Below are 228494 nucleotides of genomic sequence, written 5' to 3' on the forward strand. Positions count from 1 at the left end.
TGCTGGCAGTAGGGTCTGAGCTCACGATGGGCCAGAGAGGTGGGGGGCAGCCCAGCTTGGCCCCGTGAGAGGCCCTTGGCTCAGGCAGGGTGTCACAGCCGGTGCACGTGGAATGGGGGATGCCCCCGTGGGGAGCCCTGTCAGGCTATGGGGCCAGAGGCTGCCCCAGCCCCTCCCAGGAGCTGTCAGGACGCAGCAGAGCGCTCCAGCTGCAGCCGGGTATCCCCGCTCCAGGGAGACCTGCAGTCTGCGGGCAGCTGGGGCTGGAGCATCTGTGTGGCTGTGCAGGGCCCGCCGCCGCGCACTGCAGGTGTGTATGCGTGCGTGCTCACACTCCGTGCGTGTGTGTGCTCAGAGCAGGGACTGCCGGCTGCTGTCTGGCAGCTCCCAGCAGCCAGCCGAGCCGGGGGCGAGTGTGTGAGCCCCGAAAGGTGGGGAGAGCCCAGCTGTGTGGGCAGTATGCGAGCCGGGCGCAGGTCCCTGAGCAGGGGCCGTGCTGGGCCAGGCTGTGGGGGAAGGTGGGAGCTCGTGAACAGCAGCAGCAGCAGCAATGGTGAGGCACACACAGCCTGTCCCGCTCTCTGCAGGCAGCAGCAGCACCCAGTTCCATCGCCACCTTCCCAGGCACCCACTGCCAGCGGGAGCAGGGTGGCAGGCGCTGCCGTGGGAATTTGGTGCAGAAACCACTGCCCCACCTGCCTGCTGACCCCAGGCCACGGGTTTTCGTGCTGCCCAAACACCCGGAGAGGTTTCCCCATTGCCAGCAGTGGGCAGGGAGGGTGGCACAGCCGCCGCAGCGGTGCGTGCCAATGCCTGCAGCAGGGCGTGGGGCACGCACGGGCCTGCTGGAGTGCAGAGCGGGGCAGGGTGCTGCAGTGCCCCCGGCACTGCCCCGCTGGCAGCTGCGTGGGCAGGACAGGAGATAAATGGGAGTTTGGCGTAAACAGCGCTGGCTGCCAGCAGCGCTGGAGTGGCGCTTAAAGGCACAGGCTCTGGCCTGGTTCTGCTGCCTGCTCCTGCCCTCCCTCCCTGCCTGCTCTGCCCTCCTTTTCCTCCCTGCCTGCCCCTTCCCTTCCCTCCTGCTTCTGCCCTCCCCGCTCACCCCAGAGCACCTGCCCTCCCCGCAGGGGCTCCCCCGTCCTTGCTGCATGCCATCGCACCCGGGTGTTGACACAACCCTACCACGGCCGTGCACAGGTGGCAGCCAGGTCCCTGGAGCCCCCCAAAGGGCCGTGCGGTGGCGTGGGGCCGGGGGCCATGGCTGCAGGGTGAGTGCCCTCTCGCACCCTGTTCAGGGTGACGTGCTCAGCTGGGTGAGTTGAGTCCCGTCCGTCTGTGCCACTTCCCGGGCAAAGGGTGCTGCTGATAAGGCTGGGGTGGAGCTGTGGGACTGTCCCAGGCCTGGGAAGGAACAGCAGGAGCAGCGGGAACCGGAAGGGAGCAAAGTCGATTTGGGGCAGAGGGGCAGCCCAGAGCCCCAGCACTGGACATCAGGTATGACCTGTGAGTGGGCACCGTCCAGCAGTGCCAGGCGGGCAGTGTGTGGGAGTGTGGGCACGGCTGTCCCGGGAGTGTGGGCACAGGCATCCACAGGGTGTGGGCACAGTTGTCCCGGGAGTGGGGGAGCATTTCTCCTGGGCAGGGGGCTCCAAGTGGGTCCCACCACTGCAGTCCAGGGCTGGGACTGACCAAGAAGGAACGTGGGAAGCTCTGCCCCACACCCCACACTGGGAGAGCAGCGCTGGGTCCCCTGGCCCAGTGTGCTGCCTGGGGAATCCCCGGACCCCATCCCTCTGTCCCCCTGTCCCCGTTGCCATGGCGATGTAAGGAGTTGTCATTAATAACAGTTGCGTGGGCGCTGCTGGCCGGGTGGGCAGTGCTCTGAGGCTGTGGGGTTGTGAGCCCTCCCCAGAGCCCAGCCAGGGACAGGGACAGAGTCCCCCGAGGGCCAGGCACAGGATCGTGCCCAGCACTACCTGCTCGGCAGGACGCCTGGGACGGGCACGGGGGCTGGCAGGAATGTGTCACCTGCGCCGAGTGCTACCTGTGGGGACACCGGTGCCGGCCAGGTCTGCCCGTGGTGGGGCTGGCTCAGGCACCCCGTGGTACCCCATGGCTCCCGAGGGAGGGCGGGGAGCGCTGGGCTGTGCCGACCACAGCCCCCAGCCCCGGCAGTGTAGCCATGGGGCACAGCTGAGGGGCAAGGGGGCGGCTCTGGTCGCAGCCATGGGGCCGAGCTGTCCCCGGGACAGCTTTTCCGGGGACAGCAAGATATGCTCCTAGCCAGCCTCTCCTGGACCACCCCGGGGTCCCGGCCCCACGGCTTTCCCTGCCGCGGGGGTGGAGGAGGTCGCAGGGAGTCCCTGGCTGCCGCTAGCGCCGGGGACAAAGCCCCGTTCCCTCCGGACCGTGACGGCCGCGGGGCGGGGGCTGGGGCCGGGTCCCGCTGGGGCGGCGTGGGGGCGGTACCGGCGGGGAACCGCCCGCCTCCTCTTGCGAGCGGCCCACCCCGCCCGGGGCACCGGCGGGGCTGGGGGCTGAGCGGGTCGGTGCGGCCGGGAACGGCTGGGTACGGCTCGGGAACAGGTCAGCAGGGCTCGGGCGGGGCCGGTTCGGTCCGGCCGGGCGGGGCTCTGCCCGTGGCTGTACGCCCGGTGCCGAGGGGCGGAGCGGGGCGGGGGCCGCGCCGTGCCGTGCCGTGCCGTGCCCAGCCGCTGAGCCCCTTCTCTCCCCGCAGGTCTGCAGCGCCCGGGCGGCTTCGCGGCCGCGGCGGAGCCCCGCGGCTCTGGCCGGGATGGCGGCGCGGCCGGTGCTGCCGGTCCTGGCGGCGCTGCTGCTCTCGGCGGCTCCGGAGCCTGTCCCGCGGGTCAGCCTGCCCTACGGTGAGTGTCCGCTGGCCTTCGGTGGGTGAGGGTCCGCCGGCACCGGGGAGGAGAGGCCGCCCCCGCCGAGGACTCCGGCTGGCGTCTCCCCCGGGGCGGCGGAGCGTCGCGCGTCCCCCCGGGCTTTGTACACCGCGTGGAAACGCCGTGTGACAGCCCCGCCAGCTCCCCGGGACACGGGGAGCCCTCTGTCAGCGGGACATGGAGCAGGGGCTGGGGCAGAGCCCCCGGGTTGCTGCGGGGTGTAGGGCCGCGCAGACCCGCCCCGGGGGTGGCTGTGCTGGGGGCACCCGGGACCACTTGTGCCCCGCGAGCAGGGCTGCGGTGGCGGCCGTGTTCCGTACCAGGTGGGGCGGGCTGAGCCGGCCGGGGCACTCTGCCCGTGGGCTCGCTCCCTGCTCAGTGAGTCGCTGCGGTGGGGGGCACGCCACAGCCCTTTCTGTGCCGTGCTCAGCTCCGGACAGCTCTGAGCCCCTCGGCAGGCACTTGTCAGCTGCATGGCCCGAGTGCTGGGGCTGCACTGGTCAGGGGCCAGGAAGGATATCCGGGAGGGTGCTAGGCCAGGCAGAACTGTAACAAGTGGGGGGCCTGGCTGCAGCCCCCTCCTGCCCTGCAGAGCCCCCCAGCAGCTGGCACAGGCTGGGCGAGCCGTGGGGCACGCTGCTCGGTCTCAGCCCTGGCAGCTGTGCCGTGCGGGGGAGCCACCCACGGCTATGCTGCCAGAAGGTGGTTGGATCCAGCTGCTGCCGGCCAGCAAAGCCCATCCCGTCCTGTGCTGGGAGGGTGCCGTGGTTTGGGCAGCTGCGAGCACTCCCTGGCTCAGCGTGCTGCAGCTCACTGGTGTAGATGTGGCCCCACCACATGCTCCCATGACCGCTGGCCACGGCCGTGGTGGCTCCAGCAGATGTGGGACCTGCTGAGCTGGGCAGGAGGCTGGGACCCAGTGAGACAACTAGCTCGGCATCATGCCACGCTGTGCTGTGCCGTGTTGAGCCACACTGCCTGGCCCTGCCTGCACAGACCGGTTCTGCCCTGTGCTCTGCACACCTGTGGGAGCTGTGGGGCTGCAGCCACTGGCAGTGCCTGGGGATCCCGGCCTGGACCCCAGCAAGGCAGGGGAGCTGCGCGGGGAGCATGGGCCAGTGGCCGGTGTGTGTCCGGTGGTGGCTCCCATGGAGCTGGCCGCGTGGGGCTGCGGTCTGTGGGAGGGAGGAGCTGGGAGCTGCTCCCCTGGGAGCACTGGATGTGCCTGCAGCAGGTTTGTCTGGAAGAAGCAGGTCTTGTCCTGACAGGTCCCTGGCAGCCACACCAGCAGCTAGCTCCCCATGTCGGCACAGCTCTGCTAGGCACAGGGGCCCCGTTGCTCCTCTGCTGCCGTGCCCACCTCGGGTGGCAGCACCCTGTCACTAGGGTGCAGGGCCCCTCACAGGAGGATGCCTTGGGGCATCAGCTTCTTCCTCTCTGCACCACTGTGGAGAGCAGGGCTGGTGCTGGGGCCAGCTGAGCCCCCTGGAATGGGGGAGATGCTGCCCCATCTAGAGGCACCTGGGGTTTGTGGAGCAATGGGAGGTGAGAGCCACGGGGTCCCACCCCACAGCACCATTGCCTCACAGCTCCTCGATCCCTCACATTGGCTCTCACCAGGCAGGGCCTGGCAGGAGCTCTGGGGTTGTACTGGTGGGGCTCTGGGAGCAGGCAGGGGGTTGGAGGAGGTCAGGGAGTCTCCAGAGGGTCAGGGAGTTGGCAGCATGAGTCAGCCCGACGTGTCCCGCTCACACAGCCAGGCCCATCTGATTCAGAGCGGCAGTAGGAGAGGAAGGGCTTCCGGGGCCAGGCCACCCACGCGGGACAGGACAGCATGGGACGGGACAGGACGGGCGCTCCCTGACTCAGCATGGACTCAGCATGGCCACTGGCCCGTGTCTGGCATGGGCTGAGCCCCGCGGGCCAGTGTGGGCAGCACGGGGCTGAGCCCCCCGTCCAGCACGGGGCTGAGCCCCCCGTCCAGCACGGGGCTGAGCCCCACACCCAGCACGGGGCTGAGCCCCCTGTCCAGCACGGGGCTGAGCCCCACACCCAGCATGGGGCTGAGCTCTGTGTCTGGCAGAGGCTGAGCCCTGCGGGCTGGGGCACGAGGATACTCCCAGCACTCATCTCCCCCTGCTGTGAGGCTAGGGTCCCTGTGGGCCTGGGTTGTGCTGAGCCTCTCATGCTGCAGGGCTGAGCTCCAGGGCTGGACGTGGCTGGACATCTGCCCCAGTGCTAGACAGGCCTGTTGTGGCATCCTCAGGGCCAGGATGCAGCTGTGCCTCGTGGTGACCTCGGGCACTAGCACGGCCCTGCACAGTTCACTGCGGTGTGTCTGGCAGTGTGAGTGGAGCTGGATCTGGCCCTGGCTGCTCCTGGGTGGGTGGCATGGCTGAGGTGCTGGGCAGAGGGGCCAGGAGCAGCCGTAGTGCAGGGTCCTGGGGTCAGGTGCCAGCGCAAAGCTGATGCCTGTCACTCTTGCCCCACAGACTCAGCTGAGAGAGTAGTGCGGCGCTTTGAGGCACCTGGGGTGTCCAACTACACGGCCCTGCTGCTGAGCCCGGACGGTGGGATCCTCTACCTGGGGGCACGAGAGCTGCTCCTCACCCTCAACACCAGCAACTTTCAGCCCAGCTCCCCAGTTCGTAGGGTGAGCCCAGGGATGGGCTGGGCGGCTCTTGGGGAGGGAGGGGGCACCCAGCTGGAGTGCAGGGGATCTGCTCCCCACCAGCATTTGGGGCTGTGTGAGCCATCGTGCATTCAGGAGCAACTGCCCCAGAGCAGGATGTTTGAGGTGGGAGGATGTGGTTGCTATGAACAAGCCCAAGGAGGGTGTGAGTTGACCAGCCAGGGACTGGGGGGGCTCCCAGTGACTGTCCCTTCCCCACAGCTCCTGTGGAGTGCAGATGAGGAGAAGAAGAGGCAGTGTGTGTTCAAGGGCAAGGACCCCCAGGTGAGCCCCATTGCCAGCAGCCATCGGGGGCAGTGGTGGGTGTGGGCAGTGCCCTGTGAAGGGTGGGTGTGGGTGAGACAGCTGGGCCAAGGGCTGAGCTGGGTCCTCTGAATCCCACAGAGGGACTGTCACAATTACATCAAGCTGCTGCTGCAGCTGAACAGCACCCACCTGTACACCTGTGGGACCTGTGCCTTCAGCCCAGCCTGCGCCTACATCGTGAGTACAGGAACAGGGTCCCCTGCAGGTCCCCCGTGCTGTCAGAGCCCTGCAGTGGGCTCCTTGGCACTGGGACAAGTGCTGCCGGCTCACAGCCTCCTCCTGCTGCAGAACGTGCAGCACTTCAGCCTGGAGCGGGACGCGTCGGGGAAGGTGGTGCTGGAGGACGGGAAGGGACGCTGCCCCTTTGACCCCGAGTACCGCTCCACAGCTGTCATGGTCGGTAAGGCACGACACCCTGGGGCCCTCGCCCTTCCTCCCTGTGCCACCCTGGAGCCCACACCCTCCCTGCAGTGCCCTGCAACCTTTGCCCTCCTCCCCGTGCCTCCCCCTCCCTGCGTCTGCCCAGCCAAGCCAAGCCAAGGCCCGGCTATCTCAGGCCCCAGCAGGATGCAGGGCCGTGCTGGTGGCGCGTGGCGGGTCCCAGCAGGAACGTGTCTTTGGCAGACGGCGAGCTCTACGCCGGGACTGTCAGCAACTTCCAGGGCAATGAGCCGACCATCTCCCGCAGCCAGGAGAGCCGCATCGCCCTCAAGACCGAGAACTCCCTCAACTGGCTGCAAGGTGAGTGCCGGGGCTGGCACGGCTGCTCAGGGCCCCTCTCCCCTGCAGCGTGGGAGGCAAGGGATGGGGCCAGTAGTGCTGAAGGTGCTTGTGCCCCCAGACCCAGCGTTCGTGGGCTCAGCCTACCTGCGGGAGAGCCTCCCTGCTGGCAACCCTGAGGGTGACGACGACAAGGTCTACTTCTTCTTCAGCGAGACTGGGAAGGAATTTGACTATTTTGAGAACACCATCGTCTCCCGCATCGCACGTGTGTGCAAGGTGGGCATAAGGCAGCAGGGGCGGGTGGGGGCCGTGCCTGGGGTGTGACTCACTGCTGGGGTGGGGGGATGTGGGGCCATCCTGCATATCTCCACCCCCCGGTGCCTGGACTCCCACTCTGTTCACTCAGTGTATGGGGTGCCCTGCGGCCACGGCGTCGCACCCTGACCCGCTGTGCCACGCAGGGGGACCAGGGTGGCGAGCGTGTGCTACAGCGGCGCTGGACAACCTTCCTGAAGGCACAGCTGCTCTGCTCACACCCTGAGGATGGGTTCCCCTTCAACGTGCTGCAGGACATCTTTGTGCTCACCCCGGGTGAGCTGCGCTGGAGGGAGACGCTCTTCTACGGTGTCTTCACCTCGCAGTGGTGAGTGGTGGGGACCCAGGGCAGCACGGGAGGTTTGCCAGAGCCAGGCCCTGATCTTGCCGTGGGCTCTGCCTGTCCTCACCAGGAACAAGGGCGGACTGGGCAGCTCGGCCGTCTGCGCCTTCCCCATGCGCAGCGTGCAGCGAGCCTTCGGTGGGCTCTACAAGGAGGTGAACCGCGAAACGCAGCAGTGGTACACGGACACCAGCCCCGTGCCGGAGCCCCGGCCAGGCATGGTAGGTGGCCCCTTGGCACCTGCCTGAGCACAGACACAGCACTGCCCCGTTGCTCTACTGGTCCCAATGGCTGCCACAGCTTGTTACCCAGCCACTTCCCCAAGCCCTTCTGAGCCCCTTCCTTTCCCTGCAGTGCATCACCAGCCACACACGGCACCTGAAGATCAATTCATCGCTGCAGATGCCAGATCGGGTGCTGAACTTTATCAAGGACCACTTCCTGATGGACAGCCCGGTGCGCAGCCAGCCACTGCTGCTGCAGAGCCAGCGGCGCTACCAGCAGATCGGCGTGCACCGTGCGCCTGGCCTGCACGGCACCTACGACGTCCTCTTCCTGGGCACAGGTGGGTGCAGGCAGCTGTGGCAGGGCAGGCCGTGTGCCCTGCACCCCGGCCCTGCTCAGCACAGCCCCTCTGTTTGCATTGCAGATGACGGGCGGCTGCACAAGGCTGTGCGGGTGAACCACGGCGTGCACATCATTGAGGAGATCCGCCTCTTCCCTGACGGACAGCCCATTCTCCAGCTGCTGCTGGACCAGGACCAGGCAGGAGCCAGGGCGAGGGGGGCACTGGGGGCTCAGCCTGCTTACAGCAGGTCCTGTTTGTGGGCTGGGGGACAGAGACCTGGGAAGGCAGGGGTGTGCAGGAGCCCGCCCCGCTGACCCCAGCGTGTCCCCTCCCGCAGGGCCTTGTCTATGCAGCCACCTACACAGCAGTGGCCCAGGTGCCCTTTGCCAACTGCAGCCTGTACCGCAGCTGTGGGGAATGTGTGCTGGCACGGGACCCCTTCTGCGCCTGGAGCCGGGGTGCCTGCCGCAGGCTCACCCCACATCCCCCGGCACACCCACAGTAAGTGCTGCACCCTCTGCCATCCCCCTCCACCCAATGGCACCCCACTGCCCTGGCCTCACTCTGTTCCCAGGCTCTGGGCACAGGACATCGAGGATGCCAACACGGAGCGGCTCTGCCAGCCGGCCAACGCCTCCCAACCCCGTCCTCGCATCCTCCTGCCCCCAGGTGAGCTCCTGCTGGTGCTGCTGTGTGGGTGCATGTCCCAGGGGCTCCCCCACATCCCAGACTCCTGCTCCACCATGCTGCCACCAGCCTCTGCCCCACAGCTGGGGTCCCCTCGCTGATGTTCCCATGGGTTCTCTCTGCAGCCTCCGGCTCCCCGTGCCAGCAGATCCAGCTCCCTCCCAACGCAGTGCGGCCGCTGCCGTGCCGGCTGCTCTCCAACCTGGCCTCGCGGCGCTGGCTGCACAACGGGGCCCCTGTCAACGCCTCCTACCTGGTGCTGCCTGACGGGGCCCTCATTCTGGTGGGCAGCCCGGAGCGAGCAGGCACCTACGAGTGCTGGTCACTGGAGGAGGGCTTCCGCAAGCTGATGGCCAGCTACTGCGTGGGCGTGCAAGAGGCAGCCCTCGGGCCAGCAGACTCTGGCAGGAAGGTGGCTGCTGGCCGTGACGCCCTGGAGACGGTCAGCACATCGCGGAGCACCTCAGCGGTGGGCAGTGCCGCAGCACGGCTGGACGGCAAGACCTACTGGACCGAGTTCCTGGTGATGTGTGTGCTCTTTGCCGCTGCCGTCCTCGTGCTGGCCTTCTTCGTGCTGCACCGGCACCGTGATGGCATGAAGGCCTTGCTGGAGCCCGGCGACCCCAGCAGGCACCAGAAGCCACCCCGCAAGCCAGTGGAGAGCCTGCCCCTGAATGGCAGCAGCCTGCCCAGCACGGCTCCTGAGCACAAGGGCTACCAGGCCCTGCAGGACAACTACATCGTCAGTACCCCCGTGCATGAGCCCCCAGGACCCCCACGCACCTTCTCTGAGTCAGAGAAGAGGCCTCTCCATGTCCGTGACAGCTTTGTGGAGGTGTCTCCTGCCTGCCAAAGACCCCGGGTGCGCCTGGGCTCCGAGATCCAGGACTCGGTGGTGTGACGGGGATGAGAGCCGAGCCCTCACTCACGGCTGCCTCTGCTCTGCTGAGCCTCGCTGGACCATGCACCACTGCCAGGGTCCGTGTTGTCTGTGTGTGCATGCCCAGAGCCTGGCACCCACCCTCTGCGGCAGTGCCCACCAGCCAGTGGGGCCTAGAGCCTGGCAGGCTCCCTGGCATCACCTCGGTACTTGTGGGTGTGAGGGGTGCCTCATGCCTTCCAGGGTCCTGCAGGACGGCTCCAGCCTGGCTGGGATGGACACGGTTCCTGGCTCAGGCTGCCGGTGCCAGGCCCTGAGCCCCTCTATGCAGAGGGCAGGAGGGGGCGGCCGCAGACCCCTCGTGCCCCAACTCACTGTGACGTCCCGCTGGGGACCAGGGCCACGCGTGCGGCTGGGCAGTGCCAGCCCCGCGGCATGTGCTGTGTGTCTGTGCTTGGTTCGTTTTTAATATGTGGAAAATGTGAATTGTGTCCGGGGAAGGGGAGCTGGGAGCAGCTTTCCCTGCGCTGGGTGGGCAGGGCCAGCCCCACAGCCCCACGTGCGTGTGCGGAAACGTCTCTTGTTTTTATATAAAGTCCTTCAGACACGTGTGTGCGGCAGGGCTCAGTGCCTTCCTGGGCCAGAACCATCCCAGCTGGCCCTGTGGAGAGCAGCCTCGTCTGACTCCCAGTGCAGTCAGAGGAACATCTTCCCATGCCTTCAGAGGGAGCAGGGGACTGTGCTGGCCAGCAGCTCTGTGGAGTCCCCTCCTCGTGTGCTTGGCTGAGCACTGGGCCAGGGCACGCGGGGCCCTGCAGGGACAGTGGCTGTGTCCCTGTGACCTACTGGCAGGCTGTGACTCGGGCAGCTCTGGGCTGTCCTGGGGCCGTGCCTGGAGGCCTGTGCCATGGCAGTGTGGTGCAGGCAGAGCAGGGAGGCCCTGTGGTGGGGGAGTGCAGAGCAATGGGGGGATGCCATCCAGGCACCATGAGAAACAGGAGAAGGCAGAGGTGACTAGGATTAAGAAAATTTGGGGCCTGGGGCTGGGAAGAGGGCAGGCCCCAGCAGGAGAGAGGCTTGACAGCCCCCTTCCCAGGACCACAGTGTTGTGCTGCACATGGGACCCACTGCCCATGCAGGGAGCATCCTTGTCCCCATCCCACCCTCCTGTGGGCTGACCCTGGACACTTTGCCAGCAGGACCTGACTGTGGTGGCTGAGGGCGAGGCCTGGGATTGCAGCCAGTGCTGGTTTTGAGCCCTCACACAACTGGGAAGCACCGGCAGTGCCAGCACGGGGCTGGGGGAAGTGGTGAGCTCTGCAGAGAGATGGCGTGTCCAGGCAGGATTCCCCCGAGGGACCAGCACTGCCTTGCTCCCAGCTGGACCCATGTGCTGAACTTCCTGCACAGCCTGTTCTGGGACATCAAAAAAGCCACTGGAGGCATTGGGTGGTGAGCTGCCAACAGACACAGCCCTGGGGCTGTAGGGGCACAGGCCTTGGCGGGCAGATACTGTCAGCACTGTGGGGCAGTGAGCTGGAAGGGCTGGCAGCGCCGGGAGCAGGAGCCACCGTGTGAGAAACAGCCACGCCAGAGCCCTGAGAGCCATCAGCTGCTCTGCCCCAGCACGGGGCTCTGCAGGGCCACCCAGGCCCCACACCAGTCCTGGCAGGGCTGCTGGCTGCAGGCCAGGGCAGAGGATCCTGAGCAAGGACAAAGGACCCTGCTGCTGCTGCCCGCAGGGACGGTGCCCCTCGCTGCCCAGGGCTCCCCTCAGTGCCCCGGCCTGAGTGCTGAGCTCTCTGTGCTGCCCAGAAGGACCCCAGTGTGGAGGAGGGAGGGAAGGAGGTGGCCCTGGGAAGGGCTGTCGTGGAGGAGGACGTGGAACCCATCCCTGGAGTGGCGGCTGGCGCGCAGGCAGAGAGGGCTGGCAGGAGCCCATGTCCCCAACACCCTGGTGGCACCCGTCCCAAAGCCAGACAAAGGCAGCAAAGAGCAAGGGTGAAACCAGAGCCCTTTAATTGTGTCCTCACAGGGACTGGGGGAGGAAAAGGCCAGGGCGGCAGAGCAGCTGCTGTGATGGAGCCAGAAGAGGGCAAAGACAGAAAGGGAGGAGGAGGAGTGCAGGCTCTGAGCACAGCCGTGGGGGGACAGCTCTGCTCTGGGGTGGTACCTGTACAGTGTCTCTTGGGTAACTACTAACTGACAGAGAAAGCACCCCCATTTGGGTTATTGCTTGTGAAAAATGATCCACTTTCTGGTTATTGCTCAGAGAATCCACGGTGAGTTACTGCTCAGAGAAATGGATCCATGTGGCAGCAGGCAGACTCCCAGAAATACAGGAGAGGCAGGAAGAGGCTGGCAGGGGAGGCAGCTCCCTGCCTGCTGCTGGAAGGCACAGTGTAGGAATTGGTCCTGAGGGCAGAGAGAGGCTGTGCTAGTGCAGAGTGGCCCCAGGCAGGAGCAGAGCTGCCCTTGGAATGCATAGGGATTCAAATTCTAGTGCTGGGACAGCTGAGGGGCCGCAGGAGAGGCAGATTCCTGGGACTCCCTGCTACCAAGCAGGCACTTGAGAGGGGAGCAGGAGGGTTCCTGCCCAAGGCATTGCAGCACAGCCTGGCCACTGAGGGGCCGGGCCTGTGCTCCCTGAAAGAGGAAACGGCTGAGCCCACAAAGAGCTGCAGGTACTGGAAGAGTGCTGCAGGAGCTGGAGGAGTGCTGCTGGACAGCCAGGGGCTCACAGGACAATCTTGAAGGAGCTGCAAGAGATATGACAGGATCTGCACCTGCTTGCTAGGTGCCACAAAGGGTTTACAAGCACCCAGCGCTGCAGGGACAGAATCCCCATGTGGGGGAGGCTCTGCAGAGCCAGCAGGGGATGCTGAGCCCTGTGCCAGTACGGAATACTTGGCACAGGGCAGCCCTGCCCCGGTGCCAGCCGAGTAATGAGGGTGATGAACCCCCAGCCAGCCTCTGGGGACCCCCGCACCTGGCAAAGTCTGGGGAGCGGGACACAACGTGCTGGAACTCAGAGAGGTTGATGGTGCCGTCCTTGTCGATGTCGGACTCCTCCAGGATCTGCGGGGGAAGGTGAGCAGTGAGCTCTGTGCCTGGGGCTCTGCAGTGCCCGTGCCCTGGCCAGTGGGTCTCACATTTTGGATGAGCTGCTCCATCTCTGCGCTGCTCAGCCGGGACTCCTCGCCTTGCCCTGTCAGGCAGTTCACCAGTTGCTCCAGGTCCTTCCTGTCCAGAATCCCATCGTTATCAAAGTCTGTGGGGACAGACCAGGTAGGTTTTGGCAGGGCCGCAGTGACCCCACAGAGCCACAGGCACCAGCGCTGCACCACTCCATGCACCTCACCATGCCAAACCAGCTGTTCCCACAGGGAGTTCCTAAAGCCACCATCCCCACAGGTGCTCCAGGGGCACTGCCAGCCCTCCTGAACATCAGCTCATCACCCTGCTCCTGCTTCCTCAAGGTGCAGGGTTCCCAGAACACAGCACCTGTCCCCAGCCTTACCAAAAATGCGGAAGGCATAGTGGGATTTGATATCAGAGGTGGCAGAATCGCTGAAGACACTCAGCATGTCAAGGAAGTCTTCAAAGGACATGCTGTCATCCCCGGTCTCTGAGGTTGAGAACACATGGCAGATGCGGTGCTGGAAGGGGTTTGCCTGTAGATACAGGAATGGCTCAGGCAGGGCTGGGCCATGCTGGCCCCATCAGGCACACCTTGGCTGGGGCTGCAGGTGAGCAGGTGTCACACCTGTCCTGTGCGCCTCGGGGTGCAGCCCCGTGCAGCAGGGACAAGCAGGGTCCCCTGTGGCACAGCAGGAACCCCCAGGATCCTGCACAGCAGGGACCCTTGGGATCCTCCATGGCACAGCAGGCATCCCTGGGATCCTCAGTTGCTCGGTGAGGACAAGGAAGCTCTTTACTGGCACAACGAGGCCGTGCTGGGTGCAGGGGACCCTAACCCGGAGCAGCAGTGTCCCGTGTGTGCCAGACACCATACCCGCAGCTCAGGCAGCGTCAGGATCTGGCTCTTGGGGACCCGCGCGGAGCAGGCATTCTCCCTCTCCTCCTTTGGCAGCAGTTCACTGAACCTCCTGTAGGCACTTTAAGAGGCAAGAAAGAGAGCGGCTCTGTGGAGCGAGCGGGGTGGCAGCAGCCCATCCGGCACCGGCCGCGCTCCCCAGGGCGGCGTGGCCCGTTCCCGCCGCTCCTGCCAGCTCTGCCGGGCCGGGCCGGGCCGGACCGGGCTCCCACGCTGCTCCTGGGGCAGCGAGAGGATCCGGTCTGGCTGCTGCCCACCCGGCTCCGGGGCTTCTAGGGGGTCACCGCGGCTCGGGCCGGCCCCAGCCCCAGCCCCGCGGGTCAGGGCGTCACCGGCAACACCCGCGGACCTTGGCCCCGTCACAACCGGCTCCTAGGGAGTGCCACCGGCACCTCCCGGCTCAGCTGGGCGGAACGGGAGCCCCGGGGGTGGGGGCCGGAGCTCTCCGTGCCCCGCGGCAGAGCCTGAAGCCCCGCGGGACCGGGCTGGCATGGCTGGGGAGCCCCACTCACGGCGGTACTTACAGCAAGATCTCCTGCTTGCTCAGGAACGTCAGCTCCTGCGGGGACAGCACGGGTCAGCACCGGCACCGGGGCCAAGGCCTGAGCCAGGGCACCCCAGCCGGGCCCCGCAGCCGGCCCTGTGCCCCGGTGTCGGTACCTGGTACTCTCCCAGCAGGTCCCGCGGGATCAGGCTGGCCGAGCCGCCCATGGCGCCGCTTCCCTGCGCACCGCCCCCGCCCGCCGCGGCAGCCGCCCGCCCCGGGCGGGGCAAACGCGCACGTACAGCCAGCCCCGCCCGCCGGACACACGGCGCGCTCCCGGCCCGGCCACCGCGGAGATGGCGGCGACGGCGGGCGGGGAGCCGGGCGAACCGAACCCCGAGGAGTTCGTGTACAGTGAGGAGGACTTCGTGCTGCAGGCAGCCGGCTGGGGCGACCCGGACTCCGCGCCCTCCCGGTTCGACCGGGTGCTGCTGGCGGGCTGGAGCGACCGTATGGAGCGGGGACTGTTCCGGTACCGGCTGGGACCGCTGCCCACGCGGGTCCTGCCCGGCGCCCTGCGCCTCGTGGCGCAGCTGAACGAGCAACGCAGCGCGGAGCGCCGCCCGCCGCAGCCCGTCCGCAGCCTCCGCGACCCCTTCGACCCCGCCGCCTTCAACTTCACCCGGCTGCGCCCCGCCGAGCTGCTGTTCCGCCTGCGCCGCGCCGGCGGCCCGGGACCGCCACCGGAGCCGCTGCTGGTGGCCATCAACGCCAGCCCGCTGGAGCGGGGACACGTGCTGCTGCTGCCGGAGCCGGCGCAGCGGCTGCCTCAGGCGCTGACGGCCCCGGCGCTGCGCGGGGCGCTGGAGGCGGCGCTGCTCAGCGCCCACCCCGGCTTCCGCGTGGGCTTCAACGGGCTGGGCGGCGGCGCCTCGGTGAACCACCTGCACCTGCACGGGCTCTACCTGGACCGCCCGCTGCCGCTGGAGGAGGCGCCGGCCGAGCTGCTGGGGCCGCGCCTGGCGCTGCTCCGCGCCGGACCGGCCCCCGCCTTCCTCTTCTTCGCCCCCGACCCTGCGGCGCTGGAGCCGGTGTCGCGGGCCGTATGCCGGGCGGCGGAGCACCTCGGCGGTGCCGGGCTGGCCTGCAACGTGCTGGCTACGCGGGGCGACCCGCCGGCGGGGCCCGGGGCCGGGGGCGGCCGCGGGCTGCGGGTGCTGCTGTGGGCGCGCCGGCCCCTCTTCGGCCCCAAGGCAGGGGAGCCCTTCGCCGTGGCGTTGTGCGAGCTGGCGGGGCTGCTCCCGCTGCCCGCCGAGCCGCTCTACCGGAACATCACCGAGGAACAGGCCCTGAGCGCCATCCGCCAGCACCTGCTGCCCGAGCCCGAACTGCTGCACCTGGGCGGGGAGCTGGCGCGGCTGCTGGAGCGCTGAGCCGTGGTGGCACGGACAGCGGCCGGAGCGCGGAGCCGGTGGCACGGGCGGCGGCCGGCCCGCTGCAGGGCTAAGCGCACCGTGAGCGGTAGGGGGCGCTGCGAGTGGAGGACACGGAAGTGACTGTCACGTGACCGCGCGAGGCCGCTCTGGCCACGGTGCCCGGCTCTGTGGTGCGGTCGCCATGGGAACGCGGCGGAGCCGGGAGCGGTGCGATGGCGGCGGCGGGCGGCGGCGGCCGGGGCAGCGTGGGCCTGGGCCCGTCCCCGGAAACCCCTCCGAGCGAGGAGGCGCCCATCGCCGCGGCCCCCCCGGGCCGCCCCGCTGCTCCCGCCGGACCTGAGCCGCGGAGGAAGCGCAGGCGAGTGTGGGGCCGCAGCCCCCGGCAGGGTCCGGCCGGAGCCCGTCCGGCCACTCCCGGCGTCGCCTCCCGCTGCCTCACTGGCGCTCGGTCCCGGCCCCAGCCCAGCCGTGGTACAGTGCCCAGGCGGTGCCCGGCGCTCCCCAGCCCCCGGGAGCCGGTGCGGGGTCCCGCTGACCCAAAATAAATAGTGTTCCCTGGCAGTGCCCCAAGGATCCCCCTGTGTGACACAGCCAGGCACGCTCCGTGCCCAGGAGCAGCCTGCCCGCCTCCTCAGGGCCGTAGGGAACCGGGCTGGCTCGGTCAGCCTGCCCGGTGTGCTCTGTGTGTGTGGGGCATCGGGGCTGTGTCCCCACTCCGTCCCCTGCCCGGTGCCTCGCTGAGATACTGTCATCTCGTCTCTATTCCAGTGTCCCCTCCATCAACCTGAGCGGCTGCAAGTACGACAGTGGTAAGTCAGAGGGGAGGGGACCCGCAGGCTCCCCAGGTGCTGCCCAGCCAGGAGCACTGCTGGCACCCAGTTCCCACTGGTTTATTTACTGCTGCCAGACCTCGAGGGCCCTCGAGTTAGTGGGGAATTTGTCACACTTTGGACTGAGATTTCTCTCGATTAAAAATGTGCAACAGCAGCACGAGCCCTCAACAACCCCCACACTTGTGTTTGCCAGCTGTCTTGCTAAAATGGGCAAGAAGGGTTCCATCAGGTACAGTGCAAGGGAGCACCTGGGCTTGGAGACAGGACCTGAGGGTTGTCAGCTGTTTAGGGTGAAGCTGGTGGTGAGCAGGCAGGATCTGTACCTGGAGCCTCTCCCTGTGCTGTTCATCCCTGGGGACCCCAGGGAGCTGGTCCACTCTCCCCTCCCACTCTCCTTCCACAAGCTGGATCTTGAAAGAACGAACTCCTGGCCTTTGAGGGCTGTTATTAATCTGCTTTGCTAAGGGATCTTGGTGGTCGTGGATGCCCACCAGCCCTGCCAAATTTATATTTGGCACTAGCATGAACCATCCCAGCAGAGACCTTTTCCTGCAGAGCTGTGTTCTGCTGAAAGACCTCTGATTTGGGAGATTAAATTCACAGCTTCACAACACTTGTATCTGCCTGTGAGGTGTAAGACCCATGGGAAGTTCGGTCCTGCTGTGGAGGGGCCCTGGCACCTCAGGACAGGTGGGATTAGAGCATTAAGAGCTCCCAGAACACTTGCAGCCAGAGGCTTGGGGGTTGGCCAGATAAAACTGGTGTTCTTGACACCTTTCAAGGGGTCATGCGGGGAGAGCTGCATACTCCATCCCTTGTTATTCTGGGGGTTTGTCAGCCCCTCGGGCAGAGATGTGTTTCACACTCCATCCCTTGTTATTCTGGGGACTTGTCAGTCCCTGCGTGTCAGCCCCTCGGGCAGAGATGTGTTTCACACTCCCTCCCCGGTTCCTCGGGGGTTTGCCAGCCCCTGCCCTGGCTCCCTGGCTGGCCCTGTCACTGCTTGCCTTGGCACAGTGCGGCGGGCGGCGCAGCACTGCGGGCTGAAGGAGGCGGCCGAGCACGAGGAGTGGACGGTGTACTGGACGGACAGCACGGTCACTCTGGAGCGCCTCATGGAAATGAAGCGCTTCCAGGTAAACAGAACAGCTGCCCAGCAGGCATTGCTCGGGACACGGGGCTGTCTGTGGAACAGCACGTGGCAGAGTGAAACAGAAGCACCCAAAGCAGTGCCCTGTGCCATCTGTGCCTTGGCTCCAGGGCGCAGGGTCAGATGGCTTTGCTTGTGCCATGTCCCCTGGCTGGTGTCATCAGCAGCATTCAGCAGCTGTGGTGGGAGCAGAGGCATTCTGGCCCTGTGATGTGCTGTGAAATAAACAGCTCTTATGCTGCTCCAGGGCTAAGATGGAATAGGCAGATAAATCAGTAGTGAAGCCCAGATAAAGCAGCTGTAGTAAGTCTCACCCCCCAGCAGTAGTTCAAGGCAGCCACAGGCCTGGCTTCCCTCTCACTGCTGGTTCTCCATGCACAGGCTCTCCTCAGGGCTGGGAGAATCCATCCCCGCAGGGCTCTGCTGATCGGGGTTTTTCTGCACCACTTTCAGAAAATCAACCACTTCCCAGGCATGATCGAGCTGTGCCGCAAGGACCTGCTGGCTCGCAACCTGAACCGCATGCTCCGGCTCTTCCCCAAGGAGTACAACATCTTCCCCCGCACGTGGTGCCTGCCAGCCGAGTGAGTGGCGTGGGACAGTGCCGTGGGGATGGGGGACACGGGCAGGGGGCTGCTGGCCTGCTTTCTCTGGGCACCAGAGCCCAAACCTGCATTTGCTTTGGCATGCACTGCCGTGACCTCTTCCACAAACCTCCCAGCAGAGCTGGAGGTGTGCGCAGGGAAAAGGAGGGATGGGGAGGCTGGGTCGGGTCACACAGGGACCAGTCTGTGACTCTTATAGATTAGGAATGGGAGTTTGATTAATCCCCTGCAGAAGTTCAGAGTGTGCTGGCCTGCAGCACCATGGCTTCAGTACCCAGCTGTTAGGAGAGAGTTCAGAGGGGTGTTTTTTGCAGCTGGTGATAGTCACCCCTCCCTTGCACAGCTACGGAGAATTCCTTACCTATAGATCCATGAGGAAAGCAAGAACATTCATCTGCAAGCCCGACAACAGCTGCCAGGGAAGAGGGATCTTCATAACCCACCACCCAGAGGAGATCAAGCACGGGGAACGCATGATCTGTCAGCAGTACATCTCTGAGGTACTGGGACGGTCCCGGAACACCGGGGTAGGATTCCAGCATGCCCCATGCTCCCCGGGTCTCCTCAGGCCTGCTGGAGGTGTTGGTGTGGCTGTGGCACATCAGGGACACAGACAAAGCAGCACAGGCAGAGGAGCAGTTCCTCAGCTCACCCCTGCTCCTGCCTCTTTCCTGTCAGCCCTTCCTCATCGATGGCTTCAAGTTTGACATGCGCATCTACGTGCTGGTCACATCCTGTGACCCTCTGAAGATCTTTCTCTACAAGGAGGGCCTGGCCCGGTTTGCCACCATGAGGTACATCGATAACAGCACGAGAAACCTGGTAAAGAGGAAGTTTTAAAAAAACTCATATAGTATCTGTAGGTATCAGTCCTTAACTTCTCCTGGGGGCATTCCAGGCCTTGAAAAGGCAGGTATTGGGGGTTGCAGGAGTCCCAGCTTGATGCTTTCCTGTTCTTCCTCTGTACCCCTTCCTCCTCCTCACAGGAGGTGTTTCAGGAGGGATAGTACATCTACCCCAAGGCCCCACATTTGGGCTGTTCACTGGCGTTACATGGAATCATGGAATCGTTTGCTTGGATGGAACCTTGGAAGGTCTCCAACCTCATGCTGAAAACCTGGTCAACAATAAATTTGTATCTGGTTTCTCAGGGTCTCACCCGATCAGGTTTTGAAAACCTGCAGAGCGAAGCCTCCCCCCACCCCTGGTGTCTCTGGGCAGCATGTTCTGCTTCTGGCCCTGAAAAGAATGCTCAATTCCACACCATTCCTACTCTGCCCATGCTCCAGGCAGAAAAGAACTTGGGAGTATCTGGTGGCCTGTCCTTCTCAGTGGTTCAGGGTGAACAAACATCTCTTGTGGTTCCCTGCCAGGGTGACATCTGCATGCACCTGACCAATTATGCAATCAACAAACACAATGAGAACTTCATCAAGGACGACATGGTGGGCAGCAAGAGGTATTGGCATGTCCCAGCACTGCAGGAACACTGCCTGGGGACACTGGTTTACCTCAGCTTTCCTGGGGTGACACAGCTGAGCCCTTACCACCTCCTGTTCCCACACAGGAAACTGTCCACCCTCAATGCCTGGATGGCAAAGCACAACTATGACACATCAAAGCTCTGGGCAGATATTGATGACATTGTTATAAAGACACTGATTTCAGCTCACCCTGTGCTGAAACACCATTACCAGAGCTGCTTCTCCAACCGCACTACTGGCTGTGCCTGCTTTGAAATCCTGGGCTTTGACATTTTGCTGGATAGAAGGCTGAAGCCATGGCTGCTGGAGGTGAGGGAGGAGTGGAGAGCTCACAGCTGGGCAACTAGGACAGGGGGTTTGGGATGAACAGGACTCGTTCAATTCAAAAGGGCCACCTTGCTCACAGAATTAAGCAGGCTGTGAAGGCAAACAACCTGCTGTGAGAAGGATCCAAGAGAACCCATGTCCTGCACACCATCTAACAACAGGGAGTTTCCCAAGCCTTCAGACCCCTTGTCCTGGGAGAACCCTGAATTTGTGACAGCTGCCCCCTGCCTGTGTCCTGTGGGGTGGGATCCAGTGACCTGTGGCACAAGTGGGCAACACACTGCAGGAGAGAGTGCTGTGTGTGGCTTCCTGTAGTATTGTCCACAAGGGTCCCAGGATGAGGGAAGAGACGAGAAAGTTGACTCCATGTATCAGCAAGCTAGGTTTATTATTTTATGATAGAAAATATATTAAAACTATACTAAAAGAACAGAGAGAAAAGATTTCATCAGAAGGCTAAGCTAAGAATAGGAAAGGAATGAATAACAAAGGCTTTTATCTCACCGAGACGGTCTGGACAGGTGAACTGTGGTTGGCCGTTAGTTCCAAACACCCAGATGAGACCAATCACAGATTCCCCCTGTTGCATTCCACAGCAGCAGATAAGAATTGTTTACAGTTTGTTCCTGAGGCCTCTCAGCTTCTCAGGAGGGAAAAATCCTAAGGAAAGGATTTTTCCTAAAACACGTTGGTGACATCTTCCTGTCTCTGGCAGGGAGCAGAGCATCCTGGGGCATGGCTGGGGTGCCAGGTTAGGTTACCTGCTTGTCTTGGCAGGTGAACCACTCTCCCAGCTTCAACACAGATTCTCAGCTAGACCATGAGGTGAAGGATGCCCTTCTGTGTGACACCTTCAACCTGATCAATGTGCACGCCTGTGACAGAAAGAAGGTGCTGGAGGAAGACAAGCGGCGGGTAAAGGAGCGGCTCCTTCAGGCCAACCAGACTCCCTGGGAGTCCAGGTATTGCTGATTGCCCACAGTGCTGCAGGTCCCAAGGAGCAAAGACAGAGCATGACAGAGCAGGATAACACCAGGGCTGGCTGCTGGAAGCTCCCAGAGCCTATGGCACTGTGCAGCCTCTGAGCTCTCCCAAGCCATCTGCATCCTGCAAGGAGGAGCCAGGGCTGCTCTCTGGGTGCCAGGAGATCTGTGACACCCTGTGCTCTAGGCCCTGACAGAGCTCTCCCCAGCTGCACCTGCTTGTAATCTCTTTTGCTGGGGATGGGCAGTGCCAGCATCCTGGGCTGGCAAGGATGCTCACATGAGGAGCCACAGCCCTGCCTCAGGAACTGGGGGTACCCTTTTTCAGGGCAGGGGTCCTTTCCAGGACTGAGGGTTTCCCATTCCTCTGTCTCCCCCATGTCCTTTCACAAGCCCATGTTCAGTGAGCCTCTTGCAGGCAGGGCGTGGCTCTCTCCAGCTGCTGTTTCTGTCAGGAGTCCTGGGATAATCCTGGGACATGCTGAGCACGTCAGCCCTGCACTCTGCCTGTGCCAGAGCCTCCCTCCACAGCTCCCTGTGCTTCCTCCTGCTGCAGGCGCAGGGAGCAGGAGAGCAGCCAGGCTGCCTGGCTGGCACAGGCTGAAACCTACGAGAATGAGCACCTGGGCGGGTTCCGACGCATCTACCCTGCACCTGGGACAGAGAAGTATGAGCCATTCTTCCAGCAGAGCAGGTCCCTCTTCCAGGATACAGCAGCATCCAAGGCAAGAGAAGAGTATGCCAGGTATGCTGCTCCTGTGGAAACCCACTTCTCACAGGTGGCATGGAGACCACTTGCTCCTGATCCCTCCTGGGGAGCAACCCTGCTGCTTGGCAGGTGTAAGAAAGCAGGGAGAGTGGGAGGGGAAAGGAAGGAGCCTGCACGTGCTGTGGCACCACAGCAAAGTGGCTCCTTTTGGATGGACTCCAGAAGGAAAGGGCAGTACTCCATTGACTTTTGGACCCTGGAGACACCATTTCCCAAAGGTCCCCCTCCCTTTTGGCAAACACAGCCTAATCCAAGGGCATCTCTCTTTTTAAAAGTCTCTTTACAAGCTTCCCATTCCCTCTCTTGGCCCACTTCTATTATGGGTATTCATACAGAACTTGGGCCTGCAGAAAATGTCCTCAGGTTGAAATCTGCCCCACAGCCTTTTGCTATTGTGGCTCTGAGCCAGTGAGTGACTGTGCTGTTCTGTGGCAGGCAGCAGCTGGAGGAGATGCGCCTGAAAAATGAAAAGCTGGAAGCTATCAGGAAGAAGAAAACAGAGAGCAATAAAAGCACAGGTCCTACAACCCACCTCTCCTACAGAAGCACCAAGTCATGGGACAGAAAGGTACGTCACTGTCAGCACTGTCCGTGGGCTCTCTAAGTCACTGATATGGCTCTGGGAGCTGTGCTGAGCCATTGGTGCACCCATGGAGCAGAAATTCCAGGTTTGACTCCCTGCCTGAAGGTCAGAGTCAACAACTTGTGTTGGCACTACTTGCAAGAACCAGTGTTGTGCCTTTCCACTTTGGCTCTCACTGGGATCTCTGTCCCCCTGAGACTGTAACTGTCCCCAGGGTTGGGGCAGCTCACGGCTCTGTCTCACCTGTGCATTATCCCAGCTTCAGCTTTGCTATAGCTCAGGTGTTTCTCTGCCGAGGTGCAGCGCATACAGTACAACTCCATGAAGCCCCAGAACATTGTGGAACACGAAGAGAAAAGGAGAGTGAACGCTCTGCTGCTGCGTGAGAAGCAGATCCGAGGCCTGGGCATCACTGAGCTGCTTTCCCGGCTGCTCCCTGCGGCTGACACCCAGAGACCCTGCGAGCTCCAGAGCCAGGTAATGGCACTGCCCACAGCCACCCCACACAGAAGTGGATTGGCGCAGGGTCGGGCACTGAGCATCTCTGCTGGGGCAGGATGGGGGTCTGCTGCAGGCGCATCAGCTGCTGTGCCTTCAGGATGATGAGTCTGGAATGGTGCTGGGGACAAAGTGTGCACCTGGGTGTGACTAGAGACTCTTCTTTCCCATCTCCTGCCAAGGCCTACAGAAGTAAGCCATGGCCATTTTCCTTCCCTCCTTCCAGCTGCCGTTTCCCTGGGATGTCATCGGGGAGCACAACACCCACGATTTAATGATGCTTTTCTCATTCCTGGGAGTCCCAGCTCCGCCCTTGGGACACAGGGTCGTACCCAGCCCTACAGCCCAGGGCGTGCCACAGCACATGCCAGGCCCAGATCCCAAGGACATGGAGACCCTCTGCATTCGAGGCCAGAGCATCCTGTACCATGCGCGGCACAAGGGCCCCCGGGCGCAGGGCGGGGGCTGGCTGCAGGGCCAGGCAGTGGGGGCAGCGCTCCCCCAGCCCTGCGCCCACCCCAGGGGGCAGCAGCTGAGAGAGCAGTGCCTCCTTGGCACCGCAAGCCAGGCTGAAGGCTGTAAGTACACGTCACCTTCCCCTGGATGCTCCTGCCTTGCCAGGGTGGGAGGAATGGGTGGGCTCAATGGAGTTCTCAGGGATGCTGGGACACTGCAAAAGGGTCACTGTGCTCTGCTTGGGGCACTGGTGACCACTAGGAATCTCTGAGGCTTGACGATCCCATGTGCAGGGACAGGGGAGAACCATGGGCGGTTTCACAGGATCAAAGGGTGATGTGCAGGCATGGGGTAGCATGAGAAGCCAGGAAAGTCAAAGGGGTGCATTAGCTCCTGGGGGTCAGAGGGGACATGGTGACACAGCATAGCCCCCAGTCTCTTCCCACCACATTGCTCCATGCCCATGCTCTCTCCCTCCATCCCTGCCCAGCCCGGCTCCCTGGCATCGGCTTCATCCACTTTACAGCCTCAGGACCCGGGGAGCCGTGGCAGAGGAGGGGCTGCCAGGACCAAGCCCCACCAGGAAGGACAGTGGGAGCTGCTGACCTGCAGAGCTGCTGGCTCTGCACAGCCCCACACCTATCTGTGCTATTCCAGGTGATGCTGGTAGTCTGTCATCCTCCGATGGGGGCAGCTGTCCCCCGGCTTCCCCAGCCAGCCCAGTGCAGGCTCCAGGTGACAGCATCTTCAGCTGTGCTGTGGTCCAGGAGGCTCCCATCGCCACTGCCACTCAGGTGCAGCGCACACACGCCTCACACCATGGCAGAGCCTCGCCGTGCCACTGTGTCACACCATGCCAGCGCCTTGCCCCATGCCAGTGCCCCACAAATTCACAGCCTGAAAAGCACAGGTAACGTGGCCAAGGGCTCGGCCTTCCTCCCGAGTGTGCTTGTGTGAGAACCAGGACTTGCTGGATGAAACCAGGACAGCTGCTGGCTGCCTCCATCAACTCTCGGCTGCTGAAACCCCTGACCAGAGCTTGGGCTTAGCATGGCTCCGGCCACCTGCCCCGGCTACCTTCACCTCTGCCAGGGCCGGGGACTGGTGCTTGTGCCCTGCCCGCTGCACTGCTGTCTGTGACCCACAGCCGCCGGTGAAGCCCTCCGGAGGCCACCTCGCTCAGGACCCGTCGGAAGCTCGCCTCCCCCGCCGGGGCCGCTCCCCCGCGCCGGCCCCGCCCGTGCCCGGGCCTGTTCCGGACCATGGCGGGGCTGCTCCGGCGCGCCCTGCGGGCCGTGCCGCTCCTCGCCCGGGCCCCGCGGCGGGCGGCGGCGGCGTGGCCCGGGGACCCGGAGCCGCCGGACCCGGCGCTGGAGGAGACGCAGAGGTGCGGAGCGGCCGGCCCGCGGCCGGGGCCTACGCGGGCCCGGGCGCTCACGCGTGTTCCCGCAGGGCGCGGCGGCGGCGGGCGGCGGCGCGGATGGAGCGGCTGCGGCGGGAGCTGGGCGGGGGACGCGGAGCCCCCGATCGCGCCCTGACCTGGCAGGCGATGGAGCAGCTGCGGTGAGCACGGGACCGGACGGGCCGCGCCGCGCCCGCCGACCGGCCCGGTGACCGTGCCCGTGCCCGTGCCCGCAGGTTCCTGCGGCGGGAGCTGCCCGAGGAGTGGCCGCTGGAGCGCCTGGCCCAGGGCTTCGGCGTCAGCACGGACGTGGTGCGGCGGGTGCTGCGGAGCCGCGGCTGTCCCTCTCCGCGCCGCCGCCTGCGGCAGGACCAGCGGGCGCTGAGCGCCGCCGCCACGGCACCGCCACCGGGCCGGGGAGCGGGGGACGGGCGCGAGGTGCGCGCCTCCGACGGGACGCTGCTGTACCGGCTGCCGCGGGGCTGGGGCGGGCCGGGGCCCGGCGCGCAATAAATGCACTAGGGGCCCGCCTCCGCCTGTGCCGCTTCCGTCGCGCCGGCCGCGGGGATGAGCTCCGAGGCCGCGGGGATGGGCTCCGAGGCCGCGGGGATGAGCTCCGAGGCCGCGGGGATGGGCTCCGAGGTGGCGCGGCTGCTGGAGGCCGTGGACTTTGCAGCCAGGAAACACAAGGAGCAGCGGCGGATGGATCCCGAGGGCACCCCCTACATCAACCACCCCATCGGTGCGGAACCCCCCCGGCACCGCGTCCCGCTCCCGGGAGACCCCCGCGGCCCCTGTCTCCCAGCACACCTCTCACCCTGGGACCCTTCCTGCCCCGGCGCGCTGCCAACCCCCGGGCGCCCCTCACCCTGGTCCCGGGAGACAGCCGTGTCCCTTATCCCGTGCCATGTCCTTCGGCCCGATGGGGGCAGAGCTGCCGAAGAACAGCAGCCCCGGCCCCGGGTCTGGGTGTAGCTGCCACCCGCCTGTGGCCCTGCCGTGCCTGGGGCCCGTGGGAGCTGCTGAGGGGTCCCCGTCCCGCAGTCGCACCTGCCAGGCCCGGGGACAGCCCACATCCGGGGGGTAGTGCCAGCCCCTGGGACCTTCCTGCCTGCCCGGCCGAAGGATTCACCGCGCAGGAGCCCGCGGGGTGTCCCCTGCCCAGGGCTAGCCTCGGGGAAGCCTCGCTGCCCACCGTGCGGCGCAGCCCCCGTGTCCAGGCCCAGAGCTGCCGGTTCCCCGCTACCTCCTCCCACCTTTCCGTTCTCGCTGCAGCCGTGGCCAGGATCCTGGCGCATGAGGCCGGCGTGACGGACGTGGTGGTGCTGCAGGTAACGCCTGCCCTGCCCTGTCCTGCCCACTCCCCACGGCTCGCCCCGAGCCTTGCAGCCCCTTCGTCCCCTCCTCGCCGCAGGCCGCCCTGCTGCACGACACCGTGGAGGACACGGACACCACGTTCTCGGAGATCGAGGAGCGGTTCGGTGCCGAGGTGCGGCGCGTCGTGGAGGAGGTGACGGACGACAAGAGCCTGCCCAAGATGGAGCGCAAGCGGCTGCAGATCGAGCGCGCTCCCTCCTGCAGCCGCCGCGCCAAGCTGGTCAAGCTGGCGGACAAGCTGCACAACCTGCGGGACCTGAACCGCTGCACCCCGCAAGGTGCCTGCCGAGCCCCCTGAGCAGCGCCGGGCCCGGGGGCGCACGGAGCACGGCGGCAGTGCAGCGGCACCGGGCACGGGGCACGGGCCCCGCCGTCTCGGCCCGCTGTGCAGGGCACAGAGGGGCCCGCGGCCGCGCTGGGGAGGGGCGGCAGTGGCGGGAGGCGGGGCAGTATGTCTGTGCCGGTGTGGCCGTGTGCGCGGGGCCGGAACCGGGGGGTGCGGGCAGCCCCGGTGTGGCGGAGCCGGAAGTGACGTCGCGCGTGTCCCCGCAGGGTGGTCGGAGGAGCGCGTGCAGGAGTACTTCCGGTGGGCGGCGCGCGTGGTGTCGGGGCTGCGCGGGACCAGCGCGGCCCTGGAGGGGGCGCTGCAGCGCCTGTTCGAGGAGCGCGCCGTCCCCACGTGACCGGGGCCGCGCCCGCCTCGGCCAATAAACGTGCGCAGAGCTCAGCGTCCCTGCGTTGCCATGGTATCGCGCGGTTCCGCGCTGCCGAGTTCCGGCCGCGCCGCGCCCGCGCCCGGGCGTTCCGGTGCCGCCGCGGCCTCCGCCATGGCCCTCGCCGGCCGGCGCGACGCGCCCGAGCCGCCGGACTTCGGCATCCTGAAGCGGCTGGCGCGAGACCAGCTCGTCTACCTGCTGGAGCAGGTCCGGGGGGCATCCCGCACCGGGGAGGGCGCAGGGGGGCGGCGGGATCGGCACCGGCCCCGGGCGGGGGTCAGCAGCCGGGGCGGGCGCGGCTCGGGGCAGCCACCGGGTGCCGGCCCATGCCCGCCTGCCCGCAGCTCCCCGGCAAGAAGGACCTGTTCATCGAGGCCGACCTGATGAGCCCGCTGGACCGCATCGCCAACGTGTCCATCCTGAAGGTACCGCGGGGCCGCTCGGGCCGCCCCCGCCCGCGCCCAGCCCGCGCCCAGCCCGCGCTCTGTCCCCGCAGCAGCACGACGTGGACAAGCTGTACAAGGTGGAGACACGGCCGGGCCCCGGCGCCAGCGACCAGTGAGTGCCCGGGCGGGGCCGGGCGGGGCGGGGAGGGTCCCGCGGCCCGGCCCGGTGCGAGCGGCCCCGGCCCCTTTGGCGCAGGTTCTGCTTCTTGGTGCGGCCGCGGGTCAGGACCATGAAGTTCATCGCCGGTGAGTGCGGCTGGCCCCCAGCCGGGGCCGGTGCCCCGCCCGAGGGGCGCGGGGCGAGCGCCGCTCCCGGGATCGCACCCGTGCCCGGGGGGAGCGGTGCCGGGCGCGGGGGGCGGCTGTGCAGGGGCTCTGCGGGGTGTCCACAGATATTGTCAACGCTGACAAGATGTCGGGGAGGAGCAGGAAGTACAAAATCATCTTCAGCCCCCAGAAGGTCAGTGGGACCCGCGGTGCTGCCTGTTCCCTTGTCACACTGTGCCCGCCCAGCCTTTGCAACTTTCACCCCTTCTATAGGCACCAAAAATTGCTTGTTTTTAACCCAGAAATGTTTAAGTAAACCCAAGTGTTGTGGTGCCTGTAAGGCACTGGATCCCTGCAGAGCTTTTCCTGTCCAGAGCCTGCCTGGCCCTGAGGGTGTCCTCTTCCCTTCCAGTTCTATGCCTGCGAGATGGTGCTGGAGGAAGAGGGGGTCTTTGGTGGTGAGTGGGGCTGCAGGGCTGGCTCGGGGGAGCTGACACCACAGGATCCCAGTCACATCCCAGTGCTGGGCTCTCCGCGTGGGCAGGACAGGAGGGTGGGCAGGGAACACGGGTTCTCTCGGGGCTGGCTGCCAGCCTGCAGGCAGATGTGTGCCCACACAGCACTGGCCCCTCTCTTCTGCCCGGGGAGAGGAGAGAGGGTCCTGCCACCCGTCCTGTCTGGAGCTCCACAGCCCTGTTTTGGGGCTGCTGTGATTCTTGGGGCTCTTCTTGCCCAGGGCTTCATACATGTCCCCTGTTCCTGTCCCAAACACAGATGTCACCTGCGATGAATGGTCCTTCTACCTGCTGCCCCTGGATGAGGACATCATTAGCATGGAGCTGCCCGAGTTCTTCCGCGACTACTTTCTGGTCAGTGGGACAGGCTGGGGGGGTGACAGCCCCTCCTGTCCCCGTGCCTCACCGGGGCTGAGGACAGCAGGAGGTGTGTGGTGCCCTGCTCAGCCCTCAGTCTGCACCACGGGCCCTGTCTGCTCTCGGGGGCAGCTTTTGTTGGGCAGTGCTGGCTCTGCCCTGAGCTGGCCCCCGTGCCCCTGCCCGGGCAGCTCGGGGCAGTTCCCACTGAGTGCCGGGGTGAAGCTCCCAGCTCCCCTGCCCTGGCAGCCCTGCCCAGCCAGCTGCCCACACTCACTGCCTGCTCCCCAGGAGGGAGATCACCGCTGGATCAACCCCGTTGCCAGAGCCCTGCAGCTGCTGAACTCGCTCTATGGCCCCTTTGGGAAGAGCTACGGCATCGGCCGCTGTGCCAAGGTGGGGCTGGCCCCGGGTCCCCATTGGGGCTGCAGCCTGCAGGGACCTGGGCCCGTCAGCCCCGTGGCAGCACATCAGCAGGGAGCTGTCACTGCCCCGTGCCTCCTCCTGGGCGGGCTTGGGGGGTCCTGTGTGCCAAGGGGGGCAGTGCAGGGGCGGCTGCTGCCGGCTGGGTGTGGTGCTCTGAGGGGGGGAGCGTTTGTGCCTGGCCGTGGCTGTCAGCCCCACTGTGTGCCAGGGCCCTGGGTGGGAGCCTGGGGCTTTCCCCCGCCCTGGCACCCTCTGCCCCTCACAGATGAGCTACGAGCTGTGGCGGGACCTGGAGGAAGAGAGTGACACTGAAGGGCAGGGCAGGAAGCCTGAGATCGGGCACGTCTTCCTCATGGACAGAGGTGGGCTGGGCCAGGGGCAGTCTGGGCAGCACGTGTCCCAGAGGGGCAGGGACAGCTGTGGGGGCAGCAGGAGGAGCGGGAGGGCAGCCGGGCTCTGGCTCTCCCTGCAGACACCGACTACGTGACAGCGCTCTGCTCCCAAGTGGTCTACGAGGGGCTCGTGGACGACACCTTCCGCATCAAGTGTGGTACGTGCCCCGGGAAGGGCGAGGGCAGCGTGGGCTCTGCCCCCCCAGCGGGGCAGCACGGGGCTCTGCCCTCCCAGCGGGGCAGCACGGGGCTCTGCCCTCCCAGCACGGGGCTCTGCCCTCCCAGCACGGGGCTCTGCCCCCCCAGCGGGGCAGCACGGGGCTCTGCCCCCCCAGCGGGGCAGCACGGGGCTCTGCCCCCATAGCACGGGGCTCTGCCCCCATAGCACGGGGCTCTGCACCCCCAGCACGGGGCTCTGCACCCCCAGCACGGGGCTCTGCCCTCCCAGCAGGGCAGCACGGGGCTCTGCCCTCCCAGCGGGGCAGCACGGGGCTCTGCCCTCCCAGCACGGGGCTCTGCCCTCCCAGCACGGGGCTCTGCCCTCCCAGCACGGGGCTCTGCCCCCCCAGCACGGGGCTCTGCACTCACCTGGCCAGCAGGTTTTGTGCAGGTTTGTGCCTGGCATTGTCAGCACGGTGCTGTTCCCACAGGGACAGTCCCAGTGGGGGGTGCTGCTGGAGGTCATCCACAGGGACAGTCCTCACTCTGACCAAGAAATTGGGCTGGCATGCCGTGTCTCTGCTGCCTCTTGCAGCAAGGCTCCTGCATGTGGGAGTGTTGCTATGTCTGGGACAAAGCAGCTCTTCACTTTTCCCTGCAGGCAGTGTGGATTTTGGGCCAGATGTCACCTCTTCTGACAAGAGTATTAAAGTGCTGCTCAATTCCCAGGACAAAGTGAGTCCTCACAAGGCTCGGGGAGTCCCCTTGGTGGGAGGGGCAGAGTGGACCATTCCCCCCCTAAGCTTGAGCAGGAGTGGCTGTGGCTGCTGGGCCCTCGGAGCATGGGTTCAGGCACAGAGAGCAGAGAAACGTGGTGCAGCTGCACTTCTGAACCTGTCAGAGTGCCTGCATGCAGGGCTGTGTCACAAAGGAGTGTTTTAAGGTCACGGAGGGAATCCCCAGCACAGGTAGCTGCAAAAACAGGTTTAATGCAAAAGCTGCAGCTTGACAAAATTCGTTGGCAAAGTTCTAAATGGTTAAAGCACACAGATAAAAAGCAAAAAAAAAAATTCTATATCAATCAATCCAAACCAAAATCAACCCAAAAATATCTCTGTGGAGGTGGAGGTGGGGAATGAGGGGGAAATCAAAAGGATAGGAAAGGAATACGGAAGACCCTCCTGTTGAGTCACGAGGTTCATAGTGATTTTCCATCCTGGCCACGATTCAGGTTGGTATTTTACTATGGAATTTGACAGTGAAAATATTACTCCACTTGGTCTTTTATTCAGGTTACAAAAATAATTTTCCCAGGCTGTTTATTAAAAAACAGTAGCTGGTTAGACAGAACTGTTAGACAGTTCCTAGGAAAAGAGAGTGTTTTTGCTGAGCTGAGGAGGACCCAGGTGCTGTTCACCAGGGCTGAGGAGCATTTCTCAGACCATGGTGTGGCCTGGGTCAGAGGGACACACGGACACAGCTGCTGTGCTGCCAGCCAGGGCTCTGGGGCACGGGGTGGCACGTGGCCAGCGTGCTGTGCAGGCTGTGGGGAGCGTTGGCCCTGGGCTCTGTGTGCCCAGGGCTGCAGCTGGCCGGGCCCTGGCAGCTGTGGTGCTCGCACAGGTGTTCAGCCAGATCCGGAATGAGCACTTCTCCAGCGTGTTTGGCTTCCTGAGCCAGAAGTCACGGAACCTGCAGGCGCAGTATGATGTGAGTGTCACCCTGGGAGGTGTGTGGCACTGTCCCTCGCAGCCTGGCCACCACTCCCCCATGCAGGCTGGCCACCAGCCCTGTGCAGCCAGCACCAGCCCCTGCTCTCCCTCCCACAGCGGCGCCGGGGCATGGACATCAAGCAGATGAAGGACTTTGTGTCCCAGGAGCTGAAGGGACTGAAGCAGGAGCATCGCCTGCTGAGCCTGCGTAGGAGCCTGAGGGGCAGGGGGGCCCTCAGGGGCTGTGCTGCTGGGGCTGGGGGAAAGCAGGGGCTGGGGGCCCGGGATGTGCCCAGCAGGGGCAGGGCAGGGGCTGCTGGCCTGTGCTGACAGTGCCTGCAGAGCCCTCTGCCCTCCAAAGCCAATGTCTCTTGGCTGTGTAGATATTGGTGCCTGTGAGTCTATCATGAAAAAGAAAACCAAGCAGGACTTCCAAGAGACCATCAAGGCTGAACACTGTGAGTGCTGCTCCACCTGTGCCTGCCTCTCCCCAGGCTGAGCCATGGCCCCACTTGCCCCAGGCCCACCCTCATGCCTGGGTGTTCCCTGTGCAGCCCCTGTCCTCCCAGCCCCTTCTTTCAGGGGTGTCTCAAGCTCCTAAGTGGGGTCAGGCTGCACTCTCTGAGAGGGACTGTGTGGTGGGCTGGGGGCCCATTCCCTGGGGTGCTGGGAGGGCAGCAGAGCCCAGAGCCCAGCCCAGCGGGCTGGCAGGAGCCCTGGGGTGATGCTGCCCGTGCCCCTGCCACAGCTCTGCTGGAGGGCTTTGACATCCGTGAGAGCACCAGCTTCATCGAAGAGCACATTGACCGCCAGGTGAGAGCAGGGGCTGCCGGCTGCGTGCAGCGTGCTGCCCCCCGACCCCGCTCCCACGGGTGTCCCCCCTGACCCCCTCCCACAGGTGTCCCCCGTCGAGAGCCTGCGCCTCATGTGCCTGCTGTCCATCACAGAAAACGGTGAGCGCCCCGCTCTGCCGGGCCAGCAGGGGCACCCAGCCCCAGCCCGGCACACAGCTCACCTGCTGCTCCCCGCAGGTCTCGTCCCCAAGGACTACCGCTCCCTGAAAACCCAGTACCTGCAGGTGAGGGCTGGAGCTGCTGCACAGAGCTGTGCCCCCACGGGAGAGCTGTACTCCTGCCCACGAGGCGCTGGGCAGCAGCAGCCTGGGGCTGGGCCCTGCCTGCACAGCCCCTCCTGAGCCCCAGCACAGCCAGGCCATCCCTGCAGGACAGACCCTGCCTGCACAGCCCCTCCTGAGCCCCAGGCCATCCCTGCAGGACAGACCCTGCCTGCACAGCCCCTCCTGAGCCCCAGGATGTCCCTGCAGGACAGACCCTGCCTGCACAGCCACTCCTGAGCCCCAGCACAGCCCTGCAGGACAGACCCTGCCTGCACAGCCCCTCCTGAGCCCCAGGATGTCCCTGCAGGACAGACCCTGCCTGCACAGCCCCTCCTGAGCCCCAGGATGTCCCTGCAGGACAGACCCTGCCTGCACAGCCCCTCCTGAGCCCCAGGATGTCCCTGCAGGACAGACCCTGCCTGCACAGCCCCTCCTGAGCCCCAGGATGTCCCTGCAGGACAGACCCTGCCTGCACAGCCCCTCCTGAGCCCCAGGATGTCCCTGCAGGACAGACCCTGCCTGCACAGCCCCTCCTGAGCCCCAGGCCATCCCTGCAGGACAGACCCTGCCTGCACAGCCCCTCCTGAGCCCCAGGCCATCCCTGCAGGACAGACCCTGCCTGCACAGCCCCTCCTGAGCCCCAGGATGTCCCTGCAGGACAGACCCTGCCTGCACAGCCCCTCCTGAGCCCCAGGATGTCCCTGCAGGACAGACCCTGCCTGCACAGCCCCTCCTGAGCCCCAGGCCATCCCTGCAGGACAGACCCTGCCTGCACAGCCCCTCCTGAGCCCCAGGCCATCCCTGCAGGACAGACCCTGTCTGCACAGCCCCTCCTGAGCCCCAGCACAGCCAGGCCATCCCTGCAGGACAGACCCTGCCTGCACAGCCCCTCCTGAGCGCCAGGCTCCACCTGTCCCTGCCCTGTGCCTGCTGGGGCTCTGAGCAGGCTGTGCCCCGCCACAGAGGGGCCAGCCCAGGTGCTGCCCGTGCTCGCAGAGGGGCCCACGCTGATGCTGCTCCCTGCTGACAGAGCTACGGGCCCGAGCACTTGCTGACCTTCCACAACCTCAAGCGCATCGGGCTGCTGACCGAGCAGGCAGCTGGGGAGACCCTGACAGCCGTGGAGAGCAAAGTCAGCAAGCTGGTGACAGACCGTGCTGCAGGTGAGCAGCCCCTGCCCCGTGTCCCTGGAGCCTGGGAAGGGGAGCTGCTGGCGCAGGTCTGGGTGGAGGCACGTGGCAAACGTGTCTGCAGTGATGGTGCTGCTGGCAGGGGGCTCTGCTCTGGGGGCACCAGGGCTGGCACCCACCAGGGCATTCTCCAGAGCACACAGCTCTGCACACCTCTGCCAGCCTGGCTCTGGCATCCAGACAGAGCCTCTCACAATGTTTCTCCTTGTCATGTTTCCCAGGAAAGATCACAGATGCATTCAATTCTTTGGCCAGGAAGAGTAATTTCCGAGCCATAAGCAAGAAGCTGGGGTTGGTATGTCCTCAGGGGGTGCTGGCGGGACACAGGCCAGGGCCAGAGCTGCTGCAGCTGCTCTGGGCAGCCTGCGGGCTTCTCCTCGAGGCTGGGGGCCACTGCCAGCTTCCCACTCTGCCCTGGCCCTGTGAATGCTGGGGCTCTCCTTGCCCCCTTCAAATACTGCAGTGGCACTGGGCACGCAGCCCTGTGTCCTCCATCCTGAGGCAGAGCTCCCAGGGTGCTGCCAAGGTGACATTTCTGGGACAGTTCTGTCGATTGCCCCTGCTGCACAGCCCACCCAGGCCATGTGATGCTGGCTCTGGCATGGTGGGGTGGGAGGTGGGGACAGAGCCGTGCTCCAAGTGTCTGTCTCTTCTCACCCCTGCACCTCTGGGGGGGAACAAGGCCCCAGGCAGCCTGGTGTGCAGCCTTGGTGTCACCTGTCACTGCAGATCCCTCGGCTGGATGGCGAGTATGACCTCAAAATGCCTCGGGACATGGCCTATGTCTTTGGAGGGGCCTATGTGCCCCTGAGCTGCAAGATCATCGAGCAGGTGAGCTCATCTGCCACGGGAGAGAGCTGGGCACATCCCCTCAGCCCTGCCTCCTTCTGGGGAGTCCAGCAGGGTCTCTCTGCTCAGGGCTAGGGCTGATGGTGGCCATCTGCTCCGAGCCCCCTGGCAGTGCCCAGCAGCCAGCCCGACCCTGCCCTGGCTGTCTCTCAGGTGCTGGAGCGCCGGGGCTGGCAGGGCCTGGAGGAGGTCGTGCGACTGCTCAATGGCAACGAGTTCTGTGTCTCAGGTAGTGGGGCTGGGGGCGGCAGGGCTGCCCGCTGGCTCACAGCCTCCTCGTGGGGGCTGCCCCATGGCCTACAGACCCCTTCCCCATGCAGACAGCGCTGTGGAGGACAACCCCGCCTGGGAGTGCCAGCGAGTCATCCTCGCCGTCTTCCTGGGGGGCTGCACCTTCTCTGAGATTGCAGCCCTCCGCTTCCTGGGGAAGGAGAGAGGTAGGAGCGGCCTGGGCAGGGCCGGGAGCGGGCAGGAGCCCAGCAGGCTCCGTGCTCCGTGCTCAGCGCCGGCTGGAGCCCGCGGGGACGGCGCTGGCAGTGCCGGCGCTGCCCGCGGGAGCACCGACGGGCCTTTCCTGCAGGGTGCAAGTTCATCTTCCTGACCACGGCCATCACCAACAGCGCCCGCATGATGGAGGCCATGATCGAGGCCAAGGCCTGAGCCCCGCGGGGCCGAGACCAGCCTGCCAGTAAAGATTCTGCTGACAACGACGTGGCCTGCGCCTGTCTGTGTGCGAGCGCGACCCCGATGCCGGGGACGCGCGGAGCCCGGCGGGGACGCGCGGAGAGCGGCCGGGCGCGGTCACGGCGCGCTGTCCAAGGGCGAGCGCGCGGGGGCGCCGTTACCTGCGCAGGACGCGGCGGCGGTCTCGCTCCGGATTGGCTGGCAGCGCCCAAGGCTCTGCACTCCCATTGGCTGCGGGCGGCTTGGGGCGGGGCGGGGGCGCGGCCCGGGTGGCGGTTGTGGGCGGGGCCGCGGCGGCGCGGCAGCCAATCAGCGCGGGCGGGGGGAGTTCGAATCGGCGGAGCGGCGGCGATGGAGCGCGGAGCGATGAGGAAAAGGTGCGGGACCGGGAGCCGGGATAACGGGGATAACGGGGGAACTGCGGGACCGGGAACGGGCGGGAATCGGGACTCGGGGCTGGGGCGCGGCGGGGCGAAGGCGCTGCGAGCCGCGGCGGGAGGTCCCGGCGGGACGGGCGTGGCTGCGGAGGCTCTCGGGCCCGAGCCCGTCCGTGCCGCTGACGGCCCGCCGCGCCCAGCGAGGTGCTGGCGGCCGAGGCCGTGTCCTGCCTGAACCGGGCCATGGCGGCGCTGCGGGACATCTGGGAAGAGATTGGTATTCCCGAGGAGCAGCGCCTGGAGCGCACCGACGTCGTCAGGAAGCACATCAAGGTGAGGGGCACCGGTTCTTCTGTTGAGCCGCGCACCTGCTGCAGCGGTAGCCCGCGACCCGAGCAGCTCGGAGTGCGCCCACCCAGCCCCGCTCTCTTGGGGCTCCAGCACGTCGCCGGGGCTGTGGGGAGCGCCGGGGGTCCCTGCCCGGCCGGTACCGCGCCTCTGCCCTGGCCCTGCGCAGCCCCGTCCTGCCGGGCTCCCCATGCTGCCCACACCCCGCTCGGGTCCAGCCGTGGGTCCCTCGCGGTGCTCCCGCTGCCCCGCCCGCTCTCGGCTCCCACGCCCTGCCTCTAACCACGCCCGTGCTGCAGAGCCTCCTGGACATGATGGTGGCGGAGGAGGAAAGCCTGAAGGAGCGTCTGCTGAAGAGCATCGCCCTGTGCCGGAAGGAGCTGGACACCCTGTGCAGGGAGCTCCAGCTGGGCCCCTTTGAGGTGAGGCGGGAGATCCTGGGGTCCTCCTGGCTGCCTGGCCTCTGCCTGAGTGTCCCAAGAGGCCAGAGCTTAGAAGGCAAATATCTATTCAGAGCTGCTTTTCTTGTTAGACCCAAGGGCTTTGTGGCTCCTCACAGGGCAGGTGTTGGTCGGTGGTTGTGTGGTTTTCTCCAGCACCTTGTATGGTGTGTCGCCGGCGTTCATGCACCTTCCTGGGGAACAGCTCACTCAGACCCAGGCCTGGTGGTCCCAGCCTTTGTATAAAAACCCAAAGTATGAGCCAGGTGCGGGAGAAGTGTGGAACAGAGCTGATTTCTGGCCTCTTGCAGACGGAGCAAAGTACCATCCTGCAGATGGAGAAGAACCTGCGCACGTGTGTGGAGGTGCTGCAGAAGCAGAAGCGGGACCGGAAGCAGGAGCTGAAGGCCCTGCAGGAGCAGGACCAGGCCCTGTGTGACATCCTGTGCACAGCCCTGTTCACCATCGACGCCAGCAGCGTGCCCAGCCTGGAGGACCTGGACCGCTACCGGCGCCACGTGGCCTCTCTCAACACCCTGAAGGTGAGCCTGGGGCTGAGGGGGTTGCTGAGGTGCCCACGAGGGCCCCGGGTTCTGACACTGCCCTCACTCCAGGAGCAAAGGCGGGAAGAATTTGTCAGCAACAAGCGCCAGATCATTCTGCTCATGGAGGAGCTGGACCACACCCCGGACACCAGCTTCGAGCGGGACGTGGTGTGTGAGGATGAGGAGGCGTTCTGCTTGTCTGAGGACAACATCATGGCCCTCCAGAGCCTGCTGCAGCAGGTATGCTGTGCCCTGAGCCAGTGCCAGGGCTGCCACCGCGATGTAAGAGCAGCCGCTGGGTTCTGGCAAGGCTGCGTGCTGGAGCAGCCTTGCAGGGGTGCTGAGGAGCTCCGTGTGCCACGGTGAGGCTCAGCGGGTGCAGCAGAGCCCGAGGCTGCGCTGACCCCGCGCTCCCCTCCCCTCGGTGCAGCTGGAAGGCCGGCGGGCCCTGAACGAGGCGGTGTGCGCGGAGCTGCGCGCCCGGATCCTGGCGCTCTGGGAGCGGCTGCAGATCCCCCAGGAGGACAGAGACTCCTCGGCCGTGCACCTGGCCGGCTCCAGAGCCCGAACCAGGAGAGCTGTAAGGGCCTGCTGCGCTCACGGTGGCAGGGCTGGGGCAGCAGCTCGGGGAGCTCTCGTGCTCCTGGCTGCTCGGTGAGGGGTGAGGGGAGCGGGGCAAATTCTGCCTTCGAGCAGGGAGGAGCCGGAGGCTGGGGCTGCAGCTGCCACTTCTAGAGAGCGGCTCATGCAGAAATGAGCCCTGTTCTCCCCCTCTCCTCCCTGACTGTGCTCTGCTCCTGGGGGCAGCTGCAGCAGGAGGTGGACCGTCTGGAGGAGCTGAAGCTGCAGAACATGAAATCCGTCATCCATGCCATCCGGGCGGAGCTGGCTGACTACTGGGACAAATGCTTCTACAGCCAGGAGCAGAGGGAAAGGTTCAGCCCCTTCTATGACGGTGGGTGCTGGCTGGCCAGGCATATCTGGGGAGGGATCCCAGGGCTTCCAGCAGCCCCCTGACCTGGCTCTTGTGCCCCTCCAGAGGATTACACAGAGACTCTGCTCGAGCTGCATGACGCTGAGGTGGGCAAGATGAAGACCTACTATGAAACACACAAAGATCTGTTTGAGGCTGTTCAGAAGTGGGAGGAGAACTGGAAGCTGTTCCTGGAGCTGGAGGTATTGTCCAGACAGGAGGTCATGGGTCAGTGTGTACCTCTGCTCTCCTGGGACAGCACTCTGGGAAGGAGCAGGGAGCCACTGGGGAGTCATGGTGGGCCAGTGCAGGCATGAGGTGCTGTGTTTCGAGCACTGGGGTGTTTGTGCAGGGCTGGCTCCTCTGGGGCCTTCACCATGTGAGGTTGAGGAGATTGGGTGGTGCATTTGTGCCTCTCCTGACCACCCTTCTCTACCAGAGTAAAGCAAATGACCCCAGTCGCTTCACCAATCGAGGAGGAAACCTTCTGAAGGAGGAGAAGCAGCGAGCAAAGCTGCAGAAGACCCTGTCTAGGGTAGGTCCAGCCCTGGGAAGGACCTGGGGTCCCACTGACAGAGGAAAAGGGACTCTTGGGTGTGGGGACACCTGCGTTCAGGGCAGCCCCTACACTGCCCTCATGTCCTGATCAGCTGCAGGAGGAGCTGGAGAAGAAGGTCCGGACCTGGGAGGAGGAGTTCAAGGGAGCTTTCCTGGTGAAGGGGCAGCAGTTCATGGAGTATGTGACAGAGCAGTGGCAGCAGTACCGGCTGGAGAAGGAGAAGGAGAAGCAGGAGCGGGTGAGTACAGAGCTGAGCATGTTGGCTTCTGCCTGGGAGTGTCCCTGGCTCCTGCCTAAGAATGCCAGCCTAGGGGTGTCCCTGCTGGGCCCCAGCCACTGCCCTGGGCTCTGCTGGCTCATTCCCAGCTTGGAAGCAGCAGGCACTGGGGCTGGTGCCCACTGCTGTCACACCTGCGTGGGCCGAGCCCCTTTCTGGCCCCAGCTGTGCCAGAGGTGACGCTTGGCTCTGGACACGTGTGAATGTGTGCTGAAGTTGTGCTGCGAGGCCGTGCCAGGCTGTCAGCAGGGAGCCTGGCAGTGTCACACTGGCACCAGCCCCCGGTGCTCAGTGTGTGAGTGCAGGCGTGTCCCACAGCACCTGAAGAAGAGCCGGGAGATGGAGGCGGAGATGCTCTACGGCAGCGCCCCCCGCACGCCCATCAAGCGGCGCATGCTCAGCCCCCACACACCTGCCAAAGTAAGCAAGGTAAAATGCCCCTGCAGAGCGCTGGGTGTGCCTGGGGCACAGCCTGGGGCTGGCCTCGGCCCTGTGGGGAGGGCTCAGGCTGCAGCAGCCACACGGGAAGATGCCCTGTGTGACGTGTGCTCTGCTCTCTCCTCAGCTCCACGGCACCTCCAGTGTCAGCGCCACGTCCAACACCACTGTTCGCTCAGCCTTCGGGACAGCCATCTCCCACTCGCCCACCTCTCGGCTGCCACCCTCCGGGAAGAAGGTGAGGGGCCTTGGGGGACTCCCTGCCTGGGGCTGGGCTGCAAGGGACAGGTGAGCTGAGGTGGTGCAGCTCTTCTTGCTGTCACCCCGTGGTTCACTGCTGCCATCCTGCTGGGGTGCTTCTGGGACCTGAGGGAGGAGGAGGAGGGTGCCAGAAAATCTTCCTCCAGCCCAGATTTCTAGTACACCTGTTCCTTAGTGCTGAGCCTGCAGGTTGAGGGACCTTCAAAATGTATGTGTGCTGCCAGACCGGGCCTGAGCATCCTTGTCTAGTGAGTGGCATCCTTGCCTATGGCAGGGGGGTGGAACGAGATGGGCTTTAAAGTCCCTCCCTGCCCACATCATTGCAGGATTCTGTGATTCTGTGCTGTATGTTTCAGGGGCCAGAATTGGACCCTAGAGTCTGGAGAGCTCCTGGAGCCTGACACTGCTCGGGCTCCTCAGAGTGGAGGGGGCTGAAGCTGCCGCAGCTCTCGTGCCTGTGCTCAGTTCCTGCATCCCTGAACTGTCACCTCTCCCCACAGTTCAGCAGGGTCCGGACCCCCACCCGCCCAGCAGCCAAGCCCCCCCGACGCAGGCTGAGGGAGCAGAACAAGGAGAACGTGTCCCAGCTGGACGGAACCACCCTGAGCGGTGGGTGCACCCCCAGAGCCCCTGCCCAGCGTAACCACAGCGTTAGTTCTGTTGCCAGCACCTATTCTGAGTTTGCGGTAATTCACTCTTCTAACCCCACCCCTCGCTGCACAGCACAGGACCTTTGCTCCCTCCTGTGTCCCCCCCGTGTGTCTCCCTGTGTCCTCTCGCGGGGTGGCTGCTCCTGCCCCTGCCTGTGACTCCTCATGGAGAACTTCTAGCAGAGCTGGTGGCAGAGGGCCCTGAGCAGCGCTGGGGACAGACCTGTGCAGGGACAGCTCCAGGGCAGAGCCCCTGAGCGTGGAGTGAGCAGGGGCTCCAGAGGGGCTGCTTTCCTCTCTCAGGGAGGGGGACCTTGGGGGCCCTGGACAGCCTCTGTCCTCCCATCAGGCTGGGCTGAGCCAAAGATTTACTATCGTGTGACACTACCAAGTTTTTTACTCTTTATACATTTTAGTAAAGAAAGGCATTAATGTTCATTAGCTATGAGTTACATAATACAATTTGTACTCCATCTCCCTCTGGCAGCCTGGCCTGCCTCTCTCTGTCCCCTCTGAGCTGTGAGGGAGCAGCCCCCTCCCTTCCCTCATCTCTCTCTTGTTTCTCCACTTCTTGTTTCCACAGCGCCAACTTTCAAAGGCTTCCAGCTTTGAAAGCACCTCCCGTGTTCTCAACTCCACCACCAACAATGCCGCGTGATGCAGCCCTGCTCCAGCAGCAATGCAGGGCCTGCAGCTCTTCCCGTTCCCGGATAACGCTCCCCTCGGTTGCTGCTTTAGAAATGTGCTTTTATTTAAAAAAAATGTCTAGATGTTGTGAATAAAGTCCTTGTACAGCCCCAGCCTCCGGGCGCGTCTGAGGCTCCCTGCACGGAGCTAGAGAGGCGATGGAAGGGGCGGGGCAACCCGAGCCAGGGGCGCGGCCTGGGGAGTCTCAGCCAATCAGAAACCAGGCTGCGGCTTTTTTGGCCAAGCCCAGCAGCCTCAGTCTGTGCCCTCATTGGCCAAATAAACTGGAATTCCGCGGCCTGATTGGCTGAAAGAGCTGGCGCTTCAATCCATGCGGTGATGGGCCAAACCAGGAGCAGTCCCTATCATTTCGTGATTGACTAAAAAAATTAACCCAAAACCCGGGACTTTCAATCCTCATCCAGATTGGCTGAAAAAGTAGTCCAATCCGAATACGGACTGGCTGAAAAAGCCAGCGCTGCCAGCTGTGCTCTGACTGGCCGAACAGGCTGAAGCGCCGATCCGCTCCGCGCCGGGAGCGGCTGTGGAGCCTCGCACCCGAGCCTGCCCCGCCGAGCCACAGCCTCAGTCCGGACCGTGCCGAGCCAGGGCCGCAGCGCCAGTCCCTGACCAAAAGGGATTTTTTGCTGAGCAAAAAGCTGCAGCCTCACTCCCCAAACCACCCTCAGCCCTTCTCAGCTGCTTGCTCTCCCCACCTGCCCCTCTGAACTGCCCACGAGGACTGTGAGACAAGCACAGGGTGAAAGCTGGAAAACTTGTGATATGAGACAACAGTTCAGTGTGGGAAGCAAAAGCCAGACAGAAAAAAGCAAAGCCAAGAATTCATTCCCTCCTTCCAAATGGTGCTCACCATCCCCAGGGCAGGTGCTCAGCCTCCCCAGGACAGCAGGGCACCATCACGGTAACGGTAACTCGGACAAAACCACTACTGCTCTGAGCATCCCTGCATTGCTTCTTCTCCTCCTGCTTCGACGTTGGCATGATGCCACATGGTCTGGGAGACCTCCAGGGTCGGCTGGGGGGTCCCCTGGTCCAGCTGTGTGTCCCAGCCCGCCACGAGTTCTTCTGCACCCCCCAGAGGAGCAGAACCAGCCTCAGCTCTATGCCAGCGCTGCTCTCTCTGCCACTCCCCAGCACGAGCACGGTGTTCACACAAACAAAGGCACAGCCCGTGCAGTCCCCGCCCCAGGACAGCTTCACTGGAGCCCAATATGCTGGAACATGGCTCGCACACACCAACACTGCCACCCTTACAGAAGAGTGAATTTAATGAACACATCCAGCCCGTCCCAGGGTGTCCCTGGCCCTGATGCAGCTGCAGCCCCACTCCAGGGTGTCAATCCGGTCACTGTGGGCTGAACTCAGCCCCATCCCGTGCCGCAGGGGGGCTGCCTGCCCTGGCCCTGAGCACAGAGCGGTCCTGGAGCTGGTCCTGCAGAGCAGAGCCTGCCCTCACCCCCATCTGCAGCACCCACGGCTCTCGGGGCCCTCAGGGCCCCCGCACACGCACATAGGTGGTCCAGGGCCCACACACCACCTCCTCCGCCCGCAGCCCCTCGGCCACCAGGTGCTCGACGCGGCGTGCCTGGTCAGAGCTGATGTTGTTCCCATGTCCCAGCTGTCCGTATTTACCTGCAGACACACAGTCATGACACAACGTGGCCCTGGGGCCTCAGGGCAATTGCTCCTGGTTTTTGTGGGGAGGGAGTGGGGGAACACAAGAGCCCCCAGCATAGACAGAACTCGTACAGCAACAGAAGAGCCAAGGGCGAGAGAACAGGGAACCAGAAGCTGCTCCTGGGGAGGTTGTACAGTCCCAAAGCAGAGATGCCACTTACCCCAGCCCCAGGTGTAGAGCTCCCCGCCTCCTGCAACAGAGACAGCACCATCAGGCAGCACCCGGTGAGCTCCATCCCCCACAGTGCTCCCCTGCCCTGGGGGCACTCCCCCGAGGGTCCTGGTGAGCCCTGGCACCTCAGAGCCCCTGCCCCGCGAGCCCTGGCACCTCTCAGAGCCCCTGCCCCGGGGCACTGCCCCCTGCCCCGCTGGACACTCACGTGTGACGACGGCTGTGTGTCGGGAGCCACAGCTGACCGCGCTGACCTCCAGGTCCTGTGGCAGATCCAGCAGTGCCGGGAACGCCTGGATGGAGATGAATGCAGCATCCTGGGCAGCCAACTGCTCCTGGCAGGGCATCAGCTTGGTGCTCCCTGCACAAGAGGTGGCAGCAGCACTGCTCACAGGCTGAACCGCACTGGCCCTGCACTGAGCTGCAGGGGCTGTGCAGGAACCCGGCCCAGCCTGCCCTCAGCAGCACTGAGGCCAGCAGCACCCACCTGTGCCCGCGTCCTCATCCCGCGCTCGCTCCTCTGCCAGCGCTTTGGAGGGCAGGGCCAGCTGCCCCGACTCGTTCCAGCCCCACATGTACAGGTCTCCTGCCTCTGCGGCGGGGGAAAAATGCATCAGGCGGAGCTTAGCCCCGGGCTGCACTCACTGGCAGCACTGGGGGCTCCGGGGCCACCAGCAGCCCATATTCCCCAGCCGGGACCCCGTGGGCCATGTGCTGCCAGCAGCAGGCCCAGCTGTCCCGCCCAGCCCAGCCCCTCACCGCTGACGCTGGCCGAATGCCACCCGCCGGCCGCCACCGCCCACATGGGCACCCCGGCCAGCGCCTCCACCAGCCGCGGCTGCAGCTCCGCCTCCAGCAGCCCGTGGCCCAGCTGCCCGTGCCTGCAGGGACACAGAGGGACAGACAGACACAGCCCACCGCCTCCAGCTCCCGTGCCTCCTGCCCAGAACCCACCAAGCCCTTCCTGCTGCCACCAACCCAGCTCCAGGCCGGTGGAGCCTGAGCAGCTGAGGGAACAGCCACAGCTGAGCAGAAGAATCAAGCCCAGGAACAGGGAAAAGCCAAGTGCCAGGGGGAGAGTGATGCCCAGCAGCAGACCACCAGTTACAGCCAGGGGTTGGTGGGCAGCAGTGGGACACTGCACCAGGGGCTTTAGTTGTCAAAGTTGGGGCAGAAGCAGGAGGGGCTGGCAGGAGCTGTAGGGCTGAGAGGAGCAGTTCAGCTGCAGAGTGGTGACTGTTTGGTCTGGGAAGCTTCAATGTGACAGCTCAGGACGTCAACAGCTGTGCTGATGCACTGGAAAGGCTGTTCACATTCCATATGGAATCTGCAGAGGACTGAGGCACAGACACTGATAGCTGAGGGGCAGGGAAGGGCATGGTGCAACAGGAAAGTGGCTCTGGGCACTCCCTCACGAGAGGGTAATGGTGACCACGGCCAGCAGTAAGAGAGGGGCTACAAAGGGGTGAGCTGGGCCAGCACCTGGCTATCACACAGCACAGCTGCCACACTGTGGGACACACTGGCACAGGCAGGAGTGAGAGGATTCTCAGCTGTGCTGAATAACCAAATTACAAAAAAGTTAATCCTCAAGTACACATCCCCACACATAGAAACCTTTCCTCTGAAGGGAAGGCAAGAAGGACCAAATAATGCAGTGCTGGCAAAGCAAGAACTCCTGGTGTAAACTGAGTGTCGTGTTTGCCACCAGCTAGCCCAGAGCCAGCGAGCGAGGAGCAGGGACTGGGGAGTGAAACACCCCTGAGCAATGAGAGCAGGGAGGGCACTGGGCCAGGGCACCCAGCTCTGTGACAGACGAGCAGTGCTGGCTTTGTCTTCCTTAAGTAGCAGAGGAACAGAGCAACCCTTCCACAGCTGAGAATAACCAGCTCCTGTGGCCAAGTCTCATCATGCACCAGCAGAACTCAGGGATCCAGGGCAGAGGAACCTGTGGTTGGGCTCTCCAGCACCTTCTGGGAAAACCTGACTGGGCAGCAAACACACAGACAACCCCCTAAGGAACAACTGTCCCAGAGTGACTTTATGATGCTTGTGTCGCCCCTCATCTGTTCTCTTTATGCTGAATATTAAGTTCTGCACTTTTAAGACTGGTTCTGAGAGAAAAGGAGGAAAAGAGAAACACAGAGTTTGTTTTCAAAAACTGCACTCACTCCCCCACATCCTTCTCCTAGACTGTGTTGTCTACAGCACAAACAGACAGCAGGAGAAAGCTCTCCTCTGCTTTTTAGTTTGTTTTTTTTAGCTGGCTGAGACAGTGAATTTGCCTAGACTACAAGTTTTCTTTTTCTTAGAACTGTTCAAACCTACTCTAAACTGAAAACCCAAAAGAACACCAAGAGCTCACACCTATGTCCCCAAAGCCTAGGATGCTGCATTCCAGAGCCAGAAAATCTAATAAAAGACTAAGCAAGCCAATCTACACCTCACCAAAAAAAAAAAAACTTTCTAAATTTGCCATCTCTTCAGAACAGCAATTTTTTTGGTTTAATATTATTCTTTTTTTATACTTGTGAACTCTTTGCTTATTAAATAAACAGGTTTTTTCCACTTTTCTCCAAAGAAATCTTTCCCCAAAACGATTTAGGGGAGGGGCCACTTGAATTTACTTTCTGAAAGAACCCCACTCAGAAATTTCCTCCCAAAATTTACCCTAAACCAAAACAAAGACAAGAAGAAACACCTCTGTGAGAATAAACTGAGCGGTGCCACCAGGTGTTAAATGGGCTCAAGTTCAGCTGCTGGCAGGTGACACAGGGCGCTGGGGCTGGAGGCTTTTCCCAGGGGCTTCACTCCTCTCCACAGGCTGTACCAGAGGGACCTGGCACTGAACTGTCACAGACTGATGGAATCAATCTCCAGTTCAGAAACACAAGAGCTTTGCTGCCAGCTGGTGTTGCATGGCAAGTTACAGAGGAGCAGGGACAGAGCAGGGACCTTGATGGTCATACAGAGACCCAGGCATCCTCAGAGATTGCCCTGAGGGAGCCAAAAGTTAGAGCAGAGACCAGAGTCAGTAGCCAGAGACCCAGCAGCTAGAGAGGAGACAGGGCTGCCCATGGGGCCAGCAAGGGTGGACTCAGTGGGAAAAGGGGCATGGTGAGGCCAGCATCCCCAAGAGAAGCCATCATTTGGGATGCCTGTGCCAGGGGACCTGGCTGTGGTGAGGGACAGATCCCATCAGCATGTGGGTGAGCACTGGGCACCTGCAGCTGGACCCCAATACTTCTCTCAGCTCTAAGGTAACATTCCCAAGTCCACCCCCAGAGGAAAGTCAGGAGGCAAATCCTGGCCTCAGGCAGTGTGTGCAGGCTAATGGGGGCTCAGCCCCTGAGGTGACCCCCATTCCAACACCCTCTCACCTGCACTCCCCCCACATCGCCCACATCTCTTCTGCATCCCCATCGTTCTCTCTACATCCCACCAGCACAGTGCTTGTCCCGGAGTTCCTGCAGGCCCACGCGCCGCCGCCCCTCTCCGCACCCCTGTGCCCGCACAGCCCCTGCTCACCTGCCACCGCCCCAGGTGAAGACCTCCCCGGCGGCGCCCAGCGCTACGGCGTGCTCCGTGCCCAGCACCAGCCGCCGCGCCCGCACGCCGGCCGGCAGCGCGCTGAAGAACGGCGGCCGCGGCGTGGCGAAGCCGCCGGGCAGGAGCGGCAGCGGCTGGCTCCAGGGGGGCTCCGGGGGCAGCGGCCGGCTCCAGTCGGGCTCGCCCTGCAGCGCTGCCCCCAGCGCCGCCTCCCGCCGCCAGGCGCCCGCCGCCGCCGCGCCCCGCAGCACCAGGTGCGTCTCGGACGGCAGCGCCTCGGCCCAGCCCGGCAGCCGCCGCCGCTGCCCCGCGCTCCGCACCTCCAGCCCCGCGCCTGCCGCGGCAGCATCTCAGCGACCGACCCTGGGGACGGCCCGGGGGACGGGACGGGGACAGCCCGGGGGTCTGGGAGGACGGGAAGGGAACGTCACCGGGGGACCGGCGGGGAGCATCCCGGGGGAACCGGCGCGGTGGGAGGGCTGGGGGGGGGTCCCATACCGGGGGAAGCGGCGTCAGGGGAAGGGGCGGACAGGACAAACCGAGGCGACCGGGGCGGCAGCGCACGGTGGATCCGCCATCCCGGGGAGCGGCAAGGGGGAGCGGGCACGGGCCGGCTAAGGGCCGCGCTGCCCCGCGGGAGGGACCGCACCGGGGCTCCGGGCGGGCCGGGGGCGCTCACCGGTCTCCACGACCACGTAGCTCCAGGCGGGCCACACGCGGGAGATCCCCTCAGGGCCCGCCTCCAGCCGCCACGGGCCCGGGCCCGGGCCCGGCTCCCCGGCCGCCTCCTCGGGGCTGAACCCGAACACGAGCCAAACGCAGGCGGGCGCCGCCATGGCTGGGGCGGAACCGGGAGAGGAGGGGCCGGACGTGACGGCGAGGGGAGGCCGGACAGACGGACGGAGGCCGGACAGACGGACGGAGGCCGGGCCGTGCTCCAAGAGTAGCTTTAGTGTTACCGGGTGGGCCCGGCTCCGCCGCGCCGGGCCCGCCCCCGGTCGGCCCTCCCGGCTAAGGCAGACGGTGGCAAAGGCAGCGGCAAGCCCTGTCCTCCCCCTCGCCCCGGGGCACCGGGCGGGCGCCGCCGGGGGCAGCGCGGCCCCCGCCCCGGGCAGTGCTGAGCCAGCTCGGCGTGCAGCCGGGCCCGCAGGGCCGCCCTGAGACAGCGTGTGCGCACCGGCCTGGGCAGCGTGTGCAGCGTGCGTGCGAAACCGCGGGCCTCAGGCCAGCCCAGGGTTGGGCTTGATGAGTCCGTAAGCCACTGCGTGTGCCAGGCTCTCCTGGGCCGCCTGGGCCACCCGCGGCTTGTCCTTGTCCTTGGCGAGCACAGAGAGGATCTCCAGCATCTCGCTGGCGATGAGCTGCTCGGCCACCTCCCGAGCCGCTGCCATCATGTTCATCACCACCACGGCGCCACGGTGCTGCAGCTCCACACTGGGGCTCAGCAGCAGGGCCTGCAGGATCTCCAGCCAGTGCACCGTCTGCAGGGGAGTGGGGCCAACATCATCACGGACCCCAAGAGAAGGGTTCCAGCACCCCCCTACAGCCCCATCTCAGAGTCGGGCCCAAGTCACGACAGGCTGCCCTGTCTTCTGGGGCCAGAGCTCCAGGCCACCACGGGGATGGAATATGGGACACAGGGTGCTGTGTTAGTGTGCACTCACCACCTGGGGAATCCGCTTGCAGATGGGGGGATGCAGGGTAGTCAGCATGGCCAGGGTCCCTGAGGCTGCCCGCCGCAGCTTCTCATCCTCCTCTCCACTGTACAGGACCATCAGCTTCAGCCGGTCGCTGCCCTCAGCCAGGAACATCTCCTGCACCTGCACAGGGGAAAGAGCAGGGATCAGGGGGCTGTGGTGGTCCAGCAGCCCAGCACAGACCCCAGCCTGTCCCGGCCTTCACCTCCTTGCTCATGGCCATGTTGCACATGCACTCAGTTGCAGCTAGCCGGATCAGCTCGTGCTCCTCAAACATGTAGCCCTCGATCATGGGCACAGCCCGCTCTTTCAGGATCTTCTGCCTGGGAGGCAAGCGGGCAGTGAGTGCTCCCTGCCCAGGGCAGCCTGCCTGGCCCAAGGGGACAGCCAGCCGCCCTCTCCCCCCATCCCTACCGCAGCCTCTCACTGATGCCAGCCAGGTTGGTCAAGGCCATCAGCCCCTCAAAGTTCTCCAGGCCCGTGCGCTGCAGGTGCAGGAGGCTGACCAGGGGCCGCACCACCTCATAGATCTGGGGAGACAGAACACATGGGACCGAGTCAATGCCCACTGCTGCTCCCACCTGAGCCCCTGCCTGGCAGACCCAGACCCAGCACTCACCCGCTCCCCAGGGAACGCCATCTCTGGGTTGGAGGTGATGGTGATCTTTGCCAGGGCCTGCGCTGCCTTGGTCTGCCCCACCTCAGTGCCCTCCAGGGACAGTGGGATCAGAGCCTGGGGGCAGAAACAGCAGCTTGTCCTGCAGCCAAGGCCACAGCACCAGGGCAGCTTTCCCCAGCCTCATGTCCAAGGGAGCCAGTGCAGCCCTGCTAAACCGCAGAGCCCCAGCACCCCCGGAGCAGTGCAGGGCAGAAGCACAGCGGGGTCCATGCTCTCACCTTGCCTCCTCCCTGAGCAACCACACCACCCCGGTCTTCTGCCTCCTCCACCAGTGCCAGGAACACTCTAGGGACCAAGTGGGACTAGTTGCAGCACTTGGATCGTCACAGTGGGCCTAGGCTGCACCAGACTCCTGGACATCCTCCCTGCTGTCCAGGAGCTGGCCTTCAGCACAGGCACGCAAGTTCACCAAGAGGATGCCGGCAGGCTGGTAACCCAGCTCCCTCCTCTCCCACCTGGAGATCAGCTCCCGGCAGGAGCTGGTGAGCGCCGGGTTCTCGCTCTTCACCATGCAGGCCAGAGCCGACACCACGCCGGCCGTCAGCAGCTTCCGCACCCGCCGCTTCACAAACTCGGGCTTGTCCTGTGCCACGGGCAGGGCACACTGGGCTCAGGAGCACCAGCACCTGGCCAGGTGCCCGACCCCATCCTGTGGGCCTCAAGGACACCGTGTCCACACCTGGGACCCCAGGCTGTGTCCCAACACCCACTCTCCTCCTAAGCAGCCCTGCTCACCTTGGGGTGCTGCTCCGGGATGTGCTGCTTGGCATACTTGGCCAGCTCCAGCATCTGCGGATCCGGCTCCTCATGGTCATAGCTGTTGGTACAGTTCACCAGCGTGGAGGCAACAGCATAGAGCACACTCCTGTCCTCTGACTGTGGCGACAGCGGGCACAGGTCACACTCACAGCAGGGAGGAGCAAACAGGACCGGAGCCCACCCAGCTTCTCCCACACACCCCCCCCCGAGCATGAGCTCCACACCTGCTCCAGCACATTTCCCTGGTGCCCATCCCACAGCTCTTGGTATGCACCTTGGCCAGCTGGAACATGGCCTGCATTGCTGCCTTGTCCTCCACAAACTCCTCCTTGACATCTGCATCGAAGGTGAGGTAGGCCAGGCCCTCCACAGCCCAGCGCCGCGTGCCCGCATCAATCGCCTCGTTGCAGAGCCACCTGGGGAGTGCTCCCTGAGTCTGGCTGTGGGGGCTGTGCACAGCCCAGCTGCAGGGAGCTCAGCCGGGGGGCCTTGCCCACCCCCCACACCCGGCCCCGCTCACTTGCGGCACTGCTTGGCCAGCTTCATGGTGGATCCCTCGGCAAACTGCTTCATGCTGAAGTCTGTGCCTCCGGCAGATCCCAGCTTGCAGAGCCCCTGCAGCCAGGAACAGAGTGTGGGAGCAGGAATGGATGTGGGAGACCTGATGTGTCCTGGAGCCACAGCAGCAGGGAGCAGCACTGTGCCTGGCGGTCCCGCAGCCACAGCCCAGCCCTGCCACAGCCTGTCCCGCGTGCTCACCACGAGGGCGCGGATGCGGATGCTGTCCCTCTCGCTGTGCTTGTAGATCTCCTTGAGCAGGTTGACGCCGTTGGCCGTGATGAAGGAGGCGCGCTTGGCCTTGTCGGCCGCGTGGATCAGCGCCTCCACGGCCACCAGCTGGTGTGCCTCGCAGACAGAGGCGCAGAGGGACAGCACGCTGTCCATGATCCCCTCCAGCTCTAGCACCCTGTTCCCTGCATCTGAGGGACCCTGCAGCAGGCACGACACTGTCTGAATGGCCCGCAGCTTTCCCGGCAGCTCGTGCCCCTCGAACCAGCTCCTTCAGGGAAAGACCACCAGAACGGGTCAGCATGATCCACCTGCTTCTCCCTGCCCCACCTGCTGAACCTCCCCCACAGCAGCTCCCCAGTCAGCTTTAGCACTGAGGGTGACAGGTGCTGCCGGGCTGCAGGTGACAGAAGCCTCATTACTGCCAGGACACCCTGGCTCACCTCACATAGTCCTCACACAGACGATGGAAGTTTTCCCTCTCGGCATCACACTTCAGGTCCTCATACAGTTTGCTCAGCAGAACAGAGGTGCTCATCCGGCTGTTCTCTGTCACGGGCAGGCTGCCCGAGATGCCGCACACCGTGCTGCCCACCTCCAGGATTTTCTTCAGGCCTGGCAAAGGTCAGACAGCCCAGTGAGGGGGGCAGTGGCATGTGCAGACCTGGGACAGAGGAGCACGATGCCCCAGCAGGACATTGCTAGCCATTCCACTAACCCTGATCAATCACCCAGAGGCTCAGGCTGTTGTTGGTCTCCTTTGGTGACTTCCTGGGCACCACCTTGATGAGCAGGTTAAGGGCATTGTCACGGCCATGTGCTGAGGCCCCTTCCAGCACTAGCAGCTCCAGGAGGTGCTTGATCAGCAACTTCAGGTCCTTGGAGGAGTCTTCCAAAAAAGACAGTGCCCAGCAGTCAGCACCCTGGGAATGGCCTCACCCCCACCATGGTACAGCTGGCAGAGATGCTGCCATGACCAGGAGCTTCTGCCTCCTGTTAACCCTGGACCAGAGCCTGGCTTTGGGCTGGGCTGCAGGGAGCAGTGACAGGGCAGAGGCAATTAGTCCCATGGCACCTCTTGCACTTACGTGGGACTCTCTAGGTACAACAGCCAGCCAGGGCAGCCCACACTCACCCAGCACCACTGCATCCTCCTTCCCACGGAAGTCTTTCTGCAGCCCCTCCTTCAGGGAGTCGAACATCACATGCAGCAGGTTGCAGGCAGCCAGGGACACCTGCTCGTGCTCCACACCCAGCACTGCCGCGAGACGGGGAGCCCCCAGTTCCGCCAGGATGGCCGTGGTCTGCAGGTACAAGCACACCTGTCTTCCGGAGGCCTTGGGGAAGCCCTGCTGTTTCCCAGCCCCTTATCAGGATGGTTTCTTCTCACAAGTTCAGGCCTGGCAGGTAACAGCCCGGAGCTCCCCTGTGTGACCCTCTGCAGCCTCCCCAGCATGGCTTTCCCCTGGGCCCAGCCGTGGGGTGTGGTGGCACCTACACGAGAGCGGTGGCCGGAGCACAGCCCCACCAGCGTGCGCAGGGCTGCCAGCATCAGGTCAGCCTTGGCCGTGTCCAGCAGCTGCATCAGCAGCCGCACACCGTCGCTCTGGAAAATCTTCTCTGCTCCAGCCTCTTCTCGTGCCAGCACGATCAGGTTCTGCGCAGCCTGGGGAAGGAGAGTTCTGTCTGGGTCACAGCAGCACACTGCACAAGGAACTGCTAGCAGCTGCAGGCACCCACCCTCCGCCCCTGTCTTGGGGTGCATTCTGTGGGCGGCAAGCCCAGCCTGCCCAGGCAGCACCACTCAGCCACCGCTGGCCAGGAGCAACAATCCTCCCCTCCCCTCCTCCCAGCCACAGCACCGCGCCCCACTCCCTGAACTCAGACTTTCTGCTTCTTGTCCGCATCCTTTTCTTCAAGATCCAGCAAGATCTGGAACATCTGCTCTACTTTCGAGTCCGTGCAGGACATGGTCTTCATCTGCAACAGAGCAGAAAGAGCGGCTCAGTCCTCCTGAACTCCCTCCAGCCACAGCCACAGCGGGCCGGCAGCCCCCCATTGCCCCCCTGCTGACCTTCTCATGCATGCTGCTGCCCAGGGCACGCAGGGCCTCCTGGAAGGCCTTGTTGCGGGGCTCCAGGCTGAGGCAGCGCTGCAGGTCGCTGACGGCCTGCTCCAGGCGGCCCAGCTGCTGCAGCGCCTGGCTGCGGCGGAACAGCGCCTTCACGTCCCGCCCGTCCGCCTCGATGGCTGCGCACAGCGGTCACTCACGGGGCCCACCGCCTGCCCCGCCGCCCCACGGGCGGCTCACAGGCTGGTCCCCAGCCCCACCAACAGTACCTTTAGTGGCATCAGCCTCTGCCTTGGTGTAATCCTCCTGTGCAGAGACAGGAGAGAAAAAAGCCTGAGCACTGCTGGCACAAGCCCCACGCAGCCTACACCCCTAACTTTGGGGACTGGGGACAGGACGGGAACAGCATCACTGGAGACAATGAGCCAGCACAGTGGGACACGCTGCCTTTCCCAGAATACAACCCTCAGAGGGTGGCCAGGGAGCCCTACAGACCCCGGTGCTTTTCAGGCACTTCTGATCTACTCGAGCCCCTAAAGTTCCTCGTGTCCACCCCCTGCCCCAGACAAAGATTCCCTGCAAGAGATCAGAGACACCGTGACTGCTCGGGAACAGCCCCAGCCAGCCGGGCAGGTTCGTGCAGGCCGCGGGGACGCACCCGCCCTGCGCTCACCAGCTTCAGGTAACACGCGGCCCGGTTGCGGTGCAGCACGGCGCGCTCCGACGGGGCCTCGCTCAGGCTCAAAGCCTCCGTGTAGGCAGCGAGGGCGGCTGCGTGATCCCCCGCCTGGAACAGCGCGTTACCCCGCGCCCGAAGCTGCTCCGCCGTCACCTGCCGAGGGGCACCGGCTGGGACACAGCCCTGGGCCCCGCACAGACCCAGGACAGGGACCCCCGGGACAGGGATCCCCCCGGGACAGGGATCCCCGGGACAGGGATCCCCCCCGGGACAGGGACCCCGGGACAGGGACCCCCGGGACAGGGATCCCCCCGGGACAGGGATCCCCCCGGGACAGGGATCCCCCCGGGACAGGGACCCCGGGACAGGGACCCCCGGGACAGGGATCCCCCCGGGACAGGGATCCCCGGGACAGGGACCCCGGGACAGGGACCCCTGGGACAGGGATCCCCCCGGGACAGGGATCCCCCCGGGACAGGGATCCCCCCGGGACAGGAATCCAGGGACAGGGACCCCCCGGGACAGGAATCCAGGGACCCCTGGGACAAGGATCCAGGGACAGGGACCCCCGGGGCAGGGATCCCCGGGACAGGGACCCTCGGGACAGGGATCCAGGGACAGGGACCCCCCGGGACAGGAATCCAGGGACCCCTGAGACAGGGATCCAGGGACAGGGACCCCCCGAGACAGGAATCCAGGGACCCCCGGGACAGGGACCCCCGGGACAAGGACCCGCCGGTCCGGTCCCGCCCGGCCCCGCTCACCGGCTCCTCCATCGCGCCGCACCCGTGACGTCACCGCGGATCGCCTGGGGAACCCTGACGCCACCGCCCTTGTCACGTGACGGGGCGCGTCCGGAGACGGGCGGGGCCAAGGCTGCAGCGCCGCCCCGCGGCTCGGCGGTGCCAGCACTGACCGGCCGCAGCCCCGTGTGCGTCCCCGTGTCCCCCCCAGACCGTGCCGCCGCAGCCCCGAGAGCGAGTGTCCCCCATACAGCCCCGTACTGAGCCCCGGAGAGCGAGTGTCCCCCCCGTAGAGCCCCTGTACTGCACCCCGCAGTTCCAGTGTCCCCCCCGTACCCCCCCCGTATCACCCCCCGTGCTGCACCCTGAGGTGCGAGCGTTCCCCCCATACACCACCCCCCCGTGCTGCACCCCGCGATGTGAGTGACCCCTCCCTGTCCCGCGGCACCCCCGGGTGCAAGCCCCCCCTGTGTGCACCCCCTGCCCTGCCCTGGCGCCCCTCAGCAGCCCTGGCCGGGCCGTGTCACTCTGGGGGCACCGTGGGGAGCCCGGGTGCCGGCCGGGTGCCCCCGCGGGGACCCACGGGGCACGCCGCAGGCACGGGGCAGCAGGCGGCTGAGGTGGCACCGGCGGGTCCAGTAGAAGTGGCAGAGGTCGATGGCCATAAGCAGAAGGACAAGGAGCCCATAGAGCCCCACGAAAGGCAGGGCCAGCGGGTTCCTGCGGGGTGGGGCACTTCAGGGGGCAGCCGTGACCCTCCCGTGGTACTGGGGAGGGCCGGCTGGGGGCCCCTGTGGGCTCCAAAGGACACCACAGTCCCTGCCCCAGCAGCCAGGAGAAGCCCCTGGGGATGTGCCAGGAGCCCCAAGGGCCCCCATCCTCAGGAGCACAGCCAGCGGCAGCCCTGCTCACCGCAGTAGACCGGGGCTAGCCAGGCTCGAGAGGTTCACTCCGGTGAGGGCTTCCAGGGCCAGCTGGGAGCAGCAGGACTTGAGAGCCTCCAGGCTGGGCTGGCAGCAGTAGCGGTGGCCGGGGGGGTCCGTCAGCCGCGGGCAGTAGAAGCCAGGGTGGGAGCGGCCATCAGGGCCCACGTAGCCCTCGCAGAGGTGCAGGTTCTGCACCAAGACTGCAGCAGGGAGCAGGGCATTGCAGAGGGCAGGGAACAAGCCCCCACTGCGGGGACCACGGAAACTGTGCAGGGGCTGTAGGACGGCTCCACACCATGGTCTGTGCCGTGATACAGCAGAGCAGGACTGGGCTGGCCTGGGCTCACCAGTCCCAGGGAGCCTGGCTAACGTGGCACAGGGGGCCCCAGCTCAGAGTGGGCTACACCCCATGAGGCAGCAGTGGCTAAGCAGAGCTCCCCTGGCACTGCCTTCTGGTGCCACGACCCTGTGTGTGCCGTGACCTCCAGTGCTCACCGAGGCCTCAGCAAGGGCAAACGTGGGCAAGGGCAATGATGGTGGCACACAGGAGGGGAAAACGCCCAGGACATCAGGTCAGCCCCCAGCCCCCCTGCTGAACCCCCTCCCTGTGTCCCCTGTGGGGACAGCACTTGGACCCCACAGATGTGCTGCAGTGGGAGTAACCCCAGCACCACCACACCTGGGCCACCATCCCCAGTATGGATCACCACCTCTCAGTGCAGAGCACTGCCTCCCAGGACAGACCCCCGCCGCCGCTCCGGGCTGTCAGGGAGCGACCCTCAAGGGACAAGGCCCCATCAGGGATGGGCTCAGGGAACAGGAGGGGCAGGAATGGGGCTGTACCTGTCCCAAGGATGCTGGGGAACAGAGCCGCGGCAAGGAGCAGCTGGAGCAGGGGCCCATCCAGCATCTTCCCGGCCAGCCCTAGGCAGAGGCAGTTCTGGCTCCAGTGGAGGCAGAAACCACAGCCCCTCCTGCTCCCGCCTCCATCGAGCCTCCACCAAGAGCTGCTCAGAGCCATTAGAGCCTCCTGCACTCCCCTGTCCACAGGGACCCAGCTGGAGGCGGGAGCATCAGTAATGAGCTTCTGGGGCCAGGACGAGGATGGCAGGCTCCTTTCCCAGCTGGAGGCAAGGCACCAGCTGCTGTGTCCAGGGCCCCAGTTGGGCCCATCCTGGGAGTGTCTGAAAGGGCACTGGACCAGGCCAGGGCACACGGCAAGCACTGTGAGGTGCTGAGCTTCCAGGGGCCAAACCCATGGGATGTGGATGTGCTAGGAGTTGTGCAGGAATTGTGGAATCACAGAATCATTCAGGTTGGAAAAGACCTCTAAGCTCATCCAGTCCAACCCAACCAAGCCAGAGCTGAGGCAGTTCCCCACGCCGCCCTGTCCTTCCCAATGCCCTCCCTGCTAGAACCCATTGGCAGTAAGTAGCCTCAGGGGGCCAGGAACTATGGCCTGTGGTTCCCACAGCAACCAGGAGGATGCTCTGGTGACATGGTGTAATTAGCTGCGACTCAGCCACTGCAGCTCCAGCAGAGCAGAGCACCAGGCTTACTCTGAAATGGGGCTAAAGGCTCTGGGTTTGGGGGAGGCACTCCCACGCTTCACCCAGGCATTGCTGTCCACACAAGGAACTGACTCCCATCCCCCTGGCTTCTGCCCAGCACCAGGCACTGCCTGCTCTCGAGCACAGCTGGGCCTGGCCATGCCACCAGCCTCTCACAGGTGCCGGGGGCTCCTGGCCAGATCTTCAAGCTGGCCCCCGCCTGCCTTGGCATGCTGCCCTGCCTCCCCACAGCACACCATTCCCACTCCCCTGAGTGAGAGACACAAACCACACATAGACCAGGGCCCTTGGAAACAGCCTTGTGCTATGAGCTCCAGGAGAGGTCAGTCCCAAGTCCACAGCACTTTCTCAGGCAGCTGCCCAACACCCCGGGTCCTCCTGGCCTCCCCTTGCTGCCCCGCCAGTCAGGGGGAGCCCTGCATGGGCCCCTGCCTCAGCTATCAGGGTGGCCACCCTCCTGGGCAGCCTGCCTGTGACAGGGCAGCAGTGTCTGTCCCACCAGCAGCAGCAGAGCCCAGCCTGCAGCCCTCCCCAGGCATGCTTGGCCCACCCAGCACTGTGTCCAGCAATGTCTGCTCCAGCCCTGCCACAGCAGTTCATTCCAAAATCTGAGACCATGGAACTAATAAATTAGAAAGTGGCAGCACAGCCTCTGCCAGGCTGGCCGCTCCTGTCCGTGCCTGCCACAGTACTGCTGGCCCCACTCCACTGCTGCACTGCTGCTGCTCCTGTGCTGTCCAGCCACTCCACTCCTCTCCTGCTTGACGCTACCCGAGGCGGATGCGGAACGTGGCGATCTCCATGGGGTCCAGGTGGATGTTGGTGCTGTTGGAGGCTGTGCCCAGTGGGTACATCAGTGTCAATGAGGTGGGCTGCAGGGAGCCCAGCTCCAAGCCCTGGAACAGGCCTCCCAGAGCTAGCTGGGGAGAGGAGGAAGAAGCAGGGAGGCCCAGGTGAGGATGTGATGCCTGGGGCAGCACTGTGCCCAGGACAGCCTGACACTTGCCATGACTGCCATGCCGAGCTCCTGGCCCAGCTCTGGCCCAGCAGAGGTGTGGGGGCAGCCTGGCCCTACCTTGCCCTGGCTGGTGGTGCAGTTGAAGCCCAGGTTCTTGGCCTCCAGGCTGCAGTCAAAGCCTTTGCGGTGCAGGATCAGTGCTGCCTCAGCTGATGGTAGTGAGTCATCCTGCAGGGAGCTGGAGCTGAGGCACAACACTGAAAGATCCCCACCAGAGCCCCACCGCCCCTGGGCCATGGCTCACCTCTGCCTGCAGCGTCCGCAGGTTGAGGATGTGGAAGTCGCAAGGAAGGGTGGTGGCAAGGGGCACAAAGGAGCGCAGGGCTGGCTTCTCCAATGCCACTGGCATGACCAAGGCCTCAGCATTCTGGTGCACAGAGGTGATGTGGCTCAGCAGGGAGGGGAAGCTGATGGGGCGTTCATCCTGCACCTGCCAGGCAGCACATGGGTCAAGTGTGGGCCCAGGAAGGCAGGCAGAGCCTGGGCAAGGCCCAAAGAACCTCTATTCCAGCAGTGCCTTGAGACCAGGCACCTGCCAGCACAGTGCACACGGAGCTGCCCCTGCCCAGGCAGGTCCCCCCGCCCCAGCACCAAACAGGACTCTGGCTAGCTGATGGTCAGGCTACAGACCTGCTACAAGCCTGGCTAGACTAGTGGCTAGCAGCTAGTGCACAAGACAGGGAGAGACAGCAGGGCCAGGCTGGCCATTACCTCAGGGCTGCCAGTCCTGGTGCCAGGGAAGCTCAAGGCTTTAAACATGGAGACCAGTTTGGAAAAGAAGCCGGAGCTCTGGATGGCACAGCACACGCATAGAGGGCAGCGAGGGGATTGGACAAGAACACTGTGATTATGAGGGCAATGTGGCTCCACAGGGACAGACCCCACTGCACGTCCTGCTCTCCCCATGTCCCTGCTCCAGGCCCATCCCTGCCCAGTGCCAGCACAACGGGTCAAGATGGAAGAGGACACTGCATCCCATCACATGTGGCCTCCACCCTGCTCCATCCCAAGGCAGGTTGGGCTCTCAGCCCTGCCGCCTCACAGCCAGCACCTTGTTGGCAGTGCTGCGGCGCTCCAGGAGGAGCCGGAACCGGTTGCAGGTACGCTTGTTGTCCTTCAGCCCCTGGCCCAGACCCCGGTTGTCATCCTGCATGAGGCGCCGGTCCAAGATCACCTCCAGCTGGCCTGTGGAGAACAAGTCCCTGCAGTCCAGGCTATAGCAGGCACCAGCCACACCCCACAGCACAGAGCCCCCAGTGACAGCAGGACCAGGGCACCCCACCCAGCCTGCAGCACCTTCCTCCCCTGCTTCCCTTGGGGAGGACAGCCCTAGCTCCACAGCAGGTCCCCAAGGCACAGAGCCCAGCTCACCGCTGTGGAGGCTGGAGACCCCCAGGGCCTGGGCTGTGAGCAGTGTCAGGCGGCTCTGCATGTCCTGGATGTAGGCCATGGCAGGCATCGGGTAGAAGTTGGCCTGCAGCGGCAGCTTCCGCTGGTACCTGCGGGGCTGGATCTGCCAAGGAACAGAGATCAGTGGCCAGAGGTGTATCCCACAGTGTCTGGTGCCAGAGCACTGTCCCCCTGTGGCAGCTGCTGTCCCTCCCCAGACTGCTGCATACCTGGAAACCATTAAGGTCTGTGAAGAAGGTGTCATCACTCTCAATGTCAGTGCTAAAGCGCAGGGCCAGCTCCTTGTTGATGTGGTCACGAATGTCCACCAGGCAGGACACATCCAGGGACAGGCCCTCCACCCCTGTGGGTAGGCAGTGAGGGGCTGAGCCCCAAGGGCAGCATGGCCCAGTTCCCTGGGCCAGCGACACCTGGCACAGCCTCAAGACCTCACCTGGCACGTTGTACAGCCGCACCACGGTCTGGACATGCTGGTAGTAGCTGGCAACCTCTGAGAAGAGGGGTCCCTCCATCACCCGCACCACTGGGGGGTCCTTGGGAACGTAGGGCTGGGGAGAGGGATAGCTGCACTGAAGCTGCTGCCTGAGGACAGCCCTACAGGCACAGCTGTCAGCTGGCTTCCACGGGTGGACCCTGTACCTTGGCCTCTCCATCAGGCAGGAAGAGATAGGCCCCACTTTTGTCCTTGGAGGTCCTGGTGCCATAGACGAGAAATTCGCTGCTGACCCTGTGCCCCTGCTCCTCCCCAGCTGGGCGCAGGCTCTGCAGGTGTGTGCCGGCACAGCAGTAAGCGCATGAAGCAGCGGGAGGTACCCCTCTCCTCCTGCACCCCACGCCCTGTCACAGCCCTGCACTCACCTGCAGCAGGCCCGTGCGCCCCAAGAAGCAGGCCTGCAGGTGCTGGTTCTCCAGGCAGAAGTCATCAGAAGCTGCCGGGAAGACGTGCAGGGGCACAGCCTCGGGCTTGTGCACGGGCACGTCCCGGCCGTGCAGGTACAGGCGCGTGGAGGACCTTGGCGTGGCGTGGCCATCCAAGGACTTGTGCAGCTGCAGCACACGCAGCCCCAGCGCAGGCAGGCGGGCCAGGACAGACACCTGCAGGCAGCATGGGGACCTGAGCCAGCCCCCTCCTCTGGGGAATGACTGGGGGTCAGTGGGGCAAAGACCCTGCTCAGCACTGCGGGGCCTCTGCTGAGGAGGGACATGTGTGGGGACCTGGGGGTTTGGCAGCTGTGGGATCTCGCGTTGTGGGACAGGGACAGAGCAGGGCTGCTGGTGTGTCCTGGCAGTGTGCAGGATGGGAGGCTGGCACAGATAGGCTGTGGGTGTGGGGCACCCCATACCTGGTAGACATTGGGCACTACATCAGTGGCAGAGTTCCACACTGCACTGAGCTGGGAGGGCAGGGGCTGCCCCTCCTCGGAGAGCACACGCACGTGCGGGGAGTCCACCAGCACTGGCACCACGCTCAGGCGCTCCTGCTCCAGTGGGTTGAACACCACCAGGAACCTGTGGGGGGTAACACAGGGCTGGCATCCCAGCCTCACAGCATCCCAGATGTCCCATGCTCCACACTAACTACAGATCCACTGCACCTGCCACAGCTTCACAGGTACTCCCTCACTGCCTCACCACAGCCCCGTAAGTCCCCAGAGCAAGGCAAGAGGCCCTACCGAGGTGAGGTGCCCAGTTTGACCACTGTCCTCTCTGGGAGAGAGTCCTGGCTGGAGCGTGTCTCATCCTGGGGAGGAGCAGTAAAGAGTTGGGGTGTGCCCAATGCCCCTGCCAGCTGGGCCCAAGGACCCGGGCACAATCTGGGGCTCTCTTCCTGGCCTCTGCAGCACAGAGTTCCTCCCAGGGTCATGGGGACAGTGTGCCAGAGTGCAGGGAGGCAGGGGCTGGTGCTGCTCACCATGCCAAGGAACGGTGCAGCCGGGTCATGGCGGTATGCGTCCTTGTCCCCCAGCACAAGGTAGTGCGCAGCATTGATGATGACACGCTTGAGGTTGGTGAGGGATTGGAGCAGCCTAGGCAGAGGCAGAGTGAGCCACACTCTAAATCTCCCTGTGAGAGAGAGGACCTTCCCACAGCATCCCCATACCTAGCTGTTCTCCCAGCCCTGAGCCCACCAGCCCCACTCTGAGACAGGCTCTGAGGGTGCCCTGGCCCCCACACGCACCGGACTCCGTAGTCCACGGCCACAGCCTCCTTGGCAGTGCCGGCGATGGCATCATGGTGCTGGAAGAGGCCCAGGTTGCGGCGGGCGTTGCTCAGCAGGGCGTAGTCAGCGAGCGGGTACCTGCCATCGGCACCAGCACGGCGGGCGTGGGCGAGTGCCAGGCTGTACAGGATCTCTGCCCCCCTGTGCAGGGACAGAGTCACTGAGGGTCCCTACCCTGGTGCTGCAATACCGCGGGGGCTGGCCTGGGAGGGGGGTGGCAAAGGCACACACTGCCCTGGGACTGGGTGAGGGTTTGGCACTCTGTGCACCAGCCCAGTGTGCTGGCAGCTGGCGCAGACCGGGGACTGTTGAGCTCCCAGATACTGTCTGGCCACCCCTCACCCATGCCCCCCGCACACCGCCTGCGCCCCATGGACCAGCCCGCTGCCCCTCACCGGAGGTGGGCCTCCAGCACCCTGTCCAGGCTCTTGTAGAATGGCCGGGAGGTGTAGTATCCTGTCCAGTAATGATCCTCCCGGTCCGCATAGGAGAAGAAATCCCCAGTCAGAACTGGGAACCCGGGTGGCCTCATCCCCGGCACGATGCCCACTTTCTTGTACAGGGCATCAAAGTAGTCAGAGAGCGTGCCAAACTGTGCCTGCAAGACAGCACGTGCAGCCCTGAGCCGGGGCTCCTGCAGTGGGGGCTCTTATCCCCCCTCACAGGACTGTTCACCCCTCCAACTGTGCTCTGCATGGCCTCCCGCTGCCCCCAGCTCCACAGAGCCTTCCACACATACCTGAACATGGAGGTCGGGCCGAGAGTTGAGAAAGTCAAAGATGCGCTGGTAGTTGAGGAACTGGGCATCCCACTCCTGTGGCTTGTCGTAGCGGAAGTCGTCTCCCAGGGGCACCAGCAGCACCTTGCTGCGGTACAGCTTGGACTTCTTGCGGTACTGGTCCAGCAGCAGCTGGGCTCTGTGTGGGGGCCAGGGCATGAGGCTGGCCCCTGGTGGCCCACAAGGCTGGGAGCGGCCTGCCCCTGCCCCTGCCACACTCACCGCTCTGCCACGTTGGCATCGGTGATGGCACGGGGAGGCACCTTCCAGGGACAGTTGATCCGGCCTCCAGGCAAGCGCTTGAAGTCAAACTGGCAGCAGATCTTGGGGTCTGGGCCACAGGTGTGAGGCACATCGTAGCTGTAGAAGGGCATCATGTGGCAGAGGATGTCGGTGCTCGTGTCTGGATCTGTGGGACCAAGGACAGGTGAGCACCAGCAATGGCTCTCCCTTGCCTGTGCCTGAGCAGGGGGGCCCAAAGACAGTGGTCTGACAGAGCAGACCTCGGAGCTCAGAGGGCACAGCAGCCTCCCCCAGTGTGTTGCTGGACTTGGGGGCAGGTGGAAAGTCACCCTGAGGCTGTCCCACAGGGCTGAGACATCACCTCCCAGTGCTTGGCTCATTTGCACAGAAAAGCAGCTGGTAGCCATTCTCTGCTGCCACCTGCCCCACAGGGCCCCCTCTGCAGCCCCTCACCCCATGTCTGTCTCCACATGAACTCCAGGTTCTGGGTGGCAGCAAAGTGCTTCTTGATGGCATAGTGCACACGCTGGATGAGCATGGCTGTCAGGTTGGAGCGCTTCAGCAGGTAGGGCATGGTGGAGCTGTACCCAAAGGGGTCTACGGCCCAGCCCGACCGTGGCGTCACACCTGGGGACACAGACACCTGTCAGCCCCGTGCTGGGCCAGCAGCACCTCCCGTGAGGAGGGTCCTGTCAGGATCTGGAGGCCTACAGCGCATTAGGCAGGCCCCCAGCCACCATCTGCCTGACTCACCAATGTTCTTCTCCAGCCACTGGTGCCCCTCGATCAGCTGGTCAATCATGGCGAAGTAGTGGGAATTAGCCTCATCGGGCATCACCCAGCCGCCCGTCACCATCTCCAGCTGCCCATTGCCCACCAGCCTGCCAGGGGGACACCCAAGATGTGACCAGAGCCCTGCATGAGCCACAGGTCCATTGCAGAGTCCCCCTGCCCTGAGCCACCTACAGTCTATGTGCAGCCCCCACAGCCACCACTGCCATTCCCCCCTTGTCATGCTGTCCCCACGCAGAGAATCATTCCTCCACAGCCCAACACTAACCACAGCCCATTCCCCCTCCACTGTGTCCTCCATCCCCAATGCTCTCAGGGCAAGGGGCAGACAAGGGGGCCTTGTCTCACCACACAATCCTGCTCTCCAGGTCTCTCACCCTTCCATAGGTGCCCTGGGCCTTGCACACAAGTTCCCCAGCCCAGTCAACACAGGGAGGGGCCCCAGGGCAAGATCTGTCTCTCCCACCTCTCACTCCACAAGGCAGTGGCTCTGACATCTGATGGCACTGGGAGGCTGCTGGCAGTTTGAGGGCACACCCTGCTGAGCAGTGCAGGGCCCATGGCAGCCTTCCAGTCCCTGGAGCCGTTCCCTCACACACCCTATGCTCTCAGCCTGCCTAGGAGCTAGGCGGGCACTGGGGCCAGGGGGGCAGCCCTACCTGCGCACAGCAGCCCGCTTCTGGGCACTGATGTTGTCCCACCACTTGGAAAAGAAGGAGATCTCAGACCAGATGAAGCGCCGGCGTGGGTCCTCCTGCATCTTCAGCACCATGCTGTTGAGGATGTGCTGTGTCTGGTCGTAGTAGTACTTGTCGAAAGTCTTGATCCAGCCTGGCAGCACAGGTGGGGGTCACTGTGGGGGGCCCAGGCTTCCCTGCCAGCACTGCACCGTAGCAGGAGCTGGGTCAGCCCCTGCCTCTCACCTGGGTCATTGTGGGAGTGCGGCACCACAAACACCTGTAGAGGCTCTGTGTCCCATTCGTTGGGCTCGTAGGTGATGTCGAAGCCCTGCTTCCAGACACCACCATCTTGGTTGTCAAACGGCAGCAGGGAGTACACAGCAAGCATCTGTGGGGAGGAGACAGGGCTGAGACCCCTGAAAGAGTAGAGCCAGGACTCCATGGATGCCCAGGTGTGGACCCCTCACATGCTAGCAGAGCCACCAGATGCTCACCTGCAGGTCTGGGCTCTGTCCTTTGCCCCCGAGAGCAAACTGGCAGTCTTGCGGGGACACAGAGAGGAAACTTGGGCGACTCTCAGGGGGGAGCACCCAGGAGCTATTCAGGGGGTGTTGGGGCAATGCCGGCTGCCCCTCTGCATGGGCTGTCAGCTCCAGCACCGAGTCTTTAATGTGGCTGATGATCTCATGGTTCTCCTCCAGCAGCTGCTCCAGTTGCTCGATCCGGTTCTGTAGCACCGAGATCTGGCTCTAGGGGCACAGCGAGGGGCAGGAGGTCACCCACAGCTGTGGGGAGCCAGTCTTTGCCCTGGCACCTTAATGCCCAGAGGCCAAGGCTGGCGCCCCATGAATTTCCCTGACTCAATGTCCCTGTTTGCCATCCCAGGACCCCTCTCACTCACCCCAGACCCTCCAAACTCACCCTGGGGAAGTTGCCCCCACTCTGGTGTCGTGTGGGGTCATGCTGTACCCGGTCCAGCATCAAGTAGAGGGAGAAGACGGCCACGCAGAAGATGGCAGCTCCACACACTGTCACCTGCTTCTTCAGCTTCATCCCGAAGGGATGCAGGGACTCACCTGCGCTGGGACTGGGGGGGAGCCAGGTCGGACAGCGCAGCCCCTCACCGCGGCCTCCTGTCTCCTCCTCCAAGAGCCCTCACCGCGTCCTACTTGGCTTAATCCGATGCTGGATATTTATATCCGCTGATGGTGCCGGGGCCGGGGCCGGAGAGGCCGCGCGGCCCCGCAGGGCCGGGCAGCGCCCGGGCCCGCCGCACTGAGGCCCCGCGGCGACGGCCCGGGCCGGGGAGGGACGGGAGAGGCCGGCCAGCACCGGCGGTGCCACCGCCGCCACCCCGTCCGCACCGCGGGCGGCTCCGCAGCCCGGCCCAGGCCCTCACATCGCCCGCCGGGGCCCGCCGGGATGGGCCGGGCCAGGCCAGGCCCCGCCTCGCGCTCCGCCCGCTGGGCCGGGCCCGCGGGGGCGGCACCGAACCGGCCGGGCACCGAACCGCCAGGGCCCGCGGGGGCGGCACCGAACAGGCCGGGCACCGAACCGGCCGGGCCCTTGGGGGCGGCACCGAACGGCCGGGCACCGAACCGGCCGGGCCCGCGGGGGCGGCACCGAACCGGCCGGGCAGCGCACGGCCCCGGCCTCGCGGGAGCAGCCACCCTCAACCCCGCAGCCGAGTCGAGATGCCGGTGCCCTCCCGGTACCCTGTTCCGGTGTGCCCCATCCCGGTGTGTCCCATCCCGGTGCCCTGTCTTTGATCCCTGTCCCAGGGTCCCGTTCCAGCCTTCTGTCCCAGTGCCCTGTCTCAGTACTCCCATGCCAGTTCCTGTCTAAGTGTGCCCCATTCTGGTACTTCTTTTGGTACCCCATGCTGGTGCACCGCGTGCCCTGTCACAGTGACCCATCCTGGTACATCACTACAGTGTCTCATCCCAGTGCCATGTCCCAGTGCCACGTTGCAGTGCAGTACAAGTCCGTGTCCCCTCACAGCTCCTAGATGTACAGCTGCAGAGCACGAGTGTTTATTGTACAGGACAAAGTCGGGCAGGAGATGTGGGTGCCATGTCCCACCCTGAGGTATGCAGGAGCCCCTGCCCTGGGGCTCAATCACCACACAGCCACCCCGCAGTACCCGCTGCCCAGACAGGGCTCTGCTGTGCCCCCCAGCAGTGCCATGGGATGGATCCAGGGCCCCTGGTGCTCCCTGTCACCGCTGTCTCTTGCGGATGGCAATGAGGTCCTGGTGGATGGTGCAGAAGTTGGGCCGCTTGTGGGGGTCATACTCCCAGCAGCGCTGCATCAGCTGGTACACCTCCTCAGGGCACTGCTCGGGAGGGTCCAGCCGCAAACCTGGGCAACAGGGATGGGGACGTGGGTCACTGGCCCTTTACACCCCACATCCCACTGTGGGATGTGTCTGGCCCATCCTGCAGGCACAGCTCCACAGTGCTGGACCCACAGCTCATGGTGGCTCTCAGGAGCCAGCCCCAGCCATGTCCCCTACCATGCTCCACTGCCTCCCGTGTCTGCTGGTTGCTGAGGTTGGCATAGGGGATGGCGCCCAAGCTGAAGGCTTCCCACAGCAGGATCCCAAAGCTCCAGACATCACTCTCTGAGCTGTATCGGCCTGGGGACATGGGGCAGGACAAATGCTGTTGGCAGGAGAAATGCATGTCACCACTGCACAGCTGTGCCTGTGCTCCTGAGAGCTGAGTTGCTCGGGGTCTCTGCCTCCTTCCCCAGGACCAGGTGTGTGGGAGTGGGATAGTGCCAGACTCCTGGGTCCTGGCTCCCAGATAAGCTGCGGGGTGCCAGGCCATGCCCGGCTCCATCCCATACCATAATTGAGAGCTTCAGGGGCCGTCCACTTGACAGGGATTTGCTTCATCCCCCCTGTGGAGGCATAGATGCCGTCTTCCTCCTCCCGTGACATCCCAAAATCACTGATCTTCAGGGTGTTCCTCTCTGTCACCAGGCAGTTGCGAGCAGCCAGGTCCCTGAGACAGCCCCAGGCAATCAGCCGTGTGCCCAGCTGTCCCTGGGGCTCCACCCGGCACGGGATGGGGTGGTGAGGATCCCAGGGCTCCCCATCCTGCCAGGGCCCACCTGTGGATGCAGTGCTTGCTCTCCAGGTACTCCATGCCGGCAGCAGCATTCTCTGTCATCTTGACCAGCTCCTTCACGCGGAGGTGGGGACCCTCGCTGCGCAGGAAGGTCAGGAAGTCCCCCCCTGTGCCCAGATTGCAGAGGTGGTGGGTGCCAGGCAGCGCTGGCAGCTCAGCCAGGCGTGGGTGTGTGGGGACAGCGGGGACGGGGCGCTCACCCTGCACCAGCTCCATGACAATGTAAATGGGCTGTTTCTGCGTGCAGACGCCGATGAGACGCACAATGTTTGGGTGCCTGTACTGCTTGAGAATCCTGTGGGGACAAGGATGGGCACTGTGAGTGTAGGGGGGCCCGGCTGCTGTGGGCACAAGCCACCCGTCGCCATCCCCAGGGCACTCTGCCCAGCCAGCCTGGGGACACAGCCCTCAGCACGAGGGTGCTGCAGTCCCAGCAGTGTCCAACAGCTCCAAGAGCAGACAGATGTAACAGGAGAAGCCCAACAGCCACACGGACCTAGCTTCCTGCAGGAACTTGGCCTTGAGCTCAGGTGGAAGGGTTTCCCGGCAGGATTTCACAGCAACGGGGGAGTTGTCAGCACGCAGGCGTCCACTGAACACTTCCCCAAAGTTACCCTTCCGAGACACAGGTGCACCAGGCTCAGCTCACCGTGCGGCCCAAGGGAACCCTTGTCCTCCTGCAGACCCTGTGAGGACAGCCCTGCCCTCCTGCAGACCCCACAGCACCCCATCTCACCCGACCAATGCGTTCCCCCAGCAGCACGTCCTCGTGGTTAAGCACCCATTTGTCCTGCAGCAAACAGACACCCGTGAGCTGTCCCTGGCCCACAGACCCATGCAGGCCCCTCTCAGGCAGAGCCCAGGTCCAGGTTCCCCTGTCTAGCTGGAGAAGCGCGCCTGTGCTCTCAGCCCAGCCATCAGCAGGAGAAAGGGCCAGGAAGAGCTGCCCCTGCCCAGGGGCCCCCATCCTCCTCCCCACTGCCTGTATCACCTTGGGCACAGCCCTGGCCAGGACAATGCCACTCTTGCGGGTGATGGGCTGCTGGCTCTGCAGGAGGTTCTGGATGAGCAGCGGAATGGTGGGGAAGCTCTCACCCTCCAGCCGAAACATGTTCTGCAGGGAGGGAGGCCAAGAGGTAGCTATGGGCAGGAACCCACGCCTGGCCATGCAAGGCCACCCCAGCCATCCCCCCTGCTCGTGGTCACTCACACTGACAGCCTGGATGATGAAGTGCCGGGGCTGCCCGTCCCACAGCACGCTGAGCACGTACTCCTGCTTGCCCTGGCTCTCCCGCACCAGGAAGTCCCCACTGCAGGTCAGCAGCTCCTGTACCTCCGAACGTGGGATGGCCCCGTGGTACCAGACCTGCTGGCACAGCGGCTTCTGCACGTCTGGGATTAGGGGCACGGGGGGTGGCAGCTGGAAGGAGACAAGGTGAGCCCAGCCATGCACACTCCTGAGTTGTGCCAGAGGTGGGGCAGCAGGAGTGTCTGGAAGCTGTGCCCAGGGCAGGTGGGAGCAGAATCTGGAGGTGCTGAAGCCAGGGGGGCTGTGTGGCCAGAAAGGAGAGGACAGGCTCATCAAGGCAGCTGTGCAGAGAGCAGGGTGGCGGGAGGCACCCAGGGACTCACCGAGTACTTTGGGCTGAAGATCCCCGTGATGTGGTTCTTGAGGGTCTCCAGCGCACTGGCCCCGCTCCGCTCCTGCTCCTGGAAGGAGGCACGGGCTGTGCATCAGCTGTGCACCCCACCCCGGTGGCTCCCAGAGCACAGGAGGCGAGACTGACTCACCGTGGAGGAGACGGACTGCCGATCCTCTGGCAGAGGCAGGGCAGGCAGGGGGTCCCTGGCGCCCAGCTCTGCCAGCTTGCTGGCCAGCAGGTCCCGCTGCGCCTGCAGCTTGGCCTGGGCACACAGGCAGCCCTCGAGCTGCTGCCGCACCTCATGCAGTCCCTGCCGCCTGCCCAACAAGTGCACCCTGGGGACGGGAGGGGACAGGGCGGTCAGCACCCGCTGCCCGGGCCCCTTGCCCCCCTCTGCTGCACCTCACCGCTCCCCGGGGCTCCGGCCCTGCTCCTCATCATGGATCTCTGCCTTCAGCTCCTGCATCTGCTGCTCCTTGATACCCACGGCCTCAGTGGCAGCCACCAACTCCTCCTCAACCGAGGTCAGGCTGCAAGAGACGGCAGGGGGGCTTAGCCCCTGCCCCTCACCTGCCCCTGCCCACGGCTAGTCCCACAGCTAGTCCCACTCACCAGTGCTGGACACTTTCAAGGGTCAGCTCATTCAGCTGCAGCTCCCCTGGCACCAGGTTTTCTGTGTCTTCCAGCAGGCTCTCATCAAAGGACACAGTTGGTGGCATCTCAGATTCATACCTGTGGGCAGCCAGGACAGCTGTGCCTCCACTTGCCCCGTGCTGGCCGCTGCCAGCCAACGGCAGCAGGGCCGTACCCAGCAGAGAGGCCGCGGCTGCGTGGAGCCATACTGGTGGCTCTGGATGAAGCTGCTGTACTCAGTGGCAGGGTCGATGGCCTGGATGGCAGTGGCAATCTCCTGGTGCACGGCCAAAAGGTCCTCCTGGACCAGGCTGCTGATGCTGCAGTACTCGCTGAGGATCTCCTTTCTGTGGGAGCACTGCTGGTTCTGGGGGGCCATGGGCGTGCCCAGGGGTAGGGAGTGGGGTGCAGGGCTGGCAGCAGGGCACAGGATGGGCAGTGGGGCACGGGATGGGCAGCGGGGCAGGCAGGGCTCTTACAGGACGAGGACCATCTCCTGCTGCAGACCGTAGAGGGACTGATGCAGGCTGGGCAGCACCCGCTGGTAGTGGTGCTGGTGGTGCAGTGCAGCCGCCTGCACAGCCAGCACGTACTGATTGTGGAGGGCATGGAGCTTCCAGAGGCTGCGCACATACTTCTCCTTCGCCTTGTCCCGCTCCTTGTCTGTGGAGAGAGGCTGTGGAAAACCCCAACCACCAGCACATCACCTGCCCCAGCACCAGGGCAGGGGTCAGAGGGTGAGGGCTGGGAGAGGGTCCCAGGGCAGGCAGGGGAACCAAGCCTGGGGTGGTTACACTGTGACACAGAGATGCTCCTGACCCCACAGTGTGGTGTCCCAAGGCCCCCAGGTGTCTGCCTGGTTTCCTGGGGGCCAGGCTGGGCTCTCCTCTCTGCTGCCCAGCCCCGGAACCCCCACCCGCTCCAGGCTGGGCTGTAGTTTCCACAGAGTGCAGGATGCTCCAGCCATGCCTGACCCATAAGGGAAGCTGGGAGGTCACGCAGGGGACAGGGGCCAGGTTGGCACCTTTGCTGGCCTCCTGGTACTTGCGCTTGGCCTGGGTGCTGTCACGGACCAGGCTGCGGTACTGTGCCTTCAGCTTCTCCATCTCCTGCTGCGTCGTCTGGAGAGGGACACGGTCAGGGAGCGGGTCCAGCACATTCTCTTGCTGCCCTCCTGGCTCCAACATACCCGGTTGTACTCCTGGCTGAGCTGCTGCCACTGCTCGCTGAAGGCTTTGCGCAGCTGCTGCTTGTCGCGGATGAGCAGGCTCAGCTTGGCCAGCGGCCCCGCTGCCAGCTCCTCCGCGTGCCGCCGCAGGATCTGGCTCAGCGTCTCTGTCCGGCTCACCAGCACCCACCAGGACTGCAGGAAAGGGAGTCAGGGATGGCGTGGAGATGGCATCCTCCAGCAGCACCTCATGGGCTCTGCAGGGCACAGTCCTACTCTGAGGCATCCCTACCTTCTCAGTGTGACCACCATGGTTGCCATGGAGCTGCCAAGTGCCCTCCTGCTTTTCCAGCTGGGAGAACATGTGGTGCAGCATCCCTGCATACTCCCGGTCGCTCTTGGCCCGCTGTGACATCCACTTCTTCATCAGCTCCAGGAGGCGCAGCTCCCCATCCTGCAGCCGCAGCAGGGCACTGTGCCCCTGCGGGCACCACAGCTCCGGCCCAAAGCCCATGGCACCACTGTCCAGCCAGGGGGTCTGTGGGGCACCAGGACAGCCTGAGCCACAGCTGCTGCCCTGCACTGCCTGCACCAGTGGCCAGGCCCTTGGCATTTCACACCCTCCTACCCCATCATCCGGTCTGTGCAGCAGAGATGGCCCTCCCCACCCACTGCAAACAGCCCTGCAAAGCCTATTCAAAGCAGCAGGATGAGTGCTCCAAGCTCTGTGGGAGCTGGGGCCTGTGGGGATGGTGCTGGGAAGGAGGAAGTGCAGAGCCATAGTCAGCAGTGTCACCTCTACCATGCACAGGGCTGCTCCCCAAGGGCAGCGCGGCTGTGCCCCCCACCCCTGGCAGGGTCAGCCCCTCCTCTCTGGCAGTTCCAGTCCTGTCCTGCCCTTTCCCACCCCTATGCCCACAGTGTGGGCCAGGACACTGGTGGGAAGCCAGCAGAAGCTGAGGAGGGTGCTGAGCCCCAGAGAAAGGTGCGGAACCTGGATATGTCCCAGCATGCAGGACTCCAGTAAGGCCTTTGGGAGCCAGATTGATCCCAGTGGCAGTTCCCAGGGGCCCTGCCCTGAAGCAAGAGTGCAGCAGAGCCAGGAGAGTGCTGGGGCACCTCCCTGTGCAGCGCAGGATGTCTCCTGGCACAGCCCTTGACCTCAACAAGATCTACCCCCCCCAGCCCTACAAAGGAGTCCCCCTGTCTCTGCTAGTACCTCACCAGGGCACAGTCCTTCCAGCCTATATTTGTTGTTGGGTCTTCGTTGTGAGGCTGCTGCTGGCGTCCTGCTGGGGCCGGGGCTGACGCGGTCTGGACCCGGTGCAGCTCTGGCTCCTGGGGAGGAACAGGAAACCCACTGCTGACCATACAGCCATTGCGAGATTTCCTGCGCTTCCTCCCCTCCCTGCCAGTCCCCGCGCCAGCAGCCAGCACACAGTTCTGCTGCAGATAGGCAGTTCCCAGCCCCACCACTCCTTCCAGCTGTCTCCCACCAGGGCCCGACACCACCAGGTCCAGCCCTGTCACCTAGGGCTCCACTGCTCCTGTGGAGCCTTCGCTCAGCACCAGTCCCACCCAGGAAAGCCCCCTCAGCCATGCCTGGTCCTGCCTGACTCCCAGTCCCACTCCATTTCCCCGTGTCTCCAAGGGACTGCAGGACCTGGGGGGTCCTGAGAACTCTGTGTAGCCCCACTGAACTGTGGCCACCCTGTCACCATCCCCAAGCCTGGCCCTTGTAACCGTGAAAGGCTGCAGGACAGAGCACCCACTGATGGACACACAGAGTGCCATGCCCCAGCCCTTGCTGCCAGCCTGCATCCACATAGCCATGACCACAGTGGGCACCTCCCCTTCAAAGGGCTTCCCTGGTGCTAGGGCAGCACTGCTCAGCCCTGGCAGCTGCCACCACCGCTGCCACTGCCCAGTGGCACAGCCCAGGTCAGCTCCATTCAGCTCAGCCTAGCCACCACCTGGGTGTTTGGGCCTGAGCCCTCTCCTGTGACTGGCAGGGAGGCTCCGGCGCAGAGGAGTTTCAATGTCACCCGCAGGACACTGCCGGGCCGATTCCACTTTCAGAGGAAGTCAGGGGAAAAGCGTGTCAGCCGGGAGCTTTGCTGACTCGCCTTCCTAGAGCGGAGCAATGTGGGGGGGCCACGTCCTGGAGCAGCTCCAAGCAAGGGCTGCCACCGTACTGCTTCTCCCACCACCTCCATCCCTTCAGCAGCGTGGCTCCCCTCCCCGCCTGGCCAGGCTGCTCCTGGGCGGTCAGGGCTGGGCAGTTCTGCGTCTGACCGCAAGGGCAACAGCTCCCTTCGGAAGGCAGATTGCTGCCCGGCCCCAGCCCCGCCTCGGGAGAAGAGGAAGAGCAGGGTGAGCGCGCTGCAGTCTGTGCAAGCCGCTGTGGCCCCAGGCACGGCGAGGCCGAGGGACTCCTCTGTGATGGAGCACAGCCACAACAGGCTCTTTTGTGGGGCTCGGTGAGGCTGGGCTGGGTCTGCAGCTTGGCCACAGCAAGTGGGTCCCAGGTCCAGCCAGGCCATTCCTGCAACAGGGTGTTGCTAGACACAGGGGCTGCAGCCGGGCCCCAGGCTGTGGTGAAGGGACTGAGCCTCGTGCTGTGGGAAAGGGGTGCCAAGTCCTCAGGCTTTAACACGTACACACACACCCCCATGCAGCCCCCCGATGCAGCCCGTTTCTAAATAACTGCCCTAGATGCACGTCCCCATGAGCAGCTGTTTCCCCTTGCTCAGGTGAGGGGCATCCCCTGCCTGTCCCCACTGCAGCTCCTGCCCAGCACTGGCTACTGCCCACAGCCAGGGAAGGGCAGCCCCTGGCCCTGGGGGAAGGTCTGCGCAGGGCTCCAGCCCACCCCTTGCACCTGCAGAGCAGATGTGGGTGCCCCTGAGGACCACAGTCTCCACGGCCAGGCCACTGCCCCAGCCGGGCACCCACGGCATACAGAGCACAGGCAGCGGAGCTGGTTTGCATAGTTCTGAACATTTAATAACTCAGTCTCTCTAGCGTTATATCCACATCCATTAAATTAAAAACAGGCTCAGGAGGCAGCTCCCGGCTGATTAAATTACAAGAAAAAATTACTGTGCACCAAAAAGTTGTTATAGAAAAATAGTCCTGTGGCCCCTGGCCAGCGGCTCCATCCACAGCTGGCCCCGGTGTGCGGCGGCGGACGGCAAAGGGGCGCGTGGCACTGGCCCCCAGCCCACGGGGAAGGGGCAGCAAGGGGAAGGGCTCCAGCGGGGAGCAGAACAGATTGTCACCAAGTGGGGGCAAGGCACGTTGGGGGGCTAGGGCTGCAGGAATGCTGGGCACTGCCCAGCACAGGCAGGACGCAGGCAGAGCTGGGGCAGTGCTGGCACTGGCGCTACCTGACAGTCCCAGCCAGCAGCACCTACAGCCCTCCCCAGGGGCAGAACACAAGGGGCCCAAGGCAGCCCCCCAAAGCAGGGACTGTGCGAGGGGTCCCTGCCCAGGCTGTGGGCTGTGCCATGGGCACAGGGTCAGGCGGTGCCCAGCCTGATGCTCCCCGGTGCCAGGGCTCCTACCCGCTGCAGGCAGCGGCGGTGGGATGGGCAGGCAGTGGACAGCAGCAGCTGAGGCCTGGCCATTATTGCTGTCAAAGGGCACGGGTGGAAGCAGACAGGCCCAAAGGAGGTGGCAGGGAGCTGGGACACAATGAACTGAGCCTGGGACGCAGCTCTGCACAGGCTGAGGGTGGGAGGGGCAGGGGGATGCTGTGACACAGGCTGGGCTTAGCCCTGCCACAGCCAGCCCACCTTGAGCCATGGCAACCCAGGGATTTCACACGCTGCCCACCCTGGAGAACTCACAAGACTCCAAGCAGCAGCCATATACCCAGCATGGGAGACACTGCTGCCAGTGCAGGGCCAGGAAGTGTCGGGCTCCACTGCCACCAAACACCCCGGCATGGGGCACAGGATGGACACAGGGCCAGGAGAGATGGTGCAAGACTGGGACGGTGCTGTGCTGGGGATGGTGCCTGCAGGACCATGCCTGGCCACCCAGACTAGGGCTGAGGGATGGTGCCAGTGGGTGGGAGCCCCGGGCTGCTGCAGTGCAGGAAGGGGACAGGGGCAGAGTCCAGGGCCCCTCAGCCTCACCTGCCCCAGGCCTGTGCTGCTGGGCAGGGAGGAGGGAGGGGCAGGAGGGCTCATCAAAGGGCACTTTGGTCTCTGATGAAGGCAGTCCTCTCGCTGTGGGCCTCATAATCCTCACCGTCCGACTCAGAGGGACCCTCCTCCTGCCAGATGTCAGAGGGGAGCCCCTTGTAGGAGATGATCCCGCTGTCCAGGGCATACACCTTCACACCCCGCAGGCTGAAGCCTGAGCGTGCTTGCAGCACCAAGAAGATGGTGACAAAGATGATGACAATGAGGATGCAGCTGAGGCTGGCGATGAGGACAGGCAAGTTGACCGGAGGCGGGGCCTCAGCTGGTCCTTCGCCGTCTGCCAGGGCAGGGGACGCGCGGCTGCTCTGTGTCTGGTGGGAGCAGGAGAGGTCCAGGCTGCTGAAGTGGGAGTGCGCAGGACAGGTGAGGCACTGGTTGGGGCCAGGTCCCGCACAGGTGGCACAGGAGGGGTGGCAGGGCAGGCAGAGGTGGGGTGCAATGGGCTCCACGCTGTTCTCCAGGTTGTAGTGCGTGCTCTGGACTCCGGGTGCGAAGCCGGGAGGGCAGCGCTTCAGGCAGCTCTTCTGGTGCAGGTAGTAGCCCTCCTCGCAGACTGTGGGACAGGCAGGGTCAGCTGGGCTGGGGGCTGCCTGCGCCTGCATTCCCTCCCTGCTGTCCCCATACTCACCCACACAGGTCTGACTGGGGGTCAGGGTCTTGCAGCCACTGCTCTCCAGCTGGTTGGAGAGGCTGGGGGAGTCGGTGGCCGTCCCATACAGCACAAGTGTGAACTTGGTAAGCGTGCCTGCAACAACGCAGGGTGAGGACCACAGAGGTGCCCACAAGACCACTTGTGCCCATGACGGGCACTGGGAGGGGGCTCACACTGGTCCCCCATCGTGGCTGCCAGGGCACAGCAGGGTTGTGCCCACCCCCTGGGAGAGTGTCTCTTGTGGGGCCATGACCCTGCACAGGACTCCCAAGGGGAAGGGGGTCAGGTGAGCTGGCATGGGGTCTCCTTCTGCCTGGACTGCGCCAGAGGGGCTGCAGCACCATCCCACATGCCCAAGTCCAGCCTCTCCCCAGCCACATCACCCAAAACATCCAAGACATTACTGGCCCCTCAGCTCAGGAGCAGGGGCAGGCGGGGAAACTGGGTGACTACAGAGCTCACATCCCAGACTTGGAGGTAGGCAGTGGACGGGGAAGCACACTCCTACCATAGTTCTTGGCATCACTGGTATTCTCAATCTCCAGCACCCACTCCCCGGAGGGATCCTCATCCCACGAGTGCGTTGTCATGAAGGCCCAGTCATTGAAGCCATCGGCTGAGAAGTCGTGGGGCCTGAGCAACAGAGGCAAGACGTGGCTGTCAACACATCCCAGACCCACCAGGGGCCAGTGTGGGGCACCCCAGAGCCCAGCACGTACCTGGCAGCGAGCAGGGTGGAGCGGGTGCCCATGGGGCTGACCAGGTGGATGGCCAGGTCCCCCCGGCGGTTGTAGGACAGCGTCAGCCTGGCCTGCGCGTGCTCCAGCCGGCTGATGTAGTTGGCTTTCCCCAGGCAGGCATCCACCTTCCGCCGTACCTCGAGACGCTTCCCAATGTCCCTGTCGAGGGCAGGCAAGTGTGAGGCCAGTCCCAGACCAGGGGGACATGCCCCTGTCCCCATTCCTTGCTGTGAGGCTCTGCAGCTGTCCTGGGGACTGGGCACCAGGATGGCTAGAGCAGGAATCAAATCTGCAGTGGGTCAGAGTGGCACCACCACCGTACCATCCCCAGACGGGTGCAGGCAGGAGAAGGCATGCCCCAGCTCCTGGGCATGAGGGGCGGGAACTGCGCTGCCCGGCGCTGCCTCCCCAGGCGCCGCTGCACACGAGCCCTGAATAGACCCTTTATTCACACACCACAGGCCAGCTACAGCCTGCATGGCCCAGCCACAGATGGGATGGGCAGAGCCGTCCCCATCCTGCTGCTGGCCAGTGGCCACTCCCCCCACGAAACCGGCCCTGGTGCCAGCACAGGATATGCCTGCTGTATCCACACAGGGCTGGCTCCCCAAGGGGGGTCAGGGCAGGGCCCAGCCCTAGCTCCCTTCATGCACAGGAACATGATCCCCCCACCCAGGAGCCCCAAGGGAGTGCCCTGTCCACAGACAAGACTGCACATGCTGCACTGTGGCATCCGCAGCCAAGCAGGAGTCAAAGGAGCTTCTGTCTGCCCCCTGAAAAGCCCCTCTGTCCAGGATGACTCGTGCTGGCTGCACCCCAACCGCAGTGCCCCAGTCTGCCCACACTGACTGGCCCAGCCCCACAGCAGGGAGGCTCATCAGCGACGTCAGAGCTGGATGGCTGGAGCGGCCTTTCCCAGCTCTCCCCAGGCTCTTGCAGGAGGATGCTCCAAGGGTCTCAGCAGCAGTTCAGGCCCCAAGATTCTGCCCACTCCCTGCTCTGGGCCCAGAGGCTCTCAAGCTCCTGTGCAGAACAGATGCTGAGTGATCCTCTCCTGGGCTCACCAGCCCATACCTGGGCTCTGCAAGGATGTCAATGACACACTTCCTCTGAGGTCCCACTGTAGTCCAGTTCTTGGCCAGGTTCACCATGGCACCGGCATCCAGCAGGCCGTAGCCATACGAGTGGCTGACTGTGGACAAAGAGGAGGTCAGCACTGCTCCTGGGGGTACCCAGTGAGGCATGTTTGCCTGGCCATGCTGCATGCTCACTGGGCCCTCCTGCCTCCTTCATCCCACAGGGCTGCCAGGGCACTGTGCCTCAGCAGCCCAAGGCCAGTGGTACGTGTGGGACTGGGAGCAGCACCCCAGTCCCAGTTGGTACCTTTGCGACCAACGCCGTTGGTGACCCAGTCATTGGCATTTAGGTGGGCTGGCTTCGAGGTCTGCACCACCAGGTGCTGCATGTCCCGCCACGTCAGGTTCTTGCTACAGGGAGACATGGAGCTCAGGTCAGTGCTAGCTCCTGCTGGCCCCAGGCAGGTCCACGTCCAGGTGCCACTGCTGCATGGGGCTGGCACAGCCACCCCTGTCCATCCCTTACTTGGCTTCCAGGGCGAGGGCGATGATGCCAGCAGCCAGGGGTGCTGAGGCCGACGTCCCCGTGTGCAGCTCAGTGCACTTCTGTCTGAGGTCGGTCGTCACCTGCGAGGAGGAGGCCAGGGCAGGAAATGCTGCAGGCACATCCCACCCCCTGAGCCCCTGGCCTGCGGACAGCAGCAGTCCCCACTCACAATCTGCTTCTCATTCTGGTTGCCACTGCTGTAGGTGGTGGCGAGGGTGGAGGAGCAGGCCTCGCTGTACCAGGGCACGTTGCCGTACTGGGTGGTGCTGCTGATGGACAGCGTGTAGATGCTGTTGGTGTAACCGTCACAGTTGCAGCTGTCATGCTCGCGGCCCCCATTCCCAGACGCCCAGACGAAGATGGAGCCCAGCCCGCCTCGGCCCTAGCAACAGAGGCAGGGTGAGGGCAAGCACCAACACTGCCACACACAGGAAACCCCAGGCTGGAGCTGGGGACAAGTGGGTGGCGTCAGCCTGAGTCAAACAGACAGAGCAAATGCTGCTGGGACACGGGGGACACCCCAGACACAGCTCACCAGCCTGGGCACCCTCACCACCACTGTGCCTATGGAGGGCGCCCAGCATCTTGGCAGAGACTCCAGAGCTGTCCCAGTGTGTGACACACCAGGCAGCAGGAGGCCCAGACAATGTGAGGCTTCCAGGAGCCCAAGTCTTTTTCTGCTCAGTCTGGCCTGACTCTGCCTGCATGGGATTGCAGTGGCTGGCAGAGCTGCAGGAGCCCACAACACAGTCCTGGCCATGTCTTGGCACCCAAATGTGGCAGCTACCCTCGCAGAGGACGTGACAGAGTCAGCATGGCACCACATGCATCTCTCTGTAAGGAACCCTGGGCAGAACATGACAGCTCCCCAGGGGGGCAACACTGACAGCACAAAGGGACAGTGGGGGATGACGGGCGGAGGAAGTGAGGGTGAGCAACTGGCACAAAACCAGAAAAGAACCAGGAGAGGGCTTGGGAGAGCAGGGAGAGAGCATCCCACACAGGAGCCCTCACAGCCGTGAGATAACACCACATGGGAGGAGTCCTGACTCAGAGCCATTACACAGGAAGAACAAGAAAAACTAACAGAGCCTGATCCTAGAAATGGGCTGGAAGATGGCTCATCCTGGGAGGGCCAGGGTAACATCCAGGGCAGGCAGAGGAAAGGGAGATGTGGGAGGAAGCAGGAATAAGGCCAGTGCTCCTCCAGCAAACCCTCCTTCTCACCTGGCTGACCCCACGGAAGAAAGCCTCCTCTGCCAGCCGGGCCGGGCCATCCACAGTCTTGCCGTCGTCCTCAGGGCCCCAGCTGGCACTGTAGATGTGGATGTGGTTGGGGTTGAGACCCAGAGAATGGGCCTCCACAGCATCGGTCACCTCCCCATCCAGCATGCGCACTCCTAGGGCCAGAGAGCAAATGTCACCGGTGGCCGGCCGGGGCAGAGAGCCCCCAAGGCTGGTGAGAACCCCCAAGCCCTGCTGCCACCTGTGCCACGGGCTGTCACAGGGCTGCTGCAGCCAGCAGGGCCACGGTCCCCCGCTCAGCTGCTGCTGCAGCCACTCAGCACCCCCAGGAGCCAGCGCAGGGCAGCACCCACCTCCGATCCTGGCGTTGTATGCCACACCAACTCCACAGATCCCATTGTTTGCCACGGCAGCCACTTCCCCAGCACAGCGCGTGCCATGTCTGCAACCGAAGTAGGACGAAGCATGCTCACACAGGGTGTGAGGAGCACAGGGGTCAGTGCGGGCCGCAGCCCCAGCAACCCCCACCCGGGCTGCCTCCTGACCCCTCGAACCAGGTAGCCCATGAAGGCTCCTCCATCTTCTTCCCTCCTGCTCCAGAGCCAAGGCACTGAACAGCCCACACTGGCTCTGGGCAGAAAAAGGATGCTGCTCACATCAAAAAGGGAGGTGAAAGGTTCCCCATGGGGTAGAAGTATGCCACCAGCCTCACAGCTTCCAGCAGCCCATGTCAGGTGGCACTGCACCAGGTCCCTGCCACATTAGGCTCTGTGTCTTCACCCCTCCCTCCTGCCTCACCTGTTGTCATTCATCTGCGTGTAGCGGGGCTGCGGGTCTGGGTCCTGGTCATTGACATCAAAACTTGCCCCTGGGTCCTGGAAGACAAATTGGACACTTGGAGAGTGTCTACTTCAGCCACCAAGCCCCACTGCCCTTACTCCATGCCTGCACTCCATGGCATGAGGCTAAGCTGAGCAGGGTAGGCAGGCTCCAATCCCATCTCCATGTCCCACCATGGTGGGCACCAGCCCTGTACCTCACAGCTCTGGGGCTTCACTGCATGGACACAGCTGCCCAGACCAGCCCCCATGGCACTCCACCCTGCACCATCACCCAAACTCACATAGTTGGCCTCCAGGTCAGGGTGGTTCTTCTCAATGCCGTCGTCCAGGATGGACACCACGATGCCCTTGCCCGTGTATCCCTGTTCCCAGGCCTGACGCACGTTCAGGTCCCGCTGGTTTGTGTTGTACTGCCAAGAGAAGCCTTGGCACTAGGAGATGCACCCAGCCATAGCCACTGTGATGGGCCCAAAACCCACCAAGCTCTCACCCTGCTCTTCTGTGGGTTGTGACAAGGAACCCCAGGGACCTGGGCACAGGGTTGGGCACAACTAGCTGAGAAGGGCTGCTCTGAGCCCCAGCCTGTGCAAAGGCACCCTTTGCAGAGATCAGGCTTGTGCCCAAGCTCCAGGAAGCAGGCAGAGGCAGGGACCCGTTCCTGGGCTGGGCAAAAGGCTGTACCTCCTAGTCCAGCCCTGGGCCCCCCGCCCGCCCTCCCAGCACTCCAGCCAGGAGCCACAGCTCTGTGAGCAGAGCCTCCTCCCTGGGGTGTTCCCATAACACCACTGGGCTTTCCCCCTTCTCCTCCTCCTCCTTCCTGCCAGCCTAGCAGCAGCTGCTGCCTGACAGCAGTTCCTACGCTGCCACACCTGTGTCCCCAAGCTCGCAGCCACAATCATGAGCACAGGCCCCCTTCTCAGCCAACACTCACCAGGTACCACTGCTGCGGGAACTTGGGGTCCGTGGGCTCCATGAACACGTCTCGCTTGGTCCTGCGCTTTGCCACCTGCTGCTCCAGCCACTGCACCTGAGGGCAGAGAAGGTGTGGGGTTCCCGCCAACCCCTCACACCACGAGTTCCTCATGACCCCAGCCCTCAGCCTGCCTGGAGGGGCTCTCCCCGGGATGCTCACAGTCATCTCTGGCCTGGCAGAGTATTGGACCTGTCAGAGCTGCTGCCACCCCCAGTCGGCCCCTCCAGGCCCCCCTCCTGGCTGTGCCCTGCAAAGGCTGTGCTCCAGTGGAGCGGGACGGTCAGAGCACCAAGCTCTGCTGAGACACGGGCTGCCAAGAGCTGCCACACCACACCACACGCCTTCCAGGGCCTGGGCTGAAGCCAGAGGGTGAGGAAAACAGCAGCCCCCACACACCACTGCTCTGGGATCCGTTTATTGCCCTGCACACCTTGTCCTGCGTACAAGTACACCGAGCTCTCCTGGGGACAGAGGCTCTCCTGGGCCCTGGGATTGCAACAACCCACAGGCCACTGACGCTGGCTCCACCAACCCCCTGCCCTTTTCAGACATGCGGTGGGCTCCCACCCATCTCTGCCTCTGCCAAGGAATGGTTAAGGCAGCTCAGCCCTGTCTTGTGCCCCGCACTGGCTCACGTGCCTTTGAGAAGTGCGGGGACCAAAGTCAGGCCCTCCTTGCTCGTACCTGGGGTTCCCTGGCCAGGCGGCTGTGCCAGGGCTGGTGGGGTGACAGGGAACGCTTCGCCACGCCGCGGTGCCGAAAGTGGTAATAGTCACCAAAGATCTGCAACAGAGAAATGCTGCTCATGGGCCAGCCCTGACAGCCTGGTCTCCCTGATTCTCTACACCCCATGTGTGCAATCCTGAGCTCCAGGGCTGCCATGCACAGGCTCGGCCCCCACTCCAGACAGGCTGGTATTATGTCTGGTACTCTGGGCGGGACCACCTGTGAGAAGCTGTGGCAGCTGGTGACAAGGCAGCTGGGAAGACCCTGGAGTAGCAGAAATGCAGCTGCTGTGCACCTCACTCTCCTGCAGGTCCCCACGTAGCAGCAAGTCTAACATTGTCCAAAAAAACTGCTGTCATAGCAGGAAGGCCCCAGGCAAGCAGTGGCAGAGAGGGACAGGCTTTTCAAAGTCAGCCTGTGAGAGACACCAGACTCAGAAGACAAACCCACTGCTTCTCTCCCAGTGCCACCCAGCTCCTCCTGGAAGAAGGTCCCAGTGGCTCCAGGCCCCACACTTCAGGTGGTCCTAGCCAGGGCAGGGTCTGCACCAGCCTCTACACCTTTGGACAGGCTGCTGGCTTCTCCCCAGGTGCCCCACTGGAACACCCACCCAGTCCCAGCCTGTACCCGAGGCACAGCCAGTTTCAGTGGGACAGAGCAGGGGGCATGCAGGCACCCAATCCCAGCGGGGTCCAACTCCCACTGCCAAGCAGCCATGCTGTCCTCACCCCAGCTCCACTCCCATGTGGGGACAGCTCAGACTGACACTCCAGCACAGCCCAGCTGGGGCAGGACGGGAATCCAGGACAGCTGGTGGGGCCAGGAGGCCATTTTGCCGCCCAGATGGTTATTTTTAAACCCCAAACCCTCTCCAGTGCTGTCATTTCCGTGTCCCCTCTCGCACATCCTGGGGCTGACGGACACTGTGACCCCACCCTGGCTGCCCAGGGCCTCCCAGCCCAGCAGCCTTCCCTGCCTGGGGAGAAGGGGACAAGCATGCACACAGCCCCCTGTGAGTCACAAAGCCCAGGCAGCAGCCACAGGCAGGATCCAGCTGCCCAGGCTGTGCCAGAGCTGGAGGGGCTGGGCTGCAAGGGCTGTAGGAACATGAAGACATCTCACCCTCCTCCATCTCACATTGCCCCAAAACAGTCTGTTTGGGGCTAACAAACCTCCCCAGCTTATTAGAGCTCTGCAGATGCGCTGCCAATTTGGACAGCCTGGGCCAAGCAAGGTGCACCCAGCTGAGCACCCTCAGGCCCAGGGCAGCAGTCTACTCTCCTAGGTACACACTTCATCCCAAACCCTGGACCTGTTCCTCTGGCATGCCATGCTCCCCAGGATGCCTGTCAGTTCAGAGCCCTTGAGGAGGTGTCAAGGTACAAAGCCTCTGTAGAGGGCTGGTGGGGGAATGCAAGATGCAGGCTGGTTGCCCTTCCTCAGCATCCCTCACCCCCTCCGGAGTGTTCCTGCACACAGATAGCAGCTCTGACTGGTCATCCACCTGGATTAGGTCTGCACTGACACTGTGGTGGCAGCCAGGAGCTGGCCAGCCCACACACTTCCACCCTAATCTCCACTGTCCCTGTCCTCAGCAAGGACAAAGCCACCCCCCAGCACCACGTGTCCCTGGTGCCAGTTCAGCACTGCCGCCTGACCCCAGGCCACAGCTCATACCTACCCCGGCCAGCCCCAGGGCTAGTAGGCTGCCTGTACACCTGACCACAGCCCCTGGAGTGGAGGGGCTGAACTAGTGGACCCACATGCTGGACCTGCAGCCCAGTGTTGTGGGAGACAGGACTACCCCCTCCCAGGATGGCACCGTCCTGTCAGCACAGCCTAGGGATGGCACCATCAGTGTCCTTCCCCAGTGACCCCAATCCCAGCAGTGGGGGGCAATGCTTGTGCCCCCTTCTCTGCACAATCCCAGCAGTGCAAACCCCTACACACCCACCTCACTGCCACATGCAGCCCCCGCCTCTGACCCACAACCCCCCAGTGCCCCGTCTGTCCTCCTCAAGCCCTCCCCAAGGCCACTAGAGCCAGTCATGGACCCTCTGCCCAAGGTGCCACTGGCTCCCATTCCACAGGCAGCAGCATGGCCACAGGTATGCCAGGACAGCACAGCTTTGGGGATAGTATCCAGACCCCAGGCTGAGGCCAGGATCCTCTCAGATAAGGACTCTGGGGCCCTGCCAGATGCACCCAGTCCCCCCACTCCCAGCCTGGCTGCATATCCTGTCCCAGTGGCACGCACCCCCAGGAGCAGCAGTCCAGAAACCTGCAAGGGAAAGCCCCAGGCTCCTTCCAGCCACGCTCTTCCCACTGGACTGCCACAACCCATCCGCAAAGCCCTGGCCAGCAAACCTCATCCCGCAACGCAGACAGCGGGACAGGCTCCAGAACAGGAGAAAACATGCCCAGACCAGAACTCCTGCTACAGCCTGGGCTGCTGCAGCCTGTGGGGCTCTGCCTGCAAGGGCAGGCTCACTGCTGTGAGGGGATGGGGAGATAGGAAGAGGTGCCAGCCTCCAGGCACAGAACCATGGTGCGGTGAGAAGACAAGGGCAGAGCTAGCACAGAGCCTCTGTGGCTCACAGGGACTCATGACAGGGCTGGGCTCCCAACTGAAGTACAAGGCCTTGCACTGTGGAGATGAAGCCACAGAACCAGTGCCCCTTGGCCCTCGCAGCCAGGCCTGGGACCAGGCACCACAGCATGATGGGGAGCATTGCCAGGAGCAGGCTGGTGGTACCTCATCCCCATCCCCACTCCAAGGAGTCTCATCAGAGATCCAGGCTGGTGGGACATGCCACTCTCCCAGTCCCCTATGCGTGGCAGCTGCCTTGGCCTGACAAGTTCTTTCCCCTGAGACCTGCTCTGAGCCACTTCCATGCTGACAGCAGCTGCCTAAGGCAATGCCATGGCCCATCTAACATGGACACCCTCACTGGGGTCTAGCCACAACCCCCACAGTTCACTCCTATGACACAAGCCCCAGAGGGCCCAGAGTACCCAGTGCCCAGGGCTCCTTTTGGGTGGCAGGACAAGGTCCCGCTGGCTCCTGCAGCAGCCACCTTCCCACTGCTCCCAGCAGCTGCTCACAGCGAGGTCCTGACACCACAGCCACCAGTTGTGCAATTTCCTCTGGGATTTCACCCCGCACTTCCTTCCCGGAGACACAGCTCACTCCCAGCACAGCCACGCACACTGCCTGGTCACTGGCTGACAGCAGGGAAAGCTGAGAGTTGGGGAACCTGCTGACACACCTTCTGTCAAGGACAGTTCAGGAATAAGAACACACAGCTGTTGTCAGACCCCCTCAGGGGATAGCTCAGAGGCGCTGCTGCTGTCCCGCTGAACCAAGGCCATGCCGCACTGGGCAGCTTGCTGTGGGGAGCAGCAGTGGAATCTGGAAGCCTTCCCCACCCTTCATCACACAGTACTTCCAGTCCAGCTCCTCATGCTAGGATGGGCTTTTCCTCCTTCCCCATCCAGCAGGCAGCATGCCACGCCAGGTCACCAGGCGGTCCCAGCGACAGGGGGAGACCCTGGCTCCATACAGGTAACTGCCACCATCGAGTCAAGGCAGCAGATGCTGGAAGGCCACAGCAAATGGGCACAAACACAAAAAGAGCAGGCCCCAAGCCAGCTCTGGGACTAAGCTCAGCGCCTGCCCAGACCGAGTCAGGGAACACTAGTTCAGTGAGAAGAGGGAAGCAGGAGACTTACCGGGCCTAGGTTGAGGAATCCATGCTTCCTGGCCAGCCTGTCAGCCTCCTGGGGTCCTGCAGGGACGAGCACAGCCCAGGTGTTGGTGTAAATATGCTGGGCCAGCACCTCCTGGTCCAGGAGAGTGAGGGCAACCACCAGAGTCCAGAGCAACAGCAGCGAGCAGGGCCTCAGATCCATCAGAGTATCGGGGTTCCTCGAGCTGGGCAGCAGGAGGGTCCTGGGAGAAGCAGGTCCAGCAGCCTCCCAGCGTCAGCACTCCGAGGCACACTGGCCTCTCTGCCCTACTGGTCCCAGCTCAGCCCAAGCCCACATGGGGCCAAGCCCACAGAAGCACAGGAACAAACCATCCAGGACAGAAGCACGATCTGCAGAGATAGGACAGAGGTCATGCCCAGGGCACCTTTCCTCAGACCTCGGGAGGGCAGGCTGCACAACGCTGAGACATGGGTCAGCCCCTGGGCAAGGGGGCCTGGCACACAGCACCTGGTGCCCCCCCGGCACACCAACAGCCGAGGAGCCGCCTGGCTTGGCCGTGTGCCCACATGTCTGCTCCTGCGTAGAGGTGCTGTTTACCTTGCCTATTACCCAATGTTTGCTTATAAACACAGAGAATTTACCAGGAGGAGAGGAGGGCACCAAAGGAGAGGAGAGGAAAAGCAAGAGAGACCGCTGTGCCTCCTGCTGCCACTACCCCTGCTCCAACTGGGATGGCACTATCTGGGTACAGAGGTGGGAGCAACTGAGATGGGAGGCCTGCCTCTCCAGTCCCAAGGGGAAACCAAAGGAGATGTCCCCAGGTGCTGTGCGAGGAATCCCAGCAAAATGAGAGAATGGAAGGAGAAAAGTCAAGGGAAGCTCCTGATCTCTAGCAAACCTGCAGGCTCTCATCTCCACAGCCATTGACCAGGCAGTGCCTGACAGCCATAACAAGCGCTGTGCTGCCTGTCACCAGCAGCAGCTCAGCTCTGCCCTTCCTCGGGAGCACAACATGGTGACACCGGTGTGACTCATCCCCGCAACCCGGGGGAACCAGGACCAGGAAAAGGGGTGCCCCGTCACCTCCAGCACGAACCCAGGGATGCCCAGGAACAGCTCACATTTTGTGGGATGGCAAACGCAAGAACTTGTAGGGAAAGAGCAGGGAATGACCCACCCAGTGTAAGGGAACCCGTGACATGATCGTGCCAGGGTGAGCTGCACACCCGGAGCTCCAGAGGGACCCAAGAATATCTGATCGTGCTTCAGAGACAGCTGGAAAAGTGAGAGCCGGCAGTGCCCAGAGGAGCCACATCCCCCTCCGTCCAGAAGTGGCCACAGCGAGCTGACAGCCTGCGGCACTGCCAGAGGAGAGAGCTCCGAGCAGCCGCCGGAGACCCCGCCAGAGGCTATGGCACAGACAGTGCAGCACTCTGGTACAGCGGGGTTTCCCCATCAGCGACCACACCTCGGCCAGCCCCGGGCCGGACCGCCCCAACAAAGCGCCCAGAGCCGCGAGCACCCGCCGGAGGCTGTACGGGAGCCCCGGGTGCCAGACTGTCAGGGCCCTCAGCACAGTACGGCACAATGGAAAACTATCTGCCGTGGTCTACCAGTGTACGTGCCAACACCTGGCCCCCAGGCCGGGCTATTTCCCCACCTCGTTGGTGCCGGCGCCAGCAGCCGTCCCGCTCCGGCGGTGACCGCTGCACGTGGGGACAGTCTGGCCGCCGGGGCAGAGCCCGGATCCCGCGGCGCCTTCCCGCCGGACCCGTCGCCAGCGAAGCACCGCGTGCTGGGACGGCCCGGCCGCCGCACCCAGCCCGGAGCCGCGCTCCCGGCTCCGCACCGCGGCCCGGGCCGTGCCCGCTGCCCAAAGACCCAGCCCGGCACAGAAGCAACCCAGCGGCCCTGGGCTGAGTGGCGGGCCCGGGCCTGCACGCACGGGGCGGCTCCAGCGGCGGAGCTCCGGACGGCGGCGGCCGGGCTGGGGCCGGGGCAGGACGCGGCCTGGCTGCCCCTCGGTCTCCCGCAGCGGCGGCTCCGGCTGCCCCCGCCGCAGCTCCGAGAACGGCCTCCCGGCCCCCCGCTCGCTCCCGGGGACCGCCGGGCCCGCACATCCCCGCCGGCAGCGCCCTAAGCCTGGGGCTGCCCAGCGGCTGCGGTCCCGCCGGTCGCCCCGGCCCCAGCCCGTCCGCCGCCCGGATCCCGTCCGGCCGAGCCGCCTCAGCTGTCAAACCGCGGTCGCCACCCGGTCGAGCCACCCCGGGCCGATGCCGGTCCCGCGTCCTTACCGCGCGGCCTGCCCGCTCCGCTCCGTCCCGTCGGCAGCCGGGGCCGTCTGTTGGCGGCGCCGCGTCACGCCGCGGGGCGCCCGGAGCGCCCGCCCCGGAGCCGGGCCCGGCCCAGGCAGAGGCGGCCGGGGCGGCCGGCGGGGCCGCTTGTTTACGCCGCGCAGCTGTCAGCGCCGCCCGGCTCCGCCCCGACGGCCGAGCCACCGGCCCCGCGCCTCTCCCTCGGCTCGGCACGGCCCGGCCCGGCCCGGCCGCCGCTCTGCCGGGCGCCGCCGGATGCCGTCACCGCCGCCCGCCCCTCCGTCCCGTGCTGCATCGCCGGGTCTGGCACGGACCCCCGGCAACCCCTCCGCGCCGCCCGCCAGGGGCACCGCCAGTATCGGGGCCGTTCCCCGTCGCCAGTCCCGGGCACGGCCCGGGGCTCTGCGCGGCCTCTCTCGCAGCCAGCATGGGGCTGTCCTTGCCACCCGGGGGGTACCCTATGCCAGCCCAGGCTGGAAACCCGGATTTGCGCTGAGAGAGCCGTGAGCCCCCGCCACGGGCCCGCGGCAGTGACCGGGGATGTAAGGGTGCCTGCAGTGAAGAGCACGCAGAAGATGCCCAGTCTCCCACCTGGAGCAGCAAGTGGTGCGTTATGCTGTGACACGGGGCTGGCAGGACATGAGCCCCGCCAGATTAGCCTGTTCCAGCCCTGGCAGACCCCAGAGTAGAGAGTTCCCCAACCAGGCTGCAGGAATCGCACTTCCCATGAGGTCCGTATCGTGGGGCTGCAACCCCAGGTCGGTGTGCAGCAGCCTGGCAGAGAAACTGTCTGGTAAGGAATAACACAAGGTAAATCTATCAGCCTCGTTTCAAGAGAGAGACTTCCACCAAGGAGAAAAGGTGAGAAGTGAAACACAGCTTCAGTCATTTGTAAAGAACAACCCACGGTGGGCACGGGACCATGTCATTAGCAACACAAATGCAGAACCCAAAGTGACCTGAACCCAAACTGACCTGAATCCTCCACACCCGCGATGAGTCTGGCAGCCCGGGGCAGGGGCAGGTCCTAGTGCTCTTTACAGAGAAAAGGAAGTCAGATACCATAATCGAGATTGTGAAGCATTAGCAATCACACAGGAAACAGTCACCTTGGTAACTGAGATGCTGAGAACAGCCCAGAAAATCTAGCACAGGGCAGGTTGCTGTGCTAAACTGGGTTAGTTCTGCAGGGCAGCACCCTGGCTGCAGGTATTCAGGCTGGGCCGACCCTGCAGCCAGCCCCAAGTGCTGCACCAGAGACCACCAGCCACAGGGGCTGTGGTGCCCCAGGCCCACCTTCAGGGCCACGGTCCTGCCACGGGGAGAAGGCACCCACCAGACAGGCAGCACTCACCCCAGTGTCACTGCAGCATGCTCAGGAGTCGTCCCTGTAGCTGGCAAGCCCAGGCCTGCCCTTGGGGGCACAGGGAGTCACTGTGCCCCTGGGGTTATATGGAGGATGCATGGATAGGGGCAGGTCCGGAGCAGTGGTGGGAGGGAGGATGGGACGCAGGCTGCCTGCCCCACCCATGAACCTTATTTCTGGATGCCTCCTTTGGGCGCTGGCAGCCGTGCCTAGGCAGGTGAGGAGCTGCTGTGCAGCCCTGTGACATGCGGTGCTGAGAGGAGCTGACAAAGGGCCCTTGTCAGCACGGGCTTATCGCGGTGCTGCAGGGCAGGCAGGCAGGAAGCACCGCGCTCCTACGCAAACCACTGGCCTGGGACCCACGCTGACCCCACAGCCCTGCCAAAGAAAACACCTGGGTCGGGAGGCACCTGGCTGCAGGTGGCACAACGCCACGGACGAGGAGGAGACATGCTGCCCCAGCAGCCCCGGGGCCCGGCTGCAGAAGGGGCAGAGAGGGCCCCCCAGCATGGACCTGAGCAGCCGCTGTGCCCCACTCCCCTCACACGGCTGCCGGGTGCCCCTCTCTGCCCCTAGCCACAATGCAGCCAGGGGGTGAAACAGCGACTGCCACACATCTGCCAGGATCACAGACCTCCTCTCAGACTTGGGGACCATGGCTCAGAGGCACCAGCGCAGCCCAGGAGGCAGCAGGAGCAGCTGCTCCATGTGGCAGTGCCCAGCAAACTGGCAGCACTACTGCCAGCCAGTCGCACTGTCCTGTCCTGCGAGGTTTGCCCTGCCAGCATTCCCTGGGGTTCTCACTATGGCCACAGGGGCCAAACTGCTCACTGGGGGTGGGAGAGAGTCCCCCACACTCCACCGAGCACAATGTGGTGTGGCTTGGCTGCACACACAATCAACAGAAACTTTTCCACTTTAATGGAAAATCAGGTTCATTTTTAGCTTTCAGGTTGCAGAATACAACTGCCCATCTGGCCAAGCTCCCTGGAAAACAGAGCAGCATGGGGCTGCACCCCTGCCTGCAGGCACCCCAGCCTGGGGGACCTGCAGGATTGCAGGTGAAAGCAGGTAGTGAGTGGGCAATAACAGGAAAAGGGCAGAGAGCCCACTCAGAGAAACCAGCAGAGAAAACCAAGTAACAGGCAGCAACAGCAGCCAGAAGCTTCTGGATGCACCAAATCAACACCAGAAGGTTTACCCAGCACAGAGCAGCCTGCTCTGCCCCCTATGCCAGCAGAGGTGAGCCCACAGTCCCTCTGCTGTGCTGTCCAGCCTTCTCCCTGCACACATTCTCACACTCTCCCGAAGCTAAGGCTGCAGTCCCTTTCCTGGAGTCCCTCCAGTCCATCCCCTCCCCTCCACACTGGATAGTACCGGCAGGCCCTTTGGTGCCCAGGGAGCTGGGACTGCCGTGTGCTCCACAGGGTCCCGCTGGCTCCAGCAGTTCTATTTATCTCAGACTCCCAGACACAACATCTCACTGTAGCCACATGCAGCGACTCAGGGCCAGCCCAAACACCCTGACCTTGTCCTGCCGTACAGCTGCAGACACAAAAGGCAGCTGCTCAAGGTGAGTTCTGTAACTATCTGCCTTAGGCTTTGTCAGCAGCAGTCCTAATGCTGCCAAGGTATCGATCCACAGCCTAGTCTGGCTCTGCCCCTGCTCTGGGCTGCAGGACGTGCCCTTCTATCACCTGTCCTGTGATAGCACCCTGTCATCACCTGTTGGTCAGGTGCAGGGTTATCCTTGCCCAGCCTAAGTCCGTAAGGTGCCTGTGGCACTTGGGGCGTTCCACACAAGTGACACGCACAGAACACACACACACATGGGCAGGGAACACCAGGCTGGGAGCCCACCTGCAGCCTAGCAGTAGGAATGCCATGAGCCCATGGGCTTCGTGGGCTGGGGAGGGAGTGCTCACAAGCACAGACACACAAACCCAGCCCAAAGACCAGCAGGTGTGGCTGGCACAGCACTGAGGGGCACACTGGCCCGTGCTCCAGGCTCACTCACGAAACAGCTGCCAGCCTTCCATGGCCTCACACCAGCCCAGGAATGGGGGGCTCAGCCCCACAAAGTGCCTCCCACCCTGCTGCAGCCCAGCTGCCAAGCGCTGCAGGGCCAAGATGTCAGCAGCCACTGCACTGGGGGAAGGGAACACAGGGCAAAAGACTTCACAGTGAAGGGCGTCTTCCTGCCATGGCCTTCAGCACCAGGAGCCACAGAACTGAGCCAGGCTTGAAGGCATTTCCCGTTCGCCCAGGTCTTTAGTTTAGCTTCACCTGAATGGGACAGTATCTGCTTTGTGTGCAATCCCCAACTTCCTCATAGCTGTGGCCAACTGCTCCTCCAGGTCCTGTTAAAGCTTATTCTTTGCCACGTGGCACAGGAATCACCAGGTGGGAACACACTGTGACAACCCTCAACATCAACAATATAAACACAGAGTGGGTGCTCTGTTTGTCACCTGGGTGCAAAGGCCAGAAGCACACCAACAAGCAGACAGATCCACTCTTGCTCGTTCCTGGCAGAGGCTGTAGGTGCTCTAGGATTATAAAGGCACCGATGCCCCAGTTGCTCAGGCAAACCAGCAGCTTCAGGGCATCATTTCTGCCTGCAGCAAAAATGGGTCTGTATGGGGGGCACTGCAGGGACACCCTTCCCCAGAACTAGAGCAGGGTCTGAGTCAGTGCTGCAAAGGACTGGACCCACCTGCCCCCATGCCTGGATCAGCCCAGCCCTGGCATCTCTGTAGGCCAAGGAGAGTCCCCCAGGAGAGAGCCAGCCTCCATGGTGGCCTTGGGACCTCTGCAGCCACTTCTGGGATCAGATTAGGGTGGTACTGCTGCAAAAATTTGGATCTGCTCTCCCCTAGACTGGCTGCAGTAGATGCTGCCAGAGGGATATCTCCCAACCCAGACCAAGGACACCAAAAGAAAAACAATTCCCTGCACTTCCCTATGGATTGTGCTCCACTGCTGACCCACCAACTGGAAAAGCACATATGCCCTGGCCTTTCCTGGTTGCCAGAGCTGGCCTCACCCCACAGGGCCTCTGCCACACAAGCACAAGAGCACCTGCTCTGCTACTGCCAGTGAACTGTTAAAGCATAGCTCTGCCCCTCTGCTTCCTAAATTTTCCTGCCAGCAAGCAGATTTCATGGAAGATAAAAGAGTTTCCTTTTCCTTTCTTCGTAGAAGCCAGCAGAAGGTAGCAGGCAGAAAGTGGCAGATGCGGCTGTAGTGGCTTGTGACGCAGTTTTACCAACTTAAGAGAAACGATTATCTTCTGCGGCAGGATGCGCGCATAGGGACGTCCCGCACCAGCCGCTCCCCGTCACCGTGGGACCGTGCAGCCCTCGGAAGCTGAGACATGCCGACACAGGCAGCACCCGGCGGCTTATGGAAAATCCCCAAGAAGCAGCCGTAGCCCCAGCCTTTCCCCACAGACACTTTACCACACCCCCGCCAGCGGGACTCCCGGGAACTGCCCCAGCCTTGCCGAGCAGCGCTGCGCCGCCGGCAGCAGCCGCGCCTCCCGGCGCTGGCCAGGCCGGGGGCTCCGGGGGCCCGCGGCGGGGCAGGAGCTGTCTGTCCTTGCCGCCCGGGCGGCGGGAGCCGGGCAGCAGCGCTGGGGCTTGCTGGAGCCGGCTGGCAGCGGGCAGAGCAGGGAGACTGGGGCCACGGCCGGCTCCGGCTGTCGGGAGCAAGGGCGGACGGCGGAGGAGCTGCACGGCTTCAGCAATGGCCGCGGCCACCGAGCCCCCGCTCCGCCCCGAGCAGCCGCGCTGGCAGCGGGCACAGCGCAGACCCACCGGCCGCACTGTGCACCAAAGCGAGCAGCGGTTTTCCCCGGCTGTGCGGGGCAGTCCGGCACACGAATTTGCCGGGGGACGTTCCCCCGGCTCAGCGAGCTGCGGGTGACCCTGAGCCCTCGGTGTTCCAGCAGTGGCCGGCTCAGCTCCAGCCCCGCGCGGAACGCTCCCTGCACAGAAGGACGCCCGGGCCTGCAGAGTCCCGGCGCCGTTCAGACACGGCCGGAGGCGCCAGGCGAGTCGCCGCCCGGGCGAGCAGCACCGCGCTATCGCGGCGCTGCCCGGTGCCCCCGCCGGCCGATGGCCGCTCGGCCGATGCCTCGCCCTGTCGCCCCTTCGGGGGGAAACTCGCATCGTGCGGGAGGGAACGGAACCTCTCCCGACCGAAGGCGGTTGGCGAAAGGACCGGGGACTCCCCGCGTCGGGCCGAAACGCGGGCACCGGAGAAGGCTCCGAGCCCCAACCCCTCGGCAACGGCCCGACCAACGTCACTTCCGGCCCCGGCACGGTCCCGGTCGCGGCGGAAGTGGCAGAGGTTCCGGTTCCGGGTGAGCGCTTGAGGCGCCGTTGTCAGCGGCTCCGCTCGGTTCGGCTCGGCTCGGCCCGGCCCGGCCTCCGCCCGCCGCCACCATGTCGGTCCCCAGCGCCCTCATGAAGCAGCCGCCGATCCAGTCCACGGCGGGCGCCGTGCCCGTCCGCAATGAGAAGGGTGAGCAGGGAGCCCGGGGCTCAGCGGGGTGGCCGGATGGGCGCGAGGCCGGGGCCGGGGCTGGGGCGGCGGGGGCGCGGGGCCGAGACCCCCGTTGACAGCCCGGCGCCCGCAGGCGAGCTGTCCATGGAGAAGGTGAAGGTGAAGCGGTATGTGTCGGGCAAGCGGCCCGACTACGCACCCATGGAATCCTCGGAGGAGGAGGATGAGGAGTTCCAATTCATCAAGAAGGCGAAGGAGCAAGAGGTCGAGCCCGAGGAACAGGAGGAGGAACTGGCCAACGACCCCCGGCTCCGGCGTCTCCAGAACCGCATCGCCGAGGACGTGGAGGAGCGGTGAGTGCTGGGTCAGGCAAGAGCTGAGCCCTCTTTGCCTGTCTGGGGCCGGGGGCTGGCACTCAGCTCTGCTACAGAGAGAAACTGCACAGGGCAGGAGCTGGGAACATTGTCCAGGCAGTGCAGGAGTGTTTGTGACTTCTCATGTCCACACTGCACTGTGCCTGGGGCTGCTTTCCAGCCAGGAGTCAGCCAGGCGCAGCCCATGTCCAGGTGTGTTTGTGTGGAGGGTATCAAAAACAGGCACCAAAACAGAAATTAGTGCAGTGTGCTGAGGCTCAGGGTAGTGAAGAAGGATGGTGTCTCATGAAGTGTACTCTGGGATGGTGTCTCACAAAGCGTACACAGGGTGATCAGAGCTTCCACTACATTCCCCTGTGCTCGTGCAGGCTGCGCTCCGCTGCTGCCCATGATATTTCCATCTCTGTCATCTGCAGAAAAACACCACTGAGTGCTGTTTGCCTCCCGTGGAGCTGCAGTTGGTTTTGTTTCCACTAATAGTCTTCTCATTGGGAACTCCATTCTTCCTTGAAGCATGGACAGGGAAGAGCTGCCAGTGCCCAGCCACTGTGGCCTCCTGAGGGAACGTATCAGTTGTGGCTGTGTTTGGCAGTCCCAGTGCTTACCGTGGCCTTGCTAGAAGCAATGTGTGAACAGTCCCTTTCCTGCAGCCCCCTTACATCCCAAGTGCCATGTGTTAACTGGGGTCTCTTGCAGGCTGGCAAGACACCGCAAAATCGTGGAACCTGAAGTGGTTGGAGAAAGCGACTCAGAAGTGGAGGGGGGAGAAGCTTGGCGCCTGGAACGGGAGGACACCAGTGAAGAGGAAGAGGAAGAGATCGATGATGAGGTGTGATTGTAGAGCCAGATAATGGGCCTAGGAAAGCTGGAAGGGCACAGGCTGGAACTGCCCTTTGCATGGATATGTGGGCTGTCCGATGTATCTGGACAAGTGTCACACCTAGCCATGACTTAGCTGGTGGGTTACCATCCTCTGGCATGGAACAGGACACTGGGGGTGGCCACGGCACATCCAGAGAGGCAGGTGCATCTTCTCAAAGCCAACAGTCCAGACTTGACATATGTTTCACAGGAGAGAGAGAAGTGGTAGCATGGCTGGCCCCTGACTGCTCTGTGCTTGTCCCCATTAGGAGATTGAGCGTCGGCGTGGGATGATGCGTCAGCGAGCACAGGAGAGGAAAACTGAGGAGATGGAAGTGATGGAATTGGAAGATGAGGGTCGGTCTGGAGAAGAGTCTGAGTCAGAATCCGAGTATGAGGAGTACACAGACAGCGAAGATGAAATGGAGCCACGTCTCAAACCAGTCTTTATTCGCAAGTAGGTGATGGAAGTGCACGGGCTGGCCCTGGATCGTGGTAGTCAGAAGCTGGGGCCCAAGAAGACCTTGCTGCCATGGTCTCTTCTCAGTGTGAGGAAGCTATTCACCTCCTTGGGGTGGGATGGGATGGTCACAGCCTGGCAGGGCACAGCTAGGGAGCAAGGAGCGATCCTGGCTCCCACAGCCCCCTATCAGTTGCATTGGGTTGCTGTGGCATCAGGCTGCGGAGTCTGACCAGAGCTGTTGGGCAAGGGCCATATGGTGGCAAAAGTAGGTGGTAGTCCCCAGGGGAGAGCCCCGGGACTTGACCTGTCCTTGGAGAGGGCAAAGGCTGAAAGCAGCTGCAGTGTGGGAGCCAGCGAGAGGCTGAGCCACTGCACTGGCTCATGGGAGGGCTGAAGGCTGTCATGGCCCTGCTCTCAGGAAGGACCGGATCACAGTGCAGGAGAGAGAAGCAGAAGCTCTGAAGCAGAAGGAGCTGGAGCAGGAGGCAAAGAGGATGGCAGAGGAGCGGCGCAAGTACACGCTTAAGGTGTGCAGGGGTGGGCTGGAGGCTGGAGGGGGCAGTCACTGCAGCAAGCTTAGCTTGGACTTCACTGCAGATTGTAGAAGAGGAAGCAAAGAAGGAGCTGGAGGAGAACAAGCGCTCACTGGCAGCACTGGATGCGCTCGATACAGATGATGAGAATGATGAGGAGGAGTACGAGGCCTGGAAAGTCCGTGAGCTGAAGCGTATCAAACGAGACCGCGAAGAACGGGAAGCGTAAGTATTGTCTGGTAGAGCAGAGGCTGAGAGCCCAGAGACAGTTAAAGCACCTTTTCCTCAGGCTGCCCTTTGGCAGCAGGGTCCCAGCTGGACTGAATGCCCAGAGCTCCTCCTGCCCACCCTCAGGGTGCCTTTGCTCCCTAACAGTAAATGTGTAAGCTCTCAGGTGGTAGCTGGTGACAGCCTCTCTCCCAGGAGATGCTGTGGGGACACAGGGTCTCAAGAGCTTTTCTCCCACCCAGCATGGAGAAGGAGAAGGCAGAGATCGAGCGCATGCGGAACCTGACAGAGGAAGAACGCCGTGCTGAGCTCCGGGCCAATGGCAAAGTCATCACCAACAAGGCAGTGAAGGGCAAATACAAATTCCTGCAGAAGTACTACCACCGCGGCGCCTTCTTCATGGTGAGTGTGCTTAGGGCCAGGCCTGGCTGCACTGGCTGGAGGTGTGAGACCGCAGGGCCACCTTTTCCCTGTGGGGAGCCTCCCCTCTCCCACGGTGCCCTGGGGCTGGGGATGCCCTGGGACAAGAACCAACCTTCAGAGGCAGCATGGGGCTGAAGCTGACCCAGAGTGACCTCACCAGAGTGTGTCAGGTTAGGGGTTCCCAGCTGAAATGGAGCTGAAGCTGCAGAGCTGTCCCTGTGCTGGTGTTCAGGCTGACAGACCCAGCCAGAACCAAGTCAGCTCTGCATGGGCCACTGGAGAAGCAGCCTGGGGAACAACGCTCACATCCCCCACTCCAGCAGGAGTTAATAGGGCTGCAAGTACTGTGGCAGCCCTGGCAGAGTAGCAATATGACCTTCTGGCAGCTTGCCCCACTGCTGCCAAGACTTGCTGGAACCTTTTAGGCTGAGCAGGTGTGTCCTCCTGCAGGATGAGGATGAGGAGGTGTACAAGAGGGACTTCAGTGCTCCGACCCTCGAGGACCACTTCAACAAGACCATCCTGCCCAAAGTCATGCAGGTGCGTGTCATGCTGGCAGAGGGTGCCCAGCCCATATGCCAGGGGGTGGACAGGCAGGAGGAGCTGGTCCTGCATCCCCCCGAACAGCTGCTCACAAATTCCTCTGCTCCCCAGGTCAAGAACTTCGGGCGCTCGGGGCGGACGAAGTACACGCACCTGGTGGACCAGGACACCACCTCCTTTGACTCTGCCTGGGGCCAGGAGAGTGCACAGAACACCAAGTTCTTTAAGCAGAAGGCAGCGGGGGTGCGGGATGTCTTTGAGAGACCCTCAGCCAAGAAACGAAAAACAACCTAAGAGCACGGGCTTGAGGGTCTGGTGTGGCTGACGCTGGCAGGAGGGCGCTGCTCTGCCAGCTGCCAGAGCCTGGGCAGGGCCAGAAGGGACATGTTCCAGGACTCCTGTGGTGGCAAGCCCTTTTCCTGCCTGTACCATGTCTACCCAGACGAGGTGTCCCACTCCCTGTGCTGAGCAGACCCAATGGGTTCCTTGCCCACACAGTGTGGAGAATGATGGCCTGTGGTGCTGGCCACGCTGGTGGCCACACTATGTCCCAGCAGCGGCCACTATGGAGCCTTTGCAGTGTCTGGCACATTGCAGCACCGCCCCTGGCTCCAGCACATACACTTCTGGAAGAACTACAGGACTTTTGCACCTCTCTGGTCTACAACCCCTTGCTTGTACTGTCCTGGGTGTCAGTCTGGGCCCTGTTTTGAGGTGGTCATTGGTGACCCTATCTCCTCACTATGGTTCTGCAGGACTTGGCTTTTCTACCTGTGCGGGGTGGGAGGGTTTGATTAAAGATTGGATTTTCTTACACATTCTGGTCCCATTCTTCTTAAAGACTTGGCCATCCTATTCTGTGCCTTCCTTGTGAGCTGTGGTGAGCTGGGGCAGCAGAGGAGGCACCAGCCTGGGCAGGGCATGCATGATCAGCTGTCACCTGCCTCAGGCCTGTGCAGCCAGTGCTGTCCCAGGGGCAGAGATTAAAAGAGGGAAGAGCAACATGTCTCACTGCTCAGGCAGGTCACTTTGTCCTGCTCTAGTCATGGGGCAGTGGCACTGCCAACACAATGCCACGTGACAGGGCCCCCACCTGTGGGTACCATGCACTCAGGGCCAGGGGCATGTGCTCAGCACTGTGTAGACCACAAAGACAGCCCAGTCCCACCAGTGCCTTTATTGGTATGGCAAGAGGCCCGTGCCTGGCAGCCCATGGCCTCCCAGCTCAGTTGGTGAGGGTGATGAGAGCCTCCACCACGTTGCCCATGTGCTCGCGCAGGCTGCGCTCTGCTGCAGCCCGTGATATTTCCATCTCTGTCATCTGCAGAAAAAAGGCACAGCCCCGTACAGCATCCGCAGGGCCCTGGGGGACACCCACCCATGGGGACACTGGACCGGCCTCAGGGCAGGCGTGCCCCGGCCTCCTCCGTGGGTGTAGTTTCGCACCCAAATCTGGGATATGTCACAGCCTGCTTGGGGTCCCGCCCCTACTCACAATCAGCTCTAGATCCTCCTTCTTGATGGTCACTTTTGCCAGTTCTTTCTCCCTACGACAAGAGACGGACAAACCTCCGGTGACCAACAGTCCCCGCTGGCCCCTGCCCCGGTGCTCCCTCGGCCGTGAGGTGGGCAGGAGCGACCCCTCGCAGCAGCGTGGGGCTGGGACGGGGCCGGGGAAGGGCCAGGATGTCACACGGGGAAGCAGAGGCCTGGGTCGTGTCCCGAGTGGTGACAAGTTGCAACACAGGCACTGCCCAGGAGCGAGCGCAGACGGTTACCTCTCCTGCTTGGCTTTCTGCTCCCGGGACCTTCGGTCTCCGATCACCGACATAGCCTGCCAGAACGAGCGCGGTCACCGCGCTGCGCCGCACCGGGCGGGTCAGCGCCACGCCGGCGGCACGGCCACCGGCAGCGGCACCGGGACGGGCGTGCAGGCGCGGCTGTCAGCGCCCGGCTCGGCCCCGCTGCAGGCAGCGCCCGGCTCGGCCCCGCTGCAGGCAGCGCCCGGCCTCCCACCCTGGCCCGGTCCCGTCCCGCCGCCGCACCGTCTCCAGGTTGGAGCTCTGGATCTCCTTCTCCTCCGCGTAGTCCGTGACGCGCTCCAGGTCCGCCGCGCCGCTATCGTGCTTCCGCGGCTTCTCGGCCGCGCGACCGCCCGCCCCATCGTTGCCGCCGCCGGAGCCGTTCGGCTCCGTCTCCAGCTCCAGCTCCACATCGCCCTCCGCCGCCATGCCGCCGCCGCCGCGGCCCGCTTCCGGTCACGTGCGCCGCCAGCGGGGGCGGTGAGCGGCGCGCGCCGCCAGGACCGAGCGCGGGCGGGGCCGTCTCCAGACCCGGCCCCGCCGAGCGGGCACCGTCAGCGCTCCATGGCGCTCTCGGGGCTCCGCACAGCTCGGAGCTGGCAGTGCCGGCACTCCCGGGCCGCTCGGTAGCAGCGGGCCGCCGGCGCTGCTGAGGCGAGGAGCCGGGCGGGCGGGCGCGGCCCTGCCGCTGCCCAAGGTGCCCCCTGGCGGCACACCGGGACTGCCGGGGCAGCCAGCCCGACATGGCCGCCGCCTCCGCACGGATGGTCGGACCGGGCAGCCGCAGCGGCGCCCCGGCCGGGTCCCCGAGCGCTACCGGAGGCGAGAGGCGGCCCAGCTGTGGCCGTGCTTCCCCCTGCCGTCGGAGGCTGTCCCGCGGCGCGGCCCCCGCTAACGCGGGCACCGGCGGGCCCGCCCCGCCGCTCCCTTGGCGCACACGGCTCACAGGTCACCGCCCCCGCCGTGGGGACGCCGCGGGCCGGGCCGTGCCCCGCGCTGTGTGCGCTGGCGGGGGGCACGGGGGAGCTGTGTCTTCGCCGCTGCAGCCGCGGCCCTGCCGTCCGCCGCGTCTCAGGGCTCTGCCGGCACAAAGGCTGAGTGGCGGTGGAGCAGCTGAAGAAGGGTGCCGCAGCCCCAGCGTAGAGCCCCCTGCATCCCGTTGCCTGTCCCGAGCTCCTGCCGACCCTGGGACATCCTGGATGCGCTTCACGCTGTCCTGCTATCCAGCGAGGTACCTGTGTCCCTTGGGTGCCTCTGTGCCCGGGGCTGCTCCCCCCTTCTGTAAACTCCGCATCCCCCAGCCCCTCCACACAGCTGTAAGGTACCGCTCTGGGATCAGGGAGACATCATGTGCACACCCCAGGCGCCCCTCACCTGCAAGCTCATGTCCAGGCCACCTGCCAGGGCCTTGCCCTGCCCAAGGAGGGCTCGGGCTCTGGGCAGGGATGCCCAAGGCCAGGAGTCACTGGACAGTGCCCATTGAGCACCCCAGGGGTGGCTGCCTGGAGGGAACAGCGAGCAGATGGCAGGGCGGGCCGAGCTGACAATCCCCTAATCCCATCAACGCCGCGGGGGCTGAGCAGAGCCGAGCTGGGCCATGGCGGGCACAGCGGCACGGGGGCACCTCCTGCACCCGCTGCTTTTCCAGGTGGGACTTGGGGTCTGGCGGGGCTGGGAGCGAGGCTGGGTGGGCAGGGTGTGCGGGGCCGGGCTGGGGAGCTGTGCTGGTCCCCTGGGATCCCACTGACCGTGCCCCTCCCCAGCTCTGCTGCGGCTGTCACGGGCTCCGCGTGTCCACGAGCACGCGTATCCTCTACACGCTCCTGCACGTCCTGGCCTCTGCTGTGTGCTGCCTCATGCTGTCCCGCACCGTGGCCCAGGCTATCACGGAGAAGGTGACAGAGGGAACCGGGACACCCAGGGCATCGGGAGTATTGGGGGTCCCAAGGGTACCATGAGCTCTGGGGGTACCAGGCATGTCAGGGCACCCAGGGGAGCACTGGGCACGCCAGAATTGCCACAGGTGTCAGGGGTACTGGGATTCTGAGGATACTGGGATGGTGGGACTGGGACAGGGCTGCTGGGAGTGCCAAGGGTGCTGGAGGTGCCAAGGCGGAAGGGGTGCCAGGGGTACCAGAGATGCAGGATTTGCCTGGCATGCTGGGGGTCCCAGGGTACTGAGAAAGGTATTGGGAATGGTGGCAATACCGAAAGTTTGGATGTGCTGGATGCCAAGGGCACTGGGGGATGGTGGGTGGACACACCAGCAGCCCTGTCCCATCAACCACCATGCCTGCCAGGTGCCCTTCTCAGGGGTGCTGTGCCAACACCTGCCTGGGGGCACAGACTGCGAGCAGCTGGTGGGCTCCTCGGCCGTGTACCGGGTGTGTTTTGGCACTGCCTGCTTCCACCTGGCACAGGCTGCCCTGCTGCTCAACGTGCGCTCCAGCTCTGACTGCCGTGCGCAGCTCCACAATGGGTAAGGATGGGCCACGGGGCTGGGACAGGGTGTCCTGGGGTGGGGCTGTCAGGGGCTTTGTCCTACTGACATTAACTGCCCTGCAGATTCTGGCTCCTGAAGCTGCTGGTGCTGGTGGGCCTCTGGGCTGCAAGCTTCTTCATCCCTGAGGACAACTTCATCCAAGGTGTGTCCCCCACCCAATCTGAGCTGGCACCCTGGGTACTCCTTTTGGCCCCCACTTGCCCTGTGCCATCTCTACCTCTGCCCTCTTCCCCCAGCCTGGCACTACACAGGTGTCTGTGGGGGCTTTGCCTTCATCCTCATCCAGCTGGTGCTGATCACAGCCTTTGCACACACCTGGAACAAGAACTGGTGAGTTGCTGGGGTGCCGGGTGGGTACCTGCCCACTGCTGCTGCTCATCCACTCTTGCGCAGGCTGACAGGCGCTGCGCAGGACAAGCGCTGGTATCTGGCTGTGCTGCTGGCCACGGCCGCCTTCTACACCCTCGCCTCTGCCGCCTTCTCCTTCCTCTACAAGTTCTACACCCACCCAGCTGCCTGCCACCTCAACAAAGCACTGCTTGCCATCAATGGCAGCCTCTGTGGCATCATGTCCTTCATCTCCATCACACCGTGTGTGCGGCTCAGTGAGTACCACACAGCACAGCGTGCTGGGGGCTGCCATGCTGCATGGCCGGCTGTGTCCTGTGGTGACTGTGGGCCCCAGCTCAGGGTCAGCACTTGGGCACTGGAGGAGAACCCAGTTCCCCAAGGTTCCCACCGGCCCTTCCTATACCTTGGCACAAGGTGTTGGATGGGCGAGTGGCAGGAGGGGACTGCCCGGGGCCCACTCAGAGCCCCACCCACAGGCTCACGTTACTCCAGGAACTCCAGTAACACCTCTATCTGCACTCTTGCAGAGCAGCCGCGGTCAGGGCTGCTGCAGTCCTCAATCATCAGTTGCTATGTGATGTACCTCACCTTCTCTGCACTGTCCAGCCGCCCCCCAGAGACAGGTGGGTGTCCCTGTCCACCACCAGCAGTCCCAGCCATGATGCATGCCCTTCTCACCTCCACCTCCCTGCAGTGCTGTACAAGGGGCAGAACCTCACTGTCTGCTTCCCGGGGCTCCGGCAGGATGAGCTGCAGACAGAGGACACCACCGTCGCCGTGCTGGGCGCTGCTATCATGTACGCCTGCGTGCTCTTTGCATGGTGCGTGCTCCCTGCCCAGGCACAGCCGGGCTGCCGGGGGTGTCCCGAGGGGTGGCAGCACGAGAGCAGGTGGGGCTTTGGTGGTTGGACAGGGGCAGCACAGCAGAGCTCCTGTGGCTGGTGAGAATCCATGGGGCAGGCTGGGAGCCTAGCACAGGGTGATGGCTGCCTGTGTTATGATTTCTGCCTCTCTCCTGGGCACAGCAATGAAGCCTCGTACCTCGCTGAGGTCTTTGGGCCCCTCTGGATGGTCAAAGTCTACAGCTTTGAGTTTAAAGTGAGTACAGATGCAGCTATGCTCTATGTCTTCCTGCTAAGAGCACTCCAGACCCACCACCTCAAGGCCCTGTCCCAGTCCCAGTCCCAGTCCCAGAGAGGGGCAGGTCTGTCTAGCCAAGCACAGAGGGCTGCCCACACCACCTGCCCTGGCATCAGGCAGGGCTCAGCCTGGCCATGGTGGCCACGGGGCTGGGCAGTCAGCACTCTTCTCTCCTTGCAGAAACCTTCCTGTTGTTTCTGCTGCCCTGAGAAGATGGAGGAGGAGCTGAGAGGTGAGTGCAGTGTCTGTGTGGGAGAGTGGGCAGAGCCTGTGTCCCAGCCTGGGAGTGCCACGTCCCCACACTCCCCCAGGCACCGACCAGACATGTGAGCAAGTAGAGGAGAGTGCCAGAGGACAGTTCATCATCGAGGATGAGCAGGACCGGGTGGTCTACAGCTACTCAGCTTTCCACTTTGTCTTCTTCCTTGCCTCGCTCTATGTTATGATGACACTCACCAACTGGTTCAGGTAGGGCTCTATGCTCCTGCCCAGCCCTCCCTGCTCTCACTCCAAACATCTGTGCTGGGCTGTGATGGTATCACTGAGCTGGTACCTGCTGGGGATGCTCAGGACTCTGTGCCTGCAGACCTGCACTGCTCCAGAGGCAGCAAGAAGGGCTGGAGGGCCCATGGAAGGGACATGCCCAGGGGCACGTGGCCACTGGGACACAGGGTGATCTGCTGGCTGCAGCTGGCACTGGAACCCCCTGTGTTGGCATCCTTTGAGTACCCAGTCCTGCCCTCTCCCACCAGCTATGAGAACGCAGTGCTGGAGACCACCTTCACACATGGCAGCTGGTCAACCTTCTGGGTGAAGGTGTCCTCGTGCTGGGCTTGTGTCCTGCTCTACCTGTGGCTGCTGCTGAGCCCCTTCTGCCTCCATGGCTCCCCACGGCACCAACGCAGCAGTACAGGGCCACGCATCGTGCGGCGCCGACGTGCTCCACAGCGCATCAATGTCTCCACATAGTCCCTGCCAGGACAAACTGCACCCAGGGCTGGTCCCTGCTGTGCCCTGTGCCTGTGCCCCAGCCCTGCTTGGTCCTCCTGGCCTCCCCTGACCCCCTGTCCCCAGAGACAGCAGCACCTGAGGGCCTGGGGGAACATGGAAGGTGGATGCTCCCAGGGATACTGGCCCTGTGCTGAGCCAGCGCCACCCAAAGGGCCAGAGCCAGCTGGTGGCAGGTGCTCAGCCCGCAGCCTGGTTGCCCTGGCCTCACTGGGTGCACTGGAGGAGCAGGGCTCTGCCCTGGCTGCCACTGCCGTGGTGCATTCACTGTATATATGTGCTTCAATACATTTTTATATAAAACTCTGAAGTGAGCCTGTGCCATTGCCCTGCGCAGGCTGCTGCCATGGGGATGGAGGGAGGGGGTGCCAGCCCCATGAAACACCCCGAGTCAGTAGCACTGCTGCAAGTCCCCACAGATCCTGACCCAGATGGGAGGTTCTGCTAGACCCCCATGCTGCAGGCACTGCAGACTGTCCTCTGGGGAAACAAAGCCTTACTCATGCCTGCTGCAAGCACAGGCCACTGGGCAGGCTGTCACAGCCACTGGCACGGCCCTCTGGGCCAGTCCCAGAGAGCCCCATGGCACCCTTCTGTCCTGCAGTCGAGCAGTCACAGCCAGTGATGCTGGTGGGGAACAAGACGGAGCTGCGGCCTGGCCTGGCAGAGAGGGTCCACACAGACCAGAAGCAGCTGGCCGTGGTGAGCAGCAGCTCCTCAGGGCCCCACCGACCGCCACTGCCAGCGCCAGCCCTCGGGCTGCCTGTTCTGCGAGACCAGCGCCAAGGACGGCACCAGCGCGGGGGAAGGCGGCGCTGCATCTGGCTCGGTGAGGAGCCCAGGCTGCCGCGGGACCCGTCGCCGTGCTGCCGGATCAGGCTGACGCCACTATTACGGCCCTGCAGGGAGGTGAAAAGGCTGATCGGCGCCGGCCTCAGCACTGGGCTGGACCCCGTCGCCAGGCGGACGGCTCCGCGCTGCTGCCGGACGGGCAGCTACAGCTGGGCCCGCCCCGGCCGTGCCGCAGCGCGGCTCTCCCCCGGTGCGCAGGCCCGGCCGCCATCTCTCCACCGCCGCCCTCCGACCGGCCCGGAGCCCCGGCTGCGCCCCGGCGCCGTGCCGCCCGCCTTCGCTCCTCGAGGCTGCCAGCTCTCCCGCCCGCCCCGGGGCGCTCGGCCCTCAGCCCCCGCGCTGAGCCCCGGGTGCTGCCCCAAGGACCGCCCAGGCCCGACCCCACCTTTGTTCCTCACCGTCAAGATGCCGCCGCTTGACTCCGCCACGGCCGCACTCGGTCCTTCTCTCCGCGGACGCGATTGCTCCACCGGCAGTACCCATGCTCGCCCACCCCCCGCCCGGCGCACGGACGAGCAGACGCAGCGTGCAGGGCTCCACAGCTACTTTAATAGGGGACGGCGCCGCAGGGCGCGGGGCGATGCCGGGGGTCCCGGCGGGACCCGGTCTGGGGCGGCGCGGGGCATCCTGCCGGCGGGACCGGCCCTGGGGCGGCAGCCCAGCGCGGCCTCCCGTTACTTGTTGCCCTCCTTCTTCTCATCGGCCTTCTTCTGCTTCTGCTGCATGATCTCCGAGTCCCTGCGGGGAGCGCGGCGGGGCTGGCGGCGGGGCCGGCACCGCCGCGGGGCAGGAGCAGGGAGCGGGGCAGGGGAAGCCGGCAGGCCGGCCCGGCGCTCACCTCTGCTTGCGGGCTGCAGCCGAGAGCCCGTCGTCCCGCCGCTTGCCCTTGCCCGAGTCGCTCTGCTTCTTCAGGTTCTTCTGCCGCGCCAGTTCGCGCTGGTTCCCGCCTGCCACAGCGCGGCCGCCTCAGCGCAGCCCGGCCGCGCTTACGGGCCGCGGCGCACCCCCCCCCCACCCCGGCCCGACCACTGTTCCCAGGCCGGGTCCCGGCGCGCCGGCGGATCACGGCATGGCCCCTGACCCCGACCCCACCGCACTCCTGGGTCCCAGAGCAGCCTCCCACCACACTCGTGAGCCCCAGCCCCCTTTGCCGTCCTTCCTTTCCCCCCAACTCACGGGTCATGGCGCCGCTCCCTCCCACCTCCACTCCACCGCCACGTCCCGCACTGACCCCCCCGCGCCCCGCCCCGCGCCGCGCTTTAAGGGACGCCACAGCCAATCACTGCGCCGATCCGTCCCCCGCTGCACTCCCATTGGTCCGTCTCTCCGGAAAGGCCCCGCCTGATTGGCCGCGGGCTATGGCCTCCCTTCTGCCGGCGGGGGCGAAAAAACCGGAAGGTTGGGCGCAGGCGCCGCAGCCGCCTCCGCGCGACAGGATGCGCGCGGGGGGAACCGCCTCCTGCCGTGACGTCATGAGGCGTGCGGGAGCACCGCCCGCGGGGACAGCGGTGCGGGACGGGGGGCGGGCGCCGTCCCGCCCCTCCCGCAGCCCTCCCCCCGCAGGTTTCTTCTCCGCCCCAGGGAGCGTGGGGCGATGTGGGGAGGACGGTACGAGAGCTCTTCTATCTCCTTGGTCAGGCTCTGGGGTGCTGCTTGGCTGCTCAGATCGCTCCTTCTGCCGAGGGGGGTGCGGGGGATCTACAGGGAGGGACGGCTATAAGTACTATCCGCTCCAAGTGGGTGCGGGACGGGCAACCGTCCCTGCACAGCCTAGTGCGCCTACGCACGCGGGGCTCGGCGGTGGCGTCGGGTCGTGGCGTGGATTCTGCGGACCGGTGCTGGATGGAGGGTTCTGGCGCTTCGCCAGCCGTGAGAGCTCGGTGTGGATCACCTGCGAACGAGGGGCGGCTGCGGTGGGACACCCGACCCACCGACTCCTGCGGGATCCTCTTCCACCCCGTCGCTCCTAGTACCAAGTGCTGTGGGACCACCGCCCGCCCTCGCACCCCGCCTCCCACACCTTGCTGGCTGGGTCCAGCTCCAGGGCTCTCCTCAGGACGAGCGCCGCCTCTGCTTCCCGGCCCTGCTCTGCTAGCAGCTGCGGGGAGAGTAGCGGAGGGTGGCTGGACGGCCGGGCCGAGGGGAGCGGGGCGGTGCGGGGCGATGCAAGTCCCACCTGCCCGCGCCGGAGCAACGCCCGACCGTTGTCAGGGCAGATCCGCAGGGCCGCCTCGCAGGCCGCCAGCGCCTCCTCTGCCCGCCCCAGCTTCAGCTCGGCAGCCGCGCAGTTGTTGAGGCACTTCACGCGCTGCTCCTGCAGCTCTTCTTCCTCCTCGGGCCCGGGCGGAGCTGCGGGGCGAGTGGCGACCTCAGCGCTCAAGCCTCGCAGCCCGGGGCCCTCCCTCCCGTCCGGTCTCACCGGCGGCGGGGCCGTCCAGGGCGCGCAGGGACAGCCGGTACGATCGCAGCGCCGCGGCGAAATCACCCCGAGCGAAGTGGAAGTTGCCCCGCTCCCGACGCTGCGAGCCCAGGCGCAGGCGGACGGCGGGCGGCAGCGGTTGCGGGTCGGGCCCGTCCCGCACCTCTAGCAGAGTCACCTCGAACAGCAGCGGCGCCTCGGGCGGGACGTCGGGCTCCCTGCTGGTACAGCGCCGGCTGCCCGCGACCCCTGCCCGCCCCGGTCCCCTGCCCTGCCGGCCCCACCGGCTCTGCTCCTCCTGTCCTCGCCTGTCCCTCTCGCTTACCCGCCCCAGTCCGTGTGCCCTCCCGCCCCCTGCCTGCTCGTTCCCTCTGCCCGCCCGCCCTACCTGCCCGGGCGGCCGTAGGCGTAGGGGAAAGCGGCGAGGAAGAAGGAAACCTCCCCGGGCTGCATGGTGGGGACGCCCAGCTCCAGAGCCTGTGGACGGGCACGGCGGGGCTGGCGGGTCGGAGCCCAGGGCGGCGCTGAGCCCGCACGGCACTGAACCGCGCACCGATTCGGGCTCACCTGCACGACGTCCCCGTGACCTGGCACGAAGATGAGCCGCGGGTCCCGCTCCACCAGCCCTCCGTCCTCCAGCGCGCCCAGCACCTTCACCGAAACCTCCTGGCCCGGCAACGGCCGCGGCCCGCCCGGCCCGGCTCGCACCACGCGCTTCCGCAGCAGCCGGTCCTCTGCGGGGGAGGAGGCGCTGAGAGCCGAACCGGGAGTCCCGAAATTGGCACTCCTTGCTCGACTCTCCCCGGTACCGGCCGTCCTAGCCTGGGTCGCCGGCCCGGCTGGCCCTGAGCCCGCCCGTCGGCGCTCACCCGTCAAGTCGCTCCAACTGTCGGAAGCGAAGAGCGGCCCGAAGCCGCCGGGCCCCGGCACTGCCAGAGCCTCCAGCCGCCGGTAGAAGAGCTGCTCCTCCTCGCGCACCGACGGCACCACGATGGCGGTGTGAGGCAGCCGGAACCGCACCCGCCGGTCCCGGCCAGGCCCCCGCGGCCGCCCGCCGGCCCCTGTTTCCCTCTCCGGGGAGCCGCCGGGCGACGGGCCCGGCATGTCCGCCCCCGGCCCTCCTCACCACCCGCCGCTACCTGCTGGCCTCGGTCCGGGCCCGCCCGGGGCTCGGCGGCGGGTGCCCACAGCCCCCAGCCCGCACCGGGCGTGTCGCCGCCGGTCCCGCCGCGCCGCGACTGCCGGGGGTTGCCCGGGCCGGGGACACCGCGGAGCGCATGTCGCCGCGCCGTTACCTAATGCCGGGAAGCGGCTCAGGGGATTAGTCCGGGCCGGCGGCAAAAATAGCTGGCCCAGGGCGAGCCCCGCCACGGGGCTCCCGCCGCCCGCCCCTGCCCCTCGGGACCGCACGCCGCCGCCGGCGCGCGTTCCAGGCAATGCCGTGGCTGGGCGTCTCCGGTACCGAGGCCCGGGTCTCTGGCTTATCCCAGCTACCAGCAGAAGAATCACTGTGAGCATCTCCATCCAAGGCTGTCTCGCATCAAAAGCCTGATTCTGCAAGAAGCGGGACCTCCCAAGCAAACTGCTGCTGTTTTTTCCCTTGCTCATCCAGACCTGTCTTTGAAGCAGTGCAAGCTGCTTCAGCTACTCTGAAGCACCATTCCCTGCTCCCTGGAGGGCCATGGCTGCACGAGGAGAGGCAGAAACAAAGATCTGATATTTTGCTAAGGCCTGAGCCAACTCGGGGGGGAATGTGTTACTTTGGGTGGTGGCTTCCCCCTTACACAGGACCAGCTCTTCAAGCCAGCCTCACTGAAAGCAAGGTCTGTAGCCATCCTGTTTGCCATGTCTTCCAAGCAGCAAATATACAAATCCTTTGTCAGATAGCTTTTTCTCCTCACTTGAAGCTCAGTACCTTCAGTGCAATTGCAGCACAGTGAGGGACATGTGAGCAGCCACCAGCATAGCCCTTCCTCATCCTCTGTCCATCCCGCCAGGAAGTTTCCCCAGGCCTGTGCTAACTTCACCCAGGCTGCTCTGAGCACCAGAAGTGATGCTATGGGCCAAACATGCTGAAGAGTTTTACCTGTGTTCAGTGCCTCAGCTGCCACCAGGTCAACAGTCACAGAGCAGGGAGCAAAGCCAGGATGAGAACCACTTCCCTGGCTCTCCTTGGCTTGATGGAGAGCAGTGTCCTGCCCACCAAGGAAGCAGCACTAGTTTGGTGTTACATGGGTAATTGTCAGCTGTCAGTGGAGCTGCCTACTCCTGCACCAGCTTCAAAGCTGATTTATTGCTGCTGCCGAGCAAGCCTCTGCCAGCCTGCTCTGTGTGCCTGCACTGCTGCAATCCCACAGTCACAGTGTGCACCACGTACCTCTGAACTCGCCAGGGCAGCACACAGCAAAGGCACTTCTGACCCCAGCTCCCAGTCCAAAATGTGTGTGCATGCAGCACCTGAAGCCCAACACATTGGGACAGCTGTTGCTGCTACATTCTGGAGGGGTTCAGGCAGCTGAGGAAAGAGGATAATGGGCTAAAAGCTAAAGTCAGTGACTAGGAGGGCTCACTGTAGGGAACAACTTGCACCAGGAAGCTGCTGCCTATGAAGAACACAATCCCATTGCTAGGTCTGATGGCTTCCCTCAGGACAGGGACAATTGGTCTTAAGGGGGTCATTTTATTGTTTCACTTCTCCAAATGTACAAAAAAAATTAGAAAATAACTGTACCCCCACCCCCTCCCAAACCACAAAACAAACCTGGGGAGCCCCACAACAGTGCAGCTAAGAGACGGCAGAAAATTAAACATTACTAGATACAGCAGCTGGGGCCCCTCGGCCCGCATGGCCACTGGCTCTCCACAGCCCAGAACTGGCCCCAGTCTGACCAGTGCTTCCCCAATTCACACAGAGCTCATCCTGACAAGGTGGCAAGTAGGTACTTTACAAATCCTCCTTCACCTTCTTCTTGGATTTCTTGGATTTCTCTTCCTCCTGCAGCACGGGAGTGTTGGTTGCCTCCCGCTTCAGGTAGCTGATGAAGTCATTCACTTCTCTGCCCCCCTGCAGAAAACAAATGACAGTCAGGCAGGAGCTGTACCCACCATGGACATCCCCTCTCCTGAAGGGGGGAGTTCAGGTGCCTGGAGGGAGACCCAGGTGATTGCAAGGAGAGTTCTCCCCAGGGCCTACAACACCAAGTACAATGCTCCCAGCAGGTACCATCAGGTCTGTTCCCAGGGTAACAGGACACAGTGCCAGCCCCAACTCCAAAGAAGCTTGAGTATAATTAGAACACCCAGATGCTCTTCACTTCATTACAAAGCATCGAGAACAGCAAAATACTCACCTCATACTTCTTTGGACTTTGCTTCTTGCCAGCTGGAGCAAAATAGATGGTGGGGAAACTGGAGAGAGAAGAAACACACGAGCTTCTGAGATGCTCTGATTTCTATCAGACCAGCCCCAAGTGAAGGTACTCACACCCCACACTGCCCTGGTTTAAAATGGCACAGTTTCAGTGGCTCTGAGGCACTAGGCGTGGCCTTCAAGAGCCCAGCAGATCTGGATGAGCTCACAGGTTCAAGTTTGCTAGCTGAACTGATTTTGGAACAACAAGCCCAGATTTGTTTTCACACTGCCAGGAACAGAATCTCAGCAGATTCCAAAGCAGCAGGACAGACCTCCAGGCAGAGCCAGGACATTAGAATCCTGGAGAAGCCAGGCAGATCAGTGTACTTTGTTTTTACTCTCTATTTCTCCACATCAAGCCATTGCCCAGCAGTCACCTAGCTATTGCCTGGCAACCCCCACACCCTTCCCCCATGAGGCTCTTTCAGCTCTTCAGTGCTGTGCCCGAAGTCAGACAGAGAGGGACTCATGCACTGACACATGGTGTCACAGCAGTCACACCTACCCTCGGACTTCATAGGGAGAAGGCACATCATTGGCTGTAGCGTCCATTTTGGCAATGATGATATTGGGATCTTTGCTGAGCTGTGGGTAGAAAGAACCCATCAGTAACCAATTCCAAAATCCAGGAACCCAGCAGTCAGCATGATCTGAGACAGTGGTGTCAGAGGACAGTGCATAGGGAATGCCACTTCACCAACCCCCACTACATGGGAGACTATCATCATGCAGAGGGAAAAAACCCAAAAAGAAACTCGGGCCGTTGAGGCCAGTCACTGAATCCTAGAATATTCCTGTGCCCTAGCCAGTAACAGAGACTAAATATCAACCAGTGTGGTTGCTAACACAGATCCTGCTGCAAGATATCTGCACTCTGCAAAGAAACCAAGATTTGTAGTCCTCAGGAAGGCACAATTACACCCCATTATCACAGAGGCTAGAAAGAACCTGCAGGATCATTTAGTGCTGCAAAATTCGAATTCACATTTGCAAGAATCTCAGACTTACCTTCTCCCCCAATTCTTTGTATTTGGGCTCCAGATTCTTGCAGTGGCCGCACCACGGTGCATAGAACTCTATCAGGACATCTTTGTCTTGTGCATTAACTATTTCATCAAAGTTCTCAGCCACCACCACCTGTAAGGGTTGTTCACATCAGTTAGTTCCTTCCAAGTCACACACTCCACCCAAGCCTGGGTCTCCCACACCCGCACAGCGAGCAGCAGAACCAACACAACATTCCTCATCTGCACCATGCAGGTAAAAACCTGCCATAAGTTACCAGCACTGCCTCCAAGTGAGGTCTGCATACAGTGTCCTCACAGGAAGATAAAGCCTTTTCTTTTTAATCCCAGCAAGAAATCAGCAGGACTGGCTGAGGCCATCCCCATCTCCCCAAAAACATCTGTGAATCCCGTGACTTGCACTCCTGTGTAAGGCTCAGATCAGAAAGCCAGGCCAGGGAATGCTCTTACTTAGGGCAGAATTGCCTGGGAGGGTGAAAGGCAGGAATTATACCAGATCCCAGTGATGAGATAAACAAGGAGACCCCTAAAATAGTGCAGTCACAGCCAACAGGAAGACCATGCCATGAAGGACTGAGCACAAGCCAAGAGGGCAGGCCTTTGTGTAAGCCCTGGAAATCTGGATGCTGCTGCACTCACAAAGCATGTAACTGCTGGGGCCAAGCAGCAGTTACTATGCTGAGAGGAAAAAAAAAAACAGAACCCAAACTGCAAGCTGCATGTCTCCCTCACCTCATAAAGCTGCAGTGGAACAAGGGAGTGAGTAATTCCTCTGTCTATCAGCACAGAGGCCTCTTGAGCTGCCACCATGCCTCACTCCCAGCACTCACACAGGCACAGGAAGCTGCTGCTGAGCAGTGTCTCTGCAGCCATAAGCAGCACTCACCTTTACAGGGCCATCATTGCTTTCAGGGACAGGCTCTGATTTCAGGTATTTTTTCAAGTTTCCATCAAAGTAATCTTGCAGGAATCTCTCCAGAGCCTTTCCGTCACGGCTGAAAGAAAAGTGATGTTACAGCCATCATCACACACACAGGATGAGAGAGGGAAATTTTCAAGGCTTATTTAAGCTACTTCCACCCACACAACAGATGCCACCTGCATCTCTGACAGCACCAGTCTGGGGCTGGCTTAGTAGACCCCAGAACAAGTGCAGTGATGTCCTTAAGGGCTCTGACAGGAGGATGGATGCACATCCCATTCAAAGTTTTAGTCCTTCCAGCATTCTTCAAGTTTTTTTCAAAATGAAAGGTACAATGAATTCTTCTGCCCTTTATTGCACCCTAATTCCTAACCAGGATGTCAGGATCTTGAATGAAATTCTCTCCCTTTATATAACAGGAAGGACTGCAAGCTTTCTAAACAGTAGGAAAACACATGAGCAGGAGCCATTCTGACCCAGCAATTGCTTCTTCCAGCTGCAACAGCCAGCTTTCCTGTTTTCTCAAAGCTAACAAGTATCATCTGGTCAGAGACCTCTAGACCAAAGTCCATCAAATCAGACCCATTACCATCAAGTTCAAGAACTCACGAGAACTCTTCTTGCATGACATATTTATCTCCTTTGGCAGTTCTGATGGCAACAACGGGGGCCTCACCCACACTGCTGTCCAGACCAAACTCAGAGAGCTCGTGGCCAAAGGTTTTACGACTAGCAACAGCATAAGACAGTTTGTGGCCAGCATCCAAGAACTTCTTTGCAATCATCATAACTCTGAGGGAAAAAAATAAACAAAACCACAAAGCATTATTTCTTTGAACATTTTCTTCTACATGATGTAACACCCTTCAAGATGACATACACATCGGACTAGGAATTCAGTGGCACAATGTGCTCTTCAGAGCCAAGTCCTGCAGAAATGGCGCTGGGAAGCAGACCAGTAGACTCGTGTCTGGTGACTGAGGCAAGAGTTGTGTGTTTCCATCCTCCACCTGCATGACCTCAGGCACGAAGGGCAGAACTGCACAGCACAGCAGTGAGGCAGTCTGTGGGTAAGATCTAGGTTCCTAAGGGCCAGGGATCCAAGAGCAATCACACAGGATTTCAGAGGATTGTCACCCAAGCTATGGAACTGCAGCAAGGCAGGCACAGTGCGAGGCCCATTCACCCCCACACTCACCTGTTGCGCCAGTAGTTGGATCCCTTGGCATTCTTCTCATAGTCAACGTCGTAGTATGCCACCAGCAAGTCCTTGCCCTGGATCAGGTCTTTGTTGTCTTCAGTCATGTGAGGGCAGATGCCAAAGCTGTCAATGAGAGAGGTATTAGCAGAGTCCATGACCCCAAACAGGCTCGACACAGCACACTGGCTTCCCACCCAGGAGTTAAATGCCAGTGATCCATCAGGCCTCAGGAAGAAACGCTTTGCTCATTCCTGTACCAGGTTTTTCTGAGTCAAATCTCCATCTCCTGCCACATCAGTGGCTAGAGCTGACCCAGTTAAGGCCAAAGCTAGCACAGCTCTCACAGGTTGAGTTTTTAAACAATCATGGTTAGAATATGGAGAGCGCATGCCAACAGCCACATCAGGATTTCAAGAAGGTGTCCGTAAAGGGAAGCAGCGCCAAGACATGCAGCAGAGGTGGCAGCAATGAAAAAACAAGCTCTGACAGGGCCAAAGCCAACTGGGGCCAGTCTGTCATGTTTGTTAGTGAGGAATCACTCACATGTTCTCCTGGATGAATTTCTTGATCTTTCCACTGGTGATTTTGTCTTCTGGATACTTGACAGAGCTCTCCTCAAACTTGTTGGTCAGGCGTGGAGGACGGAATAGGACTACACCGCTGCGGAAAAATGGGTATTATCAATTAGTTCAAAGTGTCCCTGAGAGTCCAAGGACAGCAGCCAGATGAGGCAAAAACCCACTCTCAGTGACAATCCCCGCTCACCATTCACAGCTCGAACAACACTGTCTAGTTTCTTGGTGGTACTAGTGCACTAGGTGTACCTGTCAGAGCCTTCTCCATGATTCAGACAGGCCACAATGAGAAACGAAACTCTCACCATAACAATGAATATGGAAACAAAATGTCTCTGTTGAGATACTTTCCACCCAGAAGCAGACACAAACACTTTAGAGACCATTTACACCTTTCTATCTCAATTCAAAAGAAACACCACTGTCAGCTCAGGAAGAAACCAGACCTTAAGCTATGTTTAGAAACTGAAACCATTTAAGTGGAATCCATGAATTTGTTCCAAATGCCTAAATAAGAAGAAATTTTTGTCTTAAGTAACTTACTCTCCATCTTCCTTGTACTTGTGCACCAGCTGCTCCTCGGTGGTGTGTGCAAAGCGGTAGTTATCCCTGAGGCTGTTGGCTGCTTTCATGAACTCCGAGTAAGCATCCCCAGATGCATCACCAAAGAAGCCTGCAGCAGAAAGGCAGACTGTGACCTCAAACCAGCCCAGCTCTGGACCCTCTGTAGGTCTCAGCATTTCTCTCTACAAGGCACTGGATGAATCCTGAATCCAGTCCTTCAGGGCATGCTGAGGTGTTTACCTTTGACAGCTTCTCTCCCATTTTTCAGGACCTCCTTGCACCACCCCCCTCCCCTGTTCCAGCAGTAGAAAAGTTACTCATGAGAAGCCCAAAGTGGTCATTCAGCCAAGGGCAACTGTCCCCTGAACACCCAGACATCCACTGGTGATTGTGTAACAACAGCCACAGGCACTCAATAACAGTAAGTTTAGGAATGCTGGTTAATAGTCATGTGGTTATACCTACAAGATGGCACCTGATTTGCACCATCTGCTGTTGCCACAGGTAACCACAGACACCCAATGCCAAGAGCCCTCTGATGCCACCAGAGCAATTAAAGCACCCAAAGCAACCCAAAGCTACCTGCTGTCTGCCAGACAGCCAAGAAAGCAACAACCTTTGGAAAACATATACTGTGGTGCCAGGGGAGCCAACAAAGCCAGATGGCCAAGGGAAAAAAAAGAAAAAAAAATGGAGAGAATACCCAAAGGCCCTCAAATCCAATCTCCTGCTTGAAGCAGGACCAGCCCCAGTCAGAGTAGGTTGCTCAGAGCTTTGTCCAACTAAGTTGTGAAAATCCCCCAGGCTGAACATTTTAAAATCCCTCTGGATACATGTTCTAGGGCTTCATTGCTCTCATTACCAGCAGTGGTTTTGTTCAGGTCCATCTGGAATTTCATTTGCTGCAGCCTATGGCACTGCCTGTGCTCTTTGTACACCAGCTCCCAGAACCCACTCCTTTCACCACCTCTACTCACCCACGACAGAAGCATCTTTATCTCCAATGAACTTCTCAAACTCAGCCACAGAACTGAGAGCCACCGAAGCAGGTCCCGCCTGTTTCTTCAGATGGCTGACAATCCCATCTTGAAAAATTAGTAAAATAATTAAAGGGGTCAATACCAAGTTCCACAAGACATTTTTCAAGGTTTGTAAACCAGAAATTGTTTCTGCAGAATCCATACACATCTCCCATGCAATAAATATGTGAACTGAAGGACTGCTCCCATCAGCTTCACACAGGAGCTTTCTAGCATCCTGGGAACTAGGAGCTAATGTGGAAACCTGCACCTTTAGAGGAGAGCTTTAAGGGAAAATAAATATCCCAGGCTTTGTCAGCACAAAGAGTTCTGGAGACAGTAAGGGGTTGGGGGGTGTATGTGTAGGTGTGAACCTTCTCTGCCTCCCTGGCTGTTACACGCTGCCTCCTGCAGCAGCTCAGCAAACCAGATGCTGCCAAACAGTTCTTACCTGCTGTTCTGGGCCCATCATAGGTCCCTGCCTCTTCTCCATCTCGAAAAATCTTTAATGTAGGATATCCACTGACTCCATATTTGTTACAGGTGTTGGAGTTTGCTGTACAGTCAACCTAAAGGAAAAGAAACCTTGCTACTCACACTGAGATCCAGTCCTAACACACCCATCCCAAATAAGGGACTAGAGGGATCCGTCACACACTGCCTGGTGCTCAACAGCCCCCCAGACTGGGAAAGAGATAGCACAGGTATAATGAGATGCCTGGAAAAATATTTGAGAAAATACTGCAAAGACAAAATAGTTTCAAGTTCGACCAGACTACACTCTAAAAGAATACTAGAAAGGATAGTTTCTTGCAACCAATGACATGGAATTTCTCAGCCCTTGTCAGTCCCAAAGTTCATATAACATTTGAAGAAAACAGGCTGACCTGACCAGGAGGCCATGGTGCCAAGAGTCCATGCCACTTCCCATAACGGAAGAGAGAGACTCTGATTTGAGAAAACTCTGCGAGTTTTGTGCAGAAAAGAAAGCTCCTAGTCAGCATGCCTCAGTGGGTACATGCAGCACGGTGCTCGCTCTCAGGCTCATCTCACAGCTCCGAGCAGGCCTATTTCCCCGGCTGGGGCGAGCCCTCACACACCCTCCGCACACCCGCCGCGCGGCTGCGGCCCTGCCAGGATGGGCCTCCACATTATTTCAGGGCTCCAAGGCACCAAAGAAACGACGTCTGTCAGGCCTACGGAGCAGGAATGCGGCCGCCCCCGCGTCTGGCCCAAGGCGGGAGCCCGTGCTCACCTTCACGAGAGGCACGATTCCCTTCAGCCGGGTCGCGGCCGACTCGTACTCCGGCGCCAACCGCTTGCAGTGTCCGCACCTAGGGGCACGGAAGGGAGTCAGACCGGCCGGGTGCCCCTCGAGGCCCTCCCCCGGCCCCCCGCCCCCAGCGGCCCCTCACCAGGGAGCGAAGAACTCCACGAGCACCAGCCCCGGGCGCTCGGCCAGACCACTCTCGAAATCGGCATCGCTCAGCTCCACCACGTCGGAAGCGCGAGCGCAGAGGGCGAGCAGCAGGAATAGCAGCAGTGCGGCAGGCAGGGCCGGCTGCGGGGGCCGGGGCGCGGACATAGCGGCGGGAGCGGCGGGTCCGGCGGGTCCGGGAGCGGCGGGGCCGGGAGCGGCAGCTGAGGGAGCGCCGGGGCCGCAGCCGGAAGTCCGGCCCCCGCATCCGGATCTGCCGTGTGGCAGCTCCTGATTGGCCGGAGCGTCACGGGGCACATGCCAGCGGGAGCAGGGTCTCCGCGCTGGCCCCGCCCCTCCTCATGGCCGCCGGTGCTCGGCGCTGCCCGGGCCGCGGCGGGGGCGGGCCGGGGCTGTGGGCCGGGGCCCGGGGCCGCGCGCTGCTGAGTGCGCCGTCGGTGTCCGGGAGCTGTGCTGACCCGAAGGATGGATATGCATTAACCCCACCGTGGCCACCGTGTCCGTATCGCGCCGTGTCGGCGCCGCGTGACACGCGCCCAGCACATGCCGCACGACAGCGCTCGGCTCGCTGCAGGCTCGCCTGCTGGCTTCACCGCAGCCCCGCGTTTTCCCCCACCACCCCTCCCGCTCTGGCCCTGGGACAGTCTGGCATTCTCCTGGCCCCGAACCAAACCGGGGAGTGGGTCTTTATTACGTAAGGCCACCCGTCGGCATTTGCACCTTCTGCTGGGGTCTGCGGTCGGAAGGTCCTTCGTCTGTGCCATTCCTGCCAGGGTGCTCGCCCCAGCTTTGACCAGGCACAGCCTGCTCCCACCTCGCACCACCGGGCCCCGGTCCTGCCGGGGCCTGGGGCTGTCCCCGCACAAAACCCCGATTCTCGCCGTCCCAGCGCCACCTCCCTTTGCAGCGCGCCGGGCAGATCAGGTGCGCCTCGGGGGACAAGGCATCAATTGGGGAAACGTTCTCGGTATCCCGTTTCTGCTTCACCATCCGTTTCTCCTTGGAGCCCACGTGCTCCTGCCCTTGCCTTGTCATCAGGTCCCTACCGCTGACCGCTGAGCTTTAGCAACTGCTCCCAGCATCCCCAGAGCTGATGATGGGGGCCAGCCCTCATCAGCTCACCTCCGGCACGGGGGCAGCCGCCCGGGTTGTTTCTGGCATGTTTGTCACCAATATTGATCTGCATCAGCCAGTCGGCCCCGGGGCTGCGGGGACAACCCGCGTGACATCTCCGACTTTATCGTCGCCATTGCGGCAAAGGGCGCGGGCCCGGCCCGCCCCCGGGCAGCGCCCTGCGCCCCGGGGCCGCCAGGGGGCGCTGCCCGCCGCCCCGGCCGCTCCTCCGGCCGGCGTGGGGCGGCGGGGCCGGGCGGTGCCATCGGGGCGCTGCCCGCAGCCCCGGGAGGGTGCGCAGCCCCGGGCGGTGCGCTGCTGCCCGGCTGCCTCCGCCCGTGCCGGGTTCCCGTAATCTATAACGCTCGAGCTCGGCGTGCGGTGGTGGGGCTAGCGCCGGCCTCGGATTATCGCCTAGAACCGAGGCCAGCGACACTCGGTTCCGTCGCGCCGTGGGCGTCCAGCCCCGGCGGGCGGAGCGGGGTGGGCAGGCAGGGAACTTGTCTCGGCGGTCTGTGGGACGGGGGTCTCTGGGGGCGCCAGTGTCGGACGAAGGCTGGGAGCCGTAGCTAATGCGGGAGCGGCGGGGGCTGGAGCCGGGCTCCGGGGCCATACTGCGGGAGTTGCCGGAGCGAGCTCTGCGGGACCTCGTCCATCTCCCTCTAGCTCGCTCCTGAGGCCCACAAGACGCTGGAATGGCTGCTTTCTTTGCCAGCCCGGGGATGCTGCTTCTGCTGGTGCTGCTGGACCCCAGCCCCAGTGAGTGAGCACGGGCCTCCGGGAGCGCAGCCGCCGCGGGGAGATGCGTGCTCGAGGGCCGGTTCTGCTGCCTCAGCTCTAGAGCCGTTCCTCGCTACTGCGCGGGCCCAGGGAACGACTCCCAGGACTGACACCCGCTCCTGGCACTGAGTGGTGCATGTGCTCTGCTCAGCCACCAGTGGCTGGGAGCGGCCAGCCCCCGGCTGGGGGTCAGAGCTATGGCTCAGGGTGAAGACTCCCCTTTGTCCCTGCGTCCTTATCCTTGTAGCAAGCCTGCCACAAACCCCCCGTGGGACATTGAGCAAGGAGCTCTGAGGGAAGGTGTGGATTGCACAGGCAGCGCAATGTTGCTCTTTCCTGCAGCCTGTGCTCCATGACAGCGAGAGTGCTCCTGCCTTCGAGATCCTGGTGCAGGCACTGCCCATCCTGGATAAGCTGGCTGCAGCCCATCCAGGATCCTGAGGAGCTTGGGGTCCACTGGCTGCTGCTCTCCTACTGCCTGGGTGTTCAAGACACATTTCCCAGAGGAGTACTTTCGTTTGCCAGAGGAGACCTTGCAGAGTGTGCTGCTCAGTGTGGGACCTGAGGCCATGCAGTGCTTCCTGGCCCTGCTGCACTGCTCCTGATACCAGCTGGGAGGTGGCCAGGCTGGATGGGATAGGGCAGGGGGTTCAGAGCCCATGTATGGTGATTATGAAGCTGTGTGATGGGGGGGAGATTGAAGTGGTGCCTCTGCAGGAGGACAGGGCTCTGGGAGGTCAGTGGGGTGCTGAGCACTGGGGTAAGAAGAAGCCTGAGCCACGGCTACAGCAGCGCATGTTTATGGGGTCTGACCTGACACATTGTGGGTTACAGGATGCTGCGACATGCTGGGCACAGAGATCGCACAAGCTGAGGGGGCCCTGGGTCCCAGAGCGCTGCCGTGGTCCCGCTCAGTGCCGGAACTGCGGCAGCGGCGAGGGGATGCGGATGTCCTGCCCCTTCTCCAGCCGCCGCTCACAGTCGATCAGGTAGTTCACACCATCGATCACCAGCTGCACCAGTTCCACCTGCACCACGAGCACAGATGTGGTGACTGAGGGACTGTCCTGGGAGCCACACCACTTGGCCACTCCTGCTGCATGGAGGGCAGACACTGCCGCTCCCAGCACCCACATGCTGGCCCCAGCACATGGCCCTGGGGGCTGCATGGGCACTGTGGGCCCCTCATGCAGACACATTCCAGAACCTCCCTCCCCAGCTCTGTCTGGCACCCACCTCTGACTTCCCCAGACGGTCCAGGTTGGAGATGTCAAAGACGCCGCCTTTGGCTGCAGTGTCCACACCGCCCGTCCCACGCTTCTGTAGCCGGAGGTTCTCTAGGATCTTAGGGAAGCGGCTGTCCTGGTGCCCAGAGAAAGTGCCAGTGCTCAGCAGGACCAACAACAAGGGAGTCAGGGCTCTGTAGCCGAATGCTCCCTGTGTGGGTCCCTGCTGCTCACAGGGTCCTGTCAGTGGGTCACCAGCCCTACCCAGAGTCCTGCCCTAAGCAGACCCAGGCTGACACCTGGGACCCAGGCCTCTCTGGCCAGGAATGCAGGCAGGGGCTGGACCCCATGCCTCCTAGGGGAACCTGAGCATGGTCCAGGGCTGGGTCCCATGTTGTCCTGCACCTTCGTGGCTGAGCTCCCCACAGTCCTAGCCTGGCTCACCACAAAACTGGCCATGGTCATACCTTGCTGAGCAGTGGCAGCTTGATGTGGACACCTGCTCGCAGCCCTGTGCCCAGGTTAGAGGGGCAGGTCAGGATGTAACCCAGCCGCTCATTCCACATGAACTCCCAGCCTCGCTCCTGGATTAGCCGCTCCACCTGAGTTAGAGGCACAACCAGTCGTTCAGCCCTGGCCAAGGATCACCCAGCAGAGGGCCAGCCCCACAGGAGCTCTGCCTGCCCCTCTTTGCCTGTTTATGGGGCTGGCACAGCAGAAGCTGTTGGACACTCACCTCCTTTAGACCCCGGCAGAACCGCTCAAAAACGCGCTTCATGTTGCCCCCCTTCTCCATGGAGATGACACGTGTGTGGTCCTCCTCATTGATCCAGATCAAGAAGGTCTTCTGGTGGTTGTGCCTAGGGACAAGGCAGTGTTTGGCCGTGCTGGCAGCTTGCAGAGACCCTCTGCCCAATTGTGCCCCTTCTGCCCCTGCCACCGTGCTACCAGTGCTGCCCTTGGTTCCCATGTGCTGACTGCACCAGGCTGGGCAGCCAGGAGATGCTCCTGGAGATGGCCAGTGCCCATCCACATGTACATGGGCATTCACATGCCCATCCACATGTATCACTGCTGGTGATGGGAGCTGTCTCCAGTGCCTTGGGCACAGGCGGGTGCCAGCATGGTGGTGACCCAGCCTGGACTGGGGACAGGAGCCTGGCTCCTGCACCATGCAGGCAGTGGGAGGGGGTTTGTAGGCATGGAGTGTGCACTGGAGGGCTGGATTAGGTGCAGCTGGAGCTGGGAACCGTATGTGCCCTGGAGATGTTTTCCATGTAAAGGCACAGCGTCAGCGAGGGTGGCATGGGCGGACAAATGTGCTGGCTGTTGCTCTGCGCAAGTGTGGGATGTTGCATGGCTGTGCAAAGATGCTGGGAGGGAGCAGTAAGATGCGACTGTGGCAGGTAGGTTTGGTGTCACACAGAGTTGCAGAAGCTGGGAGGAGTGCTGGGGATTGCCCAGGGAGCAGAAGGCAATGAGAGGTTTTTGGCAGCCTCAGAGTGCAAGGTGCTGCAGGATGGTGAGAGCAGGCAGGATTGACAGCTGGTACTGGCTCCACAGTCCCTCTTGCCAGCACTGTGCTGTGTTTGTGTAGGGAACAGTAGACTGCTGACAGTGATGCACAAGGAGCTCCTAGGTGAGGCCACAGAACCCATGGTGAGCACGGCCCAGGGGCACTGGTGCCATGTGCTAGGGTCTGTGGCGTGGCAGACACGGGAAACGTGGGTGGCAGGGCTGAGATGGATGGAGCAGTATGTCCCCCCCCATTTCTGCCCTGCTGCCCAGTGCCAGGGCAGAACCTCACCAGATCCCTCGGGCGTCAGGCCAGTCGCGAGCCATTCCTGCCGCTGTCAGGAGCGGGGACACCGGCTTGTCAAAGAGGAAGTGGTCCTGGAGGGAGGCAGAGTACATGGGCTCACCCAGGCTGCATGGCTGGAGCCAGGGCACCCTCACTTGTTCCAGTACTCCCTGTTGCACTGGTCCCATCTGCCATGCAGGAGATTCACCACAGCTCTCCCAGGCAGGGCACCCGGGGGCAGGAGCCCTTGCCTTCCTGGCCTGGGAGGCAGAAGGTTGCTGCTACACAGCCCATCCTGTGCCAGGGGATGGTGGGGCACCAGCGGAGTGCAACAAGCCTGCCTTCCTCTGGGCATGGGTAGGGAAATGGAGACAAGAGTCAGAGGTGGCCATGAGCTGCTGGGGCTGAGTTTGGAGAGCTCCTGGCTCATGAGGGCTACCTTGCTAGGGCAGGGCTCCCGGTTGAAGACAGCAGAGCTGTAAAAAGAGGATGCAACCTCCCAGAGAGGCAGTGCCAGGAAGGGTTCCTGTTCTGCATGCACCCGGGGTCTGCTCGGGAGCTGCACTGACTCACGTCAATGAGCTGCTGCTGCTCGGCCTCGGTCATCTCGCTGAGGCGGTAGTAGCGGCCCGCCAGGTCCCCGGTGAGGCCGCTCAGGGCATCCACAGCCACCTTCTCCACCTCTCGTCTCTCGGCACGGGTGCAGGCTGGCGGCAGGCTCAGGCCACGGATGCTGCGCCCGGTCCGGACCCGGGACGAGAGCACATAGCGCTCATCAAACTGGCCAAACTTTATCTGGAACAGAGAGGAGCCACAGGCTGTTCACGGGCAGCCCTGGTGCTCTCAGGGCCCTACCCCAAGGCCCAAGGAAGCACACTCGCGTGCAGCACCACTGTCCGGCTTCTGCACCTTTGTGCAATCCAGGTCTGTGACGTGCTTCATGGTGCGGGGGTTGTATCCATTGTGCCGCTCCTGAATCACAGGGTCAAACAGGTCGGCAAACACCTGGAAGCAAGTGGGACAATGTACAGCAGACCCTGGGCTTCATGAAGCCCTTGCCACAAGCCTGGCAGGGCCACACTGCCAGTGTGGGGGACAGTGTGTCCTGCAGTGCAACAGCAACCCACAGGGCAAGTGGAGCAGGAGGCTGCAGGGCTCCAGCAACAGCTGCTCCAAAAGAGCCCTGTGTCCTGCAGGAGCACATGGAGACTTTCCGGGGGTCTCTCCAGCTGCTCAGGCTGGGCAAGAGGAGGTGGGCAGTAATGACCCAGGCCGCTGGCTGTACCATGGGTACTGGGACTCCTTTGGATGCTGCAGGCAAGGCTCTGGCTGCCACTCACCTCATAAGTCTCCTCATCACCAGCTACAATGCCCACAGTCTTGATGAAGGGATGGCCAGGGTTGTCGACACCAGTCTGGATGCACTGGTCCAAGGTCCAGCCATTTGGAGTAGCCTTGTCACAGAGCCTGGCGTAGATGGCTGGCGTCAGGTTGCTGGCCATGCAGTTGTTGTGCTTCCGCAGGTCGGGGTACTCAGCGCTGTGGGAGGAGACATCACGGAGTTCTTTGGGGCCAGGGGACCCCAGCACTTGTGCCTGTGCTCCACAGAGACTCTTGATGCAGGTATGGGCAGGGGAGCTCAGGGAGGGGTCAAATACTCTGCTTATCTACAGCAACTGGGAGCAGGGAGGCAGTCACAGGCCTTTCAGGGCAAGGGCAGGGAGAGCCCAAGCCCAGGGCTGGCACTGAACCAAGACAAGAGTCCACAATCAAATCTGCACCAGTCCTTAGGGAGCGGCTCCTTATCAAACACACAGCAGGGCCCCAGAGTGGGAGAACCTGCCAGGTGAGCAGTGGGGCCACGTGAGCCCATCCCCACACTGAGCTGCCAGGGCAGCTGGGCTGCAGAGTGGGGGTCCCACTCCCCTTGTCCTCCCTGGGGCTGCCCTGATGCCAGCTCAAGTGGGGCTGCTCCTTGTCTGCTGACACAGTGGGTAGGGGAGGCAGGACATGCAGTCTGCAGGGTCCTGGCTTGCTTGACCCCTGGACCCCTGCACCTCTGCCCCCCGGATGCTGTGGGGCAGGAGATTGGCTGACCCTGATCTGCAGCCCGTGGGAACAGCACAGACCCAGTGCAGTTTATTGTATTAGGGGGATGCTTTCCTCTAATCAGCTTAGAGGGAGGCTGTCTCTTGACCTCATTCCCACTTTAGACAGGCTTTGTACTTGTTCTGCACTTACAGGGAAATGGGCAGGGCTCGCTTGCCTTGGCCAAATCTCTCTCGAGGGTGCCTCCATTCACCTTAGTGGAATGGGACTGGCCCTTGTCAGCCCAGGAGACCACACTGGTGGCTGGAGGGGGCCCTGCATTCCTGGGGACACCCTTCTGAGAGAGGCCTGCTTTGGGGGTGACATAGCTTGGGGTGGGGGTCCATGTGGGAGGAAAGGTGCTTGGGCTAGCACAGGTCTGGTTGTTGGGAGCAAGTCAGACATCAGCACTAGAAGTGAGTCCTGCCCCCCCCGCCATGCTCAGCTCCTGCTCTTGGGCTGAGTGCTCACACCGGGCATTGGTTCTGGCTGCCAGCACCAATCCTGTGCTGCAATGCAGAGCCCTGTGGCTGCCACTGCCTCCTCCCCTGTGTCTGCAGGCCAAGGAATGTGGCCCTTCGCCCACAGCTTGGCTACTGCTCATGGCTTCCTGTGCTGTGCAGAAACAAAGGGAGGTAGGGCTCCGATTGCATCGTGTGGGGAAGCACTAGCACTGCTGCCTGGACCAGCAGAAGGAGGCATTTGCTCCAGACAGGAACTGGTCCCAGGTTGAGGGGGCTGAGGGCTGCTCCCAGCCCACACACAGACCTGTGCCCTGATGAGATGATCCAGCTAAGAGGCTGATGTGGCATGCATGGGACGCAGCCTGCCCTGGCCTCCCTCACTGCTTCTGCCCCTGTCATCTGCTGGCCACTGTCTCCCCAGAGTGACACTTGTAAAAAGCATTTGCTGATCAGAATGGGACACTTGGACAGGTTCCTCCACTGCTCAAGCATGGCCCTGCTGCTGGGCATGCCGAGACCACTTGCTGTGCTTTCTGTGAGACAGAGGATGCCCAGGGGCAGTAGAGGTTCCCAAGGAAAGCCAGCTTACTCCCAGCAGGCAGGAGACTGCTATGGGTCGAAGCATGCTGTCTGCCACAGTTGTCTGCACCTTCCCTGAGGTGTTCAGCATCCAAACCCTGAGACTCCAGGCTCCTGCCTGCAGGTGCTGTGCCTCAGAGCTGACTGAGCACCTGCTTGGAGTGCATCTGCCCCGAACAGGCCCAGACCACAGCCAGCAAACTGGGGCAACCTCTCTTCAGCTTTTCCAGAGCACCTGGACTCGGATGGATGTTGGCAGGAGCAGCTGGGTAATGCTAGGGTGAAGGTCCTGAGCACCTGGGGCTGTGCTCGCCGTGGTGCCACAGAGCCACTGGGGGAGGCTGTGTCCAGGCTGGCACTGGAGGGCTCTGGCAGTGGCACCACAGTCCCACCACATGCTCAGGGTGTCCACGAGTCCTCTGTCATAGTGTCAAGATGATGCTGCACCTGGGCTGCTTTGACCCCTTGGTTTTGGTCCCCGTGGCTGGTTTTAAAATTATGGCCACTTCAGCACCATCTATTTTGTTCCCACAAAAATTTTGTTTTGTGCCACAGCACCAAGTGATATCTTAGAAGTCTTTTCCAACCTCAGCGGTTCCATGATTCCACGGTTCTGTGGTATTGTGGGCTCCTGCCCAGCTGCAGAGGCTGGAAGCGTGGATGCCTGCCAGGAGTGCAGCTCAGCACTGGCACCCACGCTGTCCTGTGCTCACCTCAGCCTATGTCCTGCCCGTGACCTCGGGGTGCAGCTGCCCTCTCTGCCCTTGAGCAAGCAGGTGCCTGACCCCAGAGCAGACCTGCTCAGCAGCCAGCAGGGATTATTACTCCATTGTCTACTGACTGGGCAGTTTCTCCAGAAGTGACAACCACCTGCACCTCCCCACAGCTCTTCACCTCTAGTCTGGCAGCCTCCAGTGCCCTTCCTGGCATCACTGGCCTGAAGTGCCCAGGCAGTCCCAGCCACACATGGCCTCTGGAGAGGGGTGGGGGTGTGGAGTGAGCAGCAGACCCTGTGTCATGGCATGGAACTGTGAGCTGGCAGGCAGCCAAGCACGAGGCTTGATTACGCAGGGAGGAAGGGGCTTGGGCTTGGTCTGGAGAGGCTTTGGCAGGGAGCCCCAACGTGGTGGCCCAAATGTGGGACCATGCCTGTCACAGGACCCCCCTGGCAGAAGGCACAGGGTTCCTATGTCTGCTGGAGGTGGGAGTGCCTGTGCCCTCCCAGCGTGGCCATCCATACCACATGCCTCTGAAAGGAGGCTGTAGAGTGTTGCTCAGACCCCTCAGGGCTGCTGCCAATACCTCTCGGTTTTTAACTTTGAGACTAGAGGGGCAAAATCCTCGGACAAGTCAGCTGTAGAAGAGAGATTGCAGCTCACCCCTAGGGCTCCATCCAGGTTTTTTTCAAGTGTCGGCACTGTCGCAAAACCATTCCCAACTGAACAGAACCCCCCAGGAAGCTCATTTTAGAGCTTCTCAGCCACAGCCTCACCTTGACTTCATCCCCTCCTGACCTAAAGTCTGTGTCTCTGCAGTTGTTCAGAAAGCTGGAAAACATCCCCCTCTTGGGAGCTATAAAATCAATAACATCCGGCCTTTGTAATTCTATGAATCAATTTCTGTCCCCGACTTTCTGTAGCCCAAAGCAGCTTGCCAGAGCCCCAGTGGCAGCTCCTTGCGAGCCCTCCACATGCCCAGGGTTCCCAGTCTGCAATGCAGCACAGCAACACTCCGCTCTGACTGTCGGCATTTGGTGCAGGGATGGCAGCAGCTGCTGGTGTTCAGAGCAGCAACGTGCTGCCTCCTTCCCACCCTGCTCCTTCCCTGTGCACAGTCTCTGCTGGCATTGGGATGGGCAGGAAAACTCAGTCCTCGTTTTCCTGGCCTGCCTCTAGGATGTGCTAAGCCAAGCAGCTGTTGCCAGCATAAGGACTGGCTGGTGGCCACCACATCCCTCTCCCCTTCAGGCCGTCGCCCCGCTCCCACTCCGCCTAGCTCTTGCGAGACACAGGTAGTTACTGTGTCCAGCCCTGTCTGGCGCCTGCTGCTCTATGGTCCTCAGGGCCGGCAGCACAAACATTGGGCAGGACCAGCCTCTTCTCCACCCCACTTGCCATGGCAAGCCATGGTGAGTGGAACCATGGGAATGTGAGGCACTTGGCCCTCCTGGGCTTCCCGGGGCAACAAAGAGCCGTTTGGAGGGGAGTGACGTGAAAGCTTCTGGTCTAGAGCTTGAACCTTAGCATTGTGCTGCAGCCGTGACACTTATCTGGCTTAAGGGATCAGGCGCTGGGTGTGCAAATAGGGCCAGGACTCTTGCAGAGCCAGCATTACCTCAAAAGCACCCCTAAGCCAGCCTGTGGCCATGTATGCGCCCACTTGGCCCAGCTCAGCCCTGTGCCCACCTCCCAGAAGTCCTGACTGCATGTCTCATTGTCATCCAAAACCCACCCATGGGGCTGTTTGCTCAGCATCCACAGGCCCCCTCCAGCTCTCCCTTTAAAAACTGGCCCAGAGAGGGAAGAGCCAGGACCTGCCAGCAAAGCTTTTCTTTTCAATAGAGGAGTCCCTGTCCCAAAGGGAGGCACGTGGGAAGGCTGGTACAGCCAGATGAGGTCGGGCCAGGGGCTGCTCTGACACCAGCTCCCACAGTTAGAGATCCTCGGTGTTCTGCCAGCAGGACGAAATGGACCCTTTGCTCCATCCTGTTCCTACCAGGACATTGGCAAAGTCTCCCTGCATTCTTTCGGGCCGAGCCGGGGGTATGTCCCCACCGGCACTGGCGGTGCCAGCACTGCTGTCTCATAATCTCTGCCCTCCCGGTCATCCCGGGGAGTCCCCCGGGACCCCAATCCTACTATCAAGCATTATCAAGCATTTGTCCCCTCCCGCTCTCGCATGTCCCCCGCTGCAGCGGCTTGTCCTGGTACTCTGGGACCACCCAGGGCAGCTGGCAGCTCCGGGCTCCCTGCCCGGACCGCAGCGCCCAGAGCCAACCCCCGGACACGGGAATGTGCCCGGGCGGCCCCCGCAGCCCTCACAGCCCCTGCCAGCGCGGGTCCCGTGAAGGGGGCCCGCGGCAACCCCGACGAACCGCGGAGAGCCGGGACCCGTGCTCTCTGGTCCCCGCGGGACCGCATCCGGGCCGCGGCTGTGCCGATGTCCTTGTGCGCGGGGACGGCGGAGCCGGTGCCCAGCAGCCCGAGGCGGGGCGGATCCATCCCACACGACTGAGCCCCTGCGGCCGCTCCGTCCCCCTCCCGGCCCGGGGCCCCGGGGCCGGACGGGCTTAGTTCAGGGCCTCTCGGTCCTTCCCGCCATGGACGAGCAGCGTCCATCGCGCCGTCCCCACCAGCTGCTCCGGGACCCGCCGCCCAGACTCGAGCCGGGGGTCAGCCGCCGCGCCCGCCCGCGGTGCCGGTGCCGCAGGGATCGTTCCCCGCCCGCCGCCCCCTGCCCGTGCGCCCTCGCCGCCCGCGCGCATTACCTGGGCGGGTATCGCCGACGCTGACGGTCGCCCGCGCTGACCGAGTCCCGGGCGAGTAGGAAGCCGGCGGCGAGAGAGCCGGCGCCCACCATGGCGAGGAGGCCGGCGGAGCGGCGAGCGGAGAGAGCGCGGGCGAAGGTGCTGGCCATGTCGGAGCGGCGGAGCAAGCGCGCCGGGGCGGACAGCGGACGTGAGGGGAATCGGAACGGGAATGGGAATGGGAACGGGAACGGCGGCGGGGCGCGCGGGGGCGGGGAGCCGGCGGGGCACGGGGGGGCCAGGCGGCACCGCCACCTGCTTGGCTGCCCCGCCCCGCCCCGCCCCGCCGAGGCTGCCGCCGCTTTCAGCACCGCTCGCCGGACAGCGCCGGAGGGGCGGCTACGCCGAGACGGGCCGGCTCCGCACCGGGACCCACACCTGGGAGCCCCTCGCCGCGCCCTGGGGCGGGCGGGTGGGCGCGGCCGGGTCAAAGTTCGTCCGCCTAAAGCCCGGAGCGGCGACCGCGGCTCCTCGACGGAATGCGGCCGGCGATGGGTCGCGGGGTCGGGGGCCTGTTCTCGGCGGTCACCAGCCCTCCCGCAGTGCCCGCCACACCGACGGGGCCGCAACCGCAGGCCAGGAAGTGCGCTGCGTTCGCTACCGCAGAACCCCGAGGGACGGGAGCTGCTGGCGCAGAGCTGCGCTGCTCTGGGACACGGGAAGCGGCCGCCCGGTAGAACCGCGCGCCCAGCCCGGTACGGCCGCTGCGGCCGCGTGTCCCGCCCGGTGCAGGCGCGCCCCCGCCGTTACAGCACGGGCCCGGCGCGGGGCCCGCGCCCACGTGCGCCTGACCGCGCGGCAGCTCCCGCCGCCGCCAGGGGCCGCCATGCCGTGCCCGCTCGCGTCCCGGCCGGCCCGCCTCCTCCACGCCGATTGGCTGCCTATGGCCGTCAGCAGACGGTGATTGGCCGGCGGCAGCGCCCGCAGCGCAGGGTGCGCTCGGAGGCCGCAGGTGAGCGGAGCGAAATGGCGGCGCCTGGCGTGGCGCCCCCTGCTGCCGCCGGGGGGGCAGGGGCGGCCGAGGGGCCGGGGCCAGGGCCGGGGCCGGGTCGGGAAGCGAAGAGAAGCAAAGCGCAAGGCGGGGAGGGGTAGGGCGGCCGATCGCGCCGCTGTTGGGCCCTATTTGTCGGCGGCTGTCGGGGAGCGCCAGGTGGGCGGCAGCGGCGGCGCCACGGCGAGGCGCGGCCCGGTCCCGTGCCGCCCCCGCGGCTTGCCGCCGCCGCTCGCCTGTGCCCGCCGGGCCCGGGGTCCGGCCTCCCGCGGCGCGGCAGCTCCGCCCGACTCGGGCGCAGCGGCGGGCGAGGCTCGTCCAGGCCGCTCGGGGCCTGTGCTCGCCGGCGCGGTGCCGGTGCCTGCCCGCTCTCCGGGCAGCGGCGGCTCGCCCTTTGCGCGGCTGCTTGAGGTCGCGCAGCTCTCCCGGCCCGATGCTGGCCCCGCCTGTGCCTCTGCCCCCCTCTCCCGAGCCTGGCGGCCCGGTGTTTGCGAAGCCGCCACGGTGTGCGTGGGGTAGAGCGGCGGCGGCGGCCCCCCGCAGAAAATCCTCAGTGACAGCGGCCGTGTCGGAGGAGTTGCCGGTGCTGAGGAGTTTCACGCTTTACAGGTCCCACGAGTCTGATAATTCGTTATGAGCAGTGTCAGACACGGACGGGTCTCGCCGTGCGCGACACGCACCGCTCGGTGTGCGGTAAACCGAGGGGCTGCCCCCGTGCTCCCTCCGCTCCGCCCTCCGCGCTCGCCGTGACTTCATCTTCCTGGCTGTGAGCGCCTTGAACGCCTGTAGTACCAAATCAGAGGGATTTCCCTGATTCACCGTGTCCAAATAGTTTTAATTATTAATCCTAGAATAGGTGATGGTTCTGTTCTGAAGCAATTAAGTGCCCATGAGAGGAGCACAACTTTCACCATTTTAAAGTATGGAATTAACCTTAATGCAAACAGCCCTTGTAACAGTGGAAGTAACTCCGTGTGTCACTGGTCATGCAGAGGTGTGTTAGTGGTCATGCATGCAAAGGTACTTCACTGCTCAGGGCCTAAGCTTTCAGGTTGTTTTTTTTTTTGGAGTGTTGGTTGGTTGTAGGGCGATCAGTGGTTTCAGATAGTCCTACAAGACATTGTCAGCGTAAGAGTTTTAAAATGCCAGCTATGTGTATTTTTAGAAGTCATGATCCTGCATGTACTTGACCTGGCTTGGCTAGGCTGTGGGTCTCTAAGTTGGATCACGCTTGCAGGCTTTTTGCTTGCTGGGGTAATCCCAAATTCCTGCCGCTGGCAATGTGATAAGCCATGTTCCTGTCCATCAGCCCAGCACTACAGGGACTGCACCTGCATCTGCGCCTCTTGCTTAAAAAAATGAAACAAAACCCTGACATGCAAGTTCACTCTTTGATTGGTTAATGCCACACTGAGTACAAACTAATTACAAGACCTAATCACATCTTCTCGCCTTAAATGTCTGGTACCTCAGAAGCAGGGCACGAAGAATTTCTTTACTTTGTGAGCACCCTTTTCTGAACAGCACCTGAATGATCTGCTGGGGAGCCGGAAAACAATTTCCTATATAGTTTCTTATCTCTAGTACAGGGCAGTTTAGGGAGCTGAAACAGTCCCAGGCCATCAGAGGCAAGGTCTGTGGCTCCATTTAGGGTTGTGTGTCAGCAGATTTGGATTGCTAAATGGGTAATTTCGGTAACCTTTGGTATGACTGTGCAGCAGATTGCAGCTGCCCTTGGAAGTGCAGCAGGAAAGTCTTCAGGTGTAGTGGCTGGCATGTACTTCCTCCTCTATCTGTGACAGGACTACCAAGCCTGAATATTCTGACTCAAAGCCAGAATCATCTTTACCTTTTGTGTGCGTGTGCCAGAGCTGCATTAGTCCTCTTGTCTCCCTTGGGTGACACAGTCAGCAGCATTAACTCAACACTGAATTTTCTTGCTGTGGTCAGTGAGAGGTGAGGCCCACAGCGCTCTCAGCAACTGCGAACTGGGTGAAATTTGTGACTTCCATGAGCAGTTAGCTCGGCAGTCAGCAGGGACAGAACCATCAGCATGCTGTGGTTGGTGTGAAAAGTGTGGGCTGTGTGCTGTAAGGGCTCCATGATGGCATTGCCACCCTGCTGGCATGTGAGCCCCGTGCCAGTTCCAACACTAGGGCTGGCTCAGGTGTGGTGGGCAAACTTCCTGTCACTGTCCTTAGATACCAGAATAGAACTCCACTTGCCTGTGTCCATTTAAGAGCAACAGTCTGAGTTTTTAATGCCTTAGTTATGCCTGTAGCTAAAAGTTCTGTTCATCAAAAGTCTGTAGTTGCTTGGTATAAGTCTGTGGTAAGGGATCTGTTTTTAAGAAAAACTAGAAGAAGGTTCCTGTTAATGCTTCCCCCACACCTGAAATCATGAGGCTTTCCTTATTAACATCATGGGCACACCTGTGCTATCAGTGGCTGTCAGCTTCAGTGAGCTCTGAATTTTTACCTGATGTGAGTATGATGTATCATGGCCTTAAAACAGAGCTACAGAGCAAGGAAGAGGCTTTGTCTCTGGGATAGGAGGAGGAATATAGAGAAGTTGTTGCTTTCTGAGTTCTTGGGGCAAAGGTTTTCCTGCTGCTTATCTGGTTTTTTTTCCAGGAGGGAGGGGAGAGTAAGGGATTGGAGAAAATAACTCTCCTCCTCCTTTTGCTTGGTTTGCTTCACTTCATTAAATCATCAGCCTTCAAGCTGATAGTATACCTGCTAAGGGTTCATTCTGCGCTGGTGTGCTGAGGCAGCAGGACACAGGCATGAAAATGGTTGCTGAGTAGGTTGGGAATGCTACTTTTGTTCTCCTCTGGAGATAGCAGGGCTATGTGGAGTGCACAGTAAATACCTCTACAGCCTGGTCTGCCAGCCCTGTTCCCCCCACTGGCCGCGAGCACTGATGGTGAGTATCAGTGCTGACCGAGGCGTTTCAGTGCCAGATGTGTGCTGTGCTTTGAGGGCAGCAGCAGCGCTGGGCTGGGTGCATGGGACTGAGATGGAGAGATCATCCTTGGTGTGGTATGTACAAAGTCCAGGCTTGCTGTGTCCCCTCCTGTGGTTTCTGTTGGGTCCATGTCTGCCCCCGCAGTAGATCCTTACACAGCAGGAATGCTTTTGGCTGCTTTATTACAAGGACAAGCACAGTAAAGGACGCCTGCTGGACGCTGGGTGGAGCTTAGGCCAACTGTGAGCAGCTGTGTCCTTGGCACCTACAGGTCAGTTGAATGGTGTGTTCGGACTCTGGCTCCTCTGAAGCAGGCCGTGCTGCTCTTGTAGGTGACACTGGAGGACATGATCCTTTCCTGGCATTTCTAACTCATCGCATATGTTCACCAGCTGGTCAAAGGAGGTGGTTGCTCCACTCTGCACTGGTCACAGCACTAAGCCTGTCTTAGTCCAAGAAGCCTGTGGACAATGCTCTCAGACACATGGTGGGGTTTTTGGAATGTCTGTACAGGGCCAGGAGCTGGACTCAGTCTTGATGGATCCCTTCCAACTTGGTGTATTCTGTGATTCTATGCCAGCTTGCAAACCCAGACATCCTGACCTGCAACCCAAAATGTTGCTGATGCTCCCTCTGTGTCCACTTTCCCTGCCATAGAGTTTTCTCTTGTTTTTCCTCCTTCCTGCAAACTCCTGTACCTCTCAAACTGTTCTCTCTGTTACTGTAGGTCTTCTTCAGCTGAAAGGATGAAAATTGGCAATTGGAAAATCACTGTCACTGACCTGAGCTTTATCCTGACTTCTGGAGTCCCAGTTGATGTTGTTTGGCATATGAGTCTGCAAGAGTGTCGCCTGTCCCTGTCCATGATTTAGGCAGCGGTTGGACATGCATCACTGTAAGGGTTACATTATTTCAGTGCTGGTGGTGACACTTTGCCAGTGCAAGGGGGTTAATTGCAAAATGGAGCTGCTTATCTAAAATGATCCAGAATTCCGGATCCCCTCCTACCCTGAGAGCCTTTTCTTGTTCCCTGTTTTTGTGCTGGGCAGCACTGTCCCTGGGTTCCCTCGTGCTGGGCCAGTCCCTGCCCTCCCCACCCTCGTTTGCTTCCATCATGCAGCTGGCCCTGGGATTGCCCTGCATCTGACCTCTCTCCCTTTTGCACACTGTCATTCCAGAGCGGGATGGTCGGCCACCAAAGCTGCAATGTCGTCCCTGACGACCTCCTGTGAGGGAGAGAACTCTGCTCCCAGGTTTGTTGTTGGTTCCAGAGATGATGAGACAGAATTTCTGGGATCAAACATGAAGACAGACGAAACTGATTTCTTTGAAGATGATGAAGAGGAGGAGTCGGTAAGGAGGTCCCAGCATTCTGGGCTGGAGCACCTCTGTGGGATCCCTGGGTCTCAGCCAGGTTTTGCATGGTTACTGCTGGGGCTGCAGGTAGTTGGGACTGCAGGGGACACAGCAGTGGCATTTATGACAGGAAACATTACGTCATGTGGCACACTCACTGCCTCAGGAAATCCAGCTTTTTTGCTTGCAGATCTGATTTGGGAAAACTGGTGGATTTCTTTGTTCTAGAGACTTAACCAGACACTCCTGTAAGTCTTTCTGTTTCACTAGGGAAATTTTTGGGGAAAACTCTGGCACCTGTGAAAAGAGCAAAGGTGTCTCTGCAGAGAGGAAACATTCATTTTTTCTATAACCTCTAGGAAGAGGATGCAGAAAAAATGATCTCTAGCTCCTGACTGCTTTTGGCTCCTATTCAGTGTTGTATTAAATGCTGCTAAACTGATCACTGTCTTCCCCTCTGTCAGCCTCCAGAACGGCAGATTGTGGTGGGAATCTGTGCCATGACCAAAAAGTCCAAGTCAAAGCCCATGACACAGATTCTGGAACGTCTGTGCAAGTTTGAGTACATCACAGTGGTGATCATGGGGGAAGACGTTATTCTGAACGAACCGGTGGAAAACTGGCCCTCTTGTGACTGCCTGATATCCTTCCACTCCAAAGGTAGCACATCTCTAGCAGTCCTTAGCCTGCTTGAGCTGTGGGCAAGGCAGTTTCCTTTCAGCCTTCTCCTCTGTCCTCTCCCTGTATTTCAGGATTCCCCCTGGATAAGGCAGTTGCTTATGCCAAGCTGTGCAAGCCATTTCTGATCAATGACCTTGATATGCAGTATTACATCCAGGACAGGTGGGTGTCTGTACAGAGCCACTAAAGCCCCTTCCCTCTTCCTCTGAGTCTTCTCAGCATGCTGTGGAATCTTAATTTTTCTGGTCACAAAGGAGTGAGATGAGGAGGAAGGGGACCTTAGCAGGGGCTTTTTGGGGTTTCTCCAAAGCATGGAGGGGAATGGCTTTGAGGGTAAAACCATTGAGACCATGTAAAATCATGCTTTGTTTTCTGGTGTAAGTGTCTTGTGAGGAGTGGCTGGGCTGTAGGGAGTGGAAGAGTTCTCACAGAACAAGGCTGCCACGACTAAAGCAAAAAGACTAGTCTCTAAGCAGGAGAGGCGAATGGTGAGATGGGGCTCTGGGTCAGAAATTGGGAGCAAGGCTGGGTCAGAATCTGTGGTACCTGTGTTGGTCAGAGATGTGAGGTTTCTCAGTCGTCTGTTGGTAGAGGCCACCAGCAGCTGTGTACGTGGGCCCCTATACCCAGGCTACTTTGGCTGTGTGTGAGTAGAGCTCCTAACAGATCCTAAACCTCCTGCCCTGTCTTTGGGGTGGTGAGCAGTGTTATGTGGGTGCTGGCAGGCATCCCAAGGTGTAACTAGTGAAAGAACTGAGGTTTGCCCCTTGGCACAAGATGAAAGAAGGCTCCTGCCACTTCTGCCAGGCCTGGGCACTGGACAGCTTGGCGTGACAGGGCACTCTGCAAGAGGGTGGGTCTGGGCAGGTGGTGGGTACTGGGTGTGCTGCTGTGCTTTGGGCACATGCTAATAACTGAGCTTTCATGTTAGGCCAGGTAGAGATTTACTCTGAGGCATCTGTCTCCAGAACAGGACTGCAGCAAACCCTATAGCCTGAAAGACTCGGCCAGAGAGCATATGCTGAGAAGTAGCTGCAGTCTGCCTTGATGCTTTTTTGTGTTCATCTGACTGTGTTCTTCATCTGTGGCAGTGATGTCTTTCCCTTGGTGTGTACTGGGGACCTTCTAAACTCTTCTGACACTGCTTCTGTCCTCTACAGGCGTGAAGTGTATCGGATCCTTCAAGAAGAGGGAATAGACCTGCCCCGCTATGCTGTGCTCAATCGAGATCCTGACAGACCAGAAGGTCAGTGTCCAGCTTCTACTGAAAGCCATTCCCCAGGCTCTGCTATTTAAGATAGTCTACAGAGGCCAGATACTGGCAGTCACCTCAAAGAGGCCTGACTCATAAGTCTCTCAGGTTTTTTTCCTGGGCGAAGGTCCCAGCAGCAAAACCGACTGATGGGCCTGGAAGGGGCTGTGGCTCTGCACTAGGACTGTGTCACCTTTCCTGATGTGCTGCTGCTGTGCTCTGTCTTCAGAGTGCAACTTGGTGGAAGGAGAAGACCATGTGGAGGTAAACGGAGCTGTGTTCCCAAAGCCATTTGTAGAGAAGCCAGTCAGTGCTGAAGACCACAATGTGTATATTTACTACCCGACATCAGCAGGTGGGGGCAGCCAGCGGCTCTTCCGTAAGGTGAGGAGGGGTCTCCAGAGCTGGGGTTGGAACCAACAGATCTGGGACTCATGTGGCTTCAGGAAAGAGTGTTGAGGCAGGTGAAGGGGAAAGGAAGGTTTTGTGTTGGGGAAGTTTAGACCTTCTTAGAATTTTTAGTTCAAGTGCATCTACCTGGGAACCACAGAAGGACGTATTTTAGTGGTAGTGCTGACTTCACCTTCCCCATCCTCTTGGTGACCTTTATCCTGTAGTCATGGAGCACTGTGTCCCTTTCTGAATTGCATGCTGATTTTTCCTGGGTTTATCATGATGAATTTTTCAAAAAACCTACATTCCTGTCATTTAACATCATTCTTGCCCTTCCCATTTAGTGTAGCTTGCACACGTGATAAAAGCAGCATTTATTCCTAGATTTCACAGGAAGTCTGCCCTTACTCGTGTCCCCCACTTTTCCAGTGAACAGTTACAGCTGTGATGTGTCTTTTTTCCAATCAGTTACACATCTGGCATGAATAAGCCTAAAATGATTGTTCCCTTAGGTAAGATACAGGTATGCCTCTTGAGGCTGTATACAAAGCCTTACTAAAAATGAAAACAACATCATCCTCGATGTCAATAAAATCAATTATGGTCCTAGAAGGAAATTAAATTGGTTGGACTATTACCTGTCATAATTTATTTTCATTTGCATGTTAGTTAGGCTCCTTACTTTGTAGGTATTTTTTTACTTTTTTTTTTTGTTCCATATCCTTGAAGTGATTGGTGGAGACAAATTGATGGTCTATAATAGCTTTTCTCCTCTTTGAAGCCTGGAAAATGACATACCTGCATTTTGGTGTCTTTTGTCCTCCATAAATAAGTGTGGTGTAACGTCTGAGGGGCCTGAGATGCTAATCCATTAAGTCCGCTGAATTCTCTACACATAGGATGAAACTTCTGCTTTTCTGCTTCCAGCTAAGAAAAGGATCCCCGTGCTCCTCCCTGAGGTGTTTATTCTGTGCTTTCAGATTGGCAGCCGGAGCAGTGTGTACTCCCCAGAGAGCAGTGTGAGGAAGACCGGCTCCTACATTTATGAGGAGTTCATGCCTACGGATGGCACTGATGTAAAGGTAAGGAACAGCCTGGAATGGTGCCTTCCTTTGTCAGACCTGGGGGAGCTGAGGGTTCAGCAGTTCTGCTTAGTCCTACGTAGGCTCTGGAGTGTGTGCTTAAGCTTTGAGGCGCTGACTGCGCGGTTTCAGCCCCAGCGTGGGGAGCGGGTGCTCTGTGCATCACACCAGGAGGAATGTGTGAGACCATCTCATCTTTTCTGTGTCTGCAGCAGAAATACCTTCTGGAAGCTGCAGTTAGTCTTGGTGGCTGTGTCAGGTGTGCTCACTCTCCTTCCAGGTGTACACTGTGGGGCCGGACTATGCCCATGCAGAGGCTCGCAAATCCCCTGCTTTGGATGGCAAGGTGGAACGGGACAGTGAAGGGAAGGAAATTCGTTACCCAGTCATGCTGACTGCCATGGAGAAACTCGTTGCCCGTAAAGTCTGCGTAGCCTTTAAGGTCAGTATTTCTTTACTGTGCAAGCAGGACCCCACAAATGTCTGATATCCGTCAGGGTTGGTGTTAAAACTTGTCATCCTGGCGTGTCTCACACATGGCAATCCTCCATGCCTGATGCCAGTTGTTGGTCCTGCTGGCTGTGGCACTTTGCTGGGCAGAGGTGACTGGGAAGGCAAGAGAGCCTGCAGGAAATGCTCTCTGGGCTGGTTGGTGCCTGCTGTCCCACATTCATCTGAGCATTTAATACTGGATCGTGAGCATACTGCTCTCTATCTGACCTGTGCTCATCCTATCTTGACTATTTCCTGCTTTTGTTTATGTGGAAAATTTGGTCTTATTTTCTTGGTGGTTTTTTTTTCCTTTTTCTTTTTGTGTTTTGGTACTTGTGTTTGGTTCTTCTGTTTGTTTGGGCTTTTTGTTTGTCTGGTTTTGGTTTTTTTTAGTTCTTGGGTTTTTTTAATATGGCTCTAGTGCAAACTGATTTTTTTTTTGCAGTTGGGTAGAGTGAGTAAGAGTCTAGGTATGGTTCCATGACATGTTCAGCAGTGTCAGTGGAGGAAGCCCTGGACTCCTTGTTCCTGCTCCACTGCAACTGGCACCCCATGCAGTTGGGCTGATGCAGATTTGGTCTCTTTTCTACCTTGTAGCCTTTTCCATTTAGTGATGGGTGTCTTTGCCTACAGCACTTCTTGACGATGCTTGTCAGTCTGGTTCAAAATTATTGGATTTGAAAGGAAGAGCAGGATATCCAGGAGCTGCTCTGGGTCTTTAGAGCTCTGGGAAGTCGGGGGTTGGCCCTGATGGCTTCATCTGGGGGATTGTGGTTAGGGCCTTTGGCTCAGCAGTGAGGGGGTAAAGGTCTGACTAATGGCATGTCTTCACACTTGTTCTAGGCTTGTGAGGTGGGCGTGGAGTGGAGGATGGCTGTAGCATCAGCAGGGCTGAAGTGGGCAGTGTTGGCAGGGTCTGTGTATGCCCTGCTGGCAGGGTCGCTGCTGTCCCCCACTGCTTCCTCCTGTGTGTCCAAGTCCCATGTCCTCTGCTTCCTCCTGCAGCAAACCGTGTGTGGGTTCGACCTCCTGCGGGCCAATGGCCACTCCTTTGTTTGTGATGTGAATGGCTTCAGCTTTGTGAAGAACTCCATGAAGTATTATGATGACTGTGCCAAAATCCTTGGGTATGAGCAATCTGAGTTTTGATAAGGTGGTAAGGTAACTCACAGCTAAGTAAAATGAAATGTGGAGTCTTGGTCAGTATGTCAGAGAAGTCTGCAAGTGGTTCATGTCAGTCACTTGCTCAGCAGGTGAAAGCTTGGCTCTTGGAGGAACAGGTTATTTTCAAGCCCTGGAGCACCTGCCTGCATTGGCATTAGCTGTCTTTGTCTACAGCTAGATGTATCTTCCAGGACTTTTCATTGCATGCTGAGCCCAGTTGTGGTATTGGTGATGTGGGGGAAGCTGGTACCCCTTTGGGGTGCCCTAACTAGTCCACAGTGTGATAGGTGTCTCTGCAATAAAAGTGAGGGGAAATTCTGTGGCTCTCTTCACATCTTTCAGCAGGACTGCTAAGGAGGAGGTGGAGAACCAGGAAAATGGATTTTCTTGTGAGTGTTATATTTTGATTTCTTCCAGAAATATAATCATGAGGGAGTTGGCTCCCCAGTTTCATATCCCCTGGTCCATCCCAACAGAGGCAGAAGACATCCCCATTGTCCCCACTACTTCAGGCACCATGTGAGTACCTGCCATCTTCTCAAAAGGATACCAGTGATGACTGTGTGAGGGACAAAGTGTAACAAACCCTGTCCAAGGGCCTGACACCACTAGCAGCATGGCATCCTCCAGCTGCTGTGCTGCTTGCAACTCTGAAATGCCTGTGGAAAGGCTTAGCTATGCACGTGGAACTTGTGACAGGTTACAAGGAGATTAGTTGTAGGTTTGATGAATGCAGATGAGCAGTGACTGAAGAAATTACAGAAACTGCTTACGTGGCTTTCAGAGGTCCAAATTCTTCATCAGGACAGATGCTGTAGCTGGCTGCTACATGGAGAAAGTACATGTTGAGCTACCAGTGAAATAGGTGGAAACACTTGGTTGAAATATTCATAATTACCCATGTGCTTGGCAGCCCCTCATTTGATACCTTTGGCCTTCCTAGTTTTCTAGCACATAAGGCTAAAAGATCAAAGGCAGAAGTTTCTTTGTGATCCTCAGCGTACTTGTACACTGGTATGAAACCACTCAACTTAGTGGTGTCTGCAGAGCTCCGACTCCCTCTGCAGCTGTGGCACTTGTGGCTGCTTTAGCCTGGGAGAAATTCTGCCCCTGCTGAGGAAAGCATGTGTCAGAAGAATGGAACTGAAAGAGCAATGGGAAGCTGCTTCCTGGTGAGTTCTGGAGTGTAAGGGCACATTTGTGCTCTTTATCTCTTGCTTCCCCAGGATGGAGCTTCGCTGTGTTATTGCAGTCATCCGTCACGGAGATCGCACCCCGAAGCAGAAGATGAAGATGGAAGTAAAACATCCCCGGTAAGAGCCAAGGGAAAAAGGTGCTGTGCTCCTGGGAAGGGATGAGAGCCTATTCTCTAAACCAGAAGCAAGAGCAGAGGGCTGAGTGCATAGGAGGCAGTATTTTTCCTGGCCCATCCAAGCCAATGCTTTCTGACCAGTTGAGAGAGCCCCCTTTCCCCACAAGGATCCTGACACCTTCTGTGTGAACACTGGAAGGGAGAGTGAAGGTGTGGTAGGTGCTGAAAAGGGAAGTGCCCCACTAAATGGGAAGCTAGTATCTGCTTACTGGTTGTATTTTGAAAAATACTTGTTTTTTCAGAATTTCTGAAGCTCAGGGAAGAGCCAGCAGCCTGCTGGTTCACCCTGAAGAATAGAGACTGAAGGCACATGTGCGAATGACCCTCCTTGTGTTATTGAAACAGCAGAAAATGGATCAGCATTCTTTTTTGTCTGTTCAGGTTCTTTGAATTATTTGAGAAATATGATGGTTACAAGACAGGGAAGTTGAAGTTGAAGAAACCAGAGCAGCTACAGGTGAGGAAGTGCATTCTGGGGTTACTGCATGGGATGGGCAGGTAATACAGATCCTGGTGCAAGGCAATTCTTTGGGAGGGTGCAAACCTCCAAAAGGGCAACAGTCTGTCACACAGATGCTCTGTGTCTCATTCTGCACCCTGTGCACACTCAGCTGGGTGGCAGCAGGAGAGCAGAACAGAAATTCCTGCTGCCTGATGTGCACACTGTGGGATGGAGATGACCTGATGCTGCTTGCCCACAGGCTGTGGTTGCCTCTGGTGACAGATGGGTCCATGCTAGGGGGTGGGGCATTGGAGATACCTGCTTGGTTCTTGGCAGGGCTGTGGTACAGCATGGAGATGAAGCAAACTGCAGTGTGAAAGTTTGTCCTGCCTGAGCCGTGTCTTATGAAATGACGTGCCTCGGAGGAGTGTCTGCATGAACCTGCTTCTGGGTGAAGCTGTTAGGGGGCCTTGCAGGAGTACGCTGGTGAGTCTGAGGCAGAATTGATCTCTGCTTTCCAACAGGAAGTGCTGGACATTGCACGGCAGCTTGTGGTGGAGCTGGGAACCCACAGTGATTGTGAAATCGAGGAGAGGAAATCCAAACTGGAGCAGCTGAAGAGTGTCTTGGAGATGTAAGCATTCCTATCTTGGAGCACTGTGGGTTTGCCTCAGAGCATGTGATATGGAAACAAGCTGTGCTGCTGATGCCCAGAGACTGGGGTCTCCTCTGTCCCCTGTTAGTAACTGTACATGAAAGGCACCATGTTCCTCACTTTTTCTCCTTGACATCAAAACCCTGCTGATCCTTGTCCCGAGTGTGTCTGGTGTTTGGCTAAACAACTTGAGACAAAACTGAGCTTTCTTTGCTGCAGGAGAGGAACTGGGGTCCTGGAGGGACCATGTTGATATCAAGCATTTTGATATAATTGGAATAAAACTTGTTTTAATTAAAGATGTCCTGGTGCCAAAAGTTTAGCAGAAAGGAGCTTGGAAAACATGAAAAGATGTTTCTGTCCTCTGAGGTTTTGTACAGTCAAAATAAATATGTGGTGATATTGACAACTTCTAAACAAAACAGGGTTCCTCTCAGGACTGCAGCTAGCTATGGCACACACAGGCACCATCTGTGTTCAGGCCTGTGTTCAGGAGCACAGAGGAGGACTTTTTGCTGTGATTCCCTCCTCTGCTCTTTCTGCTCATCATGGTTATCCTCAAAGCATCTGTCAGAGTGGTTTTTTTGTGATCTCATTAATCCACTTGTTAAAGATGTAGAGAGGAGTTTAAAGACCTAGTGAGGAATGACAGCATAGAGTGCTCTTGGTAGAAGAGCAAGGGAATGGATCTTTGAATTTTGTTTGAGGGAGCTTTTTGGCTTTTTGTGGGGGTCTGTGCTGGGTCACAGGGAGATGATGAAAACCATGTTCCATGGCTATGGGTGTTGTAGCAGAAAGTCTCTTGCTTGTGCTATACTTCTGCTGTGTACTGCCTGGGGGCCTCTGGGCAAAGGTTGGGTGGAGTTGATTTGTTTCAGTTTTTTTTTCTCCATCCCTTGTGACAGGTATGGACATTTTTCTGGCATTAACCGTAAGGTTCAGTTGACCTATCTTCCTCATGGACATCTAAAAGCTGCGAGTGAAGATGAAGGTAAAGAAACCTGATGCTGCTACCTAAATTTTTAAGCCCAGAGTTCAGGTGTGAGTGCAGCTACCCTACATGTATAGGCCTCTGGATACGCAAGCAGAATTGGTGACCCGTATCTTATCTTTGCTCACATCATAGAAAGGACTGGAGGGATGCCAGTACACCCTGGCTGGCTCTACAGGGCTTGAATTTCCAGTTTTGTGAATGTCAGCCTGTACCTTCAAAAACTAGTGACTCTGAATTTCTTACTTGCTGATTTGTTTCCTGAAGAGTTTGGGTCAGGCTTATGTTGAGAACACTCTGCAAGCTCAGATGTGAGCTCTGATGTAGTGAATACCTGTTTGTCCCCTAGAAGCTCGCCGAGAGTCCTCCCCCTCCCTTCTCCTGGTGCTGAAGTGGGGTGGAGAGCTGACGCCAGCAGGAAGAGTCCAGGCTGAGGAGCTGGGGCGAGCCTTTCGCTGCATGTATCCTGGAGGCCAAGGTGAGTTTGGCCAGGTACCTCTGGTCCTGCCCCGTGGCTGCCAGGTGCCCAGCCCAGGTGAGCGTTGCTCAGGCATCCGTGGCTGTTTACAGCCTCTGGGATTGGCTTTTGTTCTTTTGTGTTGGCATGGTAGGGATAAATAATTTAGGTGGGTTTAGTACCCAAAGATCCCTTAGTTGACCTGAGAGGTCTGCTGTTAAACTGCAGTGTGTCTTGGAATGCAGCAGCTTTCTTTACATAATGTGCCAGGATTCAAAAAAGACAGGTGGTTCTAATAAGGTACATTCTGATGCAGCAAATGCAAAATTTGTGAAGGGTTAACAAGGAATTTAGGTCAAATGTAGAGAACAGAGGATATCTGTCTTGGAACACAGATAATTCTGCCCTGAGACAGGAGAATAGGGAAGTAACGTCTCCATATTTTCTGCACCATAATTCTGTGGTGCTAAAAAGCATCTAATATGCGCACAAATCAACAAGAGCTGAAAGGGAAAAAAAACCCAAATGCTGAGGTTGCCTTTGAGTCAGGAGTAATATACTGGATTTATCCAGTGAGCCCAGTATTGGATATGCTTGTCTTTGACTTGTATGTTAAATTAATTCAATTTAATTAATTACATTTCAAATTAATTAAGCAAATTTAAATTAGATTGGAGAAGCTTTCCTTCTAGAATAAGAGAGAGTTACCTTTGGTGGAAGAGAATCGGGTCAGGGGACACTTAAGCATCGACATACATGACCCCAAAGTTGTTGTAGCTGTGCAGGATCTGCTTTGGAAACTTCCTTGCTGAACCACCCTCCCTGCAGTTCTGCGGGCTGCAGGACCTGCTCTCATGCAGAATCTAAGCAGAAGGAAGTGAATTTTTTTTTGTGCATCTTCATTCTGCACCAGGGTATTCAGGCTATCAGAGCTACTACAGGGTGTTCAGTAGAGTTTGCTGCAGAATTTGGGCAGCATCAGACTTGACTGGTGGATGCTCATTTTTTTCCTCAAAATGAACTTTCCCAAGTTAAGCAATGACTTTGTTACATTTCTAGTCCTTGTGTATAGCTAGAACTGTCTATTTTGGAGCAGCATAAATGCTGCCTATGCAAGTGACTAATTCTCTACATAACTTTGTTACTACAATAAAGTTTGTTTGTCTAAACCAATATATTCGGCTGATAATTTTGCAGGTGTGAGAATATAAATTGTGAGTTGTCCTTGGTTCCAGGTGATTATGCTGGTTTCCCTGGCTGTGGCTTGCTCAGGCTGCACAGCACTTATCGCCATGATCTCAAGATCTACGCCTCGGACGAGGGGAGAGTTCAGATGACAGCAGCAGCTTTTGCAAAGGTCTTTCTTCTCTTTTGACCATCCATTTGTTCATTATTCTTAAAATATGCCAGTTCTAAAGGCAGATGATGATGAGGAAGGAGTTTTCCTAGGATCATCCTCTTCTCTGTTGGATGGGCTGGGGTACACTGTGCTCATAGCAGGTGTATGGGGCAGTACTGAACATCTGGTGTATCTGCACACACCTGTCACCTTTAGTGGCCTGTCCAGGACAGGACTCTCAGTCAGGGAGGAATTATGTATGGATTATTGCTGGTGCTTGATCTTAGAGCACACCAGATGTGCTGCTGAGTATTGATTGCCTATAGAATGAATGTTTCTGGGGTGGCTGCCCAGCCAGAGGGGTTATTCCTTGCCTGCTGAATTTAAAAGGGGAATGAAATGTCTTTGGTGTGGTATGGGGTGGAGACTGGAGAGAAGACAGGTTCATTTGCAGCTAAAGCCAACGGGAATCCTGCAGTGGCCTTAGCTGGTCTTCAGAGCATTCACTGTATTAACATTTTTAAGCAAACTGAGCTGCTTGATAGTTGAACCTGCTCAACAGTTGCCTGGACAAACCTGGGGCTGCTGCAGGCAGAGCTGTCCTTTGCTTGAACAGCTCTAGAACCATGCCAGAGTCATCTCTGACTGGAGGGGATGTTGCTGTAAAACTGCCCTTCAAGGACAGTTGAGATTTTGCTTAAGTTGCCTGAGTTCTGGCCATGAAACTACCAGAACTTTTGTTGCTTGGGTTGCACAGACCTGAAATCTTGTCCTGTGTGGTGTGGCTTTAGGGTCTGCTGGCCCTGGAAGGAGAGCTGACCCCCATCCTGGTGCAGATGGTGAAAAGTGCCAACATGAATGGTCTGCTGGACAGTGACAGTGATTCCCTTAGCAGCTGTCAGCACAGAGTGAAGGCTCGACTGCATGAAATCATGCAGAAGGATGCTGAGTTCTGTGAAGAGGATTATGAAAAGGTATAGCACCAGTGTGGCTTCATTGCTTCCTGCATCTGAAAGGAGAATAACATTGCTGCAGTGGTTTGATGTGAAGTGTGTGGTATGTGAGCAGTGGTTTGGTTAGTTTGAGATAGTTCTGGTCAAAATGACAGGATATATTTGGAAGGGTGCAGGTTAATAACCCTTGCCCTTCTTGGAGTGACAGTCCTCAGTGTTGCTCTGCTGTCCCCTTCAAGACTGATCATGGTGCCTTTTTCTCCCTTCAGAATTCCCAGTTCATTTTGTTCTTGTGAGTATGCTAAAAGAGCTCCTTCATGCTGCTCAGATCAATCCCAGTTGCTGTGGGCAGGGAGTGTGCCTCACTGGATTCTAGATCTGTGCTCCATGCACATGTGAACAGACCTTTTGGTTACAAATTGTTGTGTCCTGTCAGGTTCTGATAGCTGCAGAGTAGAGAGCATGGGCTGCATCCAGCACAGCAACCAGTGAAAGCACTATTGCTGCTTCTCCAGCAAGTCCCCAAAATACTGTTTTTCCCAGGCTCTGAAATGTGATTACTGGACTGAAATCCTTTAAGGAGCATATTTATTATCTCAAAGAACTACTTAAAATGAAGCCCTTTTGCTCAAGCACAGAAGCAAAATAAGACAAGAGTGGATATTGGAGGTGGAGGGAGGTCCAGTCTGATAGGAGCAGTTGTTTGCTCCCTCTGAGTTTGATCCTGAGGAAGATTTTAAGACATGCCTGACTACTCCTAGGAATAGGCCAGCTTACTGTGCTCAGCTGGGAGCACAGCTTTTGTCCCAAGTCAGAAAGCAGTATGGCTGCAAAAGACAGACATTCTGCATTCCCCATTTGTGAAGACTAACTAATGTCTGCTGGAATCTTCTTTCAGCTAGCACCTACAGGCAGTGCTTCTCTGCTCAACTCCATGACCTTTATCCAGAACCCAGTTGAGGTCTGTAACCAGGTGTTCACCCTGATTGAGAATCTCACCTCCCAGATACGAAAACGTCTGGAAGATCCAAAATCTGCAGGTGAGCAACAGAACTGGAAAGGTTCTGGAAGAGATTAATTTATTGTTCATCTTCTGAGCTCCCAAACACCACTAGGGTTTATGGTTGTCTGTAGCAAAGAAACTGTAAAGTGTAATTCTATATGTGCTATTGATGTGGAGGGCTCCACTTTCAATTACTGTTAAAGAGAGCTGTAATGTAAAGGAAATTATATGTGCATCTATGGCAGACCTAAGCAACTAGGCAAATGGTTTCACTTTTCTCAAGCATTTCAGAAGTAGCCTGTTGCTGCAGGTCAAAACTCCTACAACAGTTCCAGTGGCTTTTCCAAACTAGGATTCCTGTGGGTGACACAAGAATTGGAGCCCTTTCATGCTGGGAGAAGTCAGTCACAGCTGCCACTTGAAATCTCTGCAGCAATAACCAGGGTTCTAGGATGTGAATGTTGTTTGCTGCTTTCTGCTTTTTAGACCTGCAGCTGTACCACAGCGAGACTTTGGAACTGATGCTGCAGCGCTGGAGTAAGCTGGAGCGAGATTTCCGCATGAAGAATGGGCGCTATGACATCAGCAAGATCCCTGATATATATGACTGCATCAAGTATGATGTACAGCACAACTGTGCACTGAAACTGGAAGGCACAACTGAACTCTTCAAGCTCTCCAAAGCCCTGGCAGATGTGATCATACCCCAGGTACAGCCTGTATGACAATGCCTGTGGCACCAATTTCTGAGCCTTTGCCTTTGTGTTTTGTCTCGATTCTCTTGCACATTAACTGCCAAGACAGCCTATCTCAGTAGGGTGTTTCTCAGATCTGTCCCAGTGTTTGTATAAGGCCAAAACCATTTATGACTTGAAATGTGGCAGGCTGTGCTTCTGGTTAAGGATTCTGGCAGGGTCAGAGTAATGAGCAGCTGATGCAGCAGCTTTTCCATGTTTGCTGTAGCGCATCACAGCACAGCTCCAAGCTGTGTGTGTGTGCTACAGCAACATTCCATCCTCTCCACATGTGGAATTATGGAAGTGAAGGGAGATTTCTGTGTTCTGACAAGTTTGTTACTCTTGTCAAACTAGGACTTGTTCATTTTCCAATGTTGAGTTGCTTCTGACAAAGTTAAATTTATATGGGTTGAGTTTAATTTATATGGGTTGAGTTTAATTTATATGCGGTGAGTTTCTGCCAGCAAGGTCCAGCTGCCCTGTAGAGCAGAAGTGGTCTAAACTTTTTCAGTGTTGCTGGTGATGTGCAGTCTGGCTGTTTCCAGTGTAGCACTGCAGTTTTTATCTTTGCCAATAGCAGTTCTTGCTTTGATGCTCATGCTAGCTCAGGGTGTAAGTTTGCATGTCATGAGATCTGGGATTCGTTCATGGTCCTTGCACCTCTCAGCTGTTGAAGGATACTGAGAGTCATGTCCAGACATAGCTGAGGTTCTTGGAGGAGTCTCAGTCCTCTGTTACCCCCTGCAATATGTGGGGGAAAAAAGAGTGAAAAGTGTTGAGTGATGTTTCTCTTCTTGTCCTTGCTTAACCAGTGGTGCTGCGGACTGAGCTGTGGAAGTGGCCTTTTATATAAGGATGTGGCAAAGAACCAGGGCTCAGGGTACCTGTTGTTTTGTTCCTGCAGGAATATGGGATTAATAAGGAGGAGAAACTGGAGATTGCTATTGGCTTTTGTCTTCCTCTCATTAAAAAGATCCAGCTGGACCTACAGAGAACTCATGAAGATGAGTCTGTCAACAAACTACATCCGTTGTAAGGCTTGTGCTGCATGCTGCTGGCAGTGGGGAGGGCAGCTGTGGAGCAAGGGTGGTTCCCATGCCAGAAGAGTGTACTGTTGTGGAAGGAGGTACTGAGCTACCCCGAAGGACCCTCCAGGAGGAAGGCATGTTGGTGCTCCCAGAACTAGGAGGCAGATGGAGAAGGCGCGCTGAGATTGCATACCAGAAGCACAGGGTCACAAAGGCTTGTACCCATTGTAGCTGGATGGTGATGCCTTGTGCAGGCATTTCCCTGCACAGGGCCAGTGTAGAGAGATGAGCTACCTACTGTGTGTCTCCATTAGGATTCCACAAAATTTGTTGCTCCTGTGCCCAGTACTCTCATTGTTTGGTTCTGTCCTGCTGCCTTTGACATTTCTCAGTGTGGGGTTGTGCCATTCCATTAAGTGTACAGAAATGCTGACGTGTGATAGACGGCAGTTCATTGGCAGGTGAGTAACTGTGGGCTGATTTTGGTTTAGGTACTCCAGAGGAGTTCTGTCCCCGGGTCGCCACGTTCGCACGCGGCTGTACTTCACCAGTGAGAGCCACGTGCACTCCCTGCTCAGCATCTTCCGCTACGGGGGGCTTCTGGATGTAAGTGTCCCAGCAGTGCTCACACAGTAAGCCTCCCTACTTTTTTCCAGTAGCCTGTTCCAAGGCAGACAGTGTATGTTTGTAGGTTGCCCCTTAAGCCAGCTCTGCCACGAATGCTGTGCATCAGTGGCATCTGGCCAGCTCCATCTCTGCTGTGTTTGCATGCTGCAGCTTCCTGCCTTTCTGGCATGTAGGGGGATTGTTCTTCCTCAGTGCCTCCCTTGCTTGCACAGACACATGTTTTTTCCAAGATCTGTCTTGCTAGTTTCAGGTGAGCAGACCACTTACTTGTCTAGGAGAAGAGTAGTATGAGGCAATGGGGATGAGTGAATTTCTTCCTTCCTGCTCCCTTCAACCCTTTATTTTAACAGCTTGGTCCTGTATTTATAGTCTTTATATCAATTCTAAGTCAATAAAATCAGTTTTACAGAGGAAGCAACTTGAGGTTGCAAATTCACAGGATGTGCTCTCTACCAGAGAGGCAGATGACACATTTTTAGGGATTAATTCATCCAGCTCACCCTTCACTTGCTCTCTCTTCACCTGCTTCCTGAATGAATTGGTATGCAGACCCTGAGAAAAGCTCTGCTTTAAAGAGGCTCTCTGATTTACCTTCCCGTTTTTAAGAATGGTCTGAAATGCCTTGAGAGTTTGGACTTACTTAACAGGCATGATTTCTGGTGTCTGTGGCAGCTTAGCATACCTGTAGACAGTGATCAGAAAAGTGCCTCTAAATCACTCACTGAACAAGATGCTCCATTTTCCCTGACTCACGTGCCCAAGGATGCTGTGTTGCCAACACAGGGATATTGGGCTGCATCTGGGTTCTTTGTAATAGTGGTTTCAGTTCATGTCTGTCAACGTGGTGATTTCCTCCACAGCACCATGGGTGGCCCTTCAGGTGTGCCCCTTTCCTGGCAGTGCTGGGAGGCAGTGAAGGGTGGGCTGCCCTGCTCTGCAGAGCCCAGGGCTTCAGCCTGTCTCCACATTTTTCATTCAGCGTCAGGTAACAGCATTTCACTTGGTCCCTTATTCAGCACAGGTTCATCCCTTGTACTCGATTCTGTAGTTTGAGAATGGCTGTGTTTGGGAACCTGCTGTGGGCTCTGCTTGTCTCCAGTCAGTGGGGCACAGCAGCTTGCAAGTCACATCTGCACATGGGTGGCTCGGGCAGCTGTAGCATCCCTCTGTGCAGATGCTCCTGACTGCAAGCACCCCACCACATTGCAAGGTCATTTCTTTATGCAAGTTAAGCAAGGTGCTTTTGTCCTAACAATGTTACCTTGTGGAGAGAGGAACTCTCTCAGTCCATTTCACTGAATGCTGCAAGGTGTCTCCTGTTGCTTATCCCATGCGACTGTTTGTGTGTATATATCAGGAAAACAAAGACCAGCAGTGGAAGAGAGCCATGGACTATTTGAGTGCTATCTCAGAGCTGAACTACATGACCCAGATTGTTATCATGCTCTACGAGGACAACAACAAGGTGAGGGATAGAGCAGTAGGATACGATGCTTCCTGCCCCGTTGCAGGGCACAGTCCTCAGAGATGAGTTCAGGTGGAAGTCTGTAACTTGAGCTCTTGCTGCTTGTGGACAAAGACGGATGGATCATTAACACAACTGCTAGTTTTTATTTTATATGGGAGGCAGTGACCCAGTTAATGCCTGTCACATGTAAGCAGAAAGAGCAGTAATACCCTGAGCAGTAATACCCAACTTATGTAATTAACACCGACTATTTTAAAGCATTTCCTAGAGCAAAATTATTTGCTATTTTTAAGTATTAATTGCAAATGAGCAGTTAGAAAAAATAAATAAAATTGAGTGACATTTGATTTGTGGTTTTGAAATATATGTAGAAAATATCCAGAAATTACACATTCATAAACTATTTTTTATTCTGAAAGTGTGCTGATATAGTTAGGGAAGTGTAAACTGGTATCTTCAGGAAGTAAACAGAATCATTTAATAAACAGCTAGAATGTGGGAGCTGAGGGTGCTGGCTGTAAGTAGGTTTGCCACCAAACTGCATGTCCTGATCATCAGACCTTGTGACTTGGGTCTGTGCTGCAGGAGGTTGTAGTGGTGAGGGGAGCAGCCCCTTACCCCACACCTTACAGAGTTAGAGCCTTCTATTCACAGAGCTGGTGTGAGCTTCTAATGTTAGAAGTGATGCTTGTCAAAAAATATGTGACTAGAGCTCTCACGAGTGGTGTGGATGTGTCAGTCAGTCAAGATGGGTTTATATCATTAGTGCCAGATACTGTAGAAACTCTGGCTTCCTTTAGAAAAGATTAATGAAAAATTATTATTAGAGATGGTTGCTTAAATCTTGGACCAGCCTGACTGAAGGTCCAGGGGGGACCCAGTCTTCCTCTGTCCTGGCATATGCTGGGTTTGCAGCAGGAGTGGGTCAGAAGGAGCTGGGGTTTAGGGGTGCGTGTGTGTGTGTGTGTGTGTATATATATATATTTATATATATATATATATATAAATAGAGCCTGATTCTGTTATACTCCTCTGTGGCTGTTGTCTCAAAATAGCAACAGTCAGAATGCCTCAGCTGGGTGCTGATCAGGGCTGTCCTGTTGGATGGGACAAACCTGGAGCCATTGTGTTCATGCTTGTTGCCCTGCTTTTCCTCCAAAGGATGGGCCTGGGATGTGTGCTGGCCAGCACAGCGGGGTGGGACCTTGGCCTGGGCTGATGGTAGGATTGACTGGGTTTGGTTCTTTACCTATTCCCTGTGACATGTGTTCACAGGACCCCTCTTCAGAGGAGCGTTTCCACGTGGAGCTGCACTTCAGCCCTGGTGTCAAAGGCTGCGAGGAGGACAGGAACATACCCACGGGGTTTGGCTTTCGGCCGGCCTCAGCAGAGGTGAGCGGACACCTGGGCAGGAGCTGCCAGCCCCAGGGGACACTTGGGCACTGTCCTGCTCTGTCTGGCTCTGCTGTGGAAGCTTCCTTGCTGGTGGTGTGCACAGGGACCTGGCAGGGTGTGTCTGTGTCCCGTTTGGGTTCGTCAGGGTGGCTGCTGGGACTGTGAGTGCCTCCTGAGCTTGGCACAGCAGGAGATGCCACCTGGAGCTGCTGGGGGGCAGCGTGGGCAAAGGCCACATGCCTGAAGACATGAGTGGGGTGTTTCCTTATGGCAGAACGAGGACAAGAAGGCAGACCAAGGCAGCCTAGAGGACCTGTCGAGTGAGAAGGGCACCGATGAGGCAGACCGTGCTCGGCAGAAGTCCCCGCAGCCCTCAGAGCCGGTCAGCATCCAGCGAAGGTCCCCGCTGGTCAGGAGCCGGAAAACGGGATCCATGGAGGTAACCATGCTCTTGGGGCCCTTCCTTGTTCTTGCAAAGGCCTTTTGCTTGGTTTTGGTTTCCTGGCATTTCTTTTAACATGCCGGAGTCTGAGTTGATTCTGGGAAAGGATTGCAGAAGGCAAAGAGGGATGTTGTGGAAGGCAGACCTCTGAAACTCTTCCTCATTGAGGAAGGACAGGAACACAGGCCAGAGGAACTGATGAAGAAGAGCAAGTAAGGAAATGCTTGAGAAACACGAGCATTATTTGGATTACATGCTCTATAGAGGCACTGGTGTAGCCAGTATGAGATTACATGCAACCTCACCACCTAGCTATGATGACATCTTGCCTTTTTTTAGGCTCCAGTCTTTGCCTTTCACAAAGGCAGCTCCATGTTTCACATTCCTCCATCCCATCTAAGATCTCATGCTGATCAGGGGTCCCTGCTCACTGGATTGATTCATCCAGGATGTTGAAGCTATCAGGGCTTAGAATTGTCCCATTCACTGATTTGGTGAAGTAACAAAATTAATTTTACTGTTCTAACATCTCTCTTTCCAGGCTGTTCTGTGTCACAAGGCCAGTGTCACAGTCAGCAGGTGACTGTTACCTTCAGAGTACTCTGGAATTGTCCCTCCTTTCAGAGGGATTTCACAGGCATTTTTGCCATCAGTTTTCTGAACCAGAAAACAGCAGAGTAAATGTTTGAGGTATTTGTTAGCTGTCTTCCATTGCTGTATGTTTCTCACAATGTCAGCTCTGCATGCAGCACTCGGAGGCTCTTTGTGGTAGGCACATACTAAGTTAAAGGGGATATGATTTCCTGCTGCTAAAGAATGAAGGCTATGTCCCAGGGATCTCAGGAAGAGTCTTGGGAAAAAAGATGCTCATTACATGAGTCCCGTCATATTTTACAGATTTCCACTGTTCCACAATCCAACAAAATCTTGAAATTACAATTGAGCATTCATTATCACAATCCTAGCATATGACTACCTTTGTGCTTCTTGAAAATGGTGATTTTAAGGAAGAGATATACATTTCTTTACCTTCAATTGATGTTTAAATTCTTTGATAGCAGTGAGTAACTTGGAGCATGGTGCTGATTATTTACACTGTGTCTTTGCAGGTGCTGTCTGAATCTTCTTCTAAATCAGGAGGTTATCGCCTCTTCAGCACTTATTCCAGGCAGTCTTCTGAGATGAAGCAAAGTGGATTAGGTACTGTACCTGACCTGTAACCAGCCTATTTGCTTGCAACTCTATTTCCATGGGCATTAGTCTGTGTCTCCACATACACATCTGGCTTCAGTTCCTTGTATGCCTCTGTGTGTTTCGTGTCTTCTCTCAGTGTTACTGTTGAGACCACTGTAGAGACTGTCTTAGTACCTTTTGTGTACAAACTTCTTCAGCTGCTAGCAGCACAAGATGGACTTTTCCTCCTTTCCAGTACAGGAGCAATAGGGCAAACTGCCTACCTGCAGGCTTGCCTCTGCTTCTCTGTTGCTATCATTTGTTAGGTTTCTCAGCTTAGTAGGAAGAGATGATTTTAGGTGAGAGGTAGTGTGATTTCTGTTCTACAAAAGATCAGTTTATATGCAAGGCTGTTCTTCGTGTGAGACTGTTCCGTTTCTACCTTTGCTTCATAAAGATCTGTTGTATGGAACAGATATGTCACATACAGAATGTTTGATAGCTCTCGAATCGAGCTGAAGTCCTTGGTCAGCCATTCTTCCTGTGGGAGCCAGTGGAAGAGAATATTTCAGGGCATTTGACAGTCTCTGTCCTTGATTGTTGATTCCATGTCATCCTAACCTAAACTATGTCTGAACAGTTGAAATTCTTCCTGAAATATTTCTGATAAAGCAAGATCTATTTTGAAACTGGAAAAGCTGTCATTGCTGTCATGAGCTTCAGAGCTGGCTGTGCAACCTGTGTCTTGAAGAGAGGAGGTGATAATGCCCAAGTCATGCCCACTTTCTTTTTCTTTAAACCATCTTAGCATTGTGGCATGGCTGCAGACTTGCAGCAGTTCTGAATCATCTATCTGTTATATGGACAACCTGCAGCTAAAAGACTTCTGAAAGGCCTGCTCATTTCTTTGCCACTTTTGAATGAGCAGCTTCTTTGGAATCTAATTCTTACCGAGGAAAGAGAATTTTCTTCTGAGTGGCTAGAAGGTATTCCTGGAGTCTGACAGCTAGGAGGTGCCCAGCCAGCTGGAAAAATCTAAATAGGAATGGGTGATGTATATTATTTTCATAAAGGGAAAGTGTCCTTGGCCATGGTAAATTTTGAATGTGTTATTTCACTTATCTCTGGCTTTCCCAGTGCCACTGTGAGATTCAGTGAGCTGTGACAAACTGCCATGCTTAGGCTTGAAGAAACCTGTGGCTGTTTTGTGAGTCCATATGGATGAATATGGGAGTTTCTGAAATGGCATGTAGTCAAGGAGATGCATCTGCCTGGAGAATTACTGAGTACATCAAATGGTACTGCAAACTGGTTTGAATGTGTGACTACCAGAAGGCCTGGGCTCTGGAAAGCAGATATTACAGCCCTTGGACTACAGCCTTTTCCAGGTTTTAGAGCAATGTCTGTTTTGGCAATAGAGAAGACCACTGCTTTTCTACACCTTTCTACAGTGCTACTTTTCCTTCGCAACAAAATCTGAAATATGATCCTGGCAGGTTTAATTTCAGAATCTTGCTTCATGTGCCCTGCTAGGAAGCTTGTGCTGGTTACTCTTCCACCTGTGAAGCTCTGCAGGGACAAAACCTTGAGTAGGAGCTGATAGATCTGATCTGTGACATAGACCTCTCGCCCAGCCATGGTTCTCCTCTGTAGAGTCTTGCAGGTACAAAAGAATTGAGCAGGAAGGACCTGTTGTACCACACCAGCTTGCACAACTGTTGGTGATTAGGATATCTGTGTTTCTGTGACCTCTTTTTTCACCTGAGGCCTGCTATGAAGGACCATGCCCCTTTACCTGTACAAGTCAAGCTCTTCAAGGAATCTTCCTGATTCCTTTCCTGCTTGTTTTTTTTGAAATCTAATTTCTTGCCCCTTTATGATTTGAAATGTGTTCTCTCTCTAAGAGATAATACAGAACTGTGGAAGCTTGAACTTTGTCTTTAATACTTGTCTCAGCAGCTGTGGGGGGGTTATGAGGGGGGTTCATTCAGGCACTACCTGCTGTTTCTGAGTTTTCTGAAGCTGAGCATACCTCCTGTTGCCTGACCTTGTCAGTCAGTGCCTGGCTGTCATTATCTCTGGAAGATGGAATATCTGTCCTGGTGTCACCTCATATGTGCAGGCATGCAGGAACAGGGAGCACGAGAGAGCTCTTGCAATAGCTCTGCCCTGCTGCAATGCCTTCCCAAATGGTGCCTCTACTGTAATTTAAAATTCCTCCTTTGAAAATAGGTGGCTGCAGCTTGCTTTGTCTGTGCTTTGGAGTGTGACAGTTTTTCTGGGCAGCGCCGAGTGCACTGCTGTGGATTGTTTGCCATAGTGAATGTGCTTCTAGCTTGAAAAGCCTAGGGATGTTTCAGTACCTTCCTTTGCTTACAGGAACCCTTCAAAATGGAGTAAACTCACTGCTGGCTGTTTGAGCAGTAGAGGTGGTGCACTGCCAGCGGCCCGAAGCCCTGTGCTGAGATTCCCAGAGGGAAACCAAGAATGACTATTTTTAAACATCTGACATACTGAATGAACGTGTGACAATTAAATGCAGTAAATATCCAGCACGTACAGTAATTTCTAGCAAGTGTTGCTACATTTAAATCCAAATGGCCATTGTGTTCTCTAGGGGATGTGTGTGTGTGTGTGTGGATACTTTGGGTACAATGGTCTTCTGGAGTTCACTGTAGACAATTGCTGTTGTCCATAAAGTCATCTTTGTAAATTCTCTTCTGGTTTAATGCCTCTGTCTGCAGCAGGAGAGCAGAAACACTGGGGTATCCTTAGCTTAATGATTAACAGCACTAGGTTGCTCAAGACATACAGTCCTAAATAGCTGATGTTCCATTTTTGTTTGCCAGTAAAGGTGTCTGTTGGGTGGTTTTTGTTGTTGTTTGTTTTTAAACCATGGAAGAGCTATTAGGAGCATCATCCTGTCTGATGTATGACAAAATTTCATTTTCATTCCAACAGATTCCAGTTCATGCTGAGTCAGCACTTTGTATCAATTTAAGGCATTAGGAGGAAATTTTCTAAGGTTTGTGTATCAGTGACCCTGCAGGCAAGAGTTCTTTTATGTCCAAGGGTAGGTATGTGCTAGTCTGTGCTGTGGAAAGCCACCAGCAGTGTCACAGTGGGGGAGCAGCTGCAGTTCAGTGCTACAAGGACCTTTTGGTCCCCCCAGGAGCAGATGTTCTCAGCTCAGCCTGAGCTTATACAAGAACATTTTAATACTCAGGATCTCTTTGTTTTCTCCAAAGAAGCTCTGGCTTAAGGATCTTTGCAGAAGCAGAGCTGGGGTCCCCAAGAGCAATGAGTGGATGTGAAGCAGCAACGTGTCCTCACACCAGGGAAGGCTGACGGCATGCTGGGCTGCATCAGCTGGAGTGCAGCTGTCCAGCTGAGGGGTTTGGCTTCTTTCTGTTCACCTCTCATGAGTGCCTGAAGCTCTGCTGTCCTGCCCTGGGCTCCCTGGGGTGTGGAGGGTGTGTGTGTCAGGATTGTGAGCCCACTGGGAGGCAATGGAAATGGGTGGGAAGCCTGGAGCACACGGCATTGGAGGAGAAACCAAGAGCCATACTCGTTCAGATTGGAACTTGTGGGAGCTGGAGACCTTAATGCTCTTTCACCACCTAAATGGGAGGTTGCAAAGGGAGCAGAGACAGACTGTCTCCAAAGCCCTGTGATGGTTGGTGGAGGACCAATGAACACAAGTTGCAGCACAAGAAGTTCCAATTAGCTAGGAGGAACAAATTTTTCACCCACCGTGAATGTGCCAGATGTTAGAGCAGGGCCACAGATAGGTTGTGAAATTTACTTTCTTGGAGGTATTGACAACTTGATTGGACAAACCCAACAAGCTGATCTGAGTTGGTCCTCCTGGGCTTTTGGGAAGGAAGCTTCAGTCTCCTTCCAACCTAAATCATGCTATGATGCCATATTTTAGAATCAAGAGCTGCTTCCAGTGTAGGCAGGTTCTCTTTCACAGCAGTAAGAGTTGCACTGTGTTGCAGTTTTTTTGCTGTGGCAGACCAGATCAATCTGCTTGTTTCTGGAAGCCCTTTGTATGTAGGAGTAGTGTTGGTTTGAGCAGTCAGTACAGAATGCAGCAGCAAGACTGTTTGCAGGGAATTTACAGCCAATCAGTGGCTGTGTCTGGCCCATAATAGGGTTTTGTCTCGATTCACAGTTGCTTTCCTCAGTCAGTTGAAAGAATCCTCTTTCAAATGCCTGGTGTTCACTAAATATCACAGGAAGTCAAGTCAGTCTTTAGAGCACTGTGCCTTGGAGAAGCAAAGCCAAAGCCCCAGGAATGAGGTTGCCCTCCGGCTTGCATGCCATGTTCCTTGACTCTGGGTGGGTAAAGTTCCATGCTGTGTGCACGTCTGGTGCTTTGCAAGGCTCTTCCTGGGCCCCTTGCTCCCGTGCTGGAGCAGTGAGACATGGTGAGTAAAGTATGTCTGTGAAGGATGAGCTTGTGGGAACAAGCCCTCTGGTCACAGTGCTTTCTCTGCTTGTTTGACTGGAGATGAATCCACACTGGTTGATCCCCAGATCAGACAGTTCTTTCCTCTCCTCAGTGTCCTGCACAAAAAGGAGCTTTCCAAAGAGAAGGGGCAGAAGAGCAGAGCAATGAACCTCCGTGACATGAACATCAGTGGTTTGGCATCCTGACTGTTCTGGCATCAGGGTGTAGCTTTGCTGACTGAAAGGGGTGAAGGTGTTTCCCCTAGGTCAGGGCAAGAAAACCAAATGGAAGTAAACCTCTGGATGGAGCTAGGAACTTTCCTGGTGCTGAGGTTTGGGCTACCTGCTCTGCATTAGGTGCTGTGGAATTTAGAATGGAGAACACGGCCTCCCTGTGCTTCCAGGCATCCTGTTTTTTTCCTGAAATTGCTTGTGAAGTGGCCAGTTCATCCTTCATCCTTTGACTAACCCTGCTTTTCTGTAGTTGCATGCAGTGGATATGTGTTACTAACACCTTCCCTGCCTTTCCAGGGTCACAGTGCACCGGGCTGTTTAGCACCACTGTGCTGGGAGGCTCCTCCAGTGCCCCCAACCTCCAGGACTACGCACGCAGCCATGGCAAAAAGTTTGCCAGCAGCCTGACATACAAAGACGGTATGTGTGTTCCCTGGCAGCAGGGTGGTACTTTGTGGACACTGGTGTCTCGAGATGTGCCTGTGGCACAGGCTTGGACTGCTGAAAACAGAGACAGTTGAATGTATGTATTCACCACATCTACAATGACAAATTTTACCGTGTCCCAGGAAATCATGATCCTTGCTAGGACAGAAGGGACCTGACATTGTGAGAGGAGTTTTTTCCTGATGTGTTGTGGTATTGCTGGGGTCTGATTTTGGTCTGATGTTTTAATAGTACTTGGCTGCTGTGAAGGGGAATTTATTGGTCCAGATATTAAATCAGTTTGTCCTGGAAGGGAAATCCAGCAGATCACATCATCTTGCTTACCTTAATCATCTTGCTGATGCTAAAATGAAGCTCTTTTTGGGGCAGTAATCCTTGCCCCGTGGAAGGTGGAGCCATCCCAAAGACAGAATTATATGCTTGGGCATGGATAAGATGGGCACTAGAGAGAGGCTGAGCACGTGGCAGAGTCTGAGGTAGCTCTCAGGAGGCAATATGCCTGAGGTAGGTGAGTTGCTTGGATGAAGTACTGCAGATGAAGTACTGGAAAGTCTGGTTTCTGTGCAGCTGTGCAAAAACTGCCAGGAAGGTCAGCAAGACAGGCTGGTGAAGGCATTGGGGCCAAGCTTAGAAACGCCCTATGCCCATGGGTGCAGGTGCTGCAGCCTGACCTGCCTGGAACACTTGGTGCAATGTTCAGGGAGCAGCAGAGGGTTGTTATTTGCAAGGAAGTTGGGGCACAGGGACAGACTGAGCTGTCCTGGAATAGCTGGAGGGTGTAATGCACAAGTGCAGGTGTCCCCTGTGGTCCTGATAGGAAAGACACTCACTCAAACTCTTCAGTACTGATTCACATACCATTTGTTGGGGCACTGATTTGAGGAGCTCCGTGGGCAGGGTCTGCACAGCATACTCTGACAAGGATGGAAATCCACCTAAGGTTTCTCAGCATTTGAATGGATGGATGTAAGGTTGTCTGTCTTGGATGCCTTTTCGTTTTGGTATTTTACTCAAGGCAGAATCTGAGTGCCTTTCTTATTGGGATTGTAAGGAACATTAACATTGCTGGATTTCAAAGTGGGAAGAGGATTAAGGGAGTAGTTTGGGAAAGACAGGAGTTTGGTTCATCTGGATTTTTGTCCAGTTTTGAGGCAAGGAAAATGGCCTAGCAAATCAGGATGGAAAGATGTTGTCCAATTCTCAGCCCTGTTGGAACTCTGTAGGTGCCACTATGTACACTGGCTGCCTGTGCTGCTTTTCTTGTAGAAGAGGAAGCCGAGCTGGTTCTCACCTCCTCAGGGCACTCCGAGCCACACAGTGGGCTGTGAATGATGGTGGCAGGGAGGGTGAGATGGGAGTGTTCTCAACCCCAGTGTGCCAGTCTGAGCTGCCCCAGGCAGCAAGTACTGGCTACTCACGGGTTGCAGAATAAGCTGATGGTGTTTGGTACAAAACCAGGGTGCGAGTCACAGGGCAGCCTCTGAAAATGCCAGCAAAGGCCCTGGCGTCTGTTCTTTCCTGATTCTGCAAGGAGTGGGAGCCCAAGGCAGCACTGATTCTCAGGGAAAAGCATCAGAGACTGCTGTGTGCCCAGCTGGGCGTGAAACAGACCTGCCCAGTCCTGGTGCTGGGCTGCCTGCCTCTGTAGGCTGTGTAGCAGAACATGCCTGCAGCAGGCTGCAGGCATTTGAGGCCATGGACTCCTGCTAAGCCTAAATTCAGTGACGAGGTCTCTGTGTGCTGAGATGCAGTTGTACCCTCAAGTACCTAAAATGCAGACTTAGTTGACTAGCATGTGTCTAACACAGCTCAGAATTATAAATCTTGATGTTATACTTCTGTTTTCATGTTCCTTGGCATGTCCTGAGGCCCTGTGCTGTCAGTGCCTTGCTGCAGTAAGGGCATTTGGAGGGAAGGTGTCAGGGGCTTGGGAAAACAAGGAGAAAGCAGAAGGACATTTAGCTTCTGGGGAAAGTAGTTTGGAATGTGAAACGAGCCCTTGATCTGCATGTTTCCACTTAAATGGGCACTACTGCAGTGCTGAACAATGGAGTTGAATCCAAACATCACTACACGTGGTTGCAATCAGTGGCACTGCAGCTACAGCAGGCTCTTGGAGAACATTTGTTTTAAGACCTGTTCCACACTCTTTTAGACTAATGACATTGAAAAGCAGCACATTTGCGAACTCTTTGGTAGTTTTTCATGGCTGTGATGCTTCAAGGTGCAGTGTGTGGCATATAGCACTTCACCAATTTTAACTTGCCTTTTTCCAGGGAAGTTCCAAGAGCCCTTATTTCTGAAGTCTTTTATGCTTGGAGCTGATGGAGGGCTAAGGAACACTTCAGCAGAAAGTTTTCTGAACCTCAAGCTGAGGGAAGGTCCATGGGTGGTTGTGATTACAGGTTGGCTTGCCTGAAGCCAGGGATCCAGTAAACTGGGTCAGTGCCATTTCAGTTGTTGTGCCCTCAGGGCAAGGGGTGGTGTGGGTCAGCTGGAGATGGTCACCAGCTGACTGCAGCTCCAGGTCTTAGACACTTCCAAGGGATTGCATGTGTAGGGAAGATGGTCATGCTTTTTGCTGAGTTTAAAGAAAGAAAAACAATTTTTAGGGCTGGTACACTAGAGGAGGAAGTTCCAGTGAGAGTTGGTTTTGAGATCCATTATTTGGCCAAGCAGCTTCATGTAGCTGTAGGAGCACATTGGGAGTATGGAGCATGCATTGGTGCACTGATGAAGGGGACAGGCATACACACCCTGTGCACTAGGGAGAATGGAAGCGTGAACATGAAAGAGAAATTTAAGGATTTTCTACTATTACCTGAAAGATCCCCAGTAACAGCCAAAGGTATGATTGTCTGGGGTCTCCCATCAAATCCCACATATAGATGGTCTGATCCAGGCCATTCTTTTTCATTATAGCTGAGGAATTCCACTGTGGGGAAAAGAGCAAAGTTTCCAGCCGTATTTTTTTTTTTTTTTTGGTGTGTGTGTGCATGTGGAGCCTAATACATGTCCTTTAAAGCCTGTCTGTTTGCACCCTATTAGATGCACAGTGTCTGTCCTTGCACGGTCGTTCTGATATGTGGTTTGTATGGGAGAGCTTGGCCTGGCCTGGGGCATGGCCAGGAGAAGCCTGAGGACCACTCTGACAGGTGTATCCCAAAGCTTCCCCTGTACTGAAATGTTTTGAGTAGAGAACTGTAGAGGCATGTCTTCATGGGTCTTTTCCTTCTTCCCTACTCAGATGATTTACCTTTAAGTTCATAAATAGCTCTGTATAGCTTGCATTAAGAGGTTGTTTTGAGCTGTACCTTTGCTGGAACTCCTTAGACCCTCTGCAGAACAGTGTTTGTTTTCCTTGGGCAGAGGTGAATCCTGAGAACAGTCCTCCTGTGGTGCTGCTGCTTGCTGGGACGTGTGCTCTGGTGGCTGTGAGCATGGCCTGGCTGCTTTCTGCACTGGACTGAGCCTGGTGTGGTGGGAGGGTGTGAGCTGCTGACTGAGGGTCACTGAGAGTGTGGCTGAGTGTGTAGTGTCGGGGAGACCCTGGCAGGGCGGTGCAAGGGCTGGGCAGGTGCAGAATGGTTCAGTCAGACCCACAGGCAGAGTGTCGGATGCCACAGCAGTGCCAGTGGGAGCCGCTGTTGTGGGGGTCAGGAAGGTGAGCCTGAAAGTGTAATCAAGTGTTTGAAGGTCGGGGGATCCTTTGAAGCAGGCTGTTAACTGAGATGATCTGTTTTTATTTCCTCAGAGCTCTTGTCTATGCCAGCCGTAAAACGATTTTCTGTGTCGTTTGCAAAGCATCCGACTAATGGTATGTTTGCTTTCTGGATTTGATGTTCCCTCACACTTTTAACCCCATGCTCACGTTCAGTTTTCTCTGCACACGTTCTCCTCTCAGCCTTCTTGTGGTTTTTTTGTGTTTGTGTATCTGGTGTCTAAACATGCTTCACCTTCCTCCATTGTCTCCTTGTGACTAATGTGCTCACTCGTACCCTGTTACTGCTCAGTGGTGCCTCTGTTCTCCCCTGAGGTGTTTTTGTCCCAGGGGAAGAGGCAGAAGCCATGGCTCTGTGAGTGTGCTGCTAAAGCAGCCTTTAACTCTGTGGTGACATTGAGGCTTTTTGTCGTGCTCCTTGTTGGGAGGGTGGGGATCAGGGGGAAAATACCGCTGGGCTGGGGGCTGATGCCCAGTCCGTATCATGAAGCATCAGCAGCTTAGGTCCTCAGTTTCTACACTGCAGATTTGCAAAATGAAAACAAGAATAACATGAGGACAGCTGTGTGTCACCTGGAAGGGCCTAGTGTATGGTGGGAAAGAAGGAAGTGCACCTGGTGTATCGTGTCAGGAGTACTGGTAGCCTTATGGCCTCCTCTTGTGAAACCTCTCTGTTAGGCTGGTCCTGTGGTTCCTCCAAGCATGGTGATGTTGGCACAGGTAGGCTCACCTTTTCTGCAGATGTTACTCTGTGGATTGTGTCTCTTCAGAACTCGTCTGCTGTTGGTGGATGGTGCTGGCTTGGGGGGAGGGGATGGGCATCATGCTGCCTGGGGTGGCATCACCTGCTTCATCCCATCCTGCCTGTATCTCTGGAAAGGTTTGGTGACAGATGTCAGACAGAGCTTCTGCTAATTCAGTACCTCTGCTCCATGTTGCTACTTGCCTGACAACCAAAGTGTGAATCTGTGAGGTTATAGGCCATTGGCTCTGTTGTAGCAGGTGCCTTGAACCAGTGTTTACTCTCCAGCGCTTGCACAGATACTTTTAAAGAGGTTTCACAGCACCCCTCCTCTTGCATGGCTCCTGCTGCTGAGACAAGTTGGAACCAAAGGAGATCACTGAGCACTACCAAGTATTTCTGCCTGATGTGATCAAGGCAGCTTGTGAATATGAAGACATCCTGCTTGGTGTAATCTGGAAGATGAATGAAATTCAGAAGACTGTTCTGAAAATGAAAGTTTTGGGAAGGACGAAATGGGAAAGGACAGGTCACTGTGGCTTTACTGCTTCAAATATCTGGAGAGCCTATTCTCTGTGTCTGCTTGGCTTTGGTTTTCCCAGAGTGGTCAGCTGCTTGGTTTGTCTGTGTGTCTGGACAGCATTGGAGCTCACATGGTGTATGTCAGCAGGGTGTGTTGTTCTATCTTTCCTGCAAAGGTTGTACCAAGCTCCAGCCTTTTGTAGGGCATGCTGTAAAGCAGTTGCACCTGCGCCAAATACAACCATGTTTCTCCCAAAACCTCAATTAGTATTTCTGATGGCAAAGTGCTTCTTAATCAAGAAAACAAAGACAGGGGTCCAGCAGGTGAGAGCTCAAAGTCAGGGATATTTGGCCTAGGAATGGCACTTCTTTGAGCAGGAGGGATGTTAACCCCATGAACCACTTAAAAAAAACTGAATGCAAAAAGTGTTCCCATCTCTGAGTCTGGATTTTGTTTCTGTGTGGTGAAATGGAGTGGGTGAACCAGAGTAGTGGTCAAGCACAGCATCAGGCCAGATGGTTTATGCCCTGGTCGCACAAGTCTTGGACAGGTGATGCGAGTCCTGAGGCTGTGTATAGGGAGAAGACATGCCTGCATGCTGATATCTTGTTTGCCATGCAAGGATATCACAGAAGATTGCACAGGGCTGTTCTCAAAGACAGGGAAAGTCAGTGCTTCTGTGCTCCCTCTGCTCTTCTGCACTGTCAGCACTTTGCTCTCGGTCAGACCCTGCTGTCCCCGAAGTCCCTTGCACAGCCTCTGCTCATTTGATGCTGGGCCATTTGCTCTCTCCCCGTGCTGATGTGTCTGGCTGTGCTTGGATGCAGGACTCAAACACTGTTGGCAGTCTTGGCACTGTTGGATTTCTCATCTGAGCTGCAGAAGGACAAGTCTGGCCCTGAGCCTGATTCTTTTATCTAGCCAAACCTGAACTGCATTGGACTTGGAATGTGTCCTGAAATTTATTCACTTGTCAGGCTTTCCTTTACAAAGACGAGCCCTCGCAGCTCAGGCGGTGCCCTGTGCTGCAGCTGAGCGAAGCCTGGGCTGGGTGGGAGTCTGGTCTGCCCTGGTGTCACTGGGGGAACATAACTCTCAAGGGCATTCCTGACCTGCTCGCTGTGGGAGGGATTGGGCTTAATGTGTGGCGTGTGTCCTTCTCACCCAGTGGTCCTGGTGCTGGCAGCTCCATCCCCACATCTCCACAGTTTCTCTGTCCCCCAGCTGTACCTGCCCCTCCCCTCTCACTCTCTATGGCCCCTTTCCTCCAGATGTGTTGGAGCACCAGCACGTTGCCCAGTTGCTACGCCGTTTTTCCTCTGACTGTGCCACGAGCCGGACCATCTCCTTGGATGCCACCCTAGCCCATCACCTGCAGCAGTGCTCCTACCACCTGCGCCTCTTCAGGAGCTGGCTGATCTCAGGGCAGGATGACTTGGAGTGTCTTTACGGTACTGCACGCTGCAGCTGCCTCTGTCCCGTGCTCTTGTAGCTGAGCAGGGACCACTGTCTGCTTGAGAGTGCAAAGAATGCTTTGCTTCTGAGAAAGGAAAGTGTTTCCCTCACCAAATCATAAAGGTCTCTGGGCTGCTGCTGCAGCAAGCTGTGTGGGCTGTTGTACCAGCAGTTTCGGAGCCTTAGGCAGGAGCCTTTCCACACGGAGCCTCTGCTCCCCATGTGGCTGTAACTGCTCTTTCCATCTTTGGCAATTGTTTGTTGCCTCCTTCCTTTAGCCAGGGTGAGCCCTTAAGCTCCCTTCAGGGTAGGTGCTGAGCTGCTATCGATGAGATGCCCTGCTGGCAGGATGCTCTGTGCAGGTCTTGGTGAGCTGCCACAGAGTGTCCCCTTAGTAATGGAGGAACCAAAGTGAGTAGTGAGAGTATAGGGAGAGATTAAGGAGGTGCTGCAGCTGGTCACAAGCTGAGTGAACTTGCTGGGAAATTTTGGGGAAGTGAGTGCTTGTGGGTGTGCTGTATTTCGAGAGACGGAGTTAAGACAGGGTAGAGCTGAGCTTCTGTGTGGCTGCACTGCATGGCATCTTTCCTGCCTCATAGGGCCTCTCAGTGTGTCCTGTCTCTGGTGGGAAGAGGTAGGCAACTTCAGCATTGAATCCAGATGTTATAAAGCAAAGCTTGCTGCTGTTTCTCTGGTGTTTTTCAGCCTCTGTCACAGACGGGAAGTCTGGTGCATGGAGGCCTTGGTGCTTCTCGCACAGGCAGAAAGATTGCTGCTCCCTGAAGGAGGCAGCGAGCTGGGGCTGGCTGCTGAGGTTTTCTTGCACCAGAGGAGCTGCTCGGAGCATGTGGCTTGCTGAGCTGTGTGGTGTGATGCATGGACCCCCTTTTCCATTCAGACCCACAGGTGGAAAGGGCACAGACAGTGCAGCCTTCCATGTAGTGAAGCAGCAGGACCAAGCATTTTCAGAGCCTGGAAGATGAGAATTTTTCTTAAGTCTGTTTTTCCTTGGTATGGCCCTTTCTGTCAAGCAGACAGATTTGGAGACAGTTAGTTGCTTTTCACATGTAATTAGGACAATTCCTTGGTCTCCTGGCAACAAATGCTAAAGAGGAGCAGAACTGTGTCAAGGGAAGAGATGCTGGATCACAGCAGACTGCTCCAGAGCCAGGGCTGAGCATTCCCTCCTGCAAGTCTTGGCCCTGTTTGTGAGCTCGAATGGGGAGAGAAGATGAGCTCAGTGCTTTGGACACAGCAGGCTGCTGGGAGGTGCATCCTGCCCCAACAAAGGCATTAGGTGCTCCTTGCCTAACTCCTTACCAGCACAGCAGCCCTCCCAGCTTCAAATCAAATATCCACCATCAAGTTCATGCTGTTTTCCCAGTCCATCAGCAGGCCCACAGTTCCTTGATGTGTTTGGGATTCCTGCTGAGGCTCTTCTCAGAGCAGACATGGTTGACAGCCTAGGTTTCTTCCTTGTGAAAACTGCATTCTTCTGTCCTCTCTTGGCTTTCCACTGTACTTCTATCCACACAAAGGAAACATGAATTAGAAGATAGAATCAGTGAGTCAGAAATATGCAGTTGGCATCCATAGTTGGAAAGATCAACAGTGGAGCCCTGAAGGAATGTCTGGGCACCTGTGTGGTCATAGCTGGGAAAAAGAAACGTGTGAAGTAAGTTCATATTGGTAATGAATCCCACTGGTACTGAAGCCAAAGGTCAGCTGTGGGCAGAGAGCAGTCCTGTGATGATGAGCAGGAAAGTAGCGGTGATGTCCAGTGTAAATGAATTTAAATTACAAAGGGAAACGGCCCCAAACTCTTATATATGAAATAGTGAGCTCTGATCTGACCATCATCACTTGAGACAAGGTGGAAAAGGTAGAAATCTGCAAAATTAGAAATCTGGGAAGGATGTTTGTAATAGTGGTCTGAGTGGCCTGAGGGAAGGAGTGGCGATCCACAGTTTCATGTAGATCCAGGAGCAAGAAGGTTTCTAGTGGAGTGAGTTGAGACACTTGGGGCAGAAGTGGGTTTTTTCCATGCTCCATACCACAGTACCTGGGGATGCTGGGAGCTTAACTGAGTTCAAGGGGAAACGAGAATATGGAAGAGACAGATGATGTCCATAGCAGTTCTGAGCTGTGGGTCACTGATGTTGGGGCACGTGGCTAGACAGTCACACGTGCTTCATATACAATATCCATGTGGCATGTTGGAGTTCGTCCAGGAAAATAGGGGTGGATTGGTGATGCATGTCAGAGAGGAGCCTGGTGAGTGCTTTTGTTTGTGCTGAGACTGGACAAGTGCTTTTTCACTCCAGAAGAGCTGGCATGCAGAACACTGGCACACAGAACTTCCTCTGTGGGCTGCTGTTGGATGTTGGTGCAAAATGGATGGAATTCTGTCCAGTTTTTTGTGCAATTGCCTGCATCACAGACTCCTTCCCTTCAGGCCTCAGGAGAGAGTTTGGGGGAGCATCAGCAGTAGCTGCACAGTCGAGACAGGGTAACTGTCAAGGATGATTCCCGTGGCTTGCTGCCACATTTTATTTTTCTTGCCCTTTCCCAAAGGTGTTGGTTCTTTGCTAACTGTGTGTGGTGCAGCAGTGGTTGGAGCCCTCACTGGAGACACGTAGGGATTGTGGTCTGTAGTGGTAGCTGCTGCCTTAGCTGTGCTGTGGTGGCATGAGCCACTGTTGGCCTCTTCCCCAGCAGCTCAGCAGTCTAGGGAGGTGTGCAGGGAAGTGGGGTCCCATACACAAATGAAAAGGATTCCTTGAACACAGTACTCCTCCACCTTGAAAGAGGAAACTTTGGCCATTTTACTCTGCTTGCTCAAGAGTGGTGCAGTGCCACAGCTGTGCAGAGTTGCACGAGCAGGCACCTGGCACTTTGGAGATCCAGGCATGTGATTTCACATCAGCTGGGTGTCAGTGTCTAATGTTACTTTTATTGCTGGACCTTTGATTTCCTCATCTTACTAGAGGGGAGCCCAAGCACTCAGATCCCCATTGGTGCCCCTAATGTATCCTGTAATGTTGCTTTGCCCTATCTTATATTTAAACTTCCTTTTTTCTTTGGCGTCCCCGATACCTGAGCTAAGTTTAACCAGATTCTGTTGTGAAATTAGCCTCAAACTGGGCTGCTCCACAACTATCTCCCATGACCATTTTCAGATTTGCCCTCACCTTTTTCCTTTAGCTCTGTGTCCCAGGAGGCCCCTGAGAAAATAGAGGACGTACATTCTTCTTTGCTCAGCACTTCCACTCTCAGGACTTCTCAGCAACAGACACAAGAATATGGTCTTTTTCCTGTGTCTTGTATTTCTTCATCCTAGCTGAGGATTTGTTATCCTTTCTGTCTTGAGTTACGTTTGTAGGTCCTTTGTGGCATAGGTAACATTGTGAACTCTCTGGAGGATTCTTTATCTCCACCAGCTGTTATTTATTGCAGCGAGCACCTTCATGGCTCGTGCTCCTTGCCTCTTGCAGAACTGGGTTCGGTGAGGATATTGGAGCAGAGCCTGTCCTGGAGGTGACTGGAACACTGTAACAGGTGCTCCAGGGCTTCTCCTGAGGTGCTGCCAAGCTGCAGGGGTCAGTTTTATCCTGTTGGTGTGCTGGGCAGACATCCTGCCACAGATTGCATCAAGAACTCTTCTACTTTTTGCATTTCAAAGTATTTTTCCTTCTCTGTAGAAACAAACACAGTTTCTTTCCAGAGTCTTTTTGAGGTCCTTGGAGGAGACTGGGGGGTCACAGGATGGGAAGCCCAACCCTGAGGAGTTGAGAGGCCATTAAACTTGAGAGGTGCAGAGCAGGGGGCAGCCTCATTCCATATACCCACGGACTCATCTGTTTCTTCCTTGCTCCTCTGACAGTTCAGGTTGGCGTGGTTCCACAAGGCATTTACAGGAAGCTGGGATGAAGAGGAAGATGTTTTGCTATGATACTCTGCTGGCTTGAGCAGCAAAGGATTTATTCTGAATGGTGGTGCTGCTGCTTAGCTCTGAGAAAGTGTCTGTTACATGCTGAGATGCCTATTTATGCTCATTCTGGGTTTGCTGGCAGTGAACTCTAGTTAAGGGGACAAATAATTCATTACCCAGCCCTTCCTTTGGACACAGCCTGGCGGGGTGCACGGGGGGCTGCTGTGACAGGGAGTTTCTGTGGCTCCTTGTGGCTGCTGCAGTGTGTGCTCCCTGCTGCAGGGAGGGGGGCTGTGCCAGGCAGGGGGTCACCAGCCGTGGGACCTCTTTGATGGAAATTGTGTTGGCAGCACTTCCATTCTGTTTGGCTTCTGTTAGAGGGGGCACTGTGCCAAGCTCTGTGCCAAGTTCTCCGTCATGGCTGTGTATTTTAAGTGTCCCAGGCTCAGCAGCAAAAATGGCAGCTGCCAGATACTTTTCCTCCTCTCCCCTCCATGTGTACCCAGGAGCTTGCTTTCAGATTTGTTACTGCATGGGATTGCTTCATGGTGATTTTGTTGGGTTAGAAAAGATGACCTGAGGCCTGAGTGTGCCTGTTGTTTGATTCCCAGAGTGCCCAGCTCCTTCAGCCATGAGTGCTCCTGCATGGATTTTCCCTGCTGTTTCCTCTATTCATTTTCTGTTTGGGTCTCTTTTCAGGTTTTGAAGGCTGCTCCATGGTTCCCACCATCTATCCCCTGGAGACCCTGCACAACTCCCTCTCTTTGCGGCAGGTCAACGAGTTCCTGACAGCCGTGTGCCGCAGCTGCAGCGAGTCGCACGTCCAGTCCACCGCAGGTACTGCTCAGCTGGGCTTGTCTCTGGCAGGGCAAGGAGCACTCCTGCTCTCTTACGTTCTTGGGACAGATCAGCCTGACAGGGCTGCAGATAAGTGCAGTCCCTACAGCATGTCCCAGAGTGTTCAAGCCCAGGAATGAGCCATGGGACCCAGCTCAGAGCCATCCTAGGCCACTTACGTGACAAGTAATCAGTCAGGTCTGTCTATAGCTGATGAGTACAGTGATGAGGACACCGACTCCAGCTCTGGAAATCTTAGCCTCACATTTCCAGGAGCTGATGGGCAGACATGGCTCTGAATTGGCACTGGTCTTTAGCTCTTCCCAGAGCACCTGCTTGTGACTGCTGGCTATGAGCCATTCCTTTATGTCTGTTTGGAATCTCACTGATCTGTGTATTTTTTTGCTTGAAGCTTTGTTTGATTCAATGATTGGGAGCCAGATCCCAGGAGACCCCTTCATGTCCCAGCGAATCCTGTCATCATCGTCCTTGCCGCTGCGCCAGCGTTCGGATAAACCCCCCTGGTGTGAGTGTGCTCCACGCTCGGTCAGGGCAAATGCAGTGGGCAGGGAGGGAGGTCTGGGAAGTCAGCAAGGTCAGGAAACCAGTCTGCCTGAAAACAGTTGTTTCGTTCTCCTCCTTTATTGGATTAGATGCAATCTAGGTATTGCTCTAATTTTGCTTATTGTGCAATATAAGGCAAGAACAAGCATTAGTAGAGAATTAATATTTCTTTCTCTAGTGTTGACTCTCACTCAACACTCAGGGACTGTGTGTGTCAGGAACCAGGAGGAGCAAACAGAAGCTGGGATTGTTCCATCATAGTAAGGGAATGAAATAAATTGGTTTGCATTTTGAAGCGAAACATCACACTTCACATTTTGTGCTGTGACAACAGAGTCCACTCTTGGCTGTATGCCAGCATAGCACTGGATTAAAAGGTAGAATTGTACTCTGTGTGATTGGGTTTTCATCAGCTGAACTGTCAGAAATGTCCAAGACCAGCTGCAAGCCCCTGACAGGTCACAAGGGGTATAGACAGCCCTCACCTCTTGGTTGCAGAACTGTGGGACTGTGACAGTTCGGGTGGGAAAACACCAGCTTCATGTTTTAAGATTTTTCTTCCTCTTTGCAGACAGCAGTGGCCCCTCCAGTACCGTCTCCAGTGCAGGCCCATCCTCCCCAACTTCTGTGGACAACTCTGCTCGTTTCAGCTTCACTGAGAAACTTTCCATCAGCCCCCCCAAAAGTGAGGAGCAGCTGACTAGCCAGTCCCCTGAGCAGGAAGAGAGTCAAGCTCCACGCAGAGGGCTTGACGTGCAGGAGGGTGTGTCTGGGCTGCCAGTAGCAGAGCCAAGTGCCCCAGAGACCCTGATCTGGAATAAGGGCCCAGAGCCAGGCAGGATTCTGGAGCTGTGCAAGAAGGAGCTGGCAGGGGAGGATGCTAACCCAGAAGAGAAGAGCATGGGGGAGCGGGATGAAGAAAAATCATCTGGGGAAATTTTAGAGCCAAGTAACATAGGAAACCTCTCTGGGGAGACAGCAAGGTCAGGTGAGGGGTCTGTCAGGGGAATGACTGGCCTGGATCAGTCTGGGCTGTCCAAGGAGATCCTGGTGCCCTCTGAAGAGGAGCTGCTGGGAGAGGTGTTGGACCCAGAGCATACAGGCAAGGAGCTGCTGGGGGACAGTGCTCTGTCGGACCAGCTTTTCTCTGGTCACCTGTGCCAGGTGCAGCCACTGCCTCCTGAGAAGAATGTGGAGGAACTGCAGCTGCTGTGTCAGAAGGATCAGCAGATTTAGTGGCTTACTGGACAGCACACTGCAAGCACTTCTAAGCCTGAAAGCAGCCTGACTTCCTGCATGGCACCTCCCGCAGCTGGCAGTGCTTAGCAGAGAAGAAGCCACGTCCCAGGGCCACAGGACTCTGTGGTGTGGAAGAGACTGCTTTGCTCCTCCACAAGCCAGCTCTTTACCATTCAGCAAGAATGTTTGCCTCGTTAAATGAACAACAATGCAGTCTTGGTACTGGCATGGCACCTTCATGGATCAGGGACATGGTGCTGCACTGGTGTCCCAAGGGCTTTGTGCTCACTGGGACAGCAGCATTAGAGGACTGGTAAAGCCAAGGCTTTTAGGGTGGTAAGTCCAAAGAGGACAGATCCTCCTGACCTTTTGGCCCACATCCTTCAGAGAAAGGCATTCTGGGCCCAAATTAATCAGATCCATCACAACCACCAACCTCCTCTCTGTTTCTTCCTTCTTCCTCTCTCAATTCCCACTGCTGGCCACCAAAACCAGGTCCAGAGAGTCCATGGTAGGAAAACTAGCTTAAGCAGAAAGCATTCTGAATGAGTGTGGAAAAGAAGGGTAGTGAGGGTATCAGGTTTGACTGCCACTTGCAAGGAAACATCCCTTTGGCGTGGCCTTGGATGTTTCCCTGCTGAGCTGGGGCAGGCAGGAGCCTGGGGATCCAGCCTGAGAGAGGTGTGCAGGGAAGACACACACAGTTGTTTTTTTCTCATCCCCAAGGATCAGGCAGGGTACAGCTCTGAGGTCTTGGTGACAGGGATTAAAGAAACTGCTATTTTGATAATTCAGGATTATTAGAAACCAATAAGGAGAAATCTTTATTATATAAAATGAAAAGTATTTAATGGATATTTATGTAAATGCCTTGTGAGCACAAGCCTGAGGGCAAGATTGATACGGGTGTCCCTGCCGCATCCTGAGTGCTGGCCAGGGCTGTGCTTCCCACTCCTCCTGTATTTATGGACAAGTCTGCGTGTCTGTCTGTAGCTAGGATCTCTGTTTTTGTGAAGCTGTGCCCAAAGATCTCTATGCTGTGTTGTGACAATGTGTGTTCACAGTAAATCTATGCTGTGGGTCCAGTGTCTCTCTGTCTCTGATGCTGACTTGGCAGCAGTGTGTATGTGCCAAAGCTTGCAGGTGCTTGGAACAGCAAGCCCTGCTCATGCTCTGTTGTCCTGGAAGAGCAGCTGTGGCTGGAGTCAGACCTGTACTGAAAGCACAGGCTCCAGGCCAGGAAAAAAAAATCTCCTTTTTCCTACATGGGAGAGCTGGTCATACTGGGGAAGAGCTCCTGGCTTCCCAGGTCTCAGCGGCGTTTGTGGTAGAATGAGGACACTGGAATGGTGTGTCCAGCACTGCTCTGGCAGCCACGTCCCTGCTGAGCACCAGCCACATCTCCTGCCAGGACCTGTGTGTTTCTGTCTGGGGACAGGGCCAGGGCAGGGTGGTTGCCACGATGGACCCAACAGCACCTGCTGCAGGGGTCATTGCTGAGAGGGGCATGGAGCAGGGCCCTCTGGGGTGGGCGTGTGGCTCCCAGGTGCTGACCCCTGCAGAGCCTGATGCTTGTCACTGCACACCTTTGGGAAATGCACTACAGTCACAGGACCTTGGTTAGCTGGAGTACGACCAGAGACAGTGCTCATTTACCTGAAAAGTAGCTGTGTGTGGAAATAGTTCCTGGTTTTTAGTAACAGTTCATGGTTCCTCCCATCAGCACCAGGTTTGGCAGCTGCCCTGAGGTCTCCACCAGGGCCTGCACAAGCTGTGGTGTGGTCTGGGGCAATGATGGCTTCTCTCCTGAGGACTGTAGCACAGAACCTGCTTTCTTTTTTCTTGGCATCCACCTGTGCTGTTGTTTCCTTCGGAGGACAGGCAGGCAGGAACAGAACTAACTGGGCATCAGCCTCTCCTGACTGTTCCAGCACAGGCAGGGCAGCAGCTGTCCCAGTTTTCTGGTGAGGAGCTGAAAGAGTGTTCCCTTGTTGGAGGTCAGGTCGAAGTTCTGCAGAGGTGCAAAAGCCCAGCTGCCACAGTGGGTCAGGCATGGAATCCCTGGCATGCCTGTGCCCAGGTCCCATGCCAGCAGGTGTGCTGCCTGCCACAGGGCCAGAGACCCTTGCAGCTCAAAGAGTGCCAGCAGTGCTGGGCAGAGTTGCCACTCCCAAGAAGTGCAGGGACAGGCAGAGGGCTGCAGTGGTTCTGGAACTGTGAGGAGTGATGGTGTTGCATGGCAGACAGGCCATGCCAGGCTCCTCACTGCATTATCAGGAGCTGCTTTCCCCCCTACAGCCCTTAGCCAGCTGTCCCAGATGTTCCCCAGGAGGGACCCACAGTTACCCTGCCAAGGCCAGGGGCAGGGGGCTGTCCCAGGCAGGCTCTGTGCCCTATGTGCATGTCCCTGCCTGAGTTACAGGAAAGTTTAGCAGCTGCTGGTGAAGGTGAGGTGTTGGTGGAAAAGCTGGGGCTCGCCTAAGCTGGGAGGGTGGCACAGCAGCCATGTCTGTGTGCTCCTGCCTACAAGCATGGGCTCACTGAAAGAACAGGTGGAAACCACTGGAGAAGTTCTTGTTCGCAATTAATGTGGCTTTATTTGTAATGTGTTGGGCTCCTCTCTTGACAGCAGTTAGTTACAGTGTTTCACATGGAAATGGGCAGAAGGACAGAACTCAAGGAACTAAATTCGAATAGAAATGTGATGCTGAAGAAAAGAATCAGGGCTCTCTTCTTAAAACATTTAGCATAGAAGAAGCTAGGAGCACAAAATGCCATTTCAATACAATTAAGACGTTCACTTCTTTAATTATAGGTTTAAAATAGTATTTTTTACCTATTACATACAGGAAGATTACGCGTTGTTGCCCACATGCAGAAACAAGCAAAAGCAGAGTTTAACTGTTTCTCTCTATAGTGTTGTATTACCTCTGGCTCCAGGTGGCTCCTGCTGGCTCCTGTGGCCTGAGCAGGGCCAGACTCTATGAATCAGCATTTTCCTAAGTCTTTTTTCCCATTGTTTTTTTAAGATGGAAGGGGGTGGAGGAGAGAGGGAGATAGGGAGTGAGAGAAGCTCAAGGCAGAACAGACTGCGACAAAAACTGAAAAAAAATGTGGAGCCTTGAGGACAGGGAAGCAAACTGGTGTAGGATAAAGGTAGCCAAGCAGCAGAGCTGCAGAGGGCAGGAGCAGAGTATGGAGGGCAGCCTTCCTCCTGGAATCCACCAGTGGCCACACTCCTGCCTGGAGGATGCAGGTACCTCACAAAGCCTCACTATTACTGCTGCTTAGTCAGAATTGCTTCAAGTTTAAAATTGAGAAAACATTCATGTGTGGGTCTATCTAAAGTTAGTGCATTAGCTTTTACATCTAGCTACGCAGAGGGATCCCAGGAGCCAGTGAGGGCCATGCTTGTGCCTCTGGTGTCTGGCATCCTGCAGCTGCCACCGAGGCCAGTGGGCCAGGGTCTCCCCAAAGCACAGTGGGCAGGGCCCCCCAGCATTCTGGGGAGGGGCGGGGGCAGGTGTTTTAGTGCCTGCAATTGCCAGAACCAACATTCATTAATGCTGACCCCATCGGGGTACAGAGAATGACATTTATTATGCTGGCAGACACAGTGTGATTCCATGGTTAAAATGAACACAGCACAGGGCAGGAATTTGCTAAAGCCCTGAGTAAGCCCACATGCTCCTAACAAGGGCCATAGCCAAAGAGCTGGCTGTGCCTTGGGGAGGCTGCTGGCCTCAGGCCTTGTCCTACAGCTGCTGGGTTTTAGACACAGCCTTGCAGAGACATTTTTGCTGCCAACAAGTTCTCTATGGTCTTTTCATTTTGTTTAAATTGCAGCATGTTAGTATTTTTACTGAGAAAACCTCTGAACTGACACTAAAAGCACATGGTATCATGTTAACATGTATAAATTATTAAATCAACACAAAATGCAGCTTAACATTAAAAAAATAAATATATAAATTAAAATGCAAAATAGACCATTTCCCTAGAAACTCCATTTTAGTGCTAGGAGCAGGTTTCTAAGCAGCATTTTCTTCATGTCACCTGCCAGAAAACTAGCACTGTGACTGAAGTGTCCCAGGCTAGTGCAGCACAGGGTCTGAGGATGCTCATGGTGGAGTCAGCCCTCTGCTCAGGGCCAAGCACAGTGGGTGTCACGTCACAGAAGATGGAAATACTTTGTGCTGACTGACAACCACTGCAGCACAGCTTTCCATCTCATTCCTTCTTTCCCGGAGCATAGCCTGCTGCCACTCTCCTTGTCTTACAGAAAAGCTGTCTTTGTGGCAAGATCCTCTGTCAATTCTCTTGGACGTGGCAAAGACTCATGGATGCTGCAGGCTTAGTGCACCTGAACACCCCACTCCCTGCTGGGAGAACGTGTCTCCCACGCTGAAACAGGTCTGTGTGCCAAGCAGGTTCCAGGTGGCTGTTCAGTAGCCACAATGCACTCACTGCACACATTCCTGTTTCGGCCAGGGTGTCCAGAGAGCAAGGACAGATGCCCACAAGCTGCAAGGTGGCACCACATGGATGAGCAGCAACTCACCTGCACTGTCAGCACATCCCTGCCACAGTGTGAGGGAACTGACAATGACTACACTGGCTAAACTACTTTTCCCCGAGTCTTTGGGGAAGGGCCTTCTCTTCCCTCACACCACAAATGTATTCCCCACATCCTGGATACTTGGGGGGGGACAACAAAAAGCTTGAACACAACTCTAAGGCTTGGAGCCTGGCACACAGGCAGTGAGGAGATGGCTGCTGCATGCAGGCTGGCACACGCAGCGACACGGGCTGGGCACCAGCCTCCCCCAGCATGGCCTGCGTGCCCCTCAGCTGCTCACCACCGTCCTCCAGGGCCTTTGGTTTAGGGAGAGGGAGGTTTCTTGTACATCCCGGGCCAAGCGTGGCCAAGGCTTTTCAGCCCTTCTGCTGTTGAGGGGGCTGTAGTTGTGCGTTTGGATGCTTTGTGTGTAACTGTTCGGGCCACAGCCTTTCTGTGCCTCCTCCTGCCACACAGCTGGGGTGCAGGAGTCTGCTGGCTGCTGTGTGTGCGAAGCTCAAGTTAGCAGGTTAGGAATGTGCTGAACCCTCCCCTCCCACTGCCACGATCCTTCATCCCAGCTCCCTGAGCACAGCAAACAGGTGCTGCAGGATGCCACAGGTGAGTACTTGGGACAGAAATTTGCCAAGCTGGCATGTGGTGGTCGTGCCTAGTTGGAGCACAGGTCCCCTTGCTCAGAACACCTCCTGTATGCTCAGGAGGGGAGATGGAAGAATGACCTTTACTGTCACATTACAGTTCAGAGGGTTTTGTCTTCCCTCATCTCCCTGGTGCAATTCCTTTGCAAGTTAGATTTCGCCTCTGCCCCCTGCCTCCCATGCACTCTGCATGCAGCAGCAGCACTTCAGCCCTCACCAGAAAGGTGAGGTTCATGGTGCTACAGGTTAAATGGCAAGGCAGCCAGGAAGAGAGTAGAACAAGCTCTCACAGCAGCAAGGCAGCCAAGATAGTCTACAGAAACTGTACAGGCAGCAGAATAAAGCAGGGAAGGTGAAAGTGCCCCTGGCCTGCAACTGCTCTTGCGCAAACTCTTAGCTCAGTCCAGAAAATTACAGAGCCCTGCACTTCTTCCTCACGGCATCCAGTGCTGAGCAAGATGGATACCCGATTGCCTGACAAATGGGAACCATGTAGAGGACTAAACCAGAGAAGAACTGGACTGTGATTAGATGGTGTCTCTCATGTTGCATCGGTGACTGAAGAATCAATGGATGAACACAAAATGTGGGAGGTCTAGAATTCAATCTTACAGGCTGGAAAAGATTCATCCTGCATCACAACAGTGCTGCTGCTTGCCAGTACCATGATGTTTAGCTCCTGCTGTTTCTCATGGGTCTGTTGATACCATTCTCGTGTTACCTCAGTATCGTGTGTTGGGATCAATGTCACCTGGGAAGAGAAAGCAGCAGGGATGATTGAGAACAACTGCAGTGACAAAGAATGCCCGTAGGAGCTGAGGCTAAAATTTCTTGTTAATTTTGGAACACTGCACCCTTGGTACTGCTTGTTCTATTTAGTGTCTTTCAGATGTCGGGTTCTGAGGCAGAGCTTTATTTTATACAGTACCAGCACAATGGGGCTCTGAACTGGCTGCAAACTGGCAGCACTGACACCATAACGATGAGAATGGCTGCAGTGCAGGGGAGAGCATCGTGCTCTGGAGCTCCAGAAACAGCCTCAGAAAGATCCTTCAGTGTGAAAAGGAACAATACTGGCAGTGTCACTCTTAATGGACACTATGTGCCCATTCACCCAGTGTGCAACTCAGGGACCTTGAAATATGAGGCTGCTTCATCTGGAAGAACATTTATACCTTTCTGTACATGTCTTCAGGAGTGCCCACCTGGGGTGTCCTGCAAGCCTGCCTAAACAAGAACTGTGTTACAGAGCATTCTTGTTTAAATGCTCTATTAGTAAGCTGATGTCAGAAAAATCTTCAGCGAGCCAGGCTAGGAAGAGATGGCACTGGGTGTGGGACACTGATGAAAATTCAGTTTGTGTTGGTGTTTGATTTTGCTTGAGGATAGGCTCATCCTGCAGTATGTAAGGATGAGTGTATGATCTCTCAATGCTTCCTCCCCTCAGGAGAATGTGGAAAAGAGGACATATCTGCTTCCATTTGTGCCATTTTGCAGGTGTCCTCCTCCTCATCAGTACAAGCAATTACTCTGCTGAGACTGCAAAATAGGATGTGCCCAGTACCATTTGCTTCCTCTGAGTGTACTCCCTTGGGTATGTGATACCCATCTTCTTCTGAGCACTTGTGACATCAAAAGCATGACACAGCACTTTGCATTTCCATGACCTACCTGCAGGTTCTCTCCCCACTGAGCCTTCCCTTCCAGAAGCGCATCCAGCACCGCACGGCTCGGCTCTCCGTTGGCTGCATCATTCCCACTCACAACGTAGTAAGATGCTCGAACCCGCTTGAAGAACTCTGGATCTGTGTTCTTCCCACTGCAATGGTTGGGGATGTAGGCCAAGTCCACGTAGACAGGTGGACCCATAGGCACCGACAAACTGCTCTTAGGACTATTGGAAGCTTTGGAAAAGGGGAAACAAGAGGCTATCAAAACCCTTCTGCAAGGGACAAACACTCAGATAAACACAGAAGGACTTGGATTCCAGAAAGACTTTTCCATTGCAGCAGTGAAGTTGAGACTTATCCATGCTCTGCTGCTCAGAGGTGACCTGGTGCATTTCTGGGCCAGTGCTGTCACAGGTCCTGGGTGGGAAAGGAAATTCTGCTATTTTTTTGGGGGAAGGACTGGAAAGCTTTAGGATAAGAAGCTTTTTTCTGGGGAAGGGAACAAAAAATCTCCATTATTAACTTTTGCAGAGTTGTCATCCTAATTAATCTTTAGTCCTAATTTTTGTCAATAGCCTACATTTGCTTAAACACACAGACACACCCCCTCCCCCATTCTGATGTCCTATGTATGCTATCCTAGGGTATTACAGTAGTCTTTCTGGAAGGTCCATCCTGGCTTCCTGCTGTCCCTGTAAATCGCTGCTGCTCCTAGGACTCTAATGCACTTTCATATCAACCTTTTGTACATCTCAACCTTATCACTGCTTATAAGTCTTTATGCCTGACTGGGAAGATCTGTTCTCTGTTCTGCTGTGTTTAACCTAGTGCTTTTCTCTGTGTTGGACCTATAGAGATAATGCATTTTTCAGGAAGGATTTCTTACCGGGATTTGTTTTGATGCCGTTAACAAGGCTCTTGCCAGGGTTGCTGTGACTACTCCGGGATAACTCATCCTCTGGCATCAGCGCACTACGTGGTTTGGGCTTTTCTCCTCCATCTCTTTCTTTTTTGGCAGTGACAGATTTTGGAGATTTGTCCGATGACTGTTTCACAGGAGTGGGTGATCGTTTCCCTTTCACATCTAATTTCCGGGCAGGTGAGGAAGATTTGGGTTTGCTCAAAGGCTTTCTCACACCTTTGTTCTTTTCTTTTATGTCTTTCTTGGAAATTTTATCAGTTCTGCTCATGCTTTGCTCATTTAACATCATATCAGGATCTACCATGCAGACATCAGGGTGAGGAGGGTGGGGATGGGGATCTACCATTGGAACAGGCTGCGGATCATGGCTGGACCTAGAACTGGCATGATGAGTATTCCCCACAGCTTTGTCCACTGGGAGGAAATCAGCATCTTCATCTGAGTCCATGTTGGCGTCTGCTGTGATGGATGGACATTCTTCAGTCTCAGGAGGGACATCAGAGTCTGACTGGGAGGTTCCAGAATCACTCACTGATGTTGGAGGGGTTTCCTCCACTGTGGCACTTTGCATGGGACTGCTCCCAGTGTGGGGTGGTCTCCCCTGCACTGAAGGGTGACCCTCCTCCTCTGAGAGGTCACTGTCTTCAGAGAGCTCATGGGGGCTTGGGTTGATGAATGAGGGAGAGAGCTCTCCCTTTCTCTGCTTGTATTCACATGAGGAAAATTTCTGCCCACAATCAGAACTGCCTCCTAAATGGGTCTCCATGTCATGGGAAGCATCTCCACAGTCCTCTGCTTTTTCACCCCTATGCACATCTGGGAAAAATGGCTGGAAACTGCTTTCAGGGGACATCAGAGAGGAAGGACGGCTTTGCCTCTCTGTTTCCTCTTTGCCTGCACATGGAGAAAGACTGCTGTCAGAATCGGGACATGTTTTTTCATCCTTTGCCTCTGCTGCATGGTGTGTGCTTTGGAAAGCTGGCAGACTGGTGCTCACCTCTGTTGGACCATTAGCTGTGGTTTCATCTTTGTACTGATGATGAGAAAATGATGTCAGCACATCAGGGAGAGATGTCAGCGGCAGCGGCTGCTCTGCAAATGGTGCCTTCTGCTCTGGGCTGCTACCACGGGGCTGCTGCTCTTGCTCTGCAGAGAATGGTGTGGGCTCTGAGCTCTGGCACTCTTTTCTGCATGGCAAGGTGTGGTCACCCATGCCACAGGGAAATGGAGACCCATGTTCTTCAGCAAAGACAAAGTCTTTGGTTTCAGCTGTATGTATTTTCACAGCACTATCTGGAACCAGTGGAGACACATCCCAAGCACTCCTGGTACCTGATTCCACTCCTGCACCTGTGGATGTGGAAAGCATATGGGAATAGAAACTTTCTGCTGTAGTCAGTATCACAGGAGTGGTGGCCTCAGACGAAGGCTCCTCTGACAGGCTGGAAGAGTCATCTTTCAGCTGCTGCTGGGTCACAGACTCTTTCTCTACACCTTTGGAGAACACCTTGTCTTCTTCATATGGACTCAGAGGTGAGAATTTAGGAAAAGATGAATCAAGGCTGCTGATTTTCTCAGAAACCTCCAAGTACTCATCTTTGTTTCCCTGGGCTGACAGCAAAGCACAAGGAGACTCTAAAGAAAGAGAAATATCCCCTAAATGGCTTGCTGAGGTTTGCTTATGTCTGAATGTGCTGGCTGTTTCAAATCCAGTAGAGCTATCCATCTCTCTGCTCCCTACCCTTGGGCCCTGTTCATATACTTCTGTTTGTTTGCTGGAAGCAGATTTCAGGTATATGGCTTGCTCTTGGCACTCGGAGGCCACTGCTGCACTTGGATAATCTGCTACCCAGAAATGGGATTCCTTTGTGGATTTTTCAGCAACCTCTATCTTTTGTGAAGAATCATGGCACATTTCTGAAGTTTGCTCATCTCTGTCTATGTCTGGCACATCACTGTAACCAGCAACATATTTCTCCACAACAGCAGCTGATGCAGTCATCCTGCTTTCATATTTCTCTTGCCAGCCTGGACAAGAGGGAGAAGAGGCAGCAGATCTGGGTGAAAGGGGCTCCTGACATTTGCTCTGCAGGAAGGGGTCTGAGACAGGGAACTTGCTGATGCCTGAGATGCATGTATAGACAGTGCCTGCAGCTTCAACAGGGCTGTGCAGTTTAGATTCCTTTTCAGACTTCTCCTTAGCACCTTTTTCTAGCTCTGAGTCACTTGCACTTTCTTCCCCTCGACCTGCTTTCTCATAGTATGTATCTTTGGGATTTGGGATTTCAGATTTCAGGGACAAAGATGCCTGCTCCTGGCTAGACAAAATTATATTCTCATCTGGACAACCAGCATCAATATAGGTGGATGATTTTCCTTGATAAAAGGTGTCAGCTGTGACGGTGGGAGAGGCAAATGCTGCGCTTGCAGATGATGGATGCAGTGCAGAGTCCAGTTCTCCTGGTAAAGCAGAAGACACATTCAGTTTTTCCTGTCCTTCTGATGTCCTAGGCTTCCCTGTTTCAGACAAGGGAAAATATCTTTCATGGATGTCTCTGTAGTCAAAGACTGAATCTGCTTTATCCTTAGGGGATGCTGGAGATGACAGTTCCTTCTCAGTAGAGGTATAAAGGCAGGACTCTTCTTCCTTTGCAGACACATGAAAATTTTGACCTTTTTGAGAGTTCAGTGCTGTCACTGGCACCTTGTCAGTGTGACCTGGGCTGTGTGCACCCATGGCTGTGAAGGGGGAGGGTCCCACTCCAGACACAATTATCTTCTCATAGATGTCAGCATACTTGAAACTTCTTTCATCAGGGTAGGGAGTTGGTTCCCTTTCTTCTGGCTCCTGTCTTGTGGAAGAGTCATCATCTTTCTGTGTGCAGACCCCTTCCTCATAGGAATAAGGCTCAGGGGAACTCCTGGAATAGGTCTCTGGAGGATACACCTCTCGGATGGCAGCACCCACAGCCCCAGCACAGCCGACAGCATCACTACTTTTTTGACCTGGGCCTTGTTCTGGAGGGGAGTGTGCACACTGCCCTGACAGCTCAGCACTCCCTTTTGTGGACTCTGCAATACATTCTGCTGCTCTTGGAGATTGCAGCAGAGTAGATGCTGCTGCTGTCTGCTGTTTTCTTCCTGTAGAGTCATACAGACCCTCAGTGGATTTGCAGTCATCCTCTTGCCTGCTATCTGACTTGTATTTGGAATCTATTTCCTGATACAAATCACTCATGTCTAATTTCTTTTCAGACGTCTTCGATGGGACATCCTCCCATAAAGGTGGCTTGCACTGATCTAACTTGCAGGGCCTCTCTGCTCCTAGAGGTGCCTCTATCTCCTTTCTCACTGCAGACAGGGGAGATGTCAGAACTTGGTCTAGTGACTTTGCATAGATGTCTAGGACAGCTTTCTCCTCGTTGTCTAAGCAGGAGCAATCTTGTTTAGAGGTCAACAACGATTCTTGACTTTCTTTGTTTCCAGTTAAAGCTTTGGCCTGATTTTCCTCACCAGGGATATACTGAGGAGACAGAGGAGAACCTTCCCTTTGTGTTCTTTCTGGGACAGTGATGTCAGCAGGAATCACATCTACTTTCTTTGTTTCTGACACATGCTGGGCACCCTTCTGTGTGTCTTTGTAATCAAATGACTCCATCTTTAAACATTCAGTTTCTGCTTGCAGTAGCATGGGTGTGCCTTCAGCATGGTGAAGCTCCTCATCCTCCTCACTGGGTAATTGCTCTCTTCTCCCACTGTCTCTCCCTTCCTCAAGATACCCAAAGGCAGAACCCCACGCTTCTCTTTCTGCCTCTCTCCAGGTATGGCTGCCAGGCAAGGCAGGAGACAGGTTCTCCTCCTTTCCCAGTTTAGGAAGGGATTTTGTTTCAAATTCTGGTACCTCATCCAAGAATGTACACTCCCTCTCTTTGTCATATCTCTGCCGCCTTCCCTGAACAGGAGCCTCTTTTACCTCTTCTGGAAACCACACTTTCTTCTCATAACTTAAATCTTTCATGCAAAACTTTTCCATTTCTGGAGATTTTTTTTCTTGAGGTTCCTCGAACCTGCAAGATTTTACGCCTTCAGCAGAAACGTGTGAACACGTTTTATCTTCACTTGGGCTAGATTCTGTAAAATGTAAGCTCTTTGCATCTGGAGATACATCCTGAGAGTCCAAGCCTGCATTTCTTTCCCTCAACAGGCTCTTTTCTGATGCAGAAAATAAACTGCTGTCATCTGGAGACATTTCTTCAGTTGAAGAATCTCTGGGTGATGTGCCTTTAACTGAACTACTTTCTGGGCAAGGAGAAGATTTTGATGCTTCTTTCAGTTCTTTGGCAGAAATTTCCAGTGATTTTTCATATGTAGCTGGGCTCTGGTCTGTGAAACACGTGGATTTCACAGCTTCTGAAGAGAATTTGTCAGTGCAGTTGGACACAGTTTTTTCTTTTGCAGATACCTCTTCTGTGAAACTAAGAGCTTTGATATCTTCTGGAGAAATTCCTTTAATAAAAAGATCTGAAGAGATTTTCCTGCTGGAGCTCTCAGTGAGAGAAATGGATTTCGTCTCTTCTGGGGAAATATCTTCAATGGAAGCGTGAGAAGATTTCTCTTCTTCTGAGGTGTCTCCTGTTAAATACAGCAGTTTTCCTTCTTCAGTAGTAACTCTTTTAGAAATATCTGAGGATTTTTCTTTACCAATCCATTCTTCTGTAAAAGAAGGTGATTTGATGCCATCTGGTGAAAATTGCAAAGATTTGTCATTTTTAGATTTGCTTTGGCTTGTGAACTGTGAAAGATCCACACTTCCTAGAGAAGTTCCTGTGGTTGCAAATGGCTCAAAGGACAAGTGTTTTGGAAATCCCATTAAACCTTCTGTCATGGTTTTAGTTCCTTGCTCTTTTTTTAGTTTTGTGCTGGGATGCTGCTCGTCCTCCCCGATCACCACTGTGTCCTGCTTGTGGTAAGAGAGCCAGGGCAGCTCCTCCCTCCTCACGGGTTCTTCCTGCACCTCCTCCTCAGGAGACACTGGAACATCACTGCTCAAAGCCAGTTCATGTTGCACTGGTCCAGGCACTTCTCTTTCATGTCTGGATTTAGCCACAGATGCCTCATCTTCTCTGAGAGGTTCACCCTTGGCTCCCTTCACCACAACAGAACTTTGGCCTTCCAGTTTCTTGGCAGCAGCATCCGTTTGTTTGTCAAATAGATCTGAATCTACTGTTTCCAGCTTTTCCTCCACTGGAGACTGGTGGAAGGGCGTGTGCCCTGCACTGGTGGGGCCAGAGGGAGTGGGAGAGGCCATTTTGACTGTGCTGTCATCGGGACTGGTGCATCGTTCCTCAGCCTCGGCAGAGTCAGCCTGGGAAAATGGTGCTTCCTCAGTGGATAAAGGCATCCCCTGTGTGGGAACACTGATTATCACATTGTCAGGACATCCCTGAGGAACAAACACAGGGGCATTGTAATGCCCTCTGAGTTTCTCAGGCATCTCAATATTTGGAGTCCCATCTTCTTCATCTTCATCTTCTGCTTCCTCATGAAGGTCCTTTTTTTGAGTTTCCACTTTCCTCTCTCCTTCTGCCAATGCATGGAAATCTTCAGGGGGTGGAGATTTAAAGCATTTGTCTTCCTCCAAGGATGATGTGGGAGAAATTGTGCCAGCAGAGGGAACGTAGTCAAGACCTTGGGTTGCTTCAGTCCGAGAGGAGGGCATACTGTTTCCTGTGTCCAGAAGCAAAGAGCTTTTCCCAGTCTCTTCTGTTTGTGGTGCTGTTATGGATGCAACAGATTGATCCTCTGCTACTGATGTTGCAAAAGATGAAAGCTTGTCACATTCAGTAATGGAGGTAGCAGAAGATATGTGTTCCTCCTCGGCTAGAGGTGCTGCCACAATGTTTGTAGGATATGCCAGGATTTCAGACTCCTGCCCAGCATAGCCCTTGGCTGAAAGGTCAGCAGGAGGCATGGCCTGTATTCCATGTACTGCTTCAAAAGAGCCTGGATGGTCAGGAACAGAAATGTTATAGGCATTGACATCATACTTCAAGTGTGGGATCCTCTCTTCCTGTTCATCATGTATTTCCTCATCAGAAATGGTCTGCTCTGTTTCTGAGTAGCCAGGGATAGTTTCATCTTGGATATAAGAAACATGTTCTGCTGTTGCTCCTGCTGGGACTGGCAGGCTGCTCAGATATGACTCTTCCTTTGTTATGTCCTTTTCAAGTAACTTGGTTTTCTCATCCATGAAACTAAATTCTCTTTCCTTCTCTGTAATAGTAAACAGTTTGTCATCCCTATCATCCTGATTCAGCCTACAGAATTCTCTATCCTTCTCCACTTTGTCCTCTACTTCCATGTGCTGTTCTTCCTTTTCTTCCAGTTCTGCCTTTTCTATCACATCTTCTCTCTTTTCCTTCTCATCCTCTTCCTGTACCTCTGTCCCCTCAATATACTTTTCACAAGTTTCTGCTTCCCTCTGTTTTCTGTCCAAAGAGATTTTCTCCTCTTCCTCCCTTTCCTCCTCTCTGAACACTGGTGGCTGAGCACCCTTTGCCAAGAGGTCTGTATGTGATGGCAGGTGTTCTTTGTCAGGAAACACCTGAATGTCCTTGCCCTGCTCAGCTTTTCCCCCCCAGTATCTTATGTCATGGTTTTCATCTACTGTTTTTCTTTCATCCTCGATTTTTTCAGCAGGACCTTCCCTCAGCTCCCACTGATGGACTGACATTTCCTCTGCTGGTGATTCTTTTTCCATATCAGTAGTAGTTACTCCCTGGTCAGGGGTCTTTCTTTTTAAAATGAGATCCACTTCAAGGTTACTCTGACCAGTCATGTCGTTTATCTCTGCTTCAGGTGCTCCCATAATCTCATCACTAACCTCCATATCAGACCGTTCTTGAGTCAAGTGCAAGGCCCCCCTCTCCTCATGCTTCAGTTCCTCAAAGTCCTTTGTAAGATCTTCTGGTGAAGACAGGACTAACCTCTGTTCCACTATGGATGTCTCTCCTGGATCCACTTGTACAGGTGCCTTCTCCATTGGTAATGTCTTAAGGTCAGCAGGTGCCTTTTCAGGTTCTTTTTCAGGTTTTACTTTGATCTTCTCAGTTTTGAGTCTGCCTGGAAGTTTTGCCTTGTACAATGTTTTTCTTACTTCTGGGGTAAATGGTTTCAAGTCTGGTTTAGGAATTTTTTTGAGCTCAGGTTTGTTTTCTTTCTTTTTATCATCTTTCTTTGAATCTTTTTTCTCATCTTTCTTTCCTTCATCTTTTTTAAAGTCCTTTTTCTCCTTCTTAATCTCTTTCTTTTCTTTGTCTTTCTTCTCCTCTAATTTGGATACTTTCTCTTTGAGATGCTTTTTTCCAACCTTGTCTTTTGCCAATTTTCTTTTCTCAGCTTTGAGAGCATCACTTGTTTCTGTCTTTATCTTTTCATGTTTGACAGGTTTCTCAGGAACTTTCTCTGTGTGTTCCTTAACCTTTTTTTCAATTTTAGCTTCCTTTACAACTTCTGGTTTTACTTCCTTAATCCCCTCCTCAACTGCTTCTTCCTTCTTGACTTGCTTTGTCACAGTTGGCTTGGGAGAAGACTTAAGGCTCTCTTTACTGTCAGTTCTTTGTTTAATTTTGGTCTGCTTCAGCACAGGTGGAGGTATTCCAGAGGTGATATCTTTCTGAGTAGCCACCGGGTACCTCAGAAAATCTAGGTGCTTGAGTTTCTCAAGACCTTCCAATATCTTATTTTGAGGAGCATTTCCAGGAAACAAAACCCTTACAATTTTCTCAGTTGGGCTGGCTGGTAGCCATACCACTAGGGCTGTGATAGATGTGAGATAGGGAACAGAAATTTCACCTTCTTTTCCACTTGCAAGAATGATGCCAGTCTTTGCTTTACTATTGCCAGCCCATTTCTGCATTAGAAACTGCATTTCTTTACTGTCCTTGACAGGGTTCAGTATATACATGTCCAGCTTACCCACTCCCATTTTGTGGAAGAGCGTGATGGGCTCGATGGTGCTGCTCACCACCCTGTAGAGAGGCTCTGATTTGATGCCCAGTCTGTTGAGATACTGCAGTGTCATACACGCTTCTTCAATGCTCCTCTTTACTTTCATGGAGGCTTCAGGCATCTTCAGCTTTTCAGGAACATTAAAAAAAACCACCCCTAGCTCAGGAGAAATTAGGTTTTTCATCCAGTCACTGTAGTTGGTAGAGCCCTGGGATTGTTCCTCCTCTTGCTCAGCAACTTTCCTCTGTAGCAACCCGTTGATGCCAGGCAGGTTGTCTGCACCAATGTGGGTGAGCAGGATAGAGTCAATCCTATCCAGGTGCCTTACCAGCTTCCAGAAACATGACTTCCTCTCAGAGCCACCATCCACAAGGATGTTAAACCCATTGACAGCAAAGAGAGCAGAATCACCTCTTCCCCCAGGGAATATGTAGCAGCAGGGCTTAGAAAGCTTCAGAAAACCCCCTGAGGTGGGTGGCTCCAGAAGATCAAATGGAGATGGCACATCAACTGTCTCAGAGACATATTCTGCAAATTCAGACACCCCATCCATTTCTGGCAGAACTGGATCAGGATTCAGTTTCAGATTAATAATGTCCTGAAATCGAGGATGCCCAATGTTGCTCCAGGCTCCTTCTCCCAGGCACGACACAGTAAGAGAGGCCTTGGTATCTGAATCAGAGTTGCTGAGAATCTGGGTGACCTAATGAGATAAACACAGACAAATAAAGGTCAAATAGAGCTTAGAGACCTATACAGCCCTTAAAAAAAAAAAAAAAATGCAGCAAGTTAATGCAGAAATACTGAAGATACCATGAGCACGTTACCAATGGGAAACGTTGGGTGTAGATGAAATAGTTTGAAAGCCCATGGAAAATCAATGCATAGAGCCACGCTCTCTTTTGATATTCTTAATGTTTTTGAAAGCTGCCCACAGTTATGTCAAGACCCGCTTTAAGAAATTTTGAGTGTTTGTCCCCTGCAGAGCCAGTCTGGAAGGTTATTTCAAGCCGAACACTTAAAGGAATCACCCATGCCTGCACCCTGAAAAACTTAAGACAGAGAGTTAAAGCAAGATTCCCAAAACAATAACATGAATTATTTATAGCGTGCAATTTTTTGCTGGATTTCAAACCCATCTGTCTGCAAATCTGCCTGAAGATTACCCTGAAGGAAGGCACAGGCTGCATTATTCTACCGTGCACTCTGAACGGGAGGGGATGTGCTGGATTACGGCTCACACTCACCTCCGGATCTGAAAGTATCTCAGCAAACTTCTGGTAAGTGAAGGTCCCCGTCTGCAGGACCAAGTCTCCTTCCTGGTCTGAGCTCTGACCGCAGAGGATCAGTAGTTTGTGGGCTGATGAATCACACACAAGTGAGCGGACCTATTCAGACAGGAGATGAGACAGAGGGCTGCTGTTAGAATTTACCTGTACTCCACACCAGCACCCAGAATCCCACCCCACGGACAGGCGATAGCTCACGTTATTCACAAACAGCCAAACCCTACGTTTTCTACATATAAGGAAGTTGCTTCTTGAAGAGGGAAGACGCTGCTACTGTCTGCCCAACACAGCTCCATTCACACCAGAGTTACTGTGTATATCCTGATTACTGGCAAGACCAGAACACCTGGCCTTCTCACCACACCTTGCAGCAGACTGGCAGCAGGTTTGCACTCTCCAGAAGGTGCGAAGTGTGATAATCGTGACCTCCATGTCAAGCAAGGGCAGGAGAGCTGATGTGGAGAGAACTTGACAGCACATCTGGTCCTTACCTCGGACACGACGCTGTCCACATTAGGATTTACCAGGATCACCGTATCCAGGGTGTCACTCCGGTGATGGAGAGTTCTTTGGCCTGAGGAAAGAAAAAGGTTTAAACAGAATGAGAGAAGCTGATGAGACAGCATCCAGCTACTGATAATTTAGCCTCAAACATTTCACTTCAGCGTGGGTTTGATTGCAAGGCTTCAGTTTGCATTCAAGACCTAGTTTGATACCCAAGTCTCATAAAACAGAACAAACTCTTTTCAACAAGGAAAGAAATCCTTCTTCTGGATCAGCACGCTCAGCTCCAACATATTCTGAAGTCCACAGAACCAGGCACATTGAGCTGCCTGCCTGTGCCAGATGGCTGTGTCTGTAAACACTGGTGCAGACAAATGATCCCCTTCCAGACAGAAGTGCCTCGCCTCATTGCAGCTACCACAGAGGTGTCTCTAGCACTGTCCAAACCCTGGCCAGTACAGGGCTCTGTGAGCCAGTCAGTGGGTGCCAACTCAGCTCCCACTGGAAGGTGCAGCTCTGGTAACAAGTCTCCACTCATTCGTAACAGTTTCTTTTCTTTAATGAAGCATTTTTCTTTAATCCAAATGTGCACTCCTAAACTGCTGCTATGGGAAGTACCTAGACAACAAGAATTTTTATTCTTCTGTCAGAGGCACAAATAGAAAACAAGACAGGACTCTGCTCTCTCTCTATATTTAGAGAAAAAAAAAAAGAGAAGCCAAAGATCAAACAAGATCCTGGGAGTGCAAAAAAGCAATTTGTGTGCTCACCTTGGCATGGGCATTGTACAGATATTTGGCAAAATGCTTCCACAATTCCAGGGCCCTATTAAATTATTAGAGAGAAGGGTAATGAGTCTGCCGCGCTGACAGCCAGGACCAAAGCCACTGCTGTATGCCCACATCAGACAACTCTGGGATGCAGGACAGCATACAGCACCTTCCTGCAGCGCTTCCCTGGTCACTGCAGGCAGCACAGAACCTTTTTGATTACAGTCTTTGCTAATACCTGCCTCTGGACATTTCATCCACTCAAAAAGCCAGACACTTAGAACTTAACTGTTGGAATGTATAATTTATAGGGTTTAAGACTTTCATAGGTTTTAATCCCTCATATAGACTGGAGGTCCATAGATCTTCACTGAAAATGAACAACTATTTTTATTTTGCATCTTTCAGACAATTGTTGCTTTCTGACAATGTTCTTTCCACCCTCCACAACCTCCCATTGCCTCTTTCTAGGCAGATCTCAGTTCTTCTAAAATAGCTCTGTCAGTCTGGTGGAAGGATGGAAAGGATGGAAAGGATTGGAAGGATGGAAGGTCAATATTCAGCATAGCTTTAAATCAAACTCACTTTTCTGGAATGTTTTACTAGCAATTAATCAGACAGATAAGCCTAGAAGGTAGATTTCAGCCCAAAGAGAGCTAAGCTCTCACAGAATTATTTGTACTCAGCATCTCTAGCTGCTTTCTCAACTTGTCTTTCAGTTTGGCTAAAAATCACCCCTCCAGACTAAAACCAAACCATCACTGTGCAAAATACCTTGAGTTCAGTGGCATTTCTGCTACTTGATGTGGGATAGGTATATGGCTGGAGACACTGGGCAGCAAGCTCCTGTGCCCAGAAGGGAATTGCAAGTGAGCCATGTGGAGCAGCGTGGGAGGAGGCACAGGTGAGGAGGGCCCAGGAAGTGGGGCCTGGGGCATTCTGTGCAGCCAGAAGAAACAAAACCCCAGTCATGGCTGAGGCAATGATAACTCTGAAGGCATTGCTGATGTCCCAGCAGAGCTGACAAGGAGCACCCTGGATCTTCATGGATCCATAGTGCAGCATCCACACAGCTCCCCCATGCCAGGACCTCCAGTCCTGCTGCTTGGGCATCCAGAAGAGAAGTGATCTGCTCCTATTTGTCAACATTACTACTGGGACAAAGCGACACAGCCTGTGCCACCTTGGTGCCTGCACACCCCAGACATAATTTTAGCAGTGGTTACCCACATCACTTGGGGAACACTGTGTGGTGCACAGCACCAACACCAGCAGCCTCGTCCTTGTGCCACATGCCAGGGAGGGCTCTTGGGCACAGTGTGATCACCGTGGCTGCCTGTGGCAGGGGGAAGGCCAGCCTGTGGGTTACCAGCCGGGCAAGCAGCACTGGTGACAGTGCCAGCTGCAGAAGCAAGGGGCTCATCTGCAGCACTAACAGGCATGAAAACACTGCTTCTTAGTGCCATCCCATGGTCCCAGCCCAGGCAGCTGAGCTGTCCCCACTGAGGCTGTGAACAAAGCCTGGCTGTTAGCATTCTGCTGGCAGCCCCCCAGCCCCGCAGGGAATGTCCTCTGCACGTGGGGAAGAAAGAGAAGGCTCAGGCTGCAGGGCCAGCACTTGCTGGCAGAGGGGGAAGGACTGAATCTTGTGAAGAGCTGTGAGGATGATTAAGGGACTAAATTGTTTTCTTACAAGGTGAGGCTGAGTGTGTGTGGGGGTGAGGGGGGGATATTTTCAATATGAATAAATAAATACCTGATGGGAGGGAATGAAGAAGAGGAAGTCAGATAGGCACTCTCAGTAGTGCTCAGTGACAGGATGTGAGGCACAAATTAAGACACAGGCAATTTCATCTAAACACAAGAAAACACCGTTTTTACTATGAGTGTTCAAATACTGAAATAGGTTGTACAAAGAGGCTGTGGAACATCCGTCTCCAGCAATACTAAAAACACAACTGGATACAGGCCAGGGAAATCTGCTTTTGCTTACCCTTCTTGAACAAATGTGATTGGACTAGACAATCCCAAGAAGTCCCTTCCAGCCTACAGTTAACCAATTCTGTGACATCGGGAAGCACTGCAGCCCTCCATAACTTTGCTCCTGGCATGCTGCGGGGTAGATTCCGTCTGTTCAGTTGCAGCAGTTGATTCTCAGGAGGATACAGGAGCAGAGCTGTACAGACAGGCCATTTCCAGAAACATGGACTCCCTGCACACCAAGGGACCATGCACACCAATACCCCAAACTCTTTTTTAACTAAGTTCAGAGGCAAAGCAGAGCAGCACATGAACTCCAGGCTGAACTGGAAACTGTGAGTAAGGCAGCAACACAGTGCCCTAAGGTGGCCCATGCCCCAGCCCCTGTTCACTCCAAGCTGGAGCAGTGACCTTCCCAGCCCAGGGCAGGAGCAGCCCATGCCTGGCTAAGGGCTCTGAGAATCCAAGCCCATATCAGGCTGAGAAGCCCTTTGCTGGCCAGTTTCTCTATACAGCCTGTGGTAGCAGCTGCACAGACAGAGGATTTAGACACACAGCCTAGCACATCATTCCTCTCACTAACAAAAACTGTAGGCACCAGGAACGGGCAGCAGTATGAGTGACATTGCAGACATGGTGGCTGGAAGCATGCTGTTCGGGTCACTTCTGGAATCTGTCCTTATTAGAGCTCTAGCACAGTGAGATGTGTGCATTGCAAATGAGAAAATCCCTCCATTCCATTGACCAGTACAAGAATATCCTTCTCAGGCTCCTGAAGACTGCTGTCTTCAATTTACCTGGAACAAATATCTGGACACATCTCCAGGTGCATTCTGAACACAGATCCCTGATCCTGTGCAGCCCTCTCCAACTATACTCAGAAGCTGCTACATTAAATAAATATCCTCTCTTCAGTAGCATTGCATTTCACATTTTGTATGAACCCTCACTCTGTGTGTTTGGACACATTCTGATTTCTGCAATGATCCTTGTGCACATGCACTTCCAGGAAATATTCCCATCCATCATGCCCCCACCAAGGCAGAAAGCCCCTGGTCTTTACCACTTGATTCTTTGGAGGAGAGTTTCTTTAGTCCCTAGGAACTGCTGTCATCTATCCCTAGGGCCACTAAGATGAGCAAGAACAGAAGTATGCAAGAAGGAGCACAGAAGATTCACAGGGTGTCATTACTGTAATTTTTGTATTATTCCCCACCCTATTTTTTTATGCATCACAATATAACCTAAGATTAGCTTTGCACCAAATAAAGATCTTCAGTTAGGGTACACACTGAAATCCAAATTTCACCCTGCCATGAAACTATTAAGGTCTTTTAGGGAGTCTAGAAGGTTTAATTTCTCTAGTGTGCTTGATTTTGCTTTTTTTGACAATGAATTTAATGGACACCATGACTGTGCAATTTAATTGCAGAAGTTCCTCACAGACTTTTCTACATCTCAGTAACTGCACCATCAATAAATTTAGCCACCTCCGTGTCTCTTCATCACTTCTGTACTGATCAACTTTGTATTTAGTAGTGGAAATCATGAAGGCCTTGTACTTTACCTCTGAATGCTGCACAAAGATGACCATATATTTGTTTGCCAACTTGATGTCTGTCTTTTAAGTACTTTTGACTCGTGGCATTACTTACCTTTTACCCACACAAGGTACTTGCTGCACAAGATATGGAAACATTAAAACATATGGAAAGATTTAATACACAAACGCACCTCATTCACAATCACAGTGAGGTTTCAGAAAAGACACAGAGATCTGTGTGGAGAAGGCATTTGCCTTCTCCACACAGATCACATTGCTTACCATTGTGCAGAAATGCAGCACCCTCACCCCAAAGGCCTGCAGAAGACACACACAGCTCCTTCCTGCAGGGCAGCCACCCGTGGGTGCCTCCGCTGGACCATGGAGGCTCTACACAAAACATCCCAGAGGTGGTGAACAGCAGCTAAGCTGGGCTAGAGGATGGATTTCCTTTACTAATGCTGAGAAGGGAAGAAAAGTCAGAATTTTTTTTTTTTCAGACTATGTATAGCTCACATACTAGAAGAGCTGAGAGCACCCTTGTTGCTGTTCACAGCATTCTCAAGAAGGGCAGCAGAGGAGAAGCTGCTGATCTCCCTTCTCTGGTGACCAGCACTAGTACATGAGGAAACAGAATGAAGTTGCATCAAGAGAGTTCAGAATGGACATTAGAAAATGTACTTCACCAAGAGGGTGGGCAGCTGTGGGAACAGGTTCCCTGGGGAATTGCCAACAGCACCAAGCCCATCAGAGTTCAAGGGATGTTTGAATGATGCTCTTTATCATATGGTTTAATTTTAGCTAGACCTGTGAGGAACAGGGAGTTGGACTTGGCAATCCCTACCGGTCCCTTCAAAATAACATATTCTGATTATATGGTCCCTTGAGTGTAGAATTTCTTTGGTTATGGCAGAGGACAACAAGTGAAGAGCAAAGCCACACTGACTCTGGAGTGGGTATGAACTAGCCATTCAGGGCTGCACCTGCAAAGAGACAGAGGGAGAGAACAGAGGAGCAGATGCTGTGGGTTTAGTGCTCAGCAGTCAGGCAGAGAGGGCTCTTCTGTGGAGGTCAGGCTAGGCTGGAAGAAAGGACGGCGCACTGGGGTAACTGTGACAAACAGGATGCTTGAGAGAGAGAGAGATGATCCTACAAGCAGACAGATGGCTGTAGAGGCAGAAAAGGAGGTCATGCTGACAGCACAGATCCTTGTGTTCTGCTGCTTTAAATGGAAACACCTAAAGCCCCTGTAGCTGCAGAATAAATTCTGGGCTAGTCTGAAGAGCTGTCAAGGATAGCTATGCAAGATGCTGCTTGTTATTTTCTTTAATCTTTCAGACCATCAAATCTCAGAGGTCTTATTCTGTTAATCATGACTGGAAGAACCACACTTACAGCTCACCATGCTGAAATCAGAGATCAAGTGTCAGGGCAGCAGGACACAGTTTCTCACCTTTGTGAAATGATGCCTTAGGTGGGTCATCTTTCAGGTGACTGCGCTGAAATCAGTCATGATGCTCTGACTGGTACAACAACTCAGAATGAACATAGGGGCCAAAAGATGATTTAAGGACTGGCACATCTTGATGAAAGGAGAAGTCAGGTGGGACTGTTTAGCCAATAAAAGAAAACTCAGGGCAGGGATGTCACTTACCAGTCTGTGCACCTGTCTGATAGCAGGAGCAAATCTGGGCTGCAGTGCTCCCACAACTTTGCCATCCAGAGGATGGAGACTGCTTATCTGACCACATAGAAGTCAGCCCTTTCCCACCCAAGGTGCATTCTTTATTCCTCATTACCTCTCTTAGGCCTTCACACACCCTTCCCCCCTTCTTTGTCCCTAAAATTATTTAGGTTTATCAGGCCAGGTTCTACCTGTAAAGTGAACACCAATAATGCATTGAAAAAAAATACAGAAGTTTTAGAGTCTGAAAATGTTATCAAGGCTCATAAGCCACAGTGATTAAAAACCGACTCTACCTCACTTCTGGCTGTCTTAGCTGACATGAACATCCCTCTTCAAGGGCACACTGTTGAAAAGACTCTAACAAGAAGATCCTAGATATTGCTATGGCTCATTACCTTTTTGCTACACTTCAGCAAAGAGCTGAGCCTGGGATCATGTTGTCTTCCTGATGTTTACTGAACAAAGGCCACCTCTGAAGACAGTCAAACCATGCATAGGGTTCTTAGAGTGCATGTATTTGCAGAGCTAGTGCAAGCAGAAAGACTGCCATTTCCTTCACCCTGAAATTACATAATAACACTGAGATAGTAACAGTCTCTCTCATTCTGAGGCTGTGAAGTCTCCAACTGCAGCCTCTTCAGTGCCAGTGGAAGAAAAAGGATCCAGCCCCAAATGGTGTCCATTCAGAGAATGAAACAACACAGTCATTCACCAGCACTCCAGGACTGTACCAAGTACTGCAAGCCACAGCTCCTTGGGAGGGAGGTTGTAAAGGCCAAAAGAAAAGCAGAAAAGGTGAACTCTGGGCAGGGTCCTGCCTCTCCTTCTGTCTGTACAGATATGCAGTCCTGTGTCCAGCCACACCATGGACCCACTCCTCTGCCAGAGCAGGGCTGCCCCACCTTGTCCAGCAGTGAGGGAAAGGAGTGAATGTGCCCTTGCTGGAAGCAGTATCACACTCCCAGCACCTGAGGAGCACACAGCTCCTTCCTCCAGCAGTCAACCTAAACAGTGTAGAGCTGGCAGATGGGACCAGCCCTGGCTGACAGACACCTAGAAGCTCTGGGGCCAGCCAGTGAAGTATGCTCAGGAGTTAAAAAATAAACACACAGTCTGCTTTGGCAGCCAGTACATAGCCAATAACTGTGGATTCACCATTCAGGTCCTCATGTGGTGGTTCCAGCTCAGGCAGTCAAACACAGCTCCTCTCACCCCAGGAATATACCTGGATGTGTTTATCACAATGACAGGACAAGGCCCCCTCTGTTCCTCCCTACCATTGAATGGCAGTGTTTTGCCAGATGAGAGGAGACTCTCAGGCAAGTTAAGGAGAGAGACACCAGGTGAGGAATACTGGTAGAACTTGGCAGAAACCCCCAGAAAAGCCTGAGAGGCATTCTGAGTCCTAGGTGGGTGGCTGCTGTGCACACTGGTGCCTGACCACTGCCTTCAGAGCCTGAGGCAATGCAGCGGTCCCAGAAATCCTGGGCACATCCAGCTTTTGTTGCTTTTCCAGAGATGAGCAGAGCAAAGGGCTTAGCCAGATCACTAGGGATCACAGCAAAAAGGCTGTCTCACTGCCTCCTTTCCTCCTGACACACCATGTGATAGCTGCAGTAGCTACTTATTTTCGTGAGATCATTGGGAAAGTGCTGTAGTTTTAGCTTGCTAGTGTGATTCAGCATCTGAGAATGATGAGAAACTGGCTGCAGACAGTGCTTTGTGGTCCAGCAGCAAGTGCTCTGCCTCTCATAGTCTGAAAAAAGTCTACTGCAAAGATTTATTTCATACACTTTCCATTTTTAGGTCTTCAAACACACTGCAGAAATAGAGAAATATTTATTTGTCAATGGCTAAATCAAAAAAATCTATCCCCTTAAAGAGGATCTTTAGTGATTTTCTCAGAGAAACTCATTGTGTACCAGCAAAGGGAAACATCTTTTTAACAGAAATATGAAAATCATCTGAAAATCGGGAGGCAAGAAACTACAGCAAAGTGCTGAGACCCTGTCAAGGAGGGCCAAGGCAGAGCCATGTGCAGTCTGTGGAGCAGTGGAAACCATCACCTAACAGGCCACAGATACAACCAGAGCTTAAAATGAGGGATTTTAAAATGCACCTAGAAAAGAAGGGGAAGTCAATGGTGTTTAAGCAGGAAGATATTATTATATGTATGAGTTTTTATTTTTTATGAAAATTTCAAAATAGTGTTTGATGATTTTTCATAGTGAGACACCAAGTCACACAGTTAAAAACACAGCACTACTGAAATATTGTCCTGTGGATTTGCAATAGGAGATGTGCCTTGTCTGGAGGAACTGAATAAACAAAGCACAGGAGAGTACAAAGCAGTGTGCAGAGAGAAGGAAGATAATTCAAACATCTTTATGAAGAAAAGCATTCTATTCCGACTGAAAGCACACCCACACCAACTTATGCCTGTTAACAAGGCAAATCTCCAGATACTGGCTTTGGCTTTAGCTAATATCCCAGCTGCAGACGGAGGGGAATTTGGGGTGCACGTGGTATATTGACCTCTATTGCTCATATTCCAGTTATATTGAAGCTAAGTAGAAGGCAGAGGAGCACCCTCTCTACACTATGACCACACATCCACTAAGGGTCTCCTGCTGTGTGGTTCTGTACCTGGACAAAAGGGTGACAGGGATCACAGCCAGCCCCGGCAGGAGCTTGGCAGCGCAGCATGGAGGGCTGAGCAGAGAAGCACACAGCACGTGCAGGAGCATCAGGGGAGCCAGAGCAGAGTTGGTGACACATTCTGTGCTCCTCTGAGGGCTTTATCTCAAGCTCCCAAGCAGAGCACCCGCACAGTTGTCTTCAGGAGGACAAACAGGACAACCAGTCACAGATACACTTCCACAAAACACTGCCGCAGTCCAGCTCTCTCAGTGTAAGAGCAGCTGTGAGGTGCTAACACCACAAAAGAAGAGATCATCTGATTTGGGACAGAAAAGGCACAAACTTCAGAACAGCTCAGAGGCAGAGCAAAAGCCTTAAAAGCTGCAGAACTCTGCAATCAGAGAACTTAGTTTAAGAAGCTACAGAAAGGAGACAGCATCAGCAAGACAGCTCCACAAATGAAAAAAGATTCTCAACAGGAAGAGAGTGAGAAAGTGAAATTAATTGAGAACCATACTAGGATGGACAGAGAAAGGAAAAACACAGCAGTAAGCCAGTAGAAAGAACAATATCTCTGGGAGGACCAGGCAGCAGTGAAGGAGAACAAGATCTGGTTTCTAGAAACATTGCTGAATCTGTCAGGATGAAGAGGGCTGAGCAATCTGAAAGTGTTCTCAGGTTTCCTTTTATGTATAATGCTGGAGATATTTCATAACTCACCTTACCATACCGTTACTGCATGCCAGGAGAACTGTTCATGCTTTAAGGTAAGAGCAGGCTCTGTGAAATGACCGACTGCCTCCTGGGCATTTATTACAAAGGTGAACCAGCAGCGGGGCAAGAGAAGGAAATTAAATATTCCTTAAGGTGTGGGAGGTTGTGGGCACTTGCCACATCCCAGGAGATATTTCTGCTAACCACTTGCCTGTGCTTCCCAATTTCCCTCCTCCCTGTGATATTTTCATGCCATCTAGAGCTCCTCTCCCAGGCAACCTCTATTTCTATACCATGTCAACCATAGCAACCATCTCTTTGCTCCCTAATTGCACATACTGTCTCACTCTTATGCTAAGGAGCAATCTGATAGCTCAGCCATTTTAGAACCACTAATTGAAGATGCAGGTACTCACTCTGGAAACAATTTCACGTATTTTCAGAAGTTACTGCCTTGCAACTGGAAGTTATACCACCACTGAGATAATTGATAAGGTGAGCACTTCTACCTCATTTGCCAGCTGCTAGATTGGCCACAAAAAATATTCTGTTCCCTGCAGCAGCTTTGCTGACTCATGTAGGCCTTGTATCCTTCTGCTGAGGAACAGCGTGTGGCATTCACATAAATCAGGAATGAAGCCCTGCACAGAGACATGGCCTCCAGCTGTGAGGAGCTGAAGCTGTGACTTCCTAAATGTCTGCAGCTAAATCCACAAAAGAAAACCTGAATACAGCTTAAGACACCCTCTTATCTGGTGTCCTCACTCCACCAACCCCTGACAGACTTATTACAGCTGATCCCTTTGGAAACCAAATTAATGTTTCCCATTCCTCTGTCAGTTGGACTTCAGCTAGGAGGTGCTGCCAGTCCCTGAAACAGAAGTTCCATAAAACCATTCCCATTGGCACTGAGGCAGATACCCTGTTCCAGGTTCCAGAGATGAAGACTCCTGTAAGTCATGAAGTTGGACAGCTTATTATCTCTTAATTTTAATAAGAATATGCATGCTCTTACAACAAGAACATAGCACAGACTGAAGAAAACTGCATGTTTCTCTTAGTTGGGAAGCATCTGGATAATGCTGACTCTGACTGACTTGGAGGCACAGCATCTCGTGATGATCTGTTCTATTTATCTTTTTTTTTTTTTCCCCCTCAACTGATCAATATGACAAATAAACTGCCTGAGGGAGAACTTAGTTGTATAAAAGAGGGGATGACTGCACACACAGGGAAGTAACTCTGAGATTTCCTCCTATTTGTTTATTGAGATACCAAATTTTTGTAAGAGAGTCCTGCCTCTGACTTACAGCAACTGTTTAGACTCTTTAAACCTCATTCCTATTGCATCCTATTAACAGTCTCATTCCAAGTAGCTTTTCTTCTCTCCCTTGCTTGTTTTAGGATGACCTGCTGAATGTCAGCCCTCATGAAGACACAGATATTAAACCAGCTGTGAACTCAGAGTGGCTGAGGTGGTTGGTGAAGCACAGGACTGCATTCTGCTAGCCCTTGAGAAAAAGCAGCTCTCCTCTGCCAACAGCTTTCTTTGTTGCATCTTGACTTTGCACTCTTGGATCTAGTTGACCCTTGATAGATCCTCTGCGTGGTCTGTGTTCCTGGGATTTGATTTGTGGTGGAGTACAACAATAATGAATATGATACAAAAAGTTATTTCAAAGTTGAGAACTTCAAGGCCTCCTCGCCCTTCTGCCAGCAAACACAGGGCCTGTCCATTTAGCACTGAAGGGAGAGGGCTTTGCAAGCAGCCAAGGAGGTTTCTAGCAGAGTAGTCCAGGCCACCTTCCCATCGTTATGTCCTCTCAGCCACTGCCCCTCACCTGTCTGCTTGAAACGAGCTCACTTAAGTCTAATTTCACCTCAGGAGCCCCTGCTTGCCAATGCCACCCCATCCAGTCAGGTCCCTTTCAGCTTGCAGATTACACAGTGGAATCAGGAACTGAACTTACTAACCAGGGAGAACAAAAAGGACCAGGAGAGACTTCCATCACCACAAATGCTTCCCTCAGGGCCTCTCACTTGGTCAGTTCCCTCACAGCCATGCAGGCATGGAAGCCTTCCTTGCTCCCATGCCTCCCTCTTCCTTAGCAATGGTCTTTGCCTTCGAGTGTGGATCAACAGCAAGAAAGAAAAGCTGTAACAAATAAAACTTACACATAAATCTAGCAACCAAGAACTGAGCCAAAACAAATACTTATACCTATCAGACTGCAAGCTGATTCTTCAGAAAGACAGGGGGTCAAAGGCGCAGAGAGCCACCCTATCCAATGCTTTACCCTTGAGCAAAGGAGTAATTTTTGATGGAGCCTATTGACCTCTTACATGGCTTGAGTAGTGTCTGCATTTCTGTCTAAATACTGCAACTTAACTTACCCCCCTTAATCCAATTGTAGCAAGCTTTTCAGAACACAGATCTAGCCACCCAGAAGATAAATCACTGGCTTCTTGCCCATTTCTCTTCTAAGAACATCTGGAGTGCCTGATGACAGACCGACATTCCTCAGAAAATTTTCAACAGGGAGGTACTAATGGCCTTTTCCTTCTAGTTTTTCTCCTCAATTACTTAAAATTTTGACACTGAAGCTTTATAGAGAATGGACAGATGATATCTCAGTGAAATAAAAGGTTAGCAAAGTGCAAAAGCAATTAACTGAATTTCTCAACTTGAAAGTCAATAGAGGAAGCCAGTTATGCTGCCATGCTTTTTAAACACTGTTTGTAGCTATAGCACGTTGTGAAAAATAGCACTGAACTTTTACAGCCCCGGGGAAGGTTCTAGCACATTGCCAAAGACTTCAGTGCTTCACAAGAAGATGCATGAATGACAGTAACAAGTGCAAAGAGAGACAAATGTTATTCAGTTGCTTTGTAGCTACAGAAATGTTATTCAGTAGCTATGCATTGATAACGGACATGCATACTGAATCCTGCCCCTCTGTGATTTGCAAGTCTCCTTTAGCTGGTGATTCTCTGCCTTCAACTTCTTGGAGGAAATATTCAAGCCTTTACTTTCAAAAGCAAAGAAAGGGCTCACTAATATCTTTCCAAATACTGATATTGAGATAATGCTGCTTTTCAGAAAAGCAGAAATTAATCAAATTTGTATTCCTGATTAAAAAATAAAACCAAAAAACCAAGCCAACCCAGTAATATTCTCTGCATTTCAGAAATCGGTTGAGCAAGACTTCAAGGGCTGTCTCAGGAGAACTAAGAACCTGCTGGCCAAGGAGATTAGTGCTCATGTTCATCTGGGAATAAAGCATCAGAAGGACAGAAACTTCCTGAAGAGCTGGATACATAACTAATTGTGCCATCAATACTAACTTTTGAGATCCTGGAGAGGAAGCTATGAGAGGAAGAAAACTGATCTAAAGTCACCACATGTAGAAATTTATCTCCATTTCTTTAGTGTGAAGCAAAGGCAAAAACAAGCCACAGAGCTTAGGCACAGCAAAGCATGAACTAATGAAGACTGCTTTTTGTGTCCACCCTGCTCTGTTCCACCACCATAATCCCAGCTTCCTCCACATTCCCTGCTGTCCACCACCATACTCTCAGCTCCACTTGTGAGCCAAAATGACCAACTGTGCAAGTGGCAGCACGCTCAGAGACAGCCAGGTGCTGACAGCTGGCGTGCGAGCGGGGAGTGCAGGACAAACAGATGCACACTGCTCCCAGGAAGGCACTGACTCTGATCACTTGCCTGCTCCACCAACTTTGACAAAACTGGTAGAAGCTTGTTAATTGCAATGTTTAATTGAAACGTTTTCAATGCTTTAGAAGGAAAGTGTTTACTGCAAACACAGAAGGTGTATTTGTAAGAGGAATTCATACTGTGCACTCAAGCACCTCTAAAGGAATGGAGAAAAAAATAATACAAACTAAGAAGTTAGAACCAAACTAGTTCAATACTTTCTCTAATCTTTCCTGTCAACAGCTACTGCGCTGGTGTTGGAGTCCAGAAAGTTCATGATTTTTGAGGGGGAAAGAAAAATAAATCTTTTTCCATCTCAGTAAATTCTCTCCAGAATAAATTTTAGGCATTCATTTACACATAGCTTGCTCTCCTTCCTTCCATACACAGTTTCTGGGCTGATGGAGAGTCTCTATCAGCTGCCTTTCTTCCCCAGGCACTTTTGCCTAACTAACAGGCTGGAAGATACTCCCTATGTTTTAAACTAGCTACTACTGTTGGCTCCCTGTGTACTAACCAGACTACCTGAACTGCTCCCATAGCATCTCCTCTCAAGGTCTGGAGACCTCTCTCTCCTGCCCACTAAGGAGCAGTGGAAAGTCTGTGATAATGCCTGTAGCAAGCACCCTGGGCTCCGTTAGAAGCAGCACCCACCAAGATCTCTGTATTCAGATGCCTATCACAAGAATGCATTACTGCATCTTTATCTGCTTCTGAGTTTCTTCTTCCTTTGCAAGATGCATCCCAGGAGTTACCTAGGAAGGTCTGAGTCTGAACATGTACAAAGAGCACAAGCCACATCCCACAGAAACTTATGCTGAGGAGCTACTCTTCTGTGCTTCCCCTGGTGTCCAGCCATGCCCCTTGGAGACAGATTGCACCTCTTGCTCACACACATGCACCTTCCCTGCTTTCACCAAAGAGCTGGCAACTGCTCACCACGCTCCTGTGATCCAGTCTACCATCCATTTACCACCACACCTGCTGAAGATGTGACTCAGATATGACAGCTTGATAGACAATGAGGAAGAGTAGCAAAAGGACATGACAGGAGGTAGATTGTTTTGTCAGGAAAGAAACTACTGCGAAGTTACACATCTATCTACAGAATGGGAGTAGGGCAGAAGGTCTCACAGCCTGGCCTTGCCAGATCACATGAAAGGAAAGGAGGGGAGAAAAAAATGTGTCCCAACTCATCAACTACTTGCTGGAGAAATTGTAAGGACAGAAACAGAGGCTGGATGCAGCCAACCAGTATGGAGCCATCAAGGAGACAGAGAGGGTACTGACCTGACACAGCAAAAGGGCCCCTACCCCATCAGAAGAAAGAGGAATCCCTGTCATTCTGGAACAGTGCCCAGCCTGCAGGGCTTTTCACAGCGGAACCAGAGCAACTTGGAATAGAAACAGCCTCGTCTCTGAGATCAGAGAATTTAAACCGGAGCTTGTTTTTTCTGCAGTCACAAGCCAGCAGGCACCAGCTGCAGAATTTGCCGCAGTGTGTGTGTGCGTGTGTCTCTGCGTGCGTGAGTGTGCAGCAGCCATGCTCCTCCCCTCCAAGCCCACTGTATGATCAATGACACAGTGATTACAGCTCCCTCCTTTTTCCCCTCCCTAATCACTGACAGTCCCAGTCTGATCACTCGCAGCCCCCTCTCTTCTACATTAAGAAAGCTTTTGTTGGTACCTCTACTGACTTCTTTTCATTGCTCCCTCCCTGATTTACAAGGTTTTCCTTCTTCTCTTTTTCCCTCTTAGCCAAAACAACAGTGTCTGACAGATATTTATGGTCACACACCAAGTCTGTGCAAAGTGCCAAACCATGCTCTTGCTCCTCTAGTTCTGAACCCTGGAGATAAAAGGCCATATTTTGAAATACTTCAGTACATTTCAGCTCTAGCTTACAGATAATTTAACACTTTTAACAAGAAGCTTGCTGGTGGCGACACTGACGAATGCCAGAGATACCTTATTAAAACAGAACCTCGTGTGTCTGTGACTGCAGTGGTGTCATCATCATACAGTACCACTGGTAATGCAGGAGAGCTAATGATAAAGAGACAGCTGGCCCCTTATCCCTCTGTGTTACAAGGGCAGTCCAGCAAGGTGAGGGATGACAAAGGACTACTGCTAGGAAAAAAAAAAGCATTTTGTTATTCTCATTTCTTAAGCATGGAGGCCCTGCTTATAGCCTACTAGGATGAAAATCAGCTCCAAGACTGGCGGCATCTTCTCCCTCTGCTGCCACAGAAAAGCTGCATCACTCACATTTTAGGAGAACCTTCCCTTTTTCCTCTCCCATTCCCTGGACACATTTGGATGCTTTTTGGTTTCCTGTACTGGAAGAATGTAGTCTTGTGAAGCTTGAAGTCAGACTTCAGCTACTTCAAGACTACTCATATGCGGGTGTGCAGCACCAGAGGACAGAGAAATTGCAAAAGAAGACAGGCCTTGTATCTCTCCTCCATCAAATCAATAGCACTACAGTCCACCTTAACAACCCTCCCCCCTCCTGCTTGGCATTAGCCTCATTCCAGCATCAGCTGAACAGTGATACAGACTCTAATACTGTCTTTTACCAAGCCTTGCCCAAAGGCAGCATCTGTGAGATGCCCGTTCTCCAGCAGCACACCATCCTCAGGGTCAGAAGACTATACTGGGATAAAACATAATGCTGCAGGACTCCTTACGTTCCTGACAGGCAGAATACTTTCTCCAGATCCTTCTCTGTGTTTGAGCTAAGGACACAAGTGCAGCAAACAGCTGAGCAGCTGGGGAATTTGGGTTTTGTTCCTGTACTCGAGCACAAACAGCTGAAAAGGGGGAAGGTTCGCAGATCATACAAACCCCAAGCTCCATCCGCAGCCACCTTCCCCTCTTGCTACTAATTCCCCTCAACCCCCCAAATTCCAAGGCAATAAACCCGCACCCGCTATCAGCGCTCCGCGCAGGTGCGCTTCCTCACCTGCGACTCTGCCAGGGCTGCGCAGCCCCAGCAGCACACCGGGACCGCGCACAGGAGCGCAGAGCCCGGACAGGTCCGCTTGCCGTCACCGATATCCCCCGTTACCTCCCCAGAAGGGCCCGTCCTCCCCGGCCGACCAACGTCTTCCAAAGCAACGAGCAGCATCCGAGCGCGAACAAAGCGCCGCCGCCTCCATCCCGCAACCTCCACGATACCGGGGCTCCTCACTCCCGACCGCCCCGGCGCCTTTCGCTGCTCGCCCCAGGCCGATGGGGAAGGAAGATGCACCTACCATCCTGGCCGGGAAGCGACGCCGATCGGCTGCGCTGAGCGCGGAGGATGCGCCGGCACGGCAGGGCACGGCACGGCCCGGGCTGCGGCGGGCGGCTGCCGTGTCACGGAGGCGGGGAGCGCCGCCGCGGCCCCACCCGTGCGCAGGGCCTTTAACCCTCTGCGCGCCGCGGAGCGCCCGCAGCGCCGGCCCCGGGCGTCGCCACGCGCGGCCTTGCCGGCCCCGGTGCTCCGCGGCCGGCCCAGCGAGGCTCCGGCTCTCGATCTCCGGGCAACGGCGCGGACCGAGATCCTGTCCCGCGCTGCGAAACACCCGACAGGGGTCAAACCGCGGCCCGCGCTCCAAGATACCCGACACAGGTCAGAGCCCGGCCAACGCGGGCTCCGGTGCTGGCTGAACACTTTTCACATCACTCTTAGGCCTCACGGGCCTCTCTCTCCTCACGGGCTCCAGGAGGGCTGCTCCCCATCCCACCCTGGCGCCTTGGGCTTAAGTGTCTCAAACTGGAACCTGACGTCGAACTCCAGCTGCAGAGCTGCTCCTCCAGTTAAAAAGGAGCGACACGAACCACCGCAGCTAGCCAGTCAGGGACAGATGTGCCTGACACCACACACCAGCATCTGGCTGCTCATGCACGGACACGGGCCAGCGGTGAGCTTGGGCGACACTGGACAGACAACGAACGCAAATGAGTGAGGCAAGAATACCAGATATTCGACCTCTGGAGACCTATTTCCAGCATGTTTTCAGATAAATGTTTACATTGTTTTCTGAGAACCTTGCAATTTGTTTAATAATCAGCATCAGCTCCAAGGCACTTGCAAATAATTGTGCCTCCTTGTTTCTGCTTTGCTGGTCTCAGGCATCCCAGTCCAGCATTGGAATATACAGATTACTTCATGGTGTGCTAGTTGGCAGTAGTGATTTTTTAGATTTTTTTTCCCCCCACAGCAAAAACTGAAACCACTCTCACTGCCCTGCTTGCCTTACACATGATGCTGGCTTACTTCTAGATTCCAGAATTAATTGTGAAAGCTGGAGATGTCCTGCCAGCTACACAGCAGGTCTCCCTCAGTGATTTTAGAAGGACTGTCAGACACATGCTCAGAAATAAAAATATCACTGAATTTTAAGTTTTAAAAGTTAAACAAACCCCAAACCAGAACATTCCTTTCTGCAGCTTTCAGATGATGTCAATCCATGGCAAATATCTGTAAACCTGAGGAAAAATCAATGCACTGGATCAAACATCTTAGATTTCTGTATGTTTTGGACAGGTAACATTGCATCCTATTTGTAAAAGACCAAAGGTTAAAATATTCTCAAAGGACAAACTATGAAGAAAATAGCTCCAAGCTATAGGTCCCCTGTGCACTACAATGGACATTCTTTGAAACAGAGGGGGTCATTATCTATCCATTGTACTTGTCATCCCACTATAACCAGTGTAACACAAGCTGACGAGTTTTGCACAGTCAAAGTGATAAAGGAGTCAGAAGTAAAGAGCCAAGTAAACAGGTGGGGATGCAGATGACTGCAAACCAAATGTGCAGTCTCCTTTTTCAGTTCAAAGATGCATAAGGTGAGCAAAGGCTATTATCTTAAAGGTGCTGCTATGTAGCAGTGCTGAAGACAAAGCAGGAGGATGTATTTGCTATTACTGCTTCATATAAGCTAGGCTTCTTAATATTTGAGTTAACATCATCCACTTCAGTGTAAGAACTGTCCCAGGTGGGTAGCCCAGGGACAATTTCATCCCTTGGGCAGTTCTTGGGGTCTTTTCTAATAAACCCATAACAGTGAGACATGTCTGTCACTTCAGAGAGCAGTGCCAATGGTGCAGGAGGGAAGGGAGGGGATTACATAGTCTGGGTCCAGAACTGACCCACCCTGGAAATTGCACTGCCATCAGATTTTTCAGAGCACTCCAGCACGGCCGCTCCCACTGCACACCCAGGAAGGGCATGTTCCCCAGGCCATTGCATACAGTGACACACAACTCTACAAGCCTTTTCCTTTTCTACACCCATTACAACAGTGATCAAATTTAGCCCCTAACAGGATATTTGGAGCAGCATGATCTCCTTCTGCATTGATTTTTTTTTTTTTAATATTGATCTATTCTATTTCAAGCAGCAAAATTAGATTTTAGTGTCTAATCAGGACATTTCCTGATATTAGTAATTGTTTCAAAATCCCTTCCTATTAACATTCATGCAAGTACAACTTAAAGCATGAACTAGCTGGATATCCTTAACTGCATTAAAACCTTTTTAATATATAAACAGACCAATTTGTTATCTTCCATCCATGATCTTATTTTACAAAGAAACAATATTGTTTCAACAATAGGTCATGATCTTATCTCTTTTGCCTCAAAATACTTCTTTATAAGTCACAAAAATTTTGCATCTTCCAGTTGCTATTGAGGATTTACATCAGAAACAGGGCTATCTCTATGAAATTAATGTCTGAAGGTAGGTGCATCTACTGTCTCTAGTTTCCCTCTCACTTTCCACTCTTAGTTACATGTTGACACCCCAGCATATTTTTATACTTTGCAAGTGGATGTTTACAAAGAAAAAGTAATTTACAAGGTATGGTGTTCTTCACAAAGCACATTTCTTGGCATATGTGTACTGTTTGACCAGCAAAACACTTCCCAAAACTGAAGAGGTTCTTAAAGTAGCTGCTGCCTTTACCATGCACCTGTTATTTAAGTGGCCTAAGAAGCTTCCTGCACACATGTTCTCTGAGGCAGCCCCCCTGCCTTCATATGATCAGGTAGAAGATGCAGATAATCTCTTCTTTTTAGCTTTTAAAGAAAACAACATTTAGCAATAAGCCTAAAATAGTCATCAAAAGCAAAAAGGAACTAGTAAGGGAAGCACTCACCTATCTTCAAGGCTCTTCCAGTTCCTAAAATAAGGGCACTGAGCTTCTACCAGGAAGACCTAGAGCTATGGTCAAGGTAATTCCCATTTCTTCAGTCCTTTAGGAGATCAGGAGATTCATCTGACAGTTATGGAACCTCACAGACCAGGCACCAGGACCAGTACTAAAACGAGGCTCATTGAGGTTCAATTCCAACGACCACTCAAACATGAAAGGTTAAAGACACTATTATTCTCTGATGCAAGGATAGATTTATTTTTACATATTGAATTAGAAAAGAGACAGGGAGGTTTCCCCTATTTATGCTAAAAAACCCTCAAACCACTTTTTCCCATTTTGTCAAACGGACAACTATGGCTTGAAGCAAAGATCCTGTCTTTAGGCTGCTCCCTGACCTCATGGCTTTGAAAAGGCTACAGAGCTTCCTGTGATGTTAGGTGTAGCTCCTTTCTGACTAAGATATGGAATTAAACTGTTAAAAATGTGAACACTTATTTCATGACTACACACCTTAGCCAGTATCACATTGACAGGAATGTCCTGGCTCATAAATAACAATAAGCTATAGATGGGGTTTTTCCCTAGGCCAGCATAAATATAAAAAGTCAGTTCTTGAAATGTTTTCCTGTTATTTTCAAACGCCAGGGTCATATCTCCATGTTTTTCTCTACTATGATGTTTAAAACAGTTTTATATAAATGAAGGCTGTATGTTTTTATGACGTATGAGATATCAAGAACTACAGGTAAAGCATAAGTCTTTCAATGAGTCTAAAGGTCACGCTTCTCTGAACAAAATTATTTTGAGTAAAATATATTTATTTCCCCACACCTTTGTGTGAAATGCAGAGTTCTACTGACCTCTCCATTAGTCTGCATCCCAGCTTTCAAGCTCTCACTGCACAAGACTATCACAGCACATCCAAGAGCAGAGGCATTAAGCTCTCACCACAGCACAAAGGACCAAAAAAAATGCCAAGAAGTACAAGGATTTGTTTGCATTTGGAAGACTTCTTTGCTTAGACTATCCAGTTACTGACTTCCACACGCTATCTGCTTTCAATCAAACAAACAAACTGACTTGTTCAAGTCTTTGGCAAATCACTCCCAAAATCCTCTTGGCTATGTTCATTTCTGCAATTTTTTACAGCAATTTTTACTCTTTTCTACAGGCTTTATTAGGATGTATTTAAAGGACACTCATTTTTGCTGAATACTGTATCTTTCTCTGCAACTGTTTAATGAGTCTTCCTATCTCTTTTCTTATTTACAGGTATATGTATCTTTTTAATCTGTATGTTAGCTTAAATTCTGACCAAAAAGGTGTTTCCCACTTTTGTCAAATTTTCTTATTTTTAAATAACCATTTCTGAAATGTAGTGACAACCCTTTGGTTGTCAGTATAGTTCTATTTAAAGTAACCTTTAATTCCTGAAGTATTTTGTTCTTTCAGGTAGCTTTGCAGGTACAGTTATATATTATTATTATTATTGTTATCTATAACAATACAGTTACATATTTAGGCTTTTCTTCCTTAATTTGAGAATGATGTTTTCATCTTTCTGATGCTCCAGGGCCCAAGAAGTGTTTATTATCTGAGCTATTGAGAATTAGCAGCCCTAAGGTGGAATTTTACAAGTTTAAAGGTGGAGAGCCCAAGTCATCCATTCCCTTTAGTTTTGTATCATTTTCTTCTTTAAGTAAGGTTTTACTTTTGTGGTAATAGCATCCCTAATGCAGGCCCAGAGAGACTGTCAGCACCTGCTACCAACCTCTTTTCCAATACCTACTTTAAACAAATTCTTGAACCCTGTGAGTTTTCAGTGGCAACATTCTGGTCCTTCTTGCCCCAGAAAATAAGGTTTTAAAAATGGTGATCCTAATTTAACTCAGCAACAGCAAACCTTTAGGGAAAACAACAGAAGATGACCTGTCTAGAACTCTCGGTGGAAAGGATAAAGAGGTTTATAAATCAAGGCTGTAAAACTGGAGCAAACACAAGCAGTACTAAAAGGCCAGAAGGAAGATGAGAAGAGGGACTGAGGCAAATACCAGAGCACAGTGAGAACAGCAGTGTGTTCCTGTACAAATGCAACACAGCTCCTTAGCACCCAGAAGGGTGGCAGAAGAGGGAGGGGGACCAGGATCAAATCCCAGTGATTTCCTAGTGACACAGGGATAAAACCCCAGTGTTTCCCTAATTACGCTGAGCTCAAAGAATAGACTTTTCCCAGAGCCTTTCCAAGAAGCAGCACACATCTATAATGCCTTCTGCCAGCGCTGGAGTTGGCTGTACTTCTCAGCCAACATGAATGCACCCCTAGACACAACAAAGCTTCCCACATTGCCCCTCAGACACAGAGAGCAAAGGACAAGGGACAAGCCAGGTCTGTCACTGAAAGTAAGAAAGAAATGCAAACAAGGCAATATGAGCTGCATGAGCCAAATCCTAGTGCAAGATTTCTCTTTGTGCAGAGGGTGTTTTCTCCTCCCAGGCATGTTTAACTGCCTCAGATCCCATTCTTGCCCTGAACCAGACAGTAACCTGTTGGAAAAGGTACCAGCTGCCCCAAAAATGGATTCCTGGGAACCTGCTCTTTTAACTCTGTCTTCAGGGGTGCAAAAGCTGCTAACACCCTTATGGAGAGCAGCATCATTCCAGAGGCACCAATAACAGCAGGTGCCGTGCCTGTTATTTGGGTAGCAAATGCCACAATGCTCTACAGACAGGGAGCTGGTAGGACAGCTCTGACAAAAAAAATCACAGCAAGATCTTAAGAGAGAGGCAACAGGCACCAGGCATCACAATGAAGGTGTTGCAAATGGCAGGCAGGAGCTAAGCCTGGCAGAGAAACCAAAAGGAAGGCTGTGGAGAGGGTAGAGTAGAATTTAGAACTGGAAGTGGCACAAGTAAAATTGCTAAGACAACATATAGTTGGGAAGGTTGACAACACTCTGTATATAATTCCATGTTTACATGGCTGTGACATAGACTAGAGATGACTTGCTTAAAAAGAGTAATATTTTTTATTAACCGGTACCACAGGTTCATAAAACCACCAGAGGTGCTTCATTTTTTTGTGTAACATTTAGAATTGGAAACCAAGATGTAGACATGCAGACATTTTTATGTAAGCAATACAAAACAGCTCTGACACATTTTGTGAGGCTGTAGAACCCATTACCTGTCAGGTTCAGGCAGTTTTAACAGGCATTGCTTGGAGGCTTCTCTCAAAATGAATTCAGGTTTGAAGACAAGCTGAAAATTCTAGGAAAAACTAACAGTGACAGGATCGAGTTGCTACTAAATGCAAAGACACCACAGAAATAACCATATGCTATTATTACAAAACAGATATTGCTCTTTCAGGCATATTTTAAATTTAAAGAGATAAAACATCAGTCCCTCCAAACCAGTGCTAATAAATTGTGTGCATGTTTAGGATGTCATGGTTTCTAGACACTTTCTGCTTGTAATCTGCTTAGTCAAGAAAAAGGAAAAATTTGAGAAATATGCAAATATTCTTCAGACATGGATCAAACAGGACATCCATTTCAGGCACTATTCCCTCCTGGGTTTATGCTCTCCTGTATGATAAGATCAGCACTGCAGCACATGCTTTACTGCAAAGATCTAGCTCAGATGAAACCAGAGAGGGAAAACAAATAAGGGGTAAGAGTGTGGTGAGGGGAGGAAGGGAAATCAAAAATCACATTGAATTATTCATCCCCATTAAATAGGAATAAAAATGCAAGCAAATGCCATCTTTAGAACAGTGATCCCAGGAGAATTTTCTTTATAGAAGTCTGTCTACTGCAGATTTTTCTAGAGAATCATTAGTACTCACTAAAATTTCAGAGGCAAAGAAGTAGGATTAAGTCAAACTCAAACTATTCACTTACCTGAAGGCACATAACATTGTAAATAGTCATTGTCAATTTCCACATTAGCTACTGTCAAAGTGAAGGCAGATAAAATCCACTATAGGCCTTAGCTTACAAAAATATGAATGAAACATTGAGATCAGGTCATATGAAAGAAATACATGTCCTATTGTGTTGTTCACAGATCTTTTTCTCTTTTTTTTTAAACCATCAGAAATTTAGGTGTCATCCAACTTGACCATCCCAAAAAGTTCTGTAGATGAGGACCAACATCACTGGAGCAAACTCCACTGTTTAAAATCAATTCAGAATGTATTCCACCAAAGCCTGAGAAATCAAAACTGTTGAGTTATTTCCAAGCCAATACCTTAAGCACAGCCTAGGCCCAACATTTCTTTTTTAAAAGGTAACAAAGAAAAGGTAAATTTTAAAAGGTAACAAGGGAAAAAACAATCACACCTACCAAGACACAAAGTACTAAAAGAAAAAAAAAAAAAAAAGCTTGTTTTATATTGTCTCCTGAAGAAAGGCCCAACCCTTTCCCAAAGATCTCATCATTATTTTCCTTTTCTATCAAATTCAAGGGTTAATCTTTGCTCAAGGTCCACTCAAACAGATCTTGACCCCTCGAATATTCTATATGACAGACACACAGCAGGACTGGCTCAGCTCAATGCACTCCCTCCTCTGTCCTCAAAGGATAAGAAAGATTATTCCAGGATAAACCCAGTTATTTTTTGCCTCCATATACGTTTCAACATTTTGAATTCCATGAACTGCCAGCAACATTTAACCCCAGCATCTGGTTTCAGAAGCAAGAGTAACAATTTAATAAGGCAAGTTCTAACTTAAGAAATGCAACCAGTGAATTCACAGCTGGGGTGATTTCAACTCTAGGAGTTTTGAGCTAAGAAACTCACAAAATTGGAAAGTTAATTATCTGTGGAGATAAAATGCAGAAAACACAGGAAAAACCTTTCCAAACTTACATTAATTTTAGCCCCCTCTTCCCCTTTCAGTCAGTAACAATGTTCGGGCAGAACAGCACAAAAGAAAGAAACTGGTGTATGCTGAGCCTATGCTGAGCTGAAGTTCAAAACAGCTCACTGGGGCTTTGGTTTCTTATTTTCACACCATAGCCTTTTGGGTGTCCCAGTGAGAACCTCCAAAGACATGGTAGGAGCAAAGGAACAGTTTGAAATACAACAGGCAAACTGAGATGAAGACTGACAGCTCCCTGGCCTGCCAAAGCAGCATCAGTATACTGGCATCAGCTGCGTGCTATGAAGCCCATCTTCCCATCCACTCATGGGAAGCATCATTCCTATGAAGGGATCAATTTTTCACAGCTGCTCTGGTTCTGTTAGCTCCTCCGCTGAATATTGAGGGGAAAATTCTGTTCAGCTTCTTAAAGGAAAAGAGAACTCTGAGGGTGTGTAATGTCCAGTGGAGGTCTCAGCACAAAAGCAAAATCACGTAAGACCATATATAAAAACACTGCTCTTACCAACTTTAGCAGATGTTTTAATGCTATCTCATTTTAAAACTAAGCTCTGCAGGTCAAATAGAACCAGAAACATTCAGTAAATATTTCTTTTCTGTAGTTGAAAGAAATTAAATATATTTTAGAGACAATGAAATAGTAACAATGGTTGGAGATTGCAGCATTCAGACCAAGCCTATGAAAAATATAATTTCTTGTACAAGATCTAAGATTGACTAAGAAACTCTCAGCTTCCAATATGAGCTCCACTACTCTGGCATTTAAGTTCTAGGAGACTGGAAAACCCATCAGCAGTAAAGATTCAAATAGAATACTAAATTAATGTCAATCAGCATGGCTTTACAGAAAATATGACCTTCCTTCTTAATAAAAACCAAATAAGCTTGTCAAAATCTCAAAGGCTGTATTGATATAGTGCAACCGTTATTTTATAAGTCATGTCACATAAGCCTACACTGTGACTTGTGCTGCTCACTGTGTATTCACAGACTACCTGGAAAGGAGGAAAGCAGATTGGCAGCAAAGCTCATGGATAGCACCAATTATGGCTGCAGATGAACTGCCAGGGAAACTTCACAATGCTGAGTTTCATTTGCCCCTTTATTTATCAGTATAAATCAGATATAATTACACTAACTCTTGCTAACCAGAGCTAACTCATACCACTGGGGTATCTTGAGGTTATGATAAGCTCAGTTTTATTAACGAGTCAGCTCACTGCTCAGCAGCAGTCAGAAAGAAATAGATACGTCGGAAATAGGGAAAGGAAGAAAGAAACCCTTGTGCCACTGTGTAAATGCATAGCTCTACCCCACTTTGAACACTACACACTTCTGTTCCCAGCATCCCAAAGAGGTAGATCTGGAAGGCATTAATATAAAATATAAAACGTAATATCTGGGATAGATTCCCAGACTTCTCCCTTAGATAAGTCTGGCCTCTGCAATCTGGAGAAATCATGAGAAGGCAAATATGCCAGACCTATAACACAATCAGATTGGACAGGATTGTCCAATATAGGAAGGCAAATCAAAATGAGACCAGGCAGGAATAACAATCCAAGCAGATAAGATACAGTTGCAGGTCAATGAACCGTTCTATTCCTTGCTTCCTCTACTTGCAGGGAAAAACTGCAAAAGCACTTTGTAGGAATTGAAAAGTGCTGTTACTAAACAAGTAGAAAACACCTCTCCACGACCTGGAAAGAGATATGAGCTAGGACAGTACAAGGAAGAAGTATTTTATGTACTCAGCTTACATTCCTGCCCGTGCATCCATTATTTTCTCGCTGTGCTGCGTGTACCTTTGGCATGAACCAGCACCAACACCCACCCTAACAAACAGCAGCCTTAGAGAAGAAGTATTCCTACAGAACACACGAGTAACTGATTAAAGTGTGTCTGACTGGTAGATCCTGGGGATCCTTGCAAGTCCCACAGATATTCTTTACCAGTTATCTGGGAGAAAAATCTAAGGATGTTTGTGACAGGAATCAGCTGGAAAGAGCAGTGCTTGGGATTATTGCAGCCACATGTACCAACAAGCAACACGGGCTGTGCTTACAGCCTGGGAAGCTGTTGTAGTAGACTGCAGCTCATGGGATCTCTGAGGTCATGCTCTGTGTGGTAACTATGAAAATAAATACAGCCCTCAAGCACACAAGGAAGAAGCACAGAAGCTGACATGTGCTTGCTTTGTATTTCTCTGGTCAAAAGAATTTTGGCAGACAAACAGTACAGGTCAATTAATTGCTCAAGCACTAGAAATCTCATCAAAAGTCCCAATAATCATTGTTGCATCTGTGGGGGGGGGGGGGGGGGGGGGGGGGAAGTAGTGTTAGCCACTGACTTTTCTACTACCTGAACATGCAAATTTAGGATATAGCAGTACTTTCATTAAAGTAACCAAGACCTGAACAAAATCCATCACTCAATGACCTATGTTACAGAAATCTCTCTAGCAAGAGGTCACAGCTGTGGGGAATATACACTTTCACTGTAATCTAATTTTCACAAGCAATTGGTCTTTTGCCTCCTGTCTAGAACAGCTTTTGCTTGAACACACAGATTTATCATCTGTACTATCTAGAAGCTATAATTTGAATAAACAAGGCAGCTTTTTTTACTGTCATGCACTTGAGACTCACCACTGACGACCAACTAAACAGTGCAGTTGGAAAAAGCATATGGCACAAGCTGACACTCCAAGCCATTCCAAATTCCATTAAGAAATTTAATCACTTGCACAAGTAAAAACATTGACCTATGGAATATTAATGCAAAAGGAAGATCAAATCCAGACTCTGAGATAAGGATGTGCGTGGTGGACTTGTGAATTTGCCTTTTCTTCTTATTAGATTTGTAACTTAACAACCTGGTTTATACCAGGACTAAAAGTCCCTGTCCTTTCACTGTTGCAAAGCTGAATACATAGAAGCATATCACAGACAAGGTTTGAAGGGGCCTCAAAAGATTATCTGGTTCAACTTCATGGGAAACGAAACAGAGATTATACATCTAGCACCCTGTCCAATTGCATCTTGAAAACCTTCAATGATGGGACTCTACCATGTCACTGGGAGGTTTTCCCCCGTGACTGATTTTTCTCACAGTAAAAAAAAAAAAAAAAATTCTTACCTGACTTCAATATTCTTCCAATGCAACTTGTACTCGCTGCCCCTTGTGAAGGGAAAGCCTCCATCCTCTTTGTAGCTGCCTGTATGTTCCAGAAAGGTGGTAAAACCAAATTCTTCTTCTAGTCTGAGTTTAAAGCTTCCTAGAAGTGCTCATCCAAAAGACAGCTGCCTTCAGAAACTGTAACACAACTTCACCACATCTCTCTTTGTCCTCAATTGGCACAAAGTGTAAAACAAAGACATTGGTAGGATGTGAAGAATGAGTGTTAAGCTGAATATGAAAGGCTTCAGAGGGCCATCTGAAGGCCATCTGCTGACAAGGCAGCTGGTTATTCAACTGCTACTGATGGCTTTCAGTGTAAAACATTATGTTTGCAAAGGAAAACACAAGCTAATACTTGAAAATGTTTAGTATTTCTCATATTCCTTTTACAGAGACAAGAAAAGTATATCATCAATGTCTGATTATTTCAAGACTTTGTTCCATCAAATTCAACCTGCATGGTGTTTTCATAAGCTTGATTTTCAATTATGTCATAGGTTATTTTTTAAACATTTTTTGAAGGACAAAGTACAACTTCAGAGAAAAGACCACTGGGATGGTTGTTAAGGTATTTAAAACTCCCATAGTCAGACTGAAAGCAACTGTTAATATTCATGGAGTTAACTGTTTTCAGAAAAAGTGGTTTTCTCTGAACATCAAAATCAACAGATATCAGAAAGCATACTTCCCTTGTGCTGAGAAAGAATTATTTTAAGCATTTCACATCAAGCCACTTTTTATTTGAAAGAGACATTCTTTTCTGGTTTTAAAGAACTCTCAACATCCAGTGCAAGGAGACGCTGCCCATAATCTTAAACTACTTTGGCAGCCAGTGGCAACCAAGAGCTGTGCAGAAGTACACCTGGGGCTGCCTTAGCATACAGGAGGGCACACTTCTGTTCATTTTTTCTCCCCATGTCACGCTCTCCTTCCTTCAGACAAATTTACTAGCTTCCAGAATCGACAAATACATCCACCCTTGATTTCTTGCTGTGCCTTCCATGCTGTGAGGTTATCCCTGCAGCAAGGTCCATGCTGTCTGTGGTACTCAGAGGACAGCCAGCAAGTCAGTGTGGGAAAAAAGAAACTCAAAAGCCCAACAACAAATCAACTTGCAAAAGATGCATTCAGTCTCTTGCCATGAGCTTTTCTCTTCTTGATGGTTCTGCATTTGAGACTCACTTGTTCCTCATCATCTTTAAGCAGACTAAAATCTTGTCTGAGGGATAACCGTGCCGTGTCCATTCCCACAGAACACTGCAGTTACATTTTAATTTCAGCTGCAAACACTATGCATTAACATCCTACAAATACAGGTTGGAAATAACTATTGCAACCAGGTGAGACACTGCAAACAGGAAAGTCTTGGAATATTCAGGTAGACTGCTTTACTTAGTCATATTGTGTTACCAGTCTCCATATTTTTTTTCTTGCTAGTGGTGTCAAACATTTACTGGTTACTACAAATCTGTCAAGTGAGAAATTCAAACAACTGCTCTGGCTTTACAGTAACTGCTGTGCTGCAGCTGACTTCTCCCTAATCAGACTGCAAACATCAGCCTTTAAGGGAATTATATTCTCCAATTAATGCACCTCTGAAAAAAAATAGTTTTATCCTTCAGATATCCTTCTCAGCATACCAGTGGGGAGGTACGTGTTCCCCACACAAGCCAGACTGAGATCTTTCCAGTAGTATGGAATCAAAACATTAGCTGGGAGAGATTTCAGGAGAGCTCTAGGACAGCTGTCTGCTCAGAGAAGCTAGCACCAAGCTACGAATGCTAAGAGGAAAAATCAGTTGCATACACTCTTCCCTTTGCCCACAGTAGGAACAAGAGGGTAAATAAAGTGTAGAGCCAAACAACAATAAAAAAGCTCTAGTTCTATGTATGTTCATCTGGAGAATAGTGATGAACAACATCTTCACAGGGCTGTTACAGGATACACAACAATGAATTTGCAGCAATCTGCAGTAAAAGTTTAAAAAAATAAATTAAAATTATAAAGATTCTTTACCATCAAAATAGTCAGTAAAAAATAGCTGCTCAAGCAGAAACTTCAAAACTAAAAGAGCGTTTTAAACTGCAGCTATATTCCAAAGGGTATTATCTGACAGTACATGTGGAATGCAGACAAGACTGTTCCCAGTTCACATTTTGAGCTTCTTCTAGATTATATTATCAGTTGCAACCTGAAATTTCTCTTGTAGCAGTCCTTCCCACTTCCTCCCCACAAACCATGCCATAACCATAGCTTACTGCTGTCACTGAGAGAAACCTGTCTGCATTCAAGATCTAACACCGTCAAGTAAATCCTGGGATTATAGCATAACTCCTCAATTTAAGCTTTTCAGCATTCAAGATACACTCTCTCCTACACAATCTTCCTGTACAGATGGCCATCATTTTCCACAGTCCCATACAGCTGCTTAACACATTTTAAATTGTATCTATTATTCTCACACACACACTCCTTTTGCCTCTGACAGATCATCTTGCTGCATTTCAAGACCCGTGCTTACTAAATAAACATGGGTCCAGACAGGAAATGTGCAAATATCTAACTTGAGGCAAAGCTTCTTTCTAGACCTCCATAATCCCAAAGCCTTTCTTCCTCTGGCTGTTCTGGCCTTAAGGGCTGCCAGGGAGATTTATTAGAGAAATGGTGTGTGCCAGATGTACACACCAGCCACAAACCAAGGAGCCCTATAGTAACACCTCTGGTCCAAAGGTCAATCCATGTCTGCTAGGATCCCCAGAGCAGAATCTCTCACATCTCTACTGCTAAGTACATCAGAAGCAGAAGCTGCTGAGAGGCAGCTATGCTTTTCCTTTCCCAAAAAAATGTACCAGAGAAAACAGATACTATGTAGTGCTAGCTGGAATGTATAGTCCCACAGAAGATTTTGTAGGTGTGTAAATAAAGGCTCTAAAGAAGAGTGACAGCATGACTAACACCAGGTTAAGCTTCAAGCTTTCAGTTCAGGACCAAGTCTCTATACACAGTGTATATCAGAACTTCCATTTACCCAGCCTTCCGTCAGTAGCTTCTGCATACCAAAGCCTGGCCCCTAATTCTGTGGCCAATAGGCTTTCTTAAACCAACTTCATAGACTTAGATTCCTCAAATAGTTTTTTGCTTGGTGGACTAAATCACTCATCTACGTGTTTGCTGATCTCTTTGAAGAACTACAAGACATTTGAAAAGCAGAACTTCCCTTTGCAGAACCAATAGTGAGTCTTCACAGATAGACACTAACCCTGCCTTATATTTTAGTTGCTGCTGTTTTGCTCAATAAGCCTGACGGTTGGATAACAGACTTGCAGTTCCCCAGATCCACCAGAGAAACCTCTTCATAGACTGCCGACACATTCATCACCTTTTGCTCCTCAGGAGCAAAGCTAGGGCACATTCACCACCCCTTGCTCCTCAGGGACTACACTCGGGAAGTGAGTAGGATACATTTTGCTACATTAATCCAGATGCTTCAACTCTGACTTAGAAGAATTCTTGGGCAAATGTTATACTCGTGATAATTTATTAGAGCTCTAGTCTATTTATACTATAGGCTCTGTTACAGCTACTTCAAGTTGAGACAGATCTGCTGAGTGTTTCAAATTATGTTTCATACACATTTTTTTTAATCCCATTAGTGTACACACATGCACACACCATCTTGCAAGGAGGGAGAAATTCCATCTCCATGTTAAAAAGTCACAGAGAAGGTGAGACCTCTCAGTCAGTGGCACATTTGAGAATAGTCCATGTACCTTCCTTCACAGCTGTCCATTAGGAGAACAGTTTCCCCAAAGGAAAAAATTCAGAAGCTTTGACAAGAGTGTAAAACATACAGTGAACTATAAGACGGTCTTATATAAACTAGGTTTTGTAAGTGTCATCTGTGCTTCTTATAGTAACTTAACATATGTTACATAAAAGTATTATAAACAGAGTTCAAGCTTTTCACAAGCTAAGCAAGCCCAATTTCTAATGGTTGGTGCCATTTTTATAATGCTCTTATTCACTGTTCTCAGGAAAGGGAGCTTCAAAAAGACAAATCCAAAAGGTCATTTGGCTACTCTTACACACTATTGCAACACTTTTGTGCAGATGAAAAGATATGTTAAAACCTCAGAGGAAGGGGTCGATAATAAATAGCTTATGAAGTAAACTACTTTGTGCCATTTGAATTAGATACAGAAGATGATAGATAGATAGATAGATAGATAGATAGATAGATAGATAGATAGATAGATGGATGAATTCTAACTTCTAATAGTTTCATAGGCTTTAAAGCAGCACATATTTCTATTCAACTCTATTCTCAGTAGTAAGATTTGTAATTTTAAGGTAAATTCATTGCATCCAACGTACCATTATGATTGTTTATCTTTCGCATTCAGCCCTGCAGAATCCTGGACAAACAAGTTGCTAACTGAATCACAATAAGTTTTATTCTTTGTTGTTGGTTTGGTTTGTTTTTTTTTTTTCCGGACTCAAAACAAGAATTAAAAGTTAATGATATCAACCAAAAAGCTGACCTTTGACCTCAGAAGAAAACTGAGCCAGATGTCGATTTACAAAGAGCCGCAGTTGATGATTCAGATCACAGTACAGAGTATTAATGTTCCAGGAACGAATTCCTGTAAAAAAAAAAAAGGAAAAAGTAAGCTGTCTTTGTCATTACATCTACTCCAGAAACAGAAGTAGAGAAAGAAAGGTGAGCAGGACACACAAAGACCAGGAATAGTTAGATGAGCATACTTAGGATGGAGAAGGTCTTCAGAAGCAGAGGACCATAAGATACTTACCTTGCATAAGACATTTCTTCCTGAAGAAATGAAGTGTTCCATGAAGGACATGCAGTGAGCAAGTCTCCATTCAACTTGGACTTCATGCAAGGGAAACCAACAAGAGATGAGGCCAAATGAATTACACTACTGCTTAACCAAACAAATACATTATGCTAGTTTTACATCTGCACTCTCCAGCACAGGTCACCGCTAGAGATGGGCTACTGTGTCGTTATGCTACTGAAAAGCTCAGAGACATCAGCTTCTCTGCCATTACAGCCTATGCATCCTCCAAGCCACAAAAGCCTCCCACTCCTCCAACTCACACTGCCTAATCAAAGACACTGAATCCACTGAGACCATTTGAGTCTGCTCTTTAATCTTTATAATCTTTGCCAGCTAGTTGCCTTCATATCACAGCAGGAAGATGCTTCTGCTCCCAGAGCAAGTGGCACCAAGCCATACTGGGGAAGTCACCTTCAGACCTCAGTGTGAGCAGGTGTACATTCTGGAGGACACCGAACACTACAGACCACGTATTTTCACATCCCAGTAGGGAGCAACCTTTCCTAGATGGTGTGACTCTTCTACACTGTGCCACAATGAACAAAAGCAGGATATCACTACAAATCCCTACTCCAGCATCTGGTGCTGATGCCTGCTGATGTTCAGATGTTGAAGGCCAATGCCACAGACTTCTAAGGTTAACTGAAACAAGAATTTCAGGTCCAGTATTTATTAATGAAGTCCTCACTAAGAGTTCTTTCACCATCTCTCTTGCATAAAATACAAAGTTTTATTGCCTCTATTATCTACTTTCTTTCAAGGTAACCATGTTAATTTTCCATGGAGATATCATTCCCATTTACTGAAGTTCTAGCTTTCCATGTTGTGCAACAGCTGTTGCTGACCACTGGTGGGAGAGGATCCTCAAGGACACACACTCCAGCTTTCTACACATACCAAGACACAGTAAGCATTGCATCACACAGGTCAGTAGTCTCAAGGCCTGTAGAATCTACAGCAGCTAAAAAAACTTGGTGCTTAGTTTCTTTTTCTGGTGACAGCTGACACAGTGAAGTAACAAAGCTTATTTATGCCTATTTACTGACAGTATTCACTTCAGACTGCACAAAAACCTCCTCATTAAATCATCTGAGCTTCAGGGGAAAAAAAGAAAATAAAAGAAAAAAAAAACCCAGAAAACCAAACAACTTACCAGCATTGAGCCTTTCAATATGGACATGGGATATGAACAAACGAAACACGTAGAGCAAGAAGATGGACAAAGTGTTTTCCTATCCTACACTACAAGAGAGCATAATTGTTTAACCAAATGTCCAGTGTAAGAGAATCTTAATGCAGCACTTATGAGCATTCTGACCCGGACAGGAACAAGGTGGCACTCTGCAGGGCAAATCCTGCTGACTAGCTGCTGTGTCATGGTCATTGTGTCCTACTGCAGCAATAAGTGCTATTTGAGGTACTGCTACATCCTCTGGATTGCAGAAAGAATAGGTGCTCTTTCAGAGCAAGAAAGGGAAGAAGAGTGGAGTTATCTCACTTGTTCCCATACTTGCAACAATTTATTCAACATTTTCTTCCCTACAGGTAGTCTGAATTTACTCAATCTCTACAAATTTGCCACAATTTCACTTTATCACTCCATGGCACATGAGCCTTGCTGATTAGAATCCTCTGCCGTGAGAGTGCAGACTATACCATAATAAGGGTAAATATTCAAGCTCTTTGCAAATGCAAAGCCTAAATAAGGGACCATGTGACTCATCAGTTTTCCATCTCATTCTTTATGCCCTTGTGAATGTTTTATTTCCTGCTGAGGTAATTTGCTTAAAAGATTTGGCCTTTCTCCCCAATACCAGACCTAGTCTTCCGGATATTGTTTCAAAATTGGACATAAGTAACACAGTAACAGAAAAAAAAAGTATTTATTAGACAGTATTTTGGGAAAAGCGTTGTTCAGATATCCCACAGATTCACAATGCCACAACCTACAAAGCTCTACACCTGGAAATTAGCAGTTCCTATAATGCCCTGTAGCCACTATTGCATTCTTCTGAACCAAGGTATAGAAAGAAGTCTGGAAAAACATACTTTTTATATCAGACAGGGCAAGAGATTTATCAACTGGAAAAAAAAAAAAATCTTTGGTTGTTTTTTGTTTGTTTGTGGCTTTTTTGGTTGGGTTTTTGTTGATTTTGTTCTTTGCTTGGTTTTGGGTTTTTTTGGGTTTTTTTTGTTTTGTTTTGCCTTTTTTTTTTTTTTTTTTTTTTTTTTTTTTAATGCAGACAGGGTCCCATGGCCAACAGAACAGACACAAAACAAACCCTAGCTTTTTCATCCTTTGTATATTCACTGATCTGCAGCCTGTTCTACCTTCACATCAGCCCTCTACAGCAGCTAACACTTCAGTAGGAATCATCATTTCCACATTGCTTGAACTCCCTCAATCATGGGTGCAGCTGTCTACAACATCATAACATGCTGACTATTGACATGTCTCAAGATTGTTTTCATTTTAACTATTCTCATTTTTCATATCTTTCAATTTGCAAATATTGGTCCATTTTAAGAAGAGGTCATTCTCCCATTTCACAGTGGGGAAAGCTCTAACTTGCTGGAGGTACTATTCCATGTAAGAGGAGAGACTAAAATCCAGGTTTCCAGCTCTGAATGATTCACTCCTACTGCCAGTAACTTACTAATACCACTGAAATGGCTCCCTCCGATGAAAATGATAGAAGTGTTTACATTTGGCAGAATTTCAGCAGGTTTCTAGTCACACAAGGCCAACTGTAGAACTTATTTCTACTGTGGCAGTTACAATTTATGTTGCAAACAGCAGGTTTTTCCTCTGCAGTGGGAATTCTCAGGTTACTGGCATGTGACTGCAGAATTAGAGTGAAATCCTTTAGTTCACAGTCTGATCTGTCACCTTTTCAAAGATTCAGACAATGGATAAGGGTGTAGGTTGGCACACCAGTTCAGTGAAATGCCAAGTGAAGATGATCATCCTGCTGTGCAGGAAGCAAGAGTGGCCCCTTCAAAGAAGGTCTTTCAGAGGCCAGATGGTCATAATCAGATCTACCACTCCTGAAGCCATCCCTTGAGAAAGGGAATGAAATGCTCCTCATGAACAAAGTGGCCTGCCAACAGAGATAGCTGGAAAAGATGCTGAAGTGAAGAAATTGGACAATATTTGACATTTTTACACCCACCCTTTTCTTAAATTGCATTTTCCATCTGTTCTTTAGTAATGCTGATGCTTGGGAAGAAAACAGTAACAGAATTATCTCTGAATAACACAGTTTGGCCAATAGTTATGACTGTTATTTCAAACCAACGTGCCTTGGAAGTACGGAGCTGAGGGGAGGAGTGAAAGTGAGTCAGAAGGTTGTTACTTTATTTCTCAAAGGTGTACTAACTGCTTATTAGAACAAGGATTCCCTTAAGGTCCTGATGTAGTTGATCAGCTCTCCTTTGTTTTTTGGTCAGAAATGATCAGAAACTGCCACAAGGAAAGAACTATCAGGTCAGCACCTTCTTCCCCTTACTTCTAAACAACACTGCGCCTAATATACAAAGACTAATTCATTGCCAAGAGCTCTGGATGTTACTAAAATATGGATAACAGAGGAGAAAAATGTTATGGCAGACCTATCCTGCATTGTGTCATTCCTGAAGCAGTTCACTGTGCGGCTAGTCCTCCCTCACTCTGGCCCATGCAGCTGCTCTGTAGAAAGGGAGAGGCCATACCACAACATACCCCTGTTCACAGCCGTCCCTGGGACCACAGTGCAGCAAGACAATTCCTCCAACAAGACAGAATTTTGGGGTAAGATGGAAATAAGATGCAATCTTCCAAAGCACTAATAAAATAAAGACTGAGGGGAAAGAGAACCACGAAATGTCTTTAAGCTTTAAGACGTTCGAAAACTGCGTTAGCTATATGTCACTAATGCATATAAAGCAATGATCGGAGAGAAAAAACAACGGATGCCGTCTGACGCCGCAGAGACCGGCCCCGCACTGCGCCGGGGATCCGAGCCCCGCCCGGCCTCGCCCTCCGCCCGGGCCCCTCGGGGCCCCTCAGCTTCAGCCTCGGCCTCCGCCCCGCGGTCCCGACAGCGCCTCGACCCTTCCCGCGGCCACCGCCCGCGGGCCGCCGCCGCCGTCCCTCCGGGAGGAGTCGGATGAAGCCCTGCGGCGAGAGACGGCAGTGCCGCAGGGCGGGGAGGGCACCGGCAGCTCCGCCTCGTCCCAGGCGGCGGCAGGGACGACGCGGCAGGCGCGCAGTTCCGCGGCTCTCAGGGGCAGGGATCGCGTCCGCCCGGCCCCGGACCCTCGGCCGCAGTGCTCACCGCGCTCCAGGGCGCCGCGCAGCGCGCCCCGCTCCGGCTCCGTCCCGATCTCCCCGATCACGGCGAGCAGCGCGTGCCGCCCACCGCCCGGCGGCGCCGCCGTCTCCATGGCGATCAGCCCCGCCGCCGTCTCCATGGCAACGCCGCGGCCGCGGCTGCAGAGCGCGGTCACTGGCGCGCGGCTCTTAAAGCGCCCCGAATCCACTCCTGATTGGCCGAGCTGGCACGTGGTCTGTATTACTGCGGGAGGGGCGTGGCCTTCCCCTCCGGGCCCCGCCCCAGCTTGCGCCCCGCCCACGGGCCCGCCCCGAGCCCCGCCCCGCCCTGGGGCTCTCCCGCCCCGCTCCGCCCGGTCGGCTCCGCTGCCCGCTCCGCCCCGCTCTGCCCGCTCCGCCCCGCTCCCCGCTCCGCCCCGCTCTGCCCGCTCCGCCCCGCTCTGCCCGCTCGGCCCCGCTCTGCCCGCTCCGCCCCGCTCGGCCCCGCTCCGCCCGCTCGGCCCCGCCCTGCCCGCTCCGCCCCGCTCTGCCCGCTCGGCCCCGCTCGGCCCGCTCGGCCCGCTCGGCCCCGCTCGGTCCCACTCGGCCACCTTCTGCCCGCTGTGCCCGCTCGGCCCCGCTGCCCGCGCTGCCCCGGCTGCGGGAACCTGCGGCTGCCGCTATCTCGATCCCGACCTGCCGCACCCGCGCTGCCCGCCCAAGGCAGGTCGTGCCGGCACGGCCAATGCCGGTGAGCTCCCGCCGGCGCTACGGAGCGGGGTCTTAGTTCCTTCCACCAAGATGGACAGAGCAGTACAGCGACCCGCTCGGATGCTCAAAACCGTGAGCAGGGCTCAGATCTTTGAAAGAACAAATCAGGGGCGAAGGAGTATTGGCTTATAGTTTAGTTTAGAATTTAGTCTCTTAAATGCAGAAGTCCGCGGAGATTTTTAAATGCTTGGTGTTGAATTGTTCCAATACCCACAATAAAGCCATAGAAGACAGCAGTTCTAAAGACTCCAAGACTTGCTATTGTCATTCCCCTTCCTTATCTCTCCTCCATTGCTTGGCCATGAGCAGGTCCCTTCCTGGTGGTTCTTCCTTGTAAGAAGAACCTTCTGTTCAAATTAGAAGCAAGTATAATGGTCTCCAATGATAAATGATGGAATTTCCTGGATTCCAGACCCATGAGCTACAAGAACAATCTGAGCTTTGCTAGCTGCCAGTGCAAAGCTGATGTGAGCTGTCCATGGCTGTACTGGCAGGCCATGGTGCATGCAGGAGTTCTTACTGTCTGGGGTGACCAGAGAGGCCATATCTTTGGGCACAAGTCCTTGTTGCTCACAGTTCTGGCAGCCGCTGCTGAAAAGAAGTTCAATGCAGATGGCCTTAAGCTGAGACATAGGAGATCTGGTTTAGATATTAGAAAAATTGTTGCCACTGTCAGAGTGGCCAGGCATCGGAACAGGTTGCCCAGGGAAGTGGTGGAGTAACCACCCTGGCGGTGTTCAAGAGGTGTCTGGATCTGTGTCTGCACGATGTAGTTTAGGGGTTACAGTGGTAGTGCTGGATAGATGGTTGGACTGGGTGATCTTGAAGGTCTCTTCCAACCTTGGCAATCCTATGATGCTATGTGCAAAAGCTGAGCAACCCCAATGTATGAGACTTCTGCAGGTTGAAGGGAGAGCCACCAAAAAGTAGATTCAGGTAGAAAAATCCATGTCTTTTCTGACAGAAAAGGAAGGACCACCCTGTGCCAATGCAGTTGGGTAGAAAAGCAACCCAGCTATTGTTAAATTACACAAGTCAGCAATAATATGCAGCGTTTCCTAAAACAGTGTCAGGTTCTGCCCTGCAGTGCGCAGGATCTCCACAGGTGAGCTATAGTTTATAAACTTGATGGGCAGAGAAGTCAGCATCCTGCCCTCTTTCATTCTTTTGTACCCACCAAGACTGCAGTTGAAACCTCATAAGTTGGCATTTTGGCAAGCATATATGAACCTATAGTGTCACAGGACTCTGGCAAAAGATAGGGAAAAAAACCAACCACAGAAAGGGAGAAAAATATAAACCAATTATCTCTGCAGGCTACAGCTGATGGAGTTACTAGCTTATGGAGTTTTCTCAAATTAAAATCTTAAATCAAAAGGTGGTCTAGTTCTCCACAGATAAATTAGTAGATGATGCAATAGGTCTTTTTCACATTAAACTATGGTGACACCACAGGCTAAACCTTGTAAACAGGGAGAATTAGTTTATCAAAAGGGTTTCATTCATTTCTGTGCGTTGTAACCTGCATGGCAGCAATAATTTAGTTTTAGAGAATTGCACTGAACAGGTAAATAAGTGAATAAAATAGTAAACCTGAAAATAAATTCTAGTGCTAGTACATTAAATTCTATCATGAAAGTAGGATTGTAGATCATGGAGGGAAAACATGACAACAACACATGAAGGTGTGTTGAAAAAATATTCAGATATTTTCATACCAGCTGATGTAAGTATCTTCTGTTTTCTGGTGATTCAGTCTTGGTACTTGCTGCTTGTTTTTGACATGGTAGCTTTCCAGAGCCGCAGCTTTTCACTGCAGTGCAGAGACGCTCTTCCAGCTGGCTTTCTGCCAAGGAGAAATGAAACAGGAGACATGCAAACTGGAGTGAAAGCTTAAAAAGAATATCCAAACACATACTAGAAGCTCTGGGGAAGACTTTACAATTAAAACACTAATTCTGGTGATGTGATCCATTTGCATTCTTCTACTGTACCATCAATTAATAGAATGATGGTATTTCTGTTGCTTTCTAATGTGACTCAGAGATATCTGTGGTCATGGTAGAATTGCAGTAGAAAAGGCTTGTATCCTAAGTGTGTGTGCACTGCATGAGACAGTGAAATTAGGTATTTCCAGTTTACTGAGTTCCTCCTTTCCCCTGTAAATTCACACTCCAGAACCATATAATAGACCTGTATAGAAATTATGGTGTAAGCTTCTGGTTTCATGCACTGCAGCAGTAGCTGGCACCCCCATGAAAATCAAAAGCTGACTGTGCTGAATGCAGATATTAGAGGTCCTGACAAACACCACAGAAGGAGAGTGGTGAAAGCATACTAAAGGATTGCTTCAAACTGAAGGACAAGTCACAGGTAAACAACCTTTATAAAAGGAGATTTAGAAAGTAGGATCAAAATAGTGAAAAAAGGATTTTCATAATATTATGAGAAGAACAATCTACACTATTTCAATTCCTCAGTCCTTCAGCCTGGAATGATTACTTCCTGTGCTTGCCAGCTAAAAATTTCCAAGTGAATAAAAGTACTTCAGGGAATCAGAGACCTGTGACAGTACCCAAGTGAGGATAATGCCTTTAACGGTGGTGAAATGTATATAATTTTGGCCCTGACATCTCTAAGAAGCAGAGAAAAATTGACTACCTAAAGGGATTTTGTTCAGGTCTTGATCTGTCCTGGGGTGAACACAGCCATCCCTACATGGAGCAGAAGAACCCAGCACTGATAGTGCTTTTATGTACAGATGGAGTCTTATGGTTGTTTTACAATACATACTGACACTTCCAGAATGTATTGTAAGATACAGAAACAGAGGGCTAAGCCTTTCAATTTGACCAAACCACATTTTTGCTTCTATTTAATCCCACGGGTAATCAGAGTAGTACTCCTATTCCTCTCATTTTTGTCTTACAGAAAGTGTGGCAAGATACTATCTCCTGTACAATTTGGAACAAAGCACTGATGAGGGCCAGGATATGAGGGCCTATGAAATTATCAGGTATAGTCATTGTGTCAAGTAACTGAGAGCTTTGGAATTAAAAGACATATTTATTAGGCATTGAAAGGTACTAATTCCTACTTTTATGGCAGTCCTTCTTTGAAACCAAGGTAATTTTTAATCAATTAAATATTGAATACAAACTGGAGAGAATCTGTACCTCTTTGTTTCATCTTTCCACATAACTAAAGTCAAAATAATATAGCTGAAATGGTAAGGCAAAGTACAAGTCTGAAAGTCGAACATTACTGACATTTTTTTGCAGACTAAACCATCTGTGTAGGTTGCCTGCAGCCTTACTGAACAGGGCAAAGAAATGATAATGCCACACTTTCCACCATAATTCTGCATGTCTTTCACAACTTCCTCTGCTCAGTAAAGTCAAGCACTGATTTCAACATTTCTCCAGAAAAAGGTGCAGACAAACTGCACGATCCCGGCTTGTAATGAAATAACTTAATTGCAGTATTTCATGGTGCATTTTGTGCGATTGACTCGGTTGCTAGTGTTCGGAGGAAGTGATGTGCACGTAAATAAAGCGAACGCTTGAGAAGTTAATTTGGTCTGGCGATCGCAGCCCCGCCTGGCATGATCGAATAGCTGAGCGCTCTCGTTGTGGCAT

The 228494-nt window shown here is 56.0% G+C and overlaps 22 protein-coding genes and 1 long non-coding RNA gene across 55 annotated transcripts; 10 read left to right on the forward strand and 13 right to left on the reverse strand.

Annotated features, from left to right (window-relative positions):
* The first annotated feature begins 1047 nt into the window (after window positions 1–1047).
* SEMA4B (semaphorin 4B) lies at window positions 1048–10031 on the forward strand. 4 transcript variants are annotated; one of them, XM_059858823.1, is made up of 15 exons: window positions 1048–1494; window positions 2738–2882; window positions 5399–5559; window positions 5800–5862; window positions 5983–6081; window positions 6193–6304; window positions 6529–6645; window positions 6746–6903; window positions 7089–7270; window positions 7356–7506; window positions 7640–7850; window positions 7935–8050; window positions 8191–8354; window positions 8428–8522; window positions 8666–10031. In XM_059858823.1, the coding sequence occupies exons 2-15, from the start codon at window positions 2795–2797 to the stop codon at window positions 9439–9441; spliced, it is 2493 nt and encodes an 830-aa protein (XP_059714806.1). In that variant the 5' UTR covers window positions 1048–1494; window positions 2738–2794; the 3' UTR covers window positions 9442–10031. The 4 variants fall into 4 exon arrangements, with proteins under 4 accessions (XP_059714806.1, XP_059714809.1, XP_059714807.1 ...); XM_059858826.1 differs by lacking the exon at window positions 1048–1494 and adding an exon at window positions 2259–2549; XM_059858824.1 differs by lacking the exon at window positions 1048–1494 and adding an exon at window positions 2495–2586.
* A 1386-nt stretch (window positions 10032–11417) lies between these two features.
* CIB1 (calcium and integrin binding 1) lies at window positions 11418–14236 on the reverse strand. Its single transcript, XM_059858839.1, has 7 exons — window positions 14138–14236; window positions 14002–14036; window positions 13436–13538; window positions 12941–13094; window positions 12573–12691; window positions 12410–12498; window positions 11418–12179 (listed from the first exon to the last, which is right to left on the reverse strand). The coding sequence occupies exons 1-7, from the start codon at window positions 14186–14188 to the stop codon at window positions 12158–12160; spliced, it is 573 nt and encodes a 190-aa protein (XP_059714822.1). The 5' UTR covers window positions 14189–14236; the 3' UTR covers window positions 11418–12157.
* Window positions 14237–14317: 81 nt separating this feature from the next.
* On the forward strand, window positions 14318–16407 carry GDPGP1 (GDP-D-glucose phosphorylase 1). The gene has a single exon (XM_059858840.1). The coding sequence runs from the start codon at window positions 14318–14320 to the stop codon at window positions 15392–15394; it is 1077 nt and encodes a 358-aa protein (XP_059714823.1). The 3' UTR covers window positions 15395–16407.
* On the forward strand, window positions 15610–16407 carry LOC132333580 (uncharacterized). The gene has a single exon (XM_059858845.1). It carries the CDS (start codon window positions 15610–15612, stop codon window positions 15940–15942), a length of 333 nt encoding a protein of 110 aa, XP_059714828.1. The 3' UTR covers window positions 15943–16407.
* LOC132333572 (tubulin polyglutamylase TTLL13-like) lies at window positions 16072–25018 on the forward strand. Of its 5 annotated transcripts, none has more exons than XM_059858828.1 (15): window positions 16072–16206; window positions 17248–17366; window positions 17834–17964; window positions 18329–18485; window positions 18664–18807; window positions 19359–19444; window positions 19553–19778; window positions 20574–20758; window positions 21336–21524; window positions 21984–22116; window positions 22429–22608; window positions 22856–23207; window positions 23743–23995; window positions 24538–24648; window positions 24724–25018. In XM_059858828.1, the coding sequence occupies exons 2-15, from the start codon at window positions 17346–17348 to the stop codon at window positions 24998–25000; spliced, it is 2445 nt and encodes an 814-aa protein (XP_059714811.1). In that variant the 5' UTR covers window positions 16072–16206; window positions 17248–17345; the 3' UTR covers window positions 25001–25018. The 5 variants fall into 5 exon arrangements, with proteins under 5 accessions (XP_059714811.1, XP_059714812.1, XP_059714813.1 ...); XM_059858829.1 differs by having other exon boundaries at window positions 22435–22608; XM_059858830.1 differs by having other exon boundaries at window positions 18353–18485.
* Window positions 21812–22511, reverse strand: LOC132333581 (uncharacterized). The gene is made up of 2 exons (XR_009488201.1): window positions 22375–22511; window positions 21812–22230 (listed from the first exon to the last, which is right to left on the reverse strand). It is a non-coding gene; the product is annotated as an uncharacterized LOC132333581 (long non-coding RNA).
* HDDC3 (HD domain containing 3) lies at window positions 24923–26592 on the forward strand. Its single transcript, XM_059858844.1, has 4 exons — window positions 24923–25229; window positions 25763–25818; window positions 25902–26142; window positions 26417–26592. The coding sequence occupies exons 1-4, from the start codon at window positions 25055–25057 to the stop codon at window positions 26545–26547; spliced, it is 603 nt and encodes a 200-aa protein (XP_059714827.1). The 5' UTR covers window positions 24923–25054; the 3' UTR covers window positions 26548–26592.
* Window positions 26593–26641: 49 nt separating this feature from the next.
* Window positions 26642–34720, forward strand: VPS33B (VPS33B late endosome and lysosome associated). 2 transcript variants are annotated; one of them, XM_059858837.1, is made up of 23 exons: window positions 26642–26787; window positions 26925–27005; window positions 27077–27138; window positions 27223–27272; window positions 27419–27486; window positions 27706–27751; window positions 28068–28162; window positions 28457–28561; window positions 28857–28953; window positions 29064–29141; window positions 29804–29877; window positions 30766–30852; window positions 30972–31062; window positions 31238–31312; window positions 31603–31667; window positions 31753–31807; window positions 31886–31932; window positions 33002–33134; window positions 33383–33456; window positions 33891–33992; window positions 34164–34239; window positions 34331–34447; window positions 34591–34720. In XM_059858837.1, exons 1-23 carry the CDS (start codon window positions 26692–26694, stop codon window positions 34668–34670), a joined length of 1854 nt encoding a protein of 617 aa, XP_059714820.1. In that variant the 5' UTR covers window positions 26642–26691; the 3' UTR covers window positions 34671–34720. The 2 variants fall into 2 exon arrangements, with proteins under 2 accessions (XP_059714820.1, XP_059714821.1); XM_059858838.1 differs by having other exon boundaries at window positions 27080–27138.
* Window positions 34721–34943: 223 nt separating this feature from the next.
* PRC1 (protein regulator of cytokinesis 1) lies at window positions 34944–40362 on the forward strand. 4 transcript variants are annotated; one of them, XM_059858833.1, is made up of 14 exons: window positions 34944–35071; window positions 35272–35404; window positions 35719–35841; window positions 36171–36401; window positions 36474–36644; window positions 36835–36984; window positions 37212–37359; window positions 37444–37580; window positions 37817–37912; window positions 38028–38174; window positions 38532–38642; window positions 38779–38889; window positions 39413–39598; window positions 40146–40362. In XM_059858833.1, exons 1-14 carry the CDS (start codon window positions 35046–35048, stop codon window positions 40218–40220), a joined length of 1845 nt encoding a protein of 614 aa, XP_059714816.1. In that variant the 5' UTR covers window positions 34944–35045; the 3' UTR covers window positions 40221–40362. The 4 variants fall into 4 exon arrangements, with proteins under 4 accessions (XP_059714816.1, XP_059714818.1, XP_059714819.1 ...); XM_059858835.1 differs by having other exon boundaries at window positions 39413–39562; XM_059858836.1 differs by having other exon boundaries at window positions 39413–39521.
* A 1158-nt stretch (window positions 40363–41520) lies between these two features.
* RCCD1 (RCC1 domain containing 1) lies at window positions 41521–46504 on the reverse strand. 2 transcript variants are annotated; one of them, XM_059858843.1, is made up of 7 exons: window positions 46348–46504; window positions 45648–46002; window positions 42879–43000; window positions 42607–42711; window positions 42328–42480; window positions 42109–42138; window positions 41521–41902 (listed from the first exon to the last, which is right to left on the reverse strand). In XM_059858843.1, the coding sequence occupies exons 1-7, from the start codon at window positions 46502–46504 to the stop codon at window positions 41760–41762; spliced, it is 1065 nt and encodes a 354-aa protein (XP_059714826.1). In that variant the 3' UTR covers window positions 41521–41759. The 2 variants fall into 2 exon arrangements, with proteins under 2 accessions (XP_059714826.1, XP_059714825.1); XM_059858842.1 differs by having other exon boundaries at window positions 41764–41902; window positions 42328–42412.
* A 95-nt stretch (window positions 46505–46599) lies between these two features.
* On the reverse strand, window positions 46600–53285 carry UNC45A (unc-45 myosin chaperone A). The gene is made up of 20 exons (XM_059858822.1): window positions 53107–53285; window positions 52337–52495; window positions 51933–51969; window positions 51667–51842; window positions 51480–51572; window positions 51091–51258; window positions 50728–50896; window positions 50311–50481; window positions 50036–50207; window positions 49563–49863; window positions 49324–49418; window positions 49078–49219; window positions 48780–48920; window positions 48500–48627; window positions 48263–48329; window positions 47985–48098; window positions 47780–47895; window positions 47571–47688; window positions 47333–47488; window positions 46600–47149 (listed from the first exon to the last, which is right to left on the reverse strand). The coding sequence occupies exons 1-20, from the start codon at window positions 53116–53118 to the stop codon at window positions 46889–46891; spliced, it is 2796 nt and encodes a 931-aa protein (XP_059714805.1). The 5' UTR covers window positions 53119–53285; the 3' UTR covers window positions 46600–46888.
* Window positions 53286–53528: 243 nt separating this feature from the next.
* LOC132333583 (protein shisa-like-1) lies at window positions 53529–55721 on the reverse strand. Its single transcript, XM_059858848.1, has 3 exons — window positions 54855–55721; window positions 53998–54211; window positions 53529–53805 (listed from the first exon to the last, which is right to left on the reverse strand). The coding sequence occupies exons 1-3, from the start codon at window positions 55030–55032 to the stop codon at window positions 53586–53588; spliced, it is 612 nt and encodes a 203-aa protein (XP_059714831.1). The 5' UTR covers window positions 55033–55721; the 3' UTR covers window positions 53529–53585.
* Window positions 55722–55867: 146 nt separating this feature from the next.
* MAN2A2 (mannosidase alpha class 2A member 2) lies at window positions 55868–64008 on the reverse strand. Of its 2 annotated transcripts, XM_059858847.1 has the most exons (23): window positions 63646–64008; window positions 63219–63473; window positions 62968–63112; window positions 62704–62875; window positions 62006–62133; window positions 61706–61879; window positions 61232–61418; window positions 60971–61148; window positions 60627–60829; window positions 60190–60372; window positions 59923–60037; window positions 59684–59751; window positions 59354–59519; window positions 58869–59105; window positions 58650–58772; window positions 58444–58558; window positions 58220–58353; window positions 57972–58113; window positions 57652–57785; window positions 57312–57389; window positions 56845–57030; window positions 56658–56768; window positions 55868–56502 (listed from the first exon to the last, which is right to left on the reverse strand). In XM_059858847.1, exons 1-23 carry the CDS (start codon window positions 63775–63777, stop codon window positions 56350–56352), a joined length of 3519 nt encoding a protein of 1172 aa, XP_059714830.1. In that variant the 5' UTR covers window positions 63778–64008; the 3' UTR covers window positions 55868–56349. The 2 variants fall into 2 exon arrangements, with proteins under 2 accessions (XP_059714830.1, XP_059714829.1); XM_059858846.1 differs by lacking the exon at window positions 57312–57389 and having other exon boundaries at window positions 63646–64007.
* Window positions 64009–64735: 727 nt separating this feature from the next.
* Window positions 64736–70682, reverse strand: FES (FES proto-oncogene, tyrosine kinase). 5 transcript variants are annotated; one of them, XM_059858851.1, is made up of 19 exons: window positions 70527–70682; window positions 69595–69840; window positions 69324–69497; window positions 69159–69255; window positions 68614–68797; window positions 68344–68481; window positions 68114–68233; window positions 67912–68031; window positions 67650–67836; window positions 67491–67568; window positions 67069–67278; window positions 66850–66972; window positions 66595–66648; window positions 66355–66473; window positions 66059–66153; window positions 65842–65965; window positions 65575–65732; window positions 65240–65362; window positions 64736–65085 (listed from the first exon to the last, which is right to left on the reverse strand). In XM_059858851.1, the coding sequence occupies exons 1-19, from the start codon at window positions 70671–70673 to the stop codon at window positions 64943–64945; spliced, it is 2640 nt and encodes an 879-aa protein (XP_059714834.1). In that variant the 5' UTR covers window positions 70674–70682; the 3' UTR covers window positions 64736–64942. The 5 variants fall into 5 exon arrangements, 4 of the variants coding, with proteins under 4 accessions (XP_059714834.1, XP_059714835.1, XP_059714833.1 ...); XM_059858852.1 differs by having other exon boundaries at window positions 67069–67224; window positions 67909–68031; XM_059858850.1 differs by having other exon boundaries at window positions 67909–68031.
* A 1601-nt stretch (window positions 70683–72283) lies between these two features.
* FURIN (furin, paired basic amino acid cleaving enzyme) lies at window positions 72284–87850 on the reverse strand. 4 transcript variants are annotated; one of them, XM_059858855.1, is made up of 18 exons: window positions 87695–87850; window positions 87316–87375; window positions 86932–87130; window positions 84047–84414; window positions 80273–80371; window positions 79547–79642; window positions 78897–79025; window positions 78572–78648; window positions 78127–78215; window positions 77756–77928; window positions 76698–76910; window positions 76508–76608; window positions 76289–76392; window positions 75980–76097; window positions 74885–75064; window positions 74674–74798; window positions 74142–74258; window positions 72284–74066 (listed from the first exon to the last, which is right to left on the reverse strand). In XM_059858855.1, the coding sequence occupies exons 4-18, from the start codon at window positions 84224–84226 to the stop codon at window positions 73498–73500; spliced, it is 2370 nt and encodes a 789-aa protein (XP_059714838.1). In that variant the 5' UTR covers window positions 84227–84414; window positions 86932–87130; window positions 87316–87375; window positions 87695–87850; the 3' UTR covers window positions 72284–73497. The 4 variants fall into 4 exon arrangements, with proteins under 4 accessions (XP_059714838.1, XP_059714837.1, XP_059714839.1 ...); XM_059858854.1 differs by lacking the exon at window positions 86932–87130; XM_059858856.1 differs by lacking the exons at window positions 86932–87130; window positions 87316–87375 and having other exon boundaries at window positions 87695–87848.
* A 4164-nt stretch (window positions 87851–92014) lies between these two features.
* On the forward strand, window positions 92015–96456 carry MFAP1 (microfibril associated protein 1). Its single transcript, XM_059858860.1, has 9 exons — window positions 92015–92233; window positions 92349–92568; window positions 93286–93418; window positions 93720–93907; window positions 94332–94440; window positions 94511–94671; window positions 94917–95076; window positions 95548–95637; window positions 95752–96456. Exons 1-9 carry the CDS (start codon window positions 92155–92157, stop codon window positions 95932–95934), a joined length of 1323 nt encoding a protein of 440 aa, XP_059714843.1. The 5' UTR covers window positions 92015–92154; the 3' UTR covers window positions 95935–96456.
* Window positions 96457–96802: 346 nt separating this feature from the next.
* Window positions 96803–97904, reverse strand: HYPK (huntingtin interacting protein K). The gene is made up of 4 exons (XM_059858862.1): window positions 97686–97904; window positions 97419–97474; window positions 97136–97187; window positions 96803–96961 (listed from the first exon to the last, which is right to left on the reverse strand). Exons 1-4 carry the CDS (start codon window positions 97869–97871, stop codon window positions 96866–96868), a joined length of 390 nt encoding a protein of 129 aa, XP_059714845.1. The 5' UTR covers window positions 97872–97904; the 3' UTR covers window positions 96803–96865.
* Window positions 97905–98376: 472 nt separating this feature from the next.
* On the forward strand, window positions 98377–102754 carry SERINC4 (serine incorporator 4). The gene is given in 12 exon segments (XM_059858858.1): window positions 98377–99090; window positions 99206–99337; window positions 99743–99921; window positions 100008–100087; window positions 100182–100275; window positions 100339–100550; window positions 100824–100919; window positions 100991–101117; window positions 101322–101394; window positions 101617–101729; window positions 101731–101904; window positions 102189–102754. Coding segments are annotated over 12 exon segments (1548 nt in total). The 5' UTR covers window positions 98377–99039; the 3' UTR covers window positions 102406–102754.
* Window positions 102755–103823: 1069 nt separating this feature from the next.
* SERF2 (small EDRK-rich factor 2) lies at window positions 103824–104573 on the reverse strand. The gene is made up of 3 exons (XM_059858863.1): window positions 104473–104573; window positions 104135–104243; window positions 103824–104034 (listed from the first exon to the last, which is right to left on the reverse strand). Exons 1-3 carry the CDS (start codon window positions 104477–104479, stop codon window positions 103971–103973), a joined length of 180 nt encoding a protein of 59 aa, XP_059714846.1. The 5' UTR covers window positions 104480–104573; the 3' UTR covers window positions 103824–103970.
* A 3802-nt stretch (window positions 104574–108375) lies between these two features.
* PDIA3 (protein disulfide isomerase family A member 3) lies at window positions 108376–116085 on the reverse strand. Its single transcript, XM_059858859.1, has 13 exons — window positions 115849–116085; window positions 115689–115767; window positions 114885–115002; window positions 114392–114499; window positions 113394–113523; window positions 112819–112935; window positions 112273–112398; window positions 111684–111866; window positions 111039–111147; window positions 110136–110264; window positions 109633–109712; window positions 109066–109123; window positions 108376–108779 (listed from the first exon to the last, which is right to left on the reverse strand). The coding sequence occupies exons 1-13, from the start codon at window positions 116016–116018 to the stop codon at window positions 108660–108662; spliced, it is 1527 nt and encodes a 508-aa protein (XP_059714842.1). The 5' UTR covers window positions 116019–116085; the 3' UTR covers window positions 108376–108659.
* Window positions 116086–118548: 2463 nt separating this feature from the next.
* Window positions 118549–127672, reverse strand: LOC132333595 (creatine kinase U-type, mitochondrial). Its single transcript, XM_059858879.1, has 9 exons — window positions 127410–127672; window positions 122132–122330; window positions 121701–121796; window positions 121365–121586; window positions 120798–120883; window positions 119727–119850; window positions 119458–119592; window positions 119001–119126; window positions 118549–118792 (listed from the first exon to the last, which is right to left on the reverse strand). The coding sequence occupies exons 1-9, from the start codon at window positions 127556–127558 to the stop codon at window positions 118676–118678; spliced, it is 1254 nt and encodes a 417-aa protein (XP_059714862.1). The 5' UTR covers window positions 127559–127672; the 3' UTR covers window positions 118549–118675.
* A 247-nt stretch (window positions 127673–127919) lies between these two features.
* PPIP5K1 (diphosphoinositol pentakisphosphate kinase 1) lies at window positions 127920–171146 on the forward strand. 10 transcript variants are annotated; one of them, XM_059858870.1, is made up of 33 exons: window positions 127920–128143; window positions 132134–132301; window positions 132585–132759; window positions 133227–133422; window positions 133515–133605; window positions 134604–134689; window positions 134925–135079; window positions 136069–136170; window positions 136451–136612; window positions 137668–137789; window positions 138244–138345; window positions 139053–139139; window positions 139580–139655; window positions 140165–140274; window positions 141201–141286; window positions 141636–141764; window positions 142979–143100; window positions 143874–144056; window positions 144934–145075; window positions 145525–145748; window positions 146680–146807; window positions 147295–147409; window positions 148788–148895; window positions 150174–150290; window positions 150568–150732; window positions 151845–151935; window positions 156895–157017; window positions 160799–160861; window positions 161444–161485; window positions 163302–163481; window positions 168116–168253; window positions 168666–168779; window positions 169389–171146. In XM_059858870.1, exons 3-33 carry the CDS (start codon window positions 132613–132615, stop codon window positions 170051–170053), a joined length of 4371 nt encoding a protein of 1456 aa, XP_059714853.1. In that variant the 5' UTR covers window positions 127920–128143; window positions 132134–132301; window positions 132585–132612; the 3' UTR covers window positions 170054–171146. The 10 variants fall into 10 exon arrangements, with proteins under 10 accessions (XP_059714853.1, XP_059714852.1, XP_059714855.1 ...); XM_059858869.1 differs by lacking the exon at window positions 127920–128143 and adding an exon at window positions 128262–128400; XM_059858872.1 differs by lacking the exon at window positions 127920–128143 and adding an exon at window positions 128891–131364 and having other exon boundaries at window positions 141639–141764.
* A 1481-nt stretch (window positions 171147–172627) lies between these two features.
* Window positions 172628–224250, reverse strand: MAP1A (microtubule associated protein 1A). Of its 4 annotated transcripts, XM_059858864.1 has the most exons (8): window positions 224111–224234; window positions 219747–219826; window positions 219477–219578; window positions 187656–187738; window positions 187123–187263; window positions 177830–186578; window positions 176945–177177; window positions 172628–176024 (listed from the first exon to the last, which is right to left on the reverse strand). In XM_059858864.1, exons 2-8 carry the CDS (start codon window positions 219814–219816, stop codon window positions 175869–175871), a joined length of 9534 nt encoding a protein of 3177 aa, XP_059714847.1. In that variant the 5' UTR covers window positions 219817–219826; window positions 224111–224234; the 3' UTR covers window positions 172628–175868. The 4 variants fall into 4 exon arrangements, with proteins under 4 accessions (XP_059714847.1, XP_059714850.1, XP_059714848.1 ...); XM_059858867.1 differs by lacking the exon at window positions 219747–219826 and having other exon boundaries at window positions 224111–224250; XM_059858865.1 differs by lacking the exon at window positions 224111–224234 and having other exon boundaries at window positions 219747–221947.
* Between the last annotated feature and the right edge of the window lie 4244 nt (window positions 224251–228494).

This window comes from Haemorhous mexicanus, chromosome 13, assembly GCF_027477595.1.
Source record: "Haemorhous mexicanus isolate bHaeMex1 chromosome 13, bHaeMex1.pri, whole genome shotgun sequence".
Lineage (NCBI taxonomy): Eukaryota > Metazoa > Chordata > Aves > Passeriformes > Fringillidae > Haemorhous > Haemorhous mexicanus.

Coding starts and splice junctions, on each gene's coding strand:
- PPIP5K1 (XM_059858870.1), top strand. CDS start 132,613: ATGTCGTCCCTGACGACCTCCTGTGAGGGAGAGAACTCTGCTCCCAGG. Junction 145,749..146,679: donor CAGATGTGATCATACCCCAG/GTACAGCCTGTA, acceptor TTGTTCCTGCAG/GAATATGGGATTAATAAGGA. Junction 168,254..168,665: donor GCACGTCCAGTCCACCGCAG/GTACTGCTCAGC, acceptor TTTTGCTTGAAG/CTTTGTTTGATTCAATGATT.
- CIB1 (XM_059858839.1), bottom strand. CDS start 14,188: ATGGGCGGCTCGGCCAGCCTGATCCCGCGGGACCTGCTGGGAGAGTAC. Junction 13,095..13,435: donor TGACGCTGCCTGAGCTGCGG/GTATGGTGTCTG, acceptor CTGTATCTACAG/GCAAACCCCTTCCAGCACCG. Junction 12,499..12,572: donor TGGAGCAGCTCATCCAAAAT/GTGAGACCCACT, acceptor CTTCCCCCGCAG/ATCCTGGAGGAGTCCGACAT.
- HDDC3 (XM_059858844.1), top strand. CDS start 25,055: ATGAGCTCCGAGGCCGCGGGGATGGGCTCCGAGGCCGCGGGGATGAGC. Junction 25,819..25,901: donor CGGACGTGGTGGTGCTGCAG/GTAACGCCTGCC, acceptor TCCTCGCCGCAG/GCCGCCCTGCTGCACGACAC. Junction 26,143..26,416: donor GAACCGCTGCACCCCGCAAG/GTGCCTGCCGAG, acceptor GTGTCCCCGCAG/GGTGGTCGGAGGAGCGCGTG.
- LOC132333572 (XM_059858828.1), top strand. CDS start 17,346: ATGGAAATGAAGCGCTTCCAG. Junction 17,367..17,833: donor TGGAAATGAAGCGCTTCCAG/GTAAACAGAACA, acceptor CACCACTTTCAG/AAAATCAACCACTTCCCAGG. Junction 17,965..18,328: donor ACGTGGTGCCTGCCAGCCGA/GTGAGTGGCGTG, acceptor TCCCTTGCACAG/CTACGGAGAATTCCTTACCT.
- VPS33B (XM_059858837.1), top strand. CDS start 26,692: ATGGCCCTCGCCGGCCGGCGCGACGCGCCCGAGCCGCCGGACTTCGGC. Junction 27,006..27,076: donor CCAACGTGTCCATCCTGAAG/GTACCGCGGGGC, acceptor CTGTCCCCGCAG/CAGCACGACGTGGACAAGCT. Junction 29,878..30,765: donor TGCTCAATTCCCAGGACAAA/GTGAGTCCTCAC, acceptor GTGCTCGCACAG/GTGTTCAGCCAGATCCGGAA.
- PDIA3 (XM_059858859.1), bottom strand. CDS start 116,018: ATGTCCGCGCCCCGGCCCCCGCAGCCGGCCCTGCCTGCCGCACTGCTG. Junction 113,524..114,391: donor TAAAGATGCTTCTGTCGTGG/GTGAGTAGAGGT, acceptor TTTCTGCTGCAG/GCTTCTTTGGTGATGCATCT. Junction 111,867..112,272: donor TCCAACTACTGGCGCAACAG/GTGAGTGTGGGG, acceptor TTTTTCCCTCAG/AGTTATGATGATTGCAAAGA.
- PRC1 (XM_059858833.1), top strand. CDS start 35,046: ATGGAGCGCGGAGCGATGAGGAAAAG. Junction 36,645..36,834: donor TCCAGAGCCTGCTGCAGCAG/GTATGCTGTGCC, acceptor CCCTCGGTGCAG/CTGGAAGGCCGGCGGGCCCT. Junction 37,360..37,443: donor GTTCAGCCCCTTCTATGACG/GTGGGTGCTGGC, acceptor GTGCCCCTCCAG/AGGATTACACAGAGACTCTG.
- LOC132333583 (XM_059858848.1), bottom strand. CDS start 55,032: ATGGCTCTGAGCAGCTCTTGGTGGAGGCTCGATGGAGGCGGGAGCAGG. Junction 54,212..54,854: donor CCCCAGCATCCTTGGGACAG/GTACAGCCCCAT, acceptor TCCCTGCTGCAG/TCTTGGTGCAGAACCTGCAC. Junction 53,806..53,997: donor GCTAGCCCCGGTCTACTGCG/GTGAGCAGGGCT, acceptor CCCACCCCGCAG/GAACCCGCTGGCCCTGCCTT.
- GDPGP1 (XM_059858840.1), top strand. CDS start 14,318: ATGGCGGCGACGGCGGGCGGGGAGCCGGGCGAACCGAACCCCGAGGAG.
- LOC132333580 (XM_059858845.1), top strand. CDS start 15,610: ATGGCGGCGGCGGGCGGCGGCGGCCGGGGCAGCGTGGGCCTGGGCCCG.
- FES (XM_059858850.1), bottom strand. CDS start 70,673: ATGGTCAGCAGTGGGTTTCCTGTTCCTCCCCAGGAGCCAGAGCTGCAC. Junction 68,798..69,158: donor GTACCAGGAGGCCAGCAAAG/GTGCCAACCTGG, acceptor CTCTCTCCACAG/ACAAGGAGCGGGACAAGGCG. Junction 66,649..66,849: donor TGGCCAGGGCTGTGCCCAAG/GTGATACAGGCA, acceptor TGTTTGCTGCAG/GACAAATGGGTGCTTAACCA.
- FURIN (XM_059858854.1), bottom strand. CDS start 84,226: ATGGATCTGAGGCCCTGCTCGCTGCTGTTGCTCTGGACTCTGGTGGTT. Junction 80,372..84,046: donor GATTCCTCAACCTAGGCCCG/GTAAGTCTCCTG, acceptor TCTCTGTTGCAG/ATCTTTGGTGACTATTACCA. Junction 74,259..74,673: donor CAGTGATGCCAAGAACTATG/GTAGGAGTGTGC, acceptor GCGTTGTTGCAG/GCACGCTTACCAAGTTCACA.
- RCCD1 (XM_059858843.1), bottom strand. CDS start 46,504: ATGGCGGCGCCCGCCTGCGTTTGGCTCGTGTTCGGGTTCAGCCCCGAG. Junction 43,001..45,647: donor TTCACCTGGGGCGGTGGCAG/GTGAGCAGGGGC, acceptor GTGTCCCTGCAG/GCACGGGCAGCTGGGCCACG. Junction 42,712..42,878: donor GCATTCGGCCAGCGTCAGCG/GTGAGGGGCTGG, acceptor CCCCCGCCGCAG/AGGCAGGAGACCTGTACATG.
- LOC132333595 (XM_059858879.1), bottom strand. CDS start 127,558: ATGGCCAGCACCTTCGCCCGCGCTCTCTCCGCTCGCCGCTCCGCCGGC. Junction 121,587..121,700: donor CAGACCTGGATTGCACAAAG/GTGCAGAAGCCG, acceptor TCTCTGTTCCAG/ATAAAGTTTGGCCAGTTTGA. Junction 119,851..120,797: donor CCTGACGCCCGAGGGATCTG/GTGAGGTTCTGC, acceptor CCTTGTCCCTAG/GCACAACCACCAGAAGACCT.
- SERF2 (XM_059858863.1), bottom strand. Junction 104,035..104,134: donor GCTGCAGCCCGCAAGCAGAG/GTGAGCGCCGGG, acceptor CGCTCCCCGCAG/GGACTCGGAGATCATGCAGC.
- HYPK (XM_059858862.1), bottom strand. CDS start 97,871: ATGGCGGCGGAGGGCGATGTGGAGCTGGAGCTGGAGACGGAGCCGAAC. Junction 97,475..97,685: donor AGAGCTCCAACCTGGAGACG/GTGCGGCGGCGG, acceptor TCGTTCTGGCAG/GCTATGTCGGTGATCGGAGA. Junction 96,962..97,135: donor AGGAGGATCTAGAGCTGATT/GTGAGTAGGGGC, acceptor TTTTTTCTGCAG/ATGACAGAGATGGAAATATC.
- UNC45A (XM_059858822.1), bottom strand. Junction 51,259..51,479: donor ATGCGGACAAGAAGCAGAAA/GTCTGAGTTCAG, acceptor CTCCTTCCCCAG/GCTGCGCAGAACCTGATCGT. Junction 50,897..51,090: donor GCTCCGGCCACCGCTCTCGT/GTAGGTGCCACC, acceptor TTGTACCTGCAG/ACCACGGCCATCCTGGCGGA.
- MAN2A2 (XM_059858847.1), bottom strand. CDS start 63,777: ATGAAGCTGAAGAAGCAGGTGACAGTGTGTGGAGCTGCCATCTTCTGC. Junction 58,354..58,443: donor GCGGCTGTACAACGTGCCAG/GTGAGGTCTTGA, acceptor GCCTACCCACAG/GGGTGGAGGGCCTGTCCCTG. Junction 57,390..57,651: donor GCCGCAGCACTGCCAACAAG/GTGCTGGCTGTG, acceptor TGTGCCATCCAG/AGCTCCGGCTTCTTTTCCAA.
- MAP1A (XM_059858867.1), bottom strand. CDS start 224,246: ATGGAGACGGCGGCGGGGCTGATCGCCATGGAGACGGCGGCGCCGCCG. Junction 187,739..219,476: donor GTTTTCTTCTGAGGTCAAAG/GTCAGCTTTTTG, acceptor TTCTTTCCTCAG/GCCAAAGAACTCTCCATCAC. Junction 176,025..176,944: donor AGTGGGGAGAGAACCTGCAG/GTAGGTCATGGA, acceptor TTCTCTTCCCAG/GTGACATTGATCCCAACACA.
- SEMA4B (XM_059858826.1), top strand. CDS start 2,274: ATGCTCCTAGCCAGCCTCTCCTGGACCACCCCGGGGTCCCGGCCCCAC. Junction 6,904..7,088: donor GCATCGCACGTGTGTGCAAG/GTGGGCATAAGG, acceptor TGTGCCACGCAG/GGGGACCAGGGTGGCGAGCG. Junction 7,271..7,355: donor GGTGTCTTCACCTCGCAGTG/GTGAGTGGTGGG, acceptor TGTCCTCACCAG/GAACAAGGGCGGACTGGGCA.
- MFAP1 (XM_059858860.1), top strand. CDS start 92,155: ATGTCGGTCCCCAGCGCCCTCATGAAGCAGCCGCCGATCCAGTCCACG. Junction 92,569..93,285: donor GCCGAGGACGTGGAGGAGCG/GTGAGTGCTGGG, acceptor GGTCTCTTGCAG/GCTGGCAAGACACCGCAAAA. Junction 95,077..95,547: donor ACCGCGGCGCCTTCTTCATG/GTGAGTGTGCTT, acceptor GTCCTCCTGCAG/GATGAGGATGAGGAGGTGTA.